The sequence below is a fragment of the Zootoca vivipara genome, chromosome 2 (genome assembly GCF_965207765.1).
Source record: "Zootoca vivipara chromosome 2, rZooViv2.hap1.1, whole genome shotgun sequence".
NCBI classification, from domain to species: Eukaryota; Metazoa; Chordata; class Lepidosauria; order Squamata; family Lacertidae; genus Zootoca; species Zootoca vivipara.
The window spans coordinates 2,389,134-2,665,361 of NC_142584.1; the positions used below are offsets into that span (position 1 = coordinate 2,389,134).

At 46.5% G+C, this 276,228-nt stretch overlaps 6 protein-coding genes across 14 annotated transcripts; 3 read left to right on the plus strand and 3 right to left on the minus strand.

Annotated features, from left to right (window-relative positions):
- Window positions 1–417: 417 nt before the first annotated feature.
- GLI1 (GLI family zinc finger 1) lies at window positions 418–111,264 on the plus strand. Of its 4 annotated transcripts, XM_035102317.3 has the most exons (13): window positions 418–1,254; window positions 93,757–93,951; window positions 94,430–94,528; window positions 94,758–94,850; window positions 95,733–95,928; window positions 96,964–97,120; window positions 97,455–97,562; window positions 98,235–98,375; window positions 100,594–100,743; window positions 101,737–101,901; window positions 102,450–102,680; window positions 105,130–105,403; window positions 106,090–111,264. In XM_035102317.3, the coding sequence occupies exons 2-13, from the start codon at window positions 93,855–93,857 to the stop codon at window positions 108,162–108,164; spliced, it is 3,786 nt and encodes a 1,261-aa protein (XP_034958208.3). In that variant the 5' UTR covers window positions 418–1,254; window positions 93,757–93,854; the 3' UTR covers window positions 108,165–111,264. The 4 variants fall into 4 exon arrangements, with proteins under 4 accessions (XP_034958208.3, XP_034958251.3, XP_034958243.3 ...); XM_035102360.3 differs by lacking the exon at window positions 97,455–97,562; XM_035102352.3 differs by lacking the exon at window positions 94,758–94,850.
- A 634-nt stretch (window positions 111,265–111,898) lies between these two features.
- On the minus strand, window positions 111,899–141,301 carry ARHGAP9 (Rho GTPase activating protein 9). Of its 2 annotated transcripts, XM_035102387.3 has the most exons (18): window positions 140,831–141,298; window positions 134,839–135,248; window positions 133,067–133,287; window positions 128,560–128,796; window positions 127,212–127,400; window positions 126,375–126,488; window positions 124,802–124,863; window positions 123,307–123,388; window positions 123,089–123,184; window positions 122,159–122,257; window positions 121,164–121,290; window positions 120,896–121,006; window positions 119,661–119,759; window positions 119,428–119,505; window positions 118,825–118,869; window positions 117,505–117,639; window positions 116,351–116,456; window positions 111,899–115,211 (listed from the first exon to the last, which is right to left on the minus strand). In XM_035102387.3, exons 2-18 carry the CDS (start codon window positions 135,179–135,181, stop codon window positions 115,025–115,027), a joined length of 2,331 nt encoding a protein of 776 aa, XP_034958278.3. In that variant the 5' UTR covers window positions 135,182–135,248; window positions 140,831–141,298; the 3' UTR covers window positions 111,899–115,024. The 2 variants fall into 2 exon arrangements, with proteins under 2 accessions (XP_034958278.3, XP_088517317.1); XM_088661191.1 differs by lacking the exon at window positions 122,159–122,257 and having other exon boundaries at window positions 140,831–141,301.
- Window positions 141,302–144,495: 3,194 nt separating this feature from the next.
- On the plus strand, window positions 144,496–180,530 carry MARS1 (methionyl-tRNA synthetase 1). Of its 3 annotated transcripts, XM_035102407.3 has the most exons (22): window positions 144,496–144,780; window positions 148,532–148,622; window positions 150,920–151,019; window positions 152,703–152,837; window positions 157,911–157,986; window positions 159,140–159,312; window positions 160,754–160,866; window positions 161,425–161,541; window positions 162,304–162,507; window positions 164,247–164,448; window positions 165,306–165,380; window positions 165,525–165,695; window positions 166,995–167,090; window positions 167,478–167,595; window positions 169,277–169,490; window positions 169,990–170,121; window positions 170,615–170,719; window positions 171,030–171,213; window positions 172,277–172,348; window positions 178,205–178,231; window positions 179,207–179,272; window positions 180,213–180,530. In XM_035102407.3, the coding sequence occupies exons 1-22, from the start codon at window positions 144,510–144,512 to the stop codon at window positions 180,339–180,341; spliced, it is 2,871 nt and encodes a 956-aa protein (XP_034958298.3). In that variant the 5' UTR covers window positions 144,496–144,509; the 3' UTR covers window positions 180,342–180,530. The 3 variants fall into 3 exon arrangements, 2 of the variants coding, with proteins under 2 accessions (XP_034958298.3, XP_034958306.3); XM_035102415.3 differs by lacking the exon at window positions 178,205–178,231 and having other exon boundaries at window positions 144,503–144,780; XR_015948347.1 differs by lacking the exons at window positions 178,205–178,231; window positions 179,207–179,272; window positions 180,213–180,530 and adding an exon at window positions 176,780–176,904 and having other exon boundaries at window positions 144,503–144,780; window positions 172,277–172,437.
- On the minus strand, window positions 180,486–188,018 carry DDIT3 (DNA damage inducible transcript 3). 2 transcript variants are annotated; one of them, XM_060272167.2, is made up of 4 exons: window positions 187,922–188,018; window positions 185,576–185,623; window positions 182,199–182,362; window positions 180,486–181,351 (listed from the first exon to the last, which is right to left on the minus strand). In XM_060272167.2, the coding sequence occupies exons 3-4, from the start codon at window positions 182,337–182,339 to the stop codon at window positions 180,926–180,928; spliced, it is 567 nt and encodes a 188-aa protein (XP_060128150.1). In that variant the 5' UTR covers window positions 182,340–182,362; window positions 185,576–185,623; window positions 187,922–188,018; the 3' UTR covers window positions 180,486–180,925. The 2 variants fall into 2 exon arrangements, with proteins under 2 accessions (XP_060128150.1, XP_034958316.2); XM_035102425.3 differs by having other exon boundaries at window positions 180,486–181,354.
- Window positions 188,019–192,475: 4,457 nt separating this feature from the next.
- Window positions 192,476–218,955, plus strand: MBD6 (methyl-CpG binding domain protein 6). The gene is made up of 13 exons (XM_035102437.3): window positions 192,476–192,660; window positions 198,277–198,426; window positions 199,607–199,743; window positions 200,237–200,339; window positions 203,360–203,525; window positions 204,923–206,176; window positions 209,500–210,044; window positions 210,908–211,049; window positions 211,975–212,156; window positions 213,104–213,601; window positions 214,408–214,457; window positions 214,565–214,640; window positions 217,386–218,955. The coding sequence occupies exons 3-13, from the start codon at window positions 199,631–199,633 to the stop codon at window positions 217,458–217,460; spliced, it is 3,204 nt and encodes a 1,067-aa protein (XP_034958328.3). The 5' UTR covers window positions 192,476–192,660; window positions 198,277–198,426; window positions 199,607–199,630; the 3' UTR covers window positions 217,461–218,955.
- Window positions 218,956–221,798: 2,843 nt separating this feature from the next.
- Window positions 221,799–269,573, minus strand: DCTN2 (dynactin subunit 2). 2 transcript variants are annotated; one of them, XM_088662838.1, is made up of 15 exons: window positions 269,459–269,573; window positions 267,095–267,163; window positions 234,045–234,141; window positions 233,138–233,199; window positions 231,600–231,698; window positions 231,156–231,316; window positions 229,526–229,679; window positions 227,691–227,756; window positions 226,927–226,965; window positions 226,392–226,505; window positions 225,351–225,428; window positions 225,174–225,245; window positions 223,871–223,973; window positions 223,107–223,198; window positions 221,799–222,332 (listed from the first exon to the last, which is right to left on the minus strand). In XM_088662838.1, exons 1-15 carry the CDS (start codon window positions 269,492–269,494, stop codon window positions 222,246–222,248), a joined length of 1,329 nt encoding a protein of 442 aa, XP_088518964.1. In that variant the 5' UTR covers window positions 269,495–269,573; the 3' UTR covers window positions 221,799–222,245. The 2 variants fall into 2 exon arrangements, with proteins under 2 accessions (XP_088518964.1, XP_088518965.1); XM_088662839.1 differs by lacking the exon at window positions 226,392–226,505.
- Between the last annotated feature and the right edge of the window lie 6,655 nt (window positions 269,574–276,228).

Genomic DNA, 276,228 nt, shown 5'->3' on the forward strand with positions numbered 1-276,228 from the left:
GTATTTTTTATTGGTTGACCTGATTTGGGGGGGGGCAGCTGCCCCCGCCCCTTTGGCTACGCCCATGGCCCTCAGCATACTGGGGGTCACTCTCTCTCTCCCTCTAACCCCCAGCCTCCACGGCCTGACAAGGCAATTTCTCATAGATGGCGTCGAGCGAGGGAGGCCACCCAAGAGTCTGGGTGGGCTTGTGCTCCTAAGCCGTTTCTTTCAATTGCTTCTATAGGTTTGGGATGGGCCTTGAAAACAGGACCGGCCTCTTTGCGCCCTCTCGCGCTCCCCGGCGTGTGCCCAGATGCGCAGGCGGTGTGCGTACACACCCACACCCCACAAATTAATAAAGTAATAATAATAATAATAATCTTAAAATCCATGCCGGGTTTTCCAAGCCGCTTTGGAACTGTAGGCAACATGCTGTGAGGACTGCGCTCGAGAGGGGCTCCATCTAAAACCTCACACAGGGCTCAACTTACCCTCCTCCTGTTGCTAAAGATCCCGTTTAAAAAAAAAGAAGAGGAAAAAAAGCCGACAACTTTAAAACTTTAAAAAGGAGGGGCAGGAGGAGGGGGAAACCACCCAAAAGCTTTGCCGTGTAGGAAAGGCGTGGAGTGGGTGGCGCGGCGGCGGCGGAGGGGGGGGCTCTTTCTTTCCTCCCCATCCCCTCCTGACAAGTCTGCGTGGTCCCGAGCAAAGCCCTCCTTCCACAAGACAGCAGCGCAGACGCAGCGGCTGATTGGCTCCATGTGCAAAAGCTCAAGAAAGCATCGGGAAAGTTTTGAAAGAAAATCAAAACTTCCTGCTTCAAGGTGGTCCCGGGCTGCAGTCCGGAGAATCGAATATTTATAACGCGTGCTGCGTTATGTGTGCGCGCGCGCGCAGGGAGAGCTGCACCCCACGTCGCACTTTTTAACAGCTTTAAAGCGTACTCTTGTTATTCTTGGCATTTAAAAAATAATAATTGTAAAACAAACCAAGAAAGGCGAAAGAAGTGAAATCAAGATGTGGAAAATTTGGGGAATTTGGTGAAAGGCTAGAGCGATCTCTCCTTACTGCTGGTTTTTTTGTGCTTTTTGAAAAGCGCTCTCCCTTCTCTACCCCGCTGGATGTTGCTCTTTTGGGAAGAAAAAGACTACAGGAAAGCTGAGATTTCGGAACCAGGTCCAGATCTTGGAAGTGGAATCCTCCGTAATGAAGTAGACAAGGATCTCCGGATTTCTAATGACTCTCTAACAATACCGCCTCAGTCTTTGAAAGGTATGCTTTTTCTCTCTCCCCTGTCTCCAACTTGAAACTGATTTTTTTTTAAAAAAGTTAAAATAAAAATCCTCATTCCTCATTACGAATTTTTTTGACATTGCATGCAGTCTTTGCCTTTCAAATGGTCGTAGCGTTTGTGACAAAGAAAAAAGAAATTGGGGGGGGGAGCAGTAGAGATTTTATTTTTTTCTGAATCGATAAAGAGTGCACAGTGGCAGGAATTGTTATTCACCCTCAAAAGAACTTTAGAAGGGTTATCTGCAGGGAAGGAGCTTGTGTGAAATCTCATCTTCAAAAGAGTTCCCATTTGAGGAGAGCTATGCAGCAACTTCCTAACTTGTAACTTTTGCGCAGTTGGTTAAAGGAATTGTGGATTCTTCTCATTCCTTACCAACCAACTGAAAACAAAAATTGTAAGTTTGCTCTCCGTCTGGACCCCCCCCCAAAAAAATCTAACCGTTTCTGACATATTTTGGCCCAACAAGTCAACAGGAGTCATCCATGATCTTCATCCAAATTCCTGGAACTGGTTCAGATCCAATTAAAATTTGAGGCAGAATCAACTTTGCAAATATTGTTAGGAAGAGATTATATCCTCCAAATGGAGCACTTTATCTGGGTTTCTTCATTGTACTGTAATTGTATTTACTTTTCACACCTCAGTGGTTAAGTGGAGGTTGCAGGATCAGGCACTTGGGAGTATCTGGGGGCTCCATGTGTGTATAAGAGGGATGGTGACACTTCTGTTAAAACTTTTTCTTAAGCAGGCAGGCAAACTTCAAAGGCTTTGAGGGGGTATGCTGCAGTTGTTTAAATTAAATTATTAACATCAGGGTGGATTTCCCCGCCAGCTGGGGTAAATCAAGACAGCCCTCTTGTTGTGTGGCATTTGGTATCATTGGCATTCTTTTGTAATGCTTGAAGGCCAAAGCTTTGGGAAATGATACAGGAGTGTGTAACATTTAATAGATCGACAAAAGGGCCCAAATATTAGATCTTTAAGCCATTTCTACAAGTGACACTTAAAATCTGTCAAACATTCTAGATCTGGTAACATAGCATATGGTTTTACGGCAGAGATTTCCAACCTTTTTGAGTCCACAGCTCCCTCGACTTACTACATTCTTTCTGCGGCTCCCCTGTGGGGCTCAGGAGCCCAGTTATGTAACCCCTTGTCTGCAGAGCCGGCAGCCCCTCAGCCCTTTTCGAACACCCTCCCTTGTAGTGTGTTCCTTCAGCCTCCTCCTCTCTCCTTGGGAGTTCTCTGGGCAGCAGCCCACCCCTTGTCTCTGAGCTGCCCCCCCACCTTCCTGGACTCCCACTTGTCTGTCCACTCCCAACAGGTTGGATGGGCTCCTTCACCCACTTTCTTGCCTACTCTGAGGCCACCACAGCTCCTGGGAACCAGCACCCCCTGGCCAGCCCCAGAGGCACTATTCACCTGGGGAGCTTATAGCCAGGGAGGCAGAGACACAAGAGGGCATCAGAGGAGGGAGGGGAGGAAAGAGGGACAGAGGCCAGGGTTGCCTGCAGCACCCCTGACTATCATTCAAGACACCCAAAGGTGCCATGGCACACTGGTTGAAACCCACTGCTTTATGGTAACATAAACCCACATTTGCCAGGAATATATCTACATGTTAAAAATGATTACTTCTACACTTTCTATCCCATGTTAAACTTGTAGCCTATTCTGGATTGAATGGCATTTGTAAGATTTAACCTGGTTTCAACCATGTTTCCCCCTCACACCTCCTGACCGAAGGGAATTGTCTTTTGGTGAAAGGGGTTGGATTAGCCACCAAATAATCCTCACAGGAAGCCATGTTGCCTAAACTGGTTTAAATGTGTAGTGCAGATGTGCCCTTAATGAATGGGGAAACCTTGGTTACCCCAGTTTTGTGGAGCCAGTCCATTATTCTCTTCAGATCCTCCCCCCTTCAGCAAAAAGGAAAAAAGGAACCCCCGAGCGTGACTCATCTCTAACATTCTGTGACACAACAGAGAAAAGAAGAGAAACAAAGCCCTCCGTGACAAGCTTGGAAAAATAATTAAGAATCCATTTCCCCTGTCTGCTGAAATCGGCAGCTGGAATGACCTGTGTGGACTTGTTGAACTGCTAAAGGAGATTCGGTTGCTGGGGATGCCTCTTGACTTTGCAGCTCAGATTAACAACAATCTGCCTTGGGTGATGGATAGAGGGGGAGTGTAAAAGGGATGGGGCTCTTCTGAGCACTGAAGGGAAAAAGTGGGGGGGGGGGCGGAAGTGGGGAAGAGGTCTTGTGGAAGTTTCTTGCCTCCTGGAAAAATCCACTCAGGGTTTTGTAAGAGAGATGCTGGCTGCAAGGTTTGGACACACAAGGAGAGAAAGCTGAGATCAGAGTGAGTTTGCTGCTTGCAAATTGTTTGGTGAAGGCTGTGGGCGAACATCTGGCTGAGTGCTGAGGAGTAGGATGAGTTAGCTGTTGATGCTTCACGCTCCAAAGGCCAATCTGTGCTTCAGTCGGTGCAGGCATGGCCAAGTGTCAGCTCACAGCAGCTTTATGTGGTCCCTGGTGGCTCCACCAAATTTTAATCAAGGCGTGGTAAAACATTTTGCTCATGGTTCCACTTGTTTGGGAAAGAAGCAACAAGACTTTAGCATATTTCAGATTCTGTTTGTTGTATCACCATCTCAGGCAGGTTCGTCGGGATTGGATTGGAAAGTTGCTCTGTGACACGCAAATAGACGTCTTCTGCCCTTGCAGTTGTTAGTATTGTAAAGGTTGCTAACATTTGTTAGCAGAGGTTACCATAAAGAACTATGGGCTGACCTTTTGAAAACTGGACAACACTAATCTTTTGTACATTGTAGGCATCTGCATATTCAGCAGCCGTCTCCTGTTTATTCTATTAGGCTTGTTTACTGCAGACCATCACAGGGTATACCTAACCACTGAGGAGACCACAACTTAGTACTGAAATACTACTGTGCAACAGGAATGTTCCCAATATGTAGACTATAGGACTTCTCACTGTAAAAATTAACATAAAAGTTCTTGTTCTTGTTATTTTTACTATTATTTTAACTCCATCTATCCAAGCTGGAAAAAAAGATTTTAAACACTGTACATGGAAGCCTGCATCAGTTTGGAGTGTGTTTAGTCTGTGTAGGAGTTAGTATCAGATTTTTAGATTGAGGGTGTGCCCAGCCTTTAGTTCCCAGCTGACAGTGGTCTGTTTGTCCCTTGTAAATGTTTCCTCTTCCTTCGCTGTCTTCTCCACTGTTGAAACGTAGCGGCTGGTGTTCATTACACAGTTAAACTTCATAAAGTGTTGTATGTATTGATGTTGCTACAGGCATGAATAATGTTCAGCTATCCAGTGAAGGACTTGAGGTTTTTCCTCTGACAATCCAGCCATATGTTCCTACAGTTTTCCCCTCTCTCTGTTCTCCTGCACCACTTAATGGTTCTGTCTTCAAAGTCTTCCTAGTACTATATAGAACCTTTAGCCTCTACATGTAGCTTCCTACCCCGTTGCCCTTGCATGCGTTCTTCGCTGATGCATTTTAGCCACACTGTGAAGAGATGCCCTTGCCTACCTCTTCAGCCTGAAATTGAGTGGAAAGTGTTTGTTTGTTTGTTGCATTCATATTCCCACTTTTTTCTCCAATAAACTCATTTAATCCCCACAACAACCCTGTGAGGTAAATTAGGCTGAGAGCTGATGCCTGGCCTGAGGTCATTCAGCGAGCTTCATGGTCAAGTGGGGATTTGAACCCTGGTCTCCCAGTGTCCTAGTCCAGCACTCTAATCCTGGGGTCAACAAACTTTTTCAGCAGGGGGCCGGTCCACTGTCTCTCAGACCTTGTGGGGGGACGGACTATATTTTGAAGAGAGAAAAAATGAACGAATTCCTCTGCGCCACAAATAATCCAGAGATGCATTTTAAATAAAACTACACATTCTACTCATGTAAAAACACGCTGATTCCCGGACCGTCTGTGGGCCGGATTTAGAAGACGATTGGGCAGGATCCACCCCCCGGGCCTTAGTTTGCCTACCCATGCTCTAATCACTACACCGCACTGGCTCTTGGGTTATGAACCCACATTCTGAGCTCCCATCGGGGGGGGGGGGGTTGGCACACCCAGCCAGCATTCCCAGGGCTAAGGGGTGGGGAAGAAAGTGGGAGGGTGACAGGGCACTTTGGGTGTTATGTGGGAACCACCGCCCTCGGCCAGCTGCTACACCGTGCAGGCAGCGTCCTTTGGGGTGAGGCTGAAAAATTCACAGGCCCCGGGCAGCTTCCCAGATTCAAGGCCTAAACTGATTATTTCATGGGACAGAGACGCTGCAGGATCACCACCTAGGCAGCTCTGCTACCCAGCCCCTGAGTTGACTTCTAGGTGCCCTCTCTCCTTGAAGTCAGTTTCCCAAGTGAGTTGTCAGAAAGGAAAGAATTCAGCCCCAAAGGCTTAGCTTTGCCACCTGCGGAAGATGGATTAAAAGCACCCATGCACACCCATCTCTGAATTTTAATTTTCTAGGCCAGGGATGAGGAACCTGTGCCCTTCCAGAGGTTGCTGGACTACCACTTCCATGACCCTTAGCTATACTGGCTGGGGCTGATGCTGGATGGCCCTTGGCTATGTCCATATCTTTATGCCCCCCTAAATCCATCAAAATCATTACAAATCAAAACAAATCTGAGGTTCTGCCCCCCCCCAACAAAAATCCTGGCTACACCCATGCTTTAGGGTCACATGTTTTGCCACTCCTGTTATCATCCCTTGGCTTTTCACACACCATCCAATGTTTTACAGATGAAAACAGGGATAACCGGGAGCACTTAAAATACCACTATTCTTACACCAAGGATTGCCGTCTGTCACCCACCAACTATTTTTTCAACTAAACAATCCCCCCATCTGATCAAACATTGCAGAATATCTGCCATATACCCTAGTTCTGGTTACAGGTAGGTAGCCGTGTTGGTCTGGATCGAAGTAAAATAAAAAAATTCCTTCAGTAGCACCTTAAAGACCAACTAAGTTTTTATTTTGGTATGAGCTTTCGTGTGCATGCACACGAGGGAGGGGGGATCACTCAGTCAGTCAATCACCCATTTCCACCACCCTTCTGAGTGATCCCCCCTCCCCATCCCCACCCCTCCCCACCCCTTCTCTACATAAGTGCTTGGAAACTTCCATTTCACTGTATCTGAAGAAGTGTGCATGCACACGAAAGCTCATACCAAAATAAAAACTTAGTTGGTCTTTAAGGTGCTACTGAAGGAATTTTTTTAATATACCCTAGTTGTTGATTATACAATAGCCTGACTTGCAGTGGCTTTTGAAGCAAGTGTGTGTGTGTGAATAAATTGACCATAACTGCTACCTTTAAAAATAAACACACATGCTCCCCCCCCCCCCCGAAAAATCTATTAAACATTCTTACATCTCATTTAAATGGACCTTGGTTCATTTTGAAGGGCTGCAACTCAAAAATATTTAGCAAAAATATTTATTTGGGCAGGAAGTTACTGAGAGATGATGGTTGGAAGGAATCTTGTGTGTGTGCGCGCATATGTATATGTATATACAAAAATTATGCATTTTCCACACATTTCTTATATACTGTACACCCTACATTGCCCATCCCATATCACTTCCCTTAGGACTTCCCAGTCCATCTCTCCATGGCATTCTATGCAACCCTTACTCTGCTGCATATCCTGCTATACCACCCTATTTTATCTCATGTGTTTCCTTTATTTAATACTAACTGCAGCTCATATGGCTACTCCTACTTGCAGGTTAAATTGAGTATTATATCTCTCGAGATATTCTCCAAAAGACTTCCACTCCTTTCTTATCTGTGTTTCACAATTGTTTCTTATAATTCTGTATATTCTATCAATTTATTCTGCCATATTTCTTTTGTTGGTATTTCTTTTTCTTGACATTTTTTTCACATAAACTATTGTAGCCGCAGTTGTTGCATATACTGTAAGAGGTTGAGTGTCTTCTTTGCAATATCATCACTTATTATCCCTAGTAGGAAGGCCCAGTGGTGGAGCTTCATGCTCTGGCACCAGGGGGCGGAGAGCAGGCGGGGGCAGGGGAGCAGCCACGATGGCACCCCACCAGGATCGCGCTGCCGGGGGCGGTGCGCTCCCCCGCACTCCTCTTCCTCCACTAGTGGGAAGGCCTCAGGTCTTTTGGGAAATGATCTTTTAAAATTCTATATGAATCATTTTCCAGTACTCTCTAGCATATTTACATGACCACCACATATGCATCAGAGTGCCTTCTACCTTTTGACACTTCCAGCATAACTTGGACCCTTTTACATACATTTTTACCAGTTTGTTGGGTTTCAAGTACCACCTGTATATCATCTTTTGTAAATTTTCCTTGATAACAGGCTGAGAAATTCATAGTTTCCCCACATAATTTCTCCCAGGCAGACATTTGTATATTATTACCAATATCTATTGCCCATTTAGTCATTGTCACCTTTGCCATCTCGTCTTTGGTCTCCCACTCCAATAACAGTTTGTATATTTTAGAGATGAGTTTATCATCATTTCCTATTACATGTTTTTCGGATTTTGAGCTAGTATAGTGGTACCTTGGTTCCTGAATGGCTTAGTAGTCGATCAAATAGGCTCCTGAATGCCACAAACCCAGAAGTGAGTGTCCCAGTTTGCGAAGATTTTTCAGAAGCCGAAGATCTGACATGGCTTCCGCTTGAGTGCAGGAAGCTCCTGTAGCCAATCGGAAGCTTCAGTCGAACGGACTCCCAGAACGGAATAAGTTCAAGAACCAAAGTACCACTGTATATTATTCTACATGAAGATGCATGTTAACAAATTTCTCTTAAAATCATCCCTAAAAGGCAAAATAGGTACAGGTACAGGGGTTCTTTCTGGTAAATTATCTAATCTCAGATTAGCAGACAGATTGGAATTTAGCTTTCTACCAGATCTCACACTTCTCCGAATGTACTTGGTAGTGGCAAACCAACAAGAAACCTTCATTGCAGCTCCTCGTTTGCCTGCAGTGAAACAAATTTGCAAGCCTGGGTTCAGACATAACTAAACCATAGCTTAGGCATGGACAATGTGGTAGTGGCAGCAGGAGAAGGACCTGGGGAGGAAAGCAGCAGCTATGATCTTTGCTCTGGGAACCACACTTTTGCTCATTCATGCCAAGCCATGGTTTAATTTAATGTTACATCCAAATTGGATCTTTGTATGCTTAAGGACTGGATATGGAACAACTGAGTGGTTCAAAATTGGGAAAGGAGTACGACAAGGTTGTATATTGTCTCCCTGCTTATTTAACTTATATGCAGAATTCATCATGCGAAAGGCTGGACTAGATGAATCCCAAGCCGGAATTAAGATTGCCGGAAGAAATATCAACAACCTCAGATATGCAGATGACACAACCTTGATGGCAGAAAGCGAGGAAGAATTAAAGAACCTTTTAATGAGGGTGAAAGAGGAGAGCGCAAAATATGGTCTGAAGCTCAACATCAAAAAAACCAAGATCATGGCCACTGGTCCCATCACCTCCTGGCAAATAGAAGGGGAAGAAATGGAGGCAGTGAGAGATTTCACCTTCTTGGGCTCCTTGATCACTGCAGATGGTGACAGCAGTCACAAAATTAAAAGACGCCTGCTTCTTGGGAGAAAAGCAATGACAAACCTAGACAGCATCTTTAAAAGCAGAGACATCACCTTGCCGACAAAGGTCCGTATAGTTAAAGCTATGGTTTTCCCAGTAGTGATGTATGGAAGTGAGAGCTGGACCATAAAGAAGGCTGATCGCCGAAGAATTGATGCTTTTGAATTGTGGTGCTGGAGGAGACTCTTGAGAGTCCCATGGACTGCAAGAAGATCAAACCTATCCATTCTGAAGGAAATCAGCCCCGAGTGCTCACTGGAAGGACAGATCATGAAGCTGAGGCTCCAATACTTTGGCCACCTCATGAGAAGAGAAGACTCCCTGGAAATGACCCTGATGTTGGGAAAGATTGAGGGCACTAGGAGAAGGGGACGTCAGAAGACAAGATGGTTGGACAGTGTTCTCGAAGCTACGAACATGAGTTTGACCAAACTGCGGGAGGCAGTGGAAGACAGGAGTGCCTGGCGTGCTCTGGTCCATGGGGTCACGAAGAGTCGGACACGACTAAACGACTAAGCAACAACAACAACAATGCTTAAGGACTAGAAAATGACTTTGAGGAGTATTGCTCAGAGACTTCAATGCAGCTGAGGGCACCTTTCTTTTCCTTACTGTTCAGAAAGGGTCTTAATTTTAAAAAAACTGTCCACTTTCCCACATTTTCCCTAGAGCACACAGTATCTGCTAGAAAGGTAACTTTCTGCAAAAAAAATGGAGACTTGGAGTAGCTCAGCTTTTTCTGGGTTTTCTGATGGATTTTTCGGAGCAGTATGCAACTTGAAGTTTTCCTTGCAGGCATTAAGCTGAATGGGCAGGGCCCTTAAAGGGCAAAAGAGGGCCAGTTCTATATTTTTACATACCGTATATTTCCCCACTATGAAAGTAGGGAAAGGGTCTTCTGCCTCAGCCATCTCTGTTGTGTTGTGATCCCTTATTTGCTAGGCTTTACAGTATGTGTTACTTCCACTTACAGTGAGGTGTTTTGTGGTTTTTTTAGCTTTGTTTCGTTTTCGTTTTCAATGTTAGATTGCTACCTATGCTTTACTATGGACCACCATAAGAGAGGAGTTCCTTTCGGGTGACTAACTGGTATGTAAATATTATAGTGTGACCTGAGAATCAAACTGTGATTATGACTGAAAAAAGGGAGATATTGTAGATACGTCCTGAGAGTAAACATGTAGCCTCATGGGCAGCTATGTGAAAGCAAAGTCAGAATAGTTTGGCTTGGCTAAGGAAGTTCACCTACATTCCAGGTCCAGGCTAACATGGCTGCCAGACCTCACATCAAACCAGCATTGATCTATTTTCTAAGTTAGATGGGTTCCAAGCTATGTTCCTTCGGTCCCTACTTCAGGTCCCAAACTGTGTTTCTAACTCAATTCTATTGTTGGAAACAGGTGAACGCCCACTCTCCACCAAAGCTGCCTTGAAATACTGGCTAACATTCACAGTATTTGGCCTGGGGAAGGGGATATTTTTTCATCTAACCTATGAAGCATCTATCAGCTCATGGTTGAAAACTATGGCCCGAAAAGTCTCTTCAGTTGGTCTTTTACATCATCTGGGCTATGATACTGCCCTTAAATCCCTGAGGCAGAGGTTATGAGATATTCCACACAGTGATCCTATGTAACCTGTGGACCGTTTGCATCTGGAATCCACTACAGTATGGCCATTTTATTTCATGAATCTGTCTGTACGTAACTATCGCCAATTGTTATTCACCAAAGCTAGACCAAATGTATTTCCATTAGAAGTACTAAATGGCAGAGTGTCTGGTATACCCTATCGGAATAGGCTCTGCTTATGCTCTCAGGGTGTGGACTTTATGAAGCAGATCCTACTACACTGTGAGTAGTTCAAACAAGCAAGGGATCAATTAATTAAACCCCTATTGGTAAACTTAACTGGAAAATCTGAAACCTTCCACCTTAAGTACCTCATTAGAGATATGTCAAATGATACTACTTTGGACATAGCTAAGTTCCTCTTGGAAGTATTAAGAAACAGAAACCTACATGCTCTGGATGAAACATAGTGACCGCCTTGGAACCCTTTCCCTGAATTTCTGTTTTATTTTGCTTTTGAAAATGTTTTTGTGGGTCTTTGGACTGAAATAAAGAATGTGTGAGTAGGGAAGGAGCAGGTCCACACAAGTCTACAGTGTGCTTTTAAGATCCACAAGGTGAGGAACCCTATTAGGTTACCTTGTTTACTCAAATGTAATGCACAACTTTTTTGGCCAAGTTATGTTTTGAAGATTAGGGGGTGCGTTACATTGGATGGCACATTAGATTTGAATAAACAGTTGAATCCACTGAGGTGATGAGAGAAAAGTCTGCCGTCTGGCAAGTTTAAAAGGCTCTCAAGATCTGGCCGGTGCTTCGGTGGCGGACTGAGCGCACCATCCTCCTCTAGCCCCCTCTGTCTGGCTCTCCTTGCTCTGAATGGCTGGCCTTGATGGTTCAGGTGGCTCTTGCGGGGCTGATTTCCCTGAAAGCAGGTGAGGGAGGTTGGCTGGCCGGCAAATGGTCGCAGAGTCGCCCTCCCTGCGCGAGTCTGGGTGAGGGGCATGGCAGGCATGGAGAAACGGATGAAGGCCTTAGAGTCCCTCTACTCTTTCCAGGAGCAACAGGGGCCTGTTGAGTAGGGTTAGCCGCATAGCTGCCAAGTTATCCCTTTTTTTAAGGGATTTTCCCTTATGCCGAATAGGCTTCCTCGCGAGAAAAGGGAAAACTTGGCAGCTATGGTTAGCCGATGTGGTGGCTTCCAGATATTGTTGGACTCACCAGTCCCAGCCACCAAGGCCAGTGGTAAAGGATGCTGGGAATGGTACTCCGAAAATCTCTGGAAGCCACCACATTGACTGCCCATGGACTAGAAATGACTGTTTGGTCTTATTTCAACCTCAAAAAAGCATTTTTAAACATTCATACTTGTATGTACTTGTATGAATGTACACAAATGAAAAAGGATTAGGGCAGGATTCTCAGCTTACTGGGGGGGAATCTACAATCGTAGAAAAGGCATGGAAGGAAGAGTTACAAAACAAGAAAAGGAATTAGGAAGAGCTGGCTAGTCTGTATTTGATCTTTGCATTAGGGAATGGGTCATCATTTGAGGCTTGAGGACACAGGTGGCGAACCACCTTCCAGACGTTGCTAGACTACAACTTCCATCATCTCTGACCATTGGCCATGCTGGCTGGGGTTGATAGGAGCTAGAGTGCAGAACATCTCGGTGGGGGGGGGCACCAGGATAGCCACCCTCTGCATTAGGATATTGGAAATTTTTAAGTTATGGGTCTTGACCAGGATTGCTGCAAGTTTTTTGTTCTGCATCTAGCTGTAGAAAGGAAATATATTTTAATAAGGACAGGAAAGCTGTGATTTTACCACAACATAGGCTGCTTGTACATTAACTGCTCCTGTATTCCTTAAGGTGGGGGGAATGAACCTTTGCTGCTTCCAAATGTTGGACTACAACTCCCACCTACCCCAGCCAGCACGGCCAATGGCTGGGGGGGGGGATAGGAGCTGCAGTTCAACAACATCTGGAAGGGCAGAGATTAACTACCCTTGCTTTTAACGTATTGACATCTGAGGCCCCGGCTCAAGGAGAAGGGTGGAAGTAGTAGAAAGGACTTCGTAATAAGGAAAATGCTGCCTCAGCCAGTTGTTTCAAAACAGCCCAGCCTCTCACTCTCCCCTGTATGGGAAGCTCCTCTGCTTTGATCTCTGTAGAGGAGAGAGCACCGCAGTCTGTCTGATTTCCAAGCCAAGACCTGGCAGCCACAGCAATGGATGCCACACTCATGTGTTTTCAGGGCTAGAATGGCCCCTGGTAGTTCCATTCAGGGCCCCTCCTCTTCTTCTTCCCCAGGCCTTTGCATGGGGCAGCTTACAGAGCCCACTCTGTGCCCAGGGCATGGTTGTTTATTTGTGTGCTGCTTGGGTCTGCTGGTGTTTGCCAGTTGGCTTGGGGGCAGGCCTTGAAGAAGGTGGGCGGTGATGTTTGCGTGTTATGAGCACAGCTGGAAAGTAGAGACGAAGCCAGTGCAGGTCAGCTGGCTATCTTACACAATTTGTGTGCAAGGGAAGCCTAGCCTGAAACATACACACACTGCTCTTTTTTGCTTTTCCACCCCACTCTCTTATACTGTATACACGAAGCTGCATGCTCTCCAATGGATGGTTCTGTCAGTTTTGGTTTTCTCTGTTTTTCATCTTTCCAGTCTTGAATTCTGTTCTCCACCTTTCTACAGCAATTTGGGGTGTGTGTGTGTGTGTGTGTTTTATTTTTAAAGATCCACATGGAAGTTCAACTTTTTAGTGCTACTTACTTCTATTTTTATTTTTATTTTTAGCAATTTTGCTGATTATTTCTTTCCGCCTCTATGAGTCCAACGCAAGTAAAAATGCAATTTAAACTTGCATAACTTAACATATAAGCTGCTGTGTTCTGGCAACACCTAACTGAGCTTGAATTACAACTCCATCTTTTTTGAAACTTTATTCAGGAGAGGAGGGAAAATGTCTACTCTTCTGCCAGTCATTAATCACCCTGAATGTGCAAAACAGTAATTGACACATTGAGAAGGATAGCCACTCATTATCAGAATGCTCTGTGATAATACAAACTTTAAGTAACAAACTTTTTTTTCTTTATTAGGAGTTAAAAGAATGGCTTTCTTTTAGTCTTCCCAATAACATTTAAAGAGTGGAATGGTTATTCTTGTCCGTGGTGTTAAGAAAACACAATGGATTAATTAATCCCGAATAAAAGGCATGGATTAGTGTAATGGCTCTTGTAAGCCTAAAAATTGAGAGAAATCTTCTCGTACCCATTATGAGCATTTTCACAGAAGAGACTTAAAGTGGCTCTTGATTTAATTGTGTTTGCAATCTGAGTGTGAAACCCATACTGGCCAGAATGCATATATGTATTACAAATGCCTTTCTTGAGATTTGTCTCCCACATTTTAAACATCCAGCTGTTGATATAAATACAGTGTGAGAGGCTCAAAGATAATTTAAAAGTTAGAGTTGTGTGTGAGGACATGCAGTAAACCAGTGCTTTTCAAACTGTGCTCTGACAAAACTTTGGGTTCCCTTTGAACCTCACAGTCATGTTCACAATCAAATAATGCTGTGGTTTTCAAACTTTCCTTCAGTAAAAGAGGTTTTGACTGGATGGTTGCAGTAACACCAAGTGAATGATGTATTGTTAAATGACAGGAAAATAGGCTTTGAAGATAAAAGGTCCAAATTTCAAATAGAATTGTTGGAAGGCAGAGTGAAATTGTTATCAAAAATGTATAATTTTTTGTTAGAGTGGTTTACGAAAGATGAACTGACAAAAGATGTGATGATAAAATGGGCAAGAGACTTTGGGTACAGTATTATGACGCGTGGTTGAAATTGTGGAGTGAAACATTGAAATTTACTGCATGTACCGCTTTGAAAGAAAATGTAATGAAAATGATGTATAGATGGTACCTAACACAAGAAAAATTAGCTAAAATGTATAGAATGAGTAGTAAATTATGCTGGAAATGTAAAGATAAAGATGGTGAATTTTAACATATGTGGTGGACATGCGAAAAAGTAAAAAGATTTTGGAAAAATTTTGGCTTGCTTTTTTGCCACATTTCTAGGCATAGGTCTGTGCTTTTAAAGCTCCATGTCTGAGCACTTTTTCCCCCCTTTTGGGCTCACTGCTTTTCCTGTGAAAACCGCTGAATCGGACCAAAAGGCAACCTGCAGAAAACCCTAATTGCCATATGTTCCAATTTAGTGCCAAAGAACTGGTTTTTCTGGGGAAAACTGTGGCCTCCCCTCCAAAAAAAGTGCTCGGATCCTGACCAGAAAAGCACGGACCTGTGCCTAGAAAGCATGGAGCAAAAGGTAAGTGTGGATGAGCCCTCAGACTCTGCCTCCCACCAACTGCCCTCAGCTACCATGGTCAGCAGTCAGGATTGATGAGAGTTCTGGGCCACAATTTCTGGAGGACCACAATACAGTGGTGCCTCGCTAGACGAATTTAATTCGTTCCACAGGTCTTTTCTTATAACGAAAAATTTGTCTAGCGAATGCCATAGGAATGCATTGAAATTTTTTTGATTTTTTTTTTTTTGCCCATAGGAACACATTAATTGAATTTCAATGTATTCCTATGGGAAACCACGAGTCGCTAGACGAATTTTTCGTAAAACGAATTCGTCTAGCGAGGCAACTTCCGCTTGAAAAATCCTTTCGTTAAGCGGAAATTTCATTAAGCAGGGCATTCGTTAAGCGAGGCACCACTGTATCCCCATCCCTCATCGAAAGCATTCAGTGCCAAATCTAAATCTGCAAGTGATTGTGAATTATTATTTATTCCTGGTTCATGTGCTGTTGTGAAAGACCCTTCATCTTGTGCACACAAAGGCATTTTGTACACCAGAAGCATACTTTGTGGCTGGCACTTGACCATTTTCACATGATGTTACCAGGCAAAGGGCTTAGTGTTGAATCTCCAGTGAAATGATACCTTGCTTAGCAATGCACCTAGCAGAACATGCTATCACTGATCTCTGGAAATGGGTTTGTCACCTTATTGCTGCTTCATTGAAGATGCAGTACTTGCTATTATCCAGTAACCCACATATTGCCTTGTTATAGGGAACATGGGAATCTTTTATCTCACCGTTCCTCCAAGACAGTGGTTCTCAAAGGGTGTGACACATCACACTGGTGTGGCAGGAGAGGATGGCAAGTGGGGAGGGAATATTTGTAATTTCAGAGCCTTTGTCTATGATCTTTGAGAATTCTTGGAGAACAGGTGAGGTCCCTGCAGACTGGAGGAGGGCAAATGTTGTCTCCATCTTCAAAGGGGGAGTGGGGAGAAGACCCAGGTAACTACCAGTTGGTGAGTTTGACATTGATACCAGGGAAGGTCCTAGAACAGATAATTTAACAATCGGTCTGTGAGCATTTAGAAAAGGATGCTGCGATTACAGTGGTACCTCGGTTTATGAACACAATTGGTTCCGGAAGTCTGTTCATAAACTGAAGTGTTCATAAACTGAAGCGAACTTTCCCATTGAAAGTAATGGAAAGTGGATTAATCTGTTCCAGATGGTCCGCGGAGTACTTAAACTGAAGTGTTCATAAACTGAAGCGAACTTTCCCATTGAAAGCAATGGAAAGTGAATTAATCCGTTCCAGATGGGTCCGTGGTGTTCGTAAACCGAAAATTCGTAAACCGAGGTGTTCATAAATCGAGGTTCCACTGTACTAAGACCCAGTATGGGTTTCTCAAAAATAAGTAATACCAGACCAATCTGATTTCTTTTTTTTATGGAATTACAAACTCGGTAGATCAGGGGAATTCTGTGGACATAGTGTATCTTTATTTCAGTAAGGCTTTTGGCAAAGTCCCCCCTGATATTCTAATGAGGAAGCTGGTAATGGGTTGAATGAGGTAACTGTTAGGTGGATTTGTAGCTGGTTGGCAGACTGAACACAAAGCGTACTCATTAATGGTTCCTTGTCAGCCTGGAAAAAAGTGACAAGAGGGGTGCTGCAGGGTTCTGTCCTGGGCCCATTGTTCAATGTCTTTATAAATGACTTGGATGAAGGAACTGAGGAGATGCTCATCAAATGTGTAGATGACACCAAACTGTAAGGGATAGCTAATGCCACAGAAGACACAATCAGAATATAAAAAGACCTTAACAGATTGGAGAACTGAGTGCAAACTAACATGAATTTCAATAGGAACAGGCAGGAAGCACAGGCAGGAAGAACCAGATGTACAAATATAGGATGGGAGACATCTGGCTTACTACGGTAGTAGTACATGTGAAAAGCATCTAGGGGTCTTGATGGACCACAAGCTTAACATGAGTCAACAGTGTGATGCAGCAGCAAAAAAGCTAGCACTATTCTAGGTTCCATCAACAGAAGTATAGTGTCCAGATCAAGGAAAGTAATAGTACCACTCTATTCTGACTTGGTCAGACCACACCTTGGAATACTGTGTCCAATTCTGGGCATCACAATTTAAGAAGGATGTTGACAAGCTGGAATGTGTGCAAATGATTAAGGGTATAGAAGCCAAGCCTTATGAGGAACATAAACATTCTGTCAATAATGCTTTGATGGTGTTTCCTGCTTGGCAGGGGGTTGGACTGGATGGCCCTTGTGGTCTCTTCCAGCTCTATGATTCTATACACACCTGTAATACATTTAGTTTAAGTAACTTTTAGCCACATTTTTCTGAGTGCAGTAAAAGATTATAGTGACAGCCTAGCAGATTGCTATTATTTCAAGAAAGCATAATAGATACAGCCATTTAGAATCATGTTAGATTTAATGAAAAAATATTTTTATGTCAGTGTAACCGATGAGGTATTAGTGTCTGTGCCTGCCTGATTTCATGGTTTCTCTCTGTCTGCTTTCCCAATTTCTGTAATAAGTGTAAGCCTGCAAGTGAGGACTGTGCCATTAAATATATACTGTATATTTCTATGGTGGCTAGAAAATTGTAGGTATTGTAGATGATAGATAGATAGATAGATAGATAGATAGATAGATAGATAGATAGATAGATGATAGATATGGCAGCCCCAAGAAAACGCCTTCTAAAGAAGCCAAAAAGCCAGCAGCAATGGAGCAAGGCAAGCCCTCAGTTAGTAGGAAAGCCACAACGTTCCATAATGTGGATACACTGCAGAGAAGGCCTGTCCTGTAAAGGATAGAATATGGATCAGTGCTTCCCTCCTAGATCTGACAGGATGGGGAGGTAGAGGGGGCTGCAATCAAGACAAGTGAACAGTATGCAGCTGTGCCCAATGGCCCTGGAACTCTCCCTTTCAATTGGTTCACACCCCCTCATTTATGCACACATGTGAAATTTCGCAAAATCAAACGCTCACATGTCCAGGCAAGATTGGAAGAATCCCAAGTGCTTAATTTTCTCAAGTGAAAGGCACCAGTGCTAAGGCATGTCTGGAAGTTGCACCTTTTGATCCGAAAGGACACCAATGCCACTGGTGTGTGACTCATTCGAGGTTGGAACACAAACTGCATGTATAATGCCCCAACCCCACCACTTGAAGGCTAATACCTTAAACAACCTTTTTATTCTTCATTTCACTCCAAGGGTTCATCCACACCTGCTTGTCCCATGCCTAAAAACACAGGTCCAAGTGGTTTTTCCCTTGATCTGCTCCTTTCCCAGGGAAAATCTGCTCTTTGGCTCTAAGCGCTTATCTACACTTACCTTTCCTCCCCTTTTCCCAGGTATGGTCCATGCTTTAAAGCTCTGTATTCGAGAGCTGGGTTTTTTCTTTTGCCCTGGAGCTTTACCGAGGAGCTTCAGAAAATGAAGCGGGATCTTAGATGGCTAGAGCGAGTATGGTGGCGTGCCCGCAACGGAGCCTCAAGAACATCTTATAGGATGCTTATGAAAAAGCCTATGAGATGGCAGTGAAAGCTGCAAAGAAGTCCTACTTCTCAGCTTCCATTGCATCCGCTAGCTCTCGCCCGGTGCAACTTTTCAGAATAATTAGCTCTCTAACAACCTTAGAGGAACAGCCAATTTTAAACACGAATTTGACCCATAGCTGTGAGGCATTTGCGAGCTTTTTTGCAGAGAAAGTCTTGCTGCTCCACCATGACCTCCCTGCCAATTTGGATACAATAACAGAACTAGAAGCCCCTCGACCGTCTTTGAGTCCAGTATTGGACCACTTCGATCGGATACTCCCTGCCGATGTAGACAGATTCCTCCGAGCTGGAAGGCCCACCACTTGCTCCCTTGACCCGTGCCCATCCTGGCTTATTAGAGCGTGTCCAGGTGAGGTACGGGCACGAAAGCTCATACCTATGACAAACTTAGTTGGTCTCTAAGGTGCTAAAGAATGATTTTTTTTATTTTTAATTTTTCCCAGAGAAGTTGAAGGAAGCTGTGGTGCGTCCGCTCTTAAAGAAAACATCTCTAGATCCTTAGATCTATCCAATTATTGCCCGTTTCGAATATTCCGTACCTGCGTAAGATAATTAAGAGAGTGGTTGCCGAACAGCTGGGTAGGTTTCTGGATGAAACATCGGCTCTAGATCCATTTCAGTCCGACTTTCGCCCTGGTCATGGGACTGAGACGGCTCTGGTCACCCTAACAGATGATCTCCGTAGACAGCTGGATCGAGGCGGGTCGGGACTGCTGATTCTTTTAAATCTGTCAGCAGCCTTCGACATGGTGGATCGTGAACTTTTAAATTTAAATTGTATTTTAACCTGTATTTAACTAATTGTTTTTCTTTTTTACGTTTTGTTGTGGTTCTGTTACGTTTTGTTGTGGTTTTGTTACGTTTTGTTGTGGTTTTGTTGGTGTCAGCCACCCTGTGCCTGGTTTTGACTGGGGAGGGCGGGGTATAAATAAAAATTTATTATTTATTATGTAGCCAGAGTGTATAATGCTCACTTTGGTCTTTGAGGCAGATGACCTCCAGTAAAGCCTGCAAGGATGGTCTAGTGCCATAGCTTTTAAAGTATGTGGCAGGCTCTACCTACCTAAGGGGTTTAGGTGGGAAAGATGCTGCCCTCTCGTGTCTCCTAGTCCAGTTTTCCTGTATGCCTTGAGCCAAGATTCACAGTAGAGCCAAGGCCCTGGCCTCTCATGACTGATGCAGCCCAGGGGCGTGTTTGGGAAGCCAAGGGTCCATTCTCATAGGGTATCTAGTTGTAATATTCACCAGCTCCAAATGTCGGGCAGAAGGGATGTGTTATGAAGACTTTCTGTCACAAGGTTTGAGAAACTCTGGATATGCTACTAGTATATCCCAGCTCTTGCACCTGCGACTTGAGTAACTAGGAAGTGGCACTGTTTAGTGGTGACGATCACAATTCATTCACTCAGAAGCCTCCTGATCGCATCACAACTCAGTTCTGAACTCACTGGGTGGCCTTAGGCAAGGCACGGTGGCCTCACCCTGCTACCTGCAATTAAGATTGACAGATCTCTCGGACTGACCTGAAGTTTTGGAGTTGTAGCCGCCGCCTCCTCCTCCGAGACTGAGTCCTCTGGAAAAGGGCAAAACCTCAGGAGGCAGGCCAGGCAGGCTGTCTTTTGCAGGGCTTACCTTCAGCTCTCTTAAAATCATTAGAACTGTAGAGTTAGGAGGGACTCCGGGGGTCATCTTAGGACATGAATCTTTTGCCCAACATGGGGTTCTAACCCACAACCCTGAGATTAAGAGTCTTGTGCTCTGCTGACTGAGCTTGCCCATTCTATTGTTTTAAACTGTTCCCTTTTGCCCCTTGTTCCCTTTCAATGGACTTCTTTGCAGTGTACCAACTCGGGAGGGAGATGGGGAGGTTGACATCATGGTGGCGCGTGATGTTACAATGTCATGCATGACGCCCATATCTAAACACTGGAACTGGCTAGACATTGTAGGGCCTTCATCCTGGCTCAATGCCGTGCTCTCCCCTCTGCTGTTCTCTCATATTTGGAGAGATGCTGTCCCTGTGACTCTGGCCAAATTGAAACTATAGAACACGTGCTTCTTTTATAGAGATTTACGCTTTGACCTTATTCTGCCAATGATCCAGAAATATACTGGATGCTCTGATCAGTTTCTTGCCACTCAGTTGCTCCTTGATAAAAAATCCTGGTACAGTGGTACCTCGCAAGACGAAAGTAATTCGTTCCGCGAGTCGCTTCAGCTTGCGATAATTTCACCTTGCGAAGCACGGTTTGCTGCGGCCAAAAAAAAAAAGCCACAAAAAACTTCGTCTTGCGTGTCACCAAAAACATCGCAAAACGCTTTCATCTTGCGAGTTTTTTGTTGCGCGAGGCATTCGTCTTGCGAGGTACCACTGTATAACATACAAGGTGACCAAATTTTGTGCAGCAGCAATCAAAATATGGCATATAACAATTAGCACCCAGAAATAGTATAATATATAATATATCAACCGATGGACACTTCTAGATCAGAAGGGCTTCAGCAGCACATATACTAGAAGGATTTCCTTTCTGACAGATAAATGACCACCCAGAACTTCTTTTTTATTTTATATAATTTTATCCTCTTTTGAACTTTTAAAGTTTGTAAGTGGTGTTTTTGTCTTGATACTGATCATTGACTGGAATAAAATGACTTGTATTTGGAGTTGGCGCCCCGCTTCCTTGCAACATCCCAAATATGTATTTTCTATAGAATGAGATTGGTTGCCTTGAACTCTTTGCTACTAGCTCTTGCTACCAGGCCCATGTTTGTTTGTTTAAATAATTTTACCCCCACATTTCTGAGAAAATGCCAGAAACATTTAGCAATATTTTAAAAACCTAATAAAACAGTAATAGTAGCAGCAGCAACAACAGTAATAATAATAATATACCGTAGTTATGAAAAATTCACACAGTATAAACAAACAGCTAAAAGCTAAAAATTGTATCATGAGGGATCCAGCCCTTGCTTGCTAGAGGCCACAGACTTTGCCTCCTGCCCCCCAGAGCCCCCCAGTCTCCGCCCTTCTGGGCTTCATCCCTAACCAGGTGGCATGAGCCGCCTCTGGAGCAGCTGGATCTGCTTGAACTGCGTGAAGAATTGCTGAGCTATGATGATCAGCGTTCTGAACGATTAATAAGACTTGTTAATAATAAGTTAATAATAACAGGAACAACAATAATAGACTTTTTAGTGGCTTATTATCTGAGTGACTGACAACATGTTTAAAAACATTAATATAAAAACATAGTACATACAGTACCAAAGCCACGGGAAGCTTGGACAACACACTAGTAATGAATACGCAATAACTTTAAATACTTCTCATTTAAAAAGAGCCTTTAACAGCATCTCCTTGTTTTCCCTGAGTGCTACCTTTTCCACTCGTCTACACAGAAGAGGCAGGTCTTGGCAACAGACTAGCAAAGATGGGCATCGAGGAGGGTGGAGACCGGCTCAATTATCTCAGTTTACAATATTTACAATAGCCAGGGATACTGGTTTTTCTTCTCCACTGTACACACCAGGCTTGTAAACTGCTATTGGCCTGGTCACCCGGTAGCAAACACCGCTTTCAAAACACTAGGCCAGAAAATTTCTATGAACTAGAAAACAGACCACTCTTTTTGTCTTCTGTGGTGTCAACATGCCACAAATGACTAATGAAGGTTGCCAAAAAATGTTTACTAGTAACTTCTGCATAAGTTATTTCCATTACTTGCATATTCACCTACCATCTTCTCAGTCATTTCATGTATGTCATTAAGCCGTGGCTTATTCGCTTAGACCAGGGATAGGCAACCTAAGGCCCGGGGCCGGTTGCGGCCCAATCGCCTTCTCAATCCAGCCCGCAGACAGTCCGGGAATCAGCATGTTTTTACATGAGTAGAAGGTGTGCTTTTATTTAAAACTAGCTGGCCCTGCCACGTGTTGCTGTGGGTTATTTGTGTGATTTCCCCTACCCTGTGCCGATCCATGACGTATCCCTGTGATTCCCCCCTCATCCCTGTGAATCCCCCAACTCTGTCCTGACCTATTATGCCCCCTCTTCCCCCCACCCCCGGCTTATCCCTGTGATTTCCCCCTCTCTTCCCCCTAACCCCCCCACTTAACCCTGTGATTTCCCTCCTCTCCTCCGTCCACCCCCCCCTGGTTATCCCTGTGACCCGTTCATTTTGCACACAATCATTCCCCCAATGCGCATGTTCTGTAATTTTTTGCCCTGTCCCAACCCTGACTCCCCTACCCACGTGTGTTATGTGAAATAACATTTATTCTACCCAAAGGCATGGCCCTGTAAAAGTTAATTCTATGTTAATTCTATGCTGCGGCCTATTCAGCCCCCCATCCCCCCCGGCAGGCCCCTAAATCCACTCAGACTAGTCTGCAAAGCCGAGGCGAGATACTGTGGAGAGGGCAGGTTTCATCCCTGTGTCTCCCCCCCCACCCTGTTCTGACCCATTACCTATCCCTGCCCCCTATTTCAGCCCCCCACCCCCCAGGCAGGCCCTTACCTCCACTTGGCAATGTTGGGCCTTGTTGCTGCAAAAGGCCTGTTTTCAGTTGGTTGCTGTGGAATTTTGTGGTGTCAACTGGTGGTGTGGCTTTGGAGGCAGCAGTGGGCGATCTGCCTTTCTATTGGATGCTGCTGGAGTCTTCAGAGCTTCTGCTGGTGATGTCTAATTTGGGTGCCACTTTTTGTGTTTAATCATTATTTTAGGTATGAAATGTTTGCTTTTTTGGGGGGGAAATTATGCCAGATCCCTCACTGATGGGCATGGAACATTGTGGCCAAATTTGTTACATTTACAGTTCAGTGGTTACAGAGAAAGGCTGTGACCTCCGCGCATGCAATGCCTACATTTTTATATATATAGATGCATCTCTGGGTTATTTGTGGTGCATAGGAATTCGTGCCCCCCCCCCACAAAAAATATAGTCCAGCCCACCACATGGTCTGAGAGACAGTGGACCGGGCCACGGCTGAAAAAGGTTGCTGATCCCTGCCTTAGACTTATCATGCCATGGCTGATTCCCTTAGACTGTCCACGAAATTAATAATAATAATAATAATAATAATAATAATAATAATAATAATAATAATAATAATAATTATTTATTTATACCCCGCCCATCTGGCCGGGTTCCCCCAGCCACTCTGGGCGGCTTCCAACAAAACGCTAAAATACAGAAATCCATCAAACATTAAAAGCTTCCCTAAACAGGGCTGCCTTGAGATGCCTTCTAAAGGTCTGGTAATTGTTGTTCTCTTTGACCTCTAGTGGGAGGGCATTCCACAGCAGGTGTTCAGCCCACCTGACTGTATATTCCACATGCATACATGTAAATGAATTTGGCGTAGGAAAATCACATACAAGTACTGTGGAACCTTGGTTTATGAACACCTCGGTTTACGAATTTTCAGTTTACGAACGCTGCGGACCCATCTGGAACGGATTAATTCATTTTCCATTACTTTCAATGGGAAAGTTCGTTATGAACGCTTCAGTTTATGAACAGACTTCCGGAACCAATTGTGTTCATAAACCGAGGTACCACTGTAGCCCATAGTACTCAAATCTTTATGCTGCTACACAGTGCTTTTTTCTAAAAATATGGGGTACTGAACTCTCATTTTCCTACTCATCATGAAATACTGCCCCTCAATGAGGCCAAACTTAGATTCAAAAAATGTTTAGGGGAATGTGTCCCCCTGCATCCCCCCAGGAAAAAAGCACTACTGCTACAGATTAACACAGCTTCTGTCCTGGAGGTCACTCCCTCAGGCGTATTTTTCTGGGGCTTCACAACAGGACGGTGATGCCTTACTGACAGGTTCCCCAAGGCTGAGTCTGTCTCAGCAGAGTCTGCTCTGGAAATGTCTTGTTATTTTCGTGTCTGCAAACTGGAAAGGCAATTGGACCTAGCATGTGGGAAAGAGCCAGGGTGGTAGAGTGTCAGACTAGAGCTGGGGAGACCCAGGTTCAAATCCTCACCCAGCCATGTAGCTTACGATGACCTTGGGCTAGCTGTTATCTCCCTCAGCCTAACCTAACATAGGGATGTTGGGAGGATAAAAGGAGTGAGGGATAACCTTGAGATCTGTCAGTCTGCCCAAATAGCACTTGTGCTGAAGAATGGGATAAAAATCACTTATATAAATAAATAAAAATAGGAAGGAGCTCTGTGTTAGGCCAGTGGGTTTTATTCTTCATTCTTTTTCATGCATTGGGTTGACTTTATAGTTCACCCTCACTTTCTCCTTCTCTCCATTTTTTGCGTTTCATGGGTGATTCCAAATCGGATGGTTGCTTGCCCATTTGTTGCATTTGATGGGAGCTGTTAGAAAAATGACTGGTAACTGGCGAGAACTGCAGCTACAGCTGACACCAACCTACTGCCAGGGGTATATTAAAAAAGAGGTTGAAAGGAGGAATTAGAATAATAGAAACTGACAGAACCAACACAGCCTTGTACTCCAAGTCCATTAAAAATACTGGACTTGGCTGCTGGTTCACTGGGTCCCAGAGCCACTGTCACAGCTAGAGAGTCATCCGCTGTCTTTTTGCACAAGACGTAGATGCACCTGTAGTGCTGTTGACGTGGCTTGGCCTGTCGCAAACCACCTGCAGGCATGTGGGCAGTGATTACTATGATTATGATTATGATTGTTATTATGACTACTGCTACTACTGCTATATTTATCTGATGCCCATAGTTCTGTGGGCAACAAGCACATTAAGAAACAATTAAAATCACAGTTCCAATGAACCCAGTTAATAACACCACAAGAAGTTACTTAAAGCAACAGGCAACCCTATCAAATCAGGGTAACACATCTTCAGCAACCATCTCATAATCTCAAAGGGCTAAGAAACTACAGTGAAATGCAGAGGTAAATATGTTCAAAATGCAATACAGTATTTTAAATGGCCTGAGAAAAGTAAAAGGTCAAAAAGTGGCCCAATTAAGCACACCTGTATAAACCCATGACTGACAAGGTCCTCAGAGAGAGCCATACTTTGAAGACAAAAGGTCTGTGCAAGGACCTGAATCGCGCCACCACTTTCTCCTCTATCATCAGAGAGATCAGAACAGGAAATTATCCTCCTCACCATCATTCTAGCATTCCCTTTAACTTAGAAAATAATTTCCAAAAACAAAACAAGCCAGTGGCCTTTGAAGATCATTAGGAATGAAGAGCTTTCCCACACTCCCCCCCCTTCACTGTCTTCCCCCCTAGGGAAGAGATTGGAGGGGAGCGATGTTCCTGCTAGCGTGACTCCCCACCAGGGAAATAGGGGAAATGTGCTGCCACCCATTCTAGGGATGGGAAAAGGAGTCAGAGTGGGGGCTGATGTTGAAGAGTGTTCTAATTGGCTAAATACTTCCTAGGATAGTCATGCCACATGTCCTGCTGAGAGGACAATTCTATATCAGGACTGGCTATCACAGGGATGCCTATTTGAAGGAGGCCACTATTTGTGTATAAATTCTAGTTATTGAATTTTGATGATACAGAAAAAAGTAAAATGCGTAAACAGACAGAAATTGACTACTATTTACACAAACACCATTTATCCCCATCCCCTCCCCCCCTTGACAACCCATCACCACAACTTGACTTCCATATATTTTCAATTTGGTACAAAACATTGCAGTCTTTTGGGTTTTGTATTTTAATCTCTTTATAACGACTTCTTAATGGTTTCTTTTCTACTTCACTCATTTAATCTAAACATATCAGCATATTCTTTTTTGAACAGTGTTTATCCATATATTCTTCAAAGCATTGCCATTCTTGTCTAAGTTTTTGATTTGACTGCATTCTTATGTATGCTGTTAGCTTTGCCATTTCCATTAACTTAATTTATGTAACCAGTTGTCTTTTGTAGGTATTGTCTCGTTCTTCCATTTGCTGGCTAACACGATCCTGGCAGCTGCTGTAGCGTATAGGAAAATTCATTTCTTTTCTGGGGTATATCTTTCCCCAGTAGACCTAATAGAAATGCCTCTGGTTTCTTTTGTATAGGCACTTTTGGCATTTTTTTTACATTCTTCATGAATCATACCCCAATATACCTTAGCTTTTTCGCAAGTCCACCAGGCATGGAAAAATGTTTTGAAGGAGGCCAGGGCCAAGTCTGGTTTAAAGATCAAGTAAGGAGAGAGCAGAGGCCTTTGAGTTGCCCATCAACAGTGAGTAGCACCTGGGCAGCAGATGGAGGAAGCATAGAGGTCACTGGGTCTCAGTTTTCTCTGCTACGGTGAGATGTAATGTACTGCTATTTAAATTATAGTAATTACAGTGTTTCTAAATTTGCATGTATACATATAAATTAGCATGTGCACACTTTTATGCAAATTGCCAAGTGCCTTTGTCCCCCTTTCTGGTGATGTGGAAGCGGCCACCCTAGTAGATACGTGGATTATTTGTGCATAAGATTCTCCAAACATTTTCCACTCTTTTTTTCCAGTGCATGGTGGTGTGGAATGGTCTTTGTGACTATCAAACTCTATGAGAGAACACCATGTTTGGGGGAGGGTTAGGGGAGAAATTCATTTGTTTTTTTTAAATAAAGACCCAACAGATTCACACTTCTTAAACTAATACGTGAACACAGCTATCATTCAAAATTTGCATTTCTCCAAATTTTGTAATGCAGTTTTTAAACAATGTGCCCCCCCATGTGTATATTAGGGGAAAGTGCAGACAAGTGGAAATAAGTAACATAAAATGCCTTATATTAGGAAACATGTCTGCAAACATGCATAGATCAGGTAAAATTGTGTACGAAATGTGCACCTTATGAGATAATATGCACGTGCATGAAAATGTATATATTCTTGCAGACTTTTTAAAATAATTTGCAAACTGATGTGGAAATGGGGCAACCTGAATTTGAAGGCTTGTCTACGCATTTGCCTTTCTCGCTGCTTTCCTGCTGTTTACCGCTGAATCAGAGCAAAGGTCAATTGGGTTTTCTCCAGATTGACCTTTGCTCCAATTTAGCACTAAAGAACAGGTTTTATGAGGAAAGGTCCATTTTACATACATAGGACATCAAAAACTGCATAGAAAGCACATAACAAGTGGAAAGCCCCTCAGACCCATGCTCTCTAGGTATGGGACAAGCGAAAGTGTGGATGAGCCCTAAGATTACAAAAACGGGGAAGGAGAGTAACCAAAATTGACAAATTACTGTACATAATCCATCGCTAGCCTGCCTCTGAATCACTTCATTGTATGCTTATATTAGACTAGCTGGCCCGGCCACGCGTTGCTGTGGTTCTTTCCTGTGATTCCCCCCACTCTGTCCGGACACATGACTTATCCTGCCCCCTCCTCCCCCTATGACTGCCCTATGACTCCTCATCCCTATGACTGCCCCCACCCTGTCCTGACTCAAGAAATATTGAACCCCCTCCTCCCCCACCCCCCTGTCTGAGCCCTCTGTTGTCTCCGGGGAGGGTTGGCCCCTCCCCCTGTTTCCCCATACCTTGGCCCCCACCCTTGGAGAAGGAACTGTCAGCTTCTGGGTTCTGTTTCCCAGCATGCACTTTTGTCTAAGCTCTCTATTGTCCCCATGGATTGTTGCTCCCTCCCCCCTGTACTTCCATGCCTGGGCCCCCACCCTTGGAGAAAGAACTGTCAGCTTCTGGGTTCTATTTCCCAGCATGCACTTTTGTCTGAGCCCTCTGTTGTCCCTGGGGAGTGTTGTCCCCTCCCCTCGGTACCTCCATACATTGGCCCCTGCACAAGCATCGCGAACATTTTTATATATTTAGATTTTAAAAATTTGAAATAAGAACATGAGAAGCAGAAGTTATTATTGTTTAATTTTATTTTTGGGGTTGTCATTTATTTTGGTGGGTATTGTATGATTTGGGCGTTGTTGTGTTTTGTGGTTGTTTTTTTGGTTATCTGGATTTTCTAATTTTGGAGTAGGTGTTTTGAATGTAGGATGAGGTGTTGGTTTTTTTGTTTATTGTGCTGTTTGTGGTGTTTTATTTCTTTAGTTGGGGTTGTCATTTATTTTGGTGTGTAGTGTATGATTTTGGTGTGGTTGGTTTTTTATTTTTGGTGTAATTTTTTGGATTGTAGGATGGAGTGCATTTTGTTTTTTTAATGTGTTGTTTGTAACTTTTTATTTTTATGGTTTTTATTGTGGGTATAATTGAGGAGTATTTGGTGTTGAGGAAGGTGGGGAGAGGTCTGTTTGGAAAAAACCCAAAGCCGGGGGGGGGGGGAGAGGTCCGTTTGGGGAAAGAGAAGGCTCGGGGGTGATGATGTGCCCCAGGACCCAGAGAATTACTTTAATAATCCCGACCGGGGGTGGGGGGAATCAAATAGTGAAGCCCCACAGCCCCATAGCAACAGAAGGCACGTTCCGAAGTGCCCGAGCTGTTCAGTTCCATAAAAAAGACCAGGAAATGGCATGGGGAAGGTAGGGGATTGTAAATAGGGGGGGGGGGGTTGGCCACTGCAAATATCTGAGGACTTAAACTGGGGAGAGAAAGTGCATGGTTGCACTAGGAAAAAGCTGTAGGTGCGCCGGCCGAGATAAATAGGTACCGCTACAGCGGGAAGGTGAACGCCGTTTCCGTGTGCTGCTCTGGTTTGCCAGAAGCGGCTTTGTCATGCTGGCCACATCACCTGGAAGCTGTATGCTGGCTCCCTCGGCCAATAACGCGAGATGAGCGCCACAGCCCCAGAGTCGGTCACAACTGGATCTAATGGTCAGGGGTCCCTTTACCTTTACTAAAAATGTATGGTATTGTATGTGAAAAGTGCCAAGGGGAAAATAATGCTTTAGTGTGTGCACACAGTTCACCAGCTGCCCAGCCATTCTCATTCTGCATTTTCCACATGGTGAGATGAGCAGCCCATTTCTCCTAATTCATGGTGGCAAGTCATGTTACAGAGCAGGGATATAGAAGTACTGAAGACACTTGGCTATAAAGTCCCTGGTGTGAGTCCTGCCTTTATCAGAAACTCACCTGGGGGCCTTTTAGGAAGCTTATCACACTTGGACTGAGCCCAACAAACCTATAATATGGAGATGATAAGAATACTCTACTGCCCTGCTTTAGGATTACAAAAGAATGTGTATGAAGTCCTGGGAAGATCATTATAAAAACCTTAGAAGGCAATTGGAGACAAAATGCTCATTGTTTAATGAACACTTCTTAATTATGTTGAGGTGGTTATGAGGACCACAACACCGTTGAATTATCACCATGTTGTCCGAAAATTGAGCAACTGCTGGGTCGATGAAGCAGGACATGGGGTCATGACAATTTTCTTAATTTGCAGTCTAAGCACTTACACTTCAAATTTGGTCATCTTGCATTTTGAATGTTGTGGAACGAGAAATTTCTGTATTTAATTAATGGAGATTTTTGTGGTTCATGAGTAGGAAGGAGATGAAGTATGGCTATTGGCAGACTTAGAGTATTCCCAGGAAACTTTTTGTTGCTTATTTAGCCAGTGTTGTGTCTGGCATAAAAGTTGCTGAGTTGGGATGGCTGAGGGGAGCCCAGGGTGATAAAATACCTTCCGCCAACCCTGTATTACCTTTGGACTAGCTGATTTGTGTAAACATGTTTTTAGTACCAATAAACAAGTTCTAAGCTGATTGGAGACCTTTCTGTGTAACAAGAAGCTAACAAGTTCAATAGTTAATTAATTATTACTGAAATTTGTATCAGGAAGCCCTAAAAGTATCTCGTGCAAGCCACACCCAGCAGTCCACCCAGCTGAGTAAAATTTATTTGTTTTAAATAAAATTGCCCCCCCAACCCTATCACTGAACACTCAACTCAACAGTTCAGCATGACAGGTGCAAACTTATGTGCAATCCATCCTTTGTCAACTCTTTCTATTGAAAATGTTTAAGCAGGGTTCATCTGTCAACACCTAATCATTATGTGTGGGGTAAATAGGGCATTCTTATACTGTAGCTGAATTTTAATTATTGCAAAAGTAATGTGTGTTACTCCTTATTCAGTAAGCAAAATCATTTGGAGCCGGCTGCACCTCTTCTGGCTCTTGAATAATAATGGCTTTGGTTGCCCAGAGAATAGTCTAAAGGCACATGATTCAGTTCTGCTGCTGTAGCTAATTAAGCCTGGCCCTGAACGAGGCAGCCAAGGAGAAGGCAATCTGAGCTCCTTGGAGGAGGAGGGATAAGGGATAAGGCGCAGGTGCAAGAGGTAGCCCAGGTAGCCCAGTGAAGTGGGCAGGGATAGGCAGCTTGTTCACTGCTCAGCTTCACGTTAGAAATGCACCATGAGCCAGAGGGCTGTAGCTAATCTGCAAATTTTAGTGGCATGTTATTAACATAATTGGTTTAAATTATACAATATAACAGATGCCAAGCTACAATTAACTGGTATGGTGTACTTAACCTATAATAGGTTTATTCTATAGTTACATTATTATTATTATTATTTTAATATATTTTTTAAAAATTAAAGTTTCATGGCTGGTGGAGGAGCCAAGATGGAGGATCAGGACATATTAGCGCCTCAGGAGGAAAAAACAAATTGCACCACTCTTTCCTTTTGTGTTAAACAAAACTCAGGGACAAACAACTGATGATTCACTAAGCTGTGAAAGAACCTCAATACAGTCATACCTTGGTTGCCAAACGCCCTGAAACTCGGACGTTTTGGCTCCCGAACACTGCAAACCCAGAAGTGATTGATCCGGTTTGCGAACGTTCTTTTGGAACCCGAACGTCTGACAGGGCTTCAGTGGCTTCTGATTGGTTGCAGAAGCTTCCAGCAGCCAATCAGAAGCTGCAATTTGGTTTTCTAATATTTTGGAAGTCGAACGGACTTCAGGAACGGATTCTGTTTGACTTCCAAGGTACGACTGTAGCTGCCACTACAGTCTACCAAACAGTAGGGCCACCCGTGTGGAGAGGTGAATTTTTACAGGCCTAACAACTGTACACTAACATTTGAATAACCAGCTACTGCTCCATGCCTGTGCAAAAGAGTTGCTGCTTCTTTCCTTAACATGCTGTGGCACCATAGGGTTGCCATATTCCCAGAGGTAAAAATCTGGACAAAAAAACTTCGCTCTCCCCCCCCCCCCGGCCACCTGCCACCCACATCAGAGCATGAAACAGCCCAAGATGCCCACACCCGTGCCAGAGCCCACACCAGAACCTGAGCCGCCCCCTCACACATATTCTTTTAACCCCCCCCCCAACTCTGACATTTGCTCAACATTGTAAAAATCCCCCTGGATGGGTATGTAGGCCCCCCAAAAGAGGACATGCCTGGGATTTCCCAGACGTATGGCAACCCTATAATGTTGCTCCTGCTGCTGCTCCTCTTCTTTGTTTCCGGCTCACACAAAATACCTGGTTCCAACTGTACTAAAGGCAGCAACTGAATAATGAGAGGAAATGTATAGGGGGACATTAATCAAAACCAGGAGCCTCATCTTTAATCTCAACAAATGTTATCCAAATCATAGACCACTTTGTAGCCTTCTATAAACCGTGGGTAAGGGGACTGTCACAAATGGTGGGGGGGCAGGCTCCCTTCTAATTTGTACTAGATAAAACAGCCTTGTATTTGTCTGCTAGCCATGGGCAACAAGGAATTGCATGTAGCTGAATAAGTTGGCTATTTTGAGGATGAAGTGTTCTATCCCTCCTCTGAACCTAGCGTATCAAGCTGCCTATTATCCACCTTCGCAGACCAGTAAAACTTTTTTTCCATGTTTGTGGCAGGCTAGTATTTATTTATTTAATTTATTTATTATGATTATCTTTTACAAAGCAAACAGATAAACAGGGAACAGTACACCTGTTGTCTCCATTTTCAGTTCATCGTGTTTTTCACAGTTGAGACACTTTTCTCATACATATCTTGCAGTTGTGGGAAAGGGGAGCAGCGAGAGATAGGGATATTGTTCTTTCATTCTATTGCCTATTCTTAATGTAGGGGGTTTGCGTCAGCATCATGTGGGTAGGTTTTATTGATATTGCGAGAGGTTAGGGCTTCCCAAGCTTGGTTGGTTGTCTTTAGTTGATTGCAGTGTGGCTTATTTGTGTGAGGGAGGCAGGCTAGGTTGTTGAGTCAGGTTAGCCATATTGATTTGTATGCTGTTGGGGGAGATAGGTCATTGTCCTGTTGTGTTGTGTATGTACTAAATGGGAACCACACTGGGGTGAAGGCATCCTCCGTAGCCTATCCCCGTGCTTGTTTGAGGTTGTTAGTTAACTTTTCTAGAAGGGTGGTTTCTCATACATTTTGTTACCTGGTCTCTGTTCACTTCTGATAGGTCCTTCCAGTGTCTAGTTATGATTTTTCTCGCTGAAAGCTGAAAGCAAGTGACTTAGTGTCCATGTGTGTTGTTGTCCTGGAAGATACTTAATAGGGCAGGTTCTGTAGTTGCTTCTATTACCTGTTTTGTTATTTTGGAAATTTTCTGCAGCGCTGATATCCAGAAGGATTGGTTTTGGGTGCAATCCCACCACATGTGGAGGTACGGGTATGCAGCCTCTCCAGCATTTAGATGAAATTCCTGGGTGTATCTGTGCTAGCTTCCATGGTGTTAGAACGAGTTCTCTTCTTTTGGCCGAGATGGATTTGAATTGTGGATTATACCATAGTCAGACCGTTGGGTGTGGTTTAATTCATGCCAAAAAAAGAGTTGTATCTGGAGGCAGCAATTTAGTATTTAGGCTCAAAATCAATATACTTCAGCAACTGGTACCCAAATAGGGGAAATAGGCCCAGTTTCTAGCAAACAGATAAAACTGTAGGATATAATGTTTACGGCTATCAACAAATTAAGACAATTTTAATATATTAATAAGTTTCCACTAAACTAATTAATTTTATTTACATATTACTGAACTTCTAGTGGAAGTAATGTGAGACAACTTGAACTTCAAAGGAAAAAAAGCAACCTTTCTTTTTGGAAGGGACCATCTTTTAATGTTTTCTTTTTTCATTTTCCCTATTAAAACACTGCACCGCAACAATGATAGACTGAAAAATATTTTTAATATATATTAAGAAAAAATTAAATATGTATTTCATGGTTCTCAGCCTCACATATTAAAAATGTTGTACTGTACATTGATTAATGAACTAAATATTTATATAAGAACATAAGAAGATTTCTGTTGGATCAAGCCAATGGTCTATTTAATCCAGTATCTTGTTTCACTCTGGGGTCATCTAGATCAGTGTTTCCCAACCTTTTTTCGACCATGGCCCCTTTCCAACCTTGTTTCCTTCCTGTGGCCCCCCATAAGCATAGTGAAGGGGGGCAGGGGGGCAGCTGCCACTCAATAAGTAAAAATCAATACAAATCTGAGGTCCTCCCCCCCCCCAATAAAAGTCTACCCCCTAAGAAAAATCCTGGCTATCCCCCATCCTACCAATAGAAAGTTAGCTATTTAAATGTTTTGTTTGTAAATAGAACATGTTTTACTTATATTTTTTAAATTTATACAAAATACAATTACATAAAATGATAGGACCATAATGAAACATAGAATCCTGGAGCTGAAAGGGACCCCGAGGGTCATCTTCTTAGTGCAACCCCCTGCAATGGAAGAAACTCTGGTGGAAACTCAGCTAAAGCATCCATGACAGATAGCCATCCAACCTCTGCTTAGAAACCTCTCAGGATGGAGAGTCCAGAACCTCCCGAGGGAGATCCATCTTACATGTATAATAAAAAATAAACAACACTTATTTGACCCCTGTTATTTGACACAGAGGAGGAAACCTACAGATACAGTCCAAAAGGTGCACAGGGAGAATTTTAAAAAGCAAGTGGTTTTCACTGACCTGGTGCCAGGGGCATAGGAAGGGGGGAGGGGGCGGTCTACCTCGGGTGCCATCTCTGAGGGGGTAGACCACAAACTTGACATGAGTCAACAGTGTGATGCAGCAGCTAAAAAAGCCAATGCAATTCTGGGCTGCATCAATTGGAGTATAGCATCTAGATCAAGGGAAGTAATAGTACCACTATATTTGGTTGCCCTCCTCTGGACTTGTTCCAGCTTGTCAGTATCCTTCTTGAACTGTGGTGCCCAGAACTGGACACAGTACTCCAGGTGAGGTCTGACCAGAGCAGAATACAGTGGTACTGTTACTTCCCTTGATCTAGATGCTATACTATTGATGCAGCCCAGAATTGCATTGGCTTTTTTAGCTGCTGCATCACACTGTTGACTCATGTCAAGTTTGTGGTCTACCAAGACTCCTAGATCCTTTTCACATGTACTGCTCTCAAGCCAGGTGTCTCCCATCCTGTATTTGTGCCTTTCATTTTTTTTGCCCAAGTGTAGTACTTTACATTTCTCCTTGTTAAAAGTCATCTTGTTTGCTTTGGCCCAGTTGTCTAATCTGTTAAGGTCATTTTGAAGTGTGATCCTGTCCTCTGGGGTATTAGCCACCCAATTTGGTGTCGTCTGCAAACTTGCTCAGGATGCCCTCAAGCCCATCATCCAAGTCATTGATAAAGATGTTGTATAAGACTGGGCCCAAGACAGAACCCTGTGGTTAGATAAAGATAAAACATTATAGCCCAGAGGTTTTGAACCTTTTTGAGTCCACAGCTCCCTTGATCAATTACAGTCTTTCTGTGGCTCCCCTGTAGGGCTCAGGAGCCCGATTATGTCCCCCCTTGCCTGCAGAGCTGGCATCCCCTCACCCCTTTTTGAACACCCTCCCTTGTGGAGGGTTCCCTCAGCCTCCTCCCCTCCCCGCTCTCCTTGCAGTCCTTTGGGGTCCTCCAGGCAGCAGCTGCAGTCACCCCTGGTCTGTGAGCTGCCCCCAAAGAGAGGTGCCTCCTTACACTGCCCCATAGAGGCCTGTGAAGAAGATGCCCCCCCCAGCCTTAGTGTGCCAATGGAGACTGACCAAATGTGAGGCCAGCACCTTGCCTTGTGCACTGCCAAACACTCATCTCCCAGGCAGGCATTGCACACAGCAAGCACAAGAAAGGCCAGTGTGGTGCCTGCCTGCCTGGCCTCCCACTTGTCTGTCCATCCCCAACAGCAAGGGCTGGAGGACTGGCTGGCTGGGCTCCTTCACCCACTTGCCTGCTTACTCCGGGGCTGCCTCTGCTCCTGGCAACCAGCACCCCCTGGCCAGCCCAGAGGCATCATTCGCCTGAGGAGTTTTTAGCCAGGGCTGCTGCAGCAAGCTTTTGGGAGGCAGAGGCATGGCACCCTGGTTGAAAACCACTGCTATAGCCCCGCACACCCTTACCTGGGAGTAAGCACCACTGATCTCAGTGAAGCTTTCTTCTGAGTAGACCCTTAGTTATTTGCTAGATGCAAGTCAGCAGCACCAGACGACCCTGCTCGGCTAGGCGCTGGGGTGTATTTAACCCCGTGTCTTGCAGAGTCAGACCCAGGCTGCTGACGGGTCCAGCACTGGTGACAGCAACAAGCAGGTTGGGCTCGCTCAGCCCTACTCATTGCCACCCCACCACCACACTTACCAGGGTCAGGTGGGCCACCCCCATACCCGCTTCTGAATGGCCAAGCAGATAGCCAGCCAATCAGGATTATATATATATATATATATATATATATATATATATATATATATAATATAAATTCACTTCTCACTTCCCTCTGTGGCCCCCTAGCCTCGTACTGTGGTCCCCTATTTATGCGATTTTTACCTGGGGCCTCCTTGGAATATCCTGGAGGCCCCCAGGAGACCATATGGCCCCCAGTTGGGAAACACTGATCTAGATGCCTCCAATAAGATCACAAGTGAGGCACAGAGGCAATAACTCTCTTGGGTTGATTAAACTATCAATTAAAACTACTTAAATCTTGCAGGACTTAAAATGAAACATGGTTGGTGAGACCTTGTAAATGTGTGTTAATATGCTCCTGTTGCAACAATGCCTGTTTTTTTTGGGGGGGGGGGACGACCAGCAGGTGAATTTGAAGCAGACTGATTTATTAATCCCACACATATTTTTACATGCACGCACACACACACACACACACACACACACACACACATTCCACAAAGCATACAAATTCCTGCAGTCACTTTATAGGGGAAATGTGTACGGTTTTGTGGCAAGTGCCAAAACAAATATACCAACAGTCCAGGGCAATCTCCTCCCGAACTGTGCCCCCAGGACCACCTATCAAGGCAATGGCTGCTTTTCCTGGTTCCAGGAAATACTTGGCTTGCTGGTTAGAAATAAGGCTTCAGATTCCCATAATAGCCGTGTGGCCAGAAAAGAGCCCAGAATAGAGCAGGCAGGTGGTACGTTTTCTGCATTTGTCCCTTTCAGTCCTGGCCGTCTAAAGCACCACTTATTCCAGATGTGGCATTGTTCTTCAGCATGCCCGCTGGCAGGGATCTAAAACACTGCACTTAGTCTTGTCCTAATTCCATTCATTTTGGTCACAATCTCCTTTCCAACTTCTATTGAACTTGGGGCGGGGGGATCCCTGCAGGCTGTTTTGCATTCACACTTTCCCAAATCAATGTACACACATATTTCAGCTCTTGCTGAGGGCACAGTACATTAAGCAAGGGTCCTGGTTGTTCTTCCCACAGTCCAACTTCAGAATGAAGATTTGCAATTGGTTCTGTTGAGAGGCATCATGGATATGTGGCAATTTGTGCGAGAGCAGTAATTTCTACCAGCAAACAAGCAAGCAAGCATTTTGCAGTTCAGGAGCTGCTAACATTTTGAGATCCATTGTGCAATCCTAGTTTACATGTTTATTCAATGGAGGCTGATCCAGTAGGGCAAATGGGGCACTGCCCCACCAACTTTCCCTTGGCCAGGGGGTGGCACTGGTTATCAGCTTCTTCCTCAGTCTTAGGGTTTGTCTTCATAGAATTCAGTAGGGAAGAGAATGGGGACAAAACTGGAATTGGTTGTCTCCACCTATCATTGGCTGTGGCTCCACTTACTGTTGTCCTTCCTGCACTCTGCCCCATTCCCAGTGGGCAAAAGCCAAGCAGTGGGAAACTTGCTAACTAGTAAGTATGTTTAGGATTGCAGCATTATGCCAGCCAAATATCTCATTGATTTTTAAATTTATCATCTATATCCTGTCTTTCTTCCAATGAGTTTAAGGTGGCATGCAACCTACTAACATCCTCCCTAGTTTATCCTCACAGCAACTGAAGCTGAGAAAAAGTGACTGGCCCAAGGTCAACAAGTGAATTTCATGTCTGAGTGGGAATTTGACCCCTAGTCTCCTTGGTCCTTGTCTGATATTCTACCCACAATACTACAGAATCAGCCAACCAAATAAGCTGCGGCATTAAGCACCGACTGGGTTCCTGCCAGAAATCTGCATCCATCCATTTTGAGAACAGATTCTGTGGACAAGGTGAATTGTGATGGTGGCAGCTCTGTCTTTGGAGTGGTTTGCCTGAATCATGATCAAAGCAGGATTCGGGGTATCTCAGTTAGGCTCCTATACAGGAAGTGAGAAACCTTCCCCATATCCCCATAGCTTTCTGCAGGACGATAATGGGAGTGTTCAGTGCCCCTCACTGGTGCTTTCATTTTGCTTTTAAAACCGGTACTAATTAGCAGTTGGTATTTAAGAGGATGCAGCAGATTGGGTGTGGGAGTTAGGACTGGGGAGCCTAGATGCTTGCCGTCCCTTTTCCCATGTTCTGCAGCCCCTGGCGGTATGGCCGCAGGACCACCTTGAATCCAGTGCTGCAGTCCAGACCCGCTCAGGGAATCCTGGCCTTTTCAAAGCCCATGAACCTGAAACAATGGGCTTTGAGGCAGCTGTCTGGGATGGGGGATTAGCAACATCAGGGGAGCAGGGACTGAATGAGGGTGGTGGGCCAGACAGAAGGGGTTGGGCACACAGCGGAGGTGAGCAAAGGGGATTCTTTCCTGTCATGGTGGGGGAACACAAAACTTTCATTCAGGTCAGAGGGAGACCCAGCCTGGCTCACACGTGGAGTGTGGAATTTGGTCTGTTTAGGAGAGCTGACACACACACACACACACACACACACACACACAAGAGAGAGAGAGAGAGAGAGAGAGAGAGAGAGAGAGAGAGAGATTCCTCACTCCACCACTTCCAATCTCTTCATTCTCACAAGAAAATTTTATTTTCCTAATTGTGAGAATCTGTGATGTTGAGAGTTACAATATTTGGAAATGGCATTATGAGGCCTTGTCCCTTGCTAGGCCCAGAGTAATGAAGGGGGTACTGCAAAACGGGAACTTAGGGCCTCCTTCTCAAAAGTAGGTCACTTACACAGGATACTGGTACCCAAAGGCAAAAATAGGGAGTTATAATTGTTGTGCAAAGCTATGGGTTCACATGACCATTTTTTCCACTGTGGCAATGTTTTGCAGACATCTCCACTGGGAAAGCTGTCTTGTATATTTCATCAGATTCAGCTGCTCACAAATGCTGGTCTGATCTGGGAACCAAAGCTTGGCGGTAACAGCCATGTCAGGTCTTGCATCCAAGTACTTGCACCCCAACTTGAGAGGTACCTCAAGCAGAGAGAAGAACAACTGTCAGGTTGGTAAGTCAGGATTGCAGTGAGGGTGAAAGGGTTAATCCCCCTCCCTTCACCAGTTGCTATGGTCCCTATCGTGCTAAGCCAAGATGGCTATCCGTGTCTTTAAACACTTGCAAGTTAACAATAACACATCAAATGCGCATCTAGTTTGGCCCTAAGTCAGTAATGACTTTACATCAGATCTTAGAATTGTAGAGTTGGAAGGTTACAGGTAGGTAGCCGTGTTGGTCTGAGTCGAAGCAAAATAAAAAAATTCCTTCAGTAGCACCTTAAAGGTAAAGGTAAAGGGGCCTCTGACCATCAGGTCCAGTCGTGTCCGACTCTGGGGTTGCGGCGCTCATCTTGCTCTATAGGCCAAGGGAGCCGGCGTTTGTCCACAGACAGCTTCTGGGTCATGTGGCCAGCATGACAAAGCTGCTTCTGGCGAACCAGAGCAGCACACGGAAACACCGTTTACCTTCCCGCCGGAGCGGTCCCTATTTATCTACTTGCACTTTGACGTGCTTTCGAACTTCTAGGTGGGCAGGAGCTGGGACCAAGCAACGGGAGCTCACCCCGTTGCAGGGATTCGAACTGCTGACCTTCTGATCAGCAAGCCCTAGACTCTGTGGTTTAACCCACAGTGCCACCTGGGTCCCCTTAAAGACCAACTAAGTTTTTATTTTGGTATGAGCTTTCGTGTGCATGCACACTTCTTCAGATACATTTGAAACAGAAGAGTCAGACCCTTATGTATATACAGAAGGTGATGGGGGTGGTGGGAATGGGTGGTGGGCTGATGGGAGTGGAAGGGACTCTGAGAATCATCTAGTCCAACCCCCTGCATTGCAAGAATCTCAACTTGATAAGATTCCTGAATCTTGGAGCTTTATAGCAGACAGTGCCATAGGATTGGCTCCTTGTGATCACCTGGTTCCTAAAATCCTAGGCTTCGGGCCCACTGTTGGCTTGGCTACTGGCAGAGTGTAATTATGTTGTGTTTACATTGCTCTTTCCCTTGTTATCATGGCCAATACCAGTCTGTCCCAGAATTTGAAAGAATTGCCGATTCAAGCTCTCACCACACACACAATACATGCAGATATATGAGTTAATCATGACTGGGATCACCCAGACCTCATCCCAGTTTAGGTAACTGCAGTGTTAATTAAGTTGGGACTATTGGACTGGGATTTATCCTAACCCTTCCAACAAGGTACTGTACTTATATATTTATCTATCAAATTTATGCCCCACACCCTCCCCACAAAGGAGCCCAGGGTGGCAAACACATCTGTAATAAAAATGCAATTAAAAGTAAGATATAAATGTATTTAGAACATATTAAAACTGCTAAAAACAGCTAAAAGCAGTGTAACACAATAAAAATGGTAAGGTTTGCATAATGGGGTGAGGCCAGCTGGTCTACCAGCAGGGGTTGGGCGTTTCGCCTGCATGAAGGCCATGCCCTGGGAGTGCCATGCTGGCAGGCTTGGGAAGCGGGCTTGCCCCATGGCCTAGGGCCGCTGTTCTACTGGGAGTAGTTGGCTAAGACACCAGGCTCCATAGGGTGTTGGGCAGAGCTATGTGCTGTCCTTGGGGAATTCATGCTGGTCTTGGGAATAAGCAGCTTTGAAGAATGGAAACTGAGGTCCTCATGGTTCAAGAAGCTTTCTAGAGCTGCCTGTCACCCCCCATCCCTTTCTGGAGATCAGGAAGGGCCATGCCTCTGTGATGGGCTCTGCTAGGCTCCCATCTCACCCTGGTGCCAACCTGGCTCCCATTTGATGGCTGTGAAAGAGCAGGCAAGCCATCACCTATGATAGATAAATAGACCCCCTCCCCAAGTTCTAATTCCAAGGAGCACACTCAGGAGCCAAGAATGATTGGTATATAACTGCTTGAAATGTCCAAATTAATTCGTACCTGAGAGGATTGTGCTGCCAATTTAACAGGAGCCGGCAATTAAAAAACAAAACAAAACAGACTATGGGATGACAGCAAAGGAAAACGTCCACTCCAGACTGCCAGTATTTTACAGGAGGGATTCAAGTACATTCTGGGACGTTAGGTTTGCACAATTGAAGTGGATAAAAGTGCTCTGCCACCCCAGCACAACCAATTCAGAAAGAAAGAAAGAAAACAAACAAACAAACAAAGTGACTGGGGATAAAACAAATGCTTAATGGGAAGATGTGTAAACCCCCTGCAAGCAAATCCAGATGAATTAAGAATGAATGCTCGTTATTGTACAAACCCCTCCCCCCCCACAAATCAGAATGAATGCTCCCTGAAGACCAAATATTAATCTAACTTCTGCCTAAGCTTTGTGTAAGGAAATCAGGATGAATGCTCAATCAGTAGGTTGTCTGAAGGAGTCCAGATTGCAGTGGTTTGGGAGGAATGTCTTCTGGATTGTCAGGAATCGATGAATGAACAGAGAGGGTATATGCCAGCGGAAGAAAGCTAGTGTGAAATGGACCACTGTTACTGAATCCTTTAGCAGCTGCCTTTCCTGTCCACCCCTGAAGTCATCTCATGTTAGAATTCATGCTGCAAACCAGGGCCAGGTCTCCTGCATTCTTTTGCTGTTAACTCTCCACAGGTTAGCTTTTCTCCATCATTTTTGGTGGGGAGGAAGTATTGGGAAAGCTTTCACAGACACTTATGGCAACCACAAGTCTCCAGGCCTTGGCCCTTCCAGTTTCCAGTCATTTACCAGGTTCTAATGAAGGTGGTCTTTTCAGTTCATGCTAAAGGCCTTATTGCCACACCAAAGTAAATAGCAGGTGAAACTCAAGGCAAATTGTGCTCAAGAAGAAAAGGTTGTATGAGTTCCTTCTCAGGCTCCAACCCTGTAAAATTTAGCTGCTGCAAAGGCAACAAGTTAGCCATCCCAGCATACCTTCTACAGTTTGTATCAGGCCCATTCAGACCTTAGCTAGTTTTGTTCATCCACAGCCTTACAGGGCCTGAATTTGAGAGTCTCTGAAATCATATGTATCCAGTTAGTTAACTTATACCAAATGGCTTTGCTGCCATGAATTTATACTTTTTTAGTTTTAAATGACTAGGAAAAAAATTATAAGCAATAATGTGCACATTATATTTTATTGTCAACATTAAAGATGTAAATTCAAATTTCAAACATGAGGCTTAAAAGTGCTCCTTTGCAGTACAGGGGCCTCTTGTCCACCAGATATTAACATCAGAGAGGAGCTCAAAGTGAATTTAAACTTTGAACATGTGAGAGGAGCAAGGGACCTGTGGTCCTCCAGATATTGTTGGACTAAAACTCCCACCGGAAGGTGGTTTTTAATGGTCCACATTAGATGCTGAGGTTGCAGCAGGGACTGCCTCAAGGAAAAGCAGGCACATTTCCTCCTTATTCACAGGATACTGTCATCTTATTGAAAGAAGCTAGACCTCTGAACTGCGCAATCTATACTGGTTCATCATTGCCAGTTCCCTCTGCCATGGAGCCAATGTTGCCTGAAGTATACTGCTTTTCAGAGTAACATATTAAATATCAGAGAATACAGGCATTTCCCCACTTGCGCACAACCAGCTTATGCGCTCCTGCAGACACAAGCGCCAAAAACAGTGCCAAAAGGGGGCAAGGTCAGAACAGGGTGGGGAAATCTCCACTTGGGCACGTTGTCTGAACAACCGCCTCCCTCCATAAGTGGGGATTCCTCTGTATCTCCCCACTCCCTCCCTCCTCTGGACTCTTGCTCTCAAATCCACTCGCTCCACAACTTTTTCCTACCCAAACACACCAGCCCAACGTTCCCTGACAATCTGTTTCAACGATGGGCAACTCCTACCTTGCCCTACTCCATTCGCATTCATGAGTTGGAAGAGGCTGGAGGACCTTTCTAGAGTGCTAGGAGGCACTGGTGGAGGAACAGGGGTGCGGGGGGGGGAGCACACTGCCCCCGGCGGCACAATCCCGGTGGGGTGCCATCGTGCCCTGCCCCGCCCCCAGGATGCACACCACACCCCCTGGGCGCGGGCCAGCCATGCCCCCGCCTGCTCTCCACCCCCGCACCAGAGCTTGAAGCTCCGCCACTGCTGGGAGGCCAGGGTTCAAATCCCTGCTCAGCTATGAAACTCACTGATTGACCTTGGGCCAGTCATGGTCTCTCAGCCTAAACTACCTCTCAGAATTGTTGTGAGGATAAAATAGGGAGGAAGAAGTGGCACAGGTCAGTTGGTAGAACATGAGACTCTTTAATCTCAGAGTCATGGGTTCAAGCCCCACGTTGGGCAAACAATTCCTGCACTGCAGGGGGTAGGACTAGATGACCCTCGTGGTCCCTTCCAGCTCTACAATTCTATTATTCCCTTGGAGGAAAGGTGGGATATAAATGCAATAAATGAATGAATGAATGAATGAATGAATGAATGAATGAATGAATGAATACAAATAATAAATAGGTTTATCTAACCTAGTAATCAATAAATCTGTTTGCCCGTATAAACATCCACCCATTTACCCCAACTTCTTGTACACAAATATCTATTTGTATCTGTCTTCATACACATGCAGCCTGGATTAACTCTGTTCTCATTACTGTAAGAAGTCTTGTGCTTGTCTGCTCACACACAGATACATGCTGGGGGACTAGTGGTGGGATGATGGATTTTGCCACACACAGTTCTGAGCTGCCTTTTTATCAAGCCTGGGATCTTAGCAGCACTTGCTAATCCAGCCATTACATCACATTCCTTCACTGTGTGTGTGTGTGTGTGTGTGTGTGTGTGTGTGTGTGTGTGTGTGTGTGGGCACATGGAGTTAACCCTACAGAGGCTAAATTGGCCTAGGTTAAGGATGGTGCTAATCATGTTCCGGAAACAGAGTGGAGCTTTCCACTCTTCATATTGCTATCCCTGAGTTTTTCTTACTGCTCTCTTTTCTCTCTGATTTGTATTACCTGTGTAGTTTCTTTTTTACATTCCAGAGGCTAATAGTTATATAAATTCAAATGGAATGATGTAGGCAAATGAGTAACTGCATCCCACCCCTATTTGCCCCTAATTATGTTGGACGAGGGGAATATTGCATATGCTCTACACCCCAAAACAAATATGAAGGATTAAGCAGCAGCAAGGAAGCTAAAGTTCAAGCTTCTCTGCCTCTCTTTTAAATTTTTTTTCTGGGCAAACATTAAGGGCCCAGGTAGCATTTGTTATTATACATATTTTTGAAGAGATTTATTTATTTCGGTACCACCAACATTAAGAGCAAAATGCCGTGGTCATGAACAGCATAAAACCAACAATAAAAAGACATTCATTAAAACAAGTAGAAAATGCATTTGTGCCCTGCTCTTACCTGCTACCTTGCAGGACATCTTCAGGAACGGAAAAGGTTAAGGAGTAAACTCTACTCCAATCCAGAGTGGAGTCCCAAAGACAATCTGGGCAAGGGGGCACATAAAGATATTTAAAAGCATCGGGGAAAGGATTGCGCCTTGCGGGACTCCACACACCAAGGAGTGCCATGGCGACAACTCCCTAGCGCCACCCTCTGTCCCCGACCTGAGATAAAGGAGCGCAGCCATTGTTGGACTGTGCCCTGAATCCCCACATCGGCAAGGCGGTGGTCTAAAGGTTCGTGATCGACCATATTGAAGGCCGCTGACAGATCTAAAAAATTCAGCACTCCCGACCCACCTCGATCCAGCTGTCTACGGAGATCATCTGTTAGGGCGACCAGAGCTGTCTCGGTCCCATGACCAGGGCAAAAGCCGGACTGAAATGGATCTGGAGCCGATGTTTCATCCAGAAACCTACCCAGCTATTCGGCAACCGCTCTCTCAATTATCTTACCCAGGTATGGAAGATTCGAAACCGGGCGATAATTGGATAGATCTAAAGGATCTAGAGATGTTTTCTTTAAGAGTGGACGCACCACTGCCTCCTTCAACTCCTCTGGGAAAGTCCCTGTGCCAAGGGACAAGTTGATGATCTCACCCAGGGGGGCCCGTACCTCATCCGGACACGCTCTAATCAGCCAGGACAGGCACGGGTCAAGGGAGCAAGTGGTGGGCCTGCCAGCTCGGAGGAATCTGTCTACATCGGCAGGGAGTATCCGATCGAAGTGGTCCAATACTGGACTCAAAGACAATCAAGGGGCCTCCAGTTCTGTTATTGCATCTAAATTGGCAGGGAGGTCACGGCGGAGTATCAAGACTTTCTCTGCAAAAAAGCTCTTAAATGCCTCACAGCTATGGGTCAAATTTGTATTTAAATTTGGCTGTTCCTCTAGGGTTAGAGACCTAATTATTCTGAAAAGTTGTGCCAGGCGAGAGCTAGCGGATGCAATGGAAGCTGAGAAGTGAGACTTCTTTGCAGCTTTCACTGCCATCTCATAGGCTTTCATAAGCATCCTATAAGATGTTCTTGAGGCTCTGTCGCGAGCACACCACCATACTTGCTCTAGCCGTCTGAGGTCCCGCTTCATTTTCCGAAGCTCCTCGGTAAACCAGGGGGCCCGGTTTCGGTGGGGTCGCAGAGGGCGCTTAGGTGCGATCTCATCGATGGCCACCAAGAGCCGGTTATTCCAGTTCTCGACCAGCTCATCTAGTGAGCCGCCAGGGAGAGCAGGGTCCCACAAGGCCTGACGGAATCCATCAGGATCCATCAGCCTTTGCAGGCGAGCCCTAATAGGCTCGCCACCCAGGCGGGGTAGGGGCGGGAAGTCAATCCTGGTTTTCAGAGCATAGTGATCAGACCATGGCAGTTCCACAATTGAGGACATGATCACATCTATACCCGCACCCAGGTCTCCGTCACACAAGCCAGGTCAAACCCCAGTGAGATTAAAAGGTCTCGCATAGTGGCGGTTTTATTGTCTATAGACCTGGCATTGCACAACACCAGTGACTGAGGTGGGTAATCCCTGCTCACCAGTTTAGTACGCACCTTTCTGTGTTCACTGAAACCGCAGTGCCTGCTGCCACCAAGTCTTGATTAATTGCATCAGGTGTGCTTGAGACAACACCTGGTATATTTGTGAGGGATTCTATTGAGGGGGTTGAATAATGGTGAGAATGGAGAAGCCGGCATAAATTGCAATTTCAGCTGAATTTGGGGGAACCACTTGAAACAAGAGTTGTGTTGAAGTATTTAAATTGCCTTTGTTTGTACTGAGCAAATCAAACAGCCTAGCAGTTTGTACTGTAGGCCAACAGAGTTTCCTAAAGTCTTCAAAGGCAGCTCCACATACGACATATTGCAGTACCCTAATATGAATGTTGGGGACCCAGGTGGCGCTGTGGTTAAACCACTGAGCCTAGGGCTTGCTGATCAGAAGGTCAGCGGTTCAAATCCCTGTGACGGGGTGAGCTCCTGTTGCTTGGTCCCAGCTCCTGCCAACCTAGCAGTTCGAAAGCACATCAAAATGCAAGTAGATAAATAGGAACCGCTACAGCGGGAAGGTAAACGGCGTTTCCGTTTGCTGCTCTAGTTCGCCAGAAGCGGCTTTGTCATGCTGGCCACATGACCTGGAAGCTATACGCTGGCTCCCTCGGCCAATAATGTGAGATGAGCACGCAACCCCAGAGTCAGTCACGACTGGACCTAATGGTCAGGGGTCCCTTTACCTTTACCTAATCTGAATGTTACTAGCACTTGGATAAAGTGTGGCCTGTGGATATTGTGTGTGGGTGTGATAGAATTATTATAACTCTGGGTGGGAATGCACCTAAGTAGAGACGGCTTCCTTCTTCAGGTGTGTTGCCCCCCCTCCGTGCTGCAGTTCTGCTCTCCCCCATCACACTACAGTATTAAGCCTGAAGGGGCCCTGTATGTGAGGCCTAATAATTGGCATGAGAACAGGCCCTGTATTCTTTAAATGTGGGGACTCAGGCTGGAAAGGCACTGGGGTCCCAATCCAGAGAAAGTAGCATGGATGCTTGAATCTAAATAGGTTTTAAAAGCTTTAAGTTTCACTTTTTCTTACTATTTTAGTAATATTTTAATTTTGGGGTGGGTTCTTTTAATGCTGTTGAACAAATGAACAAGCACCACAGCAAGAGAAAGAAAGGCATGGTTGGAGAAAATAACTATAGAGGCAGGATCGCAAGAGTCCATTGATATCGGACATCAGTGAATTTGCCTATTGCCACAGCTAGGGCTCATCCACACTTCCCTATGTCCTTTGTTGTCTTCCTATTGTCTGAACATCGTCGTCCCACCCCCCCACCCCCGTTTACTGCTGAATTAGAGCAAACGTCAATTCGCAAAATCTGATTGTTTTTTGTTCAGATTCAGCAGTAGGCAGTGGGTTTTCAGTGGCAGGGCAAAATTTAAACCTGGCACCCTGTGCCTAGAAAGCATTGGGCAAGTGGAAGTGTGGATGCGATCCCCTGGTAGGGGAGGTCCCATGCCTCACAACTGGACCTTTTGCTCTCAAGGACACAGAATGGTCATGTTCAGGGAACATGAGTAATAAGATCAGAAAGGCTATTGCAAACCACATCATCATTATCAGCACTTGCTAGTCAAATTGTTTAGATGACATGCACAAGTGTGGAGCTGTTGGAAAACTAGACACTGCCTCGTCATAATCATCTCTTATTTTTTTACACAACAATTTCAGTTTTTCACAAGTTGCTTGAGAAACAAACCACACATAAAACAACACCCTATAAGGTTAAGATTATGTGTTTTTGTGGGGTGGGGTGTAGAATGGTTGTATATTTAAAGCATTTTTTAAAAATCCTGTTCTTCAGCTGAAAAGGGTTCCCAGAGTGGCTTAAAAATATCAAGGGAAAAGGCAGGTTTATAGTCCACAGGCTTATAGTTTAAGAGACACAACCAAAAGGAAAAGAGATTGGGAGGGGGGGGAGCAAACTCATGGGCAGTTTCTTAGTTGCAGAGTTATTGTAACAAGCAGCTGGAATGGAAATATGCTGGTTTTGCAGAGCAGTGGATGGAGAGGCCTTGCATTCCCACTCCTCCCCCTCTCCTAGAACCTGATGGGAATAGCTGCTGACATACATAGCTGCCAAGTTATCCCTTTTTTAAAGGGATTTTCCCTTATGCTGAATAGGCTTCCTTGCGATAAAAGGGAAAACTTGGCAGCTATGCTGACATATGGCAGTTGAGGGAAGAGCCTTTTCTTCAAACAAAATATTTTTAAAACTGATGGCATGGCTAATTAAGTGGCCAGATGCAAAAGAGACCTGGGTTCCTGCACCTGTTTTGTAGAAGAGGGAATTTCACAGGTGCAAACTGTCCTGCAAGCAACACCTGCTTAACGTCCTTTTTCTACACATCTATTGAAGGAACCCCCATCCTAGTTTGCATCTGACCACCCTAGGACTGACTGAAGATGATTCTGGCTCACAGTTAAAATGTATGTGCACGCATACACACATTTGGTTTATAGTAAGCTTTCTACTCCGTATGAACAGAAGTCCTGAAAGAGGAAGCCAGTTATTGAAGAGATGGCAGCTTTCTGAACATAGCTGCCAAGTTATCCCTTTTTTACAGGGATTTTCCCTTATGCTGAATAGGCTTCCTCGCGAGAAAAGTGAAAACTTGGCAGCTATGTTTCTGAATGCAGGCCTAAGGAAATAGGTTGGTGGCCTGCTGACTCCCTCACCACTTTCCCTGGGCTGCAGTTTTCCTTTCACTGCTCGTCCCTCTGCTTTCAGGGGGCCTGTTATTTTGAAGACAATGGCTTGAGACTTGGGAGTCCAGCCTGGCCCTCTGGGCATCCCTGCTCAGGTGATTTGGGACTATGTAAACTCATAAATGGGAATAGAAAGGCCATGAATGGCAGACCTTGGATCACCTCATTCATCCCCCTCCACCAGATCTGAGGGTTGAACTTGAGCTCTTAAGCATTACATAAGACCCTCAATCCTGCTCTCCAAGCAGCCATTCCATCCCCACCCTTCCTTGTTCAGTTTGAATGTGATGCTGCTGGGGAAGAGACTCCGACACTTTGAATCTCCTCAGCAACAGCATTAATGTATCAATTATTTATTTATGTCATCGTCATCCTGCTCTTCATTTCTACAGTAGAAATTTGGAGGGTCTGAGTCATCTTGTTTCCCAAGCCCCATTTATTTTCTCGTTTAAAGGTAAAGGTACCCCTGACTGTTAGGTCCAATCGCGGATGACTCTGGGGCTGCGGCGCTCACCTCGCTCTATAGGCCAAGGGAGCTGGCGTTTGTCCACAGACAGCTTCTGGGTCATGTGGCCAGCATGACTAGGCCGCTTCCGGCGAACCAGAGAAGCGCATGGAAACACTGTTTACCTTCCCGCCGGAGTGGTACCTATTTATCTACTCACACTTGATGTGCTTTCGAACTGCTAGGTGGGCAGGAGCTAGGACCGAGCAACGGGAGCTCACCCCGCCGCGGGGATTTGAACCGCCAACCTTCTGATCAGCAAGCCCTAGGCTCTGTTGTTTAGACCACTGCGCCACCCGCGTCCCTCTATTTTTTTTTCTCATTTATGCATGCTGTATTCCAAATTTAGTCACGTTGCTTTTGAGTCTCCCTTACAGGAGGCCTCAGGGAAACTCCGACCTCCACAGCTCAAATTAAGTTTTGCAGGGGCTTTGTTTTTGTTTTCATGGGGTTCTCTGGGCTTGGGGGGGGGCATACTACAATTGCCTCTGATTCCTCCACCTTTTAGCCAGGCAGGATATTTGCACGTACAGTGTATATGTGTTTCTTAACAAAACCCTGAGGGCTGGGGGCTGGGGTGGGAATGAGTATGGTTCCCTCTAGGGAGCCAGATGTGAGTATGTGGTGTGCGTAAGCAACCCAGGGCAAAGCATTAATGTTTCTTCCCCTTATATTGGTAATGGAGGGGGGGAGAAGGGTGGGTGGTAGCCCTGCCACCCCCCTCAAGTCGTGTTTATGTGGAGGAGCCTCAGCACTGCTGGCCTTGCGCCGTGGTTTCTTGGCAGGCGAGCCAAGAGGGAATGTGTTTCGGTTTGAGTTTCTTGGCAGGCGTGGAGGCTGAGAGGGAAAGGTTTCCTTCAACCCAGCCTAGTACTCAGTTCTCAAATTTATGCCCATCGGCTGCTACTTGGGTGGGCCAGAGGCGGCTGAGCAGAGGGAGGGGAGGGGAGGAGGGTGACTCTTCACAGGAACAGGCGTTCCCTCCCCATTGGCTGCATTCAGCTCTTACGCCTGCACGCATGTACACACACGGACACACTGTGCGTTCCCCTGCTCCCCAGGGAATTGCCATAACATGCTCCAGAGGTGAATCTCCCTAATCAGAGGTGAGATAGGCTCAAACTCTCAGGCAATTCTTGCGTGGCTTCAAGCTATGAGAAAAGGTGTGCCTGTGTGTGTGTGTGTGTGTGTGTGTGTGTGTGTGTGTGTGTGTAGGGGAGAGGTGTTGGCTGAGGAGCATATCAACAAGCACAGCACTGCGCCATCAATGCAGCAGGTATGTTGGATCTCTGCAGCTGCTCCAAGGAAGCAGCGTAAATGCTGAGACGCTGTCGGAATGCTCCCTCCCTGTGGAAATTGTATGGGGTTATTGCAGCAGCAGCAACGAAACAATGTTTGACTGCTCTCCCCCCTGCCAAGCCCTTGCAGCACTAGCAGTGCCAGTTCAAAGGAAGCCAAACTGTATTGAAGAAAGCAGCCAGTTATGAATATCCCTGTTTGCTTCTCACATCTTGAAAACCTCTGTGATAGCTAGGCAAGGTTTATACAGGACAAGCTGAAGGAGGCCTTGCAGAGGGTTGGCAACTCAGGGCCGATCCACACCACTCTTTTACAGATGGTGAAAGAAACAAGAGTTTTCTACATGCGGAGCTGCTGAACCACTCTGGTGGAATTAACCCACTAGAACAGTGGTTTTCAAACAGTGTGCTTGAATGGTGGCTGGAAGTGCCATAGGCAACTCTGGCCTCTGTCCCTCTTTCCTTCCGCCCCTCCTCTGATGCCCCCTTGCATCTCTGCCTCCCAAAGTCTTGCACAGCTGTTTGTTGCAGCAGCCCTGGCTACAAGCTCCTCAGGCGAATGGTGACTCTGGGGCTGGCCAGGGGCTGCTGGTTGCCAGGAGCTGAGTCCTCCAGCCCTTGCTGTTGGGAATAGACAGAAAAGTGGGCAGGCAGGCAGGCAGGCACCATGCTGGCCTTTCTTGTGCTTGCTGTGTGCAATGCCTGCCTGGGAGATGAGTGTTCAGTGCTTTCCTGCCACGCAGGCCCAGTGGCACCTGCTGCCACTACTGCTGCTTCCTAAGGTGAGCAAGGTACTGGCCTCACATTCACCTTTGGCCACTCTCTGTCGGGCTGCTAAGGCTGGGGATATCCTCTTTCCAGGCCCTGAAGGGGGGTGTGAGGAAGCACCTCTTTTGGGCAGATGGGCGGCTCAGAGACCAGGGGTGACGGCTGCCTGGAGCACTCCCAGGGAGAGAGGAAAGGTGAGGAGGCTGAGGAAGCACTCTTCAAGGAAGGGTGTTCAAAAAGGGGTGAGGTGCTGCCAACTCTGCACAAGGGGTGACATAACCGGGCCTCTGAGGCCCATAGCGCGTTTCCCCACAGGGGAGCCACAGGAAGAATATAGTTGGTCAAAGGAGCCATGGACACAAAAAGGTTGAAAATCTCTGCACTATCTGTTCCAGGGGTAGCCAACATGGCGCCCTGCAAGATGTTGTAGACTACAACTCCCATAATTCCTGACCATTGGCCACACTAGCTAGGGCTGATGGAAGCTGGAGTCCAACTTTTAAAGTACACCATACCTTTAAAGCACACCGCTGCCCCCAAGGAATCCCGGAAACTGCAGTTTACCCCTCACACGATTCTTAGCACCTTTTTGGAATTGTAGTCCAAAAAATTTGCAGGGCACTTCATTGGCTGCTATTGATCTAGTGCAATTCCCTGATCTAAGGCTGCACAACCATGGCAAATTTGTCAATGTGTGCCCACACCAGTGCCATGGCTACAGAGGGGGGTTAGCCAGTTTTTTTGCCCTGGGTGAAGCCTCCAGAGGGGTGCCATTGAGGTTCCTTGCCAGTGTGTTTGTGTAGAAATGTGCGTTGGGGTGGGTGGGTGCCAAACGTGGTATTTGACCCAGGTGAAATAAAGTCTAGTTTTGCCCGTGGCCCACACCATGACACGTACATTTGTTTGCTGGACCAGCTATATAAAGGTGTGTTGTGGCGAATTTGGCATCACGTGTAGCTCAGAATGGATTACAATTACAAAATAAACATAAATTAGAATAAAATCCTTCCAATTACCATAGCAGATCACAGCAGGCAATTCAGAATCCAACATAAAACAAATAAAGAACTTAGCACCAGGAACTGGAAAACAGGAAATTAGAAACTTTCCTCTGATGCCAAAAGAGACTAAAGTTGGCATCAAGTACCGTAAACCTCTTTGAGAAGGGAGTTCCAAAAACAGGGTGCCACAAGTGAAAAGGCTCTGTCTCCAGGTATCTGATGGATTACTTTTGATGGCAGAAAAACATGGAACAGAGCCTCCAAGGCTGATCTCAGTAGCTGGGCAGTCATGTGGGTCTTTATTTCAGCTCATCTTGTCCTAAAATGCCTTAATTTGAGCTAAGACTATAAATGTATTTGAGCATGTACAGGGTTCCTTTTGCCTCACCAGAAAGGTTTTCCAGGTCAAAAGGCATGACACTTGCTACAAATAGTTGTCTATAGTACGCTGATATACACCAACCTCATACAGGCAAGTGGTACATAAGAGTACCAAACGTGTGAAGCGATAACCAAGTTGTGTCGGTGTCTATCAGAAGGGGGTTATGTGCATACAGATGTTCATGCACAGGCCTAATTCAGATTGGTCTGCTCACACATGTTTAGCCCATGCAATCTGATTAGCCCACCATAGGTATTGAATGCTTGAATGGGCTACTAAAAGCATCTAAATTGTCTGTAACCATGCAGGAAAGTGTGTGTGTGTGTGTGTGTGTGTGTGTGTGTGTGTGTGTGTGTGTGTGAATAAACAGCTATAAACAGCTCACTGAAAATTTCATCGTAGTATTATATGGCACACACAAGAACAAAGTTGGTGTTAGAAATTACTCAGAAGAAAACAGGATTGATAATGAAAACACAAAAATCATGCCATTACAGAAATCTATATATAAATCTATGCTTCAGCCTTACTATGAATACTGTCATTTAGTTGTGACATTTTATCTAAAATATAATACAGTATATTAGAGCTGAAGAAGGTTCAGAAAAGGGCAGCTTATCAGCGAGACGTATCATTTCCCCTAGATGTTTTTAAAAGTTGAGAGGGTGTTTTTTTATAAAAAAAAAACTTTGAAAAAATGAAATTATGAATACTATGGAGAAATTAACTGTCCTATCTCTCAAAACTCAAGGCCATCCAATAAAACTGATTAGCACTGAATTCCTTAAGTTATGTAGCAGCTGTGTGAAAATGTATATGGCAGATCATTGGCTTAGATGGGGTTGGATAAATTTGGATAAATTTCCCTGTTCAGAGAAGTTTTTAATGTTTGGTCTCGTATTGTGTTTTAATTTGTTGGAAGCCACCCAGAGTGGCTGGGGGAACAGAGTCAGATGGGCAGAATAATAATAATAATAATAATAATAATAATAATAATAATAATAATAATATAGGGAAAGGTGTAGATTTATCAGTGGATATCATTTGGGATGAAGTCAGTCTTTTTCTCATTTCTGTCAGTTTTCCACGTGTTTATGTGTGTTCTATCCTGTTTCCACATCAATCTGATTTATTTTTTTTAAAAAAAGAATATTCGCATTATTCTCAATGTGTTTTTTCCTCACAAAACACATCATTTCTGTGTGTGCTTTAACCTAAAATGTCCTTTTATATGTGTGTTGATCCAAGAATAGTATCACAAAATGCAGAGAAGTGGAAAAAAAATGAAAGGATAAACTGCTTTTTTCCAATCTGTGCACTATTCTGTGAAGTGTGAATCTGGTTGTTTTGCTTCAAATTGCAGGCCGACCAAAATCCTCATGGATCCCTAGGTATGAGCAATAACAGCTAATAATAGAACGTTCATTTTCAGAAGCATGTAGAACATCTGATTACCAGATGCTGGGCATGGCCATTGCCATAATGTCTTCTCCCCCACCCCCACCTTCTCAGGGGCATCTGGATGGCTGCCTTTGGAGAGAGAGAGACACACTGCTGGGATGGAAGCCTTGGGTGTGATTTAGCAGGGCCCTATTTGAGGACCCTTTAATGTGCTGTGTGAGAGGCTGGGGCAGGAAGGATTACTCAAGCCTGATCCTGGTTTTTCTTTATTTATTTAGCAACCCTTTTCTTATGCAAGCATTTTGAGTCTCAGCTTCCCATCCATATAAGTGGGGATTATATTATGCATGTATAACCCTACCCTGCCTTGCAGGATAGGCTGGGATAATGAACAGGATAAGGATCACAAGAAAAGGCACAGAGAGGTCAGTGTGAAGGGTGTGCAGATACCTTGGAGAGAAAAGCAGAGTGTGTAAGGAAAGGATGAAACCCAATGCGCTAGGGGTACAAGCATGTCACTTAATTCTTTATTATTACATTTATACCCACCTTTCCTCCAAGGAATTCAAGGTGGTGTACATAGTTCTGCTGCCTCTCCATTTTATCCTCACAACAACCCTGTGAGGTAGGTTAATGCTGAGGCTAGACCTGGCCCAAAATCACCTAGTGAGTGGGGATCTGAAATTTGGCCTTCACCACACTGATAAAATTCACTGAGCTTTAGGGCCATCAAAGCCCTGAATATTTTGACCGTTGGTGCTAACTTGTGCCTCTGGATGGGTAGTAAAAATCCATGCCACCAAACCCAAAATAATGCTTCTGATAACTGATGCACCCTAATGTGAGAGTTAGCCCCAGTGGGCACTAACAGGCCAGCTCAGTGCCCGTTTTCTGGGAAAGTAATTCCCACTGACTTCAATAGAAAAAGTTTCCCAGGTAATTGTGCATAAAACTAACAACATGATCTTCTGTGTGTTTACTTGGAAATATGTTCGAATGAATTTAGTGAGACACACAGAGAGAATCTTGTGCATATTCGTTCCCAAGGAAGCCCCACTGAATTCAGTTGGCGTTACTCCCAAATGTGAGCAAGCATGGATTTGCAGGCTCAGGCCAACAGATCAGCTGGGGAAAGAGTGGGTACTTGCGGTGCTCCTGGGGCATGGCAGAAATTGAATTCTAAAAAAGAGAGGCGTCGTGGCCAGCTAAAAGCCACACACTTCACTATGGTAGGAAACACCTACTCATAGCCCAAAAATATGGAACCAGGCTGGGATTAGTGCACTCTGCTACCAGCTGCTCAGATTGCTTGCTTGCTTTGGCAAACTGGCTCTTTTTTCATGTGTTCACTAAGTTTGTTTTACTGTTAGAATCTCTGACCTGAATGCCCAACTGGGTCCTGCTACTTTCCTCATGGTGCTGAAGCTGGACCTCTGTCTTCCTGATTCTGGCTTGTATTATGGCCTAGACCAGGGATGGGGAAGCGTTTTTTAGTCCAAAGGCCAAATTCCTGGAGGGGAGGAGCAACATATGTAAATTTTATGTGTGTACAGCAGGCTGGTTTCTATACACATTCGACATACCCCTCTCATACTCGCCAACATTTCTCTGATGAAAATAGAGGTGTCCTATTTAAGAATAATAATAAATGTTGGAAGCTGCCAACTCTGGGTGGCTTCCAAGATATATAAAAACATGATGAAACATCAAACATTTAAAAACTTCCCTATACAGGGCTGCCTTCAGATGGCTCAGTGGATGGATAACTCCATACCCTCCAACATTTCTCTGATGAAAATAGAGAAGTCCTAAGTAAGAGTGGGACATTCTGGGATCAAATCAGAAACTGGGATGGCTTTTGTGAATCCAGGATGTCCCTGGAAAATGGGGACACTGGGAGGGTCTCCCTGATCATCCAGGCAAGCAAGAGGTGCTACCAGCATTCAGGAACATATTCCAGCCAGGCAAAAACACTCTTAAGAGAATGCAAAGCAGAGCGGGGGAGTGGGGCTGAGGAGGGGACGGAGGCTGGGGAGAGTCTTGGGGGCCAGGTAGAGAGGCCTAGGAGGCCACATTCAGCCTTGGGTGATGTTCCCTGCATCTGCCCTAGACCTAGTCTTGGAAAGACCCTCACTGATGCTGGTTAAGGAGGCTAGCTTGACAAATGCCAATGAAAAGAACATCCACATCTTTCTTTGACCTCCAAGTTAAGAGGTAGAGGGTTTCTTGTGCCCTATAGCATTTCTCCCTGTTAACATTTTCCCACAGTGTTGCACAGGGCCGGCTCTAGGTAGACCCCCGGTGGTGCGGTGTGTCAGGGCGCCAGGCCGGTAGGCAGAGCACCGCGCAGCAAAGCCACTCGAAAACCATGCTGCGCTCTGCGAGGGCGCCGAAGCAATCTCCGCCCCTCAGCGCCAAGGCAGCCGACCTGCTCGAGACTGCCCTGGTGTTGCAGCATGTCACATGGTGTGGGTGACCATTGGATGTTCTGCTGTGGCATCTGTGAGCCTGAAGAGAGGAAGATGCATGCCATCCAATGTTTTTAAAATGAAGTGAGGTGCCTTCTTTTTACAGCAAGGGTTAAGGTGGCTCAGCTTTATAGTGGGGTATAGTGGTATAAGCAGGTACTGATTATATTGTAATTTCCCATGAAATAGTAGAATTGTGTGAGGAATTCCACTTTCATTTTAAAAAGCAAGTATGTAGCCAATGGTATATTTGAATTTGAAATTCTGTGGGCACCCTTTTCTGAAATCTCATTGAGCAAAGGGAAGGCTGAGTGATATTTTCAGTGTGTGAAGAAGGTCTTTCAATGCCTTGCATAGCTGCTCACTCTCCTCTGTGATTAACAAAGCTAGACTAAATTATGAAAATGGCACAAATTCCATAATAAATGTATGCAACATTTGCATGGATTACACAATTTATACATCTTGCAGAATTTAGCTTTTCTTGGTGCAGAATTTGCATTGGCTGGATACAGAATTTTAACTTTTCTATTGTTATTACTGCTGATTAAAAAAATTAAGTGGAGCAACACACATCCATTGGCTTTAGCAGCTGACATTCAAGACTTTTTTGGGGGGGAAAGCATCTATAATCTGTACTTCCAATGTCTCCTAGGAAATGCATTTTTACATCAAGCGAGAGAGTCATTTTCTCTTTTCCATTTTTATCAAACAACTCAAAGGATTTTAAGAATGTCAGAACTGCAAAGTAGATACAGAAGCTGGCGTTCTACCAGCTAAATAGGCAGATTTGGAGTGTACAGATCCACTACACCAGTTGGGATAAATAGTGAGAAAATGTTACATTTGTATGGTGCAGCCAAAAGGCATAGCATGGGTATGTGCTAGTTCATGCATGTGCAAATACGGGATTCACATATTTTGATGCGTTCATGAATTATGTATGTTGGGTGTTGTACTTGCAGCCTCACCTCCTCGGTTTGTTCTGGGATAAAAAACAAAAAACAAAAAACCAGCTCTACAAAACTAATGAAATTCTGATGTACTCCAGAATGACTCTCCCGTGACCCTCCCCTTTCCTCTGGCCAGTTCTGTGGGTGGAATGGAAAAAAGGATGGAGGGGTGAAACTTCCTGACACAGAAGCTTGGGGGGGGGGGGATGCTCCTTATACCTGACTAGGATTTATTGCTATTCTAATTACTGTTGTCACTTCATGGGCAGGTGGGGAATTTGATATTCTTAAAGCTCCAAATGTTAGCTTTTTAAAAAATTGAACTGATCTTCTGCTACGTGCATTCAGCTTGCACCAGATCCCACCCAGGTTCAATGTTCTGCATGAACAGCGTATAGAACAGTCAGAGCTCTGCTGCTGCTGCTTCTTCTTCTGCACCCCATGCAATTCAGTGTTCCTGTATGTTAGGTCAGGCCTAGGCAAACTCGACCCGCCCAATGTTTTGGGACTGCAATTCCCATCATCCTTGACCACTGGTCCTGTTATCTAGGGATGATGGGAGTTGTAGTCCCAAAACATCTGGAGGGCCGAGTTTGCCTATGCCTGAGTTAGGTCATAGAATCCTGAGTACGCTCAGGTCTGGGGGACATTGGGGGACGAAGGTGCTTGGTTTTGGGCCCGTCATCCAAACCTGATGCTTAGTGCTTGCTGTTGTCCAGCTTCTGGTCACTGTGAGAAATGCTGCTAGTCTCTTTCCCAGGTCAAGTGTGTTCCTTGCAACACCCATCCTACTGATAGCTTATGGGGGCATGTAAGCCGGTCCTGCTTTCTGTCCACACTCTCCCATGGCCCTGAGAGCTCCTGCCATCCAGGTCTCAAGGCAGGGCAGGGACTATCCTGAAGTGCCTTGCGAGGGGTCTCTTCTCATCTTTCTACTCTTGCTGATGCAGCTGTGGCAACCTTGCTGTGTGGTCTTTTTACAAATAACACAACCATTCAGCAAAAAGTAAGGCACTAGGTGCACCAAAGTGCAATGGCAGTGAATTCAGCCTCTGTGTCCTGCCGTTCTGGTGCCAGTTTCCTGCAATATGGAATGCACAGTGAACATTCCTGGTGATATATATTCCTACCACCACATTCTCCTCTGCAGTGGTGGATATATATTATAAACTGGCAAATGTGTGGTGGTTTTTTATTTTTAGAATCAGAGGTTTGATACCCAAAGATTTTGCAGTGGTGGTCAGTTTTTGACAGTATCTGATACTGTATATAGTAATTGTTTTTTGACAATGTTCTCTCTCTCTCTCTCTCTCTCTCTCTCTCTCTCTCTCTCTCTCTCTCTCTATATATATATATATATATATCAGCAGCAGCAAAATCCCATTCATCTCTAGTTCAATATAATGCAAATTAGCTAGGTTTAGGGTAACCAAAATGCACTAGAGCTCAGGCAGCATAGTTAAGACAGTAAGTTTATGTGTGTATGTATGTATGTATGTATGGCACACACATCATGTGCCAAGAAAAGCTGAATTCTGTGTATAAATTGTGCAAATCAAGGCCATTTCATAGATCTCCTTGACTGTGACACTAAGTGTAGAATTAAGAGGATAGAGAGAGAGTAGATAGTAATTGGTTCAGAGTTCATCCATAGATCAGGAGGGTTGAGTTATGCAAGAGCAGAAGATGAGATGGTCAGGGCAAAAGTATGTGATGGGGTGAGGAGAAAGAAAACAATTTCTCCTAATGGAAGGGGCAGAATCTTCACTTTTTTGGGCGTGCAGAATAATAGTTTAAATATAATGATTTTCCTGCATTAATATGACTTTGGGGGTGAGGAGAGATAGTTTGTACCCTTACTTTTAAAGATATATGTTAAAATCACACATTGGAGCAGTGTGCATGTTCTCTTCTGCATGGAGACTGTCATGGTGGCGCATCCCCAAGTCCACTTAATTCTGCAATCCCAGATTCCAGTTTGCATTTTACGCTGTCAGACTTTTTGACATCTCTCCATCCCCCACCCCAATTCCATCTGACTATTATTAACCAGCCTTTGGGTGGTTTCCTGTAGTGCTTCAATATTGAAAAACGTGTCACACTTGGACAGAAGCATAAAATGAGAACATTACAGAAGCCGGAGGTTTCGGTCAAGTCTCTGCAAAGTGAAAGAACTCCTTTCTCCAACCAGAACATAGAATAACCAGTGACATAGCTGTGCCTGATGTGCTCACAATATGCATCGTATATGTGAGAGCCTGCAAAACACTGAGGATTTGCGTGGTGTGAGACTTTCAGTGAGCATTTTGCGTGCAGAGCCTCATCAGTGAGAAAGTTTGTAGGCCTAATCATTCAATCTTTATGTAGCATTCTCAGAATGTACCCAAAGCATCCTTTGTGCGTGATACATCTTGCCATAAATATATAAACTCCCATTTGTGTGCACGTCCATCTTCCCAGGTGCTCAATATACATAGTATATAGAATCCCTGAAGTTTACATGCTCAAAGTTAAAATCTGTGTGACTTGTTCTTGTATAACAGTTTAACATGCAAAAAACCCCACCCCTGAATATCTCTTCCTCAAGGAACATAACAATTCTGCACCTGTCCAACACAATCCTTTAATATGTATCCGAACCATTTTGGGGAACATGCTGATGACATCCTGTGGATCCACTTAACCCCCATGACTTAGCATGTAGATTTGGTTGTATGAATCAACTCTGAGTCAAAATTCAAAACTGCTGATCAAGGCCAGAGCCTCAAGCCGAACAGCACTATTACAGCAAATTAATTTCAGTTAATTGGAGTTGCAAAACAGTGAACCAGGGACGGAGCAATGGAGAACTTCTGAAACAACAATAGGGCACTAGCGCCGCCCAAGGCATGATGGAGAACAACAACTGACAAAAGATAGACAAAAGATAGACACTGTAATATATTTAAAGCACAGGAAGAAACACTACGGACAGAACAATTGCCACACACTGGAAGGAGAGAGTTCGAATGCTTCATCTGTAGGTACAGAAATAATTTAATATGTCAATACAAAAGGAAGTCGTTAAAAACTGCAGTTGCGATATAAGGGATTGGTATTTTGACTGGAGCCATAATTGAAATCTATAAGATATTGGAACGTAGAAATAAAATAAATAAATAAATGCTTTGATGGTGTTTCCTGCTTGGCAGGGGGTTGGACTGGATGGCCCTTGTGGTCTCTTCCAACTCTATGATTCTATGATTCTATGAAATAAATAAACCATTAATTCTGGCATGTGGAGGGCCACCTAAATTTGGCATTTCAATGATTGGTATCATTAATTGCATTATAATCAGTTAATTGTGAAGGTAGTGCCAGGCAAAGAAGAAGTGTAGTGAGCATCACTTAGCTTTCATTTTTGTGATCTGAATTATCCCTGGATAATCAAGGTAACAACAGACTCTTGTGGCACCTTAAAATATTGTGGCATAACCTTTCATTGGCCAGAGACAGAGTCCACTTCACTGAATGCATGAAGTATATCCCCAAACTGGCAGGCATAAATATGCATGTGGTTGGAGATGGGAAATGCAGAGGAGTGAGGTCAGAGGTGTGTGTGTGAACGCAAAAATAAGAGTTTGTCCACACTTCCACTTGTCCCATGCCTAGAAAGCATAGGTCCAAGTGGTTTTCTGTTTGCTCTGTGCTTTCTAGCCATGGGTCTGAGTGATTTTGACTTTGCCCTGCTTCTTTCCCTCTGAAAACCCACACTCTGGTGATAAATCAGAACAAATGGCATCTGTGGAAAACCCGATTGCCATTTTTTCCAATTCGGTGCTAAATATCAGGTTTCCCCAGGGGAAAGTGGAGGTGTGGATAATCCTCAAATCAGTGATAGTTATGTATAAAAACAAAATAGTTAGTGACAGTTGACAAGGTTGTGTTGGTAATAACATGAACATCCTTACACTGATAAACTAATACAACGTGACCCAAATTCAGTCAATCATTTTATTTGTGTTCTGCCTTTTTACAACATGTAAAAAAACAGTACATAATTACAAACATAACAAAAGTAGTCATAATATTAAAATGTCAAAAAGTACATTTTGAACAATTTCCATGTCAGTCATAAAAGGTAAAGGTACCCCTGACCACCAGGTCCAGTCGTGGACGACTCTGGGGTTGCGCACTCATTTCACTCTATAGGACGAGGGAGCCAGCATTTGTCCGCAGACAGCTTCTGGGTCATGTGGCCAGCATGACTAAGCCGCTTCTGGCGAACCAGAGCAGCACACGAAAACGCTGTTTACCTTCCCGCCGGAGCGGTACCTATTTATCTACTTGCACTTTGACGTGCTTTCGAACTGCTAGGTTGGCAGGAGCAGGGACTGAACAACAGGAGCTCACCCCATCGCGGGGATTCCAACCGCCAACCTTCTGATCAGCAAGTCTAAACCACAGAGCCACCCACATCCCCCATGTCAGTAATAGGATCTAAAACAAAGATGCAAAAATTAATATCAATAAAATCCCTCCTCCTCCGCCGCCACCCCCAAACATTACCCCATATTCTTACCTTTTCCCCATATTCTTACCTTCAGACTGTTTCTCATGCAATGGGAAGTCAGACTTGGAGGGTAAAACAGCTAAACAGCTTGGCGACAAGAATGGTGCTAGTAACTGTGCTCAAATAGGTGTGTACAAAAGGGCGATCACAAAGTTATTTATTTAGTATATATACTGTATGATAGTTAGGACACGGGTGGCGCTGTGGGTTAAACCACTGAGCCTAGGGCGTGCTGATCAGAAGGTTGGTGGTTCAAATCCCCGCGACGGGGTGAGCTCCTGTTGCTCGGTCCCTGCTCCTGCCAACCTAGCAGTTTCGAAAACACGTCAAAATGCAATAGATAAATAGGTACCACTCCGGAGGAAAGGTAAACGGCGTTTCCGTGTGCTGCTCTGGTTTGCCAGAAGTGGCTTTGTCATGCTGGCCACATGACCTGGAAGCTGTATGCCGGCTCCCTTGGCCAATAGAGCAAGATAAGCACCGCAACCCCCGAGGCATCCACGACTGGACCTAATGGTCAGGGGTTCCTTTACGTTTACCTTTACCGTATGAGAGAGAATTAACTTAATGACAGGCAAGAAAGGTTGTTGTGGGCATCTGTCTGTCTCAAGAGACCATGGAGTGCCCTTCTGGGGATGAAGTTTAGAGCACTGAAGTGACCTCCCTGGGGCGCAGACCTGGGCAGTGTGTATGGAGCTCCTGGGCTGCCCAGACGACAAGACCCCCACCCCCCCTGCGATAAATATATTCTCACAGTATCCTGTAGCAAGAGAAATAAGCTCCACATTTAAACTTTAAAAAATGGGGGGGGGAATCCTTCCAGTAGCACCTTAGAGACCAACTAAGTTTGTCATTTGTATGAGCCTTCATGTGCATGCACACTTCTTCAGATAACATGCACACGAAAGCTCATACCTATGACAAACTTAGTTGGTCTCTAAGGTGCTACTGGAAGGATTTTTTTATTTTGTTTTGACTACGTCAGACCAACACGGCTACCTACCTGTAACTTAAAAAAAAAAAGTACATTCTTTCTCCAAATGTTTCATTTCAAAAGGAAATAAAAAGTGCCCATCTCTCAAGAAATTTGTTTTCATACCTAATGTCCCCTCTTGCACGAAGTTATAGGTTAATCTATAAATCATTGCCCGTGTCAAGTAATTACTTTTAAAACATCACTTTTCCTATGCACATTTCTTTCCTTGATTACTTCAGTGGCCATGTTTTTGTTTTGGACAAAAACTTGGGCAAGATTTTAAATGTACTGATTTGGAGATGGAGTTGTACTTTTCCCACATGGGTGATACATGGGAGCAGAAAATTAGACTCCCTGTTGAGCCTTTCAGCCAGATTTAAGTTAGCAGCGGAGAGACACTGCTGCAAAGTAGACTCCTGTATCATTTGTCAGGTGGTGTATGTGTCTGTTTGCAAACCATGAAGTTCCCCCAACCTGGCTGATAGCCTCCAACTTCTGCAAGGATGTTGCCATTTTGGCTACATGAGAATCCACATTTGGATAATGGGTTTCCTGGTAATATATAGGATCGTGGCAATTTATCTTAATTGCTACAGCAGAAGCAGATGGTGTCAAGTTCCTATTTCCATGTCCTTATGCCTGGTGGAATCAACTCTCTTTGGGCCCTCATTTGCTATTTTGTGTCTTCTCCCCCTGCCCTCCCTCCCTCCCTCCGCCTGGATCAGGCAGGCAGCAAGACTTGTCAACACGGCACTTCAAACCACTTGTGGGCCATGCTGCCTGTACAGAGGGGGTTTGTGGCAGACGGGTGTGTGAGGGTAAATAGTTGAGTTTGTTCAGGAATTAGCTGGCATTTGTTGAATAGGGAAGGGAGCAGGCGAGTGGAGTGGCGAGAAGGAGGAGTGTTTGTGTGTCAAACAAGAGGACTGGGAAGGACATCCATTGGTGTGACACAGATCTCAAGCTAAGTGTCCACTGGAATTTGCCATGCTTGTGCTCAGGACTAGTGTAGGTTGGCAATGGAGCACAGATCTTTTGCTCCAGCTGATTGCCTACCTCTACAATTGGTCCTAAATTATGGTTTGCCTCTACCAGTCAATTTCTGCTAAGCTTGTAAAATAGCAGCTTGTTCAGACAGCACCTAGCATGGCCTGCTTCATGCTCCACTTCAAAAACGATTGTTTAATTTAGTGCTAAAATCAATGACTTGTAAATCAGCTGCTAATTTTACCCCAGCGTCCCCTAACATCTCAAAATGCTGTTTGATTTCAATTTCCTAATTCCCTTCATTCTGTTTATTGCCCTTCTCCGCCTTCTCCTCCTCTTATTTGAATCTGATTGTGGTAATGTGTGGTTATCCAGCATTTGCACAGCCATAGCCTGGTTTCCCATCCTCCAGGACTGTTTATATTCTGTGTTAAAAACTAGAACACCTGTATTCTGTGACCTGTATGACTTAGTTTAGAGGAAAAGCCAGATTAGCAAAACATCAACAAAGAATTAAACACCTTAAAAACTAAGATATTTACATAATCATAAATGTTTATGGAGCCCCTCCAGACATCCTTTTAATTGTGCATTTGTGATTCTTTGCACTCATGATGATATCCGGGTGGCTATTTTCAATCCTGCTTTCAATAGCATTTGTGCCTGCAGAGGTTTTTGAGTATACATGCTGTTTTGTTTCCAGTCAGGGCATGTGCCATAACATCTGGCTGAAATCCTGTAGCTTTTCATATCACAAATGTGTGTTTTGGGGGGAGTGGGAGAGTTGCACTTTTCTGGCACTATAGTGCATTAGTGCCTCTCCAGATGACAACAGTGCATTAACACTGGGGAACCATCACCAAACAACTAACAGAGCAGAATGAGGTGTGGATGGTTCAGTTTAAATCCACCACTAAAGCTTATTATTGCAGAACGTTGCAGAATACACCTGCAAAAAACCCAAACCCCCATCACCCCACCAGTCCCAAGAGACCCAGGCACTAGAGTTCGTCACCAGATGCATAAAGTTGGCAGAAACACTCATGTGCATTCATTAGAATTGAAAGCAGTGAGCCCAAAAAGCCATGAAATGCAGAATGTGGTCTGTGAGATTTTTGTGCAAAGCTCTGTGTACAAATTTTTTCTGGAAAAAGAGGTGCCAGAACTCACCATGAACATCTCATTCTTTTTATTAGAATGGCAATGGTGCCCACCTGAGAGGTGAGTTCCGGCTGAAAAAAAGCCCTGACAGTGACCATGCACAGTAGCAGTGGTCCGTAATAACACAACCTCCCTGGATTTGCTGTTAATTTTACCTGTACTGGTAGAGAAAACTTTACCATGTGTGCTGGTTCTGTGTCACATGGCTATGTCTGCGGCTAATTTAAAAATGGTCAAACAGGGAGAGTATAAATAAGCAAGGCCGGCTCACTCATGAGGCAAGGTGAGGTGACCACCTCAGGTGGCAAGATCCTCAGGAGCCCCTGAGACCTGTGGGTATACAAATTTTAATAATAATAATAATAATAATAATAATAATAATAATAATAATAATAAACCAACTGTCTATCTTTCTTCCCCTCTTGTTCCTGCTGTGTATTTTTCCCAGGCGGGGTGAGGGAGAGCGCCATTTTAGGGTTCAACTTTATCCACATCCAGCTTTCTGCTCATAGGGACCCCTTTGGCTCCTAGCTGGTCAGAACCAGCATCTCATGATTTGCAAGCTGGTCTCTTGATTCCAGAGAAGAAGTAGGCCAGCTCATGACTTTTGCACCCATTACATGTCCCAGATCTTCAGTGCCTCTTTATTATTATTTTCCCTGAATCTGCTGTCTGATGGAAGTTCTCTTGCTCCCAATGGATGGAAAGGCATGAGTGCTGAGCCGGGCTCTTGGGATGTGCCTGAAGCCTTCAGGACATCCTAGAAGAGCCAAACCTAGGGAGCGGAGAACATTTCAGCACACAGTGTAACCCAGCCCTGCCCAGGGGCAACGGCAAGAGGGAAGAGGCTTGTTCAGTTTGCAATATCATTATGGACTTAATCACCAGGGAGATAGAAATTGTTTTGTAGGTGTAGAGGAGGTGTGTTGGCTGACAACGAAGGATGCTTGGGTTCCCTTAACCAGTTCAGTTTTTGCTGCAGCAGGTGAACACAGCTCCCCTCTGGAAACCATTCTGCTGAGCCTTCAAACTCTGCCTTACCTTTGGGCCTCCCCCAAGCTTTACTTAACACGTGCCATGAGAAAGCCTGATGCTCACTGCATGAACTCTTCTGGATGTACTGAAGTGCAGGAGTCCTTTTTGAGCAGCTGAAATATTTCTGCTGACTTGCTGTTTGACAAAGAAGGAATGGGGAAGAGGGCTGAATACATCTTTCCATATAGCCATTTAATTATATTTTTTAATGCCATAAAGCATGCACAGAGCTTCAGCTGCTGGACTGCAAAGAGGAACCCATTGATTCAGCTAGGCATATCAAGGCAGAAGATTGCTTTCAAACTTGCTAAAGCAGGAGTGGGGAACCTTTGTTCAGCTTGAGGTTCCTATTCCTGTGAGGGCCGCATTCCAGAATGGTGGGTGGGGCCACAGATATTATCATAATATCTCCAGAGAAGCGGACACGGAGCAATGGATTCAAACTTCAAGAAAGAAGATTCCACCTAAACATTAGGAAGAACTTCCTGACAGTAAGAGCTGTTCGACAGTGGAATTTGCTACCAAGGAGTGTGGTGGAGTCTCCTTCTTTGGAGGTCTTTAAGCGGAGGCTTGACAGCCATCTGTCAGGAATGCTTTGATCGTGTTTCCTGCTTGGCAGGGGGTTGGACTGGATGACCCTTGTGGTCTCTTCCAACTCTATGATTCTATGATTCTATAAGCCATAAGCCATGCAGAAGTCAGAGGATCCCTACCCTAAAGGGATCTGATATTTCTGTTTCTTTATGATCTGATATGTAACAACAAGTTGGGCGGGTGAAGAATGAAGATGGGTAGATGGGGGTGACATTTCAAAGGTACACAGCTATATTGTCAGCACAGTAAAATAAAGGCAACCAGTTGTTACATCCTAATGCTAATTCTGTGGTTTAAATAACAAAGGGTCCTTGTAGGACCGTCAAGCTTCACAAATTTATTGTGGTGTGAAATTTCATAGGATGGAAGGAACCTTCATGAAGTGATCTGGAGACATTTGGTATCTAGAGCATGGGCAAAAGGCGTTTGTAAAAGCTCTATCATTTAGTGTAGCAGCACATACACTTTGGAACTCCCTGCCCATTGATATCAAGCAGGCACTGTATTCTTTTCAGCATCTGCTAAAAATGTTCTTGCTTAGACAAGCCTAATCCAGATGCTTAGAAATTTTGGTCTGAATCTCTTTTTAGTATTTTAACTTCTTGTATGTTTTATTGTATTGAATTTTTTCCTGATTTAAAAAAATCTTTTCGTAAACCACTTTGAAGTTTTTTCCAATCAAGCAGGATATAAATTTTATGAAACAAATGATTCAAATGTAAGAGTTAACAGTGAGTGGGTGTCCCACTCTGCTTTGCACATATCAGTTCTGAACTCAGAGCAGGTATTTTGCCACTGCAGCTGGGGGGGGGGGGGAGAGAGAGAGAGAGAGAATCCAGTTCACAGAAAGTGAACATTCAGCTAAAACAGCTTTAAAGATTCCCATGATGACACCAGTTCATACGAATGGTGCAATTGCAAGCAAACTCTGAAGGAACTCCAAAAGGGGATCATTATCTATGGATTGGACAACAGGTGGGATTTAATTTTAAGTAAGTACAAAGTGATGCACATTGCAAGACAAAATCAATTCATCAACCCTCCACCTGAGGCCTGAATTAACTACGGCTGTTCCAGGAAACAGTTCTTGAATCACTATTATGGTGGAAAACCACAAAATATAAATTTAGTGGCCCACTTCAGAGGTTATGGTGAATATGTCTATCTGGACTGTTTGCTCTTTTCTGTAGGCATGCAGGGAACACAAACCATGACCCCTGGCTTAGCATTCTGCATGTTTGCCAACCAGATCTAGAAGTCAGATTTTCTAGATGATGTTTCAGTTGAGATTCAGGCCTGGTTTGGGTGTGGAAACTGCCTTGATTGCCATGCAGAGCACAATGACCTGTGTGGGATGAGGGACAGGGGAATGGGATTCTGTTGAGCCTCCTCAGTTTGTCAGCAGCTTTTGATGCCATCAGCTTTGGTATCCTTCTGAGACAACCGTCGGGGGTATTGGGGCGCTGCATTGCAGTAGTTCTGCTCCTACTTAGATAGCCAGCTCCATAAGGTGGTTCTTGGGGAGGATTGCTTGGCTGGGTGGGTACTCAGGCATGGGGTCCCACAGGAGTTGGCTCTGTTCCCCATGGTGTTTAGCATCTGCATGAAACCACTGAGTGGTTTAGAGTACATTGTCATCCATACACTGATGGCCCACAACTCTGTTTCTCCTTTCTCATATTCTGCAGGTGAGGCAGTAGATGCCCTGAATCCATTCTTGGTTGTGATAATGAACTAGATGAGGGTCAATAAAAAGATGCTTAATCCATACAAGACTAGATGCTGTTCTGACCGGCTGAGTGGAGTGTGGCCTGCCCTAGATGGGGTCACACTGGCTCAAAAGAATTGTGGTTTGCTAAGGGTGCTGGGAATTGTAGATCTGTGAAGGGAAAACTGCACTTCCCAGGTGTGTGCACAGCCCAAGTTGGATTGCATCAGCCCCAGCCAGCCTGGCCAATGGTCAGGGCTGATGGGACTTCGAGTCACCCAGTGAAAGTGACCTGCAGTTGGTTCAGGATAAACAAAAGGAAGTACGGTATATATTCATACGATGCATAATTAACTTGTTGAATTTACCAGTATTGCCACAAGGTGTGGTGATGGCAGCCAGCTCAGATTGGGTACGTTTGTTGGCCGCTATTAACAATGGCAGCTAAATTGATCTTCCATGTTGAGAGGAAGTGTACCTGGCTGAGAGGGGGGAAATATGAAGGCGGCTTCTTCTTCATGCCCACCATTCTAGTCTTCCAAGAGAGATTTTGCTGGCCCCTGTTGGAGATGGCATGCTGGACTATAGAGACTCTTCGGCTAACCCATCAGGAGTCTTATGTATATCATGCTATCATTAAGCATAAGATTCTGGGAAAGGGAGTGGTTTCTTTAATTTATGACCTTTTAAAAAATGGATGGAGGTAACTGTGGGCAGTATCTTATATCGCCTTCATCAGCCTAGTGCCCTTCAGGTGTTCAGGGCTACAGCTCCTGTATTGCACAGGGTTGGACTAGAAAAATTAGGGTTGCTATATTTTGAAGAGCAAGAAAGAGGACACATTTGCCATTTTCTATTTTTAACTATGGATTGCTATGATGACTCTAATTTTACATACCCATGAAAAAGAGGACATGTCCTGGAAAAGAGGACATACGGCAACCCTTTCGCTCCTTTCCAACTCTACAGTTCTATGATTCCATGATCCTATCAGCCCCCAAACATCACATGGGACTGATGGGAGTTGCATTCCCAAACATCTGGAGGGCACCAGGTTGACAAAGGCAGCTTTATATGAATGCACACATAAACAGAGAGAGAGAGATTGTGCCAAACAGAGAGAAGCCCTGGCCTTGCAACTCTCTCTGGGGCAAGGGGCCATTCCTCCACTGCCCCAGTTCCTAAAAATGGCCTTGCAGCACTGCAGCTGTGCTCCCAGCCACCCTCCCCCCACCGTCCCTTGCAGCACCCACCCTAAGCCACCTCTTGTTGCCTGCCTTGCCCTCCACCTCGCCTCTCCCCTTGTCCTTCCAACCCCCACCCGCATATTCTTCCTTGGTGACATCCCAACAATGGGCAGAGATGAGCCCTGAAAGGGGGAACTCAAGCGGAAGGCCACTGCCCTCGGTACCAGCAATGAAACCCTTTTCTCCCAGCGGGGTGAGGGGCTCTGTCTCGTTCTCCTCTCTCTTTTTAGTTGGGTGGGTGGGAGGTGGAGAGAGCTTTATTCTCTGTCTCATTCCCTTTACAAGGAACGACTGGGAGGAGGGGGGAGGGAGACACTCCCAAAATGCCACACACAGGCAGACCGCCCCCCCCTCATTTCATCCTTCTTAGTCAGCTTGTTCTCATTTCCCCACCTCACCTTTCTCTCCCCCCAAGTTTCCCCGCCCCCACCGCCCACCCCTTCCCTGACACAACACTGCTCTAATTGCAGCCAGAGCCCCGGCAGATTTGCCTCCTCCACCGCAGACAGGCCTGCTTCAAATCAGACTCAGTCAGGTGGCCATTTGTCCAGTTTTGCAGAGGATAGTTGTCCCTTAGAAGAACTGTCAGGATTTTGTGGGTTTTACCTTACACATGCATAGATAATTTTATTTGTATGCTGCCTCTCCATAGTTCAAGGCAGCTTACAACATGAAAAATAAATGCATAATTACAATGAAATGCATCACAGAGTACGCAACCAAATGAAGCCATTTCCACATAAATCATAAAAAGGTCTAAAATAAATATTAATATTATTAACAGCAACAGCCCCCTCACAACAACCCCCTTGAAACAATTCCCTAAGCCTGCCTGCCTATCTATCATCTACCTACCTACCTTCTTTTTCCCCAAAAAAAGTTTTATTAAATTTCCCAAACAAACAAACAAACAAACAAACAAAAACAACCACCAAAAAACTGATTACAATTTATCTTAAATTTCCCCATCTCAGTCTTTCATTCCGCCGAGCTGTGACTTCCCTCCCTCCCGTCATTCGGCTTTATTTCTCACTCCTGTCTTGCAGTTCCTTTTTATAAACATAGATAAGTTCACTTTGTAGGATTTATTTCAGTCCTGCAAGTGTCTTTAAGCTTCCACAGTTCTCCATATAGTCAATAAATTTACTCCATTCCCTCTGGAACTTTGTCTCTCCCTGGTTTCGGATCCCACAAGTCTGCCAGTTCTGCATAGTCCATCATTTTCATTTGCCACTCCTCAATCGTCGGTATCTCCTGTGATTTCCACTGTTGGGCTAATAAAGTCCTTGCGTACATAAAGTTGTAAAGTTGTAGCATACATAAATAGTCTCTGATCTCCCCTTGCTATTTCCTCTCCCATTAAACCTAATAGAAAAGTGTCAGGTTTTGGGGAAAAGGTGTACCTAAACATCTTTTTCAACTCATTATAAATAATTTCCCAAAATCCTTTTACTTTCTCGCATGTCCACCACATATGGTAAAATTCCCCATCTTTAAAACATTTCCAACCTGTTTTATTACTCATTCTGTACATTTTAGCTAATTTCACCGGTGTTAAGTACCATCTATACATCATTTTCATTACATTTTCCTTCAAAGCGGTACATGCAGTAAATTTCAATGTTTCATTCCATAATTTCAACCACGCGTCATATTCAATATTATGCCCAAAATCTTTTGCCCATTTTATCATCACATCCTTTGTCATTTCATCTTTTGTAAAACATTCTAACAAAAAATTATACATTTTCGATAACAATTTCTCTCTGCCTTCTAGCAATTCGATTTGGAATTTGGACCTTTTATCTTCAAATCCTATTTTTTTATCTTTTGATAATATATCATTTACTTGGTGGTATTGCAACCATCCAGTCAACCCTTCCTTTATTTCCTCATATGGTTTTAATTTCCAGCCTTTATCTGATTTTATCAAAATTTCTTCATATGTGGCCCTCCTCCCTTCCATATTTTTTTTCTTAACCATTAAAACCTCTACCGGTGATATCCACCATGGAGTCTTCCTTTCCAACAGCATTTTATTCCTTTCCCAAACTTCATATAATGACCTTCTTATCACGTGATTTGTAAAACCTTTATGTACTTTTGTCTTCTCATACCAACGGTAAGCATGCCAACCAAACCTGTTGTCGTAACCTTCTAAATCTAATAAGTCTGTATTTTTCAATATTATCCACTCTCTTAACCAACATAGACAGGATGCCTCATAATATATCTTCAAGTCTGGCATGGAGAATCCGCCTCTTTCTTTCTTATCCACCAATAATTTAAATTTTATTCGTGGTTTCTTTCCCTGCCAGATAAATCTAGATAAGATTTTCTGCCAATCTTTGAATTGTCCTATCCCTTTAATTATAGGAATTGTATGAAATAGAAATAACATCTTAGGTAACAGTTCACTGTCTCTGGCATTCATGAAGCACACCACTTGGAAACTTTCAGTATTAACAGTCTATAAATTATTGCAAAATGTGAATAAGTAAATGTAAAATCTGAAAGGCTGTCTGGTTGAAGTCAAATTTTAATTTTTTAAAAACAAACAAACAAAGGAGAGTAGAAGTTGTCCTGGTATCTGGCAGGGCTTCCTTGACCTCTTTGGGTATTGAAAAGGTTTGTGTGAAAGTTCTGATGACCTGGGCAACCTTACAGAATCAAAGAGTTGTAGAGCATACCCTCCAACATCAAAATAGGGACATCCTATTCAATAATAACAAAACAACAACAGTTTTATTATTTATACCCTGCCCATCTGACTGGGTTGCTCCAGCCACTCTGGGCAGCTTTCAACAATATATAAAAACACAATTAAATATTTAAAACTTCCCTACAAAGGGCTGCCTTCAGATGTCTTCTAAAAGTTGTATAGTTACTTTCCTCCTTGGCTCAGGAGTCCCATGACTTTACCCTCCAACATTTCTCCATTTCTCCCAGTCCTTAGAAAAAGCAGGACATTCAGGGATCACATCAGAAACAGGGACAGCTTCTGTAAATCAAGGACTGTCGCTGGAAAATAGGGACACTGGGAGGGTCTGGTAGAGTTGGAAAGAACTACAAGGGCCCCAATTCCCTGCAATGCAGGACTCCATTGCCCATGTGGAGCTCGAACTAAAGGCCCTGAGATTAAGAATTTCATGCTGTACCGCAGAGCTTTCCCAACTTTTCATTTTTGTGACACAGCAATTCCATTTTACTAGTAAACTAGAGGTTAAAAAACTAACCCCTTTCCAGCCCCGGGAGGAGCGCAGGGAGCGTTCACACGACACGCCTACACACTGCAGCTGACACACTAATGTTTCGAGACTCACAGTGTGGAAAGCTCTGCTCTACCAACTGAGCTATCCCAGCAGTCACTGCTGAAGGATTTCAGAGAATATCAACCTTTTTCCTCCCTGCCCCCTCATTGTTTATTGGGTTGCATTCTTTTTATCTTTTTGTTAACTTGGGTGGGACAGAGAGAGAACATTAGAAATTAATAATAGACAGGCATCCACAAATCCACCTGCCAATTGCACAGGGGCAAATGTCCCTTGCCTACTGGTGAACAGGAGAACCACTGCCACAAAGACCCCACTGACTGGCGTTTGAGAAAGTAAGAAGCAGTAGGAATCTCTTCAGAGCTGCAGAGGTGGCACACACTGTTTCTTACCTTTGTGCCCCAGACAAATAAGAAACGATCTGTCCTTTCTCCCAAGACCCCTGGGCATGCCAGACGATGCTGTGGAGTAGATTGGTGGTGATCATAAATAATGCCTGTGTAGAAAGCCACACCAACATGGTGCGGACCTCTTGGGTATAGATAGAGATGTTTACACGTGTTTTTAAAATGCAAGGTTGGTCATCACTGTCATTATATTCACAGCACAGCTATCCCACTATCCCAGGCCATGTCTTTTACAGGTAGGCAGCAGAGGATGGGGTAAATTGTGATATGTAGGGTAGCCAAAGGTTTTCCTCTCATGGTTTTTTTTCTTTTCTGTTAGAGCTCCTGTGCCTTTAGCTGCTGTATGACAAGCATAACTTCGTGTTGTCATGCAGCTGCTAAAGGCTTGGGAATCCTGCCAGGGGGAAAAATTGGCAACCATCATGACCTGCCCAAGGCCACCCAGCAAGTCTATGAAACGAGGATTCAAGGAAATGAGATCATCATCAGTTTTCTGCCTGCTCCGAGTAAAGTCAATTGCAGAAGTGGGAAGTTTGAACCTGGGTCTACAGCTGCGTTGTACTGCGTACTCTGCCACGGCCATGAAAGGGGATCAGAAGGCAGGACAGGCACCTGGTTACTTAAAGTCTGCTGTCATTTCTGTAAGGAGACAGGCTATGGCTATGCGGCGGAGTATCTACTTTGCATGCAGAAGTTCCAGGCTCGATCCCCAGTTTCTGGGGAGGTCCAGGAAAGATTGCTTGTAAGAAACCCTAGAGAGCCGCTACCAGTCAGTGTGGACAACACTGAGCTAGATGGATTAATGGCCTGACTTGGTATGAGGTAGCTTCCCATGTTTCTGTTATTGTTTCTCACCCGGGGATCAAATGTTGTTAACTGCTTAAAGAGGAACTCACAGCCCAGCACTGAACTCACAGGGCCTCATCCCGCATGTCAATTTATTGTTTATAAAGAACTTCAGCTCTGTTCTGGTTGCTAGCAACAGTAGCAGCAGAAAAGGCAACTGGACCAGTTCATCTGTAACTTCTAGCACCAAATGAAATATCTCACAGGGGCGGTTTGCTCATCCCACTCTCATCCCTACCTGTCTACAAAAAATAGCTATACAGTACACTTGTACACATGTAACATTCAGTGAATGTGCACAGTAGTTGAGCTGTACAAATCAACAAGTGTACACTGTTTCAAAAGAAAAACACTTGTACATGTACCTGTGTTCAGTGTGGCATGTGAACAAGCCTTGTGTAGTACCTCATACAGGGAGCCTTGATGTACCAGGGATGGTTGGGCAAGTAGGCAACCACCGAGGTGCAGTGCTCACAAATTTTCTTAGCATGTTTCAAGGTGCAGCTAAACCCTTCCACCAACCTATTGGCCTGAGGATGGAACAGCAACATTAATAAAAATTGTATTCTCAACATTGGCCAAGTTATGGCACAGTTCTGAGATCATGAAACTGATCTGTAAAGTCTTAGATGTTAAAACCAATTCTGGATGCAGAGGTTGGACAATATCTAGATATTCATTCTGATTTGTTTGTTGGGTGGTATTATTATTATTATTATTATTATTATTATTATTATATTTTATATGCTACCCATCTGACTGGGTTACGCCAGCCACTCTGGGTGGCTTCCAACAAATTAAAACACAATACGACATCTATCTATATATATAAATGTAAACTGGGTATGTTCCTTCGTCTCCAATGTTCAACAAAACCGCTTGACCGATAGCGTTGAAATTTGGACACAAAGTCAAATGTGACTACCCGAGTGACCCCATACCATTTTCAAAAACAGATGTGTCACCTACGCCAGGTAAAAAAACCCAAACCCCATCTTTCAGAACTCACAAATCATACGAAAGTGCATGTTGGGAACACAGGAGAGATTGCAAACCAGCGCCCTCTAGCAACTGCTACACTGGTACTGCACCTAGGAAAGCTTCACTCTCCACAGTATCTCGGCTTGGCTTTGCCGCTTTCCAGACTAAGCCAAGTGGAGGTGGGGGCTTGCCTGGGTGGGGGAGGGGGGGCGTGATAGGTCATGGGTCGGGATAGGGTGGGCCCAATCACACAGTTGAGCTGGGGGTGGGGGAGGAGGGGGCGGGATAAGTCATGGGTCGAAACAGGGTGGGGGGAGTCACAAGGATGCGCCTGTGTCATAGCTGCCAAGTCACCCGTTGAAAAATCTGGGATCAGCAGTGGCGCAGCACCGGAAGTCGCTTCTACACATGTCTGGACATGCATAGAAGCAACTTCCGGTGCCGCCGCTGCCCAATTTCCGGTGCCCAGACATGGGCAGAGCAGCACCCAAAATCAGTTCTGCGCATGTCCAGACCCAAAATTGGTTCTGTGCAGAAGTCCAGACATGCGCAGAAGGAGCCTCCCTGGCAGGTAGGAAATCAGGGGATTTACGGAAATTTTTTCTATTTGGGATAACAGCGGGAAACAGATTAAAATCTGGGGGTTTCCCACGAAAAATGGGAGACTTGGCAGCTATGGCCTGTGTAAACATAACACGTGTAAAACAGGGGGACTCTGAGGCTCCATTTAACAGACTGAGCCACAGCAACGCGTGGCAGGGCCAGCTAGTCAAACAATAAAAACATCCCTGAGCAGGGCTGCCTTCAGATGTCTTCTAAAAGTCAGATAGTTGTTTATTTCCTTGACATCTGATGGGAGGATGTTCCACAGGGCAGGCGCCACTACCGAGAAGGCCCTCTGCCTGGTTCCTTGGAACCTCACTCACTTCTCTCAGTAAGGGAACTGCCAGTAGGTCCAAGCTGAATGATGGGGGTGGAGACACTTCTTCAGGTATCCAGGGCCAAATGATCATTTCTCTCGCATTCATTCTGATTTGCTTATGGGGTGTTTATTAGCCATTTGTTCATCCCACACTTTTCAATGCATTTTCCCATCAATTTCCAAACCGGGAGTGGGGGTGGGAATTCAATTCTCTTTTTTCTGTTGTGCCCTCTACACAAGTTCATGTAGGTGGGGCAGGGGAAATTACCGGCAGGGGAGAGAAGTCGAAAGAGATGGAGTCATGAAAGGAAAGAGCACTGTAAGCAATCAGTTCAGACCCCTGGCAAAAACACTTTGTCCCTTCCTCCACAGCCCAATAGCAGGAAAAGGGATGGGGGTGTAAAGAGTTGGCAGAGAGAAAAAAATGTGTTCCTGGCCAGCATTGGCTCTAGGGAGCACCAGAGAGAGCCCTCCAATGACATTTATGGTCCTGCGAGGGCAAGAGGGCGATCAAGGCCTGCAGTTAGTTGGGCTACAAACAACACCTTCCTTCTCACTGGTTGATCTCAGCCTCAGCTCTACACTTGGCCTAGGGCTATTTTGAGCAAGCCTGTCTGCCTTTGGTAGCCCCAGAAGTGGAGAGGTTATCCACACTACAGTCTTACTGGGGATGAAATCAGAACCAGAGGCAAGGAAACCCTGTTACTTCTTTATCAGATCTCAACAGGGCCTGGGAGAAAGAAATAAGAAATTTTGTGTGTGTGTGTGACATATTTTTAGCCACGTTCTCTAAATAACAAATTGATCTTCAATATAATGCAAGGGCTTCTTTTGTCATCTTAGCTAAGTGATTAGAGTGGCTTCTAGGGCTAGGGTCTGACATGGAGTAGAAGGCAAGGGGAAATCTCTGGCTGGGTTTATTGGTTTTATAGCTCAATCCTTTCTTCTTCACCACAGCCATTTAACACCAACTCCACCCTTCTTTGCCCATGCCCCTTCTTTATGTAGATTACTATTTACACAATATAGAAAAGTCCCCTCAGCATATACAGACTAGACTGCTTTTCCCTCGCTGCAAAGCAACGGCAAGCCAAATTAAGGACCAAGGCTTGTTCTTCAGGGCAGAGAGTAGGCATGAGCCCTAGCCACAGTCTTTTTAGAAATTAAGCGCTGGCCCTCCCACCTTATCTGTCCTGTCCTTCCTGCAACCCCCCCCCCCCCATGGCTTTATTCTGAGAATACATAATAGTTATAGAATCATAGAATCATAGAGTTGGAAGAGACCACAAGGGCCATCCAGTCCAACCCCCTGCCAAGCAGGAAACACCATCAAAGCATTCTTGACATATGGCTGTCAAGCCTCTGCTTAAAGACCTCCAAAAAAGGAGACTCCTACCTTGTGGCCTGATGCCCTGAATAGTCAATACAGTAAATGATATAGTCCAGAGTTGGGGAACTTTTTACAGCCCAAGGACCACATTCATCCACGGGCAACTTTCTGGGGGCCACATGCAAGTGGTGGGTGAATCGGAGCCCAAAGTGGGTGGAGCAGCAGGTGTGATTCTTACCTTTGCACAGTAGGCTATATTGCAACCTCACAAGAAAGAGGCATTATGACAGTTCTGCTGGTCCAGGGAGAGTTGTGGCCAGGGGAATGGGTGTGGCCTAAGAGCCTAGAGAGGCCTGGCATTTGGCCCCCAGACTTGAGGTTCCCCATCCCTGAAATAGTGGCATAGTTACTCTCAGATTTACTCTCAGAGTGCCCGTCTTAAAATTTTGCATTACATTTGACCATTTTGCACGGGGTTCTGTTCTTAGCCCCCACATGTTGGCAGAGTGTGCATAAGCCCCCCCACCCCCCCGTCCTGGCAATCACACACCAATTGGACGCAAAGAAAATCAGCATGAGGGTTTTTTGAATAAAATGTTAGTAGACTTTAAGAGTAATTCATTAATCTGAGCAAGCTATATAAATAGGAGCCTTCAAAAGTTAATATTAAGGATTTTCAAAATCGAAGAATTGGGAAGCGTAGCTGCTCACATTTATCTCTGTCTTTGCAGACATTTCCCCCTTTTTTATTTGTGTTGTATGCAACAGGCTATGACTACAAGCATTAAATACTTTTTGTCACCAAGAATGTGGTCCAAAAATGTTTTTGGAAGGTTATGAACTATACTCCTTTGCTTTCCCCATTGGTCTGACTACAGAAGCTGTGGCTTAGAGCTCTGTGATTTGCAAAGTAGGGACAAATTCAAGAGTCATCCTCCAGCACCCTTCTGTGACATATCAAGGGATCCTGGGCCGTGTATCTTTTACCTTGGGTGGGTAGAGTTGGTGTGGTTAAAATAGAATACTGGAAGCTAGTTTAAACCAGGTGATCAGACTATTATTGCATCTAGTCCAGGATTGTCTGCTTTGACTGGCAGTTACTCTCTGGGACTCCAGGCAGAAAAAGGTCTTTCCCATCACCTAGTGTCTGGTCTTTGTTTCAATTGAAGATGCCAGGCACTGAAACTGAGACCTTCTGCATGCAGTGCAGCTGCTGTGCTACTTGGCCCCACCTGCACCATACATTTAAAGCAGTATCATACCACTTTAAATAGCCATGGCTTCGCCCAAAGAATCCTGGGAAGTGTAGTTTGTTAAGGCAGCTGACAGTCATCAGGAGACATTCCCCCCTTTCCTTGCAGAGTTACAGATTCCAGAGTTCCATGGGAAGATGGTTCAACTGTTTAAACCACTTCAGGAACTGTAGCAATATGAGAGGAATATTTTATTAAATGTATATACCGCCCTTCATCTGAGGGTCACAGGGCAGATTACAGTATAAAAACACAATAGGAATAGGGTCTGCTAACACCTCTCAGCACCCTCAATGAACTACAGATTCCAGGATTCTTTTTGGGGTGAGGGGTGGGGGAGACATGACTGTTTAAAGTGTATGATACTGCATTAAATGTAAAGTGCAGATGGGGCAATCATTATGGTCCTTCTTCAAAGTTATAGTGAAGTGGCTAAGAGACTGGCAGTTGTAGCCAGCCTTTGTCCTACTCAGAGTAGACCCATTGGGTTGCATTCAGGGCCAGTCCACTGCTCTTTACTGGGCATAGCTAATTTAGGCTTATTAATTTCAATAAGTCTGTTCTACTATTCATTGAATACAGTACAACCTGTATGCCTGGTGGTTCATCAATGCCTGGTGGTTCATCAAACCACTCTGCACATGACATGTTCAAAAGCAAAGGCAGTCTGTTTTGTACTGTACATGTACCAGGGCTGGTTAAAAAAATAACAGTTCTGAAGTTCTAATAAGTCCAGGGCTGGTTCTGTCATTAGGCCAACTAGGTAGCCTCCCTCCGAGGGTCACAGTACTGACCTTTGAGGGGCAGTTTTATGTATACGGTAGATTAGTTTTCTCTTGCATTTGAGGAAGATTATCAAAGATTGCAGTGTTACTTAAACTTGCAAATTAAAACAAACTAGCAGTTTCAAGTTTCGCGCTTTTCATTTTTTCTGCAGTGTGGCTGGCCCCGGGCGCAAAATAGCCCGACCCCGGCAGTGGCTGTACCCACATAACACTAGAGAGAGGGTGGGAGCCAGGGTGAGACCTGGGAATTAAGGAGAGGTCTGAGGCTGAGCGGTGGTCCTGCCTTTGGCAAAACCTCTTCTCCCCTTCTGGCGCGTTTCCGCAACAGGCTTGCGGTGTGTCCAGCGCGTCGGATTCTTGCCGGGGTAACGCTCCGTGTTCCCATGCGCTCCCCGGGCATCCCCTTCCCCCTTTCTCCCTCCTCTCCTCTGCCATCCATCCACATGCCAAGTTAGCCTTTGAGAAATTGGCGGGGAGGAGGCAGGCAAGGCAGCTCCGCGAGGCGGGCGCGCTTCTCCTCTCTTTCCAACGAAGCCGCCGCACGGCGGGAGGAGCAGCGCTGTCTATAAGATCTGCCATTATAGGCTCCCAAGTCATAACAAATGCGCCGAGAACACCCACCTCGCTGGGAAGGGCCTCGGCTGGCGGGGAAGGCCGGAGCGCGGATCCAGTGGACGGGGAGGAGAAGCCGCCGAGTTTTCTCTCTTCCTTATTTATGCTGGTCCACCGGGCGGCGTTTGAGTGCTCAGCGCACCCCGCAGCTCCTGCGTTCAGACAAGTCCGTGGTTCTTCCTCCGGGATTAATTGAAATGGGGAGCTGAAGGAGTAGATGAGAAAGAGGGAGGGACCGCTGAATCCTACCCCTTTCTGCCATTTTTTGCTCTCACTCGCCCCACTTTTCTATCTGCAGAAGAAACAGAGAATTGTAGAGTTGGAAGGGACCCAAGGGTCATCTAGCCCAACCCCCTGCACCAGGGGTGACAACTGAATAAAATATTGGGGGCCCAGGTAAGCCTGACCCCACATAATCGATCACATGGCACGGTGCATGCACACTATTTGAATGGCAATACCCATCAACTTAGGGGGGGGGCCGCTTCGCTACCTCTAATATTTTATTAGGGGGTCCATGAGCATAGCCAGGATTTTTGTTAAGGAGGCACGACTTTTTTGGGGGGGGCAAACCAACGTGATTGGTCAGTTAGTTGAGTATTTCTATTCTATCTGGGGGGCAGCTGCCCCTCCCTGCCCCCCTGGCTATGCCCATGAGGTGGGCTGGAGCCCCCTCGGCCCCTAGGAGTTGGCTGCTATGCATGCAATGCAGGAATCTCAGCATGCTGTCTCCCAGCCAACTTGAAACCATACTGGACCCTAATAATAATAATAATAATAATACCCTGCCCATCTGGCTGGGTTTCCCCAGCCACTCTGGGCAGCTTCCAACCGAATATTAAAAACAATACAGCATCAAACATTAAAAACTTCCCTAAACAGGGCCGCCTTCAGTTGTTTTTGTTTTTGTTTTAACTGCTGCACCACTAGGAGAAAAGTGTGGTCATGGTGAGACTTGCAACTTAACCTTAACACTGTTGATGGAATTGCCGCACAGCAGGTCTCTCTCTCTTTCTCTCTTGCTCCAGCACCTTAAGAACGTATCAGAATAAGTGCCATGCTGGATCAGGCCAGTGGCCCAGCTAGTCTAGCATCCCGTTCCTATTGAAATCTGGTTTATATGAGCCAGAGTTTGCCAAAGTTTAACATGGAAACCTGTTTGCTGCACTCAGTCTTAGAAGGTGGAAATGTTGTCTTGTTTTTTAAAAGAAAGTGTTCCTTTGAACATGTGCAGAAAGTGTGTGGCCACAATCAGCACTACCACACTCAGCCACTGTTTCTGCATCTTCTGTGCAAGCTTGAGATGGAGCATCTCTCATTTTAGAGATTAGATGCCTGGTGTAGCAAGGACTTTACTGGTTTTTTTAAAAAATAAAAAAATCTTTATAGCTATAGATAGTATGGAAATTGCCACTCAAGAGCCTCTTGTAACACTGGGATCTATTTGGGACTAATGATTCATTGTGGAAGAATTAATTTCTTTTTTAAAAAAAAATAAACCCAATGATTTTGAAGGCACTCAGGCATGACATATCCTCCTCCATTAATTGATCCGCTGCCCCCCCCCAAATTCCTCTAGTGATCTGCTTCTTGTGAGGCAGGTTTCAAGTATACATGGCTGACCTCACCAGCTTCATGTTTTAAGTCTGTGTCCATGTATCTGCACTGTGGCATGTCATGTGTCCACATGTGGACATGTTTATATGAGTCAACAGACTGCTGTATTCCCACTTATTTCATGCACCTGGATGGAGTAATTTCAGTGGTACTTTTGCACAGGTTGGCACATAACTTGCTTAAGTGTATGAAAAGGAAGAGCCTTGTACACAAGGGGGCTTACAAGGTGTGGGAAACCTGCGGCCTTCCACATATTTCTCTAACTCCCATCAGCTCTAGCAAGCATGGCCAATGGTCAGGGATAATGGGAGTTAGTGTTTAACATCAGGAGGTCCAGCAATCCCCAACTCTGACCCCATATGGCCTCCCTCAAAGAATCCTTGGAACCAGTTTGTTAATGCTGCTGAGAGCTGAGACTCCATTTCCCCTCACAGAGCTTCATTTCCCAGAGTTCCCCGGGAAGAGGAATTGATTATTAAACTCCTCCAGGAATTGTAGCATAGGGATTTAATAACAACTCTCAGCACCCTAAGCAAACTACAGTTCCCAATATTCTTTGGGGGAAGCTGTGACTGTTTGAAGTGGTATGATATTCCTTTATTTGCATAAGTGCAGAATTGGCCCCTTACAGCACTGAACTAGGATACTGGATGTTGGTCTTATGTAATAGTCCTGCCTCACCTTCTTATCACCTCTTTAAAGAAACAGACAGTTTAACTCGAGTATAGTATCATTTATTGTGTAATTTCTAACCCCCTCTTGGTCCAGGAGGATCTCTGAGGTAGTTTACATGAAATACCATTAAACTGTCTAAACTAGTAAAATGTGTAATTAAAAACCACCTACATATTTCCTCCCTCTTTTAGAAAAGAGGGAGGATCCACCCCTGCCTTGAAGCAGCTTGGTCTCCAGCACCATTGCTTGTGTTTCAACTTCTCTCCTTCAAATGAGAGCTCCCCAGAGAGAGAGAAAACCTGGCTGTTGTGCATATTTACCAAAGATCGTGGAGGATGTGCATGTGCATCTTACTCAAGGATGGAGACAAAATTGTGCAGATGTCTTTCTGGGAAACCTTGGGCACAATAATCCTGTAGTTTCCAGGCCTTGTTATAACAAAGCTTTCATTTCCTTCCCCTTCATAGAATCATAGAATCATAGAGTCGGAAGAGACCACAAGGGCCATCCAGTCCAACCCCCTGCCAAGCAGGAAACACCATCAAAGCATTCTTGACATATGGCTGTCAAGCCTCTGCTTAAAGACCTCCAAAGAAGGAGACTCCACCACACTCCTTGGCAGCAAATTCCACTGCCGAACAGCTCTTACTGTCAGGAAGTTCTTCCTAATGTTTAGGTGGAATCTTCTTTCTTGTAGTTTGAATCCATTGCTCCGTGTCCGCTTCTCTGGAGCAGCAGAAAACAATCTTTCTCCCTCCTCCATATGACATCCTTTCATATATTTGAACATGGCTATCATATCACCCCTTAACCTTCTCTTCTGTAGGCTAAACCAGTGTTTCCCAACCAGTGTGTCTCCAGATGTTTTGGGACTACAACTCCCATCATCCCTAGCTAGCAAGACCAGTGGTCAGGAATGATGGGAGTTGTAGTCCCAAAAATCTGGAGGCACACTGGTTGGGAAACACTGGGCTAAACATACCCAGCTCCCTAAGCCGTTCCTCATAAGGCATCGTTTCCAGGCCTTTGACGATTTTCGTTGCCCTCTTCTGGACACATTCCAGCTTGTCAGTATCCTTCTTGAACTGTGGTGCCCAGAACTGGACACAGTACTCCAGGTGAGGTCTGACCAGAGCAGAATGTTGTTTGTTGTTGTTGTTTAGTCGTTTAGTCGTGTCCGACTCTTCGTGACCCCATGGACCATAGCACGCCAGGCACTCCTGTCTTGCACTGCCTCCCGTAGTTTGGTCAAACTCATGTTCGTAGCTTCGAGGACACTGTCCAACCATCTTGTCCTCTGTCGTCCCCTTCTCCTAGTGCCCTCAATCTTTCCCAACATCAGGGTCTTTTCCAAGGATTCTTCTCTTCTCATGAGGTGGCCAAAGTATTGGAGCCTCAGCTTCACGATCTGTCCTTCCAGTGAGCACTCAGGGCTGATTTCCTTCAGAATGGATAGGTTTGATCTTCTTGCAGTCCATGGGACTCTCAAGAGTCTCCTCCAGCACCATAATTCAAAAGCACCAATTCTTCGGCGATCAGCCTTCTTTATCGTCCAGCTCTCACTTCCATACATCACTACTGGGAAAGCCATCGCTTTAACTATACGGACCTTTGTCGGCAAGGTGATGTCTCTGCTTTTTAAGATGCTGTCTAGGTTTGTCATTGCTTTTCTCCCAAGAAGCAGGCGTCTTTTTAATTTTGTGACTGTTGTTACCATCTGCAGTGATCAAGGAGCCCAAGAAAGTAAAATCTCTCACTGCCTCCATTTCTTCCCCTTCTATTTGCCAGGAGGTGATGGGACCAGTGGCCATGATCTTGGTTTTTTTTGATGTTGAGCTTCAGACCATATTTTGCGCTCTCCTCTTTCACCCTCATTAAAAGGTTCTTTAATTCCTCCTCACTTTCTGCCATTAAGGTTGTGTCATCTGCATATCTGAGGTTGTTGATATTTCTTCCGGCAATCTTAATTCCTGCTTGGGATTCATCTAGTCCAGCCTTTCGCATGATGAATTCTGCATATAAGTTAAATAAGCAGGGAGACAATATACAACCTTGTCGTACTCCTTTCCCAATTTTGAACCAATCAGTTGTTCCATATCCAGTTCTAACTGTAGCTTCTTGTCCCACATAGAGATTTCTCAGGAGACAGATGAGGTGATCAGGCACTCCCATTTCTTTAAGAACTTGCCATAGTTTGCTGTGGTCGACACAGTCAAAGGCTTTTGCATAGTCAATGAAGCAGAAGTAGACGTTTTTCTGGAACTCTCTAGCTTTCTCCATAATCCAGCGCATGTTTGCTATTTGGTCTCTGGTTCCTCTGCCCTTTCGAAATCCAGCTTGCACTTCTGGGAGTTCTCGGTCCACATACTGCCTAAGCCTGCCTTGTAGAATTTTAAGCATAACCTTGCTAGCGTGTGAAATGAGCGCAATTGTGCGGTAGTTGGAGCATTCTTTGGCACTGCCCTTCTTTGGAATTGGGATGTAGACTGATCTTCTCCAATCCTCTGGCCATTGCTGAGTTTTCCAAACTTGCTGGCATATTGGGTGTAGCACCTTAACAGCATCATCTTTTAAAATTTTAAATAGTTCAGCTGGAATATCATCACTTCCACTGGCCTTGTTATTAGCAGTGCTTTCTAAGGCCCATTTGACTTCACTCTCCAAGATGTCTTAGAGCAGAATACAGTGGTACTATTACTTCCCTAGATCTAGATGCTATACTCCTATTGATTCCTCTACCTCTTCTCACTTGTAAAGTTTTTTTTTTGATTGTAAGCGCTTTGGGGCAGGGACCTAGGACTTTTTTGTTGTAAAGGGCTAGGCACCTGGATGTTTATGTACACTGACCAATTAAAATGCAAGGTATCCACATGAAAAATACCCACCTTAACTCACATGACCAGCACACATGCAGAAGAACTAGGGCCTCTGCTCCTCCTTCCCAGCCCCTGTGGAGCAACCCAGTCCTTGTGAGTTAAGGGAGACTCCAAACTGTGTAGCGCACAAAACCCCCTCAGTGTGCACATTTGCTAGACAGAAGATGTACAAATGAACGGAATGGGATTTTGCCTTGCCAAGAAGCATAGGGGATGGGGAAGAGCAGACATCCTAGTTCTTCTGCATGTGTGCCGTAACCTATGGCCATAGAACCTCTTTATATTTTTTTAAAGGATATGTAAGCAGTTTGCATCATAATGGGGTTAGACGAAACATTCTGAACCACAACAAAAGGCAGTAGCAGCTGCAGCAAAACCAAACATAAATGTAATGTAGCAAAGGGACGTTAAAAGTTTAAACCTGCCTCCAGAAGGGATGGAGCCGAGTACAAAGTGCTCTCAGCTCCAGAGTGACATTCAAAAGTGCCCTGTTTCTTGTCGAGACTGATGTGGCTGCCAAATATGAAATAGAGCTGCCTCAGCTGACATGAGAAAATAAGAAGAGATCCGACCAATGGCCCACATCCCTTACTCATGATGGCCATCTTGATGCCTATGTGAAACTAATAAGCACAACTCTCCCCACTTGTGACTCCACGCAACTGGCATTCAGAGGCATTTTGCCTCTGACGGTCAAGGAAGAACATGGCCTACATTAAACTGCAGAGAGGTTGGCCTGGACCAACTATTGTGGTAACTCTTGATTGCCACCTTCACCTAGGCATTTATAATGTTAATGTCATTCTATAAAATCAGAATTCTGAAGCATCAGGGTTGCTAAACCAGTGATCAGAGTGACACTTCTTGCAGGGAGGGTTTTGTTTTGTTTAGCCCCATCTCACATTTATGTGTGAATATCTGTACATCAGGACATGAGGAAATAGAACAAAGTGATGTTTCTTCCATCATGGAGCCCAAAGTGGTCCCTCGGAGGTCACTCACTCACTCACCTGTTTAGCTTCACCTCATGCACCTTCAGAAAGAGCCCCTGGGCTCATTTCAGTTATCTATGTGTAGAACAGCAACAAACAGCTTATTAAGTGGTGTGCTGAGAACCTGAGCATTTTTCAAGTGGGCTGGGGAAAATATAAGTTTGAGGCTAGCTGTCTTAAGAGGAACCTGTTCCTGGAGGAAGGTGTACTAGACAAGTGACAGAGAACAGTCATTGGAATGCATTGGTGTCTTCCAAATAACTGAAGGAATGCATTGAATTTCCAAACTGTAGTAGATTCCCCTTGGAGCTGGGGGGTGGCATCTGGGGGAGTTATCCTGCCAGGTGCAATGTTTTGAGTCAATATATTTTGAATTATGCTGACTTTGCATACTTAGACAAATTGCAAGGCATTTGAGAAAGGGGATGTTAGACCTTCTAAACCCTCCCCACCCACCAAACCAGCTAGTAGATATCTGTTTTAACTCATTGTCACAACATGTCCCTGATGTCTGGGGGAGAGAGCTGCCTATCCCTTTCCAACTGCCAAGGGTTTCAGCAGCTAAGGCCAAACTAAATGTGATATTAATTGTGTAAGGTAAAGGTAAAGGGACCCCTGACCATTAGGTCCAGTCGTGACCGACTCATCTCGCATTATTGGCCGAGGGAGCCAGTGTATAGCTTCCAGGTCATGTGGCCAGCATGACAAAGCCGCTTCTGGCGAACCAGAGCAGCACATGGAAACGCCGTTTACCTTCCCGCTGTAGCGGTACCTATTTATCTACTTGCATTTTTGACGTGCTTTCGAACTGCTAGGTTGGCAGGAGCTGGGACCGAGCAACGGGAGCTCACCGCGTCACAGGGATTCGAACCGCCAACCTTCTGATCAGCAAGGCCTAGGCTCAGTGGTTTAACCACAGCGCCACCTGGGTCCCTTAGCGCCACCTGGGTCCCTTAATTGTGTAGTTGCTATTAAAGTGCCTACTTCTAAAAAAATAAATACTGTAGCAACTGCAGGGGAGGCAGATAAGGACTGAGACAGCGAAGGACCGAAAACCAGTGTGTCATAATGGTTAGAGCAGTGGTCAGCAAACTTTTTCAGCAGGTCCACTGTCCCTCCGACTGGGGGGCAAACTAGTTTTTTTTGGGGGGGGGGATGAACGAATTCCTTTGCCCCACAAATAACCCAGAGATGCATTTTAAATAAAAGCACATATTCTACTCATGTAAAAAAACGCTGATTCCCGGACTGTCCGCAGGCTGGATTCAGAGGGCGATTGAGCTTGATCTGGCCCCTGGGCCTTAGGTTGCCTACCCATGGGTTAGAGTGTTGAATTTAGGACCTGGGCGAGCAGGATTTGAATCCCCACTCAGCCATGAAGTTCACTGGGACCTTGGCCCAGTCACCATGTCTTAGCCTAACCTTCCTCACAGGGTTGTTGTGAGGATGAAATGGGGAGGAGGAGAACCATGCACACCACATTGAGATCCTTGGAAGATAAAAGGTGGTATATAAATGTAATAAATAAATATAAATAAATGCAACAGGACAGATGGGGAGCCGCCTTCGGTCTGAGGGCCTGATTCTCTCCTATGCAGTCTTTCAGCAGACGGGGGGAGGGTGTTGCCTGCCAGTGGTAGGTGAGGCCAGAGTGGAGAGAACCAGAGGCAGAAGTGCTTATCTTTGTAAAAATAGGCTACTTTCCAGCCACACAAAATACAGGTTTCTACACACACACACACACACACACACACACACACACACACACACACAAACACACCCCTCTTCTTTCTCCATCCAAGATACATTGCCATAGTCCAAGGACATAGTTCAACTAGGCAAAAGCACTGCAGCATATTGTACAGTTAGGCATGGCCTTGTAAGGATAATCCCAAGAGCCTAATAAATAGGCATTAGCCCCCAGGGCCTGAGGCTTCCCCACCCACGGTATGTGAAGAGGAAGGTTTCACTCTCCCCACCCCAATGAAAAATCTTGATGTCAATCCTCAGACACACTCTCAAGCTGCTGTGTGCCTTGGAAGGAAACCATCTGTTGACACAAGGCCAGCCAGCAGGACGCCATCTTGGCCGAGAAGTGCCTTGGGTATGGTTTCCTCAGGTATCGCCAAAGGATGCTGACCCTTTGTGGAAGCATTTGGACCAAGAAATGGTTTAACTGCACATTCACTTTGCAATGGACCCCATTAAAGTAAGTAAAACAGATACTGCACATTTACTGCTTCTGTGAACCACCCTGAGACCTCCGGGTGTAGAGTGGTATATAAATTCAATAAATAATAATAAAATAATAAAAACAGGCCATCTTAGAAGCTCAGGGTGGTGGTGGCAGTTCGCTGGAAGAGGGCATTATCTGTGGCACTCCTTCCCTGCAGAGGTGCAACAGGCACCTTCGTTGTACAGCTTTCGGAGAATGCTTGAAGACACACCTCTATCCTGGCTTTTGACACTTCAGGTGTATGTGCCCACCTTATTTCTGTTATTGTAAGTTGTTTTAAGCAGTTTTCAATGTTGTGTTTTCAATGTTGCAACCTGCCCTTTAGGACCTTAGGGTGTTATTAAAATAGAACTTAGGGTGAAGGGCGGGTAATTAATAACAATTGCAATTTAAAACTTTCCTCACAGGGTTGTAGGAAATATAATATGGACAGGGGTTAGCCATGTATGCTAGCCTGAGATCCTTGGGATAAAAATGTAATTACAGTCATATATTTCTCTCTCTAATGTTAAGCGTAAAGACACAATTTGGACTATTGGGGCCAAACTGCATGTTATAATAGGATCTGCTGGGCTTTCAAAAAATGGAAATAGAGCTATGGGTACTTCCCAATATCTTTAGAACAGCAATAGAGAGGAGACACAATTTTTTCAATCAAGATGGCCCTTCAAGTCACTTTTTGCCTTGCAAAGACCAGAGGTGGGACGGGGAATAAAGATAGTTGTTGTTTATTCATTTAGTTGTGTCCCACTCTACGTGACCCTATGGACCATAGCACGCCAGGCACTCCTGTCTTCCACTGCCTCCCGCAGTTTGGTCAGACTCATGTTCATAGCTTTGAGAACACTGTCCAACCACCTTGTCCCCTTCTCCTTGTGCCCTCAATCTTTCCCAACATCAGGTTCTTCTCTTCTCATGAGGTGGCCAAAGTATTGGAGCCTCAGCTTCAGGATCTGTCCTTCTAGTGAGCACTCAGGGCTGATTTCCTTAAGAATGGATAGGTTTGATCTTCTAGCAGTCCATGGGACTCTCAAGAGTCTCCTCCAACACCATTATTCGAAAGCATCAATTATTTGGTGATCAGCTTTCTTTATGGTCCAGCTCTCACTTCCATACATCACTACTGCAAAAACCATAGCTTTAACTATACGGACCTTTGTCGGCAAGGTGATGTCTCTGCTTTTTAAGATGCTGTCTAGGTTTGTCATTGCTTTTCTCCCAAGAAGCAGGCGTCTTTTTAATTTTGTGACTGTTGTTACCATCTGCGGTGATCAAGGAGCCCAAGAAAGTAAAATCTCTCACTGCCTCCATTTCTTCCATATGGACGCAGGTGGCACTGTGGGTTAAAATAAACCACAGAGCCTAGGGCTTGCCAGTCAGAAGGTCGGCGGTTCAAATCTCCATGGCAATGGGGTGAGCTCCCGTTGCGGTTCAAATCTCCATGGCAATGGGGTGAGCTCCCGTTGCTCAGTCCCTGCTCCTGCCAACCTAGCAGTTCGAAAGCACGTCAAAGTGCATGTAGATAAATAGGTACCGCTACAGCGGGAAGTGAAACAGCATTTCCGTGTGCTGCTCTGGTTCGCCAGAAGCGGCTTTGTCATGCTGGCCACATGACCTGGAAGCTGTACGCCGGCTCCCTCGGCCAATAACACGAGATGAGCGGCGCAACCCCAGAGTCGGTCACGACTGGACCTTATAAAGATACCACATGGCATTATGAATCTTTCACCTTGAAGTGCTATAGTGTTGGCTCCCTCTGCTGGAATCCAGAATACATTGTTGGCTGTTAAGAAACACCAAATGGTTTGCAAACATTTAAAGCAGTGATGATAGAGTTTGCTACTTTAAACAGTCCTGGCTTCTTCCAAAGTATCCTGGGAACTTTAGTTTGTTACTGGTGCGGAGAGCTGTTAACCCCTTTCATCTCATAGAGCCTACAATTTCCAGAATTCCCTCGGAAGATGGATTGATTGCTAAACCACTCTGGGAATTGCGGCCCGTGTCAACTCTCAGCACCTGTAACAAACTACAGTTCCCAGGATTTTGGAGGGGTAGCCATGGCTGTGAAAGTGGTATGATATGTTTTAAAAGGCACTGTTTAGATGGAGGTTTAATATCATGCAACATTCCCTATGGCAGTCCACAAAAGCAATCCTTTAAACAAAGGCAAAAATGAGTGTTGGGTGGTGACTTATGAATTGCTCATCAAAGATATTTGCATGTGTTATTTTATATAAAGAGATGCAAGTTTTAAAATAATTACTATGATTTATTTATTTATTTATTTCATAATACACTGCTTGATTGCAAAAAAAGCCCTCAAAGCAGTTTACAAAAAAGGCAAAACAATACAATTATCAGTAAAAATAAATAAATAACAGCCATAATTTAAAACACTGGAAAAAATTAAAATCCACAATAAACTAAAAACAGAGTAATGCATGTACCAGCTTTCTAAATACCTGGGCAGACTTGTCTAAACAAAAATGCTGAAAAGTGCACAGTGAAGGCGTGTTCCCAGTATCAAGAATTCCGATAGAAGCACCGTACATTCGACCAAACCATGCCCAAATGACCTGGGTGCCAACCCAGGCTGCTTTCCATGTGCTGCTAAATGTTGACGGGCAACTCGGAGGCCCCTCCTGCTCGCCTCTCCTTATGGTCCTTGCTTTTTGAACAGAAATGGGACCAGACAATGCTTCAAATAGAGGGCATCTTAAAGCAAAGGATGCCTCTGTAAAGTTAGGGTACATCGCCACCTTAAGTGAAGGGTGCATTACTGTGCCAGCCATAGTACTTGGTTGCCACTCAAGATGGGTGGGAGTTCCTGTGGATCCACACAGCTGTGAATAGGGTTGCCACCTGCCCAGAACGGGACACACAAGCCCAAAGGCGGTGAAGCTGTCCCTCCCTACGCCTGGAAAGGGCTGCTGTTAAAGGGATACGAAAGTCAACAATCCTTGTTGTGTAAAACCCATCAGAATGCAAGCGGGGGTGAGGAAGACCTGGGCTTGTGCCACACTCTCCCGTGGGCTGGTGGCTCTGCATACTTCCCGTGTGTTTCATTGCACCCAGAAGTATTTTCTTTTAAAATTGTAGTTTATAGTCTATACAATGAAAGAGAAAACAACAGCACAAGTACAAATGACTCTGGAGTAATACAGGTAAAATTCATGCACACAGCACTTACGTGGTCTGCAACAGAATAAGGCTGATATTCTGTGTCCATTTACCTATTGAACTTTGCTGTAGGGGAATCTGAGTAAGTGGGTGGAGGGGAAGTGAGTGGTGTTCTTTTGGTGAAAGTAATAAATGGAGATAGCATCCCAATGGAAAGCTGTGGGCAACCTTTCCAGGGAGAGGTGATGGCAAAAGTATGGGAGACACACACACACACACAGAGAGAGAGAGAGAGCATAGCAAGTTCCTTGTGTTTGACTGATATCTCCAGGTGATCTGCAATAGATAGAAAGGTGAAAGCAGGGTTAGGGGAAATGAGTTGTCCTGTAATGTCAGATATTTGCCCAAATACAGTTTCCCGAAACCTTTGAACTGGGTTGCATTCCTACCACATGTGCAAAAAGAATCCCACTGTTCACATCCCCTTCTGCATAGTGGTGAAACAGCATATCAATCCAAAACATTTTAGAGGACTCTAGGGCAACCTAAATAGCCTCTTGAATTTTAGCAGAGGCGTTTCTTTTTATATATACTGTATATAATATTTTTTATTAAATTTTCTGTTTTACAATTTCAAATAAACATTTTACAAACTTTAAAACTTTCAAATAAACATTTTACAAACTTTCAGTCACTTCCCTTCTTCATTCCATGGTTCATTTTACATATCATATATCCTACATATTTTACTATAACAATTCAAATCAATTTTTCACTTTTACATCCATCAAAAATTATTTCCTTTGTTGAATTTATCTTAATCCTGCCTGTGTTTTCAGCTGGACAGTTATTTTCCATATATTCAATAAATGTTTTTCAATCTTCTTTAAACCTATGTTCTTCCTGCTCTCCCATTCTATTTTGTTAAATCTGCAAGTTGTGCATATTTTGTCAACTTAAGTTGCCAATCCTCTTGAGTTGGGACCTCGTTCACTTTCCATTTGTGGGCTAACAAAACATGGGCCACAGTTGTTGCATGCATAAATAACCTTTTCTGACATCTGGGAATTTCAGTCTGGGTTATCCCCAGCAAAAGGGACTCTATTTTTTTTGGGGGGGGGGTAATTTTGAGCATTTTTTACACAAGCTTACATGTATGTCAAAAGAACAAATGTTTTTTCTTAAAAATGAGAGTGGAACTCGTCGTTGCCACAGTTCAGATGAGGTGTAAAATAGGAAATAATCATGGCAAATGCTCTTAAAAGGCGTTTTCATTTCTTTCCCCAGAGAGGGAGGAGTTAATCTTGTATCTATTTAATTCTGAGCCTTTGATGCTCCTCTCACTCCACTCTGCTTTACTAGAAAACTCTTTCCCTCCTTTCATCAGAAAACTGGGGTGTCACTGCCTCTGTCTCTCCAGATTTGTCAGCATTTTCCAGGAGGGATTCAGGAACATACTGATAATTTTAGGTTTTTTTCTGTTAAAGTGGATTACTGTGCTTTGTCGCTCTAATGCAATGAATCCACTTTTTAAAAAGAAACAACTTTTTGCAGTTTGAGTAAGCGACACTGAAAGGTGTGGATTGATTGAATGAATGACAAATGGTAGATGTATAAAAAAAAGCAAACCAGGATGAATGCAGGATGAATGTTCATTCTTGTGTAAGCTACAAGCAAACAAATCAGAACAAATACTCAATAAAGACTGGATATAATCTAACCCCCATGTAAACTTCGTGCAAGCCAAATCAAGAAAAATAATAAATTGGCTGTCTGGAGGAGCCCTCCGTATCTGTTTAAGGGCATATAATGCTATTACTGGAGCTAATCATGGAAGGTGTACATTTAACCTGTGTTATCATAGGAAGCTGCCTTGCACCAAACCAGACTCTTGGTCTGTCCCGCTCAATATGCTCTGATGTGGCTCTTCAGAGTTTCAAGTGGATGGGGGGAGAGAAAGGTATTTTCCAGCCCTGCCTGGAGATGCCAGGCATTTAACCTAGAACTTTCTGCATGCCAAGTATGTGCTCTGCCACTGATATGTGACCCCTCTCTGTCAGTGATGAAAACTAGGGTCCTTGGATGAACTGTGCAACAAGACAGGACCAGTTCTAGAGCCACCACACCAGTGACTGTGGGATCTTGGGTGCTGGTCTCTCTTGTCTTCTCACATGACTACACTCTGTCTCTTGCAGATCTGGATCCCTTAGCAGGAGCCCTGCCACTTCCTGGCCCACTGTAGCCCACCAAAAAAGCAGATGTCTCCCTGACTGCATCCAGCCTCTGACAAACCATGTTCAACCCAATGAACCCACCAGTTAATAACTACGTAGATCACTGCTACCTTCGGCCCCTGCATGGGCAAGGGCAACCCAGCGCCATGGTGGAAGGTCAGTCTCACAGCAACAGCCAGGGGCAGCAAAGTCCTCTTGCTCAACACTCCACCTGAGTCATCTGTTTGCCTCTCCTTCTGTTCTTTTCCAAGAGGGTTTCCCAACCCACCCAGCTTCCTGGAACCTTTCCCATGTTACTATGTCTGCTGAGGAGCTCTTGCATGGAACCCTTTAATGCTACAGAGGATTTTCTAGAAATGCATGTGCACATTGAGTTTGGGCAGAGGACCAGCAAAGCCTTGCAGGCCCTCGTTTTTCTTTGTGCACCTGAGACAATGCCCTTGTGTCTCAGAACACACTCATCACACCCCTTGAGGTAGATGTTGGAAGGGAATATTATCAGGGGTCTTGTTCAGGACTCGGTTGTCTGCCAGTACTGGTCTTCTCCTTGAGGAGTGATGACATTCCAAGGAATCCCAGGGTGGACCAAAACATTCCCCTGCTTCTTTTAATGACTCACTCTGTTCTTTTCCAGGAATCAATGACTTGCCATATTACCACCAAGCCAACTCCATGGGGAATCATCACACCTATGGGATGCCACCGGGAAGTGAACATCCTTCTCATACTGATGGTGAGTTTCAAGGACAGGTGGTGGCAAATCCATGAGAAGTAATGGGGGGGGGGCGAGGTAGAAGGGGACACACTGCAGCCTACAGACTTGAGAGCACAGATAAGTAAGCACAGGCAGAAATTTTGCATGGAGCTGGAGTTTTTTTTGATAGTTTTGCCATAGCTGCTACACTTGCTGAAAAGGCAAGCTCTTGTGCAGTTTTCAAAGTGGCTTGTCTCTTTTGCTGTAGGACCCGCGGTGGTGACAACTTCCATGCAAGCCCCAGCACATACATCTCCACTTTGGAACATGCCTGTAATTACTAGAGGCTGTCCCGGACAAGGTCAGCATCAGTGGTCAACAATATAGGGCACCTACCTGGGCCCACATCCCCAGTGGGGACACACTACTGAGACTAGAGCCTCCTGCTTTTGTTCCTCCGTCTTGCTCTGTCAACTGGTTTACCTTCCCACTCCAAGGCTGCAAATACACTGTCCATTTAAAGCACATGACTTCCCACAATGGATTATTGGCTGCTGAGAAGTGTATCTGTGTGAAGGATAAACTACGGTTCCCGGGATTCTTTGCAGGAAGTAATGCGCTTACACAAGAAACAGAAGCAGAAGAACCCTTCATCAAGTTGTCTTTTGATGCTCTTAAAGCAGAGATAGCCAACCTGGCCTCCTTCCCCACCAACCCCAGGAAGCATGGTCAGTGGACAGGGGTGATGGGAGTTGTAGTTCAGCAACACCTGGAGGGTCATGGCTTCCCCTTCCCTGTCTTAGAGGGCCAGACGAGTTCATATGACGAAATGCATTGGAGAATGTGCAGGTTCAATCCCTGGCATCTTGCCCTTGGGAGGGGAGAAGATGCACAAAAAGCTTGGGGACCTGCCAACATTCATTTAGAGCAGTGGTCCTCAACCTTGGGCCTCCAGATGTTTTTGGCCTACAACTCCCATGATCCCTAGCTAGTAGGACCAGTGGTCAAGGATGATGGGAATTGTAGTCTCAAAACATCTGGAGGCCCAAGGTTGAGGACCACTGATTTAGAGCACCCCAATGCTTTAAATAAATAAATAAACTCTAGATAGCCTTGGAGGATGGGAACCCTGTCTGAAAACTTGGAGAGCAGCTGCCAGCCAGTGTTGCCAATATACTGACCCAGGTGCAAAGTCTGACTAAGGATAAGGCAGCTCCATGTGTTCTTCCTGTTTCCCACCCAGGTACTCGCTTTTCTATGTCCCGAAGCCCAGCCAAGTTGTCCAAGAAGCGAGCACTGTCCATCTCTCCTCTCTCAGATGCCAGCATTGACCTGCAGACTGTCATCCGCACGTCTCCCAATTCCTTGGTGGCTTACATAAACTCCCGCTGTGCTTCAGCTGGTGGCTCCTACGGGCACCTCTCCATTGGCACTAGCAGGTAGGTGTTCCCTTCCGGGAAGGGTCAGGCTTGTGTGTATTGCGGAGCAGGGACATATTTGGAAATCTGAGGAACTGTCCTGGGCACCATAAAAGCCTGTTCCTCTTATAAAAACACTTAAACTCAGGAACTCATTGTGTGCTAGACCTCTGACTAAGAGCCTTCTTCACTTGTATGCAAAATGTATGGGGAACTCTCATACACACCCAAAAATGTCAGCCAGTTGTGGCTCCTGAGCAAATACGCACCATGTCTTTGCAACATACATGATAAAACCTTAAATTTGAAAAAGTCAAACATGTTTTTAAAAATGTGCTTGACCTACCGTGGACATGCAGCACCTGCCTGTCACTCAATCCTCCCAACACCCAAGTTCTCAGTTTTCCCTAAACTAGCACAAATGAGCTTCCACTCCCCCTTCTTCCCCTCTAGCCATTCTGAAGCAGAAGCATATATGCCCCACTTTCTATGATTTACTCTTTGGGGAAGCACACCAATGTCTGCCTCCAAAGCCAGAGCCTTTTGTGTGAGAGGAGCACTGCAATAAGGAGCAGGGAATCCTTACGCCCAAATTTGACTACATCTCCATTTTGCTGCCCAAGCAAGCCCAATAATAGATACTCAAAGGGTAGTTCTGTTAAATTACGGTAAGCCAGGAAAGGGGATGGTGTACAAATGCATCTGAACAAAATGAAAATAGTTCTAGGGTTGTGCTGGAGATACAAATAAACTTCCCGGTTATGTTAGTTCTCATTCTCCACTAATAGTGCCCCACAATCAGAAGTTTCTTCAGCTCCATGTTTCACAGCTAGATGGCATTGCCCATGCCCTTTCAAGCATAAGGGCTAGAAACTTTCCTTGGCCTTTTTGTTTTTTAGAAAGGTGCATTTGGGCTCAGTAACATGTTAGTCACTTCTGTTGCATCGTTACACATGCGCAGCACTGCCGTTATGCAAATGCTCATTGTGCAAATAGTGCATCATGCAGGTGTTCTGCATGCAAACAGCTTGTGCTTTCTTCTGTCCCCCTTGCCAGTCCTTCCCTTGGGTTCCAGAGCCCCATGGGCCACCAGAAAGCTCAAGGGATGTCATTTGGCCACAACACACCCTGTGGCTCTCATGAACACATGCCTGGCCGGCCAGGGATGATGCACCATATGCCACCACCCCGTGGGATGCTGAAACACTGCCAGGTAAGTGGGTATCCAGTTCACCTGCCTGCCCCTCTCAATGTGTCACGCTCAAGCGTGTGAATACCAAAAAACCCCAACATGACACCGCCATACCCATTGCTTAACAAGTCCCATAGCCGGCTCACCCCCCACAACCCCCCCATAAATAAATGTTAACAACCCAGGGGTGCCTTAGCACTCTTGGTAGGCTCTTAGATTAATCTCTCGCATTCGTTTGGGGAAGCAAGGTGGGTGGCCGTAGAGCTAACAGCGGGAGGAAGGGCCTCCTTTGGGTCTGGGGCTGCACTGGGAGAGGGCACCATCACCTGGAGCTCTCGCCGTCTCTTTCCCACAGCTGAAGTCAGAGCCCAGCCTGGGCAGCCCTTTGGATGCCCTGAGCACCAAGTGCATGGAGGAGTGCTCGGAGGGTGACATTTCCAGCCCAGCCTCTACAGGGACACAGGTAACATCGGGCCACACCAATGTGCTCACACAGACACAAAGTGTGCCCTCTCTCCAAATCCAGAGTCAAGTGTTCAGGAGTGGAGGGGCTCATTTGGAGCTGGAGGGGCGGTGGGGGCGTGGAGGAGAGAGAGGGAGATATTCTCACCATCAGCATCTATATATATATATGAATGTAAAAAGGGCATGTGGGTTTGTGTCCACTTTTCACCGAAACCGCTTGACCAATTGTGTTTAAATTTTGACACAACGTCCCAAGCGGATGTCTGAAGGTTCTTATAAAGTTTGCTAAGACAGATGTTACACCTGTGGCAGGTAAAACACCAAAAACCCTGTGGTTCAAAACACACCAGTCAGACCCTTGACTTCAAAACCCTTGACTTCATCAGTCCATGAGGCCATAGGTGCAGCCAGGGGGGCAGGGATGGGCAGCTGCCCCTCCAATCAATAAAAATGCATAGCTGAGATTCTTCCCCCCCAAAGGCCTGCCCCCACAAAAAAGCCCCCCCCCCACAAAAATCCTCGTTATGCCTATTCACTGGGTGGAGCATCATGGACAGATTTTGCCCCTCTCTCGTTGGATTGGGGGGGGGGGGGCGAAGCAGACTAGGTCATTGATCTGAATTGTTCCCAAGATTTTCTGAACATACTCCATTTCTTACCTTCATCCCAGGATCCCTTACTAGGCATGCTTGATCCCCGGGATGAATTGGAGAAGGAAGATGGGAAAGTAGAGGCTGAGGCGGTGTATGAGACCAACTGCCACTGGGAAGGATGTTCCAAGGAATTTGACACCCAGGAGCAGCTGGTGCATGTGAGTCACGTGGGCCTGTGGGCAGGACTTTTTTGGGGTGGTGGTGGTGGTGGGCGGGATGGGAGGCATCTTAGAACTTGGTGGAAACTTGAAGGGCTGACTCACGCAGTCCAACCCCCTGCCCTGGTTAGCTGCCTCAGATACATCCTGGCAGGGCTGAAACTAGCCTTTCTGTCCCCTTGGTCAAAGACCCAGTTTGGAAGCCACCCACCCTCAGATGTGTGTTTGCATACACACATGAACATACATACATACATACATACATACATAACACACACACACATACACCCCAACACATTTATTCATAAAGGGCATAAAAATAGGCAATGATTTGAATTCAGAGGAATCCTAAGAAGTATTATGACTGTATGACCAAAGTGAAAGTGAGCATCCCTTCCTGTAAAAGCAAATTGTTTTTCAAAAGTAGAACTTCCATGTGCAGCAATTGTCTATCTGAGGTCAGGTTTTGAATTGGATTTATTTGGTCACAGGATCATTACAAGACTGCATTACAAGACCATAAGATCAGCCAAGATTCTCTTGTTTCCTTTCAAAAATGCTTTTGTCCTTTTCTTTGAGGCTTTTTGTCACCCACCCCACTTCTTGGTTCTGTGCAAACCCTTTCAAGGATTTTTGACATGTAAATTCACTCCTAAGTAAGCTTCAACAAGATTCCTTTCGATTTTATTTTTGTTGGACTCTCAATTTTATTTTTGTTGGAAGGGATGCCAAGGATTATCTAGTCCAAACCCTTGTAATACAGAAAACTCAGCTAAAGCATCCATGACAGATGGTCATCCAACCTCTGCTTAAAAACCTCCTGAGGCAGACCATTCCATGGTCGAACAGCTCTTACTGTCAGAACATTTTCCATTATGTTTAGTCAGAATTTCCTTTCTTGTAAATTGAATCCATTGGTTCGAGACCTGCCCTCCAGAACAGGAAAAAAGAAGTTTGCTCCATCTTCCATGTGACAACCTTCTCAGTCTCTTCTTTTTCAGGCTAAACATACCCAGCTCCTTTGACCATTCCTCAAAAGGCTTGGTTTCCCAACCCTTGATCATCTGGGTTGCCCTCCTCTGCACACGTTCCAGCTTGCCAATATTCTTCTTAAATTGTGGTGCTCAGAATTGGACACAGTATTGCAGGTGTGGTCTGACCAAGGCAGAATCAAGTGGCACTATTGCTTCCCTTTATTTGGACCCTTGGCTGTTGATGCAGCCTAGAATATCATTATTATTTTTTTGCTGCTGCATCACACTGTTGATTCATGTTAAGCTGTGTGTGTGTGTGTGTGTGTGTGTGTGTGTGTGTGTGTGTAGAAACCTGTATTTAGCTATCCCTCCCAGTTTGGTGTCATCTGCAGATTTGATGAGCATCCCCTCAATTCCTTAATCCAAGTCATTTATAAAGATGTTGAACAGCAATGGGCCCAGGACAGAACCCTTGTCACTTGTCACTTTTTCCCTGGATGATGAGGAACCATTAATGAGTACCTTTGGGTTTGGTCCGGCACCTAAGTTACCTTGTTCAACCCACATTTTACCAGCTTCCTCGTGAGAAAATCATGGGAGACTTTGTCAAAAGCCTTACTGAAATCAGCCACCAAAAAAAGAAGAAGAAATCAGATTGGTTTAGCATGACTTATTTTTGAGAAACCCATGCTGGGTCTTAGTAATCACAGCATCCTTTTCTAAATGCTCACAGACCAACTGTTGAATTAACTGTTCTGGATGGAAATGCTATTTTTCCTTGCATATAATATTTATTTATTGGGGGTGGGGGGTGTATGCCTATATGATGAAGGCATGTTCTTGGGCTTTCCTCAGCACAAACATATAAATATAATAACAACTCTCCTTCTTCCTGTGCCACCTTGCAAATGAGCCTTCTTCAGCTTCATGGGGAAAGAGGAGCTCATGGTTGCCATTCACTTTTTCATCTTTCTCTCCAGCTGAAGCCCAGACATACTGGGAGGCTGGGGGCCTCAATGGCACCCCTCTGGAAGCTTCACCCAGGTCAGAAACCCTGGCTAGACACTCCCCCCCCCCCCCGCTATGGCTCTGCATCCTGGAACGATCCCTGCTTCCACTCTGTAATGCTTTGCAGTGATTAGGCAGGCTCAGAAGCTAAACCATAAATGCTGTCGATGAATTGTGTTTCCCACTGACTTCCACTGACTTTTTACCTCTGCTGCATTGCTCCCTTGTCATTGTAGCATATTAACAATGAGCACATCCATGGGGAGAAGAAGGAGTTTGTGTGCCACTGGCGGGAGTGTTCTCGGGAACAACGACCCTTCAAAGCTCAGTACATGCTGGTTGTTCACATGAGGCGCCACACAGGAGAGAAGCCCCACAAGTGCACAGTGAGTAGGGCGGGGGCTCAAAGAGGCAGCTGGTTTCTGGTCCTGGGTGGAGAGACAAAGTTTGATGAGGTTCGCACTATGACTGTCTCCCGCCTTGTCTTCTTCACAATGAATACTGTTTTTGTATTGCTACTATTTGGCTTCTGCTAACATCTGTGTCGTTTCATTCTCTACTATGTCCAGAACAAACTTACTGGTAATTAATTTCAATACATTTCAGTGGCATGGAAACGTCAAGAACAATGCAGAAAATAATGCAATTATTTACCTCACTGGTCTTCAACAGGTGGGTCAGGACCCACTAGTGAGTTGTGGCCTGATCCAAGGTGCATCACAACAGGAGCACTACCACCATGCGAATATATTGTAAAAGATTATGAAATAGGTTCCCTAATGCATGTTTGGGTTAAAAGTGGGTTCTGGGCCTGAAATTTTTTTGAAAACTGCTGATTTGCATAACTTGTATGGACTAAAAAACGTCAATATTGAGTACTGTTTTAATTCACTTGTGTGATTTCCATTCCTGACCTTGGGCAAACTTGCATATTGCACTAGTTTCAATTTCTGATGGAATTCCCTACCCCTGAGCAGGGGTGGCTCAGATTTCCAAGGAGGCAGCCGGGGCCCCTCAATATTCTGCATCCTGTGCTGGGCCTCGCCGTGCCTACCCTTCCCACGGCTGCAAAGGGGACCCACCAGGCCTTACCAGGCCTCCCTGTGGCTGTGGTGGGCCTTGCAGACTCCTCCTGCCACGTGGCATCACACACATGCGCCAGGCACCCCCAAAGTTGGGCAGAACCCAGTGCCTGTGACTATGAGCCAGGTTGCATCTTCCCCCACTTCCATGTGGCTGGCTGCCCCATTGGAAGAAGGGTGTGGTGTGTGCACAAAGGAAGCTACACATTTGGGTTGGCACAGAGAAAGAGTGGTTTTGCGGGGGGTGGGGGTTCCCCATTTTGCCATACAACTACCAACTGCTTTGCTATCCTACAGTTTGAAGGCTGCAATAAGGCCTACTCACGACTGGAGAACCTCAAGACCCACTTGCGCTCCCACACGGGTGAGAAGCCCTACGTTTGTGAGCACGAAGGCTGCAATAAGGCCTTCTCCAATGCTTCAGACCGGGCCAAGCACCAGAACCGGACACATTCCAACGAGGTAGGCCTAGGGTGAACCATGGAACCATGTAGCCTCACGTCAAAAAGATGGCACCCCCCCCCATGCAGTATTGGTATGACCTAGTGCTTCAGCCTTTCCACTAAGAGCAGTGCTCCCGAACCTCAAGTCTCTAGGTGCTGTTGTACTACAACTCCCATTATCCCCCTACAGCATAGGCAATAGTGTGGGTTCATGCAGGGCCGTCTTGAGCGCCCCTGGCGCCGTCGTGCGCCGGATCTCTCCGGCGCCCTCCTGCCCTGTTTCCCAGCGTGGTGGGCGGGTGGGCACAGCATGCAGCTGCACGGCGGACCAGCCGGCCTGCCAGCGGGCGCAGCTCGCGGCGCCCTCCTGGCGGGCCAGCGCCGTGGTGCCCTGCGCCACCTAGCCTGCACGTAGGGCCGGCCCTGGGTTCATGGGAGCTGCAGTCCAACATCTGAAGAGTCCCAATTTGAAGCACTTTACTATGAGGCAAAGTGAGGCAGAGAAGCATTCTATGCCTAAAGTTACCACCACCGGTGAGGGATAATAATCTGTTCGTGTCCTGGCAGAAACCCTACGTCTGCAAGATCCCAGGCTGCACCAAGCGATACACAGATCCCAGTTCTCTGCGCAAGCATGTCAAGACAGTGCACGGACCAGATGCCCACGTCACCAAGAAGCACCGCGGAGACACCATATCCACCAGCCGGACACTAGTTCTCCACAGCGATATGAAACAGGAGCGAGATAGCGAAGGCAGGAAAGACGAAGGCAAACTCATGGTGCCTGACTCTAACTTGGTAAGCTGTGCTACACAGGCAGCGCTGGGAGAAGAGAGACTAAATTCCAGTGCAAGGCATATCACGGTTGTTTGGAGAGGACACACAGAGGACGGGTCTTGACACTGAGCAGTGGTGGCTGGTGGACATTGAGACTGCTAGGGGAGAAGGCAAGGAGGCCAACAGTAGGTGGCGCCAGAGCCAGTGTTAGGCAGAGCCCACCCATTCCCTGCTGTGTTCTATAAGACTGAGGAGAGGGAGGGTGGCAGGCAGTGCTTCCCTTGCACTGTTCGCAAGCAGAAAGTCTGGTAGGTGGGGGTTGCCAGAAGGCAGGCTGAGCTTGGTGGGGCAGTGCCCACCACCAGGGTCAGCCTCCACACTGGGCTATGAGGCTAGAATTTATTGAGTTTAAGGAGCACTTCCCTCCTTCTTAAGAAGCACAGAAAGGATGAGACAGAAAAGATGAGGAAGCTGCCTGATACCGAGTCAGACCATTGGTCTGCCTGGCCCAGTGTTGCCCACACACTGACTGGCAGTGGCTCTCCATGGATTCAGGTGGGGATTTCTCCCATTCCTGCCAGTACTTGCAGGTGCCAGGGAGCTGAGCTACAGACCTTCCCAAACCAAACCACACTGAGCCAAAGAGGAATTAGAATTTGATGGGAATTTGTGATTCAGCCAAAAAGTTTAGTCAGGGAAGCTTCCTGTTCTTGCAGTCCATTCTTCAGCATACAGGCCTGGAGGAAGGAATCAAGGCACTTCATTTTCAACAGTTGCACTATAAATCTCCAGAAATTGGCACCCTGAGGATCTCAGCATTATTCCCGTTTTCCTTTCTACCGCCCTAATCCATTGCCCACACCAACTGGAATTTGCCCCAGTGATTAATCAACTAAGTAGATGGATCTAATGAGTAAAGCTGGCAGTCCTCATTTTTTTATTTTAAAAATATTGTTCTACCATCATACTTTATTCAGCTTAAGAAGCAAGTTGAAGTAGCTAAGGTGCTGGTTTCGGTGTTATAAGGCCCTACCTATGCAGGTAAGGTCCAAGATACTTGAAACCCCTTATATACACAGTCACTACACTCTGCAGGTGAGGGCCTCCTGCAAATACCATTTTATCAGAAGGTCCATTCTGCACAATACAAGAATCCGGCCTTTAGTGTTGTGGCACCTGCCCTTTGGGATGGCCTCCCCTTGAATATGAGACAGACGCCATCTCTGCTGTCTTTTTGGTGCCTGATGAAGACCTTCCTCTTCCAACCAGCCTTTTAAGCTGAGATCTTTCCCTGTCTGCATCTAGAATCATAGAATCATAGAGTTGGAAGAGACCACAAGGGCCATCCAGTCCAACCCCCTGCCAAGCAGGAAACACCATCAAAGCATTCTTGACATATGCCTGTCAAGCCTCTGCTTAAAGACCTCCAAAGAAGGAGACTCCACCACACTCCTTGGTAGCAAATTCCACTGCCGAACAGCTCTTACTGTCAGGAAGTTCTTCCTAATGTTTAGGTGGAATCTTCTTTCTTGTAGCTTGAATCCACTGCTCCGTGTCCGCTTCTCTGGAGCAGCAGAAAACAATCTTTCTCCCTCCTCCATATGACATCCTTTCATATATTTGAACATGGTTATCATATCACCCCTTAACCTTCTCTTCTCCAGGCTAAACATACCCAGCTCCCTAAGCTGTTCCTCATAAGGCATCGTTTCCAGGCCTTTGACCATTTTGGTTGCCCTCTTCTGGACACGTTCCAGCTTGTCAGTATCCTTCTTGAACTGTGGTGCCCAGAACTGGACACAGTACTCCAGGTGAGGTCTGACCAGAGCAGAGTACAGTAGTACTATTACTTCCCTTGATCTAGATGCTATACTCCTATTGATGCAGCCCAGAATTGCATTGGCTTTTTTAGCTGCTGCATCACACTGCTGACTCATGTCAAGTTTGTGGTCTACCAAGACTCCTAGATCCTTTTCACATGTACTGCTCTCAAGCCAGGTGTCACCCATCCTGTATTTGTGCCTTTCATTTCTTTTGCCCAAGTGTAGTACCTTACATTTCTCCTTGTTAAAATTCATCTTGTTTGCTTTGGCCCAGTTATCTGTACTAGAATTCTTTCTATTGATTAATCACTGGTTGTTTGCCACCCTGGGCTCCTTTGGGAGGAAAGGAGGGGTGGAAATGTAATAAAAGAAACAAGCAAGTGCCCCACTCCTATACAGGTCCCAGTGAGTTCAAGTGGTAGAGCATGAGACTCTTAATCTCAGGATCGTGGGTTCGAGCTCCACGTTGGCCAAAAGATTCCTGCATCGCAGGGCGTTGGGCTAGAGGACCCTCGTAGTCCCTTCCAATTCTATGATTCTAAGTAGCCAAGATCTCCCCCCCCCACCCTGCATGACCCCCCCCCAGTTGTTGTGATGATTGCTGTAACCCTGCGATGTGGCTGTGCTCCACCCCCCACCCACTCCAGAAACCTCAGCCCAGCCCCGGTGGCCAGTCGTCCTGCAGCAGTGAGCGCTCTCCCTTGGGCAGCGCAAACAACAATGACAGTGGCGTGGAGATGAATGCCAATGCGGGTGGCAGTTTGGAAGACCTGTCAGCGCTGGAGGAACCGTCGGAGTCCATGGGCAACTCAGGGCTGTCGGCGCTGCACAAGCTGGAGAACCTGCGCATTGACAAGCTGAAGCAGCTGCGCAAGCCCCTGTCCGCAAAGGGGGTCAAGCTGCCTTCCATCCCCGGGTCAGGTGTGTGTGGAAGGAGGTCTTGGGGGGAAGAGGAGGGGAGGGGAGGGGAGGGGAGGGGTGCTTGCAGGGGGTCAGGCACTCATCTCCACCTCCAAATCCAGATGAGCCTTCATCTCTAGATCTCCAGCTTTCATTTTTCTTAAAGGGTATGTTTCTAGCATTTGTAGAACTTGAGCTAGAAGTCAAAATGGACAGAAACTCCCGCTCCCCATTTTCATGTTTTCCTTTACCCCTGTGGATGCCCATAGAATAGGGTCTGCATAGAGGGTTTCACATAGGTAGGAGGCAGTGAGAATAACAAGGCCCACTGTTGCTCTTCAAGATGGCTGCCAGCAGAGCAGCATCAGTGCTGGGCGCGGCTGTTCTCCTGTTTTACCTCTTGCAGTGAAATCACCTCTTGCAGATACTGGTTTTGCGGTCTGCTCTTCTTTCTTTAGCCATTTAGCACTGCGTCCTCCCAATTAGGTCACATAGCTGGTTGAGACATGTTTCTCCCTGCCCTGCAGCTGACATCACATACGATGCTCTAAATATGACTGACAGGTGCCCAGGAGCCATTACTCCATTCTGTCAGGCCTTACCTCGGGCCTAGTAAGCCAGCTACAAACCATGGGCTTAGCTTTGGGCCTGGCTTTTTGAAAGGTGTTTTCTCTGTCCTTTTAGTCAACTGTGCTGCTTCTTCGCAGGCTCCACAAGAGAGATGCCTGGCTTGTGTGGGCCACCCTCCGCTGCCTCTCACCGGCGCATCATGGAGCTGTCGTCTGGAGACCTGCCCTCCCTGTCCATGCCCAGTGAGCGCCGTGGCAGCACCACCAGCACCATCAGCTCGGCCTACACCGTCAGCCGCCGCTCCTCCATGGTGTCGCCATACCTGCCAGCTGGGGGAGGCCCTAATGGGCTGGGCCCACCTGACGTGTATGAGCCCATCTCCCCTGACACCTCCAGGCGCTCCAGCGAGGCCAGCCACTGCGGAGGTCTTCCAGGACTGGGCAACCTGACACCGGCCCAACAGTACCGCCTCAAAGCCAAGTATGCCGCTGCAACAGGCGGGCCGCCTCCCACCCCTCTGCACAGTATGGAGAGGGCTGCTCAGCCCAGCCTTATGGCAGATTACTCAGGCTCTGTCCTGCCTCCTTTCATGCATCGACACAGTGCCAATGAATACCACAGGTGCAGCTCTGGCATCCTCCACCCCCACCTAGCACTTGGCCACAGTGCCCGGCGAGCCAGCGACCCCTCCCAGATGGTGGGTGAGGCCAACCCGCCCCCCAGAGTGCAAAGGTTCAAAAGCCTCAGCAACATGAGCCCAGGAGGCATAGGCAGAGCCAGTGGGCAGGCGATTGGGGGATTGGATGCCAACCCGCAGCGCCACCTCTTCCCGCCACGACCGCCAAGCATCACTGAGAACGTCTTCTTAGAGAACGCTACCATGGAGAGCACCAACCCAGGTGGAGAGCAGGAACTGCTGGAAATGGAGCCTTACCTGGGTTACCAGGAGCAGAGCTACCCATGCCAGGCTGCAGGCATGGAGCTCCCAAGCAACGTGGCCCATCAAGGTGCACCCAGGACGATAGGCAACTTGCAGATGGGTCCTGAACAGCTGGAGGGCGGCTTTGACCAACTGGACTATACCCAGCCCCAGTGCCAGATGAGCCTGGCTTTCCACACAACAGTGCGGCACTGGGATGGCGAGGGTGCAGGGCTTAATCCCGCACCCCCCTCTGCCATGGGGCAGTGCCACTCTGCCCAGTATGCAGTCCCAGATGCCAAGCACATGGGAGTAGAAGGTCATGGTGGTGAAGGCCAGCAGGGCACTTTCCAGTTCGGCCAGGCCCACATCAAGGCTGAGCAGCAGTTCCAAGCAGCTGCGCCTGCTCTGGCCTCTTGCCAGGGCATGAAGCAGCTGCCATACAGCCAAGCCCAGCCTGCCTGTGCCAGGGGTGAGGGGTACCACCAGCCTGAGAGCCAACAGGCCCCGTGCTTTGGTATGGGGCAACCCCCCAGCAGGAGGCCCCAGACCCCCATGCTGCAGGTCAAGGAGATGATGGTTCGGAGCTATGTGCAGTCGCAGCAGGCGCTGATGTGGGGGGAGCAGCCAGCCGGTGATGCCATGATGGGTATAGAGAGCGGGGGACAATGCCAGCAGCCCCAGCCGTACCCTGGCAGCCCCAAGTACCCGAGCTACCCTGCCAAGCCCCCACCAGCAACGGAGACCAAAGCACTTTCAAGCCCTGGAGGCCAGTGTTACAGCCCAGGGATGGTTCCCCACCCGCCTGGGGGCCCCAAGCCGCTGAGCAGGCCAAGCAGCTTGTGCTACCAAGCCAGCCTCCCTTATGAGACCCCTGGTGAGGGGGGCCCCCACCGGCTGATGCGCTTGCCCCCTCTCCGCAGCGCTGAGGAGGCCAGAGGTTTCTCCATGCCGTTGGGCAAAGCTTCCGGGAACAAGTTGATGAACGCCCACCAACGTCACTGCCAGCCCCCCAGCTGCGTGGCAGAGGATCCAGGTGGGCCCTTCACCCCCAGGCTGGACATCCTCAAATCAAACTCTTTCTCTTACCTGCCAGAAGAGCAGGTGTCCAACAGCTTGGACACTCTGGACTTGGAGAACACCCACTTGGACTTCACAGCTATCCTAGACGACGCAGAGGGCCTCAGCCCCACCTCCCCACCTGGCGGCCCAGCCAACATGGCTGTGGGGGACATGAGCTCCATGCTGAACTCGCTGGCAGGGGAGAACCAGTTCCTTAACACCCTTTCCTAGTACAGTTGGGTTCATGACAGAGATGACGGGGACCTGCTGTGAACAGGAACCAGATGGGCACAAGGAGAGACAAGGCCAGGGTACCTCTTGCTGGGCTGGACTCAATAACTTGAGGTTGGGGAGTGGGACTGGGGGCTCTGCAGGGAGACTGAGTCCAATTAGTAACTTCCAGGCTTGCCTTTTGGTACCAAATTGCATCTGTTGCAACCTCAGACGTCCTGTACAAGGTGGGTCTCTTGTTGAGAACTGTGCTGATGGTACTGGAGGAAGGACAGGTGGCCATAGGAAAAGGAAGTGGAGTCCTTCCACTCTCCCAGCTGGAAGAGCGAAACCCATCCATCCTCTGTCTCCCGCACTCCCCCAAATGAAACCAGTATTCTTAATAAGCATCACCCCAAAGTGCCTCTTCTGCAGAGTCCCCTATGCATTGAGAGCTCTGACAGGCTATCAGCCTGGTTCTAGAGTTTCTTGAGCACAGCTGCATACCTAGGGAAACATTTTATCCACAGAGGAACATGTGCAAAAACAGGGCTTTTAGGCAAATTGAAAACTTTGCCTGCATTTAGCAGGGGAGATCTGTGATCTTGAGCAAGCAGGAATGTGGCTACCTGTTCATGGTTCCTTCTTGCAAATTCCACAGGGAAGGAAGGAAGGAAGGACTTCCAGTGGAGGAAAGAATTGACTCTGGTTTTGCCTACATAGAGGCTCTGGAGGTTGGTGGTGGGGCTCAGAGCAAGCTCTTCTTTGCACATGGCAAATACACTTCTGGCACATTCGGGCCTTTCAGCTCTTGTCTGGTAAAGCTGCCTGGAGCCCTGAATTCCACACCAACCTGGGCGTTCTCCATTAGCTCCCATCCTGCAGTTGCCACCATGACAAAGCTCACATTGTGATGTAAGTGTAATGTTGGGGGATATGCAAAAACATCTGCTCTGGTGGCTTCTGCTTTCCTAAAGATACATGCCTCTCCACTATCCCTTGCTGTGAGAGCAGAATTGTGAAATCTGGCCCAATTTCACCAAAGGGCCACTCCATCCACACATCACATTTTTAAAGGCGTACATATAAGTGTCCTAATCCACCTCTGGTTGTGCATGTAAGTAACAGAATGCACATATAATTTATACCAGCAGTTCCCAGTCGAGAAAGGGAGATCTCATTGGGGCTGGGGCAATTATGTTTTACATGTGCACTTAAAAACAGATGCTTGTGATGAGCCCATGTTTGCATACATACATCAGGGAGCTGGGGTGGGCTATGGATCCTTGCCCGAGTTTATTACCTCTTGATGTATGAAAGGGTCCTTAAATGTCAGGCATTGGACAGAGAACTGAATCCCAGGGCTGAAAGATTAGGAAGTGAATGTGCATAACAGGCACACAAGCAGACCATAATGAGCCACAAGTGTAGAAAGCTGGAGGAACAACATCTCACACAGGATTGAAGTGCCTCACATGCTCATAACTCAGACAAGCAAGCCAAGTTACAAGGGATGACAAGACCCGCCCCTAAGGGCCCCCATGCCCTAAGATCACAGATCGGTCCAGCCTGCAAGAAAAATCCTTCTTGAACCCAAATCAGTTCAAAAGCAGGTTCACACATGTGTGTTGCATCACTTGAGTTGGGCTGCATATCTGGAGAACATTTACCTCCTTTTGAATCTCCCAATTTGGCAGGAAGCAAGGCAGCCACAACTGCTCCTGCTGATTCGCTCCTTCCTTGGCCCTTCTGTCCAGCCATCCTTCCCAACCTGTTTTAATTATCAGGGTTCCAGGGATGTGCCACGTGGGAAGCTGGTTGCCTTGACTCCCACTGCATTTGGGGATCTGAAGGTTTTTTACAGGTTGCAGCCTGGCAACTCCACAGGAAAGCAAATAAATCCCTTCCTCTAGCCTAGAGAAACATTGGCTAGAGGCAGCTCCTGCCATCTCAAGCTGCTTTGGGGGTTGTTTGTTTTTAACGTGCAGAAACCTGGTTGGGGCTGGCAACCCTCAATCTGTGGCACTTGTGCTCAGCTGGTGAGCTATAGCTCCTGCTATCTATTCAGTCCAGGTTCCCCAAATAGTTCAGAGGCTGGGTTCTTCAGTTCTGAATTTACATACAAAGATGGTGCCCTTTGTTCACAGGCTACAAATAAGCCAGGGGTTGGGGAGACTTGGAGGTAATGTTCAAACAGACCCAGCTGACTAAGCAAAACAAGTGCTGCAAAAGCTCTGGAGGGTTTGCATTGAGATGGACAACCACGAGAGTGGTGTTAAGAGTTAAAAGGAGACACCATCCCCTGTGGTTTTGGGACACTTGCCCCACTGTCACCTCTTCTAAACAGGTTTTGTAGGCTTTCAAAAACCTGTTTGACCAAAGATGACCAAGGACAATGAGCAGAGCCAAGGCCAGTGACGCTTTTGTCACCTCTCCTAAACACATTGCCTGTTACATTCCTGAGCCCTTGTCTTCTTTCTCCAAAGCAGACAGGGGGATTCCCTGCTTCTGGGAACAAAACATTACAGGGGGAGCACAAGAAGCTTAGTTCCACCACATCTCAGTATTGTCTTCTACATGCTGAGTGGCAGCCTCTCTCTCCCAGGTTTGGAGCAGGCGTCTTTATTCAGCCCTGCCTGGAGTTGCTGGGTATGGAACCATGCAAAGCCACGCTCCACCACTGAACACCAGCTTCTGTCACTGAGCTAGCACCTTCTCCCCCTCCCTAGTCTCCCTCAGGTACTTATTCCCAATGCCCTGCACTCAAGCATCCTCCTCCTAGCAAAAGAAAAAGGGAAAGGGGGAAAAAAGAACCTAAGTTAAACTTGAGAAACCAAAGAAACCTTTCATCCTTTTTAGTTTTTGTTTTGTATCTTCCTTTTGTATTTTAGCTGGGAAGCTAGACCAATGCCTGTCCCTTCCAGGTGATTTTTTTGTTCATCTATGGGAAGGGGAAAGTATTAAAGCAAAAGGGTGGGTGATAGAGGAAATTTCTAGGCATATCATAGTGACATGTATTTTTATGGATTGTATATAGGTGTGCAAGTATTTTTTACCTGTAAATCTTTCTCTCTCTTTTTTTAAAGAGAAAAAACACCAATAAAAATGAAAATTGAAAATATTTCCTAAGGAAGGAGAAGCAAATCTGTCCCTTTTATACACATTGAAAGAGACTCATATAGCTGTGGAACTACACCAAACATTTAGCCTCTTTTTAGCCTTGGTTTTCTTGCCCCCAAATATTTCTCCTCCCTAATGTAACCCTGGTTCTCATCATGCATTACAGCATCCATGCTCTCAGATCAATTATTGTTATTTTAATCAAACTTCTTAATTGAAACTGATTCTCCCTCCGTATTATCTCCTTGCATCCATCTTGGTCACTTTTAAATATTTTAGAAACACATCCAACTGCTCCAAAAATGGGGGAGATAGCTTTGTAACAAGTGCCCAGCCAGTCACCAGTGTGCACAGCATACTCTCACTTGGGCTCTATAGCTTCAGCATACTGAAAACTAGGAGAATGGGTTGCTCCTGATCTTGATCTAGGAAATGCACTGAACTTCCATAGTGGGCTTACTACCAAAATAATGTAGGCAATCTTCTACTGATTAACCTTTGCTTACTCAGTAGATTTTTGGATGGCAATGGCTCCAACAAGCTGCTTGAAGCAGACCTTTCCAGCCAGCTGAATTGCAGTTGATATAGAGATGCAGCTGATTGGGTGGTCAATAATGGATCCTTTTCAAATTGGCTGGATGTTTTTAAAAAATCATTTATTAAGGAGCAAGCAACTAGCGGTGCTTCCTGATTATACACAACCAAATCCTCCTCCTTCTTCAACAGTTGCGTGTGGCATACATAGCACATAAAGAAGCCAAGGTATGCTTTTAAATGTCATATTTGAAAAACGCCCACTGCCAAATACAAGGATGCACCCATTTCATTTGTTTTGAGCACAGGACTATTTGTGAGTTAATTTTCCAAATAAGTGTTTTGGGAGACCACACAGAAGTGAAGGAAGGGCAGACATGGAGTATGCGCCAGAAAGAGCCAGAAGATTTCAGAGAGCAAATTGTATGGATCATTTATGGACCAGTTTCCTGACTACAGGGATACAGTCTTTCTTTCTTGTTCAAGCACCTAATGTCATGAACAACTATAGGACCAGGAGAAAACCAACCGGGGGGGGCATTATGCAGGGATGAGGAATAAATTCATCTAATATATATTTTTTGCTTCTTAGGCAGTTCCTTGTCCAGGAGCCTCCTCAGATCCTCTGCAGCAGGTGTGGGCAACCTGTGGCTCCAGGTGTTGTTGGCCTTCAGCTCCCATCAGAGCCAGCCCCCACCAATGAGATGGGGTGAAACCCCCCCACCTCAGACAGCAGAGGTGCACAAGGCAGTGCCCCATCTGCCCCACTGCTTCCAGCACATGGTGTCACCCCGGGATGAAGACAAGCAACAATGCCTTGAGGAGCGCCCCAACTCTCAGAGAAGTCTGTGAGAGCCTGGGCATTCCTACATGGCAGGCACTGCTGCTTGTCTTCCCCCTCCACACCGCCACCACCCCACCCCGGGGCTGAGAAGGCAAGCAGAAATGTTTTGTGGAATCACAGAATTGAATCTCGAAGGGTCATCTAGTCCAACCCCCTGCAATGCAGGGATCTCAGCTAAAGTATCCATTACAGGTGGCCATCCAACCTCTGCTTTAAAGCCTCCAAGGAAGGAGAGTCCACAACCTTGCCAGGGAGATGGTTCCACTGCTGAACTGCTCTTACGATCAGAATGTTCTTCCTGATGTGATGTTTAGCCAGAATCTCCTTTCTTGTAACTTGAAGCCAATGGTTTGAGTCCTACCCTCCAGAGCAGGAGAAAACAAGCCCTATAGATATTGGAAGATGGCTATCATATCTCCTCTCAGACTCCCAAGAGCATTCCTGCACACAGCATTGTAGCTCGTCCCATCCCCCTCCCCGGGGTTGGAAAAGAGCGCTCCAGCTCTCACTGAGTGCGGTGAGAAGGGGCAGCATAGGGTGGGGTGCAGCACATTCCCGTTTCACCTTGGGTGGCGAAATGAGATGGGCTGCCCCTGGCTCCCATCATCCCAGAGAATTGGCAATGCCAGCCGGGGCAGTTGAGAATTTGAGTCTAACAACATCTGAAGGGCCACAGGTTCTTCACCCCTGATCTATAGTTTATTCCTGTAGCCATTAGGAAACTGCTTTTCTCCCCCACCAAACTGAGGTTCCCAAGATGCTTGATTCTGCCCTGTACAGTAGAGAGGGGATGGATCACTCAGAAATTCTTTTTATTGAATGCTTCCCTTCCTCAACTATTACAAGTCACTGAGAAAACCAAGATGAAAAGCTCCAGGAACTATGTGCCAGCCTTGTAAATAAGTCCACAAAAGCCTACAAAAACAGAAACAAAACAAACAAAAAATGTGTTTGCTATGAGGGTAGTAGCCACTGTCTCCATAGTGGGCATGGAAAGGCTGGCTACTAACTTTTAAGACTCATCCAAAAAAAAAAGGACTTCTACTGTGTGAGCTGGATAACTTTTTCTCCATTCCACCAACCTTCTTCCTCCATGGCTGAGGTTGGCAGAGGAGACAAAGTGTGGTCCATTCCTTTTCTGCTAGTGTGCTCACTTGCCCACAAGAGATTCTTGATCAACTAGGGCTACCAGATGAGTTGTTAAATGCCAACCTCTTTGTATGCCATGAGCTAGCCTTCCCAACCTGGTGCCCTTCAGAGATTGCTGGGCTATAACTCCCATTGTTCCTGGGCTTTGGTCATGTTCACTGAAGCTGATAGGAGCTATAGTCCTAAACATATTGAGAGTGACAGATTGGGGAAGGCTGCCATAAGCTATGACCCAAATGATTCAGAGAGCCACAGCCTTATTAGAGTGGATGCTCTGTCATTCAACCAGCTCTTCCCACTGTAACCAGTCCTAAATGTCATAGCTCTGGACCAAAAAACCCTGTACTGGATCTCCAGTACAGAAAATTCAACAGCTTCATTAAGCTATAGTTCCCAGCGTTGTTTTCAGGAAACCATGGCAGTTTCAAAGTAGTTTTACGTTTCTTTTAATTAAAAAGTACTGATGTGCCCTAACATAATGAGTCATGAAGGAGACCTAGAGCAGGCATGAGGAAGCTGGTTCCTTTCAGAAGATGCTGGACTCCGAAACTCTATCAGCCCCAGGCAGCATAGCCAATGGTCAGGGACAATAGGAACTGTGGTCCAGAAACCTCTTAAGACAGGCATTGGTTCCTTGTTCCTGTCCTAGAGGATGTATGCTTTACCGCATGACTTTACAGCAAGGGCAAAATGAGGAACTGGTGCAGAAGGGTGCAAAAACAGAGCAAAGAAGCCTTGCACATCATGTGGAGAAAACATAACTGTTGGCTCAAGAGAATGAGCTGCAGAACTTGGCTGAATGATGATGTCAGAGGGACAGGATTAATGGGGAGTCTATTTTCGACATTCTCTTTTCACATTCATACTCAAGGAATCGTGCTGAACCCTGTGGGCCTAGGTCCAAGCGCTGCCAGTCTCAGCTTCATTTTGCCTCAGCTACATTTGAGGCGTCAGAAATAGTTCTTTGTGGGGGTAGGTAGAGAACACCTTTCCCTATGGTGCACCAGCTTCTAAATTTGACTCAGTCTCAAGATCCTGGATGATGACCCTGCAGAGCCCAAGCCACCTAGAAATCCACACCGCAAGAAGCTGATGCCAAGCAATACTGGTCTAATAGCAAATGCGAGGTCAGTGGTGCTCCGAGCCAATGCTTTGCCCCAGGACTAGATGATCTCTGATTTAGTACGCCTTCAAGATAAAATCGTCAGTCTCTGAGATTTAGGTGCCAGCCATGTCATTCAGCACCTGGGGCCACAAAGATGCTGGGGAATTCAGTAAGAAGCAGCTCCACCACCTGGTTCTGGTACACCATGCCCTCCACCAGGCTGGTTGCATCTCGCTCATGTCTCAGGAGTGTTGGACCAAAGACAATGCCAATGTTCTGTGTCGTCATCCGGTTGATATCTGAGTGCTCCATCACTCTGAAGGGGGGAGGGGGAGAGAGAGAGAGAGAACCATCATAAAGCACTGGCCTCTGTCTAACACATCCAAGGCCAAAGAAGGCATGTGGATATGCTTTGGGTTTGAGATCTAAAAAGAAAAAGTGGTGCTCAACCAGCTTGAAAGTCACATCCCATGAACTGGAATGTCCTTTCCCTAGTCTATATGTGGGCTTGTTGTAATAATCCAGGTTAGAGGAAAACATTTTACACACGCTTCTTTCTCTGCACATCACACTAGGGAATATTTAAGATTTGAAGCCCCCAACATTCTTTCTTTTTACGACCTACAAAAGACATCCTTTGACATTCTGATTCCAGTCAGCTGGAACTTCTATTTCTCACCACTGTGTCATGTAGTGCTAGCTCCCAAATACCGGTACTCCAGCTTTCCAAACTCAGTATAGCCAGGGCCGTCTCTAGGCCCGGGCCAGGTGGCGCAAGGCGCCAGGGCGCCTAGCCACCAGGGGCGTGGAAGAGGTGGCGAACGGCTGGTGTCTGGGAGCAGCTCCTGCTGGCCGTGCTGTGGGGCAGGGAAGCGCTCCCGGCTCAGGAGGTCCTGAGGCCGCTGCCATCCTCTGCCTCCGCGGCACCCGGTGGCCATGACGCCGTGCCCGCCCTGGGCAGCAGCGGTTCCCCCAGAAGCGAGGCGGCACAGAGCAGCAATGCCTGGAGGGCGCCTCCGCCATGCCGCGCCAGGCAAAGTGCTGCTCAGTAAAGGTCAGTGACTCTGGGAAACGGGGGGGGGGGCACCGGAGGGACCTTTGCACCACGGCGCCGGATGGGCTTAAGACGGCCCTGAGTATAGCCTTGCAGAGTAGATCTGATAGGAGAAGCAAGAGAGCTGGAATTATACCAGTTTGCTTCCACAATATACCTTTTCTCTGCAATTGCTATCCTGTGATTGTGTGTGCACAATGCAACGTAATTGCAAGTCCGGTGATGACAGATAAAACCCTCATTGTTTGTCAGTCTTTTAATGGGATTTTAAGCAAGGTTTTTTAACAGGATATTTAACAGCTACCTTCTAATATTAGTAACCAATGCCACACATGCCAGTAACAGGTAGTGGAATAAGAAAACAATTAGGGTTGGATGGTACATTAATCCTGCTTCCTTACTTGCGAAGATGCTCCAGTAAATAATGCAGTGTGTCCCGGTTCGGTTGGGGGAGGCTCTGGATCAGTCCTGCAAGCTTGGATACTTCTTTCTTGGGTTCAGACGACTCTGTGTAGGGAAAAGCAACCAGCCACTCCTTAATTGGGCAGGAGGTGAGATAACAGGCATGCTTAGAGAGACACCACCAGCTTTCAAGAGGCATCATCAGGAGCCACAAGAGACCAGGAAATGGCTTGAGGTTCTTGCTCATCTTGTGAAACAAACAGGACTTCTAATCTTAGCAACAGAATGCAAATGACTCTGCAGTGATTACACTGCTAATAAAGTAATTTTACAAACCCAGATCTTAGTTGGTGAAAACCAAGGCTTTGGGGTTTAATTACTCAAAAAAGTAGGAAGTTACTAGGTGAATTATTGCAGAAAAGGGCAGTATATACTTGTTCTGAGCCATTTTTCATCCCCAGCTGCAGAGAAAATTGTTGGCAGCTGATATATGTGCTCCTGCAGCAGGTATTTTACCCACCATGTGATCTCGGCTTCTCTACCTGCATTTCACCCAAGCTCTAAGTTATGCATGGGAGCCACTAATGTGCTAACTGGGGGCGGGCAAGGGGAAATGTGATGTCATCTGAGCTGCCAAGTCTCCCACTGAAAAATGCGGGATCAGCAGCGGTGCGGCACCGGAAGTCACTTCTACGCATGTCTTGACATGTGTAGAAGCAACTTCTGGTGCCGCTCTGCTCGATTTCCGGTGCCCAGACATGGGCAAAGCGGCACCCGAAATGGAGCCTCCCTGGCAGGTAGGAAATCTGGGGGATTTACGGGATTTTTTTTCTGTTCGGGATAACAGCGGGAAATGGATTAAAATCTGGGGGTTTCCCGCGAAAAACGGGAGACTTGGCAGCTATGGATGTCATTCCTTTTGGTCAGGGATGTCCAACAGGTAGATCACGATCTACTGATAGATTGTGGAGGGTCTGTGGTAGATCGCGGTAGATCTTGGGAGACACCCCCCCCCCAAAAAAAACAACTTGGGCTCCCTAAAAATAGCTCAACAACTTTGGTAGATCACTGCCAGTTTTTTATAGTGGGAGTAGATCTCAGTCTCTTGAAAGTCGGACCAAAGCCAAAAGGCAAGGACAGGAAATACACTTACTGACACAAGCCACAAATTCATCAAAGAGGTTGTACGGAACCAGTGGCTCAGGCAGCTCCCGGAAGAAAAGCTTGAGGGCCCCTGTTACCACATGCACATCGTCCCATTGGGGGTCACTGAGGCGCAGCTTCTCCTCTAGAAAGGGAGAAATAAGACAGTAGAGCTGCTGAAGACAGGCAAATGAGGAGTCAGAAAAGTCTGCCTGAAAGGAATCATTGTGCCCAGGTCACAAGAAGCAATTGTTCCACTCTCATTCTGCACTGGCCAGGCCACATTTGGAGTACTGCGTCCAGCTCTGGGCAGCACATTTTAAAAAGGACATTGAACTGTTGGAGTGTGTCCTGACAAGAATGGCAAAGAAAAGCAAGGTCTATGAGGAACAGTTGAAAGAGGTGGGTATGTTTAGCCTACAGAAGGGTAAAGATAGGCAGACGTCCCAGCTGTCTTTCAAATGTCTGAAAGGCTGTCACAAAGAGGGAGGAGATTAATCCTGTGTTGCTGCAGAAAAAAGGACAAATTGCAGGGAGTTGTATTTCCCTATACTCAGGAGAAGCATGCTAACTATATACAGTGGAACCTTGGTTTTCAAGTGTCTCAGAAGCCAAACAATTTGGAACCCAAACACCAAAAGCCCAGAAGTGAATGCTTCCATTATGGAACGCACTTCAGTCAGTGCCGTCGGAAGCCACTCGGGCACCCGGAGCAGCAAACATGATGCGCCTCCAGGGGTGTCGTGTTGCTATGCACATGCGCGCTACATAGCAGGGTGGCGGTGGCGGCGCCCGCGCTGCCCCCAAAACACGGAGCTGGGAGCAGCCCGCTCCCCCTGCTCCCACCTTGCTACGCCCCTGACCTCAGTAGTTGAATGGCTTCCGAGGCGTCTTTCTTCATTTTTCTCAATGGAATTTGCCAACCGCCCATTGCGCCTCAGTTGTTGAATGTTTCAGAAGTCGAATGGTCTTCCGGAATGGATTACGTTCAACGACCGAGGTACCACTGTATAAGAGTTGACTGACAATGAGACAGACTGCCTTGGAGAAGGTGGAGCTATTTAAGCAGAGGCTGGGCAGCCACCTGTCAAGGGTGCGGTAGTTACTTCCTGCATTACATATCATGCACTGAATGGGGGCTGGACTAGATGACCCCCGGGTCCCCTTTTCAGCTCTGTTATTCTGCACCTCAAGAGAACTGCATCCTGCATTCAAGGCACAAGTTGGCTCCATAAAAGGCTTCCATCTCTGCCTTGCTTGTATTGTGTTTCTCATTCTGTGTTCTTGAGCTCAGAGACAAAGTTGTAAAGAAGCAAGCACCCGTCATTACCTTGCTCAGGGAAGACGTAGCGCCCATCTGAGGTCACTGCCCGCTCTGCAAGACAATGCAATGGTTACTGAGGGCACCAGTAAGAGGAACAAGGCCTTTGGCAATCCTATCTTCACAGCATGTCTTACATAGATACAGATCAGCAAGCCATACACAGATTCAACCTTCTCCTTCTTATGCTTCAGCTCTATGATTTATACACATATTAAAGCAGTATGTTTACATTCATAGGTTTGCCTTTTGCCTTATTATAAATAATTGCAAAAGCAGCTGCAAAATTGCTTTGGGGGAGCAGGCATGTGTGCATTGGCTACCTTCCAGGTGCCAGGCAATAGGTGGCTTCTGTCCTCTGGCTGTTCTACAGCTGAACCACACTGGAAACAAAACTAGAGACCTATTCTCCACCCCCAAGATAGGAAAACATGTATGTTGGTATTGAATAGGCTGAAAAGTACTTTTCAAACTGGCCCCCGTTTTTCCAATGCTTCCTGTACCATCACAAAAGGAAAAGCCCAGTGACAGAGGACAAGATGGCTTTGAGACTCAGCAACTCCTTTCTCTGCAATCCCCCCCCCACTTCTATTTATCACTGTAATTACTCACCATGATCAACTATGAATCTCAGCTTTTGAATAACGGCCAAGTTCCCACTGACCCTGTAGATTCCATCTACATCCAGTCCTGAAAAGCAGAGGAGAAACCCTCCTGTGAAATCTCATGGACCCCCAATGGAACTAGGCAAAGTGAAGGCAGGAGGCTACTACCAGGGTCAGGGTCAGGGCCAATTCCCAGCCCAGGCGATGCCTCATGGAGAAGGAATGGTGAGCACAGCGTACCTCTCTGTTCCACAGCTTCCACACACTGCTGGACAAAACGTGGGACGGTGCCCCCTTCCCGTTGGCACAAGGCTTCTAGCCGGCAACCAAAGACCTGGTCTGGGGAAATAACAACATCAATAATACCCCACCCACTCTGGGCGGCTCCCGGCAGGATATTAAAAACATGATAAAACATCAAACATTAAAAACTTCCCTAAACAGGGAATCTGCCTTCTGGTGTCTTCCAAAAGTCAGATACTATAGTTGTTTAAGGAGGGTGTTCCACAGGGAGGGCGCCACTACCGAGAAGGCCCTCTGCCTGGTTCCCTGTAACCTCACTTCTTGCACTGCCAAGGGAACTGCCACAAGGCCTTCCGCGTTGGACCTCAGCGTCCAGGCAGAATGATGGGGTGGAGGTATACTGGGCTTTAAAAGTCAGCACCAACACTTTAAATTGTGCTCGGAAACGTACTGGGAAACAATGTATGTCTTTCAGGACCAGTGTTATGTGGGCTCGGCGACCACTCCCAGTCACCAGTCTAGCTGCCGCATCCTGGATTAGTTGTTGTTTCTGGGTCACCTTCAAAGGTAGCCCCACGTAGAGCACATTGCAGTAGTCCAAGCAGGAAATAACTAGAGCATGCACCACTCTGGCGAGACAGTCTGTGGGCAGGTAGGGTCTCAGCCTGTGTACACCAGATGGAGCTGATAAACAGCTGCCCTGGACACAGAATTGACCTGCGCCTCCATGGACAGCTGTGAGTCCAAAATGACGTCCAGGTTGTGCACCTGGTCCTTCAGGGGCACAGTTACCCCGTTCAGGACCAGGGAGTCCCCCACACCCGCCCGCCCCATTCCCCAAAATCAGTACTTCTGTCTTGTCAAGATTCAACCTCAATCTGTTAGCCACCATCAATCCTCCAACCTTCTCCAGACACTCACACAGGATCTTCACCGCCTTTACTGGTTCTGATTTGAAGGAGAGGTAGAGCTGGGTATCATCCAGAGGAGAGAACTGCATCTGGAGGGCACCATGTTGGCTCCTGCTACATTTCATGTTCACAACAGCCACACCAAAATTTACACCCATCTATTGCAGCCATGCTGGTCATGATTATGGGGAATTATTTTGCCTTTTCAAGGGTTTCCCATCTGAAGCATTACGAGCAAGTACATCATGATGCCAATTCTACAATACCTCTAAAAGTCCATCATTCATACACCACCTAAGCTGAAAGGGTTTGGGTAGTCACCTCGGATCAGTCCTTTTTCCTGCAAACTCCGCAGTGGAGGCCGTTTGGCTATGAACCGCCTCAGCTTGCTCTTGACCCGCTTCTTGTAGGCTCTGTCTGGACTTGAGGGTGCTAGGAGATGGGCAGGGAGAAGGGGGGAGAGAAGAAGTTAAGGCAGCTGCTACAGTAGCTGAAGCTCAGATGTCCCAGCTCCCCTACCTAGGCCAAGGCAGCTTTATTTAAGAAACTCACTTAGCATTCCCCACACCCAGATTTGCTTGACACAGACCTGCCTCCGCCTCATTCTTCAGAGCACCTGGCTCCTCCTCATCATCAGCACTGAGGTCCACAAGTTCAGCACTGTTGGACCGGCAGAGTGGATACAGAAGTGGCTCATCCAGAGGATTCTCTTGATCCTGCAGTGTGGAAGGGAGGCAGATGAAGCCAGTAGGGGTGGAGCAAAGCAGGCAAATGAATTTAATTCATAATTTATCCCAAATGCAAAATGCGGTGTTTCATTGCTAGGGAGACCTAGATTGGGCTGGCCAGTGACTTGTCATGGTGATGCAACCCTGACCCACATAATCTTCCAATTGGCATTTCATTTAATTCCAGTCTTCCTCAACCACACTTTCAGCTTTGCAACTGGCCCCTTAAAAGCCCTGGGTCTGGAAAGCGGGAGGAGGGCAGAGGGGCCAGCTGTAGTGCCATTAGCCTTCCCGGGTGGTCTGCTTCTATCATGTACCAATCCTTCTCTGACACCATGGGTCATATCTTCAATGGAGTAAGATTTATTACAGGCATCCCCAAACTGCGGCCCTCCAGATGTTTTGGCCTACAACTCCCATGATCCCTAGCTAACAGGATCAATGGTCAGGGATGATGGGAATTGTAGTCCAAAACATCTGGAGGCCGAAGTTTGGGGATGCCTGATTTATTAGGTTTGGCCCTAGTTCCCTGTTTCCACATCAAGCTGTATTTTTTAAAAAACAAAACAAAAAACACAAATCCATTTTTAATGTGTTTCCCCGCAAAACACGCAGTTTTATACTATTTTAATACAGCCTTATTCTAAAATGTATTTTGTACACATTTTAACATAAAATATAATATTGGTAACTTGCTTTTTCAGCTGAAAACTATTGCAATAACTGCATTTCAATAATAACTGCATTTCAATCCATGTTTCAGTCCCAGGAAGTGCAAATGAGAATGGTTCATTAAAACAAATGCAGATTTCTAACTTTGAAGAGGGGGAAGAGCCTTTTGGTTTGCCTGACTCACCAGCCTACGGATGACCCTTCTGATTGCCTGGAACCAGTCTTGGCTGACAGCCTCACTACCTGATTGCAGGAGATACTCATTGCCTGTCACGGTGCGGAACTAAGAAGAACAGAGGGGGAAAGGAGAGAAGGCAGGCTGGATTAGGCAACGGCTCTGTGTAACCCTGTGTTTTCCTAGAATACATTGTCTTGCATTTCAAAGGAAATCTGTATGAGGAGCCACTGGACATAATAAGAGCCCTGCTGGGTCAGGTTAGAGGCCCAACAGTCCTCTTTCATAGTGACCAACAAGATGGGTCTTGAGAAGCCAACAAGCTCCTGCAATAGCAGTCTCCCACCACCTCCAATCCCAGAGAGGGAATTTAGCTAGGAGTGAGGAGTTGACTAACCCTTGAGAATGTTACAGGTAGGTAGCCGTGTTGGTCTGAGTCGAAGCAAAATAAAAAAATTCCTTCAGTAGCACCTTAAAGACCAACTAAGTTTATATTTTGGTATGAGCTTTCGTGTGCATGCACACTTCTTCAGATAATTGCTTCAGATAAGGTAACTGAAGAAGTGTGCATGCACACGAAAGCTCATACCAAAATATACACTTAGTTGGTCTTTAAGGTGCTACTGAAGGATTTTTTTTATTTTCCTTGAGAATGTGCTTTTGAGCAGATTCTCACCATCCACTTCCCAGCAGAGACAATCCATGGTCTGGAAATTATCCTCTCTCTTCTCCATGCAGGGCACCTGCAGTAGCCCTTCTTGAGCTGCTTCTCTATTGCAGGCCAACACAGGACCATTAAAGGTCAACTCTGTGTTCTTAAGTGAGAGGAGCAAACAAAGCCACAGTGGGGGCAAAAAGGGCTCAGTTCTTGGCAATGTGACATCTGACCCCAGGTATCCCACAGGTCAAGGCTCATTTCCTGAGCGTTCACACGCTTACATGGATGACGTTCCGCTTACTGGACAAGTCCCTGGCCCAATCAATGCGGGCACCACGCAAATCCACACTGCTTTCAGGCCGGCTACTGGCTGGAGTCTGCAGGAAGAGAGGAGAAGGAGTTAGCTGGGAGAAGGACACAGGAGGCCTCTGCTGTCAAGCACAACCAGTTCTTCCTTCCTCCTTCACCTTCCACATTGTGCCCTGCTTGCCCCACTCACCCATGCAGCTGCCATCTTGGGGTCCTTGTAGAACATGAGGCTGTTCCCAGCCAACACCAGCCACGAAGATGCCCAACACTTTCTGCGGGGGGTGGGGGTGCGAGAAGCAGGGTGAGAGTCTATGGGGATGAATCTGACAGCATGCATATTCTGAGCGCACACACAAAAGCAGGAAAACAAATGCCCCCACATTCAGGCATGTTACATTGATTGCATTAATTGGCTGGACTAAGCACTGCAGTTATATAAATGAACCCACCTCAACCTTACATTGAAAGCAGCCAGTGGCTTTCTTGCATTTTCAGACTTCATATGGAAGACTTCATTGTATCTTGCTCTGATGCCGTCACACCCAGAACCTACTTTATGTCTTCAGGCTGCCCTCCCCTCCCCTCCCCTTCCTGAAGGCAGCTTCTCTAGGAGACAGAAAACTCTAATCCTAACCCTCCCCTGCCTTGCGGGAAGATAAGGCTAAGGAATAAACCCTACACAAATCCTGAGAGGAGTCCCTAAGGTGGTTGGATGGCACCTTGGATGCCTCCTTTCAGCAATTCCTGCAGCCAAGTTGGTGCCAAAGGGAGTGCTCTGCTTTCCTTTGGACCACATGAGTGAGTCTGAGAGGGAGGTCTTGTCATCTCTGGGCAGCCCAAAACCTCCACACACACTGTCCAGGCTCGCACCCCAAGGATGTCCCTTCAGTGCTGCTAATGCAGCTGTTTGACTTCACCCCTGGGGCGGACTCCATTATCTCTCAAGACAAATGGATGTCAACAAGGAATCAGGTGAGACTTTCTTTACCTATTTCCTGTTCTCTGGAACTAACTCAATATCCCAGTTTGAGCCTGAGGGAAGGAGAAAGAATTCCTCCTAGGTCATAGCTGAAGAACTATGTTCAGATGTTGCTGGATTCCATCTCACATCAGCTCCAGCCAGCGTGGCTGGTGATGCATGAGCACTGGAGCCTCGCAACTCTGGAGGCCACAAGTATCACCACAGCCCTGCCTTAAGACCAACTGGTCTCATTGCTGCCCACTTTTTGAAGACCCTGGGGCCTTCCACAGTCATTGGCATGGTAGTATATCCATCGTATTGCCCACAAGGCTTATTTAGATACTCCAACCTCTTTGATTAATATGTGTCCCATTTCACACAAGCTTGCTTCCTCTGCCCCACCAAACTTCTCCCCTGATGGAGAGAACCCAGGCTCAAATCTGCTTTATTTCCTCCTAGGTTGGCTGGGCCCCCTCCTGATCTGTGACAGTAAGCTGAAAAAAGGCCCAATTATCCACTGACAGCCCTTTTGTCCCTTCACAGCCAGGACATTGCTTGTCAAAACCCCTTCAGCTGTGAACTGCTATCCAGCTGGAAGTGAGCAACCAGCCAGGTTAGCATGAAGACTAGAGGACCAAGGGCTGCCCAGTTTCCACCAAAAGGAATAGGGGGAAGCACCCCTCCTCAAGCATCTTCCCACTGCAGGGGGATTCCAGCGAGGTACCTGAGTTTTCGGCCTCCTTCTGCAATCTTGGTTTTGTTCAGCTGTCCGGTTTTCTCCACCATCTGCAGCGAAGAAGCATCAGCATCAGCAAGCACCATGGGCAAACCCTCTGACCTTTTCTGAGCTGCAGGATACTCCCCAATAGCCTCTGTTTCTCAACAGAGCTTAACCTGCATCTCTCCATCATATCAGACAGGCGCTTGTTCTATTGCAGGGGTCCCCAGACTTACCGGCGTTTGGGCCGGTTCCAACCGCGCCGATCGCGCGGCGGGCCGGAGGACGGGGGAGCGCGCGCCTGTGCGGGCCGGCAGGCGGGGGAGTGCGCGCCCGTGCGCATGCTGGCGCTTACTGGCGCGGTGGCGCGCTTCCAGGGTGGAAAAAGCGCTGAAAATCCGTTGTGCACATGCGTATGGGCCTCCCCCGACCCGGAAGTGCACCAGAAATGACCTCTTCCGGGTCGGGAGAGGCCCATACGCATGCGCACAAAGGATTTTTGGCGCTTTTTCCCCGACCCGGAAGAGCGCTGCTTTTATATGCTGTAAGAGCGGGCGGCGGGCGGCGGGGGTCGTCGTGGGCCGGATTGGCAGGCCAATTGGGCCGCATCCGGCCCCCGGGCCGTAGTTTGGGGACCCTGTTCTATTGCCTTCTCAGATGACTACTGAAGACATTCCTTTTCCATCAAGCCTTGGAGCTGGTTTTATATATGATCTTATTGTTGGTGTTTAGGATTAGGTACTGCACTGGGTACCTAATCCTAAACCTAGGAGGATTAGGTAAACCTAATCCCAACCTAGCAGTTCAAAAGCTGCAAGTAGATAAATAGGTACCGCTCCAAGCGGGAAGGTAAACGGTGTTTCTGTGCGCTGCTCTGGTTCGCCAGAAGCAGCTTTGTCATGCTGGCCACATGACGCAGAAGCTGTACGCCGGCTCCTTCGGCCAATAACACGAGATGAGTGCCGCAACCCCAGAGTCAGTCATGACTGGACCTAATGGTCAGGGGTCCCTTTACCTTTACCGCACTGGGTCTCCCTAGCCCACCCTGCAAAACTTTATTTTTCCAAAGGCTGGATTCCACTCCCTGTCGCCCCTTTGCTTCATTCACCCTCCAAGCCACACCGCCGGTAGCAAACTGTGCTCGCCTTCTATTATTCCTATTATTATTGGGTAGTCCATTGCCTGGGCTGCACTTTTGACTTCAATCGGATCTTGCCTGCAAGTTTTCCACAGGCATCTGGTTCACAGGTATATAGTCTAGGACTATTGGTGCCATTGGCCTGATCCCACAGGGCTCTCTTCTTATAAGAGCATCCTACCCCACCCCAAAACTGAGAAAGACGCCTGCCTGACATGGCTGTCCTAAACTCGGGGTGCTCACTGCTCCAGATCCTTTCCAGTGGGGAGGCGGGGAGGTTTCTTTGCTCAATTATATTTATATCTAGCTTTTCCTCCAGGGAGCTCAAGGTGGTTTATAGATGGTCCCCTCCCTTTTATCCTCACAACAATCCTGTGAGGCCAGCCGGCCCCATGGTCACCCAGTGAGCTTCACACACTCTAACCACCACACCACACTTACATGCAGCAGGTCAGGGCTGTCTGTGGGGGAACCATTGGCAGATCCCGACGGTGCAGGGTATTCCTCTAGCCAGGCCTCACAACTGTGTTGTGAAAGGTTCCGGCGATGACTTCCCTGGAAGGAGAGAGACACAGAAGAAGTGAGTCTCCCAGCCTCTTTGGTGTATCAAGTCCAGGGCCAGCCCTGCCATTAGGCAAAGGGAAATGACTGCCCTCAACAGCTGGTTCTGGATGAAACGAAGGGGTGGCAAACAGCTGCTTATTTCATTTGTTATGGGTGATATCCAATGTTAGTCCTTCTCAGAGTAGACCAACTAAAATCAGTGACCTCAAGTCCACTAATTTTGGTGGGTCCACTCACAAAGTTTGGATAGCACCCTATCTTTTATTGTCTTTTTCTCTGCCAGGGAACGGGGAAAGGAATTTCTGCTTCAGGTGCCAAAATAATGTGGCTGACGTTGGTTACTTTTGCACCTTTACTTGACATGGGTTGGAGGGGAGGCCATGCCATTTGCCACTCTGCCTCACGCAGCCAAATGTCTTGGGCAAGCCCTGGTCCAAACACATTCTACACCATTGCCCTGCCCCTCCTGTTCTCACACCTGCAGTTCCAGACAGACACAGAGTAACGCAAGGCTGCGTACTGACCGATGCCCCCCAAGGAATCCTGGGAATTGTAGTCTGTGATAGGTATACTGCAGTTCCCAGGATTCTTGCAGTGGGAGGGATTTGCTCTAAATGTCTGGTGTGCACACAGCCTCCATTCATTACCACATGTACCTAATTCCTCCACTTTTGGGCACACAGTTGCTCCCCAGCCCCCCCCCCGGTGACTTACCTTGGGCACGTGTGTCTCTGGCAGCACCATGGACTTGGTGTAGCTCAGCTTCTTGTCCCTGGTCCTGAGACCCTGACTCCCAGCCTCCAGCTCCCCCCTCTTTGCTCCGTCTGGGTCTTTGTCCAGTGTTTCACCCAGAGGAGGGTCTACAGGAGCTGAGGGGCTGTGTCCCTCTGCCTCTCTCAAGCGCTGCAAAAAATGCAGAAACACAGAAGGGGGGGGAGGATAAAGTGGTGTGTGTGTGTCAGGAAGAGAAGCTTCTATCTAGAGAACCGGACAGCTTCCAATTAAAAGAGGTTGCCCTTCCCCCTCCCCACCCCAGGCTCAGCAATTCCAGAGACTTAATCCCCAGGGGCCCCCTGCTATTTCTTTCAAACCTCCTCTCTCACATAAGCAACAGCCCTCCACCCTCCTGACCCACCCACCCCCCATCTGTCCTGCCCTGACCCTCTGCCGCTGATGATCCTAACAAGACCTACAGGCACAAGCTCTCCTGGTGGAGGAGGGACGCACGGGGCAGCGGGGCGTGGGGAGATGGAAGAGCCAGCTTGGGAGATTAGCTGGCACTGGCAGGCTGGCTCCTTCCCCTTGGCCAGGACTCCTAGTTCGTTAGAAGTAATTACTGCAGAATTCCTCCAGCAGCGGCCCAGGGAGAGGGTGCCAGGAAGCAAGGGGCTTCAGAGGGAGGCAGCCTGTGGGGGGAGGGAGGTGGCAGCAGGTACCTGTTTGTAGGGTTCCCCAACAGGTGAGCCGCCGCCCCCAATAATGGACCAGGGGGCCCTGTGTGGTATAGTGCTTAATAGTTCTCAGCTGGGACCTGGGAGATCCGGGTTCAAATCTTGATGCAGTCATGGATATCGCTGGGTAGCCTAAGGCTGCTTCCAGACTGTTGCCATTTTTGGGTGGGATTCAGTCACATACCAGCATATTCAGGCTGTGCAATGCAAATTGGTTTGGTGCTCTGGACTTTTTGCAATAAGGAAAGTAATGGGGAAATACACGCTGGAAAGTGTGAGATCACAATTGCTTGACACAACATTGTCTATCCTTCCAGCAAACAAATATTCAATAAATAGTTGGTGCTGTCCAAACCCCCTACAAACTTTGTGCAAACAGATCCGGATGAATGGTAAATAAGCAGGTTGTCCAGAAGCAATCTATTTCTTTGCCTTACCCACCTCACAGCGTTGTTGTGAAATTGAAAGGGCCAGGATGGGAGGCAACAATGTGAGCTTATCACCTAAGCACTGCTTGCCAGCCCACCCCCCTTGAGAAATGCTTGAAGTGATGGAGGTGAGATTCTGCACTAGCAGTTGCACACACTGGTAAGAACCAGCAGCAGCCTCACCATCTCCTGGCTCCTTCGCGGGGGTTTCCATGACTTCTCGCCCGTCACTGGCTTGTAATAGTAACTGCGCAGGGAGCCAGAATCGATGTGCTGCTCCCAGGTGTCCAGCACCTGCAGTGGGGGGCTGCGAGGGCTGGGGGGCATTGTGGCTGGTTGCTTCATCTCCTCCAGGTTGCAGTAAATTGGGGTCTTTTCCCCAACGGGATGATGGGGAGGCAGGTGAGTATCATCTAACATCTGTCAGAAGAAAACAGGGGTGCTCATTTTTTTCAGATATTAAGAGGAGGCAGTTTCTCCTCATTGTGGAATGCAAAACAAGTGAGAGGAAGCCTCCATAGCATGGGATTTTCATGGTGAACCCAATAAAGAGCTCTGGATAACTTAACTTCAAAAATAAACATTTTCCAATCCTGTTATGTACTGAGCTGAATCCTAGAACAATAGGATTCAGAATCAGCGGGAGCTACCCAATCCAACTCCAGGTGGAAGTGAATCCGCAACCTGATTGGCCTGCTGGAGCAGCCAATCAGGCGGCTGGCAGAAGCGAATCTGCTACCTGATTGGCCTGTAGGAGCAGCCAATCAGGCTGCAGGCAGAAGTCAATCCACAATATAATTGGCCCACAGGTGTAGCCCTGAAGTAGCCAATCACGCAAGGCCCATTGTGTAAATAATGTATATAAGCAGATGGTTTTGGGAAAAGAGCCATTCTTCTTCTCCTCTTCTCCTTGATGACTATGAGCTGAATAAAGAGCATGAAATTCACTCTCGACTCCGAGTACATTTCAAATCCCCTAGACAAGGGGCAAGAAGAAGGCAGATCTACTGATAGATATTTGAATGATCAAGAAGATTTGAGGCCTCTCCCAACTGGTTAACAATAGCAACAACAAAGGCCCCAATCACATGATACATTTAAAGCAGTATCATACCACTTTGGTACTACTAAGGCAGTATCAAACCATCATGGCTTCCCCCAAAGAATCCTGGGAGCTCTAGGTTGTTAAGGGAGCGGAGACTTATTAGGAGCTGTCCCCTTCTCCTCCCAGAGCTACAATTTTTAGAGATCCTTGTGAAGAGGGATTGAATTTTAAACCACTCTGGAAATTGTAGCTCTGGGAAGGGAAGGTTTTTTTTAATAAAAAAACAAAACAAAAAAACCATACCACCCCTGGCACACGACCCACTATTCCATCACACAGCACAAAACCTCCAGATAAAAACCTGGCAAACCAAAGGTCTGTATCACCTAACAGACTTCTATAAAAATAACAAACCCTTATCAACGCAAGAAATACAAGACAAACTAGAAGACACCCAAATGCCCTGGTTAACACACCACTTCTTAAACAATCATAGTAAAATCAGCAGCAACTGGCTCTTGACAACATATGAAAACCTCCTCCTAACAACAAAGGGACACGGCAAAGGGATGGTATCTGCAATATACAAAATACTACTCCCAAATCCCACGAGCCCCCTAGACATAATCAAAAAACAATGGGGGGACGACATAGGCTATGAGATTAACCCCACTCAGTGGACCAGAATGTGGTCTAAACCCTGCTTTAAATTCTTATCAATGAAAAGGAAATAACTCTCTCTGAAACTCACCCAATCACAATTGAACAGTCAAACCCTAGGGCCTAAGCCAACCCCCAACCTCTCAACACCAAAAGAACACAAGCAAATAGCAAAGAGAACCTGCACAAGCGATGCTGACACAAAACCCCACACATGCATTAAGCAAAATAGAAACATCGCCCCCCCCCGACCCCACCCCCACTCACCATTCCGCCCTCCACCTCTTTCCCCCTTTTCTTCCTAATGTAACACTAATGTCTCAACAAATGAAACTGATCTGTAGAAAATGTAACTTGAAAAAAGAGACATTGCACATACTTTTGTAAACCAGGAAATCTTTAATAAAAAAATACATTTTAAAAAACCTACAGTAATTCCTGGAATCAGAATGCTTTGATTCTAAGGGCATGGTTTTTACACCAGATCCTACAAGCCTGAAACCTGGCTTTCCTAGTCCCAGATCACGGCCTCCTGTGCCCTCCTGACCTAAGGCAGGTGACATACCATGTGGCACCAGAACATTTCTCAGATTTTTTAAAATACTGTATTTATCTTCTTTTTAAATGTTTGTTTTAATACTGCATTGATGTTTGACTTTTATTTGAACCACACTGGAGTCCATGTGGAGACTTTAAAAAGATGAAGGTGCAGTTTAGACGTTTTCAAAATGAACAAATGCTCATGGGACGCAGGCATTGCGAAGACCCTCCCTTCGGCGGATACTGCACTGCGACAGAGAGAGAGCAGCCACCTTGCCTCCATCATTGGAACAAACTGACCATGTAATCACCTGTCCTATCTAGGTCTGTAATCCTCAGACGTCTCCAATCTGGAGTTTACATTCATCCCCACCCTACAACGTGGAGCCTTTTACTTATAGCGGAAAGATTTTTACCCCACCTAATAACCAAAGTTACCCCCATTTTATCCTCAAAATGCAACTAAATGTGAAAGGTACGTGTGCACGGCCAGAGCCCTGGGTTGGAGTCACACAAGTTGGCTCCAAGCCACACCCCTAACCCCAACAGAATCCACCTGAACCCCCACCCATGGACCATCACAAACACTGCCCCGTCCCAGAGAGGTCCTACTCTGCTGCTTTCCTAAGCCTTGACTTTGCTAGAAAGGCCCCTCTTTCTTCCCTCCACCCACCCATTGCTCAAGAGGAAGCTGAAAACCCTTGCTTCATTGCTGGGGTTTCCAATGATTCCTTTAGCAGTTCAGAGAGCCCCCGCTCCCCAACGCCTCCTTTTGCTCTGCGTTGGCCTCCCCCAAGCGCTTTCCCTATTTTACCACCCCCCCCCCTCCCAAACTGCCTGTTCCAAAGGCCTTTCCTCATGCCCACCTCCCCAGCCCCAGTTCCCCCTCCCAGCCCGGTACTCACTGCTTTCAGTGCCTGGGTCAGGAGTGCAGCTCAGAGTCACACCCTGAGGCTCTGGCGGCCCTCCCCCTGGCTTCCCCCACATCCTGTGTGGGCAAGACCAGCAGCCTCCCAGGGAAAGGGCAAAAAGGGGAAGTGGGGTGCAGCATGTTCAGATGTGTGCTGCTGTGACCACCCAGGAATCTAGTGGATTGTTCAGTCCGCAGGTCCTGCATTGCAGGGGGTTGGACTAGATGACCCTTGGGCTCCCTTCCATCTCTACAATTCTGTGATTCTATTATTCAATTCATACTCTGTGATTCTAATAGGTTTCTTTTGGATTAAGCAGCATATAAAGTTTATTAAATAGATATAAGTGTGCAGTTAAAAGTCTGCCCCAACCCTAGTACAGTGGTATTTTACCATTATTCTCTTACCGTATTTGAGACACTGGCCAATCCTTCCTTAGTAAGGAACACTGAATGGAAACCCTGAAACTGCTTTTACTGTACAAACCGCTGATCATGTTGCTGCTCGCAACCACAACTGTGGTTTCTGTTTGCTTAAAAGTAAGGACCGGAAAGCAGTAGGGAAAGGATTAACCCTTTCCTCCCCAGCTGTGAGCCCAACAAAAATCCCTCCCCCCCCACCCGCCGTGCCCACGACAATCAGCAGTAGCAGGAGAAGTGGGATTTTCACTGGGATTGCAGCTGAGGAGCAGAATGGCCACATGTCCTTCTTTATAGACCAGAGGCAGGAAATCTTTTTCAGCCGGAGACCCAAGGCTGTGCAGGGTGTGTGGGCAGCCGGGTACACTTGCCCAGGCCTCAGAGGGCTAAGTCAGCTGGGGGGGGGAGAAGCACCAAGGACCAAGAAGATATGATAGCTATCTCCCAATGTCTAAACAGGGCTGTCCCATGGAAGATGGAGCAAGCTTGCTTTCTCCTGCTCTGGAGGGCAGGACTCAAACCAATGGCTTCTAGTTACAAGAAAGCAGATTCCAACTAAACAACAGGAATAACTTTCTGAAGTAAGAAATGTTCTGGTCCCAGAGCTGGGTGGGTCCAGAGTAAAAGCAGCAAGTAATGTAAATTTTACCTTCCCCCCCCCCCTTTTAAAAGCATGCTTGTTTCTGCACAAATTCACACGCCCTTCTCTTTCCTCCATCCAGGGCTGCAAGGGTTGGAGGACACATTCCAACCAAGCCCAAACACGTGTACATGTGCGCGCGTGTGTGTGCGCGCGTGCACACAAAGAAGGGCTTGTGAGGGGTGTGGCTTGGGGAGAATCCCAAGGTTCCCCACATGTCATAGAGGACATTACTCTGTTTGAAGGACTGTCTAGTCCAGGGGTTGTCAACCTGGTCCTTACCTCCCACTAGTGGGCATTTCAGGATTCTAGGTGGGCGGGAGGGAGTGAAGGGTCTGCCTTTCAATGGAGGGCTCAGGGGACAGGAGAGATCTGAGGCCTTGAAGCCCTGCTTCTGATTTCACAGAGTTATTCCCCACACCTCACACACCTTAATTATGTGAAAAGGGTTGAGACAGGATGGAGGCCACCTTACCTCTTGGGCGCAGCTTGCCAGCAGCTGCTCCTCTGAACTCTGCTCCTGCCTTGCGTCACCAGTTTGGGACAAGCCACATGTGCTGTGACTGCTCCCCAAAGACGAGGGACGGGAACGCAGAGGGAGGCTGTGGCAGGACATGAGGCCGACGTGGTGAAAAGGCCGTGTGTGTGGTTCCATGCAGAGGTCTATCAGAGAGCAAGACAGCAGTTCCAAGTGAGCTAGAAGGATGAGGGAAATGGCAACGTGAGAAACACATGAAAAGGGTCGGGTGCTGGGGGACAGGTGCAGTCTGTGACTGGGGGCTTTCCACCTTCGCAGCTGGAGGCACTTAGGTATGAATACCGCTTGTTAGGAAGCACAAGTGGCAAGAGAGCTGCTGCCCTCATGTCGTGCTTGTGGACTTCCTACAGGCATGAGGTTTCCCACTGTGAGAACAGCATAGCTGACTAGATCGGCCTTGGCCAGGCCTGGCATTAAAAGCCAAGGGATTGTACCAACTCCTAAATACCTCCTTGAGACACCCGAGTTATCTAATTAAAGACCAGATGACCCTCTAAACAGGGGCCACTGACTACCACATCCCCAGTTCTAGCCATGAAGTTTCCTTTTGCTAGCATGTGCACACATAGTCTCTCAGGAGAGCATGCCTCATGTGTCCCATCAGCCTCCTATTGCAGGACTGGTCCCAATAGCCATCAGCGTGTCAACATTCTTCCAGCCAAGGCTCAAACCAGGAATCTCTTGTGATGATCTACCAGAGGCTGCAGAGAGGAGGAGGAGGGGTAGGAACAGTGTTGTTCTCTCGGGTTCTAATGCCACTTACCGTAACTTCTCCCTCCACCCCACTGCTGGTAGACCATTGGTTCCTTGTGACCTAAACTGAGCTATCAATGCTTCCAGGTCTTTGCTGGAACAATCGTCAGATTCTCTATCTCCACGCTGCAGCCAATGTGAGGCTTAATATGGAAACAAACCATTGGTCCAGCTGTCTTCAGCCTTGGTTTCCCAGATGTTGTTGGGCTACCACTTCCATCATCTCTGACCCATTGCCTAGGCTGATTGAAATAATGGGGGAAGAGCTCTGGTCTCTAGGGACTGGCAGTGGCTCTCAGGGGTTTCAGAAAGCAGTCTTGCACAGCCCCACCTGGGGAATGAACCCAGAACCTTTTGCAGGCAAAGCCTGGGCACTCACACCAAGCCACAGCCCTGGCTGCTCCCCTCAGAGTCTGCTGGCTTCCCCATCCACTTGCCTGCCCTTCTGCTTGTTCCTGGTTGCCTCTTCCCACATGATCCTGCCCATATATTGAGGCCTCAGCATGGTGCCCTCCTGATGCATTGGACTCCAGCTCCCATCACCCCAGAGAGTAGGGATTCTCAGGAGAGCAATGCCATGGCTGCAGGGAAAGTGTGACTGCTTTACAGTTCTCACGTGGAAGGTCTGCCATCCACCCCAATAAGGGTGGCAGTCCTCTTTTAAAGGTGTGTCAGAGGAGAGTCCTCTCTTTTAAGGTGCCCTTTATGTGACTGTCCAGTCCAAGTCTAGCTTAAATATAAAGACCGATAAGAAGGGAGAGCAAGGGCCTAAAATTTCCCATTGCCAACAACACTTGGACAGCTGAATGGGCAGACACACAGCTCATCTGCTCAAATTCTTCCCCACTATGGTGAGATGTGTTGCATTTCTATTTAAATTCTAGAAGTTTTGTCTACAATATAAACTGGCATGCCAGCCTGGCTCCTCATTGTTTGGTCCTTCCCCAAAAACTCACCAGTGCCACCATCTTGCTCTGCATTGATGCCAGGATGCTGTGCAGTATTTTCCAGGCAGGCTGTCCTTGTGCCAGGCGGCACTTCAATCATGTAGGTGGCAGGCACAAAGATGGGCCGCTTCTGCTTGGGCTGACCAAGCCGTCGCACCTGCCACCAGTCCTCATTGGCCTTGTGCATGAGTTGGAAGATCTCGCCTTCTGCAATGGTCACCTGCCTCCCATCCTCAGATTTATATTGGTAGTTGTAGAGGGCCTGCAGCATAACAGCGCCAGAGGGATTGTCCAGTGATGGTGTGCTCTGGCGGAGGTTGAACCCTTCCAGTAGTCGCCGTCCTGCAAGCATCTCATCAGAACAGGATAGCCGTGAAGCGTCAGGGACTGTGTGCCAGAAGGGGCACAACACCGAGAGGCTGAACACACAAATATAAATATACCTTTTAGAGCGGAGAAGATGCCAATCTGCTTAGGCACATCTGCTGTCATCAGCTGGTTTAATCATACATGATGAAATATTAGTGTACTAAGAATGTCAAACATAGGAAGCGGGCCAATACTGAATCCACCATTGGTCCATCTAGCTCAGGATAACTACCCTGGCTGTCAGGGGCTCTCTGGGGTAGTAGGCAGGACATTCTGTTCTGTCCCAGCCCTTCCTGGAGATGCCAGGGAATGCCCTTCTGCCTGCAAAGCAGATGTTCTATCACTAATGATGGGTGGATCTGTCTATTTTGGTTTCTCTCTCTGTTTCTCATTTTCCCCACCTTAAGTTCTGTTCTCCACATTTCCACATTAGTTTGTAATTTCTTTAAAAATGAAAAAGTCCTCAAGAAAATCCACCAGAATTTTAGTGCTAATTTCCTCCTATTATATACCTGTTTGTATGCAATTTTGCAATGCAATTTCCCCTATAATTCTAGTATGCTTTTTTCACTAACATGTGCGGTTTAGCCCAGTATATGCATTCTTGTGCACACTATTTGGCTGGAGAACTGCACTGCAAAATTCAGGGAAGTGCAAATTTCAAAGAATGTCTGTGTTTCACATCTCAGATTGTTTCAGAAAGTGCAAATTAAGTACAGTAGGTTCAAGTGAGTTGAAATTCTCCCCCATCCCATTATTATTATTATTATTATTATTATTATTATTATTGACAAGCCCTTAGTTTTGCAGGAAAGCACAGGGAATTCCTAGCAACCATTGGGTTATAAGTCCAGGCTTTTCTTCCTAGTGCTATAAAAGTCATAATATACATACACTGGCAATGAATTCCATAGGATAGTTTAAATTGAAGATTAGGCCTTTCCTTCTTGGAGCATTGGCTCCAGTTAGTCCTCCTTCTCTGTCCCAAAACATCTTGCTTATTCATTACATTTATATCCCACTCTTCCTCTAAAGAGGTTGTAGCTCCCTCCCGGTTTATCCTCCCAACCATCCTATGGTGAGGCTGAGACACAAAACTTAGGTCCATCCACACTTCTTCTTGACCCTAGCTTTCTAGGCATGGGTCCAAGCAGTGGCCAGGATGATGGGAGATGATGGGAGCAACATATGGCGCACCACAGGTTCCCCACACATCTCTAACCGCTACACCTACGCCAAGCCACACACAGTTGCTAACAGTATATTATTTCAATGGTCAGTTTACTTGCTTTTGAGATCTTTCTGCCTCGGCAAAAAAACAAAAACAATAAACCCTGAACCATATCATAGCCACCACTGCATGTACACCAGACATTTAAAGCACATTATTGCCCTCCCCACAGAGCTATAATTCCCAACATCCTTAACAAACTACAGTTCCCAGGATTCTACAGGGGAAGTATTGTGCTTCAAATGCATTGTCCGTATGCAGCTGAGAGAGAACCAAGCAGGGAAAGGATAGTCCTGTAGCTCAGGAAGTGAGAATCGGATCTTCCACCTCTATTGCAAACAAAGGGCTTCCCACAATCAGATGCCCACACAGACATGCTGCAACATGTGTGTTATGTACTGAGCTGAATCCTAGAACAATAGGATTCAGAATCAGCAGTCTGATTGGTCCGCAGGAGCTACCCAATCCAACTCCAGGTGGAAGTGAATCCGCAACCTGATTGGCCTGCAGGAGCAGCCAATCAGGCGGCTGGCAGAAGTGAATCTGCAACCTGATTGGCCTGCAGGAGCAGCCAATCAGGCTGCAGGCAGAAGTCAATCCACAACCTGATTGGCCCACAGGTGTAGCCCTGAAGTAGCCAATCACGCAAGGCCCATTGTGTAAATAATGTATATAAGCAGATGGTTTTGGGAAAGGAGCCAGTCTTCTCTTCTTCTCCTTGATGACTATGAGCTGAATAAAGAGCATGAAATTCACTCTCGACTCCGAGTATATTTCAATGTGCCTTGCAGCTGGGAGTCTGTGGTTCCATTAGGGGCCACTGCATACGGCTTTCAGAATGCCGCTCAGACTGGAGAAGAAGCTGGCAGTGTCCCCACCAACTCCAGAAGTGCTTTCCAGTTTACCTGGCCCTGGAAAAGCAAAAGTTGCAGGAGTGTCCAAGTAGCTGTTGCAAGAGGAAGCAATACTGCTCTCGCAACTCATTGCAGAGAGTGAGTACACAGCCATACAAAGCAGAAGATGTTCCCAGTGGGATTTGCTTAGCTCATAAAAACCATCACAGGGAGGCAGTTTCTAGAGCCCCAGACTCTCAAACAAACAAAGCTGGCTTGTCTTCGTCTCAGTCCCCTTGGAATTCCTCACCATCCTTCTTGTCAGCATCTCTCCAACAGAACCTTCAAGGTATAAGATCCTTGTACCTCGTTCTTTGTAGGTACATGTTCTTCGTAGACCAACCTATGCATATTCCATCTAGATGATGAGTGGTCAACTTCTGGGTTTGGGGGGGGGGACTTTATCTCCTCCAGCTTCCCCATTCTCTAGAGGCCAGAATGCTACCCTGCCCCCATTGCCTCCCCAAACATTCAGGCTTTACAGAAATGTTGGCATTACCTAGTGGGTTTCACTGTTGTGGAGCACATGTGCTCAGATGGTATCTATGCATGCATGTGGGATCAGAGAAGGTGAGCGTTTAATTTGCTTTCTGAAAGATTGCCTCAGATGTCCAATTGCTAGTGAGTTTTTGTGGGGTTTTTTTGTAGGGCTGCTGCCAGCATCCAGTACCCATAACCAACCACCTTGGCAGGACCCATGGCTGTCAGATTGAGGGTGGGAGGGCTGGTATTATACTGTTATATAAAATGTAGTTTCTGTATATATTGTATACTTTTTTGAGGATTTGCTACCATTTTTATTACTCCTCATGGTAGCTTCACTTTGGGGCAGGGATGCCAATTTGAATAAAATATGGGGGGGGGGTTAAGCCTCGCACCGCATAATCAATCACAAGATGCAGCACACACATATTTAGATGACAATGCTAATCAACTTTGGACAGGGACAGCCAAATGACAAATATTTTACTGGGGGGGGGGGCAAAGGGACCTCACTCAGCCCCTAGGAGTTGTCTCCTATGTTCTGAGGCATTGTGGGAAATGTAAGCAGTGATTCTCAGCCACTCATTGCTGTTCAAAGAATGGCTAACAAGTAATTCTGTCAACAAAGCACAGGGCCCAGCGGACCTAGCGCTGACCTTGTTTGTTGCTGGCTTGCATGCCATTCCAGAACATGAACACGGTAGCAAGGCATTGCACACAAATAGGAAGCACACCTGGAGCCTTGCTGCTTCTGTTTCTTACACATTAGGGGTGAACATTGCTGAACTCCCAGCTTCCATCAGCCTCAGCCAGCATGGCCAATGGTTAGGGACGATGGAAGCTATAGTCCAGCAACTTCAGGGAGGGTGACATATGGTCTACCCCTGAACTAGGCTGGGAGCATATTCGTAAGCTACATGTTTCTTAAAATTTGATAAGGAGCACCCCACCTTTGTAGGGAGAGCATGCGGGGAGGAGAGAGAGAGAGAGACTCACCCTGGAAATTGCACAGGGCAGCTTCGCAACCTGTCCTGAGCCTGAGGGAAGCCAGTGTGCATGGTGGTGGCCGCTGGTCACAGAGGGCAACCGAAGGCCTCCTTCTCTTACTCTGGCAGCAGCCCTGAGCAAAGTGAAGTCCATCTATCTATCTATTTATTTGTTTGTTTATTTATTCCACAGTGACCCGCATAAATGTGGTCATGTTGAGGGGGATGCGCATGAGTGGGTGGGGCGGTGATTGATTGATTGATTGATTGACAGATCGATTATATCTATAAAGACAGATGATAGATTTTGTGTGTGTGTGTGCGTGTGTGAGAAATATGCAACAAGCAGTTGTTCTGTAGTGCAAAGGTTCATATTCCCCTTGGGCCACTCTCCGAGGGCCACTTGCCAGCGGTACTGTAGTTGAGGCACAAAGTAGGTGCCTCAACTTAATCACTCATACAAACAGGCAAGGCGTTTAAGCTGCAACTGTTATCCTTTATTCACTCAGTTTTGACAGAGCATCCAAACAACATTACAGTTTCCAGTATTTTATCCTCCAGCCAAATTCATGGGAATTTTTTTTAAAAAATACATAAAACATGTTTGTTGAGCCAGCCTGCCTAGAGCGGACTGGCAAAGCAATAGTTCAGAGCTAATGAGTCTTAAAATAAAAACTTCCTGCTTGCAGGTTCTGCTGTTTCATTGCTTCCTGTTGAATTTAACACTATACTGTAGGTATAAAATACACCCCACGCCAAATAATCCTAGGAACTGTAATTTGTTGAGGGTGCTGGGAATTGCAGTTCTGTGCAAAGGAAGCTGCAGTTCCCATGATTTTTCGGGTGTGTGGGTGTGTGTGTGAGAGAGAGAGAGAGAGAGAGAGAGAGAGAGAGAGAGAGAGAAAATGTGCTTTAAATGTATGGTGGATACTCAGCCATGGTAGAATGGCCTCTTAATTACCATTCAAAAATCTTCTCTGAATTGCCTTTTAATGCCAGCCCTGTTCCTACTTTAATGGTTGATTTCCTCTCACTCCCCCCCCCCCCGCCCCATTTTAATGCAGGGTGCCTTAACTCTATATGTACAAAAGTTTTCACCTCTCCCTTAGAGACAAATTAGTAACAGCTTAAGGACTCAAGTCTGAGTGAAGCTATGCAGAGAAAGAACACATCAACTGGATAGCTCAGTTGGTTAGAATGTGGTGCTGATAATGTCAAGGTTGTGGCTTTGGATAGCTGCGTATTCCTGCACTGAAGGGGGTTGGACTAGATGATTCTCAGGGTCCCTTCCAGCTCTATGATCAAACACTAGTGTTTTGTAACCAAGTACAGCAGTGGTTCCAGTTAGCTAAGTACTGCAGGCCCCTGTTTCTCAAAAGCCAAGCCACTTTTGAAAAAGCTGGTATCTCTTTGGTAGTTTTTGTTATACCCTCCAACATTTCTCAGCACAAAATAGGAGCCCTCATTTTAAATTTCCCACAAAGAGATCATAGCTGCCAAGTTTTCCCTTTTCTCACGAGGAAGCCTATTCAGCATAAGGGAATTTCCCTTAGAAAAGGGATAACTTGGCAGCTATGAGAGATGCTACAATCAGGGACACTGTGGGAAATTAAAAATGGCAGTTTGCTGATCCAGCTACCAGCACACGGGACTGGGAAGGGACACGCTGACAATGGGCCTGCCATTAAGCCATAGACTAGCACACACACACACCCGGAGCCCCAACAAGAAAATTAACCCCATGAAAGAAAATCAACCCCAAGAAAATCAACCCCACTAAAACTTATTTCTGCTTATATACAAGTGGGGACAAGTGTGACACAATGTTCCATAGGACCTAGGGGAAATCACAGAGTCCCACCTCCTAGATTTAAGTTCATGGATCCTTTCACCCACCGGATTCATGAAATCCCTTTGCATTCTCAAGAGATGAAGACAGAACCTGAATTCATAAGTCTCTCCCACCACCCCACCAATCCACAATAATAGAAGCACAAGATCATGGCACCAGATCAACTGTGTATAAGAATTAAGTTTACCTGACTTCACATCACAACGAAAGATGAAGTTCCTGAGAGTGACTATTTTGCTCCTGGATCTCCTCTCCTGTCCTTTTGATCCCTCGTGTAGGTGGGGTGTGAAAGATGAAGCATTTCACTTGTTTAAAAGAATTCAGTGCACTGAGCACAAAGCGCAGGTATCGCACATCCGCTTTCGCAGGGGTTAATGGTTTCCTATCGGCAGCAGCGAGCTGCTTTGTTCACATGCCCCATGATGAGGCAGGAAGGAGGCACAGTCTCTCTGACCCACAACCCCATAAATCAAGCCTACATGGAGTTTTAAAAATCTTTTTTAAAAATAAAGATTGAAGCCTTTTTGTGTGTGCATGAAACAAATTATTACTGAAGCAAGAAAACCTGCTGAAAGCAGCAAGACAAGGGTTGTAATCCTATGCATGCTGTCTTTTCAATACGTCCCTCTTAAGTCTGTGGAGGATGCTTCCGAAAGCAGATGTGGTTAAGAGAGCGCATGGTGTGGTTGCAGCCTAGGCACACCTTCATTGGGAGAGCACACCCACTGAACATGGGCTCAGTTCAGGCAGATCATCGGCTTAAAGCTAGAAACACGGGAAACTGCCTTACAATGAGACAGGCCATTGATCCATCTAGCTCAGTATTGCCTACACTGACTGGGACTGAACTAGGGACCTTTTGCATGGCCTTCTACGTGTTTGCTTGTAAATCATACATGTTTCATTAACAGAGTATTCATCCTCTACAAAAATCCACCAAGAGCAGTCTTTGTTCCCTTGCATCCTTTTGCTCCTGCCACTAACTCCATTCTTGGGAAATCTGGACTGGATGCAATGTAAACACCAAAATCTATTGTTATTTCTCGTTGCTCTGTAAAGAACATTAAAAAGGAAATAGAATGAGGTGAGTGAGAGACCAAAGGTTCTTAAATTGATTTATTTGAAAAATGAGTCCCTGTATAATAGAAAATACACTCTGCATATGTTCAAGATATTAAGTGTCCTTGATGATGTGTTAAAATGGAAGCTGGTTTCATTATTATGGAATCATAGAATATTAGAGTTGGAAGGGATCCAAGGGTCATCTAGTCCAACGCCCTGCAATGCAGGGATCTCAGCTGAAGCACCAATGACAGATGGCCATCCAACCTCTGCTTAAAAACCTTCCAAGGAAGGAGAGTCTACCACCTCCCGAGGGAGTCCGCTCCACTGTTGAACTGTTGAACATCAGAAAGTTCTTCCTGATGTTGAGTCAGAATGTCCTTTCTTGTAACCCGAAGCCATTGATTTGAGTCCTAACCTTCAGAACAGGAAATAACAAGCATGTTCCTTCTTCCATGTGACAGCCCTATAGATATTGGAAGATGGTTATCATATCTCCTCTCAGTCTCCTCTTTTCTGGGCTAAACACACCCAGCTCCTTCAAGCACTCCTCATAAGACTTAGTTTCCAAACCCTTGATTATCTTGGTTGCCCTGCTCTGCACACATTCCAGCTTGTCAACATCCTTCTTAAATTGTGGTGCCCAGAATTGGACACAGTATTCCAAGTGTGGTTTGACCAAGGCAGAATACAGTGGTACTATTACTTCCCTTGATCTGGACACTATACTTCTATTAATGCAGCCAAGAATAGTGTTTGCTTTTTTCTCTCTCGCTGCTGCTGCTGCATCACACTGTTGACTCATGCTAAGCTTGTGGTCCACCAGTAACCCTAGATCCTTTTCACATGTAGTGTGAGTAAGCCAGGTGTCCCCCATCTTATATTTGTGCATCTGATTCTTTCAGCCTAAGTGCAGAACCTTACATTTGTTCCTACTGAAATTCATTTTGTTTAGCTTGTGCCCAGTTCTCCAATCTATTAAGGTTGTTTTGAATTCTGATTCTGTTTTCTATGGCATTAGCTACCCCTCCCAGTTGCTCATCTGCAAATTTGAGGAGCATGCCCTCAATTCCCTCATCCAAGTCATTCATAAAGATGTTGAACAACGAACCCACGAAAGAACCCTGTGGCACCCCACTTGTCACTTTTTCCCAGGATGACGTCAGTTTAATTTGTTTTCTTTATAAAAAGTTTCCCATCTCAATGCAAGCAAAACTGGATTTTGTCATTTTATATAAAATATGAAGCATGCAAAAAAATGCATTTTTTCCTTGACAACTCCAAAACAATTCTTTCACCTTGCTATTATTATTTCCTCCCGTGGCTTTCATGCAAACACCCTGTACTTTGATCTCCCCAGCAGTAAACCAGAGATCTAGAATCAAACAGGAAGCTAGCAGTGTTATTGTCTTCCAGCCTCCGCAAAAGTCAACCATCACAGCCCTTCCTGCCTAAAACAGAACTCATTTTCAATCTAGCCTAACTTCCAATGTAAAAGTTAGAGAGAGTACTACAGAGTTGCCCAACGACAGAGACACTCTGCGCTCCTAGATGAAAATTCTTTTCAGTGGATTTGGAGAAGTGGATTCTCCTACACAACACCTATGCCATAAAATAAATATGTATCTACACAGAAGTAAGCCCCATTTGGTTCAGTTGGACTTACAGAGCTGCTGTTTGCATGCTTACTCAGAAGTAAACTCCACTGTATTCAATGGAGCTTGTAAGTGTGCATAGTGTTGCAGTCTTACTTTCACCCCTCAGTAAATCAGTATAGGATGCAGTCTTGGTCTTTAAGGTGTCAAGAGATCCCTTCTTGTTTCTGTTCCATGCACAGCAGCTTCCAAATGCTCACTGGAAGTTTATGCTGCAAGTTTCTCTCTACTTTTTTTCTCTCTCTCCTATTACAAAGAGGTGGGAGAATGGGAGAAAGAATTATCTCCACCTTATGGTGAAAGTCCTGGGTAGCCTTTGGTTCATCCTGAAACTTTTCTCCGGGTGTGCCTGCTGCCCTCCTCATCCAGTGGCTAAGTTGGAAAAGGGGCTTTTGAGTAACCTGGACATACAAACTCACTAGGCACTTGTGCTATTCTGTCAGGTGCCAGGTTAAGGCTCCCTCTTAATTCACCACCACTTTTAATGGAACGGCTTCTAAGACATGTTTCCTAGACTTTTGGGTTTTATTGACTACTGCTTCACTAACACTCATTTCCTGTTTTGTTGGTTCTTACATTATGTTCTGCTGTTCTGTGTTTTAAATTTTCTACCTCCACCGTCAGAGGCAGTATGCCTCTGAAAGCTAGTTACTGGGAATCACCAGGTGCGTGGGAAGAGTGGCTGTTGCATTAATTCAACAGATCAAGAAGATAATGTGCATAATTAGATGCAGTAAATAGGCATTTTAATAAGGAACTCTAACAATTTAATACTTAAGGAAACCTATTTCCATAATCAGACCCATATACAGTATGGCAGCACCAAGACTTTGGAACTCCCTGCCTATTGATATCAGACATGTTGCGATTTAGCTTTTTGCATTTCTTTTAGTGATAATGTTATCTATCTATCTATCTATCTATCTATCTATCTATCTATCTATCTATCTATCTATCTATCTATCTATCTATCTATCTATCTATCTATCTATCTAAACACACAATGATATCACATCAGCGTATTCGTGTGCATACGTACATACGTGCGCATGTGCACAAGCTACCTGCATGCCCCTCCTTTTCCGACTCTGCTTCCCTTTCCTTTCCCCTCGCGTCTGTCGCGACAACTTCCCGTCCTGTGCGCAATGCATGGTGGGGGTCGTAGTTCCGGGACGTGCGTGCGTGCGTGCGTGCGTAGGCCCCAAAGTGGGTGTGCGGAGGGAGGGTCCGGGCAGCCGGCTTCACGGCCCACGTGGACAGCAGGAGGAAGCCCAGTTGCATCAGCTGAGGAGCAGAGCGCGGTCCGAACTTGCGAGCATGAAGCTGTTCCTCAGCGAAGGGAGTCCCGGGGCGCTGAAGGTGCTGGCGGCTGCCGAAGCCACCGGCGCCCTTGCGGAGCTGAAGTGGGTCCCTCAGGAGGGTGAGTGAGTGCCAGGGGGTGCGCCCCGCTTTCCCAGGAAACACCCCAGTTTCGCCCAGGTGGCTTACGGGAGATTGCTATAATGATGATGATGACGATACTGTTCCGACGTAAAAGAGAAATGAACTAAAAATGAAAAACCAAATCCTATCGCAGCAGCAGCCTTGATTTTCCACCTTAGGATCCCCCCCCCATCCCTATCTAACGCTTTGAATTCTATAAAAAAATTCCTTCCAGTAGCACCTTAGAGACCAACTCAGTTTGTCATTGGTATGAGCTTTCGTGTGCATGCACATTTCTTCACATATCTTCAGATACATGCACACGAAAGCTCATACCAATGTCAAACTTAGTTGGTCTCTAAGGTGCTACTGGAAGGAATTTTTTTATTTTGTTTCAACTACGTCGGCTACCTACCTGTAACTAGAGCTTTGAATTCTGATTTTTAAGGACTTCTCCACCCTCTGCTGTTCTGTAATTTAGCATCCCTTAACCTGGATTGGTTATGAATCATAGAATTATAGAATTGGAAGAGACCCTATGCTATAATTATGTTGTTCGGTTATCTTCAATCCTGTTATTTATTGTTTGTCAGCGACTTTGGGACTCATTTGAATGAAAATCGGCATAGAAATATAATAAATCAAAAACCAGGTCATCTAGTCCAACCCCCTGCAATGCAGGAATCTCAGCTGAAGCATCCATGACAGGTGGCCATCCAAACGCTTCTCAAAAACCTGCAAGGAAGGAGAACCCATCACCTCTGGAGGAAAACAGTTCCACTGTCAAACAGCTCTTACTGTTGGAAGGTTCTTCTCTGTGTTTGGTCAGAATCTCCTTTCTTACAACTAGGGCTGGGCGATGACAGGTTTTCAACACCACGATCTATCACCAGCCAAGCATCCTGGTCTGGCAATATGCCGCAATGTTGAAAGAGCAAGGTGCATTGACCCCAGCCCCGTGAGGCGCTGGGTGTAACTGTCACTGTTCTCATCAGTGCTGCTCAGCTGGTTGATGCAAAGGCTTCCACCCCCTAGCTGAACAAGCTCCACGTCCCGCCCATGGTGGGCCGAAGGGATGTGGCCCACCCCATCTCCAGCTTGCGCAAGCCGGAGGCGAGGTCAGGGCTCCTTTAAAAATCTTCGCCAAGAGGGACTCACCTGCACACCTCAGTGGAGAAGTCTAAGGGAGCCCCAGCCCCATCTCTGGCTAGCACAAGCTGGAGGCGAGGTGGGGACTCTGTTAGATTTCTTCAGCTGGAGGGTGCAAAGCCTCCCGTCCCATCTAAGCACCCCTGATCCTAGCAGGAGAAGGATCAAGTTTCCTCAGCTGGGGAGCAAGAGTACTTTAACAGAGCCCCCACCCTGCCGCTGGCTCATGCGAGCCGGTGGTGGGTTGGGGGCTCTGTAAAACTGCTTGGCTGAGGCAAGGGCAGTGGCACGCTGCTCAGCCAAGTGGTTTAAAGAGGAGGCGGGAGGAACAAGCTGTATTGCGCCTGGCCGATGCAGGTTGTTTCTCCCTCTGCACTGCTATGAGGGCAGAGTGAGGTGGCAGTTTCACTCAGCGCTTTATCACTGGTGAAGTTGCTGCCTCTCCTGAGTCCCACTGCCTCCAGTGCCTGCTGCAACTTGTTCTCCCTTGGTGCGCTGGGTACTGGTAGAAGAAAGACTGAGGAGTGATGGTGGTTTCACCCATGATATATTGCTGAGTGAAGCTGCCATTGCAGTCTGCCGCTCATACCAGTCCTGGGCTATATGTTGTCCAGGCCTACTGGGAGACGCGGATGGCGCTGTGCGTCAAACCACTGAGCCTAGGGCTTGCCGATCAGAAGGTCGGCGGTTTGAATCCCTGCGACGGGGTGAGCTCTTGTTGCTCGGTCCCAGCTCCTGCCCACCTAGCAGTTCGAAAGCACGTCAAAGTGCAAGTAGATAAATAGGTACCGCTATAGCAGGAATGGACCCAGGTGGCACTGTGGTTAAACCATTTTCTGCCTCTTTTAAAAAACAACATGGCAGCCATTTGATTGTCAGTAGGCAGGGAGGTCCTGAATTTGCTTTTGGGGTGGCAGTGACAAGGTGACTTTTAACCCTGGAGGGCTCTTTTGGCTCTATATCTTGTGACTGGGAGGAGGAAGCGATCTTCATCTGGTCTTGTGCATGAGTTGGATAGATGGCTTAAGCTCCTAGTTTTGCTAGTAGAATACACTGTCTTTGGTAACTGGTCGGGGTGAGTCTGAAAGGCCACAGGAAACAAATTCTGCCATCTCTTGGCAACACAATAAGCACAAGCCCTGCTTGGCAGTTCGAATCCCTGTGACGGGGTGAGCTCCCGTTGCTTGGTCCCAGCTCCTGCCAACCTAGCAGTTCGAAAGCACGTCAAAATGCAAGTAGATGAATAGGAAGCGCTACAGCTGGAAGGTAAACGGCGTTTCCATGTGCTGCTCTGGTTTGCCAGAAGCGGCTTAGTCATGCTGGCCACATGACCTGGAAGCTATACGCCGGCTCCCTCGGCCAATAATGCGAGATGAGTGCGCAACCCCAGAGTCGGTCACAACTGGACCTAATGGTCAGGGGTCCCTTTACCTTTACTTATATAGTGGGAAGGGAAACGGTGTTTCTGTGTGCTGCCCTGGTTCGCCAGAAGCGGCTTAGTCATGCTGGCCACATGACCTGGAAGCTGTACGCTGGCTCCCTCGGCCAATAACACGAGATGAGCACTGCAACCCCAGAGTCAGTCTTGACTGAACCTAATGGTCAGGGGTCCTTTTACCTTTACCTTTACTTGTAAGTTTGGTTCCGGTCCTAGCTGATAGAGTAGGAGAAAACAAGCTTGCTCCATCCTCCATGTGACAGCCATTTAACTTCTGCTTTGTCATGTGTGGGGAGTGGGACTGAGAAGATGGAAGAATCCTAACCCACATTAGTGGTCGCAGGTGTAGAATCGGTACCCCGCAGGAATCCCTGCCTGCAACAGCCTACTTCAACCAGTCCCCAGAGGTTGGACTGGAACTTCCAGTAGTCCCAGCCAGCTTAGCTGGTGGTCCAGAATGATGGCCATTGTAATTGAACAACTTTTGGGAAACCACAGTTGAAGAACTCTAGTCTATACAGTAAGTCCGCAACTTACATGTGTTTAACTTGTGTGCATTGAATCAACGTGTTGATAGATAGATAGATAGATAGATAGATAGATAGATAGATAGATAGAAAAGGGGCCGGCATCTGGGAACAAACTTTGGCAGTCCCACCTGCCATTGAACCCAATTTTAGGATTGCCATACATCTGGTTTTCCCCAGATAAGTCCTCTTTTTTCCAGGTAAAATTGCTGTCGAGGGAGATTTTTTTTAATTTGGCAAAATGTCAATTTTGTTTGTTTGGTATCATTAGTTACCGGTAAACTTTGGGCCTAGAGACAAAAATGAGGGCTAACTGCTGGATTGAGTGGCACTCCTGTCAATGAATATTTCCATCTGTATCTGGGGATAGTGGGGGTTGAACCTGAAACTGTTCACATGCAAAGTTTAGGCTTTACCATAAACTTGAAGCAACTAAATCTGGTATTAAAAAATGTGGGCCCGCATATGACAACTCCTATATAATAAAATATATATACTATTTTGCTATAAATTCTCTTCTGCCCCCTGTCAACTTTTCTTAGTTGCTCAAGCAAAGAAGACCTGCTAGAAAATAGTTAATTCTCTTGTGTGTGTGTAAACTGTACCTCTGTTTTGTGTGTATTCCTCCTTGACAGCTCATATCGTCCCATTCCTCACCCGCTCACAGCTGCCAGCTCTGCACTTGGAAAAAGAGTCTTTCCTCTTCTCCACAAATATGATTTGCCAGTAAGTATGAGGTCCTGGGTGCCCTGTGTGCTTTCCAAGTCAAGTTACTGGTCACATCACTTGAACTCTGTGTGTGTGTGTGTGTTGTGCCCAATGTCTAGGGTACTGGTGATGCTAGATAAACACCAGCGGTGTTGATAGTACGAGCAAAGCAGTTGCCTGAAGCACAGGTACAAAAAGTATTTTAAAAAACTTACTGATCCTGGGAATCTGCATCACTTTCAGTAGGTTGTTATCATTTGCCTGAGTCCATACAAAAATGATGTATTAATTGGGCAACAGCCAGCTTGAAGACTTTTGCTTTCTGTTTGAGTCTCATATATGTGGCTGTGTTCTTCTGATTAAAAATACGTATGTCACATTTTAAATCCAAATAGCAGCAGTAAGTTGCAAAGTAGCTAGCTAGCTTTCAAATTTCACAGACTTGATATCAAATACAGTGGTGCCTTGACTTATGAAATTAATCCGTTCCGAAGGCACCTCCGTAGGTCAAAAAATTTGTAAGCCGAAAAGCGCCATTGGAAACGCGATTTCCCATAGGAACGCATTGGAAACGGAAAAATTCATAAGTCGAAGCAACTCCATCTAAAAATTTGTAAGTCAAAAAAACCCTATCTAAATCTGCCGCGGTTTCGTTCGGATGTCGAGAAATTCGTAAGCGTTTTGCCCCATTTGTAAGTCAAAAAATTTGGTTGCCGAGTCGTTCGTAAGTCGAGGTACCACTGTAGACTGGATATTGCTGAGAGTTCTACATCATGTGCACAAATAACTTCACCGCTGCAGTTAGTCTCCTGTGGAGGAAAATGGAGATGGGGGGGGGGAGCTGGGACACTCATTAGCACTCTGCTACTGGTTTATTTACAATCCTACATAGGTCTGTGCTAGGCTTCCCCAACCCTCAGAACATACACAGCCACCTCTTTGTGCTAGAGGACAGGGTTTAGAACCACCCTTGGTGGTCCCAGCTCATCATAGGGTAGGAGAGGGGACAACTTCTCCCTTTGCACCCCATTACTCAAGCTCCAAATCCTCCATAATGTGCTCTTGTTTCTTTCCCTCCTCTTCTGTAACTTATAAAGCAGATACTTACAAAACCTTATAAAGCCTTGTAAAGCCTGCTTCTGTTCTTCCAACTCCCCCCTCCCCCAGTACATCGGGATTTAATTCTGAACAGGTGGGTCAGCTGGGAAGGCAAGCAGCCCCAGGCTTTGAACGATATCTGCAGTTGGCATAAAATGAGTGAGCCATGCTATTTTCATCTGTACAATATATATTATGACAATTGTAACAATGGGCTCAATGGGTTTTACACTACAACAGCCAGGTGGCAGGGCCACTGAGCAGGGACACCAACTCTGTGAAGCTGTGGTGTGTTCCACCCCCTCAATATTTGTTTGAAGGAGACCCAGCATCCCCCCCCCATATTGATGGGCCAGCGCAACGTCGTGGAAGCCTGGTGTGAGGTTGCAGCAGCCTGTGCAGTGTCTCCCAACGCTGCAGGGACCGACGCAGCCTAGTGGAAGTCTGCACTGGCCTGCGTAGTATCTCCCGACACCATCAGGCTGGTGCAGCCTTCTGCTGGGCCGTGCCAGTCCCCACTGCTAGTGAGGGAGAAGGGGTTCTGGGTGGTGAAGACCATTTGTCCCATCCAAACCAATGGAGTGGGCCAACAGTGCCAGCTTGCCCCCGTGACTGTGGGCACTGGGTTTCCCGCCAGTCTCCTCATGGGGAATTTTGTGAGTGCTAGAATCTACTCTTTGGAATCTTTTCCCGTTGAATGTTAGGCAGGCTTCATCTCTATTGCTGTTTATATTTTGGTGTCTTTCTCCAAGGAGCCCACGTGGGGGTTTCCCCATTTAATTATAAGAATAATCCTGTTTGGAAAGGGAAGGCAGAGATAGTGACTGCTATCCCAACCCCAACCCCCTTGTGAGTTTGATAGTTGAATAGGGATTTGGGCACAGGTCTCTAGCACTCTGAACACTGTACCACACTGGTTCTCTAGCGGCCTTGGATCATGCCAGCACAAATCATAGAAACAAGATATGCATCACATACTGGAGTGCATGAAGCAGAAGAGCACAGAAAAGCAAGATCTGTGAATCAGCCTCCATCACAAGAATGTGAAAGGGCAGTCATGTTGGGTTTGGAAACAGAAGGGGTTAATGAGGGCTCCTTGTGATAGAACACAAGCACGACTATCGTTTTGTTTTCCTGATTGTCTTTTAAACTCATCTAGAAGTGTGCGCATATTCCCAGTGGAGAGTGCTCAGTTTCTTCTGCTTTCTTTCTTCTAGGTACTTCTTCCATTTATCTGGAAAAGAAATTCGTGATTTTGGCCAGGATGAGAGCAATTTTTCCAATCAGTTGTTTGAGTGGGATGCAACTGAGCTGGAGGTGTGTGAAGCATTGCTGTGTTTCTTTATGGTGGGGACATTTGCATGTTTCTGCAGTTCATGGAGGGGAAATGGTATTGTTCACGGGCGGGAAGAGAAGAAGGTTATAGTAGCTGCTTTATTTTCTTTAATTACATACGCAGATGCCTATAGATGAGACTGACTCAGTTTATTGTCCTTCCAAAATGCCCAGTTCTTGTTGGTGGGGTGTATGAAGGGAGTGATTATATATTGCAGGGGCCCCTGGGTGTGTGTGCAAGATGCTTATTTAAGCTTCCTGTTGATGGAGGGTGGGTCACCTAGTAGGAATGTTGGAGAATTCTGACAAAAACAGAAATGGTGGAGGAAACGGCAAACATGCACTTATTTGTCTCATGTCTGCAATGGAAATCAATCCAGCAAATACAGTCAGTATTTGCTTCTGTTGCTTTCAGTCAGCAAACAGTACATAATTGAGCTCCCACTCCTTTGCATTGAAATTAATGGGGTGGAATAACATACTATGTAATTGACATAGTTAAATACATAAATTACATAATTTCACCACGGCGGACAGTAGGGCAAATAACCTAGTTATTGACAGAAGACAAACTGCAGCAGAAAGGAGATAGGGCTGCATGCAACAATGCAGGCTGGAGTGGAAAACTGGCTTTTTACATTCCTACACCTAATGTTTGGAGCATAGGTTTTCTCTCCCCTGCTTCCTGCCCTCCCCCTTGGTTTACCGGTGCAGCACTTTCCCCATAGAATTAATAATAACCTTCTACTTACAGGGAAGAAGATGAAGGGGTTTGCTTAATAATGCCATTGGGTTGGAAGCCCAAACTATTGAGGCTGCTCCTCTACTCTGTCCTACAAAACTCAATGAAAATCATTAAGTGGGGGGTGGGGAAGCCACCTATTCATCTGCTTAGGGTTTCCTCAAGTTCTATGTCTTCATTAGCACAAGTGTTGCAGAGGAACTAAATATATAAAATCTGGCGAGCAAAATGTCTGCCATTAGAATGAATTGGCTGGGGGGCAGGGGAGCTCAATGTGTCTGTATAGCTAAAAGTAAAATGGTGACTACTGGGGCAAGCACCAAGCTTGCTGTGGGACACTGGTGAGAATTGATCCTGCTTCTCTTTCCACATCCTTTCTTATACAGTAGTCCTGCATAGGATTCATTCTCTGCTCCTTGGTTAATTCTGAATTGTGACAGTGTGGAGGGAAACTAGCTTTTATATTTGCTGTTATCCAGGGCTGCCAGTATGCACTATTCTTTTCATTGTAAAATAGGGTATCAGTTCTAATCTTAGGAGAGGACAACCTACTTTTGAGCAAGGGTGAAAGATAACAACATGAGGCATAAAGGTAAAGGGACCCCTGACCATTAGGTCCAGTCGTGACTGACTCTGGGGTTACGGCGCTCATCTCGCATTATTGGCTGAGGGAGCTGGCATACAGCTTCCAGATCATGTGGCCAATCAGAGCAGCACACGGAAACGCAGTTTACCTTCCCGCTGTAGCAGTCCCTATTTATTTACTTGTACTTTGACGTGCTTTCGAACTGCTAGGTTGGCAGGAGCTGGGACCGAGCAACGGGAAGCCATAGGCTCTGTGGTTTAACCCACAGCGCCACCTGCGTCCCCAACATGAGGCATAAGAGGGCCTTAAAATTCCTCTCCTCTGGCTTTCCTTTTAGCCTGCTTTGTCTGCAGCCTTGTATCTTCATTTGGTGCATGGAAAGAAAGGAGAGGAGGTTTTGGATATTATTCAGAAACCACTGAACTACATCGACCAGACCCTTGTCAAAAGGGGTACTCCTTATCTTGCCGGGGTAAGTAAGAATCTCTGTGTAGCAAACTTAGCATTACTGGCAAAGGATTGGTAGAGTTGAGAGGGATATCCAGTCACTCTGGATCTTTCAGGCTAAATAGTTGCACTAGTGGGCGCCAGCGCAATGAATCCTGCTTGCACAACAGGAATTCCTCCCCTTATTCTCCAAATCTGTTCAGGAGATTCAGAAGAACCCCCAGAACAGCGTGTGTGGAGAGGAGCAGGGAGATTGCTCAATCAGTGCAAGCAATTTTGTTTGTCCTGGTGAAGAATCTCCTTAGCACTACTTAGAATCTCCCCCCCCCCCCCCGGTTGTCTTTGGCAGGACTGGTTCCAAGCCAAGGTCTTGTCCATTTGCAACACATCATTTTATGCGGCTCTTGTCACAGGAGAACCAAGGGGAGGGGGAAACAAAGCAAAGTCAGGGGAGCAAAGCAAAGAGTGGGGAGAGAACTATAATTGCTTGAAGTGCCATTGAGGCATCACCTCTGACTTTTGAGGCTTAGGCCTGTATGCGTGAGTGCAATGCTTGCTGAGCTTTCTCACCCTAAGGCATAGCTGCCAAGTTATCCCTTTTTTTAAGGGATTTTCCCTTATGCTGAATAGGCTTCCTCGCGAGAAAAGGGAAAACTTGGCAGCTATGCCTAAGGGCTAAAAACTCCAAAATGAAATAATAAAAGCTGCAGTTCTCTGGATGCTAAATTTTATACCAAGTGCTGTTCTTGTGCAATTTGGCAGGGCCGTCTCAAGCATGTCGGGTGCCCTGGCACCATGGTGGGGAGATCGCTCTGGCGCCCCCCCCTGGTGGGCGGGCGCAGTGCGCAGCCTGGTTTCCACGCGGCTTTGCCGCGCGGCGCCCCCCTGCCAGCCCAGCTCCCTGGTGCCCCGCACCACCCAGCCTACCCCTAGAGCCGGCCCTGCAATTTGGAACAATAGAGTCACAGAATGCATAAGGCTATCCTGCCTTGGGTAAGAGATCGGACAAGAACATCTGTTCTTTCAGTTGGTGCATTTGTATTTCCCAGTGACCATTTTAGAACACAAGTTTATCGTCTTATATAAAAAGCTAATTACAGAATATGTGTACTAAATTGCTATGTTATGCTGGCTTTTGCTGACAAGATAAATCAAATACCGTATATAATTTGTTTATGGCCCACTGAGCACAAATGCAAAAGTTATCTATATATATAAAAATGTAGGCATTGCGCGCGCAGAGGTCACAGCCTTTCTCCGTAACCGCTGAACCAAATTGCATCAAATTAGGACAAAGCGTACCTTGCCCATAAGTGAGGGATCTGGCATACATTTTTTTCCAAAAAAGCACAGCTTCCATACCTTAAATAGTGATTAAACGCAAAAGAAAAAGCGCACAAATTAGACATCACTAGCAAAAGCTCTGAAGACTCCAGCAGCATCCAATAGAAAGGCAGATTGCATGCTGTCATCAGCAAAAGCTCTGAAGGGTGACGCCAAATAATCAACCAAGCAAACATCAACCAAGCAACTGAAACCACCAAGGCAGCCATTACCAGACTCCTAGGCCCCTGCCAGGCTGCTAGGCCCCCACTAGGCCCGGGGGGGGGGGAGAGGGCGAATGCCCGGATCGCAGGCTGCAGCATGGCCTTTGTTTTATGTAGGTCCCTGCCAGGCTGCCAGGCCCCCACTAGGCCCGGGGTGGTGGTGGTAATCCACAGCAATGCACTTGGGGGCACGGCAAGGGGTTTTTACTTTAAAATTTAGTGGGCGTTGTGTCACATGCGAGGCTCCGGCGGCCATTTTAAGTAAGGGCAATTGTGCCCCTTTTAACCTAGGCTTTATACTATGACTGATTGCAAGCCTCTGTGTCTTTTTTAAAAAAAACCAACCATGCACTTTCTCTCCCCAGTTTAAGTCCTTAGATATTTGCAGTGGTCAATCCCCCACCCCACCCCTTGATTTACAATATCCTACCTTCCCCTTGCCACTTCCTTTTTTTAAATATACTTTTTATTGATTTTGCAACTATATACAGCACCAAATCACATAGAAATGAAGGAAAAAGTTATTTTATACAAAAAAAGTAACCACAGGTATCCGTTCGTAACATTTATCAAATAAAGCATCCTTTCATATCATTTGTCCACCTGGGCTTGTGTCTCCAATCACTACATTTTCCTTCCTGTTCTTTACTTTTATCTTCATCTCATTTTCCCCAACTTGACTTCCTCCTCTCTCTCTTTGGTTTTCTTTCCCCTCCAAATTAGTATCGTCCCTTATATATTCTTCCAGATACCTTTTTCCAATTTATATTTCCTCCTATTTGTTTTGCGTCCTGGTTACATACCTTCTTGTTGCATTTTATAATAATGATCTACTGGTTTTCCTTTTTCCCTTGGTCTATCTTTATTTAAATTTTACAGTAGTCTTTCATATAGATCATAAATTTTTCCCATTCTTTTTGAAACTTTTGTTGTTTTTGGTCCCTAATTCTCCCCGTTAACCTAGCCAGCTCTGAGTATTCTAACAGTTTCTCCCTCCAGTCTTCAATCGTGGGCATATCCATTGTTCTCCACTTTTGAGCTAAGATAACTCTCGCGGCCGTGGTGGCATACATAAAAAGTTTATGATCTTCTTTCTTTATATTTCTACTTAAGATGCCTAATAGCATTTCTTCAGGTCTCTTTGGGAACGTGTATCGTAATACTCTTTTTAATTCGTTGTATATTTGCTCCCAATAGATCTTAACCTTATCACAGCGCCACCACATATGATAGAAGTCCCCTTCTTTGATGTTACATTTCCAGCATTTTTTGTTGTTAGACTTATTGATTTTTGCCAATTTGACCGGCGTAAGATGCCATCTAAACATCATTTTCATGATGTTTTCTTTTAAAAGAGTGCATGCAGTAAATTTAATTTGATTTTTCCATAGGTTTTGCCATTGATCGATACCAATATTATGGCCTAAGTCTACTGCCCATTTAATCATGCACTCTTTAGTTGCTTCATCCTTCGTGTTCCAATCCAGGAGGAGGTCATACATCTTGGTTAACAATTTTTCTTTACCTTCTAGTATTTCTGATTGAAATTTAGATTTTGTACACTCGAAACCGTGATTTTTGTGGTCTTGTTTAAACAGGTCATATATTTGATGGTATTGTAACCAACCAATGCCTCTTCCTTTCAATTGGTCGTAAGTTAAGATTTTCCAGCCCTCTTCAGTTTCTATAAGAATATCTTCATAACATAGCCAATTTATTTCCATATTCACTTTTTTAATTGTTAAGATTTCAGTTGGCGACAGCCACCTTGGAGTTTTCCTTTCTATTAAGCTTTTAGTTCTATTCCAGACCTCATACAGTGGCCTCCTAAACACATGTGAAAGGAAGCCTCTGTGCGATTTAACTTTCTCATGCCAGAGGTAGCTGTGCCAAGTGAACCTGTTGTTAAAGCCTTCAAGATCTAGTAGATCTGGATCACTTAGGGTTGCCCATTCTTTTAACCATACCAAACAAGAGGCCTCATAATAGATCTTGAGGTCTGGTAATGAGAAACCTCCTCTCTCTTTTCTATCTGTTAAGATCTTATACCTTATTCGTGGGGGTTTCCCCTGCCATATATATCTGGAGATTTCTTTCCTCCATTCCTCAAATATGGTGACACCCTTCACTACCGGGATCGTTTGGAATAAGAATAAAAGCCTCGGTAGTATGTTCATTTTTACTGTGGCAATCTTACCCCACAAAGAGAGATACAGTTTTTTCCATGTTGTTATGTCCTTTTTAATTTCGTTCCAAGTTTTTGTATAGTTATCATTGAAGAGATTTATATTCCTTTCTGATAACCATATTCCTAGGTATTTGACTTTCTTCACTATTTCAATACCGTATTTTCTTTGCAAGTCCTCCCTTTCTTTCTTTGTCAGATTTTTGATTATCATTTTTGTTTTGTTTTGATTTAATCTAAATCCAGCTACTGCTCCGAATGCATCCATTTCCTTCAGTAGTTCTGCTATGCCAGTTTCGGGATCTTCCATAGTTATCACGAGGTCGTCAGCAAAGGCCTTCTGTTTATATTCTCTACGTCCAATCTTTATTCCCCTTATCTCCTTGTTATCTCTTATCTTATCCATCAAAACTTCCAATACTAATATAAATAACAAGGGAGATAAGGGGCACCCTTGCCTTGTTCCTTTCCTGATGTTTATTTCCGCCACTTCCTGGGGTTTTTATGGAACTGAAGAGCTCGGGCACTTCAGAACTCGCCTTCTGTTGCTACGGGGCTGTGGGTCTTCACTATTTGATTCCCATCCCCCCCCAGTCGGGATTATTAAAGTGGTTCTCTGGGTCACCTACTACAAAATTAGAAAATCCAAATAACAACACACACACACACAAACCCCAAAACACACAACAATGTCCAAATCATACAATACCCACCAAAATAAATGACAACCCCAAAAATAAAATTAAACAATAATAACTTCTGCTTCTCATGTTCTTATTTCAATTTTTTAAAAATCTAAATATATAAAAAGGTTCACGATGCGTGTGCAGGGGCCAATGTATGGAGATACAGGGGGAGGGGACAACATTCCCCGGGGAAAACAGAGGGAAGGGTATCCTACCGAAACACAGGGATGAGCCAGGGGGTTGGAGGGAGGAGGGGCGGGATACGTCATGGATCGGGACAGGGTGGGGGGAATCACAGGGATGACCTACAGCAACGCGTGGCCGGGCCAGCTAGTAGAACATAAATTACATAAGTTAGTTAAAAGATTGCAGTGTGTGTGTGCATGTGTGCATGCACCATAAAGCAGCCTATGCAAAATTGCTACATTTAGGAAATTTGCAAATTGCTCTGTAATAATAAAAAGGAGCCCTCTGATAAAATGGTTAACAGAGGCATGGAAGTCTCTTCAGTGTCAATTCTGGAAAGTTTAAACTTAATAATAGATGCATATTATGGAAAGAGTTTGGTCCTTTTGGGAAACACTTTGCAACTCTGTTCTAGAGTTTGTTCTGTCCTGGCAGTCATGTTGCCCCTCCTGTTCACACGTGCAAACCAGTTTCCCCCTAACCTTTTTGTCTAGGACGCTGAGTCAGCTGTTGATGTTGTGTTGTGGGGTGCCCTGTTCCCTCTGTTAAGGGATGAATCCTTCCTGCCAGGTGAGAGATGCTGCCAAAGGCCTTATGATTGTTGAACGTTACATTATTTGATTGCTTATTTTAAAGCTATGTTTTATTATCACATTTTTGTATTGCATTAGATTGTTATAAGGTTGCTTTGTATTTCTTTAGATTCTGTTTCTTCAGCTTGTAAACAGCCTTGAGTATTGTAAGATAGAAAGGCGGTATACAAATTAAAAGTGATGATGATGATGATGATGATCATTTTGTGGCCAAGCTATAAGGCCACAGGAGGCAACTTTGATGTTCTGATCTGCGTGCTGGTTTGGATGAGCCTCTAGGTGTTACTCTGGCTCCTCTCCTCTCCCCATCCCTAATCACTCAGTCATGAATCTCTCTGGGCAACCTTGGCCCAGTCACATTCCCAACAGGGTTGTTGTGAGGATAAAATGGGGAGGAGGAGAACCGTTAATGCCACCTTGAGCTCCTTGGAGGAAAGGTGGGATAGAAAGATTAGATAGATAGATAGATAGATAGATAGATAGATAGATAGATAGATAGATAGATACATACATACATACATACATGCATGCATACATAATTGGGGTTTTGCGGGGTCCTTCTTCTTACACTCTTCCCTCTCTCAGTAATGGAAGCATATGGAACATTGCCAAACTTTCTGCCTTCAGGGAGCCCCCTTGCATTGCAGAGAATTCTAGGACACAACCAGCTCATATGCAGCACCAATGAGACTTGCTCAGTTGCTGTGTTGCCCCTGAGTGCACCTTAAGGAACAACCTTACATGCTCTTGTGGCTGCTTGCTACGGAGGAAGACCAGCATTGGCAAACTCTTTCAGGGGAAGGATTGTCTGCTACTACTGTCATCTTACAGAGGGATCCTAGGGCAATCAAAACACTGTTTGGACCACACTGAGATAAAGGTACAACAGCTAGCTTTTAGTTTCTCAAGGCCATCTTGATTCTGATCACTGCTGATTCCAACTATGCTTCTCTTGCCCAGAAGAGGTCTCCTGTCTGGTGTACCCCTCCAATTAGTTTTGAGTCAGTGGCAGGGATCTCCGCAGATTGTGGGGTGTAGGTGTTAACAAATAGGAACCTAATACATTTCTATTTGAGACTGAGCAACTACCAAGGAGAGATTTTTCCTCTGGAATTTGTTTTATTTTAAAGATGAGTTAAAAGCCTTGAGGAGATGGTTCCAGAACATGAACCAGAAGGAGTACTGCAAGAAGGCTGTTGAATCTGTGTGGACGCCCAAAGGATTGCTGGAGCTGAAGGCTTATCTGCAGAAGCATCCTGCTTCCAACCAGCCTTTTGAGAAGCCAGCTACTAATGAGCTGAAGGTATTGCCCTCCTTCCGTGTGAACCAGACCTCAAGTTCTCTTCAAATGGTGCTAAGAGTAGCACATAGGGCTGCAGATGTGGGAAAGGGAAAGGGAAGACTGAACACTTCCCCAGAGACCAGCTCAGGAAGGGAGACTGCTGGGCAGCAAGGCGGGCGGTAAACCAGCAGAATCCCTAATCTGTCCCGATTGTCCAACACCAGAAACACACACTCTAGATTCGCCCCCCCCCTCAACTGGACAGAGAGCATGGAGATAGAGAATCTCTATAGACCACAGCAACTATGCCTCCCTGACCCTCAAGTCTGGCCTGATGCTGCACTGAGTACCCAGGTGGGCACAGCTGGGTGAGACCAACTCCACCCTGTTCACCCACCGTGGTTTCAGTGATACATGCCAGATCAGCGTCCTCATCCATAATCAGATCATGGATGAGGAAGATTTTATTCTGGGCCGACCTGGCATTCAACAGCAGCAGTTGCAGACCCGAGGGCTGGCTAATATGACAACTCCAACTCCCTAGGTTGGAGGAGGGGCTGGCTCATGGCACAGTCACTAACTGCCTGGACCATGTGCCCCTTATCCGGCCTGCCCTTCCTCCCACACCATACCTTCCCCTACCCAGAACCTCTGTAATGGGGCCTCCCCCTGCTCCTCTCATCCCCGGCGCATCCCACCAAGTGCCCTTACAGCCCAGTTAAAAACCGTTGAAACACTAAAAAAAGAATTTAAAAGGATATAAAAACAATTTAAGGGAAGAAGCTCTCTCTGCTGGGCAGCAGCAGCAGTCCTTAGGAAGCCTGTCAGCTCCTGCCCTGGGCCAGGTAGATAAAGGCAGGAGCAGGGCCTTCAGCAGGGTGGTCCTATTGTGCTATTGCTTTGCTATGTTGTTATGAAATTGTTTTTGTCGTGTTTGTTTGAAATGCATCTCTGTTTCTTTTTCGTAAGCTGCTTTGAGCATTTTTGGGGGGTGGCAAAGTGGCGTACAGATAAAATGAATGAAACAAACAAAGTATTTCCTTCTGCTTGTGAAAATGTGGTTAAAGTCAATGACTAGATCAGGCATCCCCAAACTGCGGCCCTCCAGATGTTTTGGCCTACAACTCCCATGATCCCTAGCTAACAGGACCAGTGGTCAGGGATGATGGGAATTGTAGTCCAAAACATCAGGAGGGCCGAAGTCTGGGGATGCCTGGACTAGATTCTGAGAAGATGTTTAGGATTTGTTTAGTTGACTGGTTTAGCCCAGTAAGTACTAAAGCACCATGTGGGGAGGGAAGATGCACCAAGGGGCGGTGCCAACTGCCCTGGTGTGTTTGAGCCACACTTGCAGTTTTGGACTGTGCCACTTTTTGCATCAGCATAGTGATTGCCTTGTGGGTGCTGGGTGCCAAGCACCTGCAAAGCAGGTTTGGAGATGGATTTTTGTTCCTCTCTCTAGGAAGAGGAATCCGCTCAGAGGTCTCTGTCTGAGGAGGAGATTGCAAAAATTGCAGAAGTCTGGGTCAGAGGGCCAGCTGGCCTCCCCAAACCTTGGAAGCCACAGCAGCCTATGTAAGTACCTTGCTGGGCTAAAATGCCCTGGTCTTGAATGATGTGGGGGCTGAAGTGTGCATGCACACAAAAGCTCATACCAAAATAAAAACTTAGTTGGTCTTTAAGGTGCTACTGAAGGAATTTTTTTATTTTGCTTCGACTCAGACCAACACGGCTACCTACCTGTAACTAGTAATGGTGAACATTGACATTGGTGTTAGGGTTGGCGGTTAACCCTTATCAATGCAACATGGTGCACAGCACAACAGCCCCCTCCTCTTTATAGGCCATTTTGTGGTGATGTGTGATAAATTTTAATGGAGTTTCCCCACAGCCATGAGGTTTAGAAGTCAAAAGCCAATTTGCAAATTTAGCAGAGTATCAGGATCTGTTTGCACTTGGTGTTGCAGAAGGCTAGCATCCAGCCTATAAAGAACTGCCCTTTCTAAGTTGCAGGGGCAACTTCCCCAGGAGCCCAGATACTTACAGTGTAACCTCACAGAGCAGCCTTTTTTCCTCCCTGCACAGTTTCTCTCCTTAAAATCTGGGTCTATTTCTTGTGTCTCATCTTCGCAGACTTCCTGTGGAAGGCATGAAGAACGTGCTGATCACTAGCGCCCTGCCCTATGTCAACAACGTGCCTCACCTTGGGAATATCATTGGCTGTGTCCTCAGTGCTGATACTTTTGCCAGGTAAAATGATGATGCCTTTCACCACCGACTCTTGAAAAGGGGAGGTGGGTTAATGGGAGGCTGAGACTTTATTCTTTTGGCATTTTATTTTGAAGGTGTATCCACTCCATCGGAGCTGCCTTTGTACCTGGTAATACCAGAGTGGTTGGTGATATGAGTCAATTGATTTCTTGCTATTTGATGTTGTTTTAATGAATCTGATTTTAAAATGAATTTGCAAAATCCCACAATATGTGTACTTGGATATCTGTGCTTACGTTGCCTATATACACTTTGTAAACTACTTTGAGAACGGCAGTGTATACATATTATGAAAGGAAATAAAGAGTATTTTCTGTGTATTGCAACTTGGGTCTTAGGCAGGCCTTAGGCTGCAATTCTAAAGAGTTATTAGGGAGTAAGAGCCACTGAGCTCAGTGGGGGTTATTTCCAACTAATCATCGACAGGGTTTAACTGTTAATCTAAGGAGATCATTGAAGCTGCCTCACATCAAGTGGACTACTGGTCCATGCAGCCCCATTTTCTGCTCTCTTCTGAGTATCAGTGGCTCCCCAAGACCTGAAGATGAGGCCTTTCCCAGCCCTGCTGCCTGAGTGTTTTTAACTGGAGGTACCAGAAATGTAAGCTGGGACCATCTGCATTCAAAGCATGTGCTTTTCCGCAGAGCTTTGACCCATTTGAAGTAACAGAGGGAATGTGTGAAGCTTTGGTCCTTGCAGGTAGCAATAGGCATCCTGCTTCACTTCTTGTGTCTTGTCCAGGTACTGTCGTTTGCGCAACTGGAACACACTGTACCTGTGCGGTACTGATGAGTACGGCACGGCCACAGAGACAAAGGCCATGGAGGAGGGGCTGACACCGCAGCAAATCTGTGATAAGTACTACACTGTCCATGCCCAGATCTACCAGTGGTTCAAAATCTCCTTTGACTACTTTGGCCGCACCACCACACCCCATCAGACCAAGTAAGTACTGCCAGGAAAGGGAGCACAAATGCCCCATGTGGCAGCACTGCTTTGCACTCTCTCTTACAAACCACACATTGTCTTAGCCTTTAACAACTGTAAAACTGGTTGTTAGAGATGGGCAGGAAAGTTTGACGGACTTGTTTACAGTTTCTGTGACCATGGAGGTCCAGGTGCCATGAAACAAAGCATGCCTGTATGTTTTTATTTAAATTATTTCAAATTGTTGCCACTCCACTCAGACTGACCGCTCAGGGTGAGGCATTGGTGCCAAGTACAGGTTTAAGGCATGCGTGTAAATGACTGTGCTCAATGTAGCAAATTTTTGACTTCTCCAGAAAAAGGGAAGCTTTTCAAAATTTAGCTTTTGTAGCCATGGGCTACAAATGACAAAGCATCATATATGTGGGCGAGAAGGAACTCCTTGTGGGCTAGTAACTTACTGATGGGTTAATGTGGCAGATGGGGTCCTTGGAACCACTGGTGCACAGGCTGAGTTAGGATGTGGGTTCTCTTCTTCTGAATAGCTGCCATTGGTGTATTACAAAAGAGTGTATGGTGCCACTAAGTGTGATGCAGAAAAGTATCTGAAGAAGTGTGCATGCACACGAAAGCTCATTCCTATGACAAACTTAGTTGGTCTCTAAGGTGCTACTGGAAGGAATTTTTTTTATTTTATGTTTTGACTACGTCAGACCAACACGGCTACCTACCTGTAAGCAGAACTTCATGTGCTCCACATCATATCTGGGGTCTGGCAGATAAACTCAGAATGCAGTCCTGACTGGTTAGCAGCTTGGGTGTACTGGCTCCAGGCCTGTCTTGTTCAGTGGTAAACTGATAAAGTGATTTGTAACAGTACTTTTATCCCTCTCTCTGAATGAGCAGAACAGCATTGTCCAAGGATACTAATTGGGACAGATAGAATTTTAGTTACCCTGCTTACGTGTACTGCTGTAGGAAGCATGTTCAGTCCCCCCTGTGAAGCAAGGTCAGATACACATCTAAAGATAAGATGCAGTTTAACCTTTGGACAACACTTTGGATTTAATAATAATAATACTCAGTGGTCTAAATGTGTGTAAATAAGATCAGTCGGCACCAGTTCCCATCAAGTCTACCTACACCACCAGGCACTAATATGCCATTGGAAAACACAGGTGTTTGCTGTTTGGTCGTTTTCCAGTGGCTTGAGCAAGTAAGGCAAGCCGCATGTTACAGGGTTCAGCAATGCAGAACCAAGTCAGTGGGACTTCCTTTGCACCGTAGAAAGGTTCATAACCAATGGACATTTGAGCCATGAATTTCACACTACGGGTGGTGTCATGAGATGGGCCTCCTCCATGAATTGGACCATGGTGGGCACAGGAGGGCAGCACTCCATGTTCTAGAGCAGATGTGGGGAACCTTTGGACCTACAACTCCCAACACCCTTTCCCATTGGTCATCCTTGCTGGGACTAATGGTAGTTGTAGTTCATCAACATCTGGGGGGCCAAAGGTTCCTCACACCTGTCCTAGAGGTATGAAGTGCTTTGCCAGCCTTCCCGCTGTATTAGAGAATCCTCAGCAGAAGGTGTAGATGCAGTTGGCAAGCCCAAGACAAACACTGGTCTGCTTATTGTTCATGGATTGACTGCCAAGTTTTCCTTGATGTGATTTTTATTTAATTTTTTGGGTGTGTGCCATATGAAGGTTCAGGATGTCCCTCCTTCATGTTTCCTCTCTTCCTCGCCTCAGGATAGCTCAAGACATTTTCCAGAAGCTACTGGAGCGCAATTGCCTTCTGACAGAGACAGTGGATCAACTGAAGTGCGAGAACTGTGCACGGTTCCTGGCTGACCGCTTTGTGGAAGGCATCTGCCCCTTCTGCAACTATGAAGAGGCCCGTGGGGACCAGTGCGACAAATGTGGCAAACTGATCAATGCCACTGAACTTAAGGTGCTGCAACCCATATGGTCATGGGAACCTGCGTACTTAGCATTTCTCTTTATCTTGGTCTTGGATTGCTAGAAATAATGGTGGAATGTGTCTCATTTGCACCATGCTAGGCTAGCACAGATTCCCCACCACCCATCTCCTCCCCATAGAATCCAGCAGTACAAGCCCAAGGTCCTTCGCTTTTTACAGTAGATGAACTTTGCAGGCATAGCAGAGCCCTCTAGAGTGCTTTAGGCATACCAAATTTTTGAAAAAGAAAAGGTATCTGATACCAGAATTGAAAGCAATTCTGATGATACAAAACCTGCCAAATTTTGAAGTGATTTTCCCTCAAGGGAGACTTTACTGTTTTGGATTGTGTACAATTGGAATTTAGGAGTGCAGGTGATGGTGGGAATAAAGAGCATGGATCCCCAGAAAAGACGGGGGGGGGGGAAATATTACACACACACACACACACACACAGAGAGAGAGAGAGAGAGAGAGAGAGAGAGAGAGAGAGAGAGCAGACCCTGTATTCAAAAGGGAGAGAGTGATATTTCTATTGATTTGCATAGGAAAAGTAATGGTGGTGGTGGAAATAGCATAGATCCATGTGAAGAACAAACACAGTTATTAGTCTTTACTTCAACATCCTTTTCCCAAATCACTGCTCCCTGGAAAACAATTCATTGATTAAAACCTGGGCTTGTCAGTCAAAACAAAGGGAGGTGCAGCCAATAATAAATTTCCAGAGCACAAGAATTTGCATGTGTGGCGGTCCTACATATGGGCTCAGTACTACTTCCTACATGTTGTTTACTTGCTGGGCTTAATGTCAAGCATACCATGGCCTTGTCTTCTTTCCATCCTGGCAGAAACCAGTTTGCAAAGTCTGCCAGGCGACCCCTGTGGTGAGATCCTCCCAGCACCTGTTCCTGGACCTGCCCAAGGTAAGTCTCTCTTGTTTTACTATTGTCTTTAAAGGACAGTACGATGTACATGTGATGTACAATTTGCTTAGTGTTGTCGGCAATCATAATGAGCCCTAGACACACAGGATCCCCATTCACTGTCTCTGATCCTCTCACCTTTAGCTAGAAGAGAGCCTGGAAAAGTGGCTGGCTGTCTCTCAGTCCACTGGGGACTGGACCCCCAATGCAAGATATATCAGCCGTTCCTGGATCCGTGATGGGCTCAAGCCACGTTGCATTACTCGTGACCTGAAGTGGGGCACGCCAGTCCCTTTGGATGACTTCCGTGACAAGGTGAGTGATGGGGTAAGGACCCAGGGGGTCACTGCTTAATCCTTTCATGGTATTGCTGAGTGCTTGTTCTTATTCTGTGGTCCAAGGCTTTTTCTTTTTGAGGGACCCCACAGGAAAGACAGGGAGTTCTAGCAGGTAGGGAGTCTAGAGGCAGAACAACTTAGCATCAGGGGTCCCTGGAGAAAAAGGAGGGCATTGTAAAAGGAGCCCAGAAAGTTGTCTGGGTTGTGTCTGTTTTCTGAACATCTAAAATAACCTTCTCAATGGTATTACGCATTAGTAACTTCATATCGCATTTGCCAGTCAATCAAATGCTTTCTAATTCCAATCTAATTTATTCATACTTCGACTTAAACTGATCGCTTTGTTAATTACCCAGGACTTATGCCTGTGGCTAATTATTGATTCAACCCTTGAAACCTGTGGTACAGCTCCAGAATGGTCAAGTGTTGGTTCATTTGAGCATGTGCAGAAAACCAACAGTTCACCACTGAAGAATCAGCAGCTAATCTCCACATATTTGGCATTGTCTTAAAGATATGAGCTGTGGCCTGCCCTGTTTTAGAAATTAAGTATCAGTATGGCCTTCCATAATGGGATGCAGGTGGCACTGTGGGTTAAACCACTGAGCCTAGGGCTTGCCAATCAGAAGGTCGGCGGTTCAAATCCCCGCGACAAGGTGAGCTCCCATTGTTCGGTCCCTGCTCACCTAGCGGTTCGAAAGCACGTCAAAGTACAAATAGACAAATAGGTACCGTTCCGGCAGGAAGGTAAACGGCGTTTCTGTGCACTGCTCTGGTTCGCCAGAAGCGGCTTAGTCATGCTGGCCACATGACCCAGAAGGTGTCTGCAGACAAACGCTGGCTCCCTTGGCCTATAGAGCGAGATGAGCGCCGCAAACCCAGAGTCGTCCGCGACTGGACCTAATGGTCAGGGTTACCTTTACCTTTTTATGGCCTTCCATAATTCAAAAAATAAGGATTGAAAATACTGTATATTCCTGCGTATAAGACTACTTTTTAACCCAGGAAAATCTTCTCAAAAGTCGGGGGTCGTCTTATACGCCGGGTCGTATTTCTTACACGGTGAGTATATCCCCAACACTATATTTTAACTGGAAAAGTTGGGGGTCGTCTTATATGCCCGGTCGTCTTATACGGTATGTGTATTAGCAGATGTGTCAAATTTCAAGTGAAATGTTGGTCAGCAAAAGTGCAAAGGCAGGATGTTACCGGAAAGTGCTCCCTTGGCTGCCTTCTGTGAACCATCCCCTGGTGTTTTGTCCCCCCCCCCTTATAGGTGTTCTACGTCTGGTTTGATGCCCCCATTGGCTACCTGTCCATTGCAGCAAATTACACTGACCAGTGGGAGAAATGGTGGAAGAACCCAGAACAGGTGATGAGCTTGTTAGTTTTGCACACTTGCCACTCACAGGAGTAAGACCGGGAGATCCCTTCCAGATAAGCTTATTTTATGTAAAGGATATTTATGTAAAGGATGTTTTCTCGTGTGTGTCTTCAGTCTAGAATCCAGGCAAATGTTCTGTCTGATGGTGTATCAAAGCACTGGAGATGGGGTGGGAGCATGTGTAGGACCCAGGGTGCCTGTCTCCACCCATGTGAATATCCCATCCCCAGGGGCATCTGTGCTTCTGGCTATTGCACTTAATAATGATAACACCCCTCCAAAAAATGCCCTTTATACTATTCAGCCATTTGGGGCAGCAGAGAGTGAGGGGGTTGTGTGACTTAACCATGCAGCCCATCTCCTGTTTCTTTTCAGGTTCAGCTTTATAACTTCATGGCCAAGGACAACGTCCCCTTCCATAGTGTTGTGTTTCCATGTTCGTTGCTGGGTACTGGGGATAAATACACGCTCGTCAACCATCTTATTGCAACAGGTACTCTGTGTGTGAGTTGGCCCCACCTGCTGCTCTTTCATTTCCAGCCCTCAGACTGCTGCTGGTTCAAGCTAGACTATGAAAAAAAAAGGTTGCATTTTATGTGAGCTGGAAGCTGTAGTGGAGCTATTGGAGTGGGATTTGAGCAAACCTTTAAAACCCCCTAAGAACATGAGCCCTGCTAGAGGATGCCACAGGCAGTGGCAAAGCAGATCCCTATGGGAAGCCCATAAGTAGGAACCTTGAGTACAACAGTGCTGCACCCATTTCCGCATATTCAGAGGTGAGGTAGGGACTTCCCCTGCACGCAGAGACAGGCTCCAGTGGATTGAGCTGACAAGACCAATAATGGGTCCAATGGTCAAGAACAGGCACCCCCAAACTTCGGCTACAATTCCCATAATCCCTGACCACTGGTCCTGTTAGCTAGGGATCATGGGAGTTGTAGGCCAAAACATCTGGAGGGCCGCAGTTTGGGGATGCCTGGTCAAGAAGGCAGTTTCTGCACATGCCGTAGAGGGAAGCGAGGGACAGATGGGGCTCATCAATTTGAGAAGGTAGCCACCTCTGCTGCCTTGCAGGACTGAGGAGTGGAGTCCCTAAGATGGTTGGGTGGTGCCTTGTACGCTTCCTTCCAGCAGCTCCTGCAGCCAAGCTGGTGCCAAACGTATTGCTCTGCTTTCCTTTGGACTACATTAGTGAGGCTGAGAGTGGGGTTTTGTTGTCTGAGCAACCCAGGACCTCCATAAACACTGCACAGGCTTGTGCTCCAGGGAGGTCACTTGGGTTCTGCTACCACACTGGTTTGACTTTGCCCCTGGAGGCACGCTCCATTGTCACTTAAGACAGACAGATGACGGATGCCAACCAAATGCCTCCATACTGGAAGGAGAGCATAGACATCATGAAATTATTTGGATATTTAGATTTGGATAATCTGACAAATTTAATTAGAGGGCATTCGAATAAGAAATTCCAGCTTAATTGGGACAAATTCGGAGAATACATGAAAAGACCCCACGGTAAAGTCCTGGGTTTATTTTTAGATCTCGTATTGAATAGCTTAGATTTAATTTAAGTTGAGAAAGTCGATAGATGATGAATTTCTACATATAAGATATTTAAGGGTATATACTAGTTGAAATATGGGGAAGCAGTATTGTAATAAAGTAACCGATGAACCTGAGAGAGAGATGAGGGAAAGTCAATTAGGAGGGGAGGAGATAAAGGGAAATCATTAAAGGAGATTATGGGAGGAGCGTACTTGGAATACTATGACAATAATAATTCTGGTCTTGAAGGATTGAAGAATCTCTGTTTGTATTTTTTTTCTTTTTTCTCCTTTTTTTCTATTTTGCTTTTACTTGTAATTCTTTCAGAGTCACGAGTGTTACAATCTGAGTCGGATTTAGGTTGAATGTATGAATTTAATTTTCAATTTATATTTTTATGGTTATTATTGTTAATTTCAGATTTCTTATTTATTATGAATTTGTATCTTTTCATTATTATTTCAAGTGTGTGTGTGAGTTTATATGTATGTTCATTTTAATTTGAATCTCAATAAAGTTTATTTTTAAATTAAAAAAAGACATCATGACTAGTAGTCATTGAGAACCTTATTATCTGTGAATTAGTCGAAACCTCTTTTAAAGCCATCACTTAATCTTCCTTTCTGCAGAGTACTTGAACTATGAGGATGGCAAATTCTCCAAGAGTCGTGGTGTGGGGGTCTTTGGGGATATGGCCAAAGACACAGGCATCCCTGCAGACATCTGGCGCTTCTACTTGCTATACTTGCGGCCTGAAAGCCAGGATAGTGCCTTCTCTTGGAATGATCTTATGCTTAAAAACAATTCAGAGCTTCTCAACACCCTTGGCAACTTCATCAACAGGTAACGGGGCGAGAAGGGAAAGAGTCATTCAAATCCATAGTGAAACTAGAACATGGCAGCCTGGTGGTGTTGGTAGTTGTTGAGAGGAAGAATTACAAATGTATGTCAGATAGTTCATATAAAGAAAAGGAAAGCAGGTAATTTACCCAACACATGGTTTGTTCAGTGGATTTGTACTTATGTAATGGATACAGATCTGTTCCCACCCCTGGTTGGGAGATACTACTTTGTACATAGCCTGCAAACTCCTCCTATTTTTGTTGTATCCAGTTAGAAATTTTAAGTGATCTGCCTGTTCATTAGCCATACATTTATTGCATGCAAATCATGGGCTTCACAGCAATAAAAAAACAATATGACCATCAAATCATTACAATTAGTCTGGTTTTCTGTAAAATAAAATGACTATGCCAGAACTTTCGGATTTAATGCTTGCAATAAAATTTGTCCCTTGCGTACTTCCCTCATCTCTCTCTCTCTCTCTCTCTCTCTCTCACAGAGCCGGGTCCTTTGTGTGCAAATTCTTTGGGGGACACGTCCCCACCATGGAGCTGAGTAAGGATGACAAATGTCTGTTGGTTCACATCACTCTGGAGTTGCGCCAATACAACCAATTGTTGGAGAAGGTCAAGTACGTCCTTAGGACCTGGCATGTGCCATTACCCGAGGGCCTGGTTCCATCCCTTGTTTAGACAAGTTCTGAAAGGGCTCTTCCCAGTCACAGGCAGCAGAATGTTGGCTAAGGAGAACACCGATCATCTCCAGATTGGCTCTGAACATGTGAATTAGTTATATCTATATCTCTCTCACGAGCATGTGCAGATATCCTTTTAATTAACTGCAAGTAAATGCATGTGGAACAAATCTTCACTTCCAGAGTTCTACTCGCATTGTGTTAGATGCTTATTTCTGGTTATGTACCTCTGTGTGCTTTTTATCCCATGCCTTTTTGAGAGGCAAAACTGACATGTTAAGATTAAGGTAGAGATAAAACAATGAAAAAGCAGGCTCTGTCACCCTTGCAAATAACTTGACAAAAATTGATAACCTGCAAGGTCTTTTACTAGTCTGCTTGCCCGTATGGATCTGTGTTAGTATTTAATTTTTTTGTTTTTCTCCTGCAGGATCCGTGATGCCCTGCGCAGTATCCTAAACATTGCTCGCCTGGGCAACCAGTATCTCCAGGTCAATGAACCCTGGAAACGGATCAAGGGCAGCGAGGCTGACAAGTGAGTCTCTGCTTCGAGGAAAAGGTTGTTTTCTGATGGTGCCCTCTAGTCAGACCAGCCAACTCAGCAGAATAATGTCTTGCTGCTTTGGGAGATGTCCAGCTAGTGTTGGGTCAAGTGCTTGTGTCTTGCCTCCTATGCACATGAGTGCACTAGCTACCGGTACCAGTGCTTTATTTTGGGAGGCATGTTTTAGCTCTGGTATATAGACTGCCACCTCCTCTTCTTGGCTTCTCTCCTTCCTCCCACAGGGAGGAAGCATTCTTTCATCTTCCTAGGAAAATTAACAAGCATTATTTCATCTTCCTAGGAAGCAAGCAAGCACAGTGATAGGGGTAGCCGTAAACATTGCATCCCTGCTATCTGTTATCCTGCAACCGTACATGCCCAGTGTGAGTGCTGCAATCCAAGAACAGCTGTGCATTCCTGCTGACTACAACGTGGTGACCAACGACTTTGTCTGCACCTTGCCTGCTGGGCATCAGATTGGCACGGTAAGTGCTGGGGAGAGGAGGCTATATAGCTTGTGTCAGAACTGTGGCTAAAGTCTTTTCTGAGCTATGACCGAGGGCCAGTTATTTCCAATGGCAGATAAGATGGTAAACCTGTTTCTTGACTGTACTGCTTCAGGCTTGTATAACAGAATGCTCCTCCATTAAAAATAAGATATAATCCCAGCACTTAAACAGCTAGCATGTTTGGGAGAAAGGTCACCGAGTTGTGAGCTAAAAGGAATACCACTCCTGTAATGGGCTTTGTGTGGGGCTATCCTGGTATCTGGTCCAGAAGCTGCAGCTGGTGCAGAATGCAGCAGCCAGACTGCTCATGTTACCTCTCCCTTGGGAGGTTGTGGACTCTCCTTCCTCGAAGGGTTTTAAGCTAGGATTACCAGACATTCCCGGTTCTCGGGGACAGTCCCCGTATTTGCAAATCTGTCCCCGGACAAATTCTGTCCCTGGAATGTGCAGCAAGTTCTCTCTGGGTAATTTCTTGAGCAACAGTTAACAGCAACAAAGGAATTGAAAGGAGAAAAATAGGGTTGGAAAATTAACAGATATCAGCAAAGGTAGGTACATCTAGAATGCCACGGAGCGTTGGGTTGGGAAGTCTGTAGAGAAATTTTGTATGATGTATAGGTAGAAAAATGGAAAATATATCAATAAAAATTAAAAAAGGAAAAAAAACACTTGAATGTGATAATTTTGTAAAATGGATTGTAATAGAACCATCGGGAACAGCACATGGGAAACCTCTTAACAAAATTGTATTAATTTGGAATTAATTTGTGTAATGGGGTTAAAATTGGAAAAGCAATAAAAATAATTGGCAAAAAAGAAAAGAAACTGAAGTTCTGTTTTGTCACCCTCCTACTTACATCTAACAGTTACTATTAAAATAGTTACAAACTTTTCTCTGCAAACTTAGGGACTAGATGCTTAGACGTATTTCTTGGGATGCCCAGTACTCTCAAAGTAATATAGAATACACATAACATGTGCGTGGGACAAGTTCACAAAGGATGCTGTGGACCCACCTGACTCCTTAATTTCCCACCAGGTGACACCTCTATTCCAGAAGCTGGAGACAGAACAAATTGAAAACCTGCGGAAGCGCTTTGGTGGTGGCCAGGTAAGGAGAGGCAGCTGAGCCAATGGATTTAAGCTCCTCTGGAAGAACCTCATGCAATGAGCTGTCAGAGTAAGCGTTTAGTTAAAATGGAGTGCAGCGACTGAGGAAGGAGCAGAAGGGCGGCTGCCTCTTGGATTTGGGTGACTGTCCAGGCTTGTGTGGGTGTTTGTTTCTGGCTGTGACCTTTCACCTAGAAGTGTGAGTCAGGAGGGTCAGGTGATTAGCTGTGGGCGGAGCTAGTCAGAGCTTGGAGGGTAGCGGCGCGCGCCTAGTGGCGCGCGCAGTTTGACCCATCTTTTTGATCTACGGCAGAAAGTCTCACACGTTTGTTAGGGGGGACCTAGGCCTCTTCCTCTTTCCCCCTTGACTTCAAGGTTTTCAAGATGGAGGTGGAGGGAACAACCGTTGTCACCTGCAATTCCTGTGCAATGTTTGTTTTCTTGCCAAAGGATGTGGGTAGCTACACGTGCAACAATTGCAAGTTGGTTGCCCTACTAGAAAACAAGGTTGCCCTTCTGGAAGAGAAGGTGCAGCAGCTTCAGGGGCGTGTATCTACGCTCCAGAGAATTAAAGAGCTGGAGCTTTTCTTGGATGCAGCAGAGCACACTGTCTGCACCAAGGAGGAGACAGGGGATCTCCCTGAGGAGGAGATCAGTTCCCCAACACAGCAGCCAGATGTATGGAGGAACGTGACTCATAGAAGTAGAAGGCCCAGGGATCGCCCTGAGTGCTTAGAATTACACAACCGTTTTGAAGTGCTCATGGAAGACGAGGAACAGACTCCACCTGAGGATCTCTCCCTCATCACAGTTGATGAGGAATATGAAGACGAGCAGCAAAGTCAGTCCTCCGGGAATATGCAGGTAACCTTGGAAGGGACAGCACATGGAAGAATCCCAACCAAGCCTATGAAGAGGCGTGTAGTGGTGATAGGGGATTCCCTACTGAGGGGTACAGAAGCAGTGATCTGTGGGCCTGACAAGATGTCTCGAGAGGTGTGCTGTCTACCTGGGGCCAAGATCAAAGATGTAACAGAACGGCTGCAAGGAATCATAAAACCCACCGACAAATACCCCTTCCTTTTGGTGCATGTGGGAACCAATGACACTGCAAGTCATAGCTTACAGAAGATCAAAAATGATTATGAGGCTCTGGGCAGGAAGTTGAAGCAATTAGATGCACAAATTGTCATCTCTTCTGTCCTCCCAGTTGAACGACATGGCCCAGGGAGAGAGGGAAAAATAGGGGAAGTGAACAACTGGCTTCGCAAATGGTGCAAACAGGAACGGTTTGGATTCTTAGATCACGGCCTGCAGTTTCTTGAAGATGGACTTCTGCCAAGTGATGGGCTGCACCTCACAAAAGTTGGGATGAATGTTTTTGCCACAAAACTCAAAAACCTCATCAGGAGGGCTTTAAACTGACTTATGTGGGGGAGGGAGACAGTGGTCCTGAAGGTAGGAGTCTATCAAATGCTGAAGATGATCATCCAAATGTCAAGGACCAAATGGAGCAAGCAGCATGCAGACCTAGTGTTGGGACGAAAATATCCTTAAATAAGAGACATGGGGGAATGATCAACGGTCTTCAATGTCTGTATACTAATGCACAGAGCATGGGAAATAAACAAGATGAACTTGAGCTCTTGGTACAGCAAACTAAATATGACATAATAGGCATCACTGAAACCTGGTGGGATGAGTCTCATGACTGGAATGTAGTAATAGAGGGATACAATCTATTTAAGAGAAATAGACCAAACAGGAAAGGAGGAGGAGTAGCTTTATATGTTAGGGATATGTATACCTGTGAAGAGATCCAGGATTTAAAACTTCAAAGCCAAATTGAGAGTATCTGGGTCAAAATTAAGGGAGAGAAAAACAACAGTGATCTCATTGTGGGAGTTTACTATAGATCCCCAAGCCAAACTGAGGACACAGATGATGCCTTCCTGGAACAGATGGCCAAGCATTCCAAAGGAAGTGAGATAGTAGTAATGGGGGATTTCAACTATCCTGATATTTGTTGGATGTCAAACTCAGCCAAGAACATAAGGTCGAACAGATTCCTCACTGGCCTTGCAGACAACTTCATTGTCCAGAAAGTGGGAGAAGCAACAAGAGGATCAGCCATTTTAGATCTGGTCCTAACCAATAGTGATGACTTGGTTAGTGGGGTAGAAGTGGCAGGATCATTAGGTGGGAGTGACCATGCTCTTCTGGAGTTTATTATCCAGCGGAAAGGAGCAACCAAGCATACTAAGGTCCAAATTCTAGACTTTAAGAAAGCCGACTTCAGAAAACTTAGGGAAACGCTGGGTGAAATCCCATGGACAGTAATACTAAAAGGGAAGGGAGTTCATGATGGTTGGGAGTTTGTTAAAAGGGAGATATTAAAAGCACAACTTCAGGCAATACCAATGAGACGGAAACATGGAAGGTGCCTAAAGAAGCCAGGCTGGCTATCTAAAGAACTTTTGACTGAGTTAAGATTTAAAAGGGATATGTACAAAAAATGGAAAAGGGGGGAAATCTCCAGAGAGGAATTCAAACATATAGCCAGCACGTGTAGAGACAAAGTCAGAAAAGCTAAAGCACAGAATGAACTCAGGCTCGCTAGAGAGGTTAAAAGCAACCAAAAGGGCTTTTATGGGTATGTCCGTAGCAAAAGGAAAAACAAGGAAACAGTGGGGTCACTCAGAGGAGAAGATGGTGAAATGCAAACAGGGGACAGAGAAAGGGCAGAACTCCTCAATGCCTTCTTTGCCTCAGTCTTCTCCAAGAAAGAAAACAACGCCCGACCTGAAGAATATGGAGCAGATGATTCAGCAGGGGAAACACAGCCCAGAATAAGTAAGGAGGTAGTACAAGAATACTTGGCTAGTTTAGATGTATTCAAGTCTCCAGGGCCAGATGAACTACATCCAAGAGTATTAAAAGAACTGGCAGAGGTGATTTCAGAACCACTGGCAATAATCTTTGAAAATTCCTGGAGAACAGGCGAAGTTCCAGCAGACTGGAGGAGGGCAAATGTTGTCCCTATTTTCAAAAAGGGGAAAAGAGAGGACCCAAACAATTACCGCCCAGTCAGCCTGACATCAATACCAGGAAAGATTCTAGAGCAGATCATTAAGCAAACAGTCTGTGAGCACCTAGAAAGAAACTCTGTGATCACTAAAAGTCAGCATGGGTTCCTGAAAAATAAGTCATGTCAGACTAATCTGATCTCATTTTTTGACAGAATTACAAGCCTGGTAGATGAAGGGAACGCTGTGGATGTAGCCTATCTTGATTTCAGCAAGGCCTTTGACAAGGTGCCCCATGATATTCTTGTAAAGAAGCTGGTAAAATGTGGGCTAGACAATGCTACCATTCAGTGGATTTGTAACTGGCTTACTGACCGAACCCAAAGGGTGCTCATCAATGGCTCCTCCTCATCCTGGAGAGTAGTGACTAGTGGGGTGCCACAGGGTTCTGTCTTGGGCCCAGTCTTGTTCAACATCTTCATCAATGACTTGGATGATGGGCTTGAGGGCATCCTGAGCAAGTTTGCAGATGACACCAAATTGGGAGGGGTGGCTAACACCCCAGAGGACAGGATCACACTTCAGAATGACCTTAACAGATTAGACAACTGGGCCAAAGCAAACAAGATGAATTTTAACAAAGAGAAATGTAAAGTACTACACTTGGGCAAAAAAAATGAAAGGCACAAATACAGGATGGGAGACACCTGGCTTGAGAGCAGTACATGTGAAAAGGATCTAGGAGTCTTGGTAGACCACAAACTTGACATGAGTCAACAGTGTGATGCAGCAGCTAAAAAAGCCAATGCAATTCTGGGCTGCATCAATAGGAGTATAGCATCTAGATCAAGGGAAGTAATAGTACCACTGTATTCTGCTCTGGTCAGACCTCACCTGGAGTACTGTGTCCAGTTCTGGGCACCACAGTTCAAGAAGGATACTGATAAGCTGGAACGTGTCCAGAAGAGGGCAACCAAAATGGTCAAAGGCCTGGAAACGATGCCTTATGAGGAACGGCTTAGGGAGCTGGGTATGTTTAGCCTGGAGAAGAGAAGGTTAAGGGGTGATATGATAACCATGTTCAAATATATAAAAGGATGTCATATAGAGGAGGGAGAAAGGTTGTTTTCTGCTGCTCCAGAGAAGCGGACACGGAGCAACGGATTCAAACTACAAGAAAGAAAATTCCACCTAAACATTAGGAAGAACTTCCTGACAGTAAGAGCTGTTCGGCAGTGGAATTTGCTGCCAAGGAGTGTGGTGGAGTCTCCTTCTTTGGAGGTCTTTAAGCAGAGGCTTGACAGCCATCTGTCAGGAATGCTTTGATGGTGTTTCCTGCTTGGCAGGGGGTTGGACTGGATGGCCCTTGTGGTCTCTTCCAACTCTGATTCTATGATTCTATGATTCAAAGGGGGAGTTATATGAGCTCAGAAAACTGAATGGGACTGTGGAGAGGGCACTTAAGACATGCATTGCTCAAGAACTGCTAGGTGAGCTTGACTGCATTCCTCATAATGTTGCCACAGCACAAACAACTTTCCTGAGCTTGTAACACTCCAGTTCCGCCTACCTGGTTCATGATGATGAATTGTCCATTTTCAAAACAACTGACAGATGCTGTCATAAATTGTGCCAGATGCACATCTGTGGGGAGTTCCACATTCTTGGAGCCACCACGAAAAAGGCCCTCGTGATACCCCCCCCCCCATACCTTGCTCGGCCTCTGAGAGTAGCAGAATGGCCAGAGTATTAACTGGAAAGCTACTGAAGAAGCACTCCCATGTATCCTGTATCCAGTAGCAGATGTGTGTGTGGGTGGGGGGGTGCTTACCTGACCTGGCAGGTGAGTTGTTGCTGCTTACTGGGACACAGGGAGGGTGGCATGATGCAAACACACTGGCAGGAATACCAGATTAGCTCAGCTAATGCGGTTCCACCATGTCAACCTCTCTGCCACTGCATTCCTCCAAGTAAGCTGCAGCTACTTACCTGCTGGGGGCCAGAAAAAACACTTCTGCGCTCCTCTGTTCCAAACATTTCACAATTCACTCTCTCAACACAGCAATTCCCAAACTCTGTATCAGAGCGGCAGAATGAGAAAATGGCTTGTGTGCCTCAGGAAATGAATGAATTTGCTAAAAAGGCTCCTGGGAGCCCAAAGTACTCCCCTCCAGAGGAGGTTGCCCCCAGCATCTCTGCCTGACTTGCTTCTTCTGGCCACACCTCTTTCCAGTCAGCTTCTGCAAAAGGCAGGTCATTCTGCCCTGCATGAGGTGTGTGACTGGATCATTTAGGTTTGTTGGATGCATGGGCAAAGCAGAGTTGTCTTACCTCCGGGAAATCTGCCTGTCATATCTCTGCATGAGTCAGGGCTTGCCTTTCAATTGACAGACATGCTCTGAATAGCAACTTCTACAAAGAAATGGATTTTTGTGAGGGTACCTCTTTCTGCCCTTTCACATTCTGAAGGTAAATACTTGGGGAGACTCATTCTGACATCTTCCATTTGGTTCTGCCTAAGTGACTGTTTCAGGGGAAACTTTTCCAATGCTTTTCACCGTTTTCTGCCTCTTAATATTTTGCTTTGCACCTATGGTTTAGTTCCTAGGCTAGTCATCTACTCAGCATCCACAGCAGCCACAAAATGTGTCTGTTTTGATTGGATCCTGCATCCCTAGCACTGGCAAGCATCTCTTGCCTCCCCCTTAGTGCATACAGTATATAGAGCTCTGGGCTAATTGCAAAGTTCTTTCCTCTGCTGTGGCACCTAATTGCTTCTCTCTCTCTGCTCCTCATGGCTGTGGTATCATATCCTTTTGTGCTTTTTCCAGTTTGAAGACTTCCCTCTGAATTTGAAGGTAAAACGTGTTCTTCTTGCTCACCAGGAGTGGCTTTGAGGTTTGGGAAGGGCTCTCCATAGATCTAACATTTGCAGGAGGCTTGGCTATCCCCCAATCAGACAAGCAATAGACATTGTCAGAATTCAAGGACACATTTCAAACTGCGAAAAGCCAGTGAGAAGGGTGGCATGTAGAGAATCCCCAATGTGCCCTCCAGATGTTTTGGACTACAGCTCAGCACTAGCCATTGGCCGTGCTGGCTAGGGCTGCTGGGAGTTGTAGTTTGAAACAACTGGAGGGTGCCAAGTTGGAGAAAGGCAGTTTTCCAACTTTTGTATATATAACCTTTGCTCTCCAGTACATCCTTCACTTTTCCCCACCTTAAGGACAAGTTCAGTCAAATTACGAGGGACATTTTGTTTTCCATCATTTGAGTTCCACTCAGCGCTCACTTCTTCTGATTCAGATTTGACCCATCCACATGTATGACAAGAGTGTAAATTTCCTCTGTTGCTTAACCAAGGCATTTAAGCCATTTGTATCTAGCTTGAGAGGCAAAATGCATGGCATATTTCAAAGCAGTCAGGGTTGGATTACATGATTTCCTATTTACTGCCTCTACTCTTGTCCCACTGCAGCCTGTTCATTGCTTATTTTCTGGGGACAGCTACCTAGAACAATGGGTATCCTTCATACCCTAGTGGGCAAAGGGCACTGGGAGAAGATTGAGGGCTTAACACCAGTGGCACCTTAATGAACACGCATGTATCCTGCATGTGTGTCTTTTCCTCCCCGCCCCCCTCCCACAAACAAGAACAAAAACAGTGCAAGCAAGCTTTGGTGACTCTTTGCCTGTGCCTGCCATTAATTGAGCTTCATCTGAGGGCTATACTAAAGCAGTTCTGCTTATCCTTGTCTCCTGGATGCTAAGCTGGTGAAGCCTGTTACACTGCCACTCATTTAGATTTATTTCTCTTCCCCCTCCCCTTCAAGCAAAAAGTTGTAAAAGGTGAGCTGGCAGTAGGAGCAAAGGAGCTTCAGGAAGAAGTAGCCAAACAGGTGAGGCTGCACACTCTACTGTTTTTAGTTTTTAATGAACTGATCAGCCCAACTCCACAACTAGAACTACATGATTATCTCTTTAATAGCCAAGCAGCTGTAGCCTTGCAAAATAACAACTCCAGCTTCTTCCCTAACCTGATGCCCTTTAGTTCCCATCAGCCCTACTTCGGCTAGCCAAAAGGTCAAGGATGATGGGCGATATAGTTTGAAACATTTTGAGTACACCAGGTTGGGGGAGGCTGCATTTAAAATGTTTTAAAAACTGGCTTACTTGTGAACTACTTTTAAGGGTTTCCTGTCCCGTGCAGTAATGAAGAGCACTGGCAACCAGCAAACACACATGGTTCACTAAGGCACAGAAAAGTGATAAAATGGAGCAAGATTTGCTGACAGCTTTAGTCTGGGTCTACTGAAGCCTAATAGCCTTGTAAAATAGAGGCTGTGAAAGGTGTGGCTTGGGGGACAGGTGGAGAGAGCCCTAAGGGTCACAAATTCATAGTGCTACATTTCCTTGAGGTTCCCTCCAGAAAAAGTGAAGTTCCACTTAGAGATGACTAAGCATGGGCTGCACTAACTGAAAATCACTTTCTGCAGAGCAATGCTGTTTTATTGGGTTTGTGTTACACTGGGGGGGGGGGAGACACCCATCTTGCACTAGGCCTGGAAACAGCAGTACTTGTATCAGGAGGGCAGAGATGGCATGGAGGCAAGGCAAAAGCCACCTTTATAGAATGGAAAAGTTAAGGAGGCAGCCTGCGGTACTTGTGATGAGGGATGCAGTAAGGCCGACAGGACAATGCTCTCTAGAGAGCAGCATGTTGGCTGCTGGTCCCAGCTACTGTAACTTGCAGTGTTTCAGGATTCTTGCCTTGCAGGCTTCAACCTGCTTCCAGTTTGTGCAAGAGTGCAATATTTTACCTCTCACTTCTCTATCTAGGATAACTACGTGCAGCAGCTGAAGGCTCAGAATGCTGAGAAGAAGCAGGTTGATGCTGCAGTCTCAAAATTAGCAGAACTACAGAAGCAGTTCAAGTTGGCTGAGGAAAAAGTGAAAAAGAGAAAGTGAATTGTCTCCTGCCCAGACACTTGGCTCCTTTTATTTCAGCAATAGGAGAGTTTCTCACTTTTTCGCAATGTTAAATTATTTTGCTGTAGCCCCTTTTCCTATTTTGTAATCACATTTATGAAAAATTCAGAATCCTTTGAAGTGTTTTGATTATATGGTGAGAAATAAATATTTTATTGGTTAAATATATACTGTATCTATAAATGCAAAAGCTATTATTGGACTCATATATACATACTTTTCTTCACAAGTGAAGTGGTGGTGGTGAAGTTAAGAACAAGCCTGGTTGGCAGAGGCAGTTTCTGGAATATATAGCTTGGCACAGTCTAGTTGCATGATCACCTTTTATATTTCAGTTCTGCAAGGCAGGCTCACTAAACCAGAATAGAAATAAGCAATTTGATAAGGTAATGTTGCACCTGGTAGCCCCAGCCTACCAGGTGAGGGTAATGTTTACTCTGTTGTATAGAAAAGTGCTTGACACTTTCTTTTTTTAGCATGTTGTTTAAAGTCAGATGCTAAAGCTGGGAGCAGTGAAGTATTGCTCTGTTTGGTCCATGGCAAGTGAGTCATCAGTAGGTCCATTAAGTCTTTAGGCTCACCATACGCTGGATAAGTGCTGCTCTTGTTGCTTCCACCTCTGCAGTCAAGCGCTCTATTTCTTTCTGGAGATGCTCATTGTGGGCCATCAGCTCGGCCACTCGGCGCTCATTCTCCTGCTCCCGCTCTCTGCCCCGCTGCCTCTTGCCTCCGTGGGGCTGTCCACCAGGCTTCCTCTTCCGGCTAGTAGACACCCCCTCATCATCATCTGTCCCAGTCTGCACCGGGGAACTGTGGCTGGAGTCTGACTCGGCAGGTCCCACAGGCGCCTCAGCTAGCAGTTCCAGGAGTTGAGCTGTGAGATCAGGGTCCAGCTCACAGTTTCCAACTGCTTCACTTCCACTGGGCTCCAAGGGATTGGAAGCATCCAGGTTCCCCAGCAGAGAAGTACTGTCAACACCATCAAACTCCTTCTGTAGGAAAATGGAAAGATGGTGAGAGCTACTATTTGCCTTCACCTCCTAAAGCCAGTGTGATTCCCAGCCTACAAAGACCAGGGTTCCTGATCCATCTTCACTGGGGCAGCCTTGGACTTGTTGCTGCCTCACAAGGTTGTTATGATTAAAAAGTGGGGAAAGTCCCCTGAGCTCCTTGGAAGAAAGCACGAGAGATACAAATGGGATTAGGTATTCATGCAACCAAATATGCACATTTATTTGCTTTACTTTTGTCTACAGAAAGCAGTTTCTAAGCTATAATAGAAACTGCAGTGCACACCTAAGAGCACAGAAAGAGGTAGGTATTATCTAGGGAAGCCAGTCTATAGGCACCCCCCCAAAAAACAAAAACCTACTAATGGGCACATGAAAGGTGAATGACACAGCATAAAAAATAAGGCTTGACAGCCCATCTGTGTCATGTGGAGTAGCTGGTAGTTGGACACCCCCCACCCCATCAATTCCTGAAATATCTACCTCTTCTGCATGACAGGATTTGCTCCAATGTTTCTCTACCATCATCATGAATAGGCTATATTGAAAACTATATAGCAGTTTAAGATTATCAAAATTCTGCATAGCATATAAGTGTTAAAACCGATGCTTACTAGGTTGCCCAAATTTACAGGTACCACACTAATTTTGTTTTTCCATGGGTTTTTTGTAATGGTTTGGGAGGACAAGTGAAGCAAAGTGTGATGCAGAGCCAATGGAATAAGAAATAGAAAACTCTTTAAGGGGGGAATCTACCCACCTCTGGGATGCTGTACACAAGAGACATACAAGATGCTAGGAAAGTTGCTTTCCTCCGTTTTCTCACCTGCTCCTGTCCCCCTACAGGGGGGTCTGTCCTGCTGGTTACGTCCAAGGAGAGCACCTCCTGCAAGTCCTCATACCAGGCCTCCAGCTCCCATGGGGGCACTGGGGTGCTCACAGAGAAGGGCAATGATTCTGCCATCATGGTTCAGGTACAGCCAACACTGTCTGAAAGGAAGGAGGGTGGAGTGTGTCAAGAGACCTGGCTAGCACTTGGTATATCTTGCCCCATTTCTGCAATACAAATTCAAAAGTGCACAGGGAGGGTGGATGGGTGTGCACAAGGAGTGCACAAGGAGTCCTGTATTTCATTACAAGGAGGACCCACCCCCCATCAATTTGTTACCAAAAAAAGAAAAGAGCCCTGAAAATCTGTTTGTCATTGTTTTTTTATCCCACCATTCCTTGTAAGCCACCTTGAGCTCCTTGGAGGTTCTCCCCCTGCCTCCCATTTTATCCTTACAACAACCCTGTGAATTAAGTCAGGCTGAGTGTGACTGGCCCAAGTAAGCTTCATGGCTGAATGGGGATTTGAGCCAGGGTCTCCCTGGTCCTTGACAATGAATGCCAGATAAAAAAGGGGCTAAGCTATAGAAATGACTGAGTAGAGCATCTCCCCCATCCTGTTTCAGCCATTCAAACAGCATTAGCTTCCACACGGGAACAGGAAGCAAGAGGTGTGCCTCATTCTACCGGAAAGACAGCCTCCTATTCTGCACTGACGAGGGTGGCTTGGCATCATTCTGTGGCCTAACCACACTGGGAGAGGTCTTAGAAAATAAAATCTTATGCAAGCACAGCACAATAAAAGGATTACAGGCCACTTTGCCACCACCTCCCCATTGCCTCAGAAAGCAAGCTTGCAGCTCCCCAAAATTTAGGATGCACAAATAACAGACTGCAAGAGTGCTGAAATGGATCATTACTACAGGATGCTACTTCTGGTTCAGGCCATTTAGTTATAGAGCTGAAAGAGCACAAAAGGTGTCACCAATTTAGAAATGATGTTGCTATTAGCTGTTTGGAAGCTATTTTATATTGAGTGTTGATTGTGAATTCTAAGAAACCAAAAAATAGTGCAGTTTTGAAAGGTTCCGTCTCATTTTGATTCAAAATGGTGTCCAAATGTATTCAAACATAGAATGCCTTTCTCCTTTATCTCAGGAACCACCATGCAAAATTTTGGTGATGATATCTCAAGTGGTGTTTAAATGCATCGTATCTATAAAAACCACTTTCCAAAATACATAAGATGGGCTCAGGAGTGACACTGGAAGCTCAGCCATCTTAAAATACAACTTACTGACTTGACAAAAAAGTACTCAAACCCATTCCAATTCAATAAATGTTGCTATTGGCTCAGTAATACTCCATTGTCTCTCAAAAACAGATGCCAACCAATAGTCTTGATATGCACATGAAGCCAATGAAGCTTGTAGCCTACAAATACTCCTATGGTGGGGAACCTGTTGTCCTCCATATGCAGCTCCCATTGTTGTTGAACATCACTATGTGGCTGATAGGAGCCCAATAACATCTGAACAGCCAGAGGTTCCCCTTTTCTGCTATATGTACTTAAGAAGAAAACTCACTAAACAGTGGGACCAGCACCGATGTTAACATCTCAGTACCTTTCACACTGGAAATCTCTCATGCTGGAAATAAGAGCTGAGTCATTGTCACAAGACAGTCTGTGAGTGCCAAGCCAAGCATTCCTGAAGCCTCAGATGTTAAGCGTTTCCTTTCTTTGTGGCCTTGGGGCAGGCTGGAACATGCATCACTCTCTGACTTGGTGATTAGGTGTGATTGTAACACAGACTAGTCTAGAGGAAGGCAAGGGGGCATGTGGCTCTTCAGCTGAACTACAACTCCCATCATACCTTCTATCGGACATGCTGGCTGGGGCTGATGGCAGGTAAAGAGGCCATCATCACCTGGTGGTGAGGGGGCCCCTTGCCTGCTAGAGGGCAAGGCATGGATAACCTGCTGAGCAATGGAAGTCATACAAATTCTTTTCTAGAAGCAGTATGACTGCTTCGCATGGTTGAGTCACATGATACACAGTTGCTTTTTTTTATTTAAAAAAAGATGTGTCAGCTGCTTTTCTCCAGGAGAACACAGTAGAAAACAGAAATGGTTTCTCCCTTGCTTTGAGATATAATCATAGAATCACGAGGTAACGCTGATTTACAGATTTGTCCCAGTGGAGGTAAAGCCTTGTTTTAAAGTAATACCTAACCTTCCCACAATATCTTGGGAAGACATTGTAAGGAATAATGTCTATTTTAAGGTGCACTCCAGACACAGGTTCCAGGGCTATGGACAGCAACTGAAGCTAAACAAGGTGGAACCTAATTAATGCACAGATAGAATAATTCCCAGGACACAGCTAAATGCAACCTTGAGTACCATCAACGGAGAAAGCATCATGCAAATGTAGGTAAAGGTAAAGGGACCCCTAACCATTAGGTCCAGTCGTGACAGACTCTGGGGTTGCAGCGCTCATCTCGTGTTATTGGCCGAGGGAGCCAGTGTACAGCTTCCAGGTCATGTGGCCAGCATGACTAAGCTGCTTCTGGCGAACCAGAGCAGCACACGGAAACGCCGTTTACCTTTCTGCCTATTTATCTACTTGCACTTTGAGGTGCTTTCGAACTGCTAGGTTGGCAGGAGCTGGGACCCAGCAATGGGAACTCACCCCGTCGCAGGGATTCGAACCGCCAACCTTCTGATCGGCAAGCCCTAGGCTCAGTGCCACAGTGCCACCCGCATTCCGCAAATGTAGGGTTGTATCCAAAATCATGTGAGCGGACTCCTGCTCACAGAACCTCCTCTCCTTCAGCCACTCCCCTCTCAAAACAAAACATTGCTCTGGTTCCCCCCTGAATCTTAAACTAGGGTTTTAATGGTTTCACTTATGGTAGACCTGGGATGGCAAGAGCTGCATTCACATGAACAAAGGCCAGCCAACTCTAAATGTTCTTGCAATGGTTAAAGAGGAAGAAGTTACTTACTTGTATTGTTAGGTCCACGCACCCCATTCTCCCAATGCCCATTACACCCCATTGCATTTCTCTGCTTGGCTAAACAGTACCTGTTTGCATCAATGCAGCTGCAGTCAGATACTGTGTCTGTCATAGAAACTGAAAGGCTGTGACACAAATGCAATGAATGTTTACTCTGGAGGTTCAGCCCTACTTGAATTCAACAGTCCTTACATCCAAGCAAAACAGGACAGCAGCCCTTAACATCCAAAGTCCAACATGTGTTGTCTAAATACACGTACTGCCTGTAGGAGTGCCATACACCTCATTCATAGTCTAAGTGCATTTCTTTTTGGATTCTTAATTCATTTCCGAAATCAGAATAAATTATTCTTACCAGTTTTCAAGTGTGATGGTGTATTAGGATGCGATTTTTCATTCGAAGCTGTGGGAACAAGAGGAGAGACTTATTATTTTGACTACTGATGTCACCGCATAATGATCTGATCTTGTTCCATTTCCACTGCAGAGGTAGCAGAGAGAAATACCCAGGCAACACCTATGACTTTAAGCTATGCAGCAATGTGGAATGGCGCTGTGGCACAGCTCTCTTTCAGTTTGTTTCCCTCAGTTCTTAAGATACTGCGCTCTGCTTCTAGTTTTGGACGGGAGTGCTCATTGCTCTCACATGCTTGGAAACTAACACCTTCCTTCTTCCAACCCCAGAGGCAAAATAAATGCAAGAAGCAATGCCCTGCATTGATCCCTTTCAATAAAGTAGTGTACCTAAGGGCCTCTGAAGTCTCGGTGCTCTGAAATAACAGAACCTGGCAGAATCAGAGGCTGCCAAATGCAGATACAGTAACCCATAACTCTCCCCTTGTAATGGTTGTGTTATTGGCTGCAGCTGATACTGTGAAGTTCTATGCTCAGGCCCTTTTCAACACACAAAATTGAGGCTCAGTGATTTTGAATCGTTTTAGATTTATCTCTCCCTATGCAATAAGAGCTGCATCCATTGGGCAGCTGGGAGAACTATGAGATAGAGAATGTATTATGCTAGTATCCCACCCTTCCAAAAACCTGGCACAGCGTACAATTACTTCCATTGAGCTTTCTTTGTACAATAGGTGAGGCTGAGATAGTGACTGGCCAAAGGTCACCAAATGAACTTAACAGATGAGCAGAGGTTTTGACACAGGTCCAACTCTACCCACTGTATGACACTGCTCAAGACCTTGGACGATCCAGGATATGGCCTCACAATTTTTAAAAAAGCCTATGATTTGTAGAGAGACTACCTTTTGACAAAATGCAAAGGTCCTGCAATTAAGCTGACTGAAATTGTTTTAAGAAAATTGTCAGAAGGCCACTTATCTCTCTCTGTACAGAGACTCTACCCCGTTTCTTCTGCAAGGGTCCACTAGACAGATCAAAGGACACCCTGCACTGCCCCGAGTTGAAGAGCAAGGCAGCAACAGTGGCATGAACCCCACAGGAATGCAGCATGCACCAGGGATGCACCACAGGTTTTCATCAGCCCTGAGTGATGCAACAAACCAGAAGAGTTGGGGATCTAGGAACTGTTATGCAGCCTGTTGGGGGAGAAAAGGATCCCCAAGGAGCCATGCGAACAGTCAGGCATTTCAAGTCATTCGCGTGCCCCAGCAGGCAGCTTTGCAGTCTTTTACAGGGGCTACTGCTTGGCATAAATGAGAAAGTGGAGCATCCTGCTTCCCTCTCCACTGAGGCACCCCTAAATTCTCACATAAAGCAGAAAAGATTTTGTTTTCTAAACCCACAGAACTGCTCGCAGCGAAAAAGGCTGTGCTCCAACATCTCTTGGCAGAAAGCAACAGTACATACAGCTGCCTGAAAGGATGTAGCCTCAAGAGCGGGCAGAGAGCCCACAATTCCAAGCTATTTTAGCACACAAAACAAGACCAGTATTTCCCTCTCTATGTTGGAAGCAAACTAGGAAAATTTAGGGGGTTTGTTCACCACCCAGTACAGCAGCACTGTATCTCCCGTCCGTTAGTTCTGCAGGTAACACTGAAATATATCAATGCCAGCAAAAGGCAATGAAAAAACAGGGCTCCCAGCACAAATTTTAAAATAAAAAAGCTGCACCCATGTTCACTGAATTCATTACTAAACTTGCAATTCCCTGTTGCATTTGGATTTTTGCTTAATGGGTTTTTTTTTAATGGAGGCACCCTTCTTTACACATCAGCACCCCTACTAACTAAGAATAAAGCCTCTTCCATCTTTATTTTTTCATTCTCGCCGTTAAAAGTAAGCAGGCCGAGCTTTTTGCTCTCTTTGTGTGGAGAGCAGGGTTGGGGAGAAAGCAAGTTCTTAAGAGTGGAGTCGTTTTAGGGGCACACAGTTAAAAAGCAGAGTGCCTCCCACCTGCGTGTTTAGGGTGCAGTGGAATCCACACTTACTGGGGGCTCAGACTCTGAATGAAGTCTGGGCGGGGGCTATTTCCCCCCTTTTACTTCTGAGTTTTAGGAGCGCGTTAGCAACGCGGAGACACCCTCCTCAAAAAACCAAGCATATTTTTATTTGCGAAGCATGGAGAAAGAATGTAACTTCAGTGAGCGGCGCTGAAGATTCCCCTCCCCTCTTCTTCAAATCCAGATTCCCTTCCCCGTTTTGAAATCCCTCCAGGGGGCCAGGCGTCCTATCCCCCCACCCCCGATTTTATCAAGGACCCAGGCGCCCTTCCCCCGCCTCGCACCTTCCTACGCGGCCCCTTCTCTCCCGCGATCCTGTCCCCCAGCTGCTGGCTTCGGCTCATCCTCCCCTCACGGCTCATTCTCCTCCTCGCTGCGCGGCTGCCGGCTTCCAACTGCCACCCGCCTCTTCAGCTCAGGCTGGTCCTTTGAGCGCGGCCCCGCCTCCCGCCCACCGCATGACGCAACCCTTGCGCCACCCGCGGCCAATGGGTGGCGCCGGGACCCTGCCTCTGGAGGAGTGCGCCCGCCCAACCGCCACCGCCCTTCCGCCGCGCCCCGCCTCCCAAAGGGCGGGTGACGCAGCGCCTCGGTGCAGATCGTGGTGGATACTGCCGCGTCGCACCCGGAAGTGACTCCTCCCCCTCTTCCCTCCCTCCCGTCAGGGTCACGAGTCTTTAAGTAGGTGAGTCATGCTGGGAGGGTGATGCAACGTCCTGGTAACCGGCGGCGGCGGCCCGAGCCATGACCTTGGGCCTCTTAGGGCTCCCTTCACACCGGACGCGCCTTGTTTCCCTCACCCCCGCTCGGCCACCTACGAACTGCCAGAGCGCCCTCAGAAGGGACTAGGCCGAGCTACGTTGAGGAGCCTGCGGGGCCGGAAGGCCGGGCGGGGGGGAAGGGAAAGGCCAGTGGGAAAGCCTCGTGACGTCACGCCCAGTCACGCCCGCCCGCTCAGTTAAAGGGCCAGGCCTCCCTGGGGAAAGAGCGGAAGCAGCGCCTTGCCTCGCTCGGACCTGGCCTGCGGGTTGCGCACTTGCCCGTCTGCGGCCTTCCGTGCGGAGCGATTAAAAATTGACAGCGGCAACAACGACAGAGAGCTTAGCAAAATAATTCGCTGCTCGATCAGAGAAACCTTAAAGTCTGTTTACCGTGTCAGCTTTATGTAATAAATGCATAAATGTGCCTGTGAATAAAACAACGGTTCTGGAAGGAAAAAAAACATTTCTTTGTTTTTAAGGTGGTCACAGCAGGCGGCCATCTCCCTCCTGTGTGAGAAAGGAGGATGAATACCTTTTAAGGAGGTGAATTCCGCCCGTGTACTTGTAGTTCTATTAAAAATAAAAATTAACATTTTTAAAAAATATATTTATTAAATGCAAAGATCTCAGGGCAGTTCATGGATACAGAATAAAATCACAAAGTGCATAATAAGAACAAACCAATAACCCTCCCTCACACATTTAAAAGGACATAGACCTGTTAAAACAGCCCAATGCTTGGTTGAAAAGGAACGTTTTTTCCTGGGGACTGACTTTTTATTGTTCATAATTTTTTTTTACAAATCTAGTTAAATAATGCAATGTTTCATTCCTAAAAAATCTCGTAAGAGGTAAACAGAGGAGGTAGGCAAGTGCAGCCCAGTTCTAACAGTTTGATTTGCTTCCATGTAATGTGTTTTAAGATTTCAAATGACAAATTGTCAGACTACTTAGGAGCATGTGCAAACCACATGAAGAGTATCCCACCTTAGTTACAGAGGTGGTGATGGTCTGGAAAGATATAAAACAGGAACATTTATCAACTGCCTCGCTTCTCCCCCCCCCCCAAAAAAAATGGGTTCACCTTCATAATTGGTCCTGGTGTGACAATTAAGGCTACTTAACATAAGTAGCTGTCAGACTTGCTATTTTAAGGCATACAATAAAGTCCCATTGATTTCAGTATCAATGCTTACTATTTACTATTTTAATTAAAAATTGGCTAAAACAATATACCAGGTGCCAATCCTAAATCTTTTACTGTATAAGGGTTTCATCAAAATGAATGTAATTCTCATGCAAAACACCAAAATGGGAGTACTAGGATTTGTTAAACAGGACTGAACATTTAAATAAGAGGAGTTACTTTTGAAGGTCACCTTCAGTAGACATGTGATGTTGATATTGTTGATCTCCCAGTTGCATTTCATGCAGTTCCTGTGCTTTCATGACCAGTTACTGCGGTTGTCAAATGTTCTATCTTCGATGAATCTGTTGTTCATCTACTTGTCTGCCACAGAACACCTCTCTGTCTTCCCTTAAACTCCTGCATGTTGTGGAAGATTCTGGGGCCATTCTAGTCTGCATACTCTGTGTGCAGTGTCAGTGTGCTAGCCAGGCTTGGTGAGCTAGACCCATGCAAACTAAGAGTACACTGTCAAACATGCCCAATGCAACTTTGCAGAAGACAATTGCTTGTGGATAAACGGGCAGGCAAAACTGACTTTGAAGTAGCCTCGCCTTCCATTGAGGACTCCTCACTGAGGACTCCACATAAGCTACACAAAGTGTTCCACTGAACATAATTTGACAATCCCTGCTCTGTGTCATTTAAAGCCTACTACACAGATTTAAACCAAAGAGTCAAATTCAAATTGAGATTCAAATACTGTGTGCCAAACTGGGCCTTTGACCTGGGTGAAATAAAGCCTAGTTTTCCCCCTGGCTAATGGCTTAATAACATAAAGCATCCTTTACTATAAAGGTAAAAGTACCCCTGACCATTAAGTCCAGTCGTGGACGACTCTGGGGTTGCGGCGCTCATCTTGCTCTATAGGCAGAGCCTAGAGCTTGCCGATCAGAAGGTCAGCAGTTCGAATCCCCGCGACGGGGTGAGCTCCCATTGTTTGGTCCCAGCTCCTGCCCACCTAGCAGTTCAAAAGCATGTCAAGTGCAAGTAGATAAATAGGTACCGCTCCGGTGGGAAGGTAAAAGGCGTTCCGTGCGCTGCTCTCGTTCGTCAGAAGTGACTTAGTCATGCTGGCCACATGACCCAGAAGCTGTCTGCGGACAAACACTGGCTCCCTTGGCCTATTGGCCTATAGAGCGAGATGAGCGCGCAACCCCAGAGTTGTCCGCGACTGGACCTAACTGTCAGGGATACCTTTACCTTTACTTTAATATTTAATACCCATCACGGTCATGTGTGTACCAACCTGTACCAGCCTTTCATCACCCTGCCCATGTAAACCAGGTCATAGACTGCCAGCTTGTTCCTTACTTTTCTAAGCTAATCATACCATGTTTATAGTCATAAGTACTCCCTGACACAAGGATCACTGACACAAGGAGTGGCAAGGACCATTAGTTTACAGGGACAAGGAACCTTTGGCCCTCCATAGGTTTTTGGACTCCAGCTCACATCACCCCTGACCATTAGCCTCATTGGCTGCAGTTCAACACATCTAGAGGGTTGAACTGCATAACCCCCCCCCCCCCCGGTTTAGCACAACCTTCCCCAATCTGGTGCCTTCTGGATTTTTTTGATTACAACAACTCAAACCATTGGTCAGGATGAAGGGGTCTGTAGTCAAAAACACCTGGGGAAGCTTGCTATAAAGGGTAACTATGGTAATCATAGCGGATAGGTTTACTAGTCACAACAGCTACCGGTAAATGGAGCTTGCCCCATTGAGAGGCAGGTCATCTCCAAATGCTGCTGCTGGGGCCAAGCAGCTGAGGAGAGCTGGGACCTGTTTGTGAGTACTGTATCACAAAAACTGATGGACCTTTGCTTTGATCCAGCAAGGCAATTTCGATGTTTCTTAACATGAACTGTGAGTTCAGCTTTCTGTTGGCAACAGGGTTCAAGTAAGCTGACAGTCTGGGTATGGAGGCAACATTCTCTCCCCCCACCACATAGTTGCATAGTTCAAGCGAGTACACTTAACATCCCAAGACTTGGGTATTAAATTCTCCCTTCAAAGTTGCTGCCACTTCTTGATATGGACAAACCTGGCTTCTCTGGTCTCTCACGGGCAATCCCTTGACCTGCTGTGTCTTGACAGTACAGTATAGATCGTAGGTGTAACTTGAAAGGACACAGAATAATTGTAATGGTCTGCACAACTCTGTACGACTTCAACACTTGGTTGACTTCTTACTTATACGAGTGTGCGTGTGACACAGAGAAGAATAGGGGTGTGGGTGTGAAACACTAATTGAATCAAAGTTTGCATACTTGGAAGGGATCCACAGGGTCATCTAGTCCAACCCCTGCAGTACAGGCATCTCAACACACGGTCCCCTATCCAATTAGAAACCATACCGGACCCTGCTTAGGGTTTTTTTAATTGCTGCACCACTAGTCCTATTCGAACAGTGTGCCCCTTTTTCGGTGCAATACCGGGGTGGGGAGACGAGGAAATACGCGACCCCGAGGTTCCGACTCTGAACAAAACCCACACGCCCTACTTTGCAGCTGCGAGCAAGTCACTCTGTGGCTCAGCCGGGGCACCACGGAGGGCAGCTTGATTTCCAGCGCTCCTTAAGAGAAAAGAGGGCACGGCACGGTATTAAAAAAACACGCCACAGGGATTCCTGCAGCACCGCTCCTACTTCCGCGCCGGGACTTCGACTCAGCCCCCAAACCCCGAGCCGTGTTTTACCCCGAGCCCCGTGCGCAAAGCGCAGCTCCTGCGCCCTGAGCGCGCAGCGGAGGAAGACGGGAGCGGAATTCCCAGGGCTGTTCCCCCGCCCCCACCCCGGCCCCCAGTGCGCATGCCAGGGAGGAAGCTCCCTTGCTCAACCCCCTCCTCTTCCTGGCACCGAGTCCGGGGGGGAGGGAGTGAGTGAGACAGGCGCTGGGGGTGGGTGGGGGCGGAGAGCACCCGCGATCCCCTGCAACCTGACCCCCCACCCACCCAGCACCCGCCGCAGCGGGGGGCGCCACCCTTAGGCCCCGGGAGGGGCGGGGAAACAAGTTGGAGCCTGCAGCAGCAGCAGTAGCAGCGGCAGCTGGGGAAGGGGCATCATGAACCGAGGTAAGTGCCAAAGGGGGCCCCGGGCACTCTCAGCCGCCGCGCCGGGTGGTGCATTTGGCACGGGCAAGGGGACCGCCAGCGCCAAGAGCCGAGCCAGTTGGCCACCCCTCACCGACCCCGCCAGCTCCTCTTGACAGTTCAAACTTCTGCCGGAGTTATGGAAGCTTTCGCATTCAGAGCGGGGAGGTGGGGGGAGAGAAAAGGCGACTTGGCGGCCGCCTCTTGGGGGGCAGCTCTCCTTGCAGTGAAGGGGGAGAAGCTCGGGATGAAATCACTGGCGGCGATTCCAACAGGCACCTTCCCAGCCACCAGAAATCCGGATGCACGCACGAACTGCTAAGGTCGGAAAGGGGTTGGTTGCCCTCTGCCTCCTTTGAGGTGGAGACGGTGTCCAGGCCTCACTCTGCCCAATTCAGCTGCTGCTGCTGTGGTGGAGGAAAAGAGTAGGGCCAACACTGTTAGAAGCACCGCCCCTACTTTTGATTCCCCCCTCCCCACTTTTCAGACACCCAACAGCAGGTGGCAAGTTCTTTTGGATAGCAAGGGTGATCAACCACAACTATAATTTCCTACAAAAGGGCTCACACATCGACAGGAACTGGGTCTCTGCACATTTCCCATTCTTGTGTTGATAAATTTCAGATCTTGTTGAATGGGGGTGTGGTGGTAAGGAAAGAGCTGCTCATCCAATCCGAATCTGCCCCCCCCCCCCAGTCTCTGAGCTGAGAAGTGGTGGGATTTCAGAGGTATTAAGTGCACAAAAAGGGGACTGCTTAACAGCCTGCAGCTTCCTGAATAATTCAGACTGAAATAGGAGGTGTATATGTTTTCTTGTGGTCACTGTGGCAAGTCTGAAGCAGAGTAGGACATGGGACCCCTCCAAGCCCAGGGTCTTTTGCTCCAAATCACACAACTGCCCTTGGCTGCTCACCAGTTCACGATGGACTGCTGCCAATATTTTTACAAGTTCTGTCATATTGTTGTCCTGCTTGTTGCTCATCTAACATGGAAACTTCTGGGTACCTAAAATGTCCAAATGGGACATTTGGATAGCAGTTGGTTCCTGCTGAAGGGGACTGGCTTGCATGGATCCAGGCAGTGGCAATTAATAGCAAAGGCTTATTGTCTCTAGTTTATGCTGCTTCATTCCTCAAGGTATCTCAGGGCTTTTCAAAATAGGTTTGAAGTGTATGCTAGTATCACAAAAGAGCTGTGTTTGAATCTCCTCTGCTTCTGGTCTGTGTCGTGGTTTTGGGCAAATTCTAGATGTGCATTTGTTGAAAATGGTAAAAACAGAATATCCAACACCTTGCAGAATATAATCAGACCTGGCCTTGTATTTCAATAATCAGAGTACCAGCAATACAATACATGAGAGGCCTACCCTTTTCTCCACATGCCATTGAACTGAAAATGCATGCCATTTTAGAAGAGCCAGATCACATAACTAGACAATGAAGCATATCAAACAGCCAGGGTTACCCTGTGCCAGTAGCATAATATTCACTTTCCCATTCTCTCGCCACAGGTCAGAATAGGATTCTGCTCTAAGCATTTTCCAGTGCGCTGTCATTTGAGGACCTGGCTGTTTCTTCCCAACAGTTCCTCCCACAGCGAGCTTTCCTGGGTGCAGAATGCTGGTTTCCCTCTATGCTGCACCTAGTCTCAATGGCTGCTACAAATAATGTTGGCATCTGTCCGTCTCGAGAGACAAATCCTGCTTAATTAAAGAAGGAGGGCATTTTGCTATCATTCCAGTTTCCCCTCTTTCCTTCTTGGTGTTTTTGAGATAAAAATTCACTCCCTGCTTTCTCAGAAAATGCACGGTAAATACCATACAACACTCTGAAAGGGAGAAATGTTTCCCCTCTCCTACTGTTTCAACTTTCTAGGGTGAAAGTTGAGCAAGCTAGCATCCCTCAGTTGAGCAAGCTAGCCTTCTCCCTTCTCCCCTCCACTAGCCTTCCCATAACTAGTTGGCTTGAGGTAGGAGGTTTGATTTTTATTGTGGCTTAACCACACCCACATCTGGCTCTACCAATGAGTGGCAGGAGATGGAACCAGTTGTTGGCATGCTACTGCCTCTATTATTAACCCTTTCTGGTATGTCTTTCCTGGGTTTCTGAGTTTGACATGTTCAGTTGGAGTTGTTCAAGGTGACTAGGGTTGTCAACTTTTACACTGATCCATGGTTGCTCTGCTCTTTCTCTGCTGATTTCTGCATATCAAGCAGCTTTTAAAGGCAATACTGTTGTTGGTTTTCCTGTTGGCAACCCTAATGTTGATTTCTATTTGCCATTAGGGTTTTAAGACTGCTCTGAGGTGGTATTTGACCTGTAAACGGCGTTTCCATGTGCTGCTCTGGTTTGCCAGAAGCGGCTTTGTCATGCTGGCCACATGACCTGGAAGCTATACGCCGGCTCCCTTGGCCAATAATGCGAGATGAGCGCGCAACCCCAGAGTCGGTCACGACTGGACCTAATGGTCAGGGGTCCCTTTACCTTTACAGCCTACTCTCTAATTCAGAGCTGTCTTAATGGGCTTAGATTTCCCAGTTTCTAAATAACAATTTTCCTGACTGTCTGGGGTGTGTAAGAATTGCCTCCAGGGAACCAGCCAGAGAAGCTTTATCAAAGCAGGTGAATATAGTCTGTAAACTGTAGTACAAGTTTGTGTGAGCAGATGGGCTAGTAACCTGCAGGCATTTTGTCGGGCACTAACTGTTTTGAACTGACTTGTAAGGCTGCTGTCCTCTTATGCTCTCTGACCCTTTGTACCTGAACACCAGCTGTATGACATCTGCGCATGGTGTGAGGCTGCAGTAAGGGCTGAAGCTTCACCTGAAGGAGGGTCTCCACCCCCATCGTTCTGCCCGGACACTGAGGTCCAGCTCTGAGGGTCTTCTGGTGGTTCCCTTGCTGCGAGAAGCCAAGTTACAGGGAACCAGGCAGAGGGCCTCCTCAGTGGTGGCACCCGCCCTGTGGAACACCCTCCCATCAGATATCAAGGAGAAAAACAACTACCAGACTTTTAGAAGACATCTGAAGGCAGCCTTGTTTAGGGAAGCTTTTAATGTTTGACAGGTTATTGTATTTTAATATTTTGTTGGAAGCTGTCCAGAATGGCTGGGGAAACCCAGCCAGATGGATGGGAAATAAATAAATAAATATTATTATTCACCTGGTAATTTTCTGCTACATTGCAGAATATCCTGCAGCAAAGCAGGGATAAAAACATAGGATCGGCTCTGTTGGTATTCAGAGGCATACTGGCTTCGATAGTGAAGCAAGAATCTAGCTAGCATGGCTAATAGCCGGTGATAGTATCCTCCATTATTATTATTATTATTATTATTATTATTATTATTATTATTATTATTATTATTTTATTCATACCCCGCCCATCTGGCTGGGTTTCCCCCGCCACTCTAGGCGGCTTCCAACAATTACCAAAATACGTTAAAATATCACAGATTAAAAACTTCCCTAAACAGGGCTGCCTTTAGGTGTTTTCTAAATGTCAGGTAGTTGTTTATCTCCTTGACCTCTGATGGGAGGCCATTCCACAGGGCGGGCGCCACTACCGAGAAGGCCCTCTGCCTGGTTCCCTGTAGCTTTGCTTCTCGCAGTGAGGGAACCGCCAGTAGGCCTTCGGTGCTGGACCTCAGTGTCCGGGCTAAACGATGGGGGTGGAGACGCTCCTTCAGGTATACTGGACCGAGGCCGTTTAGGGCTTTAAAGGTCAGCACCAACACTTTGAATTGTGCTCGGAAACGTACTGGGAGCCAATGTAGGTCTCTTAGGACCGGTGTTATGTGGTCTCGGCGGCCGCTCCCAGTCACCAGTCTAGCTGCCACATTCTGGATTAATTGCAGTTTCCGGGTCACCTTCAAAGGTAGCCCCATGTAGAGCGCATTGCAGTAGTCCAAGCGGGAGATAACCAGAGCATGCACCACTCTGGTGAGACAGTCTGCGGGCAGGTAGGGTCTCAGCCTGCGTACCAGGTGGAGCTGGTAGACAGCCGCCCTGGACACAGAATTAAGCTGTGCCTCCATGGACAGCTGTGAGTCCAAAATGACTGCCAGGCTGCGCACCTGGTCCTTCAAGGGCACAGTTATCCCATTCAGGACCAGGGAGTCCCCCACACCCGCCCGCCCCCTGTCCCCCAAAAACAGTACTTCTGTCTTGTCAGGATTCAACCTCAATCTGTTAGCCGCCATCCATCCTCCAACCGCCTCCATGATTTTGTTTGCTCCTCTTTTAAAAGCTATCCAACTTGATGGCCATCACGACACCTTTTCAGTCCCACAAGGTGGGACTAAGTCTGTAGCTTAACTTTGTGCATAATTTGACTGAGCATGGGGAACCTCCAACCTGGAGACCAAATAAGACACTCCTGGTCCTCAGGACACTCCCAAGCCATGCCCCTCACCAGTGCAGCTCCATGCCCTCCTTGAGTACTGTCGCCAGGCTGGAAGGTACCTTAACTATATGCTTGCCTGGATGGAAGAGGTGCCTCTGGATGTGCTACAGCAGGGATGGGGAACCTGGCGCCCTCAATATGGTGCTGATACATACATTGTTTGTATCCTTGACAATTGGCCGTGTTGGGTGGGTCCAGCAACATCTGGAGAGTGTCCCTATCCCTGGTGCATAGAAAACTTTGGGGTTTGTCTGGAATGTAGTTTGCTGCACAGAAGTAAGAATTGCATTGATGCTCTGCTCATGTTTGCTGCTGGCTTCATTCACTTTTTGCCTCTGCCTGCCCCCATGCCACTGACCTGCAGCCCCTGGAAGGTTGCTCATGAAGGAATATGGCCCTTGTGTTGAAAAAGTTGCCTCACCAATGTAGTAAAGGGTGGCGTCTTCCAGATCAGTAGGCACGACTCCTGCCTTTTAGTTACCCCCCCCCCCTCTCTGGAAATGTTGACCTGGTGCCGTAGAATAAGGTGGGGAAAGCTCTGAGGTGGCAGGTGACATTTATGAATGCTCCCCTCCATAAACAACTCCCTGAAAGCAGAAAGCTAGCATGGCAGCAGCTGGGCTAAATGTGCCAACTTTCAACTTGAAAAGACATGTTTATATTGGGGGACGGTATTATCTCATTCTGCTGAATGTGTAGACCAGGGCTTTTGCCTGGAGGGAAGGAGGGATGGCAGGTGGACAAAGGTGGGTCTCCACATGGGTCCTCCAGGGTTTCACATGGCTTCGCTTCCCTTTATACCCTTTCATCCAGTCTCTTGTACTTGCAGTCAGAGTGGGAAGAGGGTGTCTGCCTTCTGCCATTCTTTGCAAGGTGGGTGAAGTGGAAATCCTAATCCACCATAGCAACTGGGATTTCAAAAACGGGGTGGGCGGGCTGTTGTTGTCTTAACTCCAGGATGATTAGCAATGAGTTGACCAGGATGTGATCAGGTGCGTTACGTTTTACAGGTGAAGTCTTTGCTTGACTACCTTCTGAGCTCAATGAGGGGTTTTGGTGACCTGACAAAGGCCCTAGTGAAATGGGCAGGCCTTGAGCATTGTCTTTGTCTTTAGCAAATGCCTTGGGCCCACACGGTCTCTGTCATGGGGAATCTCCTCTCTCTCTCATGGCAATGTCTTCCTTCCATTCCAGGTGTAGGCTAGCATGGCCACAGAGTGGGTGTGAGCTCACTGCACTGGACATCACCTGGACCCCAGAAGAGAGACTGCTAGGCTATGAGTGCCTGAAGGGATCGTGCCCACTCTTACTGCCGCCTGCTGTGAGGTTTGCAGCCATGAGCAGGTAGGAGCCATTGGCAGAGCAGATCTGGGATTAAAGGATCAGCCAGCTGTTTGCAGTTTCACAGCTCCCTCCTGGTGGAGTTTAGTAGGTCAGAGCTGCCCAGGGAGTGTTGGGAGGGGGCAAAGGAAACAGACAGACAGGCTTGGGGAATGCAACGCCTGACTCCCCGATTCACCTCAGACACCCTGCTTCCACAGTCCTGAGCCTCCCACATCATGCTGATGCCTCTCTTCTAATCTGAAGCCCCCTTGCTATGTCACTATTTGTCCCACCCACTGTGCTTTCCTCCCTCTTCTGCCCCCCCGCCACTTGTCAGTTTGCCTCCTCTGTCCTGTTGCTGCTCAGTGATCCCAGTCTGCAGTGCCTCCTCTAAAGACTGATCTCTGTGTTGAAAAGAATCATGTCGCAGAGTCCCAGTGGGACTGTATCACTTCAGATGGCAAGTGGTAGCAGGGGAGGTCAAGGGTTTCTTAATGCTCCCCTATGTTTAAAAACAAAGCAAAAATTGCCCTCTAAACCCTCTGTACAGTGATTCCTCCACATGCAAATTGTAGAGGTACAGTCCTGCAAGGACTCTGCTGTGTGATTCTGCTGGTGACATAGCTTTCCTAGAGCTTTGCAGGCTAGCAAAGAATCAGTGTCTATCTTTTTTCGTTTTTCCAGTATGTCCACCAGGGAGGTAGGGGTGTGTGTGTGTGCGTGTGTGTGTGTGTGTGTTGGGGGGGCTCAGAGGTGATGACGCAAAATCTGATGCCACATTTTCTAGGGTGGCTGACAGTTCTACAGAGACAGCTAAAGTCCCTAGTCCAGGCATAGGCAACCTTGGCTCTCCAGATGTTTTGGAACTACAACTCCCATGATACCTAGCTAACAGGGCCAGTGGTCAGGGATAATGGGAGTTGTAGTTCTAAAACATCTGGAGAGCCAAGGTTGCCTATGCCTGCCCTAGACCAAAGTAAGCTCCATGCTATCAGGTGGCTTGTGCAACTAGGCTGCACCATTCCCAGCTTAGCTTTGGCCTGAGATGTTTGCAACTCTGTTACATGCCCTCCCTCCCTCCCTCCCTCCCTCCCTCCTTCCTTCCTTCCTTCCTTCCTTCCTTCCTTCCTTCCTTCCCCACCCCTCTCCAGGCAAGGTGGTTGTGCCTGCCATCTCGGTGACCCTCCGGTTTTTTTTTCAGGTGCCCAAGTGCTGAGGGAGCACAATGAATGGCGGCAATGATTGCTCTGTTGTGGATCGAGGTGGGCGCCTGGCAGTCACACCTGTGCCTGTGGGCTGGCAGCGCATGGTGGAAGAGGGCGGAGTGCGCTATATCAGGTAAGCCCGGCATTTTATCTGGTGATGGGGCAGATGGGGCTCATCTAGGGGAAGGGAAACTCGGATCCTAAACCTGCACGGCCTTGTGGGAAATCTTCAGGAGAAGAAAAGGCTAAGGAGTAAACCCTACACAAATCCGGAGTGGAGTCCCAAAGACGGTTGGGTAGCGCTTTGTATGCCTCCTTCTGGCAACTCCTGCAGCCAAGCTGGTGCCAAATGTATTGCTCTGCTTTCCTTTGAAGCACATCAGTGAGGCCGAGAGGAGGGGTCTTGTTGTCTGGGCAGCTTAGGAGCCCCATACACAGTGTCCAGGCTTGCACTTTGCTGCTGATAACACAACGCTTTGACTTCACCCTCGGAGGTGCACTCCATTGTCTCTGGAGACAGATGAATGCAGACAACAATATCTGGTGAGCTTCTTGTTCATCCCCCTGGTGTACTAGTCCCCTGACATTTCTTCCTTTCTTTCTTTCTTTCTCCCCTCGCCCCCTAGTCCCAGCGGCACAAGCCTGGCTTCGTTGGAGCAGACTCGTGCATACCTGCTGGCGGACGGCACATGCAAGTGTGGCCTGGAGTGTCCCCTCAACATGCATAAGGTACAGAACTTGGGAGAGAGAACCAGAACTGTGCTTGCCACCAGCAGTGGACTCTGGCCTGGAGGTTTTCAACCTTCGCCTAAGTAGTGAGAATAACAAAAGGAGAACATAGGTTGACAGTAGGAATTTTGGAGGATGTGTTACACCGAGTCAGCCCATGGGCCCAATCCAGCTCACTGTGCTCTGCACCGATTGGCAGTGGCTCTCCAGAGCTTTCTGAGAATGGGACATTGCCAACTTGACCTGGAGATGACAAGACTTTTGCATGCAAAGCATCTCTTGCACCACTGAGCCATGGCCCTTCTTCCGCAAGTGGCCAGGCCTCATTCCAGAAAACGGAAGAGTTGGTCATTTGCTGGGAACCCTAGACTTGCAAAGGGCCACCAGCCCAGCCCAGCACTACCACCATTACCGTTCTTGCTTTTTGCAGAGTGCCCATTTGGGACAGAGACGTAGGCTGGGGGGGCACCTCTTTGTGGTAGCTCATTCCACAGCTTTGTAATTTAGCCCCGGAAACGGGATACAGAAAACCAGTCATCTAGTGCAACATCCTCACAGTGGCCAACCATAAGCCTGTGAGAAGCTCACAAGCAGGACCTGAGTGCAACAGCCCTCTTCCCACTTGCTATTCCCAGCATCCTGCCTCAGACAGTGGAGGTAGACTACAGGGAATTAAATATGGGGAGTGTGGTGTGGATGCTGCAATTTTGCACAAGTGCTGAAAAGAATTGCTGGAAGTCCTAAAGACTTCCAGCCTTTTTAAAGCAAGTTGTTGCAAAGGCACACTTAAACATATAAGAGCAGAGCCTGGTTGATTCTCAGAAAGTGGGAGAAGGGGGGCTGTGGGATAAGATTTCTGCTGGTCTAAGGACAGGGCTCCAGTGCCATATAATTCCTTGCTGCTCCCTATGGGAAGACTAAATGAGGCAAAACAAGAAAAAAGGCAAATTGGCTTAATCTGCACAATATCTCAAGGCTGCAGAATACAGCTTGCAGAGAGTACATACAACAGAGAGTTTTCTGCTGTAGAGGTGGATGCTGCCCTGTTTGGCTTGGGCATTCCAGCTCCGTGATCCTCAGGCTAGAAAAAGGTCTGACCCCTCTACAGTTCTGCCAAATTCTGCCCTTTAATTTGAAGAGCAGCATGCTAGATCTGTGAACGGGGACATGTTCACCATACTAAGCACCAGTAGCTATTTTGGAAAGGAACAGAAAGTGTGTGTGTGGCTTGGTTGGGGTCAGATCTTGTCATTCAGCAGCAGCAGAAGCTGGCAGGGCATCCAGGCCTCCCTTCTGCCAGCAGCACATTCCTAGCTCTTCACAGTGCAGTGGCTTTCCAGCTCTCCACCTCAGGGAAACCTCTTCCGAGTCAACTGTGATTTGCCAAAGAACCTCTGCATGTTGCATGCAGGGGGAAATTCCAGGGTGCATCCTCACTTCACACAGAGTCCCAAGTTAGGGCTTTTGCTCACATTCACTCTGTGTGACCTGAGCTTGCATCCCAGGACACACCTGGCACACATGCTGCTGCTGTTCATTTCAAGGGAAGTTGCCTTTCCAGGAAAGGAAAGGGCCGTAGCTCAGGAAGTAGAGTGTCTGCCTTTCAGGCAGAAGGCCCCAAGTTCAATCCCTGGCATCCTGGCATCCTCAGGGCTGAACTGAGAGACTTCTGTTCGACACCCTGGAGAACCACAGCCAGTGTAGATAATACTGAGCTAGATGACCCAATAGTCAATTGTTTCTTCTCCTTTGTGGTTGGACAGAGCCACCTGCTGCATAGGGGACAGTTGTAACCAGAGCTGTTTGTATTCCCCTTGTGAGCAAGCACACCACACACATGTGGAAATCAGTCTGCCTTTGGCACCCTAAGAATCTCAGCTTTCATTTTTTTTAAGAACAAGGTACTAGTCCTTTCTGATGCAAAGACACATTTGAAAACATGTGAACAGTGTTTGGAGAAAGAAGGCAGAGGGGAGATGACTAAGACGTCAGAGGGTTGGGAGGAGGGGCATTGCTTTTGTGTTCTCCGTGGCTCTTTGCTTGTCCCTCTGCCCCAGGGCTAACAGACAGAATTAATTCTGCAAACTGTATGCAGATTGATTTGATTTGCACAGTTTATTCAAGTTTCAGGATTCAGTCTCCGCTGGTGCAGAATTTAGGTTGGAGCTTTGTGGGCTTCTGTTTTGCTCTGAAGGTCAGCTGCTTTCCACCCACTGGGATGACCCTCCATTCTAGTTTCTTGCTTTAAGGATGACTGTATGCGGAGAAGAATTAGTGGAAGAATCAGCACAAGTTTGCATTATAGGGTCATTAAGGTAACAGTCATCATTAGTATGCTGCGTTAGGACTGGAGAAAGCAGGATTCAGATCCCTGCTCAGCCACAAAGCTCACTGGGAATCCTTGGGTCATTCAAAATTTCAGCCTAACCCCCCACCACTGGGTTGTAGTTCAGAGGGCACAACCATATATGCTTCTCTCTGAGTTCTTGGAGGAAGGGTGGATATAGAATCATAGAATCATAGAGTTGGAAGAGACCACAAGGGGCATCCAGTCAAACCCCCTGCCAAGCAGGATATAAAACAGGGTTGGGGCACCTTTGACCACAATCCCCATCATTCTTGACCACTAGGCCATCCTGGGCCTCTTAAGGTGGGTTCCAGCACCTCTCAGTTGGGCACTATTGCCTTTCTAAAAGAACAAGGGAGGTGTTTATGGCCAGTTCTGGCCCCTCTTTTTCTAGAAAAATAGCACTGACAACAACCCTGTGAGGTAGATCAGGCAGAGAGGCAGTGACGGGCCCAGGGTCACTCAGTGAGCTTCCTGGCTGAGGGGGTTTGAACCCTGGTCTCCCAGGTTTTAGTACTCCCAGTACTCTAACCACTACACCACACTGATTCTAACTTGGACCACAAGAAATGGCCTGACTCCCACTGCAGTCTCTCTTTAACACCTCGTTCCCCTGGGCTGGTCAGGTGCCCTCCTGTTTTTAAGTATTTTCTTCCCACCCCGTCACGGTTAGGTTTTCAACTTCGACCCAGCAGCAATGGTGACAGGGAGTGAAGGAAGCAAGGGCGACGAGGACATGACCAAGCTGTGCAACCACCGGCGGAAAATTGTGGCTATGGCCACGCTGTACCGCAGCATGGAGAGCCATGGACCCCTGAACCTGCCGCACCTGGGGCCAGGTAACTCTGTTCTCCTGCATGGGGCCATATTCCTTCACTGTTCTTTTTGATAGCACTGTAAACCTGACCAGCGCTAGTGACTGGGAATTGCCTTAGCCAGCCAGCCAGCCAGCCTATTCAACCCCAGTGTGGGTCATTTGCTCTGGGCTGTCTTCCATTTAGGAGACCTGCTTAGATGGGTGCTCACACATCAAATTCAACCTGTGTACACAAATATTTGATCTGTATGCTCATAAAGTTATTTGCATGTAATATTCTGTGCGTGTGCAGTTTGTATACCTATGTCCACAGCAGTTGAGCTGTACAAATCAGCAAGGGTACACTCTTTTCACACAAGCACTTGCACATAGAATCATAGAATCATAGAGTTGGAAGAGACCACAAGGGCCATCCAGTCCAACCCCCTGCCGAGCAGGAAACACCACCAAAGCATTATTGACATATGGCTGTCAAGCCTCTGCTTAAAGACCTCCAAAGAAGGAGACTCCACCACACTTCTTGGCAGCAAATTCCACTGCCGAACAGCTCTTACTGTCAGGAAGTTCTTCCTAATGTTTAGGTGGAATCTTCTTTCTTGTAGTTTGAATCCATTGCTCCGTGTCCGCTTCTCTGGAGCAGCAGAGAACAACCTTTCACCCTCCTCTATATGACATCCTTTTATATATTTGAACATGGCTATCATATCACCCCTTAACCTTCTCTTCTCCAGGCTAAACATGCCCAGCTCCCTAAGCCGTTCCTCATAAGGCATCGTTTCCAGGCCTTTGACCATTTCGGTTGCCCTCTTCTGGACACGTTCCAGCTTGTCAGTATCCTTCTTGAACTGCGGTGTCCAGACACCCTGTACCAATATTCAGTGTAATGTGTGAACGACCCTATAGAGACACAGGGGGAATGGCCCTCTAATTATTTGTATCCTATGTTTTTGTATGTTTATTGTTGTTGTGTTATTGAGATTATGTAAAGTAAAAGAAAAACAAGTAACACTGGATACTCCTAAAGTGGGATATACCGTAACTTTTATCCTTTCACACTACAAGTAATATAAAGTCACATGTAGCTCAACAGTGAGAAAAATTGTGCTTCAGACAGCACAGATTTGGGCAATGCCAATATAACTGTTGAACAACGTCCCCAAGGAAGAATTAGGAATGTCCCAAATGTATTTGACATCAGCTTTATCTTAAACATTTTTTTTTGTATCTTTTGTCTTCTGTATCTGCTCCACATCATCCAGTACCACCAGACGCATCACTTGCATTGCCACCTCATGAGTTAATGCAAAGATAGTGGTTTACAAAGTATATAGTTATGAAACATTAACTTTGCTTAGGCCCATGCCGTTTGCTTTTGCAGTGATTGCCTTTTGCACCTCTTGCCTTTTTATCTGTTTCCAGGGCCCAGCCTGATGCAGCTGCCTCACCCAACCACACCAGGGCCCAGCAGTCGCCCACAGCAGATGCTTCCCAGCAAAGCCTCCGCCACCTTGGCGAAGGGCCCTGAACTCTACCAGCAGTGCCCCTCTGATCGCTATGGCAACACCTGGTCCAGCCCAAGCTCTCCTTTCCCCCGCCACCACAACACTCTCTTTGGGGATGTCTTCCCAGGCCGCCTGCCTGCCACCACCAACGGCAACACCCGGCCGTCCTTCCCAACTGAACTGAGTGCTGTTGGGGGTCCCTTCCTGCCCAGCAAGGCCCTCTCAGACACGCTGTCCCGGCCCTACTCTTCCAGCTGCCTCTTCCCTCCAGATGAGGCGGCGTCCAGCCAGGAGGGCGGCCCCTGGAGCAGCCGGCCGGTGCCTCTGGGGTCTCAGACTAGCACCACAGGCTCACCCGCCCCCACCACCCTCTCCTCCATTTCATCACCGGCAGGCAGCGCCGAGCCGTCCCCACAGCGCTCTCGGCACTCCTCAGCTTCCTCAGAGCAGGGCCTCTCTGGACAGCGCCCAGCTGCCAGGCCCCCCGGCTTGGACGCAGCGGCCCCAGCTAATGCCTTAACCAACCAAAGCAGCAATAACCTGCCCTCAGTGCCCTTAGGAGCTGCCCCGGAAGGCAAAGGACCGCCCAGCCTGCTGCTCCTCCATCCTCAGGGCCCAGGCTCCTTCCCAGCCAGCAGCTTGTTGAGTGCAGCCGCCAAGGCCCAGCTAGCCAGCAGGGGGCGTCCCGACGAGCTGGCTGCCAGCACTTTACCCAGCCGCTTGCTACTGTCCATGGTGGGCGGGCGAGCGCCCAGGCGGCAGCGCCGCTCTCCCACCGTCCTGCGCCTGCTCAAGGATTCCCACTCGGTGGGGCAGGCTGGGCTCGCCCATCCGGAGGAGACGGCGACCCGACACCCCCGGCCTCGGGACCAGCTGCCAGCAGGGGAGGCCAAGAATGGACCCCCGAGCTCCGGGGCTCCGGCTCAGCCGCTGTCGTCCCTGCTCAGCCTGCTTGCTCCCCCCGTGAGCTCATTGGCCTCCCCTGGCCTCCCACTGGTGTCCCCGACCCCTGCTGGCGACAGCCCCAGCTCTTTGCCCTCCTTCCAGGACTTCAACAGCCAGCTCCTCAGCCTCTTTGGGCAGCTGGCCTCGGCGTCTTCTGAACAGATCTCAGGGAGCCCCCCACAGCCAAAACCACCTGCCTCCCCGCTCGGATCACACGGCACCCCAGGTAGGCCTGTGCGTCTGTAGGTGGGTGATGCCCTTCACAGAGGCAAGCTCCTCTGAGGGCTGCAAAGACTGAGTGAAAACTCACCCCTGGAGGCAGCGAGGTGTCTGCTATATGTCTCCTTCCTCCAAGGTGGCTGAAGCCGAGGATGGGGATACCTGTGGCCCTCCAGATGTTGTGGAACTACAACTCCCATCAGCCCCAATCAGCATGGCCAATAGGATGGGAATTGTAGTTCAGCAGGTTCTGGCTGAAGCCCAGGCTTGCCTCACTTGCATTGAGCCACAGCCTTTCCACCCTAAGCAGCTGTTGTAAGGTAGTGGCAGGCAGCTCAGGTTTGCTCAGAAGCAAGGCCTGCTATGTCGAATGTGGTTATTCCTCGGTACAAGTGCATTGGGATTACAGCCTCGCTGTGTGTGAACAGCAAGTGAGAATGTTCCCCTCAGTCAAGCCTTGCCTCAGTTAAAATCTAGTAACTAGTATCATGCTAGCTTTTATTTCTCAGGGCCAAACCAGGCTTGTCGTTTTTTTGTTCTTTAATGGGGTTGTAGGTGGCTCTGCATCTGACTGGAGCAGCAGTGGTGCCGAAAGGTGCTTAACATTTTCCCTCAGACAGTTTTCCTGATCAAAATCAGCCCCCCCCCCAATCTCACCAGCTGTTTTGCATTGTGTATGTACTGGATTTCTGTTTTCCGACGCACTTGGATAAGGAAAATTGCCTGTAGGGAAAGGGTTAAGCTCCCTTCCACTAATTCAGCTAGATTTGGGGTAAAAACCAAACCCTGTACATGGGGGTACAAAAAATCCAGGTGCCCAGTAGCCGCTTCTGCCTAAAAAGTTGGCTGTTTGCTTCTAGCCGGTGCCTAGAAAATTTTGCTGCCTCTTTGCTCCCACTTAGGGTGGGACCATAATTCAGGGATCGAGGACATAGTTTGCATGCAGAATGCCACAGGTTAACTCCTGGCACCTCCAGTTAAAAAGAAAAAGAAAAGCAGGTATCAGGTGACATTGAAGACCTCTCTGTCTGAGACCCTGGAAAGCAATCACTAGCCAGGATAGACAATGTGGGCTGTATGGACAAATAATCTGGACTGGTATTTTTTTTATCTGTTTATTTAAACTGACTCCTTAGCTGAAAAAGCTCAAAGAGCAGTTTATGTACAGTCTATGAAAACAAGGCAGTCCCTTCCTGCTACCAACATGAGTCTGATCAAACTGCAGGAGGCAGTGGAAGACAGGAGTGCCTGGTGTGCTCTGGTCCATGGGGTCACGAAGAGTCGGACACGACTAAACAACAACCCTTCCTGCACATTTGCCAATGGGAGCATCCCTCCTGAGGCACTTAGTAGCTTTGGAAGGAAGGAGGATTTTTTTTTCAGCAGGATCACCCTGGGGGAGACGCTGATTAACCTCTTGCCTACTTACTCTGCAAACCACTCTTTGGTTTAGAGATTTCTTTGTGTCTGCTATTTAGCATCCAGAAGAAGAAAGATTCATGGCAGTGGAGGCTGGTCTATCCAGTTTAGGGCGTGGTACTGCCTGCTAGCCTCCTCCATCTCAGTGTTGCTCTTGCAGGGAGAATGAAGGTATTAGCGGCCTCTGCCTGTCATTGGCTCTACCTGCTGTTGGGCTGCCTTCCTTCCACCCCAGCAGTCCCAAGGGGCATCACCACTGACTCCCAGAACTTGGCAGCAAAGCATGTTAGCATCAGGGATCCCTCCCATCATGGCCAAAAAAGCCACACAGGTGGATGCTGCCAAGAAAGCACAGCAATGTGCAGAAGGTTGCTTGCACACCTTGGATGCTAGCAGTGGGCAATCTTTTCTTTCCTTCTCTGTAGCTCACGGAACAGTATTGCTTGTCCAGCCAAGGAACTGGTTAATGCTGTCTCCACACAGCTGTGCAGCAGATGTTGTATTAAGAGGAGCTTCATTTAGAGTAACCAGGTGCAAAGGAGGGGAGAGAGCCCCTGCATGTCTAATAGCTGTGCAGAAGATGGAATTTAGTGAGGACAGCATTTTTCATCGCTGCAGTTCTTAGGGTCCGGATACAGCACTTTCATAGAATCATAGAGTTGGAAGAGACCACAAGGGCCATCCAGTCCAACCCCCTGCCAAGCAGGAAACACCACCAAAGCATTCCTGACAGACAGATGGCTGTCAAGCCTCTGCTTAAAGACCTCCAAAGAAGGTCTTTCCCAGCCCTGTCTTCAGATGGGGCTTTCTACATGCGGAATATGTTCTCTGCCATTGTGCTGTGGCCCCTCCCATGACACAAGGTACAATGTCCCTCCTGTCTTCCACTGCATCAACTTCATCTTCATCCTATACCCAGCGTGGAAGCCAGTAGAAACAAAGTCTTGTATTTTTCTGCAGCTGAGCTATGACGGATGCTGAGAATTATTTGATGTTCATCATCTTGTAGGTGGAGCATGGTGCAAGTGCTAGCAAAAGAGTCAGGAAGAGTGTAGTGGTGTCAGCTAACCAGGAAAATGACAGCCTCTGGGACTTCCGGTCTACCGCCATCGCTGATCGGCGAGGAATCCTCGAGCTCTGAGGTTCCTGGCTCTGTGAGGGAGGGGGGAGCTGCGAGAGCAACGCGGCCCCCCAGAAGAACCCCAGATTGAGCTTTCTGGGGGCGTTTAAAGATTGGCTACCCCAATGGGGGGCCGAACAGAACTGAGTGGCTGGATAGTGGTGTCTCAGGAGGTGATCTACAGCAGGCATCCCCAAACTTAGACCCTCCAGATGTTTTGGACTACAATTCCCATCATCCCTGACCACTGGTCCTCTTAGCTAGGGATCATGGGAGTTGTAGGCCAAAACATCTGGAGGGCCGCAGTTTGGGGATGCCTGATCTACAGTGTCACAGAAGACTTCATTGGCCACTGAACTTTTAAGTGCCGGACTGGCTATCTGATGCCTCACAAACAGGATTATTATAATTCCATGGGTTGGTGGGGAGGGCGCTGGTCTCTTGAACCTGAAATAATTGCATGGCAAAAAAGGTAGAGGTGCCGGCAGCTCCATGCTGAGCTAAGCATCCTCTGTTGAATTTTGCCTGCCACACAACTGCAAAGAAGGTGGCGAATTACGTGCCTATTAAGTCTGCAGTCCTGCACATGCTTAACGAAGGAATAAGTTCCGTTGAGCTCAGCAGGATCGATCACCTTCTGAGTATACATGGAAACCAGGCCGCTAGTGGGCCTCTTTTAAACAAGTCCTTCTGGGAAAGAGCAAACATGGAACAGTGTATTGGAAGAGAGAGTCCTTGAGGCGACCGTGTTGCTCTTCCTCAGTGTCTGTGCCTTTCTTGTCCCTTTCTAGGTGCCGGTTCCGCTTCACCTCTGACTCCCAAAGCCCCGCCAGCAGCCAGCCCTGTGACTGTCCCCACCAGTGCAATGGAAGGCGGGGGCCTGGGCTGCCCTGTGGCCTCGGGCCCCGATCCCTTCCCCTTCCTGGCACAGGAGCAGGCGCTGCCTTTTGGGAATGCTCTACCTCCTGGGCTGCTCCCACTGGGCTCCTTCCCCTTCTCGCTGACCCTGGGCCCAGAGACACCACTGCCCCCCCTGAACCTGCAAGGGGACCCCGAGGGGCACTCCTTGCTGCCTCTGGTGCTGCCCAGCCTGGATTTGCTGCAACAACCAAGCGGACTCCTGGCATCGCTGCTGGGGCTGCCAGAGGTGACGTGTGAGGTGGAGAGGGAGGCAGCCGCGACTGAGCCCCTGCTGGAGCCCTTCACCGGCCTCCATGAAACTCTGCAGCCCCTGCTCTTCCCAGCACTTTCCACCCCTCCAGCTGTCCTAGCTTTAAACTCAGCACTGTTGGCGACCAGCCTAGGCCCTTCTGAACCTGGGCCAGGACCCCCACAGGTAAGAAAACGGTAGGCGGGATTTGCCGGAGGCTGCTTGTTCCTTTTAAGAGGAAGGTGTCCTCTCACAGGGCACTGGGAAGGAGGGTGGGTGGAATGGAAGGAACTGTATTTAGTGAATGCCTGGCTCATTTTGCAATGTGGTCACAGATTGAAAGCTGTTTTTAGGAAAGCAGGTCGGAGGAGGAGATGACAGCCACAGGAAGCATGGGGCTTGCAATGATGGAACATTTATTATTTTATATGGTGCCACTTTGCAGAGGCGCATAAACAACACCCATGGCCCAAGGAGTTTCCATAATTTGTCCATTGCCATGTGGGTGGAATTGGAGTGATTCTATACACCTCAAATACTATAGAGGGGTGCAGTGCAACTCTGCCCACAGAATCCCTGCCAGTCAGTGCTGGGACATCCAGCGTCTGGGGATGGGAGGCAGAGCTCTGCCCTCACCAAAATAGCACCCCAAGTGTAGCATCAAAGGAAGGCAAGCAGGCATTAACTCTCTAGCGAGGGGCTAGTAAGCAAAGAGCTCTCCAATATACATGTGGGACTGGGGGCTACATGCCTGCCTTGCTCCTAGTGCCCTGTGTCTGGGTCTCATTCCTTGGTCATGCTGTAGTGTTATGGAATGCCAGGAACTAATAATGGATAATGAGATCGACATTTGAAGGCTCAGCTGACCTGCCCTATTGCACAGATAGAAGCAAGCATGGCTGCTCCAGAAGAACAGAAATTCTGCAGAGGGTGGGATGCGGCAACACTGAGCCATAGCAACAGGCTTCGGGAGCTCTCTCAAAACCAGCTGCTGGGCTTGCCCTGCCCCTTGGCTTCCACCTCACCCTCCGCTGCTTTTTCTCCCCCAGACTGGCCTGGCTAGCACTCCTGTGGCACCTACCTCCACCAGCGCAACATCGACGACTACTGAGGGCGCCCCCAGCACCTCAGGGCGGCTGCACCCCCTCATGCCTCACCTCGTGAACCCCCTGCTGAGCACCACACTTCTGGGTCAGTTAAACCCCTTCTTTCTGCAGGGCCAACTCATAGGAAGGCGAAGCAATTAAGGCATGACAGGGCGACAGGGGGGGGGGGCTAGTAGGAGATGCAGCCACATACTAACATGTCCGAATCGGTGGAACCAGGATTGAACAGGGCCTGGATGTAGTTGTGTCACAGCAGAAAGAAATAGTCCTGCTTTTAAAGCTTTGTATTGTCAGCCCTTCCACCCATTCTGGTTTTATTATTTGGGCCTCTAGTTGAAAAGGAATCACAGCCACTCTGATACTAGGCATTCATTAATGCTCCACATAGTAGCGCATCAAAAGGGTCTGGTCCCCACCCCACCCCCGGCAACAGAAACCATGAAAGGAGCCAAACTGACAATAAAAAACATGTGGCCAAGGTCACCCAGTCAGTTCATTGAGGTAGTGATGGGGAAACACCCCTCTGACTTCAGTTTACTTGCATTCTCCCTCTTGATCCGAGGCTGGGAAACTGAGGCCCTCCAGAAGTTTGGAGTCCAATTCCCATCAGCCCCTCTCAGCATGGCCTAGGATCAGGGATGATGGGAGTTGTAGTCCAGCAAGATCTTGAGGGCAAGAGGCTTCCCCCCCCATATTTTTGTTATTTTGGGCTGTTTTCAGGCTTTGGATTCCAGAAGTATTTGAAGGCCCTTGAAGCCTGTGTGGAAGAGCTCTATGCACATGCAGCTGCGCATGTCTAAATTATTCCAATGCAGTTGACAGCAGGTGTATGTGCAGAAGTCCCTTTCACCCGTTTGGAGGGACAATCCTGTTCCCTTTAGTCAGTATATATTGGGCAGGGGAAGAGAACATATGAAAACAGGTGCTGTGACAGCTCTTGCAGTGAGGCACCTTGGAGCACCCTTGGGGGTGGTTGTTGACAGCCTGGCCTCCTTCTTTCCACCATGCAGGTGACCTGTCAGGGCTGAACCCAGGCTCCGGCCCCTCGTTGATTGGAAACCCTCTTCTCCAGGCCCAGCAGCCGCTTCTGCCACCCAGCCTGCAAGGGCCACTGGGACTCCAGCTTTTCCAAGGACAGCTGCCCCTGTTGGCAGCCTCCAACCCCCTGGCCTGCCTCCTCCAGAGCTTGCAAGTAAGTGGAGAGCTGAGGGCTGTGTCTGGCTTCCAAGGGTAAGGCATCATTCAGAAACACACCCCAGATTCAGTACTTGGGGAAAATGCTTATGAGTGTTTTTTAGACTCACTAATATGCTGCATTAGCATTGCTTACTTTGCAGTATTTGGGCTATTTCAGAATGTTATAGGATGGGTTAGGAGTGTTATGCTTGAGATTTTTTAAAATTGCATCTTTTCACCAAGTTGTGTGCGCTCTCTCTCTCTCTCTCTCTCTCTCTCTCTCTCACACACACACACACACACACACACACACACTTCCTGGTAGCATCCTCACAACTCTGTGAGGTGAAAAGTGAGTGCCAGGGGCAAGGCCTGGGCAAGTACATAATTGACAGTAGTTAATAGCTGTTTTAGTAGGAAAAGCTGATTTCAGTAAGGGTGATCAGAAGTGTGAGGGTGGGGAGTTGCCACCCATCAGGCTCTTGTTCACGTGTGTTTACATGTAACATGTATTTTAGGCCAGAGTGGGGATTAGACCCTGGATCTCCTTAGCCAAAGCCCAACACTGTCCAGTAGGCTGGCTCACAGGGATGGCGAAGGATTAAAAAGAAGCAAGGTGAGAGGAGCAATTGAAGCAGGAAAGTAGAGCCACTGTACTTTTGGGAGCAGGGGTAGGCACTCCCTGGGTGCTGTTGGACTCCAGCTCCCATCAGCCCCAGCCAGCATGACCAGCAGTCAGGGTTCATGTGAGTTGGAGTCCAACATCTTCTGGAACACCACAGGTTCCCCACCGCTGGACTTTGGGAAGTAGGTAACACAGGGTGTTGCTGAAAAGACAAATGTTTTGAATACTGAGGCCAGCTTTAATGGACTCAGCAGAAGTCAATTTAAATATGCTTTTGGAGAAGCAGTCTTTGCACAGTTCTGACGGATTTCCTCCGCTGTCTTGTCTCTTTTTGCCAGCTGAGCTCTAGCTTTGGTGTCCCAGAGAAGTCCGTGCAACCGAGTGAAGCTCCAGCCCCAGCCCCAGCCTTGGCCAGTGGGGCCCCTGCAGCAGAGACAGAGCCAGGCCACAACACTGCATTGCCCCCCTCTTGCACGGACGCTGCCCCTACAAGTGCCTTAGAGCCGCCCAGAGCCCTCGAGCCAGCCAGGCAAGGACAGCAGGAGGCCCCCCTGGGGCAGGAGGCCAACAGCTCGTGTTCCCCGCTCAAGCGGCCCCGTCGTGGCACAGAAGACCTGAACGGAGACTCTGGCAGCAGCCTCCCTCGGGGGCCAGGGCGGGGCGGCAAGTCTGGACGGCGAGGGGGCGGGCGGGGCAGGGGCAGGCGGCACTTCAACGGCCAGCTTCCTGACTTGGGCGCAGGGCACCCGTCCCATCCTGCCTGGCACTGCAACGGGGAGATGGTGGCCAGCAGTGCTGAAAGCCAAGCGGGCGCTTTTACTGTCCAGGAGATAAAGGTACGTCAGGTGCCCAAACAAGGGGGACAGGGAGTCAGGGGGTGACTGGGAAATGGGCTCCACCCTGACTTGGCTAAGGGGTGGGGGAGGAAGCACAGCTTGCAAGGCCCCCTTGCTATTCAAAGGCAAGCTGCCTCCTGCTTTCCTGATGCTGTGGACAAATGGGATGGCTCCGCCATATTGCTGGCCATCTGAGTTGGACTACGTAGACCCGAGGCCTTTGCGCACCAACACACTTCTAATGCTGTTTTCAGCATAAGGAATGCCTCTGGTATGAGCCCTTGCTTCAGCATTGGCTATGAAGGGCCTGCTCCAGGCTGAGCTGCAACAGTGTTCAGTGTGGCTGCTAGGGAGCTTCACACAGAAGCCTCAACAAGTCTGAGTGAAGCATTGGGTTTGCACACTCACACTCACTCTCACACTCCCAACACCCTTGCATAGCCAGGAAGAGGGTGTCCATCATCTGACTTTTATCTCAGTTCAGCATTACATTGAAACTGGGGATTCTGGTTTTTAAAAGACGGCCCAGTTTAATAAGTCAGTGAGTTTGAAGTTAGCTTGTTATGAAACTAAAACTGACAGAGCTCTTCAGGGCCACTTGGTAGGAAGAGGTCAGGGGAGCGCATGAGCCTTGTGGGATATTCAAAGTGCCCTTTGCATAATGGTCCTGAGGAGTCCAGGGATTGGAAGATGGACAAACTGGGTGGAGCTGAGTGGACAAATGGATGGCTCCAAGGACTCTGGGAGCAGGAGGGGGGGCGGAGATGCAGATGCAGATGCTCACCTTCCAGTCATCCTTCTTGCAGGGCCCTCCTGGAAGGCGACCAGCCCGACGTGGCCGGAGGAGAAAAAGCAGGTGAGGACCATGTCCCAGAAAGGATGGGGCTCATGGCGGAACCTAGAGCAAGGTTGGGGGGCACTGAAAGCTTCTTCCTTCTCTTTAATCCACCTGTTTTTTTGCAGTGGTGCCCGGCCCAGCGCCCGACCTGAAGCTACACGGATCCGGGGTCCCAGTGCTGATCCAGGGCCCAGCCCATTGGTAAGTACCACCCCACCGCCACCTCCTTCAGAGTGGTGGGCACTAATCTGTCTTGCAGCAAGGCTGTTTTCTCCCTCTTCCCGTGTGCCTGGACACCACACACAGCCCATGCATCACACCCATGCACTTCTCCAAGCCTCCTGTCCACGTTTGTAGGTTGCAAAGACTCAACCAACTGCTTGGGGTGAAAGAGAGGCCAAGGGAACAACCACAAGTCACAACCTCATGCATCCCGCGTGGCACCCAAGTCAGAGCAGAGGCAAACGATTTTCTTGGCAAAGTGCTTCTCAAGGTCACAGAAGGCCAGTGAGAGTTCCTCTAAGCTGCTCCCTGGGTCCTAGAGCATAATAGACCTTTTGGGCCACAGGGAAACACCACTGGATGGCACCAAGGAGGTGTAATAGAGCAGAGAAGCCATTGCTCTCTCAGCCACCATCCCTGCTACACACAAGGGCAATGGCCTGTATTCTGTCAGACTAACCCCGGGTCTTCCTCTTGCTGCTCCCCTGTAGCTTCATTGTGGGTCAGTCCTCTGGGTGAAGGGTGGTCTGGTCCAAGGCCAGTTTAAAGATGAGAAACTGTAAGGAGGCTTCTCCTAACAGGATTTTCTAGAAGATAATTGCATTGAAATTGCGCATGGAAGGCTGGGACCTGGACAGCCGACTGAGCAGGCACACACAGGTCACATGATCAGTGTCTTTCCCACCCTGACAAGGTGTATTTCTGTTTCAATTACAGTAGTTCCTAAATTTGCATTGGTACATATTCATCAGCACCTGCAAATTTTTTTGCACATGTGCCCTCTTTTGTCCCTTTTTTTTGGTGGTGCGGGTGATGCCTTTCCTTTTTGGGGGCAATGCACAAGTGGCCACCCCCCACTTCATTGCCACAATTTATGTCTTCAGATAATCATTTCCTTTAAAGCACTTACTGTTTTTGAAAAGCAAAAATATCAATACACTGTGTGGATCTGATTGTGCCGCAAATGGAAGAGTCTGGCCTCTGGTGTCCATTGGCTTCATCTGGATTTCTGTGTTTTCAGTTTAAAATAAACAATTGATCAAAAAGCTTTCTATATTTTGGAGATGAGCAAAAGACAAAACAACCAGAGCAAAGGCAATGCAAATTCATCTAAAAGTGAAGAGTTACAAGGTGCCCTGCAATTTTACATTATCACTCCCATGCCCTGGTGATTTTATTGTCTTTGTTTAAAACATTTCCATGTCACTTTTTGAAAGTGCTTAAGGCAGCTTAGAACATGATAATTTTAAGTATTTTAAGCTCAAGGCTGTGTGCACAAAAACTGGGTAGAAACCTGTACCTACAGCAGCACAAGCCATCATACCTCTCCCCCTGCCAGCCATTATCTCCATGTCCAAAGGCCTTTTAGAACAAATGGGCCAACACACGCATCACTGGACATCAACAGGACAAGCCCAGAGAAGGAGCTGTGAGGAGGCAGCAATGTCAGCACATCCCAGGAAGGGCAGAGGCTGGGATAAGTCTGGTTCTCTGGACATCATCCCTGAAACCACAGGGCAGCAGGACCAAAAGAAGCTGACAGGAAGCTGATGAAGTCACCAGGGGAAATTCCCAAGGGAGGGAGACTCCAGGGCACTGAGGGACTATGAAAGCAGCTGGAGGACCATTGGAAGCTTGCCCTAAGTTAGAGGATAAAGGCCTTTCCTCTTTGTTGTCAAGAGGGATAAACTATTTGGAGCAGTGGCCGACATAATTGCTCTGGTGACAGTGCGCAGAAGTGACTTCCTTGTGTCCAAGCCCAGAAAAGGGAGGAAAGATGGAATAGGGCTGTTGAAGATGATCTCAACAGCAGAGATGGGTAGGATTATGTCATTCTTGTAAGGACACATTTATAGGAATCTGGATTTCCATGAGGGGGAAAAATCTGCAATCTACTAAGTAGCCATTGCCACACTCTGCTGGGAAAGCTTCATTCATTTCAGTGGGGCTTGTGCTGGAGAACTGGATTGTGCCCCATTGGCAAGGCTGGTTGTCATGTCCCATTCTGCCAGCTCCAATGACACCTGCATTGACTGCTTCACCCTTCCCACCTCTTGCCAAAATCCGTCTCATTTTCCACTCTGCTACTGTTCAGTTTTGCCAGCAGGACAGAGTATTGGGTGTTCAGTATGTGTTCATATTCACATCAACCCTCTGAAACAAACCAGTTTTTTGTTTCAGCAATTGGCAAGGAGAATTAGCAAGAGCTTTTCTGTTACAACCCCAAAGCTGAGGAGAGTTTTCTCCAGAAAGAGACATCATCAGCCCTCATCTTAATGGGAGGCTCACAGTTCAGTGGTAGAAGCCTAGAGACCTTCAGCATGCCAAGCATATGCTCTGTCTCTGAGCTATTACCCTTCCCTTAGTTTGCTGCCTGGACCCAGGAATGGATTTCTTTTGCACTCCATCCTATTCCCACCCTTCCTACTATTATCAGTGGACTAGGGCTGTCCCAACTTGCCTTAGCTATACCTTTTAGTTTTAGTACCCACTGCAGAGTTAAGTTTTATTGTTGCATGTTTTATGGGGCATTTTGCCTGCTGCCCTTGCCTGCCTTCTTCCACACCCCTTCCCTCTTTTTACACCCTGGAAATAAATGGACTTTATTTATAACAGGAGCGTCCCCTGCACTGGTCTAGATGCAGCTCCTGCCTCTTGAGCTCTGCCCACTTAGTAAACTAAGCTTTAAACACCCCCTTCACTCTCGTTCTCTTTTTCTGTTAGGTTGACTACACTGTTGCTCGTCGGCCACGGCCTGGCCGACCCGTGAAAAACAGGAGGAGGAAACTGCCCACATAGCACCGCCTGAACCAGAGACCCACCCCCCCTCACTCCTAAGCGATCAGAGCTTAGGACACCTCTGTCTTCTCTCCCCCCCAGCCCCCCTTAATCTCTGGTGCCCATCCCCTGGACATGGGGCAAGGGGAGGGAAATACCAGCAAGAGGATCGGCTGCTGCTGCTGCTGCTGCTGGGCTCTTTGCGCCTTAGCCGTGAATGTGTTGTAGCTTCACCAGTTGCCTGGGCCCTGAATCTCTCCTAAAAGGGACCCCTGAAAGCACAAGGTGCATCTCTGGTCACAGCATTTGTTTTGGGATGTGGGTGGGTGGGAGCAAGGGCTGGGATGGGAGCAAAAGGAGCACTAGAGCTGGACACACCCATAGCGCTTCTTGGAAGCTTTTTTTCTTTCTTTCAATGATCTGACGGGGAGTCCCTTGCTGCTGTGTAGTGGCCTCCCCTTCCCCTGACGCTGGCGAGATTCCCCTCCCCCCCCCGGTTAAATCTCTGAACCTCAGCAGGAGTAGCAAGGGCCGTGTGCTCCAGGAAGAGGACATCATGGCCCTTTCACTTCCCACCTTACCTCAGACCTGTGTGCGCTTTAGCACCCAGGTGAGAACCAGCTCAGGGTTTTAATACAAGAATCAGTCTCTTTCTCTTTCTCTGCCTTGCCAAAAACACAGACAAGATCCTGGCCCCTGTGCTAAAGGTACAAAGCAATAAGGAAAAAGAAGCCACATTTTTGAAGGGAGGATTCGTTCTCTTTCATAGTTCAGCAATTCATTCACTCCCCACCACACTCCCCCCCCCCCGCCTCCATTGAGACGCTACTGAAAGAGTGTGGCCACAAGGTGAAGCCTGGCTGGTGAGTTGGACCTGCTCTTCTCCTTGGCTCTGGCTGGGCTCCTGGGACTGGTAGGGCTTCACGTTCTCACCCCCCCCCTTTACACACACAAACAAAAAAGCAACCTTTATAGAAATCCTCAAAAGAACACTCAGGTCCTTGCCCAGGGAGAGGAGGAGTTTGGCCCAGCTTTGCCCCTGCATCTGCTTCTCTAGCCCCCTCCCTGCAAACAGACACACTACAGCCTTCATCTCTGAACGACCAAAACGCTCCACGCCCCACGTACACCACCACCTGCCCCCATGTCTGGTTGAGAATCTTGACGGATTATGCAAAAGCACTGTGTAGATACTGTACAGTTCACGCTGTCTCCCCCTCCCCTGTGCACTTCAAACCAACCAACCAACTTCGGCCTTTGTTTTGTATAAATAAAATTTTTAAAAATGAATTTGGAGGGGGGAACTATTTTCCTTTTTCGAGCTTAAATTTTGTTTTGTAAAAAAAAAACAATTACACAATTGTGAATTGTAGCTTTTCTATGGGAGCGACTTTTAATTTAACAGATGAAAATATTTTGCCGCTTAGATCGAAGTTACTGTTTCTTTACTTGTTTATTTTTTGGGGGGTGCGTGTGTGTTTTGTATCAAGTATTAAAATATGTATTTAAAACAAAATCTTATGGGGTTGGTCTTTTGTCAGCTCAACTCACAGCTCTGGAAGCAGGGGGGGTGTACAGCCCGTATTTTAAGAGGCTGAAAACACCCCGCCTGGATGAGATGGAAATAGGGTGGTGGAAGGAAGGAGGAGCAAGAGAAAAGGAAGTGAAGGTAAAACTGATATGTGCATCCAAGATGCACAATAGGAGAGAGGCTACAGCATGGAAATAGGGGAGAGTTGAGAATAGGAAGGGTGAACGAGAGAGTGAAGGTGAACATGAGGGGATTTCAAAAAAGCAGAGCGCAGGAGGCATGGGAATGAAAGCAAGTGCATGAAAGGGCCTGAAGAAAAGGAAGAGGTGGTGAAAAGGTGCTTGGTCACTAAGTAGTCCAGTGTGGAAAGAGGCAGATGCAGGAGTTTACCATGGGAGTGGATCGTGTGCAAGGCGGGGGTTGACTAAAAGGAGGAAGAATCAACATGGGTGTGAAGGTGAAAATGGGTGCAGAGGGGGTGTTGCAGAATAGAAGTGGCTTCAGAAATGGGGTTTCGAAGGTGAAAATTGACCTTAGCTACATGAGTTACAAGAGGTGATTTCTGCACATACTGTAGAGGGAAATGAGGAGCAGACCGGAGAAGGAAAACACTGATCCTAAACCTCTGCTGCCTTGTGGGAGAAGAAAAGGGTGAGGAGTAAACCCTACACAAATCTTAAGTGGAGTCCCTAAGGCGGTTGAATGGCTCCTTGTCTGCCTCCTTCCAGCAACACTGGGAGGGGGGGGGGCTGGGCAGCCCAGGATCTCCAGACACACTGCCCAGGCTTGTGCCCCAGGGAGGTCACCGTTGGCTTCAGTGCGGATTTCACCCCTGGCGGCACACTCCCTTGTTTCTCGAGACAGAAGGATGGCAACAACCATAGTTGTACAAGGGTGGGAAGGGGAGGCTCTAGGGAGTTAATGTTGGGACACAGCTCCTAGTATATTTGCTTATCTCACGATATATTGAAAGCTGGCTCTATTCCAGGCATCCCCAAACTTTGGCCCTCCAGATATTTTGGACTACAGTTCTCATCATCCCTGACCACTGGTCCTGTTAGCTAGGGATCATGGGAGTTGTAGGCCAAAACATCTGGAGGGCCGCAGTTTGGGGATGCCTGCTCTATTCTTTATTTTCATTGCCATGATCCTACACTTTGTCGATGGGAAACTCCCCACTGGAGTAGAAATCATGTATCGAACAGATGAAAAGCTCTTCAATCTGAGTAGGCTGAAAGCAACGAGTAAGGTTACCGTAACGTCCATCATAGAGCTTTAGTATGCTGATGACAACGTAGTGTGTGCACGCTCAGAGGATGACCTCCAAGCCATCCTAAATATCTTTGCAGAAGCTTAAAAAAACTTGGGCTATCACTCAACAGCCAAAAAACCAAAGTGCTGCACCAACAAGTACAAAATAACCCCCCTGCAGCGCCACAAATCCAACTCAGTGGTGTAACGTTGGAAAATGTTGATCATTTCTCCTACCTAGGCAGTTACCTTTCCACAAGGGCCAACATTGATGCCAAAATCCAGCATCACCTGAGCTCTGCGAGGGCGACTTTCTCCCGATTGAAGTGCAGAGTGTTTGAGGACCAGAACATTCACAGGGAAACCAAAATGCATGTTTACAAAGCTATTGTACTACCAACCTTACTACCGGTATATGCTTGTGAAACACGGACCACTTATAAACGCCACCTCCAACTCCTCGAAAGATTCCATCAACGGTGTCGCCGAAAATTTTTACACATCACTTGGGAAGACAGGCAAACTAATATCAGTGTACTGGAAGAAGCAAAGATCACCAGTGTTGAAGCAATGATTCTTCAAAATCAACTTCGTTGGACTGGTCATGTTGTACGGATGCCTGATGATCGCCTTCCAAAGCAACTACTCTATTCCGAACTTAAAAATGAAAAGCGTAATGCTGGTGGTCAACAAAAGAGGTTTAAAGACTGTCTGAAGGCAAATCTTAGAAAATTTAGTATGAACACTGACAACTGGGAAACACTGGCCTGCGAGCGCTCCAGTTGGAGAACAGCCTTTACCAAAGGTGCCATGCACTTTGAAGACACTCGATCGCAGGATGCAAGGGAGAAACGTGCTAAGAGGAAGGCACGCTTGGCAAATCCACACCATGATCAACTCCCGCTCGGAAACCAATGTCCTCACTGTGGAAGGACGTGTGGATCCAGAATTGGCCTCCACAGTCACTTATGGACTCATTGTTAAAACCGTGTTTATGGAAGACAATCTTATTCGGCTACGAGTGATTGCCAAAGAGAAGAGATCTGTCCTTCATCACTCTCTCAGTATTTGCTGTAATAAAGAACAGCTTTAGCAGTGACCTAGTCAATGTGACTGCTACCCAGCATAGATTATTCTGAGTAAGCAGCAGTGAATGTAATACGTGAAGTGGTGTCACTTCAGTCCTGGGAGTTCAGTGTAGGCTGTGTGCTATTTCACTATAGGAGAGGAGATTGGAAGAGCTTGTGCAGACTTCCCAAGGGTGAAATGGGACAAGAACTTAAGAAGAGCTCTCTGGATCACACCAAAGGGCCATCAAGCCCATTCAGCCCTTTGGGAAGCCCTTTGGGAAGCCTAGAATAAGATCAAGGGAGCAACAGACCTCACCTGATGCTTGTCTCCAAGCACCTCGTACTCATTGCCAAAGTGTCCCTGGACGAGCCAAAAGCCATCGTAGCTAGTAGCCACTGATAACCTTCTCCTTCATGAAGAGCGCAATCTGGAGACTACAGAAAGACAAGACAAGCACATGCAACCTGCTCCACACACACACAAAAAACCCCTCAAGTACAGAGGACTAAGCATAAGTGTTTAATGACCGTAAATAATTATACAATAATACGATCTGCTTCCATGCCAGGCTGAGAGGTAAGATAATCTTTCCAAGTAGAAGGCTCCTTGTTCTGAGCCAAGCAGCAGTGAGTACAACTTCCCAGGTGGATACGCAAAGTTGGTTCCCTCTCTAGCACACCCTCCCTCCAATCTGGAATGCAACACTGCCCTCTGCAGTCAGCATCAATTGCCACAGGGGTGCAAAGCATTGCAAGAGGTTGGGGGGGGGGAGGTTGCACACCTGCCCTCTAACAGAGATAAGCACTCAGTCCACTAGCCCTCATCAAGGCTGAATTCCCACTAAGTGCACACGACAAAAGGTACAGAGGTAGGGAAGGGGCGGAGCAGTTAGTGCTTATTTGGACAGCAGGCAAACCTCAGTGCCCTGCCTTTGTAGACTTTCTTAAGGGGATTCACTTGGCAAGCTTCTGCACCCGTGCATTAATGGTGGCAAAATTGTCCTCCACGGTAGCCAGGTTCTCCTTCATAGTCTTCTGAACCTAGAGGGAGATGGATGGAAAGAACATGGATAGATGCCAGCCATATGGAGGGCTTGCCTGAGCAGCTGAAGGGAACATCTTCCACCATGACTACCTACCAGCATGTGAGTCAGAGCAATGAATCACCTGGCTCTGCTTAGGACACACAAATGCCGCAATATGGTTTTCAAAATAGTCTGCGTACACTTTGGTTTTCAACCTGCTGCCTCTCAGGGTGGCAGTACACTCTATAGCAGTGGTGGGGAAGCTGCAGCCCCTCCTAACTCCCACCAACCCCAGCAAGCATGGCTAAGTGGCCTGGGATGGTGGAAGCAGAAGTCCAACAATGTCTGGAGGGCCCCAGGTCCACCCCCCCCCTTCGCTCTAAAGCAGCAAAGTTGCCATTTTCTAAATGTGTGTATGGCAGGGCAGAGTTTCCAGCAAAGATGTGCTCCCCCAAGCCCACATTCCCAGCATGTTCTCACTTCTGTCCCAGTGACATCTATGCTGGTTTGGTCATGTCCACAGAATGGAGAATGGCAGGATCCTCCAGGACGTGCTCTGTGGGAAGCTGGCTTCAGGCACATTGCACTACAAAGTCTACATCTCATAGTTGTGGTAAAGGGATCTGTGCTATCTTTGGAGTGTGAAGTGGCTGCAGTTTATTCTCAGAAACAGTGGAATATACAGCTGGGTGCTCTCCCCACAACTAGGTGCACTCATGCTATCCATACTGGCCAGCTTGTAGAGACCCGAGTAGTCCCACAGGCAGTTCCCCAAAGCCCCGAACCCCACCTGTGTCAGCAGAGAAGCGTTGTCCTTCAATGAATTAGAAATCATCTGTTGGGTAGTGTCCAAATGAGTCAAGAGCTGCCCAAACTGCATGGCTGTAACAGAGAAGAACCAAAAAGTCAGCTTGGGGACATAAAGGACAACTGGGGCAACGGAGGAGGGAAGATACAATACCAATGAAGAAAGAATGGCAGGCAAAGTTAACAGAATATATAGAAGTGGCAAGACTGACAAACAAAGAGAGATCAGGATAAAAAACTATTTGAGGAAGATTGGAAATGTTTTATGGATTATGTAGAGACATACCGGTAGTATGAACATATTAAGAAGTTAACAGTAACAGAATAATCGGAAGTCATAATGGAATCTGTTGTGTATGAAACCAATTTCTTTTCTTTTTGTAATATGTATTGATCTTGGATTGTTTTTGTCTATGGTTTTTTTGCAAAATAAATTAAGCATAAAAAAGAATAAATTCAGCAGTAAAACATTCTGAGATGTGAAGATGAGGAAAATGAGATATAGGGAGAAATTACAATATGTAGTTGGGGGGGGAGTAATAAAATGCATGATAGAAGGAGGGCAAGGGGAGTCAATATCAATTGTGTATTTCTTTTATTTGAAATGTTATTGTTTCAAGTGTAAAAAAAAAATAGAAAAAAATGGCAATGGCAAAACAAACAAACAAAAATGGGAGGCCCAAATGCCGAGGCTACTCTTCTGCCTTCCCGAGTTAGAGAATAGCCCTGCCTGGCTCAGAGGCTCACCTTGTTCATGCAACTGCCGCACAGCAACCAGGCGCTGCACCACCTCAGGGAGGGAGCTGGCCAGAGGGTTCCAGCGCTGCACAGTCTCATAGAGTTGATGCACCTGTATTGGGGGGGGGGGAGGCAGAAAGCTATCAGAAAGGGGAGGGGGAGTCCAAGTGGGAACCTGGTCTTCCAACTTTAGGCCACTCATCTTTCTCCATCACCATCCCCCCCCCAAACTTCCCATGTGTTCATGAACACATATACATACTGATGACAAAAATGTAATCTAGTTTTGCTCACAATCTCATTGCTTGGCTGGCAAAAGGAGAAGTCTGTCAGCAAAGGGCCAGTGCACAAATAATGTTGCGTTCATCCCTTGATGACTACAGCATCAAATGCTGACTTGCTCAGGTGAATGAGCCAGCAGAGTTCTGAACACCAGACAAAATGTTCACATCATCCAATGCGGTGCTGCGGTCGTGCTCACAAGCTTCTTGTAGGGAGCTGGCTGTTGAATATGAGAACAAGATGCTGGACAAATGGGCCTTTGGCCTGATCCAGCACAGCTCTTAACGTTATGTTCTTATGCTCTATGGTGGAGCTCAGCTGACACAATGAAACAGGCAGACATCACATGTTGAGTCATCAGATGACGTACACACATGTGTGAAAAAAGACATCAGGCTGTGTGGTAAGCCATTCCCAACTGTCACCCCCTTTTCTTTATTCACTATTTTCTGGGGCACAGAAGAGCTGCAGTCTCTAATTTACCAGGGTGTTGTGTTTGTGTGTGAATCACCAAGACACAGCCTGGCAGGGAATCGGAACATCCACAACTGATGTCTCTACCCTTCTTCCTCTTCCAGAGTTGGCAGAAGCCTTATGAACCCACAAGGAAAACAATGCTCTTTGCCACCAGGATCAGGAAATCACACTGACCTGATTGGTAATAGCAGGCGAAAGCTGCACCTTGCTACAACTACAACTACTACTACTTTTATTATTTATACTCCACCCATCAGGCAGTCTTCTAAATGTTATGTACAGTAGTTCTTTGTCTCCTTGACATCTGAAGGGAGGGCGCGGCGCCACTACCAAGAAGGCCCTCTGCCTGGTTCTCTGTAATTTCACTTCCCGCAGTGAGGGAACCAGCAGAAGACCCTCAGAGGAGGACCTCAGTGTCTGGGCTGAGCGATGGGGGTGGAGATGCTCCTTCAGGTATACAGGACCGAGTCAACAAGATGCTGTCTTACAAATACATAAAGTGGAACTGTGGGTTTTATCGTGTGCCCAGTTACAGAGAGAAAACACGTCTGACCTTGCTTTGGGTGTCTGCATCCTCCACCGTGGCCTTGTGCTTGGCAATCTCATTCATTTTCCCCAAGACGCTCTAGGAATGAAGAACTGCCATTAGGAAAGCTAGAGCCTGCCAGAACTTTCAAAATCACTTAGTCCTTTCCACATGCCCTAAATGCTGCGGCTGACGAAGACTCACCTGTAGCCTTGCCTCCACCTGGTCCAGGGTTGCTGTGTCCAAGGAGCTGACTTTGGCCTGCAGGATCTCTACAGTTTGCTATGGATATGATGTGACATGGGGAAAGTGTTTTAGAGGGGGGAAATGCCACATGCCTGTAGGCAAAACTTTAGTTGGCTAACTCAAATCAGTTTGTGAAATTAGTTCCGGCCCTCAGGTTGGCCTTTCCTACCATCGTCTCTTCCTGCCCCATGTAATATTTGTCCCAGCCAGATGCAGTGACACACCGCCCCACCCCCCGAATATCACCAGCTCTTTGAGGTAATACATGGGGATAAGTCTATGCTGCAATTGTACAGGAACAACAACCAACCATCAGTGGAACACAACCTTGGATGGAAAATTCAGCTACTCAAGAATCTTACATTTTTTCCTTAAAGACAGCATATTTCTAGTTTTCACTGTTGTGAATATATGCTTCATACTGCATAAATAATGCAAATTGGAATCTCAGGTACCAAAGGTGTAGATTAAATGGGTTTTCGGTGGTGCTGTGTGGTGTGTGTGTTTGAGACAGAAATTTCAGCAACCTACATAGCTCCTTGGCCTTCTTGATGACTAGCAAAACCAGAATAAATTATATAAAATAGTTTTTAAAGACAAAATTCTGCAAAATATGAGAAATATTTAGTAAATTTGCAAAAATTGTTTAGGTTGCAAAATTTCAGTTTTACTTGGCACAGATTACTGTATTTTTCGGACCATAACACACACCTTTTTTTTTTAGGAGGAAAACAAGAGGGAAGGAGGGAGAGAAAGAAAGAAAGAAAGAGAGACAAGGAAGGAAGGGGTGAAAGAGAGAGAGAGAGAGAGAGAGAGAGAGGAAGAGAGAGGGAAGGAAGGGGCGAGAGAGAGATAGAAAGAGAAAGAGGGAGAAAGAGGAAGGAAGGAAGGAAGGAAGGAAGGAAGGAAGGAAGGAAGGAAGGAAGGAAGGAAGGAAGGAAGGAAGGAAGGAAGCTGGGAGGAGGGGCGGAAGGGGCTCCCTTCCGTTTCTCCTCTCACCTCGCTCGCAGTCACGGAAGCAACCCGAGAGCCGGTTTCCCACTGTGCGTGGCTCTGGCTCTTGTACGGGCTCTGGCTCTTGCATTCGCTCCATAATACGCAGCAACTTTTTCCCTTCCGTTTTAAGAGGGGGAAAGTGCGTTATGGTCCGAAAAATACGGTACCTCAGCTCAGTAGTCAAAGAAAAAGAAAGGGACTTAATCCACAGAGACATAGAACATATTGTCTAGAACATCTTATAGAGGGAGGTGCAAACCTATTTCCCTTAATCCTGACATAGAAGCTATTTTTCTCAACGTTTCAGCATAGTATCTCATTCCCTTCCACCTACAAACAAATGTGCTTTGTTCATGTACACTTGCACACACACACACACACACTTTGCACAGCACTCATCACGCCCAACCTGGCCTCCCAGCAGCTCCAGGATAAAGAGACAATCCTCATGCCCCAATCTTTGAAGCAGACATCCTCTTTAATTCCTTTCCAATCCCAAAAGGCACAGGCCACTTATAAACTTCATCCAACAGCTTACCATAAGACTAGCTCCCTGCAGTCCAACAGACAGAGGATTCTAGAGAGAGAGAGAATGCAGAGTGAGGGGTGGGGGGTGGGGGAGGTTTTGATTAGGACAGTGCTGGCCAGCCTTTGACAAGCATGACACAAGCCAGACTGCAGTGTGAGGCAATGCCACTGCACCACACTCAACAATAGCCATGTAATTCCTGCACTCTGGGCTGGAGCTGCTTCTAGTCCAGCAGTCTGACTCTATGGCATGGCCAGGGCATTCTGCTCTTGCCCAGGAGCGCTACAAACTCAGCTGCCTATGCCACTTGTGGATTTTCAGCCACTGGCTGGCCATGTACAATTTAATTCATTCAGGCCCTGTAACCAGCTCCAGGCATTACACCTCCTAGACAATTTTACAGCACGCATATAGGGCCAAAGTAGATGCTGTCCTAAATGCATCACTGGAGAAAATCTCAGTAGCAGCTAACAAATGAGGCCATGAGTTCATCAAAAAATCTAGCCTGCTGTTACACCTGTTCCCATTACCCCTTAAGGAGCCTGTCAAGTCAGGCATTGGTCTATCTACCTCAATAGTGTCTACACTGACTGGCAGCAGCCCTCCAGGACTTCAGACCAAAGTATCTCTCAGGCCTACCTGGGGATACTGGGTATTGAACTGGGACCTTCTGCATGCAAAGCAGATGCTCTATCCCTGAGCTACGGCCTCTTCCCCCTTGCCCCCAAAACATTCTCTATGGACCCAGGACTTCCACTGCCTTCATGCCTCACCTGGACATCCTGCTCACAGCGAACTGTTGCTTCCAGCTCAGCCAACCGCTTCTCCAATTCCGCAATCTGGAAAGACCAGAGGGAGCAAATGAAGATGCTTCGCAATCCTCTCCCTCCTGAGAAGCATAGAATCATAGAGTTGGAAGAGACCACAAGGGCCATCCAGTCCAACCCCCTGCCAAGCAGGAAACACCATCAAAGCATTCCTGACAGATGGCTGTCAAGCCTCTGCTTAAAGACCTCCAAAAAAGGAGAGTCCACCACACTTCTGGGCAGCAAATTCCACGGTTGAACAGCTCTTACTGTCAGGAAGTTCTTCCTAATGTTTAGGTGGAATCTTCTTTCTTGTAGCTTGAATCCATTGCTCCGTGTCCGCTTCTCTGGCGCAGCAGAAAACAACCTTTCACCCTCCTCTATATGACATCGTTTTATATATTTGAAGATGGCTATCATATCACCCCTTAACCTTCTCTTCTCCAGGCTAAACATACCCAGCTCCCTAAGCCGTTCCTCATAAGGCATCGTTTCCAGGCCTTTGACCATTCTGGTTGCCCTCCTCTGGACACTTTCCAACTTGTCAATATCCTTCTTGGACTGTGGTGCCCAGAACTGGACACAGTACTCCAGGTGAGGTCTGACCACAGCGGAATACAGTGGTACTATTACTTCCCTTGATCTAGATCAGGCATTCCCAAACTTTGGCCCTCCAGATGTTTTGGACTACAATTCCCATCATCCCTGACCACTGGTCCTGTTAGCTAGGGATCATGGGAGTTGTAGGCCAAAACATCTGGAGAGCCGCAGTTTGGGGATGCCTGATCTATATGTTATCCCCCTGCTGAAAAGGTTTTCTGACCCCTGGCCTAGGTGGACGGCCAAAAAGGAGGGTATGATTAATGACACCCTTTCCCACCACCACTTCAACCTGAAGCTGGAACCTACAGCCAGATCTTTCTTTTCCACAGTCCCAACAGGGTTCCAGTCCACATTCTGGGGAACCCTGACCCTGGACTGTATAGAATATTACCAGAAGACATTATCACTGTTTCCCACTCCTGCCTTCCTAAGCTTTCATGACTGTAGAATAAGTAAGTCAATAACCCCATTAACTCTAAAGCACTCAGAATGAAGTCACAGAGACTGCTGGGTGATGCAGATGTTAAAGGATGACTGAGAAAGTGCGGGGAAAGCAAAGGAGACAAAATAAGTAAGGTTCATTACTCTGTGATGCTCTATTCGGCTATGGGGTGAGAAAGGCTCAAACTTTGTGTGTGGTGGGGAGGGAAGGAGAAGATTCACAAAAATTATTTATGCTTCAAGATCTCCACGAGCCCTGTATATAGGGACAGGGAAGCAGCTTAGGAAAAAGGCTCTGCATTCTGGAAATTCCTTTCTTCAATATAAAATACATTAGCTTCATACAGACACACAAGCCAAGTTGATGTATATCCTGAGTCCCAGGGGAAGGGAACTATTCCTAGACATTACTGAGACCCTGATGCTCCCAGTCTCCAGCAGCATCCTAGCTCTCTTCAAGTGAAGACACATATGGACACAAAAATGCTCTGGAGCTTTGGGTCCTTGTGATGTCACAAGTACTAACCAACCAGCGCTGTGCACAATAGGCTTTCCCCTACTCAAATCAAACACCCCATAAAGCAACAGAATGCTCTCCTGCCCCCAGAGCTGAGCTTGGAGAGAAAAAGGCACAGTTGAATTGCATACAATGAGGGCGCTGCTAAAGCACCTGTCTGCTGTACAAATCAGCTCACCAGCCTAGCTATTTCCTTATAAGTCCCAGAGGGATCTCAAAGATCAAATACTCCTGTTCTTACCTTGGCAGCCTGAGAGAATTTGTCCTGCTCAGGCCGGGAGTGCAGTTCATAAGTCACCATGTTTCCTGGGCCAGCCGTAGTTTTCGCTGGGCTCTTCCCACTTGCAGGGGGCACTTTAGTACTCTTGGCTGTTTCCAGTTGAATGAGCAAACGCCTGACAAGTTGAAGAGGCCACAAATGTTTAGAGGGTACATGGCTTAGGTCCCCACTGACTACACTGGCTATAAAAGCTACCATCTGCTGCAATGGGTTTTGGATCAGAGACTGGAATAATCAGGGGCATGAGCATAATTAGAAGAGATGGAGAAACTTTTCTCCTCTGTATGTTTGCAGCCAATGTCAGTTGGGAAATGGTCCGTGTTTAGAAATTTACTTTGAACATGGTACACAGCAACTGGGCAACTGATCAAATCTAAAATGGTTGTAATCAACTTTTTCAGATGACCATCCCTAGAAAGCACATATATTTCTGCACATAGCTCTTCAGGCATGCTAAAATTAGTATGTTAACCATTTTCCCTGCTTATATTTTTTTCTTAAAATCTAAATAATGGAAAGGGAAAGGTATGCTATTGTGCTGCTATGTATTTAAATATTTACAAGCATTCCAATAAAAATAATTTCCAGGCAAATATTTGAAAATAGCATTTAAATCACACTAAATGCACTTTATTGATTTCCTTCCCTGCGGGAAATTTATACAGACTGCAAAACTAACAAAACTAAAAAAGATGTTTTACTAAAAGAAAAGTCAAAAAAGCACACTGCTTCTGATCCCCATCAGTTTAGAACCAGTGGGAAATTCTCCAGACAATTTCCCCCAGTTCACACCAAAAAAAAAATCACAATTCTCTTTGATGGTCTGCATTATGCAAGTTTATCTATGGGTATAATCTACTCCCTTAAAGCAAGGATGGGTTGCCTTGTGGTTCTTGTGGGACTCCAGCAGCCCCAGTCAGCCTGGTCAATGGTTAGGTCATGATGGGCCAACTCAACTCTCCACTCCTGCCTTAAGGGGATGAGCTGATGGCTCCATGGCCCCATCCAGTCCTATGATCCCATCACAATCTCAGCACTCCTGCTTGACCAGAAGTTGACACTCTTGGCCTTGCATGACCTACTCTGAGGTGCAGAGCAGTGTTAAAAAACTGAGATATGAAAGCCAGGAGCTAAATGGCTTATTAAACCTACCAGTAGGTTATGGGCACAGCAACGGAATGTCTAAGTACGCTTTTTTATAAGAATACTAAGCTGAAAATGAATGAACTGCAGCTAAAACATTATGTCCACTTTTCACATGGTCTAGTCCTTCCCCTGCTCACCCCCCTAATATTCTTAAGAGGGGATCTCTTCTCCAGTCAGACAATAGCTGGAAGTGGGGAGGCAAAAAATATCCCCCTTTCCTTCCACTCTGCAGTTTTAATCTGAAATATTAGGCACAGTACTGTGCCCAGAGCTCAGACACTGCTCACACTAATTAAATTCCCTGTTGCAAAATACGCCTAAGAACAATGGGAATTTCGAACCCTGGTGCAGAGGGCAGGTTCAGATGGACTCTTATGAAGACATGTTTTTCCAGGGCTAAGCAGTTTGTGGGACTAAGCCCTGGGAAACTGCAATGCTGACTTACTTGGCTAGAGCACCATCAGGATCTGTCAAGTTGATGGCTGCATCTGGCCCCAGCAGTTTCTCCAGGTGGGTAGAGACGAGTTGTTGTTTCAGGCTGGCCACCTGCTTAGCAAGGGCAACTGATGTCAGTTTCTCCTCGGCAGCTGACTCCTTCACGGTGCTCTGTGGAAGAAGGGATAGCAGCATTGAAAGCCTGGCATTCAGTAACTGTTTGGGGCACGGTCCTCTCTGACCCTGGGCACCTCCCCCTTGTACTGATACTAACCACAGCAGTAAAGCACATAGGCTCAAGGCAAGGACAATTTATTGGATAACAAAGGCCTTCATTTTGCATTTGGGCCCGAGGACTAGACCAAGAAGATGGGTGGGTCCAAATCAACAGGGCCCACAGAGGAGCTGCAAGGGGGCCAGAAGGAAACAAGAACAGAGACCACCTTGATCTTACCTTGATTGTCTCTACTTCAGCAGTCAGCTCCTGAACTTCATGCAGCAGACGCTGGTATTTCTGCTGGGGAGTCTCCTTCACACCAAGGCCTTCCCCTAGCTTAAAAGTAAAGTAAGATTCTCGGGTCAACAGCAACACCAGAATTTTGGGGGGTTCTAGAGTAGCTAGCACAATTCCATCTCACCCCCATCTCCTGTTCCAAGGCTGGCTCTAGGAAGATCACTTCAGGGGTGGGATTTACTCCCTACAGTTTTATTTATTTGTTGTTTAGTCGTTTAGTCGTGTCCGACTCTTCGTGACCCCATGGACCATAGCACGCCAGGCACTCCTGTCTTGCACTGCCTCCCGCAATTTGGTCAAACTCATGTTCGTAGCTTCGAGAACACTGTCCAACCATCTTGTCCTCTGTCGTCCCCTTCTCCTAGTGCCCTCAATCTTTCCCAACATCAGGGTCTTTTCCAAGGATTCTTCTCTTCTCATGAGGTGGCCAAAGTATTGGAGCCTCAGCTTCACGATCTGTCCTTCCAGGGAGCACTCAGGGCTGATTTCCTTAAGAATGGATAGGTTTGATCTTCTTGCAGTCCATGGGACTCTCAAGAGTCTCCTCCAGCACCATAATTCAAAAGCATCAATTCTTCGGCGATCAGCCTTCTTTATGGTCCAGCTCTCACTTCCATACATCACTACTGGGAAAACCATAGCTTTAACTATACGGACCTTTGTAGGCAAGGTGATGTCTCTGCTTTTTAAGATGCTGTCTAGGTTTGTCATTGCTTTTCTCCCAAGAAGCAGTTTTATTTATAGATGGGCCATTCTCAATTCTTTCTGTGAGAGAGTTCTTTTTTGTGTATATATAGAGTCTAGTTCAGCAATGAGAAGTCTTTTTCAACCTGAGGGTCACCCTCCCATCTGGGCAACTTCCTAGAGGTGACATGTTAGTGGTTGATGAGGCCAGAGGCAGAACTGGGCAGGGCAATTAATGGAAAGTTCAAGAATGCCATGAATTCCTGCTCCTGTGGAGCCCATGCCACAAGCTGGTCGTCCATGGCAATGGCTAACCTGAGGAAAGCTGGTGGATGGGTGGTCTTGCCTCCTAGCAGATTTGGACTACAAGCCTATCCTAGCCCTGGGCCCTTAGGAAAATAGGTAGTGGATGCAGAGGAAACTGGAGCCGTATTTAAGGCTCAGTCTGGGCTTGTTGAAGCAATATCCAAACCTGCCATGTGTAACTTCCATCCCAGGCTCCAGTTGGAGCTACTGAGAGTTTTCCCTGCCTTGCTTGTTGGTGAACCTTGACCTTGCTTATATGAACTGACCCCTCTATCTGAACTTGCCTTGCTGGATCCTGGGCCTTGGCTAGACTTGACTCTTCTTGGATTCTGAACTAATACTGGTGCCACATGATCTCCTGCCCTGACTGTGTGCCAAGCACATGCCTCTACTTAAGTCTACGATCTCATTCTCCAGCTGAGATCCCTGCTTGGTACAGAGCAAAAGTTTCCCTTTCAGTCTACAGTTCATCTGAGTTAGTTACTTACCATTTCATAGTCTCCAGACTCATAGCCAGTTCTCTTGGTTTTGCTAATACGATCAGAGAAATCTAGAAATCAAAAGACAAAAAATCTTTCTGTACATTTAGACTGAACAGCCTCAAGTTTCATATGTTTTCCATTAAAATTAAGTTACAGGATTCACAATTAGAGCTATCAGTTCTTTAATCAGCAGCTCATATTTGTAGAATGGCCTTTTGCCTTTTCTACCAACTTCTCACAGACTTCATACCAGGGCTGAGACAGGCCTGGCTGCACAAGTGTGCCTTCAAGTTTTAGGAAGACTATAAGAAGCTTTCTTATACCAAGCTAGGCCTGGCCTAGTATTGTCTACACTGTTTGGTAGTGGCTCTCTGGGTTTTCAGACATGGGACACCACCAGCCTTACCCAGAGATGTCAGGAATTTAATCTGGGACCTTCTGCATGGAAAGCAAGGGCTTGGCTACTGAGCTTGATGCTGGCATCCATCATCTGTAAGGACCAGTGTTCAAAACTGCAAAAGAAACCCTGTTGCTTCCTCTGGTTGAGAACGAACCTGAAGCTCTCCATCCAAGGGCACGCTAACATTTTGTACGTCCAACACACACACACACACACACAACAACAACAACAACGGAAAGAAAGTCATGCATGTATTGTGCTGCATCTCACATCTGCAGGCAAAGAGACAAATTACTGGCAGACATAAGCTAAACTAGGAGTAAGTTATTTGAAATGTTCAGCATGTATATAACCTTATTATTGTAAATTATTAAGGCATTTTAAAGAAGAATCCTTGGGTTCTTTGAAGATTGCTTTGAATGCTTTTCTTTGGTACATTTTCTAGTCCGGATCTACTGCTCCCCCACCACCCTGGACACATACTCAAGAAAGGGCCTATGGAGAAACACTTACCTAGTCCTTTAGTGCCCACTCGCTTGTCCTTAAATTTGTCATAAGCCGCATTGGGGTTGACTATGATATGTTCCACACTGGTGCTAGTTAGCTCCTCCTGTGGAGAGAGAAAAACAAACAAATATCAGAGCACACAGCCTTATTTTTCTCCACCTCCCCAAACCACCCTCCCAACCGCAATCAACAGATTCCAAGCAATCTTCACAAGGGCCAAGCAGAACAGAAGAGATGCTCTGTTAGCGAACCTGACACTCTTGGTAGCCCCAGCAGGCATAATGTTGAAGCACTACTGCAGTGCTTAGTCCATAGAAACCACTAATGGTGCTGAGAAGCAAGGAGAGCTATTCCCCCCACTGGCTGGAAAGGAGTAACTTGGGTCAAACAGGAACTTCTCTCCCCTTAGGTCAGATTTGAACTACAATGGTACCTTGATTCTCAAACTTAATCCGTTCTTGGAGTCCGTTTGACTCCCGAAACCATTCAAAAACCAAGGTGTGGCTTCCAATTGGCTGCAGGAGCTTCCTGTGCTCAAGCAGAAGCCGCATCAGACGTTTGGCTTCCGAAAAATGTTTGCACACCAGAACACTTACTTCCAGGTCTGCGGCATCCAGGAGCTGATTTGTTCGAGAACTAAGCCGTTCGAGAACCAAGGTACCACTGTAGTCAGTTGGAAAAGGGTTGGTTGTTTCCCCCTATAGCACACGTTTTCCAGCCGTGGGCTGGAGCATTCACATGGACTATTGTCCATGGGCCGGACACGGGTCGCACATGCGCAGAAGCAATTTCTGGAGCTGCCCATGTCCAGAAAGCTGGAAATGGCTTCTGCGCATGTTCACAGCACCGGAAATCACTTCTGTGGCTGCGCAGACGCGATTTCCACTGTCTGTGCAGGCGCCATTTCCGGCGCCACTCAGTGAGTCCCCGTGCCGCGCCGCTTTAGCGCAGTGTGCAGGGGACTTGCTGAGCGGGCGGCTCGGTTCATGGGCGGACCATGGGCTGGATAAACAGCCTTTGTGGGCCGCATGCGGCCCATGGGCCGGACGTTGCCGACCTATGCTTTAGTCCCCTGAAACAAGCTGCTCTGCAATTAATTGTGGTGCACTGCTCCTTACAGTAAGAACCTGTAAGGAATCTTATAAGGATTTTTGCAAGCAGAATTTGGTCTTTAGTGATGGGATTACAATGCCTGTCTTTTTGGGCCCTTCCAGTCCTGCAGACATTCATGGATATGAATAGGGATGGCCGACCAGCAAATGGGCAGACCAGCAAAGAGCATGAGTCGCCAGTGCATCTCATATACATCAGACTGACCACTGGGAGAACAAGATGGCGGACTAGACGGGTGTTTGGCCTGATCCAGCAGGCCTCTTATGTACAAAAAAAACCTGACCAAGAGATACTGGTTTGCATCTTCATTCAGACGCTAAGCTCTTTCAAGTATTGGCTTTGAACATGCCTTGGGCTCCAAACATGGGTTGGAACACCCTACAGCAGTCCTCACCAACCTGGTGCCCTACAGATGTTTGGGGTTACAACACCCATCAGTCCCAGCCAGCACAAAGGCTGCTCTAGGGAAGCCAAGAGAACTACCACTGTTTCACTTTGGCTCCGTCCACACAGCTGTCTAGCAAAGCCTGTTTTGGCTCCTGGGTTGTTCTGAAACATGGAGCAAAGAAGATGAGTACTGTTTGAGATAGGGTGGGGTGAGGCAGCACTTCTGCTTCTGAACTGTTCATTCTTGTGAACTTTTGATCAAAGGAGTGAACACACATGAGCCACTTAAAAAAGAGAAGATGTAGACCGCCTAGACCCAGGAAAACTCAGCCATGTGACTCTCTGGTTCTGAGCATGGAGGTCTGCAAAACACAATGCAAAGCTGCTGGGTTCTCTCTGTAGGTGAAAGACCTTGTGGGATTGCCTGTAGAGAACTACATCTGCCTTCTTCACCCTTAATAGCCAAGGACAACATAGTATGCTAAAATCAAGTACAGGTGGCCACCTCCCTATACGCAAAAACATCCATATAACATTAGGCCAAGGAATGCCCCGAAGGATGGAGACAAGAATTATTGTTATGAAAAGGCTGCTGTTACATGGCCAGGCAGATATTGACCTGGTAAAGTTGAGTGTTCATTTAAAACAGGAGTGGGGAGGGTTAAAAGGGGGTTATATTAATAAGACTAACAAACGATCCGGCCTTTCTGGAGGGATTATGTGACAGTCCCTACCCCTTTTCCAAAATGGGGGGGGGGCAGCAAGGAAGGGGGTGGAATTCAGACAATATCCAAGTATATTTTGTTTTCCAATAACAGGTCTCACAGCTCCCTGGGTGAAGTGGCTCTCAAATGCCAGCCAAAGCAGCATTTCCTTTTTCTTCCTGTGAAGGAGATGTGTGAGAGCCAATTCCAGCAATCAACATGCAGGAAATCAGAAAACTGGTTCAAATAAGAAATTAATTAAAGTGCAGGGAGGAGGAGAAGGCTGTTTAATTACCCACATAATTTCCATTACATTTAATTGCATTAGATTTCCCACTCCATGTGAAAAAGTGACATGCAGGTTCCAGAGGTATGCAGGATTACAAGAGAGCAGCGCTTTGCAGAACATTCACATGCCTGACCTAGGCTGCTGCAAATGTAACCAACCCAGGGGTGATAAAAAATACAGGTTTATTAGTCACAATAGCTTAATATTGCCTGCGGTATCAGAGAGGTTGTCTGCCTCTCAATACCAGCAGCTGAGGACCCTGAATGGGGTGTGTGTGTGTGTGCTCAGGCCTAGCTTGTTGGCTTATATACAGTCATACCTCGGGTTGCATATGCTGCGAGTTGCGTACTCGGCGGACCTGGAAATGTTTACTTCCGGGTTCCGCAGCGCGCGGATGCGCGGAAGCGTTCTGCGTGCTTCACGCATGTGCAAAAGCGCTCTATTGGCACTTTGTGCAAGTGCTAAAGCTCTGCTTGGGTTGAATTCTTTTCGGGGTGCGAACGGCACCCTGGAACGGATTGGGTTCTCAACCCGAGGTACCACTGTATACATATGCATACACATATAACATACACTGCCCTTCACCCAAGGATCACAGGGCGGTTTACAATATAAAAACACAAAATACATAACATAATAATAAACCAAACAATAATTACTCCCCTGCCCAGTTTAAAGGGCAAAAGATTGTTTAATTAGCTAAAGTCCTGGAAGAAGAGGAATGTTTCCACCTGGCAGCTAAAGATATGTAATGAAGGTCCCAGGTCCCAGGGGAGAGCATTCCACAAGCAGGGAGTGATAACAGAAAAGGCCCTGTTCTCATGCTGCCACACCCTGGACTTCTTGTGGATTGGACACACAAATAAGGGCCTCAGGTGACGATTGCAGGGCTTGGGTCAGTTCATGTGGGGAGAGGCAGCCCTTGATGTATCACAGGCCCTATGGAAAATAGGATAGTGGACTAGATGGGCCTCTGGCCTGGCCCAGCAGGGGCTCTTCTTTTGTTCTTACACCTGAGATGGTTCCACTGAAAATATTTTAAGGCTCTGTGTCCTGCCACAACCTCTCCTAAACCAAAGGAGTTCTGCAAAGGAGCAAGCTGTGCATAGCGGAAACACCAGGTGGGGCTAGGTTTACATGGTGGCTTTGCTATTTCAGAGCTTCCAATCAACATTGACAATGGTTTTCTGCAGTGCTTGCAACTCAGGCTGTGACAGAATGCAAGAGGGTTACTTGCCAAAAGGCACAGGGGTTTTTAAGGAGAACCAAGAGCTATCCAAACTAGAAGCAGCTTGAGGACAAACAGACCTGAGGCCTGGTGTCCTGATGGAAGCAGAACAGGTCAGAACTTAGCTCCCAAACACCCAGCGACTTGCTCCAAGAGGGGTGAGCAAGGGAACAAGACAGCCATGTGTACATTAGGACGGCTAGCCACTGCCCTGCTAAGGTGTGGCAAAGTGCCATGAATCAATGAGGTGTCTCTCCATTGTTGTGGCTGTTGAGAATCAGAGGCAGCTTTGTGCCATATCTGAGATGAGTCCTCAGCAACAGTCTCCCACACCAGTTGAGGCAGTTGTTGAGTTATTGTATTTTTGTTTTTTGTTTACAAAAATGCCAAAATAGCCATGATTTTTTTGATTGACTTGCTGCCTTTCGGAAATCCCCCCCCCCCCCGACATCAATTCCGCCTTTGAAATGCTGGTAATGTCAGCCCTACCCTAGAAAAGAAGGTCCCTTCTCACTTAAGGGAAGCACCATTCTGCATCTGAGCTAGAGAGAGCTCTGCTATTAACTACAAGTCAGCCTCTCCTCTTGCTAAGTGCTAGAGAGGGGCAGGCATTCTGCCAGTGCTCTTGGAAGCAGCACGGTGGCTGTAATGGGCTCTGATGGGAAATCTATGGCTGCATCAAGGCCAGAGTCTTTTTGAAGAGCTACTGCAAGTGCTTCACCTTCCTGCTCCTTTGGTCCTGCACATTAAAGACGCTGGAAGAGGCTGTTCTCAAAACAACAATGGCAAAAAATAGCTGCATCAGATTAAAGTGGCTATGAAATCACAGCCCAGGAGGCAATTGTTACAAGCAAACAAATATATGTGCTCCACCAGGCAGGTGTTATCTCTACATGACCTTTAAAGGACGCCTTGAGATCACGGCATCCAAAGACTTCTCACCAGCATCTACTGTGTTGAACACCTTCATTAAAAACAAGGTGCAGATAAAGCCTGATGATCCTATCCGGCCGTTTGGGACTTGCACCCCACCCCACCTTACTCTGTGGAAATGAATATACTATCATCTGTATTGACAAGTGGGAGTTTGGAAATTTCTCATCACAGGAGGTTACTTTTACTTTATCTTTAAATCTTATAGAAAACTGTTTTAAAATGGCAACTCAGTGGAAAATTCACAAACTATTAAATAATTAATGGCAAATGTTGGATATTGATGTTAGAGGTGACCTTGGTCCCCTTGCTGTGATGGTGTGCAAAGGCAAACAAATACTGGAATATTGCTATCCACAACAATGAACTGTCGCCCACCTACAGATTACCTATAAATCATTTCATGGACCATTGAACAATACAATATGAACACTCAAAATACAGTACCGTATTTTTCCATGTATAAGACGACCCCTATTTTGTTGAACCCAAAATTAAGAAATCAATATTTTGAACATCAAACAGAACAACTTTGATATTTTATTAAATATTCAAAGCACCAGTATATTTAGTACCATATCTTTAAACATCAAACAGAACAACTTTTTTTTTCATTTAGAGTGCCTGGGAGTGCTCTTGCTCTGCCTAACCTGACTTGCCGCAGCAGTCCGCATTGGTTGGTGGAAGTGGTCAGTGAAATGAATGGCAATTCCGGCAGATTCTTCACAGCACTTGGAGTGGATTTCTTTAATTTGGCAAAATGTCCAGGGTTTTTTGTACTGAGTGGGTGCGTTCCCTTTGAATGGAAACTGGGAGTGGAGTGTGCTGGGCGAGAGCTGAAGTGTGTGTTTCTGTGTGTGTGCGGGATACGAAGGGAGGCTGGAGGAACTGGGAGCAGCAGCAGCGGCAATGGCAACACGTCAAGCTCATGATGCCCGGCAGCTGGCTGCCTCTTAGAGAATGGCACACAAAGCTACTGCTCCTTTGGTCCCAGAGGAGAGCATCTATCTCCCTTCACCCATGATGTTAAGGGTGCCCCCAAACAATTTTAAGTGGACACCTTCAAATGTGAAGTGTGGATACAGCAAACATGCACACCATATTTCCACTCTCATCCAGAATCTGCAATTGGGTATGGCACTCTATTGTGCATAGAAACTCTGTGGTAAAACCAGTATTGCCTCTGCAAATTATGTCAAACAGTCCTATGAAGTGCAGAATTACTAGACTCTGTGTACATGAAAATGCACAACACAGGGTGGGGTGGAGTGTGGATTTGTGAGGGAGCCTATGGCAGCAGTGAATAGTCTTAATAACTATCAGGAATCCTGTGCTATCTGCCTCCCCCCACTTCAGCTATCAGAAAATCCAGTTTCCAATTCCAACACCTTTATTGGCATATATATAGCAATAAAATCATATAAACAATCTATACGAAATATAATTCTGAGACATACAATGAAAAGGGGAGAGGGGAAAGGGATAATGAGTCCTCGGCGGTCACTATTGTGTAGGCCCAACTGCCCCAGATTTTCCTAATTCTGCAACAGGAATAAATTATGCAAATTATACCCTACATAGTGAACTCATTCTCTGAGTGCAGATCCTCTTGGAGCCAAAATGGCACTATTCCCATATAAGGGGGCTTAGGGTGGGGGGCAAAGTTTACAGAAGTGGGAGAAAGGCATTCTTATGGGCTTTTTAAAATGGTTTAATGTCACACACACAAAAATATTTAGAAAAACAGTTCAGTGAGTCCTGAGCATGCCCCAAAGCATGCGGAAAGCATTCTGGAGGAGTTGCAAAGGAAAACCGGGGAAGCGGGGAGGGGAAGGGAATATAGTTTTTAAGAAAAGTTCACAGCTGTTTGGTTTGAACCCTCAACAGGAGCACTGCATTCTGCAACTTTTTGTTGTGGGCCCACTTGCATTAATATGAATAGGAGAAATGGATGCAGAGGGCCACACACAGTATTCAAGGCTTCACCCATCACAGCCCTAAGAGCTGCTCCCGAAACCAGGGAAAGTCTCTGGAGTACAGTAGTATTTGATGAAGCACACGAGGTTGTAGCCAGAACAAGAAATTGGCAATTCCTCTATGTGAACATGGAAGTGCCTTAGAAATATGAAGGGGCTCATTTTGTTTGGGCAATTTGCACAGTTGGGGGAACACAAGCAAGGGCCATACTAAAGTGATGGGAAATCCTTCTCTGAATTTTAGCAAATGCTGCCTACCCATATTTCTTTTTAAAGAAACTGTCACAGATGGGTGTTGACTACTATAAGTTCTGTTTCAATAGCAGCCACTAAATTAAAACCACTAAGTAAATTAAAACCACTAAATTAAAACCACACACACACATACACATAACTGATCAGGTACAGAGCAAAGTACAGCTATTCTCAATTGTTCCCCATTTTTTTATTTGTTGACTACCTGCACGGAGCCCATGGACCACCAGTGGTTTGCACATCACAGTTTGAGAACCTCTGTCTTGATATTTAGCTGAAATTGGCTGTCACTTCCGCCCACTGGTTCTAGTCCTACCCATTCTGAGGATTGCTTCCAACCCAGGGCTAAACTGGGACACAGCACCCTTCTGAGACATAACCAAAGTTGGCCATGCCTACTCTGGAGCACCAGAGACTGTCACAACTAGACAGTCCAAGTTGGAGGGGAGGCATTTATGTCCCCCAAACGTTTCCTTTGGTTTTACATGACAGATGGAAATTTTGTTGTGGACTGATCAGTCTGACTCATCTATGTATTGTTGGGATGAAGATTAGAATGTGATGTCACCCCAGATCAGACTAGCTAACAATCTTGATTATTCATCTGATTTTTGGAACAACGCACATGGTTTTGGTCACCCATCTCAAAAGCAAAAAGCAAGCTGGGAAATGTGCAGGAAATGACTGCCATGAGATGCGATGACTGTCGTTGTCCTAGATGGATTTACAAGGTTCAGGGGGGAAATCATGAAAATATTTAGCTAAGTGGAGTCTCCATGTTCAAAAGCAGTATGACTGTCAAATAGCAAATGCAGGGTGTGAGGGACGAGGGATACAGGGAAGTCCCTCCCATCTTAAGTTCCAGCCCATCCCCAAGCGCGGGAGAGAGTAAGGAGAGCTCTGCCTCCAGCGGAGAGTCAGGAAGTGGTGTCCGAGGCTCAGGCAAGGTTGTGGAGCCCAGGCCGCAGGTGGGACAGGAAGTAGGACGCACAGGGGGGAGGCCAATTCCCCCAACTCCCGAATTGCGACGCAAACGTAGGGGGAAGAGGTTGGGTCTGCCAAAGCTGTGGTGCTGGAAGAAAACGCGCCAATCGCCATTCGGGAGTTCAGACACCTCACCTTAAGGATGCATTTTTACTGCTCTGAACACTGTAAATAATCAGCACTTAATAAAAACCTTAAAAGACCATGCTGGAGTCGTTACTCTAGAGTAGCCATACCAGGCCCTCTGACAGCAACTCCCGAATCTTTTTTTTGGCTACTTTGGAGTGCAGCGATGAGCGCTCAAGAGGCTGAGCATTGGAGGCTGGAGGCCGAAGCAGCGAAGCAGGAGCTGCAGAACCTCACAGCGCACGCACAGCAGCAATTGCATGCCGCTCAGGAGGAAGCGCGAGGGGCGCAGGAGGAGCTGAACAAGCTGGTGGACCAGGTGAGGACAAAAGAGGAGACTGAGAAACAGCTAAGGGTGATGGTTTTGGACCTACAGAAGAAGTTGGAAGAGGAGAAAGCCGCTAGAGGTGGGGGGGTGCCCCAGCCGCAGCTAGTCCAAGTGAGAAGGGGACAGAGCCTAGTCACCAAGTTTAGCGGCGACCCTAGGGAGTACCTAGGATTCGAGACAGAAATAAATTATGCGCTGGAATTGCATGCAGCAGAATTCCCAGATGACGCGCACAGAGTCTCCTTTATCATAGAGCATTTGACGGGGGCCGCCCGAGAATGGGTAAGACCGCTCATCGCGCAAAAAAATCCTTGCATGAAGAACGCAAAATTATTTCTAGAAGCTTTAAAAATAATGTACGCTAGTGACAGTGAAATGGAGGCCACTAAAGAGGAGCTTCATAACTTAACACAAGGAAAATCGACAGTTAGGGACTACTGGGCGAGATTCACCATGCTGGTGCACAAACTGGGGTGGGATCTGCAAAGTGAGCCAGTGAAATCAGCCTTCTACATGGGTTTGCACGCAGACGTTAAGGATGAGCTGGCAAGAGGTCCCAAACCGCGAACTATGGATGAGTTAAGCAAAGCGGCGCTAGCGGTGGGGGTGAGACAGGAATCCAGATGGAATGACAAACAAGCGACGCGCGCAGCAAAACCTTGGTTCCCACGCTCCCAGGACAGACCACATCACCAAACCCCACCCCAGGGCCCGCCCCCACACCCGCCCAGGCCAAGCCCAGAGCCGGAACCGATGGAGATCGGAGGAGCGCGCGCGCGGGCTTTTCAAACCCCGGCGGCGCCAAGACGCAAGGAGGGAAGAGGCGGGAATTGCTTTCTCTGCAACTCCCCCAGGCATCGCGTCAGAGACTGCCCTCATCGCAGAGAGTGGCAAGGAAAGGCGGGAACGGTTGTACCTTCCCCAGCTGACGCAGCACCACAGCAGGGAAACGAGACAGCCTGGCTGCAGGAGACAAGGGGGAGCGGCCAGGCACAGTCAGCAGACAACAGCCCCCGCCCGCCCACCCGCACAGAGAGGAGCACAGCCAGCCCACCCCTCCCAGAGCAGGAGTGGTTCTAGAAGTCACGCTCACGCTCCCAAATGGCTATCCCCTGACAGTCCTCGCCTTAATTGACAGTGGTGCCTCAGCCAACTTCTTCTCGAGAAACTTTGCGGAAGAGCACCAGATCCAACTTCTGCAGCTGGATTTTCCCCTGCACGTGGCCACCATTGACGGCAGAGAGCTGCTGGGAGGGGCCATCACGCATCAAACCCCCCCCCCATGAGAATGACGGTGGGAAGGCACTCAGAGACACTGGCTTTCAACGTCACAACCATCTCAGACCCCCCCATCGTCTTGGGCATGAGCTGGCTGACGCGCCACGACCCCTCCATAAGTTGGCACCAGAGATGCATCACTTTTGGATCGGACTTTTGTCTGGAACATTGCATGCAGCACCAACCAGGGGAGGGGCCTCCGATAGCCACGGTGGCCACCATGCACGTCAAGGGGGGTGAGGCAATACCCAAGCCGTACTGGGACCTGCAGGAGGTCTTCAGCGAAGCGGAGTCCGACCACCTACCCCCACACAGGCCTTTTGACTGCCAGATCAACCTGGTGCCAGGGGCAACTATACCCCCAGCCAAGCTGTACGCCATGTCAGATCAGGAACTGGAGGATCTGCGCGCTTTCATCGACAAGAACCTCAAGCGGGGGTTCATCAGAGAAAGCAAGGCAGCAGGGGGCAGCCCGGTCTTCTGGGTGGACAAGAAAGACACGCAACAGCGCCGTCTGGTGGTGGATTTTAGACGGCTGAATTCGGTGACAGAGCCAATGGCTTTCCCCATGCCCAGAGTGGATGATCTCCTGACAGCGGCACGCAGGGGCAAGATCTTCCCCAAGCTCGACCTAAGAGGGGCGTACAACTTGATTAGGATCCGGGAGGGTGATGAATGGAAAACCACGATGTTCACGCCTCTGGGCTCTTTTGAATATCTGGTGATGCCCTTCGGGTTGCAAGGGGGCTCAGCATGCTTCCAGGCCTTCATGCACCACGTCCTGGGGTCCCTCCTCTTCAAGAACTGCTTGGTCTTTCTGGATGACATCCTTATCTACTCCAATGACCCAGTGCAGCATGTGAAGGATGTCAGGGAGGTGTTGCAGCGCCTGAAGGACAACCACCTGTATGTGAAGCTGGAGAAGTGCAAGTTTCACACCAAAGAAGTGGACTTCCTAGGCTACAAGCTGTCAGACAAGGGGCTGGCGATGGACAAGGACAAGGTGCAGGCCATCCTGGACTGGCACAGCCCCAGGACGCGCAAAGATGCCCAACGCCTACTAGGCTTCGCGAACTTCTACAGGAAGTTCATCAAGAACTTCTCTCGCGTCACGGCTCCTATCACCGACTGCCTGAGAGGCAAGCAGAAGTTCCGGTGGACACCAGAGGCGCAAGCAGCGTTCGAAAGCCTCAAGAGGGTATTCGCTTCAGACCAGCACCTGTTCCACGTGGTGCAGGATGCGCCCCTACGCCTGGAGACAGATGCTTCGGACAAGGCTCTGGGAGCGATTCTGTTGCAACTGGACGCCAACAGAGAGTGGAGACCCTGTGCCTTCTTCTCCAGGAAGCTGACCCAGCCGGAACGCAACTACACAGTGTTTGACAGGGAACTTCTCGCGATCCACGCTGCGTTCCAGCACTGGCGACACTTCCTGGTGGGCGCCAAGCACCCCATCCAGGTGTGCACAGACCACAAGAACCTGGAGTTCTGGAGAACTGCCAGGGTGCTCAACCAGCGGCAGATACGGTGGGCAGAGTTCTTCTCGAACTTCAACTTCTCCATCCACTACATCCCGGGAGAGCAGAATGTCAGGGCGGATGCCCTCTCCCGCAAGCCAGAGTACATGGAGGAGGAGTTGCCACCGGCACCCAGGCATATTTTCCCCCCATCAGCATGGTCCTGCGGAGCAACAGTGGTGAGCGAGGCAGAACTCACAGCACTGACAGCAGCTGATGAATTTGCCACCCGCATCTTCAGAGAACTGAGAGGGGGGGGGAGCAGGCCAAAGACTTTGAGGAAAGGAGGGGTTTGCTTTTTTACAAGGGAGCCCTGTACCTGCCAACCAAACAGCTGAGAGGTAAGGCCCTCAAGCAGATGCACGACAACCCAACGGCGGGTCATTTTGGAAGGGACAAAACCACTCACCTAGTCATGAGACACTTCTGGTGGCCAGGGGTGCGGGAGGATGTTCGGGATTATGTAAGGGGATGTGACACCTGCCAGCGAGCAAAGGTGGTCAGAGCGCCACCAGCTGGTTTGCTGGAGCCCTTAGCCACACCGCACAGGCCGTGGGAAGTAGTGTCCATGGACTTCATCACAGACCTGCCGTCGTCCAGGGGCAAGACCGCAGTGTTGGTGGTGGTGGACCTCATGTCCAAAATGTGCCATTTTATACCGTGTGCCAGGGCGGTCTCGGCAGAAGAGACGGCCAAACTGTTTGTTGACCACGTATTCAGACTGCATGGATTGCCTTTAAGGGTTATTTCGGATCGTGGCCGCCAATTTGTTTCCAGGTTCTGGAGGCGGCTCATGAACCTCCTGCAGGTGGAGGTCAGCTTGTCGACGGCTAGGCACCCGCAAACCAATGGACAGGCGGAGCGGGTCAACGCCATTCTGCAGCAGTACCTGAGATGTTACGTCAGCCAGAGGCAAACGGACTGGGTGGATCGCCTGCCACTGGCAGAATTTGCCTACAACAACGCGGTGCACGTCTCCACAGGGGTGTCGCCCTTTAAGGCCAACTACGGGCGCGACCTCAGATCTTTCCCGGAGAGGGAGGGGGAGGAGGAGGAAGAGGGCCCACAGGCAGAGGATTGGGCAGAGGACCTGGAGACGGTGCACCAGCAGCTCAGAGAACACTTGGAGAGGGCCAAGGAAGCGTACAAGAAGGGGGCAGATCGCCACAGGCGACCGGGAGAGGTCATCAGGGTGGGGGACAAGGTTTGGTTATCCTCGGAAGGTCTTCCCACCAGGGGGCGATGCAAGAAGTTAGCACCCAGGAGGCTGGGCCCCTTCACGGTCACGCAACAGGTCAACCCGGTAGCCTTCAGGCTAGCACTGCCGGAGGACATGAGAGTGCACCCAGTGTTTCATAGATCGCTGCTGTCGCCGTACAGGGAAAGTACCAGGTTCAGGGACAGCGATCAGCCTCCAGAGGGAGGGGGGGAGACGGGAGACGCCCGACAGCTCAATGAGGCAACTGAGATTTTAGACTCAAGGAGAGGGGTGAGAGGACTGGAGTACCTGATAGCATGGGAGGACACTCCGCCGTCCCACAATGAGTGGATACCGGCCACAGAAGTACCTGAGGAATTTTTAGTGGAAGAGTTCCACGCCCTGTTCCCCCACAGGCCCAAGCCCTGGCACATGGAAAGGGAGGGAGAGGGGGAGGGGCAGGAGGAAGGGATAGCAGGCAGCAGCTCTCCATGGAGATGGGAAGCGGAATTTGAGGACACGGAAGAAGAGGTGTGGGTTTCACCGAGGTCAACGACGTCAGAGGCAGGAGAGGACTGGCAGAACATTTTTACTCCCACCAGCTCTGACGCCACTGACTTCTTGGGATTCCCGTCTTCTCAGGGGGAAGGAGAAAGATCGCAGGATTGGGGGGAAATTTTTACACCCACAGGCTCGGATGCCACAGACTTCTTGGGGTTTCACTCGTCCCCAGCAAGCGGAGAGCCACTAGGAAGGGGGGGAGAGGAGCCTGGGAGGGGGATGGATGTGAGGGACGAGGGATACAGGGAAGTCCCTCCCATCTTAAGTTCCAGCCCATCCCCAAGCGCGGGAGAGAGTAAGGAGAGCTCTGCCTCCAGCGGAGAGTCAGGAAGTGGTGTCCGAGGCTCAGGCAAGGTTGTGGAGCCCAGGCCGCAGGTGGGACAGGAAGTAGGACGCACAGGGGGGAGGCCAATTCCCCCAACTCCCGAATTGCGACGCAAACGTAGGGGGAAGAGGTTGGGTCTGCCAAAGCTGTGGTGCTGGAAGAAAACGCGCCAATCGCCATTCGGGAGTTCAGACACCTCACCTTAAGGATGCATTTTTACTGCTCTGAACACTGTAAATAATCAGCACTTAATAAAAACCTTAAAAGACCATGCTGGAGTCGTTACTCTAGAGTAGCCATACCAAGCCCTCTGACACAGGGGTTCAACACTGGGACAGGGGGTTATTATACTCTTAGTTTGCTTAGGGGCTTTCCAGAGGCATCTTGTTGGCCACTATGAGACAACTAGATGGACCTTCAGTCTGATCCAACAGGGCTTTTATTCCCTTTTGCTGAAAGTGAATTTTGCTCTGAAAGACTGATAAGATCTAAAGGGCATTCCTGCATTTTAGTCATCAGTCATCAGCTTATACAAGATGACATCCTGCATACTACCAGCAACTAGGAGGAACTGTTCTTCTACCAGAGCTAGAGATGTAAAATTTCCGGAAATTTTGAAACTCGGGAAAAACCTGTCTTTTTTCCGTTTTTTCCCAGAAAAAAAACGGACATTTTCAGAAAAATTGAAAAAATGCTACAATAGCACTTCTTTTTTCTTTTCCAGATTGAAAGTCATTCTGTTCCTTTAGAAACATAAAATATAACTATGGATAATTTTAATGGGCAGAAAATTATCACAACTAGCATATTAAAAATACAGTGTATCCAAACAGGAACTGAAATGTAACTTGTCATTCATCACTGTTTGCTATGCAACATGCTTACTCCACCTCCCATGTTTTGCCCATGAGACCTTATGTATATCCTCACACTGATGTGTGTGGTCTGTTAACCACTTTAGCTACTACTATATGCGTAAATTAGTTTATTTCACTTTTTAAAGACTGTTTTACAGCATTTAATGTTTAAAATATTTTCATTTCTTTTTTTTTTTCGTAACACTTCTCTGATTGCCACAACAACACATATACTTTCAGGCCCTTTTTGTTGCTCTATATTTTCTTCCAGTGCTTTGAGGCCTAGTGAAGAGGAACAGAACCAATGCATACCACACGCATGCAAAAACAAAACTGAAACCTTTTTCTTTTCTGGTGACAACAGCACCTAAAGAAAGAAATGTATCCTGTTCTTGCATTGGAGAGTTCAGTTTGTAACCTTGTCCTCACAGAAATTAGAATAATCTGATACCATACATATTTTTTTAAAAAATATTTATAAAATATTTGAATCCCTTATCTTAAAATACTTTATTCATCATGTTAAAATAAAACATTCCATAATCTATTTTTTATTTTTCCAATTTTTCAGAAAAAAACAAAAAAGGCTTCAGGGAAAAAACGGGGAGACGGGACTTTTTTCCGAATTTTTCCAGTTTTTTTCTGGGCCTTCACATCTCTAACCAGAGCCAGCCCAACCATTAGGGAGAGTGCAGTGGCAGATTTAAGAAGCCACAAAAAGTGGCAAATCAGCCAATAGTTTACTTTATTAGCAGGTGTTCATTTTACTTGGATGAGCAGGAAGCCATTTGGATTTTGTGTCACAAGCCACAAAATGTCTTTGCAAGGCCATGAGAAGAAGCTTACTGCAACACAAAGAAAACTGCTTTTTCAAGCCCCCCAGAGTGGCAAGATTTGGCAAAGACAAAAGGTTAGCAACTAGAAGTTTATCAGCACAAACACCAAAGCAGACGGAAGGCGCAGCTCCTTACCAGCTCCTTGTGTTTCCACCAGAGATGGAAAAAGGAAGGGGGGAGTTAAGAAGGAGAGGGGGAGAGAGATGGGGGAGAGGAGGGGAAGAAAAGACAAAAATTGTATTAGAAGGTTGTCACATGCACTACACACCACAAGTTCAAACATATTTGCAGCACAAGAAAACCCATCTCTGCCAAGCCTGATCCCCCACTCCAGTTTTATTGCTTCTAGTACCTTTGGTGGTACTTTTGGGAAGGTCGCAGCAAAGGGGGTTTCTTGAGAAGGGAAGTAATGAAGTTATGCATTCCCATATACCATGCAAGACTGCTATGTTGTTACTGAGTTAAGAAATACAGCAGCGAGATGTTAAGGTGAAGCCACTATGCTCAAAGCGCATGGGAAAATAAGATGGAGCAGTGAAAGTGGCATGTTAGTGCTGGCAGAGAGCATCCAAGCAAGTGCCGTATCCTCCTCCTTACCCTGCTGTGAGAGTCGAACAAGAGCCTTCCTAAATGCCTCTCCTTCCAAGAGGGTGGATGGCCTTCAATAATTAACAGGAAAATGTTGTTTTTGCTGCAGTTTTAGATGGCGCCCCAACAGATCAAGCACTTTGAAAGAGGGGCATCTGAAGGCAATTATGGAAAGCAGAAGCTGGGAGGAAAAGATCCAAGAGAAGAACTGTCTCCTTTCATCCCTCTAGTTTGGGGAAATGAGGTGCCAGTTTTTAAGCAGCCAAGTATCTAAGGCTCAGGGGCGCCTGGCTGTAATTCAGGGGTGTCTGGCTGTAATTCTCACTCTTACCTGCTTGCTTGAGGTTGAAAAGAACTGGTGAAGAAGTGATACTGCTAATTCACACTGAACTTTAAACAGGTCTAGAGCTGCAAGATGCACCCATGTTGCCTGAAATTGTGTCTCTGCTTCTTAGGGTTCATTCACATTTCCATTTGCCCTCCTGCTTCCCCCCAGGGAAACCCATGGTTTAGCACTGAATTAGAACAAACAGAAGCCAGGTTTTCTGCAGATTGCTCATTTGTTCTGAGCTAAAGAGCAGACTTTCCAGGGGGAAACAGCAGCGCAAAGGCAAAACCACTCAAATCTGTGCCAAGAAAGTGTGGGACAAGTGGAAAACTGCTCAGACCCATGCTTTCTAGGCATGGGACAAGCAGAAGTGTGGGATAATAGGATATCCTAGGATGTAAAAAGGTAAAGGGACCCTCAACCATTATGTCCAGTCGTGACCGACTCTGGGGTTGCGGCGCTCATCTCGCACTATTGGCCAAGGGAGCCGGCGTACAGCTTCCGGGTCATGTGGCCAGCATGACTAAGCCGCTTCTGGCGAACCATAGCAGCGCACTGAAACGCTGTTTACCTTCCAGCCGGAGTGGTACCTGTTTATCTACTTGCACTTTCGAACTGCTAGGTTGGCAGGAGCAGGCACCCCGTCGTGGGGATTCGAACCACCGACCTTCTGATCGGCAGGCCCTAGGCTCTGTAGTTTAACCCACAGTGCCACTCACGTCCCTATCCTATCCTAGGATGTAGTTTTTCACAAATACAAATACACTACATTCTGAGAGCGCTGCAAAACAAGCCTCTGGTTAACCTAAGTGAGGCTTCTTGAAACAAATTTTTTTAAAAAATTCTTCCAGTAGCATCTTAGAGACCAACTAAGTTTGTCATTGGTATGAGCTTTCGTGTGCATGCACACTTCTTCAGATATACTTCTTGGTTTGCCTTGCTGGCAAAGTGCTCAACATACTCCAATTCTGGTTCAAATCCCAGCTGATCACTGAAGGCTGGGCTATTGAGAACATTTCAAAAGTATCCTTGTGCCTCAGTGCCAGACAGGCAGTGAAGAGAAACAAGCAAGTCCTTCAAACTAGTCCCCCCCTACTTTAGCAAGCTAGCCACAGAAGCCAGCATCATTTTCCTACTCTCTACAAGCAGTGACACAGCTATGTAATTTTAGACTTTGCACTTAATGGTACTGGATGGCGGCAGGTGGGGGGAGAACTATTTAAGGGGTAATTTGTATTCCTTCAGAAGTGGTGACCTGGCCCTGCTGTATCTGCAACCCATTACTTCTGCCCCAAAGCCTGATGGCACCCATTGCCATCCAAGGATTCAATTTGCATTTTTTTAATGTTAGTCTCACTAGGTACCTGACTGACAGGGTGGGGTGGAAATGACTAGCAGGTGGCAGAAGAAGCCAGCTTGTTTTTTAGGAACCAGAGAGTCCTCATGTTGCATTCTCTCCAGAAAGCAAATATGAAAAACTTCAAAGAGCACTGCTTGTTCCAGAATACCCAAGGGACTGGAAAAGATCCTCCTCGGGAGCATGCAGATAGAATGTGGAGAGAGCAATCAAAGCATGTTTTACAGCAATGTGAGCCTCTTGCATATGTATGCATGGCTGCAGTGTATCAGCTAAGTGTTATTGTGCTCTTCCCCATTAGATGGTTGCCCCAACTGCTGGTCGCCTTCCCCCCCCCCTCTTGTTGAGGTAACAAAGTGGCCCACAGAAAGTTGCCACTTCTGCCTCTAGCACTTGCTGCTGGCAGGCACAAAAGTGCCCCCACATTAGACAAGCTAAGTTGGAAGGGGCCCGGTGCAACCTCTCACCTGTATGTTCCTTGGAAGGGGCCCGGTGCAACCTCTCACCTGTATGTTCCTTGGAAGGGGCCCGGTGCAACCTCTCACCTGTATGTTCCTTGGAGGAGGAGCCAGCAGAAAAGAGTGCTATTTGGTATGCCAAAGGTGAATGGGGTGAGGATTCTCCTTCTCTACTTTCTTCCATACGTCTATTTAAGTCCTACGGAAATCAGTGGGACGCCCACACTCTTAAGCGCAGGGGTCTCACAAATTTTAATGGGCATCTAACTTTGATCACACTCACACCATTCATGGTTTCCCTCCCACACAGAATCCTGGAACAGTTCCCAGCACCCTTTAACTATGGTTCCCAGGATTCTTTGGTGGGAAGCTATGTGCATTAACTGTATGCTGTGGATATGATCCTCTCTCTGTCCAGGGATAATGAACCAGGTGCTTCACTGGGTTCCAAGAGTCTTTTTCCTTAGTAGAAAACCTATTGGCATCATTAACCCAAACACATAACAAGATTACAGCATCCTTGTGCTACCCAGGGGGCACCTACACAGGTATTATGGCCTACATTGCCCCAGCTCTGTCCTTCCAATACAGGGCAGCCATCAACAAAGCATTCAGTGCCACGACTACAGAGTCTGCACAAGGCTTCGCCACTTACGGCAAGCAGAGAGGCAGCTAAACAGAGGCCACGTGACCAAGCAAGGAGTTATCTCTGGCAGAGGGAACAAAGAAGAGGCTGGTATCTGCTTCCTGGGCTGTGAGGTAGGCTTGAAAGGAGCCATTTTTCTCAGCCTGACATTCACAGACATGACACCTGCCAAGTTTAAGCATGGATTTCAATTACAGCAGTTTTAAGCCCATGCTAAACTTTCCATATTGAAATCAATATGGGTTTGGGGGGGGGCGGGGGCGGAAGGAATGCTTAACTTTGGCAGAATCATGCCTAGTTTTCTTTTTAAGTCCTAAAAAAAGCAACAATGGGGTGATTAAGACATCTGACAGTCTCAGTTTTTTGCTTCTGCTGAAATCACCCCCAAAGCTGGAGTGGGGGGGGGGGGCGGACCCAGGAGAAAATAGGAATAAAATGTTAAGTGTTCTAAGAAAGGATGGGCTGCGTCTTTCATCTTCAGAACTTCCCTTCTACATTCCACTCCCTTGTGCCCTTTCACCTCCAGGCCCACAAATTAATCTCCCACAATGCATTTCACATGCGGTGATCTTATAGAAAAGGAGGACTAAGAAAAAGGATATCAAAATTTCAAGGCACCAGTATTAAAGATTTAGGAATCAGCCCTGCATAGGGCTGGAATGTATAGCACATACCATTGTAATTGTCAGATATACGTATATTTAAGTTATAAAAATGCATAATCAAAATAAAATTTAAAAAGTAATTGTTAGATACCCTTGTAAATCAGGTGTTTAGGGTTTTTCCAGCCCTGACTTGACAGAGTGACACAAGAGCACTATAAAGGCAGCTTACAGATCAAGCTGGTTGGGAAAGACTGCCAGAAAAATCAATGTTTCAATCAGGTTTGGGTCTTCCTCCCCTCCAGATTTGATCTTGCATACTCAGGGCAGGCTGTTACACTTTCAACAGGCTTAAGAGTCCAAAGCTGCTCAGTCCTCAGACTGAAAACACAGTTATTTTTCTACTTCACTTCTCTTCTACTTCCTTGCTCATTATCCATTCTGATATTAGCCTAGGTCTGTGCAATGTATCTGTGCTACACAAATAAGGGGGGTTGGCAGGGGTGTGTGTGCAGGGGTGAGGGGTGAAGCTAACACAGCTGAAATGAGCGAGTCCATCACACAGATCCTACTCATGAAACTCCCAGGGTGACCTTGGGCTAGTCACTGCCTCTCAGCCTAACCTACCTCATAGGGTTGTACCAAGGATAATAAGGAAAGGGGTGGGGGTGGGAAATCATGTATGCCACTTTCAGACCTTAGGGGAAGGTGGGATAAAAATGTAATAATATATAAATAGCTAACATCTTTAAAACTTAAAATGTTAGAAACAGATTGAAGAAGTCTTAAAGAACTATAACTTATGATCTGGTGCAGATGTAACAAGTGTAATGATGGTTCCCTGCCAAGCATGCATAGTTTGCAATTGGTGAACCAGCCTCATGAAAGCCTGAACTGTCCCCAACCTCCTCTCAAGCACAATTTCCCCCCTCTCTTCCCTTGTCATCTTGAACCACGGTTTAACTGCTAAACTTCAGTGTTCTATCAGCACCACTGTTAACCACGGCTTGCAAACCCAAAACAAACCTTGGTTTCAATCTCCAGGTAAGATGGGAACGCTAGTTAGCATGACATCATTGGAGATGCAATTGTAAATCGTGATTAAATCTGACAACAAGTATGGAAGAATCCACACTGGAGAAGGGAGGAGGGTGAATTCCTATGGCTGGCTCCTGCAAACCACAATTTTGATGAAGCCAGTATTATATCTGCATTGGATCCATTTGGTCTTCTTCTCTTATTGCCATGTAATCTGCATATTATATGGTGGCAAACACATGTAATTTTAAAGCCAGGGTTTACCACACTGTCTATGGCACATGCGTTCCTATCACAGGTAGGATGGAGAGCTGAGAAATGAAGTGAAGGGGAGCCATTGCACTGTAAGAATTGGAAGAGAAGGCTGGACAGGTCTAAACTCTGGGCAATGCCTACTCTTCAGAAGTTAAAACCATGATCCAAAACATTTGATAAGCCATGTTTTGAAAACAGAGCAGTTTCTCATTTTCGAAAGCACCCTAGAGTTGTACTTATAGGGGTGTTAATCTGCATCTACGCAAACTTACTTATGGATGTACCTGAAATGCTTTTCTCTGAAATACTTGTGGCAATGTTTATGAATACCAAAAAGCCATTGATATAAAATTGATTTCCGTGCACAGATACAGATTTCAACCAGACTGCAACACTATACTCACTTAACCTGCGAATAAGTCCCATTGAACACAACAGGGATTACTTCTCAGTAGTCTCATATAGCATTCCACTGTAAAAATTACTGTCCTGAGGCTTAGGTGTTTCCTATGTGACATGCCTCAGACCCACCCAGGGTCATGACTCTAATTTTGCTGCATATCTAAACTGATCTGCCAAGAACAAGTTTTTAAGGGAAGGGACATTTGCGAGATCCAGTGGGTTTAAATTGCAACAGACCAGGCATTCAAGCCAAACCATCCCTTCCAAGTTGGAAACCCTGATCCTAAATATCAGATGTGGAAGTGGACGGAACTTGGCTGTTGCTTGTATGGCAAGGAGTGGGAAGAGCTCAGTGTCATGCATCTGACATACTTCAGAACTAAGAACCAACACTCCAATGCAGATTCTCAGCCATGCCTCCATCCTGCCCCTGCCAATCAACCTGCCTGGTTCTCCTATAATTTGTGCCACTTCAACACTGGTGAATATCGTGATATATCACCAGCAAACATTGCAATATATCAATATATCATGATATCTGAAATAAAGAACTACACAGAGGCGAAAATGACAATGTCCTGCAACTGCTATACTTAAGGGTCTAAAACCAATAAATGATTATATTACCAATCACCTCATGGTCACTTTCAGCAGCAGGCAAGCCAAAATGCATCCCAACAGGACTTTGGATTGTCCTGAATACCACCATTTGGTATCCAAGCCCAAAACCAAAAGTCCTGTTGGGATGCATTTTGGCTTGCTTGTTGATGAAACTGAGTGTGTGAGGATTGATAATACAGTATTGTCATTTATCCGTTTTAGACACCTAAGTAGTAGCAGTTGCCAGGACATTGTCCAGTTTACCTCTCTATAGCTCCATCCTTATTTCAGACATTGTGGTAGATTGCAATGTTTAGCTGGTGAGTTATCGCAATTTTGAAAACCAGATACAGTGGTACCTCGGGTTACAAACACTTCAGGTTACAAACTCCACTAACGCAGAAATAGTGCCTCAGGTTAAGAACTTTGCTTCAGGATGAGAACAGAAATCGTGCTCCGGCAGCCCGGCAGCAGCAGGAGGCCCCATTAGCTAAAGTGGTGCTTCAGGTTAAGAACAGTTTCAGGTTAAGAACGGACCTCCGAAACGAATTAAGTTCTTAACCAGAGGTACCACTGTATTGCCTAGCCCTTCTACACATTGTGACTTGTGATATATTGCCCGCTCAAATATTATGAAACACTTCAAACTGGTTTTGGACAATATATTGATATATCACCCAGCCCTACCCCATAATCTACCAAAGTGACCATTTTACCTTTCAGAGTGCAAAAATAAGTATATTAATGCAACTTCTATTGTACTTTCCCTTTTCTCCTGAAGGCTGAAGTAAAATGAGGCTCCCTACTCTTCTCTCTCTCTCTCTGCTTTTCTTTTTCTTGAAAAAACCTTTCACCCTGAATTTATTGCTTTCCTTTGTTCTGTGCAAAAGCCCCAGTGAAAAGATAACAGCACCATGAATCACACACAAATATTATGTATATATCAAAACAACCCTTGATTAATAATCATTGTTTCTCCACTGCCATATTATAAACAGGGATTTTGAAGTAATTAAAGAATAGAAAAGTGTGCAGTTACCCACATGCAAAACACAAAAATTCTAGAAGCATGCAGAGAAATAAAATAAGAAGAAGCATTTTTAATGGTCTTACTTGTGCAAACTAGTGTCCAGGCAAGGTGGTGTGAGGGGTGAAGGGGAAGAGCATTAGGAAAACTCAGATAAGTTCAAGTGTGCAACAGTTCAATACAAACACAGTTAAAACAGTTATTAGGCAAATTCCCATAATCATAAGGCATCCTCTATGGCAGCTGCAAAGGAAAAAGCCTGTGGAACTAATAGCAGAGGTTAACAGAGCTGGATCAAAGGCCCCAGAAACCTTAGTGATTACATAACCTTCAAAAACAACATTAAAAACAAACAAATGTCTTGGAGGTGCTTGTGGTACTCTCACTATAGCAACGTATACTCCCAACTTTTGTGTCACAGTACAATATGGGCAGAGATGTATGTGGAAACTGGGAGTTGCTAAATCTAAGTGCAGCATCGTTATTCTCCACCTGTCACCTGAAGTGGTACAGCCCATTTTACCACCTCATTCCCAGCATCTTCAGGGCAGGCCTAATTTTGAATGGGAAACCCACCTACCCACCCTGTCAGTTTCATGGAGCTCTACTCGAGCCCATGGGTTCCCCGTAGACCAGGAACCACACACTCATAAACCAGGGCTGCATGTATTCTGCAATCCTACACCATTAAATATTTAAATTGTGTGCAGAATTCTACTTCCTGAGAATTTCCGTTTTTGTTTTGAGGACTGTTTCTTTGTCCTTATAACTGCGAAAAAATAGGCTGAAGGTATGTGGGTGATGCTTTAAGGACAAGAGGCACACTGGATAGGATATGTTGATTTGCATTATTTAGACAGCTTACAGAATTCAGCTTGTCTTGGGCAAAAGTAGAATACATATAGCCATGCCCATTCAGGAGCAGCCAACACAATGTCCTGCAGACGTTGCTGGACTGCAACTCCCAGCAGTCCATGGCAAGAGATGATGAGAGCTGTGTCCCAAAACATCTCACCTGCCTGCCTACTCCTGCCATAACCTATTCTTTTCAAAATAGGCCTCAAATAGCTTATACCAGGGGTGTCAAACTCAAATTCATCGGGGGCCGCATCAGCAGTTTGGTCACCCTCAAAGGGCCGGTTGTATCTGTAGGACTATGTGTCCACTCTTTATTATCATAAATTATTGTCACTGCATTCAATTATTACTGTTTTTTTGTAATAATGTAAGTAATAACTAGCGCTGAAAGCAGAAACATAGTCAGGAAGGAAGGAGAGGGAAAGAAAGAATAAGAACGAGAGAGAGGAAGGAAGAAAGGGAAGGGGGTGTCACCGCCTTGATTCAGCGCCAGAAAAGAGCGCGAAGGGACCCAGGGGCAAAAAGCATTTCCCGTGCAGCGTGAGGCAGCGGGTGTCCGTTTTAGCAGACGTGCGTAAAGCCTCAGAGTTGCACGTTCGTGAGGCTGAGCCGCTGCTGAGCTCACGTTCATGAGGCTGAGCCGCGGCAGGAGGAGGAGGAGGTGAGGCAAGAGGAGGAGAAGGCGGCTTGTCGGGTCGTTGCCCGGCAGCACCGTATGGAGAGTGCCGAGCCTCTGGGACGCAGCAGTGCTCTGTAGCACTTTGAATCCTCCTCCTCCTCCACGCGGCGCTGCTGGGTGCTTTGTCTGTGCTTCAGCAGCAGCAGCAGCAGCCGTTTCCAGGCACCGAGCCGTGGCAGGAGGAGGAGGATTCAAAATGCTACAGAGCACTGCTGCGTCGCAGAGGCTCGGGACTCTCCGTGCGGCGCTGCTGGGCGCTGACCCGGCAAGCTGCCTCTTCCTTCTCCTGCTGTGGCTCGGGGCGCTCTACGCAGCGCTGCTCCCGCCGCCTTTCTACCACCCCAGGCCCCAGCTGTTTGTCGGCGCTTTGTCAGCACGGCGCTTCAGCAGCAAGGTCCCGCTGCTGGGTCCCGCTGGCTGGGGCGCTCGGCGGGCCACATGACGAGGTCTGGCGGGCCGGATTTGGCCCCCGGGCCTTGAGTTTGACACCCATGGCTTATACCCTCACAGTACATCCACATCTGAAATCTGACATATGACCAATCACACACACAAATGGACATTCATGCTGTGAGGTTTTAAAATTTCCTCAGAAGTGGACATATGACTCTTGCTTCTTGCCACTTGGCTGCCGTTTTCCTCATGAAATGAATTTTTTACACAAATTTGTAAAGACCATCAAACTTAGAATTTGAACTTTAAAGCCCAGTGACTGACACTGAATGATAAATACCTATGTGGTTCTCTTCTCTCATATTTCATATTAATCTCTTGTCCGTGTCCTTCTCTCCCCCTTACTTCATTCCTTCATTCCTAGGAATCTCTTCTATGTTTATACTGTAAAATGCCATGTCCACTGATGACATTAATAGTAAAGCTTTCCAATACAAAACATATTAATTCCGAGAAAACAAAGTGTTATGCGTTCATGCCGACAACTCTTCTTCCCTCAACCTCCCGTTCCTTCCCGCACCCCAGAACCCTCAGAGGAAAGAAGCTGATGCTCTACCAGCCTGTCCTTCCCTGTCAGGTTATCAAGCAGTGATGCCTGCAAAGAAGGAAGACTGCACACCTCCCCCAAGCACTGGCCTACTTTCTAGGAGTGAATCATTTATAGGACGAAACCTTTATGCCAGCTCCTATCAGAGGAGCTCCTGTGCTCCCAACTTTTCATCAGGACATCTTTAATGGCAGCTTTTAAAATCCGAAGCAGCTAGCAAATAGAGCAGTGCTTCTCTCTTTTGCTTTCTGAATGGCAGCCTTCTACCTTTTTTTTTATAATAATTTTTATTAATTTTCAAACAAAACTAAACAAACTACACAACTACACAAACATACAATACAACACTGTCCCTTCGTCTTCCCTCCACCCACTGGTCCACCTCTGCCACCAGTGAAACCCGTGCGCTTTGAGAATCAAAGGGGGTCCATTGTGAGCTGGGTTTGACCTCCCCCCTCCCTCCTCCCCCCTCTTCCCCCCCCCCTGCCACTGAAGGGACAGGAATGGAGGAGCTCTGAGGATTGGTTTCCCCCAGCTTTTTCATAAACATACTTAAACAAACATACACATAACAATAGTAGGGGAGAATTTTGACTCCCCAATTCTTATTATCTTAACCTTAAAATTGTGACTTCCTCGATAGTCTTCCTCCTGGTTTTCCCTGAACAAAATCTAAAAGCTTATGGCGGGTTTTCTATTTCAGTTTAAAATCCTTTTCTTATACTATTAACTCAATCCTCCTCCTTTTCCATGCTGCCCTCCCACAGGTCCCCTCCTGCCACAAGAGGAACCTGTAGGGCACAGCATTTCCAAGGTTCCATTATATCCCCTCCTCACCCCTCCAAGCACTCCCTGCCACTGAGTAACTCAGAGTAAGGAGAGGAGAGTAGGCCGCTTTCTGCCTAAAAACCTAACTTAACTTACAAAAATTTACATTAACTTAAATACTTTCTTAAGCCGTTCTTATGTCTCCCTCCAGAAAACCCAGCTTATTTTCTTTCATTTTTACACTCCATCTCCTCTCCCTAAGTCTTTTCCCCCAATTGGATCAGCATTTCCGTTAACAGGCCAAAATTTCGAAAACCGTCTTTCAAAAACTAAAAGTAACACTTTTAACTAAAATTTTCATCCCACACCCATTCTTTCCCATGTCCGTCTCCAGGCCCTTGTCCCCCTCTGCCCCTGTCTTTCCCATTCCTCACTGACATCACCCCACATTCCAACCCCTCCAGGATCTTCAAGTCCATTAAACCTCAAGTTCCTTTGCTTCTCATTTTCTTGCTCTGCTTGTTTTTCTTCCTTTTGAAGTCCATACTTTGCTTCATCCCAAGCATATTTTTTATAGTCCAAGTCCTCTTCATCAAATTGTTTCTCCTGGCAACCAGTCTCAATCTCCACAATCTCCAAATTCAAATTTTCCTCTAAGTCCTGGACTTGGACTTCAACCTCATCTGCTGGTAAATTGGGATGTTGCCGTTCCTTGTAAATGTCCTCCCATGTTTGTAGATAGTTTAGCACAGCCTCCTGGAAGGCTCGAGAGTACTTTGTTTTCATACTTTTCCTAACCGCAGACAAACAGGAGGTGGAGAACAAAGGGTGCTGGAAAATTCCTTCCTTAGACGATCGACTCCATTTTGGCTGCTCTTTTCCTTTGTCTTTTGATTCAATCACAAATCCATTCTTAGTTCCAATGTTAAATAGTTCTAACACATTTTCAGTCAATTTTTACTGATCACAACAGTGCAATAAATCCACCCGGTCTTTTGACAGTTTGACAGCTTTTGACAGCTGTCAAAACACTCTCCCCCTTTTTAATGCTGTACCTCAAGGGGTGCCGGACTCGGGAGTTGAGAGGGTTCGAAAAAGTCTTTCTTTCTTTCGGGTCCACAATTCCAAATGCTTTTCGTCGTTCGGCTTAAGATTTTTTAAAGCGCCTCCCAGTTTTCCATTAGGAAGAGACCGACTTCCGTTACTTTAAAGTCTCTCCTATTTTTCCAATTGTTAAATTTAGAGTCCGTAATCAAAATTCCACTTACTTTATGGAAACCTTTAACTTTGTTCGGAAGAATCCGCCGCTTGCCGGGTCAGGACTCGGAGCTTCACTTCTCGGAGGTAAGATTAAGCCCAAAATGGCTCCCGCGGTTCCACCCCGCCGGCTCTCGATCGCTCTACTGAGCTCTCGGGCAGCGGGGGATCCGCAAAACGGAGCAGCCGCTGGGCGCGTGAGTCACCGGGACTGTCTACCCGGTGCTTTTACGGGGAGTCCGCTCGCTCTGCGGACTTCCCCCCCCTCCGCGAAGCCAGGGACTTCGGCGCGCGAAGTCCCTGCGTCCTTCTCTCCGCCGCGACAGACCGGAAGTCTTCTACCTTTCCCAGCTCAGAGATCTGTTATTTTTGAGCATTTAGGAACTATTCAAGCGGGGAGGAGAATGACAGCTCCTGTCATTTATTTTCATGGAAGGTAATTACAGGATTAAAAACTGTGATGCCACCAATTGCAATCCAATCGGCAAGCAACCCAATCTGCAAGCGCTGGTTCAGTCACCATGAAGCAAGCAAAGCTTTGAGCCTGCCCTGTACGTAGCCAATGTGGTGTTTTCCAGGTAAGTAGTGGGCTCAGAAAATGTATGGCCCTCCAGATGTTTTTGAAGTTCAACTCCTATCCGTCCCAGCCAGCATGACCAATAGTCAGGGGTGATGGGAGTCCAATCACATCTGTGTCATTAATGTCCAGGTAACTCAATGGATTGAATACTGTTATGTTAGCTGGTGTGACCCTCCAGATATTGTTGGACTCCAACTCCCATCAGCTTCAGCCAGAATGGCCAACAGTCAGGGATGATGGGAGATGGAGTCCAACAACTCTTGAAGGTCCACCAGTTCCTCACCGCTTCCCCTCTTGTAGATTCAAAAGGGACCTCAAGGACCATCTAGTCCAATCACCTGCAATGCAGGAATCTCAACACATGGTCCCCATCCAATATGAAACCACATTGGAACCTGCTTAGCTTTGCAAATGTGCTAGCAGTTTTATTCCTGCCCCAATGGGTCACCCTCCCATCTCACAAAGGGGAATTGGAACAGTGACAGGGCAGCAGAGCTAATTTTTCCTGCTTTTATGTGTTTACTTCACACACATAAATAATGCTTTCCCACACACATCTTTGTACCCCTCAATTACCTATACCTTTTACCTGCCACCATTCCCTTCCCTGGCGAAACAACTTTCATAAACCAGCCCAATATGGGGTTTAAAAATCAAGCGTGGTTTTAGTTAGTGCAAAGCACATGATGCTAGATAAAAAAGGTGCAAGTTTCCTTAAATAACTATGTTAATTATTCACGCTAAATATGGTATCTTAATTTGATATGGTGCAAGATTACCAGGTTTCTGAATCCTATGCAGAAAACCAGATGTTCCAACCATAAGGGCAGGCTCAAAATGCTATATATATGGATTAGGTAGCCACTAGTATCAAATGTTCAGGCACCCAGGTGCTGGAGATTTATGTCAAGACTATGTAAGGGAACTGGTACCTCAACTGGTCCCCTCACCTAGCATTGCCAAAGTAATGTATTATTCAAACCCTCTTCCCTCACCCTCCTCTCCCCTCCCCAGAGCCAGTTACTATGAGATTAAATGTACCTCATGCAATTCCTCTCAGGAGTATTGCATGCTTAGAAGGAAACACAGCTTCTGTGCAGCCCACAGCAAAGCATTTAAGGGCAAACAATACCAGGTTGCATGGCTGGTTTTCACAGGGAGATAGGACAAAATGCTAAAACACAAACCATGACTGCTGGAGTTCAGCATCTATTTACTAGTACTGTATCCCTCCTTGACAGAGAGGGTGGGTACTACAGAAAGCCACAAAACCAAACATTTTGTAGGATATGCAGGAGGCAAATCACATCCAAGACTCAAATATGAGCCACCATCACATCTGAAACATGGTGTCTACACATCAGCATTCATGGAGAAGCATTTCCACAAACTGCAAGGGTGGGCATGATATAGGCTCTTAAAAGTATGACTGATATAGAAGAAATATTTTTTCTCCCACCTTTTCACAATACTAGAATTTGGGGACACCCACTGAAACTGGATTGCAGTAGGACCAAGAAAAACAAGAGGAATTACTTGGTGTGTGTGTGTGTGTGTGTGTGTGAAGTTATAATTCCCTGCTGCTGAACAGCTCCCACACAGTGTGGAATTTAACTGATGGAATTCATAACCACAAGAAATGGTAACTGCCATGGCCTTAAGATGCCTTGTAAGAGAATGGTAAATTCTTCAAAGATAAGTCTATCAAGGGAGGTTGTTGTTGTTGTTGTTTAGTCGTTTAGTCGTGTCCGACTCTTCGTGACTCCATGGACTAGAGCACGCCAGGCACTCCTGTCTTCCACTGCCTCCCGCAGTTTGGTCAAACTCATGTTGGTAGCTTCGAGAACACTGTCCAACCATCTCGTCCTCTGCCGTCCCCTTCTCCTTGTGCCTTCCATCTTTCCCAACATTGGGGTCTTTTCCAGGGAGTCTTCTCTTCTCATGAGGTGGCCAAAGTATTGGAGCTTCACGATCTGTCCTTGCAATGAGCACTCAGGGCTGATTTCCTTCAGGATGGATAGGTTTGATCTTCTTGCAGTCCATGGGACTCTCAAGAGTCTCCTCCAGCACCATAATAGCCACTAGTATCAAATGTTCAGGCACCCAGGTTCAGGCACCAAGGGAGGTTAGGCATAATAATTAAATAGACTCTCCATTATCAGAAAATGCATATGCTACATAGGCCGACAATTCCATGCCCCATTTTTAAGCGTCCTAGAAGCAAATGGCCGGCCATGGCTGCAAACAGCATGATAGACTAGATCAGTGATGGGAAACTGGTGGTTTTCCCACCAGGTGATGGACTTCAGGGGTGGGAGCTATCCATCAGCACCAGCCAACATGGCCAATAGCCAGTGATGGTGGGAGCTGTAGACCAGCACTATCTGAAGAACATTAGGTTTTTCACTTGATGAATGTAAAACAATGACCCAAGTTCATCTGGTCTAATGTTGCCTACTGCAACCTTCCCTTTCTGGTGCCCTCTAGATGCTTTCGAGTACAAGAACAGCCTTATTCCAGTCAAAGGCCTGGAAATGATGCCTTATGAGGAACGGCTTAGGGAGCTGGGTATGTTTAGCCTGGAGAAGAGAAGGTTAAGGGGTGATATGATAGCCATGTTCAAATATATAAAAGCATGTCATATAGAGGAGGGAGAAAGATTGTTTTCTGCTGCTCCAGAGAAGCGGACACGGAGCAATGGATTCAAACTTCAAGAAAGAAGATTCCACTGTCGAACAGCTCTTACTGTCAGGAAGTTCTTCCTAAACATTAGGAAGAACTTCCTGACAGTAAGAGCTGTTCGACAGTGGAATTTGCTACCAAGGAGTGTGGTGGAGTCTCCTTCTTTGGAGGTCTTTAAGCGGAGGCTTGACAGCCATATGTCAAGAATGCTTTGATGGTGTTTCCTGCTTGGCAGGGGGTTGGACTGGATGGCCCTTGTGGTCTCTTCCAGCTCTATGATTCTATGATTTTTTTTATTAAAAAAACTCACCCCCAAACTTTGGCCCTCCAGATGTTTTGGACTACAATTCCCATCTTCCCCGACCACTGGTCCTGTTAGCTAGGGATCATGGGAGTTGTAGGCCAAAACATCTGGAGGGCCACAGTTTGGGGATGCCTGGATTAGCCTAAAAGAGAGAAGCTGGTCCAAAGTCACCCAGTGAGCTTCCTGGCTGAGTCAAGTCCCTTACCTCTAGTCCAACACTCTAACTCACTACACTTCATTGTTACAAGTAATTGTAATTTTTATGCGCCATTTTTCTCAAGTTTATTTTTGTTATGCTCTTTTAAGATTGGTAATCCAACACAAGATTTTGAATCTTTATTCTGTCCTATTGCAAATAACGGATTAGAAGACAAGACCTGGAACATACCAGCATGGAGATGCCACTGACCCTTGCCAAGTTCAGACCAAATAATGATGATCAGTCAGCCCAGCTAGTTAGTTGTGACAAATACAGTCTGTTGTGACAAATCATTCAATGCCAATTTAGGAGAGGGAAGCATTTTCTTTACTATGGAAAGCTGTTGAAGAAGGAAACAGCAAGTGAAAGCAGCAAGTGAAAGGTTAAGCACCTGCACACCACCTACTCCTTCTCCGCAGCAAACACACACACATACACACACACACACCACTTTGTACTTTGTACCCTGGTGAAAAACCCAGAACTGTGAATCTGATGCTACAGCGCTACCCCAAAACAGCTGGAAGGACATACCAGTTTTCAAAGGGCGCTGTTCACAAATTGCCTTCTTAGCTACGGTATGAAATCCAGAAGCTTCCCCCTCCCCCTGCACAAAACACCCCTTTTGTAAAATGAAAGCTGAGATTAATTTTCCTCAGGCTTTCTCAGAACAACCAAATTTCATGCTGCTTCATATTATCTGTAGCCAAACAAACCACTCTGTACAGCTACAGCAGCAACTATCCAATTGTGTTTAAAACTGGGGTCAAACAGCCTGACCCATAAAACACAATTTTTGCCCATCCTTATGCCCACAGTTGCCCACAACTGTAGCTAAACTATGGTGGATTCAGATCTTGGTAGAAATTCTTACTAAAGACCACAATATAACATAGGTGCTCTTCACTGCTCATCTGGACTGAGCAAAGAGTGATCCAGGAGAGGAAACAAAGAGAAGCACCCACCTATTTATCCAGCCAATACAGGACCTGGCCATCTCACATTCTCAGAAAATTACCGCAAATACTGTAAATGAAATTAAAGCCTACACAAATGGGGGTGGATATAATGTATAGGCTTGGCAGCAACAGTCTGATGCTACCACTGGTTAACTGTAAGAAATGCTGGAAACACTTTTTTCATTATAGGTTTTAGATTTCCTCAGAGATTGATTGGTGTTAAAATAGAATTGTTACCAATGGTAGAAGCACCAAGAGATATACGAATCACAAGAAAACTAATGTTCACTCACAGCACAACTCTATACATGTCTACTCAGAAATATATCCAATTGAGCTCAATGGGATTTACTCTAGATCAGGCATCCCCAAACTTCAGCCCTCCAGATGTTTTGGACTACAATCCCCATCATCCCTAACCACTGGTCCTGTTAGCTAGGAATCATGGGAGTTGTAGGCTGCAGTTTGGGGGTGCCTGCTCCAGATCCTCTTTTAAAGTCATCCAAGTTGATGACTATCACTGTTTCTTTGGAATGACATACTTGTACCTATTTTCTCAGCCCTGGTTCCTAAACATCTGGTGTTTGCTCCTGAAATCCGAAATATTTTCCAGCCATGAACATGCAAACAGATCTCCCCCCCCCCAAAAAAAAATATACATGTGAAAACAGCCTAGCTTGTTCCACTTGCAAAACCAAACCTCACTCCTGGCAACATTGTTGGGTACAAAAGTCTAGAAGTAGACTGTCAGGATTTAAGGTTAGTTTGCCGTTTCTAATTTCAGATACCAAACTGATGTTGGTGTATGAATAAAGGCGGCACAATTCATCTATTACTCTCTTTCAAGCAATTAATGTATTCTTCTGTATCTCCTGAAATCCATTTTCCTGGACTAGGGCTGTCACCATAGCATACAGTTGTTAATACCCTATATTCATTTCAGCAAGGGTCCCATAAAAGAGTTGCTATTTAAAATCAATGAATGCCTCCAGCATAGGATTTTTGACCAAAACCTTCAAGATTACTTCAGGAGGGCTTTGCACTCTGAAGATAAAGGCATCCAATTTCATGTCTTTTGTCAAAGGCAAACACAGCTCTTTCCTGGCAAGCAGAAATAAGAACAAGTTCAAAAGCTTTCAAATATTCAACTTTTCTACTAATACTTTAAACATCTAATCTCAATTTAAAGGAATGTTATTAAGGAGCAGCACGAGTCCTCCTTAGAAATCCATAGTTTAGACATATTTTGTAAAATCCGATTACAGGGGAATTATTGTGACTGGGGTGGACAGACGTTCACAAAATTCATTATTTTTTGGGAGCTGCTGAATGCTTTCCACCTTTTTTAACCTTAAGAATGATTTAGATACCCAGATCCTTTTAAAAAAGATTTAAGCTACCAAATTCTACCACATACCCACCCCATACACCCTTTCACCCAGTCAAAACCACAGCAGCATTAAGTAGTCACTTTGGTCAAAAGAAACATTTGGAGATGGTTCGAGGGCTTGGCACACCCACAGAACACAACCAGAACACTACTGAAGACATGAATAAGTGTCACATGATCTTACCGCATCAAACTCTGCTTGATCATCTTCTGGGAGATCACTTGTTTCATAAACATCAGGTTCGTTCCTGGCCTGGAAAACACAAAGATAATCCAGTAAGGTCAGAGACAAAGATACAGAAGGTCAGAACAGACCCAAAAGTGTTCTACAGCAATGATATGCCCTCAAAGCAGGAATGAATAAATTCTCATAATCCAGATAATTGGAGAACAGAAGTAAACAAGATGCTATCAGGTTAGGATTAGTTAGAATGGGTTGAGTAAACACATCAAGCTGTGACTAACTTTACAACAGCATTACAAATAAATCCACAAAAGTCGCAAACATTGGTACTAGCCTACTGGCCCTTAACTTAAAAGAACATCTATGGCCTAAAACCATAGATTTCAAAACTTCTATCTTAAGGGAATCCTTTCACTGGGGACACATCTTTTGAGGATTGCTGGAGAACATGCTAGGATGAACACTCCGCTCATTTGAGAAGCTGGTCAAGCCTGTCTGAACTTTGAGAAGGTCCTAAAGCACATTAAACACTTTGTTGCTTTGTTCCTTGGTAGGGAAGAATGATAGTGTTGGTAAAGTTCTCGTTATAGGATACTTTACTGTACTACTGCTGAACTTACCACTAAGGAACCTGATTAAAGGTAAAGGTAAAGGGACCCCTGACCATTAGGTCCAGTCGTGACCGACTCTGGGGTTGCGCGCTCATCTCGCCTTATTGGCCGAGGGAGCCGGCGTATAGCTTCCAGGTCATGTGGCCAGCATGACAAAGCCATTTCTGGCAAACCAGAGCAGCACATGGAAACGCCGTTTACCTTCCCGCTGTAGCGGTTCCTATTTATCTACTTGCATTTTGACGTGCTTTCGAACTGCTAGGTTGGCAGGAGCTGGGACCAAGCAACGGGAGCTCACCGCATCACAGGGATTCGAACCGCCGACCTTCTGATCAGCAAGCCCTAGGCTCAGTGGTTTAACCACAGCGCCACCTGGGTCCCACAGCGCCACCTGGGTCAAGGAACCTGATTAGCTCACATTAAACCCCAAGGGTGAGCACATATAAACCTAACCTCTGATGGGTGTCACCGGAATATAACTTTACTGTACAAAGGTAAGCATCATACCAACTGCTCTGACAACTTTTTCCTCTGGGCATGCAGTCCCTGAAATGTTCCCCACAAAAAATGGGGCTCTCAGGTTAAAAAAGGTTCCCCGCAGATATAAATTGGTAGAAAATGGATGGGGCATGTATAGATAGGATATGTTGCTCTTTACATGGGACCTCAATCCTCAACAGCTGAGCTTGCTCTACCACACAAACTCCATAGAATGTTTGGGGAAAGAAACAATTGCTTGGAAATCCCCAGAAGTCAAAACACAAAACTATCATGAATAATGTTCTAAATTCCCAGGGTACAGCATCCCTAACTGAATAAAAACACAACTGTCCAGGCATCAGAAGGAAGCAGTTCAGCAATTAATCACAGGTCCACCATCTACTAACCCTTTATTGAATGTGGCCGATGCTCCTATGTGGATCACACTGCAAGGCAAAATGATGCCCAAACGCTAACAGTCAGGTTACAAGCTTACAGAGATTGGGGCAGGGATGAATGTACCCAAGTTTCCCTCAAAGGATGGTGTGGAGACCACCAACCTTGGAAAGCTACTTGGCTGTGGATAAAATCCACAAGGAAATTCACATCCCAATGGAAGTGGGGAAAGCCAATAGGGGGTGCTTTTGGAGGGGTGATGCCTAACTTGGGCGAGGCATTCCATGGCTCCACCTGCTTTGCCTGTTCATATCCCTGTCTGAAATCCTGGATAGCCACTGCCAGTCAGTGTAGGCACTACTGTACTAGATGGACCAACCACCTGACTCAGCACTGTGTTTGTTTGTTTTTATTTTGTAAACTGCCCTGTGATCCTCGGGTGAAGGGTGTGTGTGTGTGTGTGTGTGTGTTTTTAAGGCAGCTTCCTATGAGATTTGTCACAACCTCTCGCGGCTGAGCAGAAAGGCACTCTGCACATCCTCTGGAACACTACTGTGAACCACCCTGGGATGATCTTCGAATGAAGATACAAATATACATATAAATATTATTATTATTTATTACATCGCGTGTTTTTTGATGTTGTCAGGGTCACTGAATCAAGCCCTAGCCCCATTTAAGCTTCCATTCAGGATCCAGGATCCTCCCGCCCCGGCAGTTTCTTCCCTCATTCCCTGCAGTGTAGACCCCACCCCGTCTCCAACAACCCCACGAAACAAAGCGAGGCGAGGCGGCCCCACCCCACCCGTCCTCTTCTCCGCCCCTCGGAACCTTTCTCGCCCCCCACCCCACCCCGCTCCCTTCCTCGCACACTCACAATGCCGGGCAGGTCCGCATACTTGGGGTCGGCCATAGCCAGGTAGAGGGATGGGCAGAATCCGCCTAGGCCGGGCGATGGTGGGGGTGGGGAAGGAAGAAAACCCAAATATCGCGAGAACAGGCCAAAAAAAAAAAACTAAAGGAAGAATGAGGTAGTCGTTCGACCGCGCAGTGCCTTCTGGGAGTTGTAGTCGCCAAAGGAGTTGCGGAGTAGACGTTTTTAACTTGAGTGTTGCTAGGGGACGGAAAATGTACGCTGCTGTTATTATTCTCGACGTATGCTGACAACTGATCACGCAAAACTAGCGTTTTATTTTTTTAAAAAAATCAAATTGATGTTTTCCTTTCGACCACCGCAGGTATTTAGGGAGCCTCACAAGAAAGCGACCCCTCTGCAGCGACGCGGGGGAGCGTGACCCGTTTGGCTGCCCTCAAGGCGCCCCCCGACTCTGCCCTACAATGGCGTGCGAGGGGCCGTGAGACCCAAAGGTCTGCCACTGCTTCCAGTACTGTATACTAGACCATTACACTTTTCCCGCTCCCCATTCCTCCTTTCAAAAGAAAACATTCCCTGTGATCATTGAGCACGCTCATATCCTCCAACATTTCTCCAATGAAAATAGGGACGTCCGAAGGAAAAGCAAGACATTCTGAGATCAAATCAGAAACCTGTAAATCTGGAGCTGTCCCTAGAAAATAGGGTCTGCACATCCAGCTGTTTTGGGGCCGTTGTTCCCCGATTTCATACTTTTGCCAAACCTGAGGTTCCCTGAGCCTACTTCCGCACTTGTAGAATGATTTTGCTTTTTAGTACGTAAAGCAATGCTTTTTTCCTTTAAAAATGTTTAGGGGTACTCTCATTTTGACGCAAGAAAATCACCATTTTATAGTTCAAATTGGGAAAAATAAATACAGTGAATGGAAAAAGTACAAAGATTCACAAAATGTTTAGGGATATGGGTACCTCTATATCCCCCCCCCCCCGAAAAAAGCACTGCATAAAAGATTCTTAGTCCTCCGCATGTGGACTTAGGCAGGCAGTCATTTACAGGGATGAATGACTTGGGACACCCCGAGCCTTTTAATCAATTATTATTTATATCAATTATTTATCAACTCAGGAATATATCCTTTTTGTGCCTTTTACTGATACCAGCAGACACAATTGCCAACAGTAATATCAGAATGATGAGATTTAGTTAATTCTGTAAATAAGCAGCATTTATGTCAATAGGAATTAAGCATGCCTAAATTTCTCCAGATTTATGGCTGTGATACCCACTGAGGTCATAATATAGCCTGGACCACTAATAAAATTTAATATAGAATTAAGATCCAATCCACATGCATCTGTTTAAAAGTAGGAGTTTCACTTACTTCAGTGGATCTTATCTTCACATAAGATTGCTTAAAACCCTGTGGCAACTAATTTTTACAGAGCCTGAAGAGCCAGCAATATTGGCTCCATTCATTGATTGCTCCAATCTGTAAGTGGAAACACAGCAAATGCCTCTTTAATCTTCTTCTGCAGCTTTGGCACAGGGGCGGCCAAACTGTGGCCCTCAGAGTCAGGCCACATGGGGTCAACAGCTTGCACTCTTCAGGCCTCTAGCAAGCACAATCTGTGCCCCCCAGCCTGTTGGGCACAGAGGTAAAGGAAGGAATGTTAGAAAGAAAGAGAAAAAAAAGAGATTGCCCATTCAATTTGGTTCTGCTTCTACCCGCTACTGTCTTCAGTCACACCCACAATCAACATGCAGCCCCAACAGGTTACCTCTGAGACAACAATAAAAAGGTTGTCCACCACTGATTCAATATTCACCTCAGCCCCTCATTAAAAAACAAAACTGACCTCATGGGAAGTTGAAGTTACAGCCACACCATACATTGGTTTTCCCCAAAGAACCCTGGGAACTGTAGTTTTCTAAGGGCACTGTAGTTCTGTGAGTAGTAAATTGTGGTTCCCAGGATATATTTATTTTTTGCAGAAAGCCATTTGCTTTCAATGTATGGCGTGGCAATAAGGGATGGTATTCTTGTGATAGGTGTGCTGCTACTCAGTATTCCTCAACAGGAATACTGGAGGACAGGCTGGTGAGTGCAATGTGTCATCCATCCTTCATTTTATATGTCTTTCCTCATTTTGTCCTTCAGTTTTGGTATTCAAGAAACACTGTAATGCAAGACTAATCCTGTTATGACATGTATTAGTGTATATAGTTTCCCCTCAGGTCCTTGACAGTTGTTTTAAGAGGGAACTTTAGGAGGGAACTTTGAATTATGTTTGATACATTGTTTGAGCCAGCCTCTATAAAAGCAGGCCAGCTCGGCAATGCAGTTCAGTTCTGTTCTGGCTTCCGAATAAAGAGCTTCTTGAAGAATCGCTGTGTCATCTACCCACTATTTAATAAATCCTTTTAAGGTGGCTTATATATATATATGATACTTGCACCTTTTTCTCTTGATGTATGTGCATTGTTAATTATTCATTATGACTTTTTATTACATCTGTGCATCTAATACTTTCAAGCATTTTCTTTTTGTACCGGTAAATATAAAATACATTAAGTAATATGTTTGGATGTTGAATGTGTAAGTGTATAATGGATAAAACAAACACCGTGAGCTGTACTGCTGGATAAGTGTTTAAAAGTTATGTATTTGTAATTTTAAAAACCATTAACATTTTGTTTTTTAAAAAATATAAGTACGGTAATACGGGGTCTGTGTGGAGTTGAAATTAAATCAAATTACCAGAACTTGCCAGATAAACAAAGCCTGAAGTTACATATTTCATAGCAGAACCCATAAAATACTGACTTCAATCCTGAGCATGCTTTATCTGGAAGTGAGCTTCACTGAACGCAGTGGGACTCACTTCTGAGTAAGCATTGATGGAATCACACTGTAAGCAAGAAAATATTATCTCTCCTGGAACCTGCAAGGCTCCAATTATTTTAACTATACTTTAAAGTCTTAAATTTAAAACAAAATATAAAGAGGAAGAAATATATCAAGAAACATTTTGGACAGCTGACCACAAATTTGATCTTAGTATCAAATAAATGAGCAAAAAACTTTGAGAACAAAAAAACCCCATCATGAATTAGGGGTTGTTTGTTTTTACTTGCCTCCTTGTTTCTGACTCCCATCCCCTTGCTTGTATCATCTCTTTAACTATATTTCTACAATATTGAGGACTCTCCCCCCTCATTATTCTCACAACAGCCCTGCAAGGTTGGTTAGTCTAAGAGATGGTGCCCAAGGTCGCTCAGGGAACGTGATAGCTTAGTGGGGGTCTGAACCTGGTTCTGCCCAATCCTAGTCCATCACCACACTGGTTCTCGATGCACCTTTTCCCCTCTATTAAGTATCGGAGAGAATGACATAACTGCTACTGACATAACTGTGATAAAACATACAGAGCACATCCTTTGAATTGCCTTGTTGGTTCAGATCAAGTACCATTTAATCCAGCCTCCTGCTTCCCAACAGCAGCCCAGACAGGTGCCTCTGGGAAATTGACAAGCAGGGCCTGGGCCTGACCTCCCTTATCCTCACCCGCTCCTTTTTAAAGCTTCATTCAACTCAGCTCATCTGGAAGGAAAGGGATCTACGGTACTTTGCAAGTCTTAGTCAGTGCAGCTGCTGCACTCTTGTCTTGCTTGGGGCTTGATGCAAGAAGCGACTGCACTTCTGGTACAGCTTTCCCTCCACATGTCAGCCTCAGTTTGATATCTGCAGTTTTTGCTGCGTCTGTCCAATTGGCCCCCAGTTTCCTGGAAGAGGAAGCAATGTTGATGATTCAAAGGTTTTACCAGATTTATGTCTCCTGGGTTCAGGCATTATTCAGAGGATTAGAGAAGGCAGATATAGAAGGAGGGGGTATGCATCTCAGATTGTATATGGGGAAGGGGTGATAGAGCACCTGCTTTGAATGCAGAAGCTCCAAATTCCAGTATGTCAAAGTAGGACTGTCTGAACTTCTGGAGTGGCTCTGCCAGCCAATGTAGACAATACTGAGCTAGATGGACCAGTTATACATAAGGCAGTTTCCTTTGTTCCTTGCAGAGGATGACTGCACTCTGTACTGTACATGTATCTGATACCAATGAAGAATTAAACATATACAGTATTAGAACTATGAGCCAGCAGAAGATCAAACTCTAAAAGTCATGTCAAGGGTCCACAGAAACTTCAGGCCAGCACACAGAGTTTGATCCAGTGCCTTTTCCTGCATGAATTGACTATGCTTTGGTTCCCATAGTGTTTCAGATAGGGTGGATTTGAAAAACTCAGCTTTAAATGCAAACCAAATTTCTCCCACAACTAAAGTTGGTCGGGAGCTCTTACACAACAAACCTGCTTGCACAACAAACTTGTGCTGCTGCCGCCACAAATAGAAAGCAGAGTCTGTAAACTGTCCTGTCACCATTTTAGAGGGCCTCTTTAGGAGATCTTGCCTGAGGGCACCCTAAAATTTAAAGCCAGCATTGGTTATAAACAAATAGGACATGGGCACACATTAAATAGGCAACAGTAGTTCCATGGACATTGGGGGCGGGCAGGCGGGCGGGGGGGTAGCTGAACCACAACCCCCAGATTTCCACCTTTCTTGCATTGATAGAACCTGAGATATGAGGTGACATGTACTGTACAGATAGTTATCTTTTCCTCCAAGAAACTAGCCACCTCCATCCTTTTAGTGTTTTACTTTGCCCCTCCCCCAAAATAACCACAGACACCCATGAGTACTTCTGAGAAAGGGAGCCCTTCAGAACCACCATAATTATAGATCTCACTGGTCAAAACCCATCTGAGCAGAGGGCTGAAGAGGCTGGGTGCAAACCCAAACACAAACATATACCAAGTAAGAGCCATTGGACCAAATAGCTCACTACTTTGTACACCAGGAAAGCAGAATCTGTGGCTCTCCAGCTGCTGTTGAGAATCCAGCTCCCATCATCCCCAGCCAGCATGGGGTGATGGGACCTGGAGTCAGTCCAACAGCAATTGGAAGGTCACAGGGCCCTGGTTCCTGGTCTACACTGATTCGTTTCCTAGGTTACAGACAGGAATCTTTCCTGATCCTATGCTGGGGAATCAGGAAGCTTAGATTTTCAACTCCATCAGAATTAGCTGTTTTGTGGGTGCTATATTAAGGACCCAATAGTTAATTTAGAAAGACAGTGGGTGGATTTAGACAAAGAGAAAAAACGCTATTAATAAGTAAGAAATTAAATTGTTATAACAAAAGGGGGGAAACATATGTAAAAATAACATAGAAAATTTGTTTGCTCTCTGGTGCCATCTGATGTTGCAGGTTTATAATGCATTCAGTATTGTTTTTTGACGAATGTCCACTAGTGTTTAATTTTCCTTTTAAAAAGATAATCCAAAGCAGGATTTACTTTACAAAAAGTAAAATGAAACAAATAAACAAAAAATTAAAAGCAGCCAACAATATGTTCTTATGTTCAGCTCACCCCCTTCACATCTTTTCCTTCCTTGTAGGAAAGGCCCTTAATAGTTTGGTTGCCTTTTCCTGCATTTTTTCTGGTTCTGTGATGTCCATTCTGAGATGAGGTGACCATAACTGTACACAACACAGTTCTGCTTTCCCCATCTCAAAAAAGAAGATATTTATTGTTTCTCCAGCTGCAGTCTTGGCCTTCAGGTAGCAAGAACCTGAGAGGCATGAGAATGTGGCCTCTCCCAGGGTATTTGTGGAGGCAGCCTTAGTTTGGGTTGTTTGGGTGCTTTGGAAAAATGAGAAATCAAATGAGCCAGTATAATGCATGTCATCTAGTATTTAGGTGGGTGACATCTTCAATCAGACTGGCATTTATCTTAACCTGGGGTGATTTCAGACCATTGCTATTGTCAGGTGGGATTCAATTCTGCGCCTACAAATTTAGGATGTGCAATTAAAGCTGATTGGGCTCTATTGCACAACAAACTGGCTTCCCCCTCAAATCAGCCTTTTTGTGATTAGGAAAAGTGACGGGGAAATGCACTGGGAAATGTGGGATAATATTTGTTTGACACATTGTCTAACCTCCTTGCAGACAGAATGAATGCACAATAAATAGGCAATGACATCTAATGTCCCCACAAACTTTGTGCAAACAAATCAGGATGAATGCTCAATGAACAGAATGCCTGGAACTGACTCTGGCCTCAGCCTGAGGTCATGTAAGGAGGGGCCCAGAGCTCAATCAATGGAAAAACACCTGCTTTGCAAGTAGAAGGTCTCAAATTCGATCCCTGGCATCTCCAGTTTAGAAAAGGATCATGTAGAAGATGAGGGAAAATATTTATCTGTAACAGGCTTAGGAAAGCTGCTGCCAGCAACGTAGACAACACTGGTCCAAATGAACGAATAGCCTGATCTGTTACTAAGCAGCTCCCTCTAATCCTATGGACTATGGAGTGATAATAAAGAATGCATGCTAAATGTTTTCCCCCCTGCTCGGCAGGGAATAATCATAGCCAGTGCCAACATAGTAGGCATTAGGGCAGTGCAGAATGCTTTTTGAGACATGGGGCCTAAATTAAATGAAAGAGTGCCTAGGAAAAGGGTGCAGATCCTCACTTTTATTATTTACTAATTCATCCCATTTTTACCCTGCTTTGCCTCCCAAAGAAGCCCAGGGAATTTTGGCAGGCGCTGTTTTTCTAAACCCAGCAAGCCAAGCAGCACTTGCCCCTTGCCTCCAGGAGTCCAGCCCTCCTTTGCACCAGGTCAACGTTCAAAAAGAAGAAAGC

Coding starts and splice junctions, on each gene's coding strand:
- MBD6 (XM_035102437.3), top strand. CDS start 199,631: ATGAATGGCGGCAATGATTGCTCTGTTGTGGATCGAGGTGGGCGCCTG. Junction 203,526..204,922: donor CCTGCCGCACCTGGGGCCAG/GTAACTCTGTTC, acceptor ATCTGTTTCCAG/GGCCCAGCCTGATGCAGCTG. Junction 210,045..210,907: donor CTGGGCCAGGACCCCCACAG/GTAAGAAAACGG, acceptor TTTCTCCCCCAG/ACTGGCCTGGCTAGCACTCC.
- MARS1 (XM_035102407.3), top strand. CDS start 144,510: ATGGTGGGGGTCGTAGTTCCGGGACGTGCGTGCGTGCGTGCGTGCGTA. Junction 162,508..164,246: donor ACCACACCCCATCAGACCAA/GTAAGTACTGCC, acceptor TCCTCGCCTCAG/GATAGCTCAAGACATTTTCC. Junction 179,273..180,212: donor AGGAAGAAGTAGCCAAACAG/GTGAGGCTGCAC, acceptor TTCTCTATCTAG/GATAACTACGTGCAGCAGCT.
- ARHGAP9 (XM_035102387.3), bottom strand. CDS start 135,181: ATGCTTGCAGGACGGCGACTACTGGAAGGGTTCAACCTCCGCCAGAGC. Junction 133,288..134,838: donor AGAGCAAGATGGTGGCACTG/GTGAGTTTTTGG, acceptor TCATCCTTCTAG/CTCACTTGGAACTGCTGTCT. Junction 119,506..119,660: donor GGAAGCTGTGGAACAGAGAG/GTACGCTGTGCT, acceptor TCTGCTTTTCAG/GACTGGATGTAGATGGAATC.
- GLI1 (XM_035102317.3), top strand. CDS start 93,855: ATGTTCAACCCAATGAACCCACCAGTTAATAACTACGTAGATCACTGC. Junction 97,121..97,454: donor GGATGCTGAAACACTGCCAG/GTAAGTGGGTAT, acceptor TCTTTCCCACAG/CTGAAGTCAGAGCCCAGCCT. Junction 102,681..105,129: donor TGGTGCCTGACTCTAACTTG/GTAAGCTGTGCT, acceptor CACCCACTCCAG/AAACCTCAGCCCAGCCCCGG.
- DDIT3 (XM_035102425.3), bottom strand. CDS start 182,339: ATGATGGCAGAATCATTGCCCTTCTCTGTGAGCACCCCAGTGCCCCCA. Junction 181,355..182,198: donor CTGTAGGGGGACAGGAGCAG/GTGAGAAAACGG, acceptor ATTTTCCTACAG/AAGGAGTTTGATGGTGTTGA.
- DCTN2 (XM_088662838.1), bottom strand. CDS start 269,494: ATGGCCGACCCCAAGTATGCGGACCTGCCCGGCATT. Junction 225,246..225,350: donor AGGTGGAGGCAAGGCTACAG/GTGAGTCTTCGT, acceptor CTTCATTCCTAG/AGCGTCTTGGGGAAAATGAA. Junction 223,199..223,870: donor GCGGCAGTTGCATGAACAAG/GTGAGCCTCTGA, acceptor TCTCTGTTACAG/CCATGCAGTTTGGGCAGCTC.